A 272,364-nucleotide genomic window follows, 5' to 3' on the forward strand; every position below is an offset into this window, starting at 1 on the left:
CGGGCCGAGCTGGCTGAACTCGGAGGGAGTCGTAGCGTTGGGGAGGGTACTTAATAGTCGGTGAGGGGGGGTGCTTAATAGTCGGACCGATGCGGGACCATGGGCTAGAGCTTAATAGTCAGGGCTGTGGAGCTCACTCACTCAGCCCTTCTCATGGAAGCGCGAGACGGGCAGGGCCCGTCCGAGGCCCGCGGGGGACCAGATGGCCCTTCCCAGGCCGGGGGGGGGGGGGACCAGATGGCGGAGACCCCGCTGGGCTGAGCTTGCTGAAATTAGAGGGAGTTGTAGCAGTGTGTGTGGGGGGCTTAATAGTCGGACCGATGCGGGACCTTGGCTACAGCTTAACAGTCGGGGCTGTGGAGCTCACTCAGCCCTTCTTACGGAAGCGTGAGATGGGCAGGATGAGGATGGATTGGTGGGTCTATGGAGCTCACTCACTCAGCCCTTCTCATGGAAGCAGGGTTTCTTCTTCAAGTGTCCTCCCAAATGGCTTAACCAGGCTGTGTGTCTAGTTCCATGTGTGCACAAGAAAGCAGCAAACTAGTCCCTGGTGGGTAGGCCCCTGTAACCAGCATGGCTTTGGACCACTGCCTGTGTCTGCTTCAAGTGTCCTCCCAAATGGCTTAACCAGGCCCTTCCTGGTTTGCCCCTCTAACCAGCATGGCTTTAGACTCAAAATAAAGTGCTTTAAAGTGTTCTCCCAAATGGCTTTACCAGGCTCCGTTACTAGTTCCCTCTTCAATACTTCAAAAATGGGACCGAAGTACCTCATGCAGTTAATCAGAGCATGCACTTATCCAACGTGCACTTAAATGGAGTGCACTGTGTGTGTGTGTGTGTGTATAATATATATATATATATATATATATATATATATATATATATATATATATATATATATATATATATATATATATATATATATATATATATATATATATATATATATATATATATATATATAACCATGTTTGGGATGGTTTGTGTTATTGCAGAAGTGGGGGTCGGGGTCTTGGTAACTGTAATTCTAGTTTTGAACATCTTATTGCCTTTGTAACTTATCACAAAGTATTTAACACCTTGCACTATTTTTATTTAATACTAGCAAACTTTTATTGGTACCAACACCTAGGAACATATCCAAATATTTCTATTTACTTTACCATTTAATAAAATATTTAATTTTCTTGTCAAATCCCTTGGTTGCATGGAGTTTATTTGGGAACCCTATTTGAAACTGTGACATTCCTATATTTTTATTTCTTTACTTATTGTAATTACCCGCTCCACCACTAGGGGGTTTACAGCAACTTGAGTTGAACATCAGTATTTTATATAGTTTTATTTTGTATTATAGTGTGCCAGCCATTAAAGACTTACAATAATCAAGGCAGTAGAGTGTGAATTAGAACCTTTGAAGCTCTTGAGCAAAATTCTGTTGTAGTGAACTAATTCTGCTCAGAGCAACAACTGGGTGTCAAAGTATGCAAGAGATGTGTAGAAACTAAATAACTTCTGAGAAAATACATTTTTTTTTCTCTTTAGCAATTTCTGTTTGATAGTTGTTCCTTCCTCCACTCCTAGCTATTTATATACACCTTCCTGTTCAGGTTCCTTTATCTCACCGTCATCGGTCGGAAATATGTTTTCAGTTTTGCTCAAATTTCCCTTAAGGAGTCATCTTGATGTCACCTGAAAGGCTTTTCACCACTCAAAGTTCTTCCACTAATTGCTTTTCACTGGAACTAGAGTTTCAAATAGTCTACAAACTGTAAATGTGATGTAACCTCTGGATTGTTGGCACCTTTTGGATTAAGGCTAAACCCATAACCCAAACTTAGTGGATTAAGTGCCAAACAAAAGAGAAGCAGGACAGAGAGTCTCCCTGAAATATTCCTCTGTGAATCCTGATGTTAGGAATGACAAACTGTCCATCTGAATACTACATGTGGAGCTGCGTGAGTCATTTCATAATGTTGCAGTTTGGTATTGTTGGCTTGGCTTTTGAAACATTTATCATATCAGCCATTTAATGCAGTTGAACCTCTATCATATTCAGAACATTTAAATGGATTATGTCCTGTCCTGTGTGAATTATTTTATACTAGTAAAAAAGGCCCGTTTCTGGAACGAATGAAACGGGCGCTAGCAAGGTTTTCCTGGGAGTGTGTATGTTTGAGAGAGAGAGAGCCAGAGTGAATGTGCGGGTGTGTGACAGAGTGAGACTGTCTGTGTGACATTGTGTGTGTGAGAATGAGAGTGTGTGACAGGGCCCCCTCCCCTGTTCCTAATGCCCCTCACCCCGTTCCCTCCCCTCCTTTTCCTCCTCCTTCCCACACTTTGGGTTCCTTAAGGCTTTCAAAAGTCTATGTACCCTCGTGGCCCTAATGCCCAGTATCCGGATACCCCACCGCTTTCCTCCTCACCCCTCCCCCAAGATGTAATACTTTCACACCCTTCATTTTTTAAAAAAAGTGTCCTATCTACCCTGTGTACAAATGCCCGGCATTCAGATTGTGTTCCTCTCATAAATTTTCATTTATTTCATTCATTCAGAACTTGCCGCCCCCCCCCCCCCCCCCCCCCCCCGAACACTTTTGGTTCCTTCAGTCTTTTAAAACTCTCCTATGTACCCTGTGTGCTAATGGCCAGCATTGAGATTGTTTTCCTGTCCCAAATTTGCATGTCTTTCAGTCATTCACAACTCCCCCCCCCTTTCTCCAGTTTAACACTTTCGGTTCCTTCAGTCTTTTAAAACTCTCCTATCAACCCTATGTCCTAATGGACAGCACTCAGATTGTTTTGCTTTGCCAAATTGTCTGTCACTGAGGTCAGTGCGTGCCTGCCTAGCAGACCACTACCGGCAGGCACGGTCCCAAGCACATCCTGTTGGAGGTGAGAATTATTATATAGGATGCCATTGCAGGTTCCTCCTCACACTGTATCTCTTATAACATGCAGAACATGTAAGTGGTTTCTCTCTGGGGGAATTTCTCCAAGTGGGTCAGATTTGCATATACCATGACAGGAATGAACCTCACTTTTAATCCAGGGCATGTGTAGTATGCTCATAGACTCTCAAATTTACCATGTTTCCAAGTTTATTTAGACCTTACTAACGGTGAAGAACCATCTGAGCGGTGCACAAAACTAAAATGGGGGGTATATAGAATTGTGGAACGAATAGCAGTAGGGGAGAAACAAATAAAGAGAGGGACATGATATAGTGAACTACAATATTCAATAGGAAAGAAGAGGGGGACAGTGAGTCAGAGGGGAAGTAAGCAGGAGTTGTGTCCAGCAGGTCTCGCTAGAGGAAGAGCCATCATATGTCTAAGTGAAGGTATCTATAAAAAAGGTACATTTTTAGTTCTGTAGAAAGTCAAGTTGGTATAGGTGGGAAGGAAATGCATTTCAGACAGTGGGACCAACAACTGAGAAGATGGAGTGATGTGTAGTTTCATAAATTATTTGCCTGAAAGATGAAATAACCAAAAATTTTTCTTGGGCTGAACAAATGATTCAGGAGGGGGAGTGTGGTGTCAAAAAGCGAGCTAGGAAAGCCAGGAGGCCTGCGTTCTTGATTTTAAAAACTAGAAGAATTTTGTAAACACTGCTGTGGGTTATTAGGAGCCAATGTGCATTCTTGACAAGTGATATAAGTTGTAGTACTAGCATTGGGAAATATTTCTGTATCTTTCTGCCACATTTTCTTGGTCTTTACTGCATTTCTTGGTACTTGAGGATCTTCCCTCTCTCCACATAATTCACTGAGTAATCACTTGGGACAGTCACCCTTATAATCAATGCCATTTCTCTTCAGTGTGCGTCATTATATGCACTTGCAGCCTACCTTTGCTTTTGAAACATTTATCACATTGAGAACATTTAAACCGTTTTTCTCCTGTGTGAGTTATTTTATGCCTCTGAAGATTGCTTTTTACAGAGAAACTTTTATCACATTCAGAATACTTAAATGTTTTTTTTCCTGTGTGCATCATTACATGCAGAGGCAGCTCGGCTTTGCTTCTGAAACATTTACCACATTCTGAGCATTTAAATGGTTTATGTCCTGTATGAGTCATTTTATGCCGTTGCAGGCTCCATTTCCCACTGAAATATTTATCACATTCAGAACAGTTAAATGGTTTGTCCCCTGTGTGAATGATTTTATGCCGTTGCAGGTTGCTTTTCAAACCAAAACTTTTATCACATTCAGAACACTTAAAAGGTTTCTCTCCTGTATGAGTTCTTACATGCATCTGCAGCTCATCTTTCCTTTTGAAACATTTATTACATTCAGAACACTGAATTGGTTTCTGTCCTGTGTGAATCATTTTATGCCGTTGAAGGATCCCTTTCCTGCTGAAACTTTTATCACACTTAGAACATTTAAATGGTTTATGTCCCATGTGAATGATTTTATGCTGTAGCAAGTTGCTTTTCAAGCCAAAACTTTTATCACATTCAGAACACTTAAATAGTTTTTCTCCTGTGTGAGTTATTACGTGTGTCCGCAGCTCAACTTTGCTTTTAAAACATTTATTGCATTCAGAACACTGAAATGGTTTCTGTCCGGTGTGATCCATTTTATGCCGTTGCAGGTTCTCTTTCCCACTGAAACTTTTATCACATTCAGAACATTTAAATGGCTTGTGTCCTGTGTGAATAAGTTTATGCCGTTGCAGGCTGCTTTTCACACCAAAACTTTTATCGCAATCAGAACATTTAAATGATTTCTCTCCTGTGTGAGTTATTTTATGCTGTTGCAGGTTCCCTTTCCAGCTGAAACTTTTATCGCATTCAGAACATTTGAATGGTTTGTGTCCTGTATGAATGATTTTATGCTGCTGTAGGCTGCTTTTCACACCAAAACCTTTATCACATTCAGAACATTTATATGTTTTTTCACAGGTTACAGAGTGTCCAGACAGGTTAGCTTTGTGTAAACCTTGACAGTCATGGACCTCAGTCTTAAGCCTGCTTATGTGGTGCTCAACAAAATTTGAGTCTGTGGTAAACGTTTCCAAACTATCATCAATTTTAAAATGTCTCTTGCCTTTGAGTCTTCCAGGTTGAACAAGTTTTGGGCAGTAGCTGTAGTTTCTCTCTTGTCTGTTTGACTTTTCTCCTTTCCGGGCCATTGCTTTCATCCTGGTTAGTATTATGCTACTGACATTACCCTCACAGTCAGCTGAAGGATCTGGGCTGTTTTTGAAGGGGTCTTTTTCTTTCAATTCCTCTTTCTGCTGCCCATCGCACATTCTCATTCTTTTACTATTATTTCTAAATCCATCATCTGTGGGATAAAAATGAGAGTATGAGCTTAATTTTTCCATGAAAAAGGACATATATATAAAAAAAAGCTATTTGAATAGAGATTTGCTTGGCGAAGGTGTCCTATGACACAAAGTAATGTTGCTTATACACAAGAAAGGTGGACTAGAGCACATGAACAGAGGGAAACAGACCATGACTTTTCACATCCTGCTGGTTCTGTGCATCTTATCCTCATCTCCAGTCTCTGTAATGATTCCCTTCACTCTGATTACAGTCACTAATCAAAAAAATCTTCAACAACCTGCTGGAGACTGGGAAGCACTTGGGATCTGAGTCTCAGACCTATGGGCTTTCAGTTTATTTCTAAGTCATTAGGATTCATTTTCTTTAAAAGTATGATTTGCCCACAATGAGGGTAATTTTATAAAAAGGTTGCCTAGCTGTGAAAGTCAAGTAATTCTGTACACTAGGAGCCCTTTTACTAATCTGCGTTAGGTGCACAAAACGTTTTGCACACTAATGCTAGAGACACCCATAGGAATATAATGGGTGTCTCTATTGTTAAACACGCACTAAAAAGGTTAGCGTGCCTACAGCGTGAATTAGTAAACAGGGCCCTAGGTGTTCAGTTATGCACTCATTGCATGCATAAATATTTTGAATAATAAAATATCCCCAAATGTCTGTGTAAACAACAATATGCACTATTTTGAAAATATCTGCTTAACTTACATAGGGAGAAATTAGGTTTTTCTTGCTAATTTTCTTTCCTTTATTTTCTCCAGAACAGTTCAGATGATTGGGTTCTGCATTGCTACCAGCAGGTGAAGATTAAAAAAAACAACCAAAAAAAAAAAAAAAAAAAACCAACAACCCACTAACCTCAAAATAAGCCTTTAAATGCCCTGTGTAAATTGTTTTTAAGCCAGTATCTCAATAACAAAGATGAATAGGCCCCTCAAACCTTCCAATATATGTCTCAGAATCAAGTCACTAATAGAGACAGTTCATTTGAAACTTATTTGTTTTGGCAAACATGACCAGTTAATGGTTAATTTTTTTTCTATTGCCAATCTGCATGTGCCAAGCAGACCATTTTCTGTAAAAGAATCATATCATAGAACAAACAATCCTTGAGTGGTTCTGAACTGCTCTGGAGGAACTCAAGGAAAGAAAATGAGCAGGTATAACCACATCTCTCCTTCTTTAGCATTCCTCCAGAGCAGTTCAGACAAGTGGGAAGTACCATAGCAGTGATCTTCACGAGGGTGGGACAGCCATACTCATGGATAACACTTTCTAACCAAAGCCTGCATCTTGTCTTGCCTGCACATGCAAGTGACAACGCTTCACAAAAGCATGTAAGGACACCCAGGCGGATGCTTTACAAATATCTAGAGGCATCACCAGACCACTCTCTGCCCAGGAAGCAGCTTATCCCCTGGTAGCATGTGCCTTAAGCACTTCGGGCACCAGGCGACCTCTAAAGCAGCAGTTCCTAAACTATGGGTTACGGACCCAACTGTGGTCTGTAGGGGTATTTCCCTGTGATGGCTTTGGTTCATACAAGCCTAGTGCACCCTGTTACAAACAAGATGGATGCTATCACCTCTGACATGAATCCTACTGTGTCAGTGAGATCCAGCTTCAGCTTGAGGAAAAACACTGGCAGATTCACTGAAGCCAAGGACATTCTGTGTTCCAACTCCCTCCCCTTTTATCATCCTGAGAAGGTGAAAGGGAGTCAGACTTAGCACCAGAAGTTTCAAGGTCACAAAACAAAGAACTCTGCTCGCCCAGGTACTAATTGGACAAGTTCATAATTGGGTTCCTGCAGTCACATGACCGAGAGGTACTGGGAAAAGCGGAAACTGAAGAAAGTAGTAAGGCGGAGACCCTCGTAAGAGGAGCAACCGGCGAGAGGGCCTGAGAAATCCAGCAAGGCTCTGGGTGAGCCAGAGACTGTGTTTGATACCAACCTTGTGACCTGCATAACTGGTGCAATTATGTGTGGCGGAGAAATTGGCTCTGAGATTCAAAGGAGGGACGGAAACCTGTTTGCTGCAGAGAGAGACCTGCTCGACATCTAAGACACAGACAGCTGAGACAGTGTCTGGGGAATCTAATCCTGTCATCTGAAGCCGTCATAAGGAGAACGGTGCGATCACAGTGAATTACTTCCTAGTCTGTGGTTATTTAGTGGGGTTTATCTAATGTAAGATTGGTTTAAGTCATCTCTTGGTCAGAGAAGAAGCAGCTACTGTGTATTTTGCATAATATGTGTGATTTTTCTCATAAGGATTATTAGGATATCATTTGTACTGTTCTAATTATTCGGTACTTAGTCTAGGGATAATCAGTATGTAGTCAGACAATATATTTTGGTAGTGTTCATATCAGTAAGAGATTTATAGTGCATAGAAGCCTGTGTAGAGTTCTATATTTTGTATCTTATCTATTTTCTTACTTCTAATAAACATAATATATATCACTGTGGCTTGTGTTCACTTCTCTAACAAAAACACCTGGAGTGGGGTCCAGAAGCAAGCTTCTGCACTGCCACTGCCTTCCAGCAAGAGTGGCAAGGAGACACCTCGAAAATGACCCACAGAAACTGGATGAACTCCAGGGTATACCCTTCTCTGATGACCTCTAGGATCCACTAGTCCTTGGTTATCTGGGCCTACCTTCGATACCCCCCCCCCCCCCCCCCGAAGAGGACCCCATAAAGCCACCAAAGGCAGGGCCCCGACACTTTAACTGAGAACCTCACGTTTGACTAGGAGGTTGCAGCCCCTGGCTTCCAGTCACTTCTTCGATCATTAGGAAAGAACCAACCCCTCTGGAAATACCTCTGCCTCTGTGCACCACTCGCCTGCCAGAGTGATACCTCCAGGCCTCCTGAAACCTGCCTTGTGATGATGAACCTCGTCCTGTTCCCTAGGCCTGTCCTTCAGCAACCTTGGGTCTTTAGCTTGCACTAGACTCTTAACCAACTTGTCCAACTCCTCCCCAAAGAGGAACTTACAGTGATAGAGGCCATCTCTGCACCCCCTCAACCACAGGAACTAACATGCTGCTACAAGGAGCGTTGTCTCCTTCATTGAAGCACAAACCAAGGAATCCGCCAGAAAGACAGCCTCCATCTCAATCCTGCTGACTTCAATTGTTTGTGCAGGGTAAGCCAAGGGGCACTCCCGAACCTGCTCTGTCCAGCAAAGCCATGCCCTAGCCATATAGCTGCTGCAAATTGCTGCCTGGAAGCCCAAGGCAGACACATCAAATGCTTGCTTCAAGAGTGCTTCCATTTGCTGGTCTTGGAGATCCTTCAAGGATGCTCCCCTACCCCCTTTCCACAGAAATGATGGTTTCTTTGTCACCGCCATGACCAATGCATCCACCTGAGGAAGCTTAAACCATTTCTTGACCTCTGAGGAGACCTGCCCACACTCAAATCAGCATGCAGAGCACTCCACTCTATAGAGATCAGATCTTCCATGGCCTTACGCATGGGAAAAGTCCAGGTAGGCCTCAGGATTCCCTACATGAGCAGGTCCAACATTTTATTGTCCCCACTCTTGCCTTCCTCCTCAAAGTTGAGAACCAAGACCATTTGGGAGATCCAAATCCCTAGGGAAGGTTCCTCCCCGGGAGGCAATTCTTCCCCCCACCAGTCCTCCACTGAATCCTCCTGCAGCTCCAACTCTTCATCCAGCCTCTCCAAAGCAAAAAAAACTCCACAGCGGCCTCCTTGTCCCAGGTGGTCTCCCAATCTAGCCTCTGACACTTCATGACATCAAGTCCATCTCACAAAACCTCAAGCTGTGCACCCTGTTTAACTTCAGGTTTCCTCATGCAAAAAGCCAAAGGGAAACCCTACTCCCCCCCGGAGCTGCCCTAGCCAGACTACTGATTCTTAGGAAGTGGTTCCATAGGCTTTAGGCGAGGGAGCCCCCAGCTCCAGCAACTGAACCTAGGTTGGTGGCAGTTGCCCCTGAAAATGACCCTACTATACTACTACTTAACATTTCTAAAGTGCTAGTAGGGTTACGCAGCGCTGTACAATTTAACATAGAGGGATGGTCCCTGCTCAAAGAGCTTACAATCTAAGAGACAAGTGAACGGTCAGTCCAATAGGGGCGGTCAAATTGGGGCAGTCTGGATTTACTGAACGGTAAGAGTTAGGTGCCGAAAGCAGCATTGAAGAGGTGGGTTTTAAGCAAAGACTTGAAGATGGGCAGGGAGGGGGCTTGGCGTAAGGGCTCAGGAAGGTTGTTCCAAGCATAGGGTGAGGCGAGGCAGAATGAGCGGAGCCTGGAGTTGGTGGTGGTGGAGAAGGGTACAGAGAGGAGGGATTTGTCCTGTGAACGGAGGTTACGGGCGGGAACGTAAGGGGAGATGAGGGTAGAAAGGTAGTGAGGGGCAGCAGACTGAGTGCATTTGTAGGTAAGAAGGAGAACCTTGAATTGAATGCGGTATCTGATTGGAAGCCAGTGACGTGACCTGAGGAGAGGGGTGATATGAGTATATCGGTTCTGACGGAATATGAGACGTGCAGCAGAGTTCTGAACAGATTGAAGGGGGGATAGATGGCTAAGTGGGAGGCCGGTGAGGAGTAAGTTGCAGTAGTCAAGGCGAGAGGTAATGAGAGCGTGGACGAGAGTTCGGGTGCTATGTTCAGAGAGGAAAGGGCGAATTTTGCTGATGTTAAAGAGGAAGAAGCGGCAGGCCTTGGCTATCTGCTGGATATGCGCAGAGAAGGAGAGGGAGGAGTCAAAGATGACACCAAGGTTGCGGGCAGATGAGACAGGGAGGATGAGGGTGATATCAACTGAGATGGAAAGTGGAGGAAGAGGAGACATGGGTTTTGGTGGAAAGATGATGAGCTCGGTCTTGGACATGTTCAGTTTCAGGTGGCGGTTGGACATCCAGGCAGCAATGTCGGATAAGCAGGCTGATACCTTTGCCTGGGTCTCTGCGGTGATGTCTGGTGTGGAGAGATATAGCTGGGTGTCATCAGCATAGAGATGATACTGGAAACCATGAGATGATATCAGGGAGCCAAGGGAAGAGGTGTAGATTGAGAAGAGAAGGGGTCCAAGGACAGATCCCTGGGGAACACCAACAGATAGGGGGATAGGGGTGGAGGAAGATCCATGAGAGTGAACTCTGAAGGTACAGTGGGAGAGATAGGAGGAGAACCAGGAGAGGACAGAGCCCTGGAACCCAAATGAGGACAGTGTGGCAAGAAGTAAGTCATGATTGACAGTGTCAAAAGCGGCGGATAGATCAAGGAGGATGAGGATGGAGTAGTGGCCTCTGGATTTGGCAAGGAACAGGTCATTACAGATTTAGAGAGTGCTGTTTCTGTCGAGTGAAGAGGGCGAAAGCCGGATTGAAGTGGATCGAGGATGGCATGAGAGGAGAGAAAATCAAGGCAGCGGCTGTGAACGGCACGCTCAAGTATTTTGGAGAGGAAGGGTAGGAGGGAGATGGGGCGGTAGTTGGAGGGACAGGTAGGGTCAAGTGATGGTTTTTTGAGGAGGTGTGTGACTACGGCGTGCTTGAAGGTGTCAGGGACAGTTGCAGTGGAGAGAGAGAGGTTGAGGATATGACAAATGGAGGGGGTGACAGTATGAGAGATGATGCTAAGTAAGTTGGTGGGGATGGGATCAGAAGAGCAGGTGGTGCATTTCGAGGAGGAAAGAAGGCGAGCGGTTTCCTCCTCGGTGATGACAGGAAAGAAGGAGAAAAAAGTCTGGGTTGGTTGGTTGAGGGAGAGGGTTGAAGGGTGAAGAAGAGATGGCTTGGTAGTGAACTCAAGGTTGATCTTTTGCACCTTGTCGCGGAAGTAATCAGCCAGTGATTGAGGAGAGAGCGAGGGGGGGGGTGGGAGCGGAGGGCACTTTGAGGAGGGAGTTAAGGGTAGAGAAGAGACGACGGGGGTTGGAGCTGAGAGAATTGGTCAATTGGGTGTAATAGTCCTGTTTGGCAAGGAATAGGGAGGAGTGGAAGGAGGATAGCATGAATTTGTAGTGAAGGAAGTCTGAATGGGTGCGAAATTTCCTCTAGAGGCGTTCAGCAGATCGGGCGCAGGAGCGAAGGTAACGGATGCAAGGGGTCAGCCAGGGCTGGGGATTAGTACGCTTTGTGGGATGGGAGGTGGATGGTGCGAGGGTGTCCAGAGCAGAGGAGAGAGTGGCATTGTAAGCGGAGACAGCCTTGTCGACAGACTCAGAGGACATGATGGAGGGGAGGAGATTAGAAATATTGGAGGATAGGGTGGGAGGGTCAATAGCCTGGAGATTCCTGGAGGTAGTGGTTAAAGTTGGACGGGGCTGAGGGGGGGGGTGAAGAAGTGTGAAGGTGAATAGGTGATGATCGGAGAGAGGAAGAGCTGAAACGTGGAAATTGGAGGGAGAGCCGGAAGAGGAGAGGACGAGGTCAAGACAATGGCCGTCTCGGTGAGTAGGGGTCGTGGAGCAAAGCTGGAGGTTGAAGGAGGATGTTAGAGTGAGGAACTGAGAAGCGTGAGGGTCGGACTGGTCATCAACGCGTATGTTAAACTCTCCGAGAATGAGGGACGGAGATGAGGGTTCAAGAAAGACGGAAAGCCAGGCATCGAAGTCAGTGAGGAAGGAAGAGAGGGATTTATTAGGGGGGTGGTAAATGACTGCCACTCTGAGTGGTAATGGGTAGAATAGCCGAATGGAGTGAGCTTCAAAGGATGAGAAGCAGTGAGACTTCGGTAGGAGGAGGGGTTGGAAACTACAGGAGGGCGAGAGTAGTAGCCCGACGCCTCCACCGCGGCCAGCTGTGCGGGGAGTGTGGGAGAAGAGATAACCTCCATGACAAAGGGCCGCGACTGAGGCAGAGTAGTCAGGGGAGAGCCAGGTTTCAGTTAGGGCGAGCAGTTGAAGGGAACGAGAGATGAAGAGATTGTGGGTGAAGGGCAGTTTGTTGCAGACCGAGTGGGCATTCCACAAGGCACATGAGAAGGGGAGGGAAGAGGGGGGGAGAAGGGGAATAGAAACGAGATTGAAGCATCACGGAATCGTTTGCATGGGTAGGAGGAGGACAGGTGAGGGGGGCCTGGATTAGGATTAATGTCTCCCGCGGATAGCAGGAGGAGGAGCGTGGGGGAGGTCGGGCGACGAAGACGGGGTGCACTTAGGAGGAATGTTGATGGGTTAATGGCAGGAAGGAGGTGTTGAAGGTTAAGGGCTAGGAAGGAGGAGGGGGACAAGAGAGATGGTGAGGTGGTGAGGGATGGGGGTAAATAGGGTATTGCCATAGCGAGCAGGACGTGAGGGAACACGGGTGGGCAATGAGTTCCAGTAGTAGACAGCAGTTCGGGGAGGGGAAAAGATTAGGAAGGGACAGGACAGGGGCCATAAGTAGTGATTGCGGTGTAACAGGTGTAAGTGTAGTGATTGAGGTGAGAAGCAGATAGATAGAGCGGAAAGATGGATTGGAGGCTTGGAATTGGGAGGGATTGATGGACTGGAGAGCAGGTAAGTCAAAGCCTGACAAGTTAGCAGGCAGGCAAGTGAGGCAGTGGCTGCCAAGCTTGGAGGCGGGCTGGAGCAAGCTGGTGCGGATGGACAGGAACGAGCAGGGAGAGGCTGGTAAGTTAATGGCTTACCCCACCATCTTTGACATAGCACCTGCCATAGGCTCGATACTGCTCTGCCAGCCTCCCTCAAAATTGCGCTGGCCTTCAGTGCTGCACAGAGAAAAACTTACCAGATTCCTAGTTACCTCCATGCCACACCAGGCGTAGGTTTGGCACCTGCGTGACTTCTCAAGCTGAGCCATGCTCCAAGACAGCTGGGAGATCTACCCCAACCCCATCCACTGCTGAACTCACCGGTGGCAGGAGAAAAGCAGCAGCAAAACAAGGGGAGTAAAAGACAAGAGCACCAAGGTCCTCAAACACTGTATTTTTTTTTTTTTCTAAAACTGATTACTTCAAGCTCTCAAAGTTCCCCTTCAAGAAGAAAGGAAAGGAAGCCGAGGCACAAGCCACACTCCACCAGACCCCGAAAGACCTGTCACTGTGTAAGGGGGGAGTGGAGGGACCCAGCTGCCCCAGATGTAGCACACTCAAACCTAGGGCCAGCGCTAAACTGCTGCTTTACAATTATTCCACTTTTTTTAAAGAATATTAAAAGCTTTGTGCGTCGCTAATGCACTTAAGACACCCCGCACTTACACAATCTCTATGGCAAGATAAGTGCAAATGCCTAAATGCTAGGCTCGCCAATACTAAGTTACGGTTATATTATATGGTTGTACCTAATCTACACTACCCAAGCTGCAAAAGGACTCAAATACAAATCAACTTACGCATCCAGTTTCTCCTACATAAGCACATAAACTGTGGAACGCATTACCAAAAGCCTTGAAAACTACGTACGACCACCTAAACTTCCGGAAAAAACTAAAAACTAACCTGTTCAAAAAGGCATACCCTACCAATCCAACATAAATGCCTGATCTCTGCAACGCAAAACAAAACTAAAGTACATAATGGACATAACACAACTCTTCCGTTGTACGATTCCCTAATGTGGCTGTGCCACATGAACTTTATCTTACCACAACACCACTTTGTATTTGTTACACCGGAGTCTGCAAATGCCTCTCTGGTACTATGTAAGCCACACTGAGCCTACAAATAGGTGGGAAAATGTGGGATAAAAATGTAACAAATAAATAAATATAATGTAACCGAGGCGCCTAGGTTCTGTGATAGAATGGGCTCCTGCCACATGGCCTTGGAGAAGCCTAAATGGAGGTACCTGGTTAAAGAATTGGCCCCATAATGTCTTTATAAAATACTAGCACACCACTAGCACAAATCCTGCAGAAATCACAGATACAATGAACCCATGAGATTGGGAGTAAACGAACACCCATTCCATAAAGCACAAACGCAAGTATTTTATACAGTAAGAACATAAATGGACTCTGCCCAAACCCCACCCAGAACATGCCAACGGCAAAGCCACACACAACTACAGGCATTCTTGTCATTGCACATACTTGTTTACCTGGAGTAATTTATCCATGTGAAAATACCATCATAAAATTACACCCATATGTAAAACTGGAAATCATCCAGGCACAACACAAGCATTTGAATGTAAAGGACATTTTTCCTCACCGCTCTTGGTATCAGTATCTTCCTCAACTCCCTCCAGCAGGATCCGGACATGAGGCTCTTCTATTTTTAGGGTCCGTACTGTGGTGTCAGGTTTGTAACCTTGAATGCCTTTTTGAAAAAAGTAAAATCTTTTCAGCTTCAAAATTTCCTTAAGGAAAGCAGCACTTGGCTAAAAGTGAGATAATGGGAATTCTGAAAGCTCTGAAAAGGATGTTAAATTGTACTATCTATAGTGTATACAAGGATTTGGAAAGGGCATTTCCTGGTAGCAGAGCTGCCAAGGGGGTCAACCTTCCGAGTGGGAGATTTAGAGCCTGCCCTTGGCACATGCTGATTCACAGCCAGAGGCACCAAAACAGTGGCGTACCTATGGGGGGCCAAGGGGGCCCCCAACCCCAAACAGCTGAAGCGTTTATCTGTCCCACGCAGGTCTCGCACTTGCCTCCTCTCCTGTTTCCAGTCGCGCCATGCATGCTCAGTTTCATTAAAACGAGCATGTAGTGCACGGCACGCTGAAAACTGGAGAGGAGGCGAGACCAGTGCGGGACAGATAAAACACTTCAGCTGGCAGGGGTTGGGGACCCCCACCAGCAAAGGCACCTAGTGGCAGCAGCCCGGGGGGGGGGGGGGGGGTTGAAAGTGGCGGCGGGGGAGGGTGGCGGGCTAAAATGTGCCCCCCCCCCACTTTGGGCTCTGGACCCCCCTCCTGCCGAGGTCTGGCTACGCCCCTGCACCAGAAGTACCCTCCCCTTCCAGCAGCAGCTGGTTTTATAAAGGCTACTGGAAGGGGAAGCTGCTCAGCGGGAGATCCCGGCTCCCCGGTGGGAGATGGCCCACAAAAGCAGGAGACTTAGCAGGTCTGTGGTAGTGAATGCTGTAGTACACTCCTAGAGGTTTCACTATGGTGAACATTTACACACCTGACAAGAGGTAAGGCAGTTTCTATGACCATCTGCTGAAGAAAACAGTGGAATACAAGGAGGGGGAACTAGTAGTGGAAGGGAAATTCAAGTGGACTGTAGACCCAGGTAAAGATAACATGGGGGAAGGGGGGCACTAGACAGACAAATAAGGACAAGCTGAAAAATCCTATGGAACTGCTGAAAATGGTGGCCATTTAGAGGTTTATTTATCCCAGTGAGAGGGGCTATACATTCTGTATATCGGCATGCAGTATATACTTCTGCATAATTTGGGTGGGAGGAGCCTCTTGTACAAATTGTTAGCAGAACAGAAATTGAAAGTATAACTTGATCCATCCATGCCCCAATGTGGTTGGACTGGGGGTTCTACCATGGAGGACAGGAAAAAGATACCAGGGGCTTAATGATGGGTTGCTGAAGAATAGAAAGAAAGAGGAATACATTGAGTAAGACAAAGAGGAATTTTTGCAAGTTAATGATACAGGAGAGTATGAATTATACCTAAACCTGGGGACAATACAATTCTAAACCAGAGATAGTGAATTAACCCTTGAAAACAAACTCTAGATCTAAAAAAAAATAAAAAAAATTATATTTTATTTTTATAACAGTGCGCAAAACATATATTTTTACTAATCACTACATCCACCATCCTCAAGTCACACCACTACAACCATATACTTATGTGTCCAACAAATAAAAACTAATAAATTCCTAAAAAAGATGTAAACTTCTAACACTTAAGAGCTTAAAAGATGAAAATGTGTTTGTCATCAAATTGTCCTTAATCCAATTCAGATCACTCTTTAGAATCTTGTAATAGCTGTACTTGAGTCCAAACAAGGACTAATATGCGTTTAAGACCCACGATTTAGCACAAATTCTCCCATAGATATCAAATGCATCACGTAAGTATATATGATCTTTCTTCTCAAAATCTCTACAGGATTTCTGTTGCAGTGCTGCTGAACATCACTGTTCACATGGCCAAGAGGAAGATGCTGGACCAGGTGGCTAGGGCTGACTAGGAACAAAATATTAAAGTCCGAGCATATATTTCCAGAACAATACAAATACTATTCTATTTAATATGTTGTATTATGTCGGTGCATATTATTTTGATATTTTGGGCACATAATTACCTGGACTGTATTCAATGTGAATAATAGCATCAGTAGCAGAGGTACTAGAGAGAAGCAGCTAGTGCATCTGTACTAGAAATGCAGTGAACATAAGAGTAGCCATACTGGGTCAAACCAATGGTCCATCTAGCCCAGTATCTTGTTTTCCAAACAGTGGCCAAGCCAGGTCACAAGTACCTGGCAGAAACCCAAATTGTGGCAACACTCCATACTACAAATCCCAGGGCAAGCAGTTGCTTCCCATGTCTGTCTCAATAGCAGACTATGGACGTTTCCTCCAGAAATTTGTCCAAACCTTTTCTAAACCCAGATACAATAGCCACTGTTACCACATCATCTGGCAAAGAGTTCCAGAGCTTAACTATTCGTTCAGTGAAAAAATATTTCCTCCTATTTATTTTAAAAGTATCTCCATGTAACTTTCTCGAGTGTCCCCTATAGTCTTTGTACTTTTGGAATGAAAAGTACTTCTACTCATTCTACACCACTCAGGATTTTATAGACCTCAAACAAATCTCCCTTCATCTGTCTCTTTTCTAAGCTGAAGAGCCCTAACCTCTTCAGCCTTTCCTCATACGAGAGGAGTTCCGTCTCCTTTATCATTTTGGTCGCGCTTCTTTGAACCTTTTCTAATTCCACTATATATCTTTTTTGAGATACGGTGACCAGAACTGAACACAATACTCAAGGTGCAGATGCACCATGGAGCTATACAAAGGCATTCACTATCCCTTTCCTAATATTTCTACTACTACTTAGCACTTCTGTAGCGCTACAAGGCATAGACAGCGCTGTACACTATACACAAAAAAGACAGTCCCTACTCAAAGAGCTTACAATCTAGATAAGACAGGCAAACAGACAGAACAATTAAGGGGTAAGGGAATAAAAAGGTGAGGATAAAAGGACAGGGCAGATGAGTAGAGGTTAGGAGTCAAAAGCAGTGGTAAAGAGGTGGGCTTTAAGTTTGGACTTGAAAACGGCCAAAGACGGGGCTAGACGTATAGGCTCGGGAAGTCTATTCCAGGCGTGAGGTGCAGCAAGATAAAAGGAACGGAGTCTGGAATTAGCAGTAGAGGAGAAGGGGACAGATAAGAGAGATTTATCTACAGAATGGAGTACCCGAGGGGGGGCATAGGGAGAGACAAGAGTGGAGAGGTACTGGGGAGCGGCAGAGTGAATGCACTTATAGGTCAATAAAAGAAGTTTTAATTGAATGCGGAAACAGATAGGGAGCCAGTGAAGTGATTTAAGGAGAGGGCTAATGTGAGCATAGCGACTACCTCTGCTTCAGGAAGCAGGTGAAAGCCTGGCTCTTCTCCAAGCTTTTAACATCTATGGTGACTGACTACTCTCTGAATAGCTTGTGGTCCACCTCATAACTATGACCAGTTTCAGATGCCTTATTCAGCTGCATATATAATTTGCCTTAAGTTCAGCCAACCATTTATTTATCACAATGCCTTTGTGCTATCCATCTTGTCTGTCCCTGCACTTTTTTTTGTTTGTTTTTTTTGTTTGTTACATTTGTACCCCGCGCTTTCCCACTCATGGCAGGTTCAATGCGGCTTACATGGGGCAATAGAGGGTTAAGTGACTTGCCCAGAGTCACAAGGAGCTGCCTGTGCCTGAAGTGGGAATTGAACTTATCCTCTCGGTTGCCAATTAAGATGTTTCATTTTACTGTACCGACATCGTGAGCATTATTTCTATGTTATTCGAAGGCTCTAAAGTGCCTATTAAGATGTTGCATTTGTACTGTGCTGACAACGTATCATATACTCTTCTATGAATGCTCTTCCATGCAGCCTATTATGGTGCATTATTTGTTTTCTGCTGACATTTAATTAGCATCCTGTTTGCTTTTTTGGCCGCCACCACATACTGAGCAAAAAAAAGCAAACAGGATGCTAGGAGTCCTTCCTTGTTGTTGCTCAAAAGTGTCCCCACTGTCCCTTTACTGCTGACATAGGTGTTGCCCTCTACCCTAAGGATTTTAACTAGCCCTTCCCCAGTCCCACCCCACCTTAACCTCTCCAAACAGCTGAGTTTAACAACTGCGTATAGTGGAGAAAACCCATTTCTAGCATCCCATTCCTGGAAAAACTTATATAGACTTGACTGTGTGTATTGAACTCAACAACTGGTTAAATGAACCCACGTCAATCTGGTTGCAGCAATGGGTATGGAATGGAGACAAATGTTATATATCCTGGTAACCCAGACGTCAGTGCTGGGAAAAATTGTAGAAACTATTATAAAGGACAAAATTACTGACCATATAGACAAACAAGGTTTAATGGGACAGAGTCAAGATGGATTCAGCCAAGAGAAATCTTGCCTCACTAATTTGCTACATTTGTTGACAGTGTGAACAAACATGTGGCTAAAGGTGAGCCGGTTGATGTAGTGTATCTAGATTTTTACAAAGTTTTTGACAAAGACCCTCATGATAGACTCCTGAGAAAATGGAAAAAGCCATGGGGTCGAACACATTGTACTGGTGTGGATTGGGAACTGGTTAAAGACAGAAAACAGAGAGTATGGTAGTTCTGTAAATGTGTTTAATATATTTATAAATAATCTGGATATGTGAACAATGAATGAGGTGATCAAATCTGCAGATGACACAAAACTATTCAAGGTTGTTAAATCACATGCAAGAAATTGTACAAGAACCTTAGGAGGCTAGAAGAATGGGCTTCTCATTTCCCCCCCCCAAACCCACCTCCCCGCTCCCCCCGTTTTCTATTTCTGTTGATGGCTCTCTCATTCTCCCTGTCTCCTCAGCTCGAAACCTTGGGGTCATCTTTGACTCTTCTCTCGCCTTCTCTGCTCATATCCAGCAGATTGCCAAGACCTGTCGTTTCTTTCTTTACAACATCCGTAAAATCCGCCCCTTTCTTTCCGAGCACTCTACCAAAACCCTCATCCACACCCTTGTCACCTCTCGTTTAGACTACTGCAATCTGCTTCTTGCTGGCCTCCCACTTAGTCACCTCTCCCCTCTCCAGTCGGTTCAAAACTCTGCTGCCCGTCTCATCTTCCGCCAGGGTCGCTTTACTCATACTACCCCTCTCCTCAAGTCGCTTCACTGGCTCCCTATCCGTTTTCGCATCCTGTTCAAACTTCTTCTACTAACCTATAAATGTACTCACTCTGCTGCTCCCCAGTATCTCTCCACACTCGTCCATCCCTACACCCCTTCCCGTGCACTCCGCTCCATGGATAAATCCTTCTTATCTGTTCCCTTCTCCACTACTGCCAACTCCAGACTTCGCGCCTTCTGTCTCGCTGCACCCTACGCCTGGAATAAACTTCCTGAGCCCCTACATCTTGCCCCATCCTTGGCCACCTTTAAATCTAGACTGAAAGCCCACCTCTTTAACATTGCTTTTGACTTGTAACCACTTGTAATCACTCGCCTCCACCTACCCTCCTCTCTTCCTTCCCGTTCACATTAATTGATTTGATTACTTTATTTATTTTTTGTCTATTAGATTGTAAGCTCTTTGAGCAGGGACTGTCTTTCTTCTATGTTTGTGCAGCGCTGCGTATGCCTTGTAGCGCTATAGAAATGCGAAATAGTAGTAGTAGTACTAAATAGCAGATGAAATTTAATGTGGACAAGTAAGACATTTTAAATAGTAGTAGTAAGAAGTGATGCACATTTGGAAGAATCACTCCAATTACAGCTACATGATTCTAGGTTCCACATTCGGAGTCCCCAGAGGAAAAGGATTTAGGTGTCACAGATAATATGTTGAAATCTGCTCTAGGTGTGGTGCAGGACAATTCTGTTCAGCAAAAGCCCATCATCACCTTGGGCATTGAACTGTGGGGTACCAAAGGGATCCATGCTGTCGCCTATTTCACTTAATATCTGTCAACCCTGTAGCTGCTTCAGTCAACAGACAAAAAATTTTCTCTCTGCTGATTATGTATAACTAGTAATATCCATTGAACAAAATCTACCTATAGCTTTGAGTAAAGGAACGGGCAAAAAATAAACTCTGCCTGAACCCAAAACAGTGATTCTGTGGGCTCATAACTGAAGAAGACAGGTACCTGATTTCAAAATACCATGCAGGAAGTATGAACCCCATTTAAAATTAAAGGTGAGTAATCTTGGGATACGGATAGACTCGTCAATTACTTTGATCCTACAAATTCAAACAATCTTTAAAAACTATTCTATCACCTCTGGCAACTATGAAATGTATCTCCATATATCAAACAAATGAATCAGATTACAGTGGTCCATGCTGTGATAAAATCATGGCTAGACCCATAGGAGCCAACTTTTCAAAATTATTGGGGGTGCTAAGCCCAGTGAAAATAACCCTTCCTTGGACACAAACAAGGAATTTTCTCAATATTGGGGGTGCTCAACCACCCACAGCATCCACAGAGTCGGCTCCTATGGCTAGACCACTGCAACACCCTGTACACTGATGAAACTAAAAGGAGTTTGCACCAGCTCCAGCCGATTCAGAATACAGTAGGATGACTGATAGAAGCTTACAAACAGCACAGCCATATCACATCCATCCTACAAAATCTGCACTGGCTAACAGCACCTTACAGAGAAAAATGTGAAATTATCTTTGATTTTCTAGGCTCTCAGACAAAATGGGTTGGAATTTCTAAAGAATAAGTTCGTCCTCCACATGGCTTTACTAAGTGTACTCTTGTCAACTGCACGATGTGACACCTGCCAGTGAGCCTTCTCAGGAGCAACCCCCATATTCTGGAACTCATTGCCAGAGGGGTTATACTTAATCAAGACTACCTAGGAAGCAGGTGAGGGCCTGGCTCTCCTCCCAAGTCTTTAATACATGTGGCAACTATCGACTCAGTCTGCATCAAGACTAGCTTATCGCACACATTTTAACTAAGACCAGTTCTGCACACCTCATTCAACACGAAATATAATTTGCTTTCACTTTAGCCAACCATCTGTTTATCACAATGACTCTGTCCTACCCATCTTATAAGTCTACATGTCTCAACTGCATTTGCCCTTTTGGCTGCCTATTAAGAAGTTTAATTTGTATCGTACTAACATCGTCAGCATCATATTTTATGGTATATAAATGTTCTAATACATTGCCTATTAAGGGGTTTCAGGATTTAATTAGCAGATGGACTGCTGGATAAGGCTTAAGGGTAGAAGTTTAAAAACTATTTTTAACTGGCAGGAATAGCAGAATGCTCTGATTATGTAGAGAATTATGCTGACTATAGAGGCTAATCATGCAAGGAAGATGGCTGCCTTCTAACTTGAAGGTCACAGGTTCAAGGCTGGCTTATGCTACTACTACTACTACTAAACATTTCTAGAGCGCTACTAGGGTTACGCAGCGCTGTACAAATTAACAAATCAGGATGGTCCCTGCTCAGGAGAGCTTACAATCTAAAGGACGAAATGTTAAGTTGGGGCAGTTACGGATTCCTGGGAAGAGGTGTAGTGATTAGGTGCCGAAGGCGACATTGAAGAGGTGGGTTTTGAGCAATGATTTGAAGATGGGTAGGGAGGGGGCCTGACGTATGGGCTCGGGGAGTTTGTTCCAAGCATGGGGTGAGGCGAGGCAGAAGGGGCGAAGCCTAGAGTTGGCGGTGGTGGAGAAGGGTACTGACAGGAGGGATTTGTCTTGAGAGCGGAGGTTACGGGTAGGGACATAAGGGGAGATGAGGGTGGAGAGGTAAGGAGGGGCTGCAGATCGAGTGCATTTGTAGGTGAGTAGAAGAAGCTTGAACTGTATGCGGTATCTGATTGGAAGCCAGTGAAGAGACTTGAGGAGAGGGGTGATATGAGTATATCGGTTAAGGCGGAAGATAAGACGTGCGGCAGAGTTCTGGATGGACTGAAGGGGGGATAGATGGCTAAGTGGGAGGCCGATGAAGAGTAGGTTGCTGTAGTCAAGGCGAGAGGTAATGAGAGAGTAGATGAGGATTCAGGTGGTGTGCTCAGAAAGGAAGGGGCGAATTTTGCTAATGTTATAGAGGAAGAAGCGACAGGTCTTGGCTATCTGCTGGATATGGGCAGAGAAGGAGAGGGAGGAGTCGAAGATGACACCGAGGTTGCGGGCAGATGAGACGGGGACAATGAGGGTGTTATCAACTGAGATAGAGAGTGAAGGGAGAGGAGAAGTGGGTTTGGGTGGGAAAACAATAAGTTCAGTCTTGGCCATGTTTAGTTTCAAGTGGCGGTTGGACATCCAGGCAGCAATGTCGGATAAGCAGGCCAGTACTTTGGCCTGGGTTTCCGCAGTGATTTCTGGTGTGGAGAGATAAAGCTGGGTGTCGTCGGCATAAAGATGATAGTGGAAACCATGAGAGGAGATCAGGGAGCCTAAGGAAGAGGTGTAGATTGAAAAAAGAAGGGGCCCAAGGACAGATCCCTGAGGAACTCCAACAGAGAGCGGGATAGGGGAGGAGGACGAACCATGAGAGTGTACTCTGAAGGTACGATGGGAGAGATAAGAGGAGAACCAGGAGAGGAGAGAGCCCTGGAACCCAAAGGAGGACAGAGTGTCAAGAAGTAGGTTGTGATTGACAGTGTCAAAAGCGGCAGATAGGTCGAGGAGGATGAGGATTGAGTAGTGACCTTTGGATTTGGCGAGGAACAGGTCATTGCAGACTTTAGATAGTGCTGTTTCTGTCGAGTGTAGGGGGCGAAAGCCGGATTGAAGCGGATCGAGGATGGCATGAGAGGAGAGAAAATCAATGCAGCGGCTGTGAATGGCGCGTTCAAGTATCTTGGAGAGGAAGGGTAGGAGGGAAATGGGGCGGTAGTTGGAGGGACAGGTAGGGTCAAGTGATGGTTTTTTGAGGAGTGGTGTGACCACAGCATGCTTGAAGGTGTCCGGGACAGTTGCAGTGGAGAGAGAGAGGTTGAGGATATGGCAGATGGTGGGGGTGATGGTAGGAGTGATGGTGTTAAGTAGGTTGGTGGGGATGGGGTCAGAGGAACAGGTGGTGGATTTCGAGGAGGAGAGGAGATGGGCGGTTTCCTCTTCGGTGATGGCAGGAAAAGAGGAGAAGGAGGCTTGGGTAGGTTGGTTGAGAGAGTGGGTTATCGGATGAAGAGGAGGAGAAGGTTTAGTGGTGAATTCGAGGTTGATCTTCTGGACCTTGTCACGGAAGTAGTCGGCCAGAGATTGAGGAGAGAGTGAGGGGGGAGTGGGAGCGGAGGGCACTTTGAGGAGGGAGTTGAGGGTGGCGAAGAGACGACGAGGGTTAGAGCTGAGGGAATTAGTCAATTTGGTGTAATAGTCCTGTTTAGCGAGGAAAAGGGAGGATTGGAAGGAGGATAGCATGAATTTGAAGTGAATGAAGTCAGTATGGGCGCGAGATTTCCTCCAGAGGCGTTCAGCCAAACGGGCGCACGAGCAAAGGTATCGGGTGCAAGGGGTCAGCCAGGGCTGGGGATTGGTACGCCTTGTGGGACGGGAGATGGACGGTGCAAGGGTATCTAGAGCAGAGGAGAGAGTGGCATTGTAAATGGAGACGGCTTTGTCAACAGATTTGGAAGACATGATGGAAGGAAGGAGAGGAGAGCTACTAGAGGATAAGGTAGGGGGGTCAACAGCCTGGAGGTTTCTGGACGTAGTAGTTAGTGTGGGGCGAGATTGAGGGGGAGGGTGCTGGAGTGTGAATGTGATTAGGTGATGGTCAGAGAGAGGAAGAGCTGAAACGCAGAAATTGGGGGGTGAGCTAGTAGAAGAGAGGACGAGATCAAGACAGTGGCCAGATTTATGAGTAGGGGTGGTGGGGCTCAGTTGGAGGTTGAAGGAGGAGGTAAGAGCGAGGAACTGAGAAACATATGAGTCGGATGGGTTATCAGTGTGAATGTTGAAGTCCCCAAGAATGAGGGATGGGGATGAGAGCTCGAGAAAAACAGTGAGCCAGGCATCGAAGTCGGTGAGGAAGGAAGGGAGGGACTTATCAGGGGGGCGGTAAATGACTGCAACTCTGAGTGGTAGTGGGTGGAATAGACGGATGGAGTGAACCTCAAAGGATGAGAAGCAGTGAGACTGAGGTAGGTGGAGAGGTTGAAAACTGCAAGAGGGCGAAAGTAGTAGCCCGACGCCGCCACCACGGCCAACTGGGCGGGGCGAATGGGAGAAAAGATAACCTCCGTGGCATAGGGCTGCGATTGAGGCAGTGTTGTCAGGGGTGAGCCAGGTTTCAGTTAGGGCGAGCAGTTGAAGGAAATGGGAGATGAAGAGATCATGGGTGAAGGGAAGTTTGTTGCAGATCGATTGGGCGTTCCAGAGGGCGCACGAGAAGGGGAGGGAGGAGGGGAATAGAGATGAGATTGGAGCTATCGCGGGAGCGTTTGCATAGATGAGATGAGGACGAGGACAGGTGGGGGGGACCTGGGTTGGGATTGATGTCTCCCGCGGATAACAGGAGAAGGAGCAAGAGAGTGCGGAGAAGGGTGGGAGAGGAAGGGCGACGAAGGCGACGAAGACGGGATGCGCTTAGGAGGAAAGGGGAAGGGTTCATGGCAGGAAGGAGGTGTTGAAGGTTGAGAGCCAAGAAGGAGGAGGAAGACAGTAGGGATGGTGAGGTGGGTAGGAAGGGTAATGCAGTAGTGAAGAAGACGGGGGAGGACAGGGATGGGTAGTGAGATCGTGAGGTAGATAGCGGTGGGAGGGGGAAAAGATTAGGGAGGGACAGGGCAAGGAATAGGATGTGAATGGGGGCCATGAGTAGCGGCTGAGGTGTTCACAGGGCAGGTAGGTGAGCTGGGAAACAGGCAGGTGAGGTGATCAGTCGGGCAGGGGAGTGATGAGCTGGTAGGAAGGTGGGTAGGGCAGGCAGTCAGGAGCAGGCTAGATCAGGTAGTTTGGATCAGCTGGTAGGAAGGTGGGCAGGTATGCAGAATAGTAACACTGAAAGCAAAAATACTGAAAGACTTAGTGATATCTCTAATTGGATGGGTGGAGCATTTTTGGAAGGCAGGAAAAAAAGGTGTTGGTGTATACCTGGCTGAAAACAGCCCTGTATTCGGTCATTTTACTATTGTTGTGCCGTTAACAAAATTGTAAATTCTATAGGATAATTAGGTTCTTACCTTGGTAATTTTCTTTCCTTTAGTCATAGCAAATGAATCTATTACGAGTAGGTTGTGTCCATCAACCAGCAGGGGGAGATAGAGAGCACTGAAAAACCATAGTGCCTCATGGCCAGCTAGTTCCATCTGCCTCTTCAGTATTTGAAGCTTCCAAAGCAGTGTGACACCGCCACATATAACATGAACTTTCCTCACAGCGGATGAACGCCCCAGAACAGGAGCAACAATTCAAAGGAGGGGCGAACTCAACAGAGCAGAAATCCTGAAGACTGTTTTCCAACTTCTCTCAATGAGGGAACATATCTACAGGAAAAACTGAACATAAAACAATATCAATCACATAATGAACCACTGAGGGGAGGGTTCATGGATTCATCTGCTATGACTAAAGGAACGAAAATTACCAAGGTAAGAACCTAATTTTCCTTCCTTGTCATCAAGCAGATGAATCCATTACGAGTGGGATGTAACAAAGCAATACCTAGATAGGGTGGGAACAAGCCACACCACGCGCCAGCACTTGTGCTCCAAAATGCGTGTCTCTCCTGGCAGCCACATCCAGCCTGTAATGTTGGGCAAACGAGAGCTTAGAAGCCCAAGTAGCTGCACTACATATCTCTTGAAGAGAGAGTGCTCCAGTTTCAGCCCAGGAAGAGGAAATCGCTCTTGTGGAATGTGCCTTAAATGCTTCAGGGGGAGGCTGGCCAGACAGCAGATATGCTGAAAAAATAGCTTCCTTGAGCCAACGGGCTATAGTAGCCTTAGACGCTGGAGACCCTCTGCGCGGACCTGACAATAGAACAAAAAGGTGGTCAGAGGTCCTGAAGGCATTTGACATGCACAGATATTGCAACAGAGCCCTTCGTACATCCAGAAGGTGCAACTGCCCAAATGATTCTGGAAACTCCTCTTTAGAAAAGGAGGGCAGGAAAATAGGCTGGTTTAGGTGAAACGCTGAAACCACCTTAGGCATGAAGGAAGGCACCGTACGTACCATTACTCCGGACTCTGAGAATTGCAGAAATGAGTCTTGACAGGACAGCGCCTGGAGCTCAGACACCCGTCTCGCCGATGTAATGGCCACCAAAAAGACAGTCTTTAGGGTCACATCCTTCTCCGAAGCTCGCCTAAGCGGCTCGAAGGGCAAACACTGAAGGGCCTTTAAAACTAACCCCAGATTCAAGGCCGGACACGGAGCCCGCACGGGAGGACAGAGCCGAAGCACCCCTCTGAGAAACCGTGCCACATCCAGATAAGCAGCCAGGGAGAAGCCAGCGACCTTCCCTCGAAAACATGCTAGGGCTGCCACTTGAATACGCAGGGAATTATAAGCCAAGCCTTTTTGTACACCATCCTGCAAAAAGTCAAGTATCGGCAAGACAGAAGCCCGCATAGGTGTAATCGCTTTAGCAGCACACCAAGCCTCAAATTGGTGCCAAATCCTGGCATAAGCCACGGAAGTGGAACGCTTGCGGGCCTGAAGGAGAGTGGAAACGACTTTACTGGAATACCCCTGGTCTCTCAATTGCGCCCTCTCAATAGCCATGCCATAAGACCAAAGCAGCAGGCGTCTTCCATGGTCACCGGTCCCTGCGACAACAGATTCGGTACCAGAGATAATGGCAGGGGAGCCTCCACCAGCATCCGCTGGAGACCTGCATACCACGGCCTCCTGGGCCAATCCGGGGCAATGAGAACCACCTCTCCTTGGTGTAGCCGAATCCGCAGGAGAACTCGCCTTCTCAAGGGCCACGGAGGGAACACATACAGGAGGCCCTGAGGCCAGGGTTGAGCCAAGGCATCCAACCCCGCCGAGCGAGGATCTCTCCGTCTGCTATAATAGCACGGGACTTTGGCAGTTGCGCTTGAGGCCATAAGATCCGCTACGGGCGTCCCCCATTTGGCACAGATCTGCAGGAATACTTCGTCTGCAAGTTCCCACTAAGCTGGGTCAATTTGATTCCTGCTCAGATAATTGGCTTGCACGTTGCTCTGACCTGCAATATGAGCTGCTGACAGAAACTGCAGATGTAGCTCGACCCAGTGGCAAATCTGCGCGGCTAGTGCTATGCACTAAGTACCTCCTTGTCGATTTATGTAGGCCACTGCTGTTGTGTTGTCCGACAGAACTCTGACAGCCAATCCTTCCAGGGTCAATTGAAAGGCCAGAAGCGCCTGGAAGATCGCTTTCAACTCCAAGCGATTGATGGACCACTCCAACTCCTCGGGTGTCCAGAGACCCTGGGCATGCCCTCCCCAGCAATGTGCACCCCAGCACTTCAGGCTGGCATCTGTCACCACCAGGCACCCATCGGGGAGCGCTAGCGGCATTCCTCGCCGCAGCATGTTGTCTGAGAGCCACCACTCCATACTGAGCCGGGCCGCAGGGAGCCACGCGAGTCTGCATTGGTAATCCTGAGATATGGGAGACCATCATTGAAGCAGGGAACACTGCAGAGGTCTCAGGTGCGCTCTCGCCCATGGCACCACTTCCAAGGTGGCCATCATCGACCCCAACAGCTTGACTATGTCCCAAGCTCACGGGCGAGGCATCCTCAGGAGCAGACAGACCTGGCCTGAAGCTTGTACCGCCTTTGCTCAGGTAGAAAGACAAATCCCGAGGCTGTGTTGAATCGGACCCCCAAATATTCTAGAGATTGAGAGGGGGTCAGGCGACTTTTGGCTATATTGACGACCCAGCCCAGAGATTGCAGTACTGAGACCACTCTGGCTGTAACATGATGACTCTTCTGCAGAGTCCACTCTGATGAGCCAGTCGTCTAGGTACGGGTGAACCCGAATACCCTCTCGCCTGAGAAAGGCAGCTACTACCACCATTACCTTGGAAAAGGTTCGGGGAGCTGTGGCAAGGCCAAAAGGCAAGGCCCAAAACTGGAAATGTTTTCCCATCACCGCAAAACGCAGAAACCTCTGGTGCGGGGGCCATATTGGTATGTGCAAGTAAGCTTCCTTCAGGTCCAGAGACGTGAGAAACTCTCCTGGCTGTTCCGCCGCAATGACGGAGCACAGGGTTTCCATGTGAAAATGCTGCACTCTCAGTCTTGTTGACTTCTTTTAAGTCTAGGATGGGCCGAAAAGACTCTCCTTTTCGCGGCACCACAAAGTAAATGGAGTAATGGCCAGAGCCGAGTTCTGCGGGAGGCACCGGGGACACCGCCCCTATGTGAATCAAGCCTTGCAAGGCCTCCTCTACCGCCGCCCTTTTGGCGGCAGAACCACATCGGGACTCCACAAACACGTCTCTCACCAGGGCATTGAATTCTATTCTGTAGCCATCTCTGATCAGGTCCAAGACTCGCTGATCTGAGGAAATCTTGGCTCACTCCTCGAGAAAGAGGGCAAGTCGTCCTATAACAGGAATTGAGGAGGGGGCCAGCGCACCATCATTGAGAGGGTCGCCCTTGAACGCCAGGTCTTGAGCCAGCTGCTGTGGACCATTTGTCTGAGCGAAAGGAGTTCCTCTGCTGAAAACGGGCACGTGAAGTAAACCCAGCAGAACGCCCCGGGTGGTACATTCGAGCTTCACGGAAGCGAGGTCTGTAAGAGGAGGGAACCGCCGGACCCTTGGAGGAAGGCCGCGGCCTATCGTCAGGTAAGCGCTGGGGTTTAGCATCCCCCAGGCCTTTAACAATGTTCTCCAGCTCCTCACCAAATAGGAGAAGGCCTTGATAGGGCAACTTCACCAACCTTTGCTTAGAGGCCATGTCAGCCGCCCAATGCCGTAGCCACAACAGGCGGTGAGCCGCCACCGCCATCTGCTTAGCCGAAGCTCTGACCAGATCATAAAAGGCGTCAGCCAAGACAGACAAGGCCGACTCCATCCGCAGCGCCTCCTCCGCAAGGGGCTCCGCTCCATCTCCGGGCTGTTTCTCTGCCTGTTGTAACCAAGCGAGGCAGGCTCGGGCAGTGTAACAGCTGCATGCAGATGCCCATAAGGATAGGCCTGAAATCTCAAAGGACCGCTTTATAGCTGATTCAAGGCGTCGGTCCTGCATGTCCTACAGGGCAACTCCTCCTTCCACTGGGAGGGTAGTTCTCTTTGTCACAGCCGTGACTAGGGCATCCACTTTAGGCACAGCCAAGCGCGCCAAATGCTCCTCACTTACAGGGTATAATTGCCCCATAGCCCTGGCAACTTTCAAAGGCCCCTCGGGGTCAGCCCATTGAGCCGAAAAGCTCTTGGATGGAGTCATGCAAAGGAAAGGCTCGAGCAGGCTTCTTAGTACTTGTCATCCTCGGATTAGCCGAGGAGACTTCAGCACTCGCAGGATCTTCAATAGATAGGGCCTGCAATGCATTAGAAATAAGCGCTGGCAGCTCATCGCGGAGGAGCTATAAAATGCTCTTACCTCCCCAGACCGAGTCCACAGAGCTCCGATCCTCTGCACAATCTGAAGAAAACCTCTTTTCTGGGATCGCAGTGCTACAGCGCGACGCAACTTTTTATTTTTTTTGTTAACGCTGTGAGGAAAGCTAGAGGCAACAGCGCAAGAGGCAAATTTTCCACTCCGGAAGATCAGTAGCGTGGGAAAGGCAGTGAAAGGGCGAACCTATGTGCCTGCATCCACAGCGTGGACAAAGACAGGGACAGGGCTAGCCTATGTGTCTACATCCACATCAGGGGCCGGGTAAGGCAGGGAAAGGGCGTACCTATGTGCCTTTAAAGTGGGCACCACCAGCCACAACACCCCTGCTACAACTGGCAACAGCACAGGAGCCACGCGAGGCAGATTTTCTGAAGGAGCTGAATAAGCTGCGTCCACCCTGCTGGGGAGATAGAGAATACTGAAGAGGCAGATGGAGCTAGCTGGCCATGAGGCACTATGGTTTTTCAGTGCTCTCTATCTCCCCCTGCTGGTTGATGGATACAACCCACTCGTAATGGATTAATTTGCTTGATGACAAGGAAGTGAAGCTATACCATTTTTGTGGTAAACCACTCATGAAACGGGTCTAACCTGCAGGGGACAATTTTTTGAGCAGGAGCAACTGATGGAGTTTACTGAATTGCAGAATAAGGATCATCTGACAGTAGGGATATAGTCTGGTATTTACAAGTGAAACATTACTTGGGGCAGCTGAGAAAGATATGGGGATCATAAAATTGCATCCATATGCAAAACTGGAAATCATCCTCTGAAGTACTGGCAGCAGGCTATCACTTAAAGGGCTACATTCAAGATTTGCAGATTGTTGAACGATAACGGAAAAGAGAAACACAGATACATGCAGGACTGGGAGGACAACTTAAGACAAACGTTAAGTAAGGAATCAGTGGGAACCAAACAGGGCTGCTGAGAGACTGAACCAGGCCCGGGGCAGGGCTGCCACCGCCCCCCCCCCCCCCCACGATCATCGCTGCTGCTGCCGCCCCCCCACCACCACGATTGTCACTGCTGCCGCCCTCCCTCCCCTGAATCACTGCCGCAATTCAAATTCCTTGGCTGGCCCCGCCAGCAGAAGACATCTTCCTCCAGCGTTGACTCTTCACTCTGCCAATTGCCTGCCCCTGCAGCTGCTTTATCTCTCAGGACATGCTCGGTAACCGAGCATGCGCCTGAGAGGAAAAGCAGCCACTCAGAAAAAATGGGCAGAAGAGCAGCGCTGGAAGAAGACCTGCAGTGTCTGCTCCTCCAGGTCCTCCCCAGCCTCCAAGGGGGGGCCTGGCGCTGGAGTTCTCTCTCTCTTGCTCCTGTCGGGACGCGATCACTCGGGTACCGTCAGGAGCAGGAGAGAGAGAGAGGGACCCCAGCGCCGGGCCCCCCTTGAAGTCATGAAAATTTAGAGGGTCAAAGAAAGGAGAATGCTAGCCAATGGTTAGAGAGTGGCAGTACAGCTGAAGTTGACTTCCCAGAAAGCTGGGGTAATCTGTAAGAAGTGCTCCCTCGAACCCGGTAGTCGCCATCATTCCTTACGTTTTTCATTGAAGACACACTGGGTTTCGATCTTCTTGGTGGTAGAGCTGGATGGCTCTGTATTCTTCACATTATTATGATTTTATTGTACATTGGCCTTACATTATTTACAGTGGCTTCCCATCACTGCAGACTTTGGAGACCCTTTATTAAAGTGTGTTAAGCAGTTAACATGCAGCACTGTTTCCACAGAGAGCTAAATCACACATTAAATATAAGTTGTGTTAAGGGGAATATTATGGGGAAAGAATGGATGCAAACTGCACACTGCAGTTAGAGTAAGTGTACTCACTGCACTGTCAAGAGGAGACATTAAGAGCCCCTTTTACAAAGCTGCAGCAAAAGGGGGCTGGTGTCGGCGAGTGTTTTTCACATGCGCTGAGGCTCCCTTTTACTGCAGCAGGTAAAAGGCAAGTGGTTTTTTTTTCAGGAAATGGCTGTGCAGAAAGTGAAGCACTTGCCGTGTGGCCATTTCTGTTTTTTTTTTTTTTTGGGGGGGGGGGGGGGGGGGGAGCACTTACCGTCACCCATTGAGGCTCCCATGCCAACCTGGTGATAACCGGGCAGTGATTACTACCAGGTACACACTGGCACTACAAAACTAAAAAGCATTTTTGTAGCACTGGATATGATGCGCACTGGGGGTGATAGCCCAGCAGTACTTCCCTTTTAGCAAGCGGTAAGACCGTGTTTACCACCGCTTTGTAAAAGGACCTCTAAGTGCATTTGAACTAGTTACAAATAGTCTCCACATGTGTAAAATAACTTTTTAGTATGCTGTGTTTGTTCTCTCTTTTATCTAGAGTTCATAAGACACTTTTATAAATATGACGGGTAAATAAAATAAAAAGTAAATTTTATACTTGCCTGTTACAGGAGGGCAAGTCTGTTCAAATGTCTCCAATTCAGTATGAACCACAAAGGGGAGATCTTCCTCTTGTTTAACACTCAGTGAGAACACAGATGTTACAATTGGAAAGCCTGTGATGAGAAAATAAATATGTCTAGGAGTATTCAGCGAGCCCTGAAAATCTTATATTAGAAAATGGATTCTTAGGGGCCCTACGCATGTCCAATGCGCGTCATATTAGAACTACCACATGCCCCAGACGGTAATTCCATTTTTGACACGCATCCAAAACACGTGGTAGAAAATATTTTCTATTTTCTACTGCATGGCGCTTACCTGGCGGTAATCGGCAGTTTATACGCGCTGACACCGCCTGGTTAGCTCAAGAGACCTTATCGCTAAGTCAATGGATGGCGGTAAGATCTCAGGCCCAAAATGGACGCATGCTGGTTTTAATTTTGACGCACGTCCATTTTAGGCCACAAAAAAAAAAAGGCCTTTTTCCAGGTGCGCTGAAATATGGGCTTGCACGCGTCCAAAACAAGCGCTGGCCACTTTTCAGTATGCCTTAGTAAAAGGGCCCCTAACTTTCCACATCTTTGATGTTAATGAGCCCATCTTCTGTGATCTGAAAATGCAAAGCCCTTTAACTCCAAAACATTCATTTACTTGTGCAGGGGTCATTCATGTTTTCTTTTCCCTCTAGTTCAGTGTTGTGCAAAATATTTCTTGGGGGTTCAAAAATGAACTGAGTCACCCAATTTTTCTACACCTTACACTGGCTTCTTTATTTGAATTAATGCTGTTGTTTTTTAAAATACTGAATGGGATGGCTCCAGTTGACATGAACCATTCTGTGACTTTATAGACCCCTTCAAGAGATTTGCATTCTTTAGATGGCATTCAATTTCAACTTCCATCATTAAATGACATATGTTTATTTGGTACAAGGAAGAAAACGATTCCGCAACAGGGTCCAGTTAGACTGAAATTGTCAATGACTAAATTATGATATCAACCTTATAAGATCTTTAGAAATACCTTGAAAGCATGGCTGTATGTTTACACCTTCTGAACTCTTTATGAAGTATATGGTCGAATTTTATGAGGTCTGGCATTAGTAGCCAGTTGGAGTTATTTTATTTGTAATATTATGATGAATGAGTTTGTATTACTGTACAATGCTGTAATCCAATTTGCGCTTTTTAAGGTTTAGGTGAAATAGAAATGCTGAAATTAAGGGGACCACTAGCAACCAGCCAAAAAAGACAGATGTCTGAACCAGTCTCTCTCCTCCTGTAATATCTTGAATATCATCCCGAGTGACAAAATTATCGGTAAACCAGTACATTTTTTATTACTTCCCTTCATAAATATGTCAGCATCAAAACCAGCTAACGCGGGCCCTCAAAATTTATTACCTGCTCAATCTAAGCATCAGAGGCGTAACCAGGTTTTGATGTCAGAGGGAGCAGACTTTTGTAAATTAGGCGCTGGTCGGTGTCGGGCAGGTGGCAGTGCCAATATTGTTGTTCAGGTGCAATGACTGTGGCCGGAAATGATTAATACAGGCTGCCTCTGCTGCATCCCACCTACAAGGAAACTGGAAGTTACATCAGGAGGCGGGAGGTAGCAGAGGTCCTGGGACCAGCCAGAGCAGGCAGCCTGTCTTAACTGCAAGTAAAATTATTCAAATAGTGATCATCACCTCAGGAATACTCCTTCCACCAGTAGAAAACTTTGTTTAAATCAGATGGACTTTTGTTTGGGTAGTGACCCTACAGGATGTGGAGCCCATTAGTCCTGAGTATTTTTATTTTTTATGACAAGGGCCACCAAAGGCAGCCCTTGCCCCAGAGCCTACTTTCAAATAGAGCAAGACAAGTTTATGAAATAACACAAAATCCTGCAAAAAGAAACTAAAACCTATAGAGAAAACTTACCACACCATAGCAGTCCTAATCCACCTATGAAAAGCTACTACTATAAATATTACACTGGGCCCTACAGCATCTGCTACTGGGAAACTGGAACAAGCTGGACTGTTACAGATTCTTACACAGAAGACACCACTCACTAGCAGAATCCTTCACCCCAGATGCACCTATAGAATATGGACAGACCCTCACCTGATACAAAACAGGGGAACCACAAGAAACATGCAGACAAAAACTGAAATGGAGACCCCCCCCCCCCCCTTTCAAGAAATCCAGACTATAAAGGGCAATATTGGTAAAAGAGAAACAGAAGGTATTGTCCCCTGTACTTTGCAAAATAAAATATTTAAAAAAATAGTACATTTTACACAGCAGGCACATCTCAGTCCTTAAAGTATTACATTAAATGTATCTTCTACCTTTGTTGTCTGGGAATTTTATTTTTACAATTAGGCTCCCTTTCTCTCACTCTCTAGTCTCCTTTTCTCTTCTCATCTACCGATTGGATTTTCCTATCTTCTTCTCATTCTCTTTCCAACATTTCCATTGTCCACCCCCCATCCTCTGTACACACCCTCTAAATCCTCATCTACCCTCCACTGCCTCCTATCCCCTCACCAGCGCCATCCCTAGCTCACTTTCCTTCCCTCGCCTCCAGATCATTCTTCTATATCTTATCCTATACCCCATGTCCTATTGCCTCTCTTTCACCATCTTTTATCCCCATTTCCACCCTCACTCAACCATGTCAGAGCCTCATACCCCTCCCCAGTACCCCTATCCCTTTTCATTGCCTCTCATCCTCTCCAGTGTTCCAAGTCATTCATATTATATCTCAACCTTTCCCCAAACTTCATCCTCTTTTCTTGCCCCTCTTGTCTTACCTCTCACTGCACTCTCACTCATTCTCCCAATCCATTAACATAAACCCATTCATAACTACCAATTGCCAAGTACTCACTATCCCCTCAAAATTCCCACTCCATCTTTTCTATCTATAACTCCCTGCTCTGTAACAGTCATTCGATTGCCAAGTCCCAGTCATCTTCTGCTGTTTTCCTTCTCCCCTAGTCCCATTCTTCTTTTCTGTACCTCCGCCCCCGTCCCATCTTCAGCTCTGTTCCCCTTCTCCCCATCCCCAAGTGACATACCTGCTACTCCGTACCTCCTCCTCCCAAGTGCCATTCAACTTCTGCTGTTTCTAGATCTCCTCTCCAGTTGACATCATTCCTTCCGTGTCCCTATCTTTCCTATAAAGCATCTCCCCTCTGTGCCTGTCTCCCCCCCCCCCCCCCCCTTCCCTGCATTCTGCTATTTCTCATCCTCCCTTCCCTTACTCACAGTCTGGCACCTTTTACTCTTCCTTTCCCCAGGTCTGGTATTTTATCATCCTTTCTTCTTCCTCCTTCTCGCTAGTCTTCCATTGTTTCTATGGCTACCGGCAGCATCAGCAAGTAAAGCAAACTGCCTCTGGCTGGCCCCGCAAGCGTTTCCTCTGCTGTGTCCCACCTCCTCTGACACGACTTCCTGTGTCAGTGTAGGTGAGACACAGCAGAGGGAACGTTTGCAGGGCCAGCCAGAGGAGGTTTGCTTTACAGTGGAGGTCTGCCGAGGAGGAAAGGCCAAGAAAGATATAGGACTACGCAAGACATGGGAAAGAGGGAGAAATGCTGGATCGCGTTTTGTGCAACTCCCTATGTGACCCCGTAGTGATGCCTAGGCCAGTGGGTCTCAACTTCTTTTCAGTCAGGACACACATGATGGACGATGCTTGCATCCATTACACACTGCACACATAATCCTCACGGACCTTGATCTGATACAGTATATCAGTTCTTATATATTAAATGTAAACATGCTCTGCGTCCATAACAAGCCTATCCAAATGACCCAACTTAATTCACGAACCTAATCCACACCACTAGCGTTATCCTTACCTTAAACCCTCCCCCACCTCTCTTCCTCTTGTCCTACTCTATACAATTGTGTTATTTCTGTGATACTTTGTATCAGACATTGTAACTCTGTACCATACTTTGTAAGCCGCACTGAACCTGCTAACAGCACTGAACCTGCGGGGTATAAATGCTACAAATAAATAAATAAAATAAAAACCTTATCTCCCCCACAAGAACAGGTGCAGATCATTAACTAGCACATTTTCTCCATGGAAGTTACCATACAAAAGTTTTTAAAAAGTTACGATTCTCACATCATCTCAATAACAGTGAAATAAATCTCTCCACTACCAGGTACATTGTGAAATAACCCAAAACCTGAAAAAATCCTAACATACATACATGTAGCAAATCTGCTATAGAACGGTAGCACTGATTTAAACAAAAATTCTACTTAACATGCAGCACTACAAATATTTTATGGGGCCCTAGAACACCAATACAACTACTACTGGCAAAACAGAATAAGTGGGACTGCTACAGAGTTGTATGCAGAAATTACTTGCTCACAGAATACCACACCTTGGTCACACAAAATACAGAACAAGGGATCACAAATATAAAGATAAAAATTGAATTGGGAACCCCAAAAGTTCAAACTAGGCATGTTCCACAACATAAAAGAAATGAAAAACACAAATGTATTTCCTCTTGTACTGAAAAAAAATATTACAAAGACATCTGTGTTACACATTTCCCAAAGTATACATATTCCAACAAATAAATTCAAAATAAAACACTTTTTTTCTACATTTTATTTTTTCAAGCACGTTGGTTCCAGTTTCTTCTTTTGTTTTCCTGTCTGTCTTCTGCTCTCTTTCCAGTAGGTGTGGTCCATTTGCTCTCTTTCCAGTAGGTGTGGTCCATTTGTCCTTTCCTCTTCTCTTCTATTCCCTCACTATATCTGTCTCTGACACATTTCCTCTTTCTCTGTTTTCTCTCCCCCCCTCAGATTTCATCTTCTCACTCTTCAGTTCTCCACCTATATTTCACTTACCCGTACCTATCAACCTTCCATCTTCTCCTCTCACTCCTACCTCTCCTATCTCACTCCTTCCCTGGCTTCATATTCCCTTCTCTTTCACTCATTCTCAATTATACAAGTCTACCCTCTGTACTTACCATCTTCCTCACTCATCTCTCCTTGATAACTGCCATGGTCTCTCCCCATTTTGTTCTACCATGCCAATCTCCTCTCCCTCTCCCTTCTTACACCCTTTAGCCCAGCATCTCAATGTCTCCTCTCCCTTCTTACACCCTTGTAGCTGAGCATCTAGATGTGCCCCCAAACCCCTCTCTCTCTTCCACCACTATGATTCAGGATTTCCCTATCCTCTCTCCCCCTTATTCCTGGCTACACAACCGTGAGCCTTCCAGTTTGTATAGGTAGCAAACTGCACACAGAAGTGAAAGCCTGCTAAGTGTGGTTTACTGCTTACAAAATCCGGGAAGGAGCAAGCCATCAGGGTTTGTGTAGCTGCAACTACTATTACTTATTTCTATAGCGCTACTAGACGTATGCAGCGCTGTACACTTGAACATGAAGAGACAGTCCCTGCTCGACAAAGCAGATAATCCCTAGCCATAGCCAACTTGAAGAGCTTGAGTTATTCTAATAGGAAGGATGGGCAAAAACTGTCAAACCCACTGGGCAAAATTAGTTGATACTTACCCTGAATGATTTCTGGCTGTTACTGCTGCGAAAAAGGTTTCCACCAAGTACTGCGTCAAGGGGTGTGAAAACTTATACAGTCAAGACTTTTTGGTTTCTTTGGCTCAATTACTATTTTTTTTGAATATTTTGATGATTCTTTCACATTGAAAATGTACAGTATGTTATGTAGAACTGTAAAACCAACTCGTATCAATGCATTTAGAACTATAATTTTGTAGACAGCAAAAAGCGAAAAAATGCACAAGGGTGTGAACATTGTTGCAAGGCACTGTATAGGTGTATACACACACACAAATACCCATACATTGCTTAAAAAGATTCAGGTTCAACAATTAAGAATAAATGGTACTGTAAGAGAAGACCAGTTCCAGGATATGCATGTTGAATCCCTCTTCTCTGATTCCTTATAGGGGTGTGTGTGTGTGTATATATATATATATATATTTTGTCCGCCACCTTTTAAGGCACTGCCTATCCAAATAAAACAGCTTTAAACTTTTTACAGGTGGACCACGCATAGGCAGTCCCTCATTTCTAATCTTTTTGCTATTGTTTTGGGTCAAAAGTCTACATAGCCTTCCCCCTGCTTTATCTAACCTCCTTGCCTTAAACCCCCCCCCCCCCCCGAGTCCATGTTTTCCATCTCTCTCTCCATCCCCGCCCCCCCCCCCCGAGTCCAGCACAGCTTTGTTTCCCCCCCTCTCTCTCCCCCACCTCTCCCCTCCCCAAGTCCAGTACCGCTTTGTTTCCTCCTCTCCACCCCCCCCCTCGTCCAGCGTCACTTTCTGTCCCTCCCCCGCCCCCCTAGACTGTCAAACATGCTTCATTTAGCAGCCCCTGCAGTGACAGCACGCTGCCAGAGCCGGTGTCGATCCTTCCCTCTACCGCATCCCGCTCCTCTAGCTCAGACACTTCCTGTTTGTGAGGGTGGAACGTGACGCAAGCAGAGGTAAGGATCCGATGCTGGGCTTAATCAGGCAGTTTGCTATTGTTCCAGGGGCTGCTAAACAAAGTAGGCTTGACAGTCCGGGGGGGGGGGGGGGAAGAGGGAGAACAGAAAGTGCTGTTGGGCTTAGGGAGAGAGGCGTGCCATGGTACAGTGGAGTGGGAAGGGAAGGGAGAGGAGAAAGTGCAAATTAAAAAAAAAAAAAGTGCCAGCTTCGCTGGTTCAAAACTGCATAGGTGCCATTTTTTAAATCCGTTTGGGAATGCGACCACTCCCCCTGCACTTCCCTCCCCCCTCCCCCCCACCAGCTATGTCACTGGGTGAGCCCTACCTCCATGATAGGTAAAATAGATGCAGAGAAAGTCGCCTCCTGTTCCTGCTCCAGCAACTTGTAAGACATGATCAAGAATTGCAGATTGAGGCCAGAAGAGCAACAGAAGCAACTTCAAAAGACTGCTTCAAAGAAGCCACTAGGCATCTATCTTGCATGTCCTTAAGCGCCACTCCACCCTCCACAGGGAGAGTAGTCTTTTTGGTAACTGCTGTCACCAAAGCATCCACTTTAGGGAAAACAAACTTCAACTTGTCTGCGCTCACCAGATAAAACTGTGCCATGGCTTTCACCACCTTAAGACCCACATCCGGGTCCAACCACTGAGCTGAAATTAACTCTTGGATGGCCTCTTGCACTGGGAACCCCTTAGACAGTCTCCGACTGCTCACCATATTTTCCGACTGACCACAGCTGTCACTGCTACCTCGGGATCAGCAATATTCAAAGCCTCCAAGGCATTGGTAATGAGCGATGGTAACTCTCCTTTATGAAAGAAACACACAGTCGTGGCATCATCCGGCTATTCCAGGAGGATCTCACTGTCCTCCACCTCCTCCAGCCTGGAATGTTGCAAAGACCCCTCAGAAGGGACCACCAGGAAAGAAAGAGCAGTCACGGCTAACAAGGACCCTACCTCCGACAAGGAAGCTACCCTTCTCCACTTTAGGGCTGGACCAGGGCTGCCGAGAGAGGGGGGGGCAGGGGGGGGAACCGGTGCTGCAGTCCTCTGTCTCACCCGCCTGCGGCTCCGTCGACGTCCGCCACCAGGCTGGGCCCCCTGTACAAATCACAGCGCCTCACCTCCGTATGAAAGCGCTGCAGCGGCAGATCACCTCCCTTTGGGCCTTCCTTCCCTGTGTCCTGCCCTCATCTGATGCAACTTCCGTGAGGGCAGGACACAGGGAGAAAAGGCCCGAAGGGAGACCATCTGCCGCTGCTGCGCTTTGAATGCAGAGGGCCTGGCCCGGTGGCGGACGGAGGGGGGGCCCCGGAGGCAGCCTTGCCCCGGGCCCGGCCCAGTCTCTCGGCGGCCCTGGGTTGGACCATCAACCGGGGAAAGTAAAGGCTGCCCCAAGCCCCCGACCCGCTGTAGGGAGAGCACGTTTAAGTACATTAGCCTGATGTATAAGAAGGATGAACTCAGGCAAAAAAAACTCTGAGCTTTCAGCCCCTGTAGCCACACCCAGCAGACCCCAACGCAGTACTGGACAGCCCCGCCAAGGCAGCCAACTCAGAACATTCCTGCCTCTGACGACAGTGAAGCAGGGCCTGAAACTGCATCAGCTGTGCCGGACAAAATGGCGTGCGCGCCATTCGGCTCCACGTGAGAAATCACTTCACAGCAGAGGCGAGAGAACCATCCCCCCTCGCCAGCATCTACACATCCCACGCTGCACAATCCGGACACTGAATGCCATTTCCTGCAGCGGGAACAGTTTGTCTGTCTCCACTGCCATCACCCCGACAACATGCCGAGAAGAAAAAAACCAGGACATCACTAAAAGTAGCGAGGTGCTGCAGATGCAGCAGGACCTTCCAGCCGGAAGGCTTGCACAACAACCAAGCCTCCCCGACGCAGGTTGTAATTCAAGTACAAATCGTCTGTCCAGCCCTTTTTTTTTCCACAGCAGAAAGGTTGGTCTAGTGCTAGCTATACCTTTTTTTTTTCATGAGGAAGGAAAGCCACAGACAGCCTTCCAGAATCTGGGAGGAGGGGTAAATTATGAGGCAAGGACACGGACCCCCCAGGTATGGCCCCCAAAGAAGGCTCCCTCAGCTGGCTAAAAAGCCCAGGAGCACCCCAAGCAACAGAAAATCCAGGAGCTGGTGAGAAGCTGTCTACAACCTGCTGGGGATAGAGATATACTAACTGATGGAGGGGCTGGCTGTCTGGTATCACTGCCTTCAGTTTGGATATTTCTATCTCCACCTGCTGGCAGACGTATACAACCCACCAATTCCTGGACTCATCTGCTGCAGACGCTAAGGAAATTTAAATACCTCAAATGCATAGGAGACAACTCTCTTTCTAGCTATAGTTAAAGGGAAAATTAGGTTCTTACCTTGGTAATTTTCTTTCCTTTAGTCATAGCAGATGAAGCCATTACGTATGGGTTGTGTCCATCAACCAGCAGGGGGAGATAGAGAGCACTCAAATTTCACAGTGCCACATGGTCAGCTAGCTCCACTGCCTCTTCAGTATTTGAAGCTTCCAAAGCAGTATAACAAACCGCAATGGGAATAACATGAACTTTCCTCACAACGAACGATGGCCCCATAACAAGGGCATGAACTCAAAAGGAGGGAATGAACACATCCTCCTGGAGGTAATAAACTTGTCCTCCTCTTTGTATTTATGGAGGGAATACACACATTCTCCTGGAGGGAATGAACTCAACCTCCTACACATGAACTGGAGGGAATGAACTCATCCTCCTATAAGTGAACAAGAATCCTGAAGACTGTTTTCCAACTTTCTCCCAAGGAAGGATTAGAACTTCAGGAAACAAGAACAGAACCTGAAACAGATTCACATCATACAGACAATCATACAGGGACGGCTCATGGCTTCATCTGCTATGACTAAAGGAAAGAAAATTACCAAGGTAAAAACCTAATTTTCCCTTCCTTGTCATCAAGCAGATGAAGCCATTACGTATGAGATGTATCAAAGCAATCCCTATATAGGGTGGGAACAAATCACACCACGCGCTAGCACTTGTGCTCCAAAACGCGCATCCCTCCTAGCAGCCACATCCAGCCTGTAATGTCGGGCAAATGACAGCTTCGAAGCCCATGTTGCTGCACTGCAAATCTCATGAAGAGAGAGTGCTCCAGTTTCAGCCCAAGAGGAAGAAATCGCTTTTGTAGAATGTGCCTTAAAGGCTACAGGCGGAGGCCGGCCGGCAAGCAGATAAGCTGAAAAGATAGCTTCTTTGAGCCAGCGGGCAATAGTGGCTTTAGACGCTGTAGACCCTCTGCGAGAACCTGATAGTAAAACGAACAAATCATCAGAGGCCCTGAAAGAATTAGTAACTCGCAGATACTGCAACAGAGTCCTGTGCACATCCAACAGGTGCAACTGCCCAAAGGATTCTGGAAACTCCTCCTTAACAAAAGAGGGTAGAAAAATAGGCTTGTTTAGGTGAAACGCTGAAACCACCTTAGGCATGAAGGAAGGCATGGTACGAACCGTGACCCCGGACTCTGAAAATTGCAGAAATGGGTCTCGACAGGACAGCACCTGGAGTTCTGACACCCGTCTCGCCAAAGTAATGGCCACCAGAAAAACGGCCTTTAGTGTCAAATCTTTCTCTGAAGCTCGCCGTAGCGGCTCAAAAGGAGAACCCTGCAGAGCCTTCAAAACTAGCCCCAGGTTCCAAGCTGGACAAGGTGCCCGCACGGGAGGACGGAGCCGAAACACCCCTCTAAGAAACCGTGCCACATCTGGATGAGCAGCTAAAGACATGCCTGCAACCTTACCATGAAGGGAGGCCAATGCTGCCACTTGCACCCGCAGGGAATTATAGGCCAAGCCTTTTTGTACACCATCCTGCAAAAAGTCCAGAATCGGCGAGACAGGAGCCCGCATGGGTGTTGTCGCTTTTGAAACACACCAAGCCTCAAACTGGCGCCAGATCCTGGCATAAGCCACGGAAGTACTACTACTACTTAACATTTCTAGAGCGCTACTAGGGTTACGCAGCGCTGTACAAATTAACAATTAAGGACGGTCCCTGCTCAGAAGAGCTTACAATCTAAAGGACAAAATGTCAAGTTGGGGTAGTTAAATTTCCTGAGAAGAGGTGTAGTGATTAGGTGCCGAAGGTGACATTGAAGAGGTGGGCTTTGAGCATTGATTTGAAAAATGGTAGGGAGGGGGCCCGGCGTATGGGCTCAGGGAGTTTGTTCCAGGCATGGGGTGAGGCGAGACAGAAAGGGCGGAGCCTGGAGTTGGAGGTGGTGGAGAAGGGTACTGACAGGAGGGATTAGTCTTGAGAGCGGAGGTTACGTGTAGGGACGTAAGGGGAAATGAGGGTAGAGAGGTAAGGAGGGGCTGCAGATCGAGTGCATTTGTAGGTGAGTAAGAGAAGCTTGAACTGTATGCGGTATCTGATTGGGAGCCAGTGAAGTGACTTGAGGAGAGGGGTGATATGAGTATATCGGTTAAGGCGGAAGATAAGACGTGCAGCAGAGTTCTGGATGGACTGAAGGGGGGATAGATGGCTAAGTGGGAGGCCGGTCAGGAGTAGGTTGCAGTAGTCAAGGCGAGAGGTAATGAGAGAGTGGATGAGAGTTCGAGTGGTGTGCTCGGAGAGGAAGGGGCGAATTTTGCTAATGTTATAGAGGAAGAAGCGACAGGTCTTGGCTATCTGCTGGATATGCGCAGAGAAGGAGAGGGAGGAGTCGAAGATGACACCGAGGTTGCGGGCAGATGAGACGGGGACGATGAGGGTGTTATCAACTGAGATAGAGAGTGAAGGGAGAGGGGAAGTGGGTTTGGGTGGGAAAACAATAAGTTCAGTCTTAGACATGTTCAGTTTCAGGTGGCGGTTGGACATCCAGGTAGCAATGTCGGATAAGCAGGCCAATACTTTGGCCTGGGTTTCCGCAGTGATTTCTGGTGTGGAGAGATAAAGCTGGGTGTCGTCAGCATAAAGATGATAGTGGAAACCATGAGAAGAGATCAGGAAGCCTAGGGAAGAGGTGTAGATTGAAAAAAGAAGGGGCCCAAGGACAGATCCCTGAGGAACTCCAACAGAGAGCGGGATAGGGGAGGAGGACGAACCATGAGAGTGTACTCTGAAGGTACGATGGGAGAGATAAGAGGAGAACCAGGAGAGGACAGAGCCCTGGAACCCAAAGGAGGACAGTGAGTCAAGAAGTAGGTTGTGATTGACAGTGTCAAAAGCAGCGGAGAGGTCGAGGAGGATGAGGATGGAGTAGTGACCTTTGGATTTGGCGAGGAACAGGTCATTGCAGACTTTAGATAGTGCTGTTTCTGTCGAGTGTAGGGGGCGAAAGCCGGATTGAAGCGGATCGAGGATGGCATGAGAGGAGAGAAAATCAATGCAGCGGCTGTGAATGGCGCGTTCAAGTATCTTGGAGAGGAAGGGTAGGAGGGAAATGGGGCAGTAGTTGGAGGGACAGGTAGGGTCAAGTGATGGTTTTTTGAGGAGTGGAGTGACCACAGCATGCTTGAAGGTGTCCGGGACAGTTGCAGTGGAGAGGGAGAGGTTGAGAATGTGACAGATGGTGGGGGTGATAGTAGGAGTGATGGTGTTAAGTAGGTTAGTGGGGATGGGGTCTGAGGAACAGGTGGTGGATTTTGAGGAGGAGAGGAGATGGGCGGTTTCCTCTTCGGTGATAGCAGGAAAAGAGGAGAAGGAGGCCTGGGTAGGTTGGTTGAGAGAGTGGGATATAGGCTGAAGAGGAGGAGAAGGTTTAGTGGTGAATTAGAGGTTGATCTTCTGGACCTTGTCACGGAAGTAGTCGGCCAGAGATTGAGGAGAGAGTGAAGGGGGGGGGGGGGGGTGGGAGCGGAGGGAGTTGAGGGTGGCAAAGAGACGACGAGGGTTAGAGCTGAGGGAATTAGTCAACTGGATGTAATAGTCCTGCTTAGCGAGGAATAGGAGGGATTGGAAGGAGGATAGCATGAATTTGAAGTGAATGAAGTCAGTAAGGGTGCGAGATTTCCTCCAGAGGCGTTCAGCCGAACGGGCGCAGGAGCGAAGGTATCGGGTGCAAGGGGTCAGCCAGGGCTGGGGATTGGTACGCCTTGTGGGACGGGAGATGGACGGTGCAAAGGTGTCTAGAGCAGAGGAGAGAGTGGCATTGTAGGTGGAGACAGCTTTGTCAACAGATTTGGAGGACACGATGGAAGGGAGGAGATCAGAGATAGTAGAGGATAAGGTGGAGGGGTCAACAGCCTGGAGATTTCTGGATGTAGTAGTTAGTGTTGGGCGAGACTGAGGGGGAGGGTGCTGAAGTGTGAATGTGATTAGGTGATGGTCGGAGAGAGGAAGAGCTGAAAGTGGAGGGTGAGGAAGTAGAAGAGAGGACGAGATCAAGACAGTGGCCAGATTTGTGAGTAGGGGTGGTGGGGCTCAGTTGGAGGTTGAAGGAGGAGGTAAGAGTGAGGAATTGAGAAACATATGGATCAGATGGGTTATCAGTGTGAATGTTGAAGTCACCGAGAATGAGGGATGGGGATGAGGGCTCAAGAAAAACGGAGAGCCAGGCATCGAAGTCGGTAAGGAAGGATGGGAGGGATTTATCAGGGGGGCGGTAAATGACTGCAACTCTGAATGGCAGTGGGTGGAATAGACGGATGGAGTGAACCTCAAAGGATGAGAAGCAGTGAGACTGAGGTAGGTGGAGAGGTTGAAAACTGCAGGAGGGCGAAAGTAGTAGTCCGACGACACCACCGCGGCCGACTGGGCGGGGCGAATGGGAGAAAAGATAACCTCCGTGGCATAGGGCTGCGATTGAGGCAGAGTTGTCCGGGGTGAGCCAGGTTTCAGTTAGGGCGAGCAGATGAAGGGAATGGGAGATGGAGATCATGGGTGAAGGGAAGTTTGTTGCAGATTGAGTGGGCGTTCCACAGGGCACACGAGAAGGGAGGAGGGGAATAGGGATGAGATTGGAGATATCGCAGGAACGTTTGCATAGATGAGATGAGGACGAGGACAGATGTGGGGGATCTGGGTTGGGATTGATGTCACCCGCGGATAGCAGGAGAATGAGCAAGAGAGTGCGGAGAAGTGTGGGTGAGGAAGGGCGACGAAGGCGACGAAGACGGGATGCGCTTAGGAGGAAAGGGGAAGGGTTCATGGCAGGAAGGAGGTGTTGAAGGTTGAGAGCTAGGAAGGAGGAGGAAGACAGTAGGGATGGTATTGCAGTAGTGGGGAGGACGGAAGAGGACAGGGATGGGTAGTGGGATCGTGTGGAAGACAGCGGTGAGAGGGGGAAAAGATTAGGGAGGGACAGGGCAAGGAATAGGATGTGAATGGGGGCCATGGGTAGTGACAGAGGTGTTCAAAGGGAAGTTAGGTGAGCTGGGAGACAGGCAGGTGAGGGTGAGCAGTCAGGCAGTGAGTGATGAGCTGGTAGGAAGATGGGCTGGGAGGTAGGCAGGTTTCAGGGTGGGTGGTAGTCAGTCAGGTGATTGGCTAGTAGGCAGGTTGAGTGGCAGGCTGGAATGGTTTGAAGCAGGAGCTGGCGGACTAGAACAAGCTGAAGCAGACAGACTGGAACAGGCTGGGACAAGCTGAAGCAGACGGGCTGGAACAAGCTGAAGCAGACGGGCTGGAACAAGCTGAAGCAGACGGGTTGGAACAGGCTGGGAGAAGCTGAAGCAGACGGGCTGGAACAGGCTGTATCAGGCAGTCTGGAGCAAGCTGGCTGGAGCAGAGGGCCTGGAGTAAGCAGGGAGAAGCTGGATCAGGCGGACTGGAACAAGCTGGGACGGAATGACTGCAGCAAGCATGGAGAAGCTGGAGCAGGCAGGCTGGAACAGGTTGAGGCAGATGGACTGGAACAAGCAGGGAGAGCAGGATCGGGCGGACTGGAACAAGCTGGATCGAGCAGGAAGAGCTGGAGCAGGCGGACTGGAGTAAGCAGTATGGGCTGGAGCAAGCAGGGAGAGCAGAATCAGGCGGACTGGAACAAGCTGGATCAGGCGAACTGGAGCAAGCAGGGAGAAGCTGGATCAGCGGACTGGAGCAAGCAGGAAGAAGCTGTATCAGGCGGACTGGAGTAGGCAGGAAGAAGCTGGATCAGGTGGAGGCATGCTGCAGAATTGGCTGGGCTCGAGCATCCCGTGGAGTCCTCCGCTGAGGCGCAATCCCCGGCCCGATGGCTATGCAGCAGCAGTTCAGGGGGAATCAGCCTCCCAGATGGATGCCGCCCTGTGGTTCTTGACCTCACCGCTCTGTGCACCGGCCCTGCTGAATCCCGATCACGGGGATCTCCAGCAGTGCCCCTCCGCTGTCCAGACAAGGGCCGCCTGAACTCGGCCGCCGTCCCCCGCGCCCCGGTCGGCTAGCGAGCGTCTTAGCCCGTGAACTGCATCCAAGCCCTGTGAACTGCAACGCGCGCCCGGGCCGTTCCGGCCGGGGAGCACAGCGGCGGCACACAGGACCTCGGGGCTCAGCGTGCACGGCAGACCACGGCTCGCTCGGTCTGCTGACGCGGGAACCTCAAGTCCGGGATCCCTCGGAGTGTTCGGGCCCCGGCAGAGAGGCAGCGGGAGTCCTGGGACGGCCGGACGACAAGGCGAGGGGACAGGTCGCAACCACGCGGCCACGCAATCAGCCTCGGGTCGATCACTTGCGCCGGAGGTCGGTGAGGCAGTCGCGGTCCAGCGATCCACCATTTGGGTCCCACACAGCTCCGGTGCGGTCCGGTACGGCAGAGGATGGCCCAGGATGGTCCAGGTGGGTCCAACCCCTCAGAGCCTCAGGAGCCCGTTACGAAGCTCCCTGTCGGCCATCTTAGAATCCAGCTATGGACCGCTTGCGGGCCTGCAGGAGAGTGGAAATAACATTATTGGAATAGCCTTTGCCTCTCAATTGCGCCCTCTCAATAGCCATGCCATAAGACCAAAACGGCAGGCGTCCTTCATGGCCACCGGTCCCTGCGACAACAGGTTCGGTACCAGAGGTAAAGGAAGGGAAGCCTCCACTAGCACCTGTCGGAGGTCCGCATACCAAGGCCCCCTGGGCCAATCCGGGGCAATGAGAACCACTTCTCCTGGGTGAAGCCGAATCCGCAGGAGCACACGCCCTATCAAGGACCACGGAAGGAACACATACCAGAGGCCCAGAGGCCAGGGTTGAGCCAAGGCATCCAACCCGGCTGAGCGAGGATCTCTCCGTCTGCTGAAAAGCACGGGACTTTGGCAGTTGAGCTTGTCACCATAAGATCCATTACGGGCTTGCCCCATTTGGCACATATCTGCAGGAATACGTCGTCTGCCAGTTCCCATTGCGCTGGATCGATTTGATGCCTGCTTAGATAATCGGTTTGCACGTTGCTCTGACCTGCAATGTGAGCTGCCGACAGAAACTGTAGATGCAGCTCGGCCCAGTGGCAAATCTGTTCGGCCTGCGAGGCCAGCGCTCTGCACTAAGTGCCGCCTTGTCGGTTTATGTAGGCCACTGTTGTCCGACATCACTCTGACAGCCAATCCTTCCAGGGTCACTTGAAAGGCCAGAAGCGCCTGAAACACCGCTTTCAACTCTAGGCGATTGATGGACCACTCCGACTCGTCGGGTGTCCAAAGACCCTGGGCATGCTTCCCCTTGCAATGTGCGCCCCAGCCCTTCAGGCTGGCATCTGTCACCACTAGGCACCAATTGGGGAGCGCCAGCGGCATTCCTCGCCGCAGCATGCTGTCTGAGAGCCACCACTCCATGTTGAGTCGGGCCGCAGGGAGCCAAGAGAGTCTGCATTGATAATCCTGAGATACTGGAGACCATCGTTAGAGCAGGGAATACTGCAGAGGTCTCAAGTGCACTCTCGCCCAGGGCACCAAATCCAAGGTAGCCGTCATCGATCCCAAGGTAGCCGTCATCGATCCCAACAGCTGGACAATGTCCCAAGCTCGCGGGCGGGGCATCCTCAGGAGCAGACAGACCTGATTCTGAAGCTTGCACCGCCTTTGCTCGGGTAGGAATACATATCCCGAGTCTGTGTCGAACCGTGCCCCCAAATATTCTAGAGATTGCGAGGGGGTCAGGTGACTTTTGGCTACATTGACGACCCAGCCCAGAGATTGCAGTACTGAGACCACTCTGGCTGTAGCTTGATGGCTCTCTGTTGCGGAGTCCGCTCTGATGAGCCAGTCGTCTAGGTACGGGTGAACCCGGATACCTTCTCGCCTGAGAAAAGCAGCTACTACCACCATTACCTTGGAAAAGGTTCGGGGAGCTGTGGCAAGGCCAAAAGGCAAGGCCCGAAACTGGAAATGTTTTCCCATCACCGCAAACCGCAGAAACTTCTGGTTCGGGGACCAAATTGGAATGTGCAAGTAAGCTTCTTTCAGGTCCAGAGACATGAGAAACTCTCCTGGCTGTACCGCCGCACTGACGGAGCGCAGGGTTTCCATGTGAAAATGCTGCACTCTTAGGGACTTGTTTAATTCTTTTAAGTCCAGAATAGGGCGAAAAGACCCACCTTTTCGCGGCACCACAAAGTAAATGGAGTAGCGGCCGCAGCCGAAATCGGCGGGAGGTACCGGGGGAAACCGCCCCAATGTGAATCAAGCCTTGTTAGGTCTCCTCTACCGCCACCCGTTTGGCAGCACAACTGCATCGGGACTCCACAAACACGTCTCTTATCGGGACATCGAATTCTATTCGGTATTCTTCTCTGATCAGGTCCAAGACCCACTGATCTGAGGTAATCTTGGCCCACTCCTCGAGAAAGAGGGAAAGACGTCCTCCTATAACAGGAATCGAGGAGGGGGCCGGTGCACCCTCACTGAGAGGGTCGCCCTTGAACTCCAGGTCTTGAGCCTGCTGCTGCGGAACGTTTGTCCGAGCGAAAGGAGTTCCTCTGCTGAAAACCGGCCACGAGAAGTGGACCCAGCAGAATGCCCCGGGCGGTACCTTCTAGCTTCACGGAAGCGAGGTCTATAAGAGGAGTGAACCGCCTGACCCTTGGGAGGCTGCGGCCTATCCTCGGGTAAGCGTTGGGGTTTAGCATCTCCCAGGCTTTTCACAGTTTTCTCCAACTCCTCACCCAACAGGAGAAGGCCTTGAAAAGGCAACTTCACCAACCATTGCTTAGAGGCCATGTCCGCCGCCCAATGCCGTAGCCACAGAAGACGGCGAGCCACCACTGCTACAGCCATATGTTTTTAGGCGAAGCTCTGACAATATCATAAAGGGCATCAGCCAAAAAGGACAAGGCCGACTCCATTCGCGGAGCCACTTCAGACAAGGGCTCCGCTCCATCACCGGGCTGTTCCACTGCCTGTTGCAACCATGCCAGGCAGGCTCCAGCAGCATAACAACTGCATGCAGACGCTCGAATAGTAAGACCAGCAATTTCAAAGGACCGTTTAAGTGCTGATTCCAGTCTACGGTCTTGCATGTCCTTCAGGGCAACACCTCCTTCAACCGGAAGGGTAGTTCTCTGTCACAGCTGTGACTAGGGCATCCACCTTAGGCATTGCAAAGCGAGCCAAATGCTCCTCACTCAGAGGGAATAATTGCCCCATAGCCCTGGAAACTTTCAAAGGTCCTTCGGGGTCAGCCCATTGAGCTGAAATAAGCTCTTGGATGGAGTCATGCAAAGGAAAGGCTCGAGCAGGCTTTTTGGTACTTGCCATCCTCGGATTTCCAGAGGAGGCCACGCCACTCCCAGGATCTTCAATAGAGAGGACCTGTAAGACAATCTGAAATAAGCGCTGGCAGCTCCTCGCGGTGGAAAATCCTCACCGCGGACGGATCATCTGGATCCAGTGGCCCTTCTGCACCTTCCCGTTTCCTCTGGCCAAAAGGGCCTGCCAGACCCCTCAGAGTCACCACATCCCGACCACGGGGGGGGGGGGGGGGGGGGGCACTCTCTGAAGGGGAATTTACCCTTCTACGCTTCTCTTGCAGCCAGCTATCAGGGAAAAACGCCTCAGAGGGCAATCCCAGGCCTGCATCCACCGGAGGGGCAGTAAGGAGGGCCGTAGAAAACCCCTGTGGCTGAGCTCTTTTAAGCATATATGCATTATGAAGCAATAATACAAAGTCAGGGGAGAAAAACTCACCCTGGGCACCTGGTTCCAGTCCGGGGCTAGTAGCTCTTTGGCCAGCCTCAATTCGAGGGCCCCCTCTGGTCTCCAGACCCTCCACCTCAGCGGGGGTCGCGCCATGTGGTGCTTTCAAAATGGCGCCTGCTGCCACCTCCACCGAGCAGGAAGAATCATCGCTTGCCATGCTCAGGCCGGCTCTTACGCCTGAACAGCACGTTTTACAGAGCCCCGCTGCTGATCTGCGCTTGCCACACTTGGAACAGCGCTTAACACACTCTGCAGCCATCGCCGAAAAACGGCGGAAAATTCAAAATGGCGGCTTCGCGCCAAAAACGTCCCGATCGCAAGCCCTCCCCGGAGGAGTCAGAAAACACTCTTACCTCACTGGACCGAGTATACAAGCTCCGGTCACGCTGTAGAAACTGAAGAAAACCTCTTGCTTTTTTTTTTTTTTTTTAAACGCTGTGAGGAAAGTAGAGAAAACAGCAAACGAGGCAATCAAATCAACTCCGGAGGTACAGAACAGTGGGAAAGGCAGGGAAAGGCGAACCAATGTGCCTGCATCCACCAAGTATAGAGTGGGAAAGAGCAGGGAAAAGTGAAACTAATGTGCTCACATCCACTGGGGGGATGGGTAAGGCAGGGAAAGGGCTAACCTATGTGCCTTTAAAGTGAAGCTGCTATAGCCTCTAACACCCCGGCTAACAACTGGCAAGCCAGGAACCACCCCCAGGCAGATTTTTTAAGGAGCTTGATCAAGCTGCAACCACCCTGCTTGGCTAGATAGAGAATACTGAAGAGGCAGTGGAGCTAGCTGACCATGTGGCACTGTGAAATTTGAGTGCTCTCTATCTCTCCCTGCTGGTTGATGGACACAACCCATATGTAATGGCTTCATCTGCTTGATGACAAGGAAGGTAAAATTATGTATAATCATACCTGATAATTTTCTTTCCATTAATCATAGCTGATCAATCCATAGACTGGTGGGTTGTGTCCATCTACCAGCAGGTGGAGATAGAGAGCAAACTTTTGCCTCCCTATATGTGGTCATGTGCTGCCGGAAACTCCTCAGTATGTCGATATCAAAGCTCCATCCGCAGGACTCAGCACTTAGAGAATTACACCCACGAAGGGACACTCTGTCCAGCTCACCACCGCCGAAACGGGGGAGGGGAATTAACCCAGCTCATCCCCACACAAGTGGGGGAGGGGAATCCGTCCAGCTCATCCCCGCGGAGCGGGGGAGGGACACCACACCCGCCGATGCGGGGGGATCTGGCTTATCCTGCAACCGCAACCGCGGGAGGAGCTGACTGACCCTAACACCGCCGAAGCGGGAGGGGTACAAAGCTGCCCTACAGCCGCACGAAGCGGGAGGGAGTGCCGGCAGAATTTATGTCTCAATCCAGCCCCGTAAAACGGAGGGGAGAGGAATGCAGCAGCTCACTGTAACACAAAGTCGTCTCAACTCTTGAAGAATCCAAGTGAAAGAAGAACTTGAACACGAAGTCCTCCTGAAGTAACTGAAGGCTAAACTTGAACCTAAAATTCAACCAGAATATAAACAGTACAGATATCTGGGAGGGGCTATGGATTGATCAGCTATGATTAATGGAAAGAAAATTATCAGGTATGATTATACATAATTTTACCTTCCATATCATCAAGCTGATCAATCCATAGACTGGTGGGATGTACCGAAGCAGTACTCACCCAGGGCGGGACATAGAAATCCCTGACCTCAACACTGAAGCTCCAAACCGGGCCTCCGCCCGTGCAGCCACAGTCAAACGGTAATGCTTGGAGAATGTATGAGCCGAAGCCCACGTTGCCGCCTTGCATATCTCTTCCAAGGAGACGGATCCGGCCTCTGCCATCGAGGCCGCCTGAGCTCTCGTGGAGTGAGCCTTCAGCTGGATAGGCGGCACCTTCCCCGCGGCCACATAAGCCGCTGCAATGGCTTCCTGGACCCATCTTGCCACTGTAGGCTTAGCAGCCTGCAGACCCTTACGAGGACCTGCAAACAGGACAAACAGATGATCCGATTTCCGGAAATCATTGGTCACTTCCAAGTATCTGATGATGACTCGTCTCACATCCAGATATTCAAGAGCGGAGTACTCCTCTGGGTAGTCCTCCCTACGAAAGGAAGGGAGACAGAGCTGCTGATTCACATGGAAGCGAGAACCAATCTTGGGCAGGAAGGAAGGCACTGTGCGAATAGTCACTCCTGCCTCAGTGCACTGCAGAAAAGGCTCTCGACATGAGAGCGCCTGGAGCTCGGAAACTCTTCTGGCTGAAGTGATAGCCACCAAAAAGACTGCTTTCAACGTCAGGTCTTTCAGAGATGCCCTCGACAAGGGTTCCAAAGGCGGCTTCTGCAATGCTCTTAGCACCAGGTTGAGATTCCACGCAGGCACCACTGAGTGCAGAGGAGGGCGCAGGTGATTAACTCCCTTGAGAAAGCGCACCACATCTGGCTGCGAAGCCAGGGAAGCACCCTTCAGGCGGCCCCTGAAGCAAGCCAGAGCCGCTACCTGGACTTTAAGGGAACTGAGCGACAGGCCTTTCTCCAGACCTTCTTGCAGGAACGCCAACACTGAAGAAATTGGAGCAGTGAAGGGAGAAAGTGAGCCTGCTTCACACCATGCTGCAAAGATACGCGAAACCCTGGCGTAAGCAGTAGAAGTAGAGCGCTTCCTCGCTCTCAGCATAGTGGCGATGACCTTGTCTGAGAAGCCCTTCTTCCTCAGACGCTGCCGCTCAATAGCCAGGCCGTAAGACCAAAGGGAGAGGGATCCTCCATCACCACGGGACCCTGATGTAACAGGCCCTGCTCCACTGACAGCCGCAGAGGATCGTCGACTGAGAGCCTGAACAAGTCCGCATACCAGGGACGTCTGGGCCAATCCGGACCCACCAGGATTACCCTGCCGGGATGCTTTGCCACCCGGTCTAGCACCCTGCCCAACATGGGCCAGGGCGGGAACACATAGAGGAGCTCTTGTGTCGGCCACTGTTGGAGAAGAGCATCTACTCCCAGGGATCGAGGGTCCCGTCCTCTGCTGAAAAAGCGCGGCACTTGGCCATTGGCCGATGACGCCATCAGATCTAGGCTCGGCTGGCCCCAGCGCTTCGTGATGTCCAAGAACGCCTGAGCAGATAGTTGCCACTCTCCGGGCTCCAAGGTATGGCGACTGAGAAAGTCCGCCTTGACATTCATGACTCCGGCAATGTGGGCCGCTGAAAGCTGCTCCAGGTTCGCTTCCGCCCACTGGCAAAGACTCATAGCCTCCTTGGCTAGAGGGGCGCTCTGGTACCTCCCTGGCGGTTGATATAGGCCACAGCCGTGGCATTGTCCGACAGGACCCGTACAGGCTTCAACACGAGTACCGGGATGAACTCCAATAACACCAAGCGAATGGCTCTGAGTTCCAGGAGGTTGATAGACCACTTGCCTCTGCAGGAGACTAGAGCCCCTGCGCTGTCCTTCCCAAGCAGTGGGCTCCCCAGCCCATCAAAGAGGCGTCTGTCGTGACGACAATCCACTCCGGGGTCACCAGAGGCAATCCTGCAGACAACTTGTCTGTCTGCGTCCACCAGCTCAGCGCCTTGCGCACTGCTGGGTCCACGGGAAGGCGCACAGCATAATCCTCCGACATCGGAGTCCAGCGCAGCAGCAGAGATAGCTGTAGTGGTCTCATATGAGCCCTGGCCCAGGGCACTACTTCCATCGTGGCCGTCATAGAGCCCAACAGCTGCACGTAGTCCCAAGCCCGAATAGGAGAGGCTACTAGGAACTAGTCCACCTGAGCCTGAAGCTTGACAATCCGATTGTCTGGCAGGAACACTCTGCCCACTTGGGTGTCGAATCGAACTCCCAGATACACCAGGGACTGAGCCGAGCGCAGCTGGCTCTTCTTCCAGTTGATGATCCATCCCAGGGAGCTCAAAAGAGCAACTACCCGGTCCATAGCTTTGCCGCACTCTGCATAAGAGGGGGCTCGGATCAACCAGTCGTCCAGATAAGGATGGACTTGTACTCCTTCCTTTAGCAGGAAGGCCGCTATGACCCCCATTACTTTGGAAAAGGTCCGCGGAGCAGTAGCCAACCCGAAAGGGAGGGCTCTGAACTGGAAGTGTCGTCTCAGGACTGTAAAACGCAGAAAGCGTTGGAGAGGAGGCCAGATGGGAATATGCAGGTACGCTTCCTTGATGTCCAAGGAAGCCAAGAACTCTCCTGCCTTCACTGCCGCTATAACAGAGCGGAGAGTCTCCATGCGAAAGTGCCTCACTTTCCAGGCCCGATTGACCCCTTTGAGGTCGAGGATAGGCCGGACAGAACCTCCTTTCTTTGGAACCACAAAGTAAATGGAGTAACGTCCCTTGCCAATCTGATTTTTTGGCACCGGAACGACCGCACCCAGGCGGATCAGGTTGTCCAAGGTCTGCTGCACTATCACAGCCTGACCGGAGACTTGCAGGGAGAGAGTACAAACCCGTCTCTTAAGGGTTGGCAGAACTCTAGCTTGTAGCCGTCTCTGATGACTTTCAGCACCCACGCGTCTGAAGTTATAGTGGTCCACTCGCCCAGAAACGAGGACAGCCGTCCTCCAATCTGCACTGGGGCGTGGACCAAGGCCCCGTCATTGGGTACGAGACCCTGGGGGAGGACCGGAGGGAGCACCTCCGGGACGGCGGTCTCTGCGAAAGGAATGCTGCTTGGGGGAGAAATTCCTCTTGAAGGAAGAGGGGGCAGAGGAACCCGACTTGCCCGGGCGGTATGGAGGTATCGGGACGAGTACTAACCCGAGCCCTGACCTCTGGTAATTTCTTGCCCTTAGACGTGCCGAGATCGGTCACGATTTTGTCCAGCTCGACCCCAAAGAGCAGCTTGCCTTTAAAAGGCAATCTAGCCAGGCGGGATTTAGAGGCGTGGTCAGCAGACCAATGTTTCAGCCAAAGCCACCGCCGCGCAGAGACTGTCTGAGCCATGCCTTTAGCTGAGGCTCTCCAGACATCATACAGCAAGACTGCCAAATAGGCTAAGCCCGATTCCAGGGCCGGCCAATCAGCCCTCAAGGAATGATCCGAGGGGGAAGCCCGCTGCACCATAGTCCGGCACGCCCTGGCCACATAGGAGCCGCAAACTGAGGCCTGCAAACTTAAAGCAGCTGCCTCCAAGGACGACCTTAAGGCCGCCTCCAATCTTCTGTCTTGGGCGTCCTTTAGGGCCGTGCCACCTTCCACCGGCAACGCCGTTTTCTTAGTCACCGCAGTGATTAAAGAATCCACGGTAGGCCACAGATAGGCCTCACGTTCACTCACAGCCAAAGGATAGAGGCGGGACATAGCCCTAGCCACTTTAAGGCTCGTTTCCGGGACATCCCATTGAGCCGCAATTAAGGTGTGCATGGCATCATGCACATGGAAGGTTCTAGGCGGGCGCTTCGTCCCCAGCATAATGGCAGAGCCAACAGGGGCTGAGGGAGAGACGTCCTCCGGAGAGGAAATCTTCAAAGTGTCCATGGCCTGTAACAACAGGTTGGGCAAATCCTCTGGGCTAAAAAGCCGCGCTGCAGAGGGGTCATCCGCTCCATCCGAGCGGGGATCTATCTCCTCCAAGGAATCCGCAAAGGATCGTTGGGAAACCTCAGACACGCTGCCCTCATCTACATCGGAGGAGACAAAGTCCTCCAAGGCCTGGAAATCAACCCGAGGGCGTTTACCTCTGGGAACCTCAACCTCTTTATCAGAAGAGGGAGCAGGGGCAGCGTTTTGCATGAGGAAAGCCTGATGCAGCAGCAAAACAAACTCGGGGGAGAAACCCCCCAGACTGTGCACTTCCGCAGCCTGGGCAACAGCCCTAGACGCACTCTCAACCGGCGCTCGCAATAGCGGGGGAGAGACATGCTGCGCATCCAAAATGGCGTCCGGCGCGAAACTCCGTGAAGGAGCTGCGCGGGAAGAACGGCGCTTAACTTTAGCCGCTTTTGTGCCGTTGCCCAAATTAAGGGCGTTCATGGCATTAATGTCTCCAACCTCAAGGGCGGCCCCGAAGAAGCCGTCCGAGCCGCGTGGCCGGCCAAGATGGCGGAGGCGAGGAGCGGGGGATGGGCGTTTATGGCGGGAAAAAACCGCCACGCCGGAGGAACGACCGGGACATTCATCGGTCACTAAACTATCACCCATCAAGGGCGAATCAGGTTGTAAAACCCCCGCATCCCCTCTAGAAGCGCTCCAGCGATCCGGGGAGCGACCCTTTGCGCCCTCGCCCTCCGACGCCATTGCCACGAGGAGAAGAATCGGGGAACCCCCTGCCCGCTATAAAAAGGTAAAATTACCTGCTTGCCGCTCCGAGCTGTAACGAACTGGTGTCCCAGTGAGTAGCTGCAATGAACGTTTAAAGAAACGTCGAATTAAACGCCTTTAAAGACGTTTAAAAATATTTTTTTTTTTTTTTTTTTTAAACGGAGCCAGCGGGAGGGGGGAGAAAAGGAGGGACCTGGCACCACCAGGTTTGCACTTGCTCAAAAGAGCCCTCAACCCCAGGCCTCAACAAAACCTAAGGATTAGGCTTGGAGGCCTAGCCAGAGCTGCTGCTGTGTGTGACCACCACCTGCTGAGATAGAGAACATACTGGGGAGTTTCCGGCAGCACATGACCACATATAGGGAGGCAAAAGTTTGCTCTCTATCTCCACCTGCTGGTAGATGGACACAACCCACCAGTCTATGGATTGATCAGCTTGATGACAAGGAAATTACTATTTCAGAAAGCATTTTGCAGGATGGTTATAAACTTTTATATAGAGTAGTTTTGTCCAACCTGGCCTGCCAACTTATTTTTCTGACCTGTAGAAGCACAGTAGAAACACAAGACTCCACCAACGACATCCCTGCTTCCCTGCCGCAACTCCTCTAAGTATGAACTTGAGCCACGTGGCACCGGAAGTTCGGGTTGGTCCCATGAGACTTGATACCACAAGATGGTAAGGTATTCAAAGAGATATTTGGAAGAGGTAGAACTCTTCCTCAGAGATTAAGCCTCCTGAATGATCTGATGGAAGGCTGGATCTACTCTTAACAATAAATTCTTGGCTTTGGCGTTCTTGGCTGCAAGGTGTGTGACTGCACAGGTCTGGAACCAGGTGGAGGTGCCATCTATCTCTATGTGGCTGCAACATACTGGGGAGATTTATGTTACGAGCAAGTTGACATTGTGACATCACTCTATGGACAAACTGGAAAATCTTGGGGACCACTTGTGTGTTGGAAGAATAAGTTGGATGGTAAGGGGGAGGGAGAGGAAGGTTGACTATAGGTAGCTAATAGGGAGGATAGCTAGGATTGACAGCACAGGGTATCTTTGGAGTAGATAGAAGGTGAAGAAAGACAGAATTTGGCAGACGTCCAAGATGTGTGCACAATTTAATTGGCATGCCCTTCTGAGAAAGGTGGTGGAGATGCAAACGGTAATGGAATTTAAAAATGCGTGGGATAAACACAAAGGAATCCTGTTTGGAAGGAATGGATCCAAAGAACCTTAGTGGAGATTAAGTAGCAACACCGCTAATTGGGAAGCAAAGCCAGTGCTGGGCAGACTTCTACGGTCTGTGTCCTGATCGTGGCTGAATAGATTTGGATGGGCTGTAGTGGAGCTTTTAAGGGGCTTCAACAACTTCAGAAGTTTAGAACAAGGACAGTGCCAGGCAGATTTCTACGGTCTGTGCCCTGAAAATGGCAAGGACAAATCAAGATCAGGTATACATATGAAGTATCACATCATACCATATGTACTGGGTTTATGTTGTTGAGCAGAATGGAAGGACCGTACAGGTTTTTACCTATCATCATCTATTATGTTATTTATGTTATAACAAGTTTTAAACTATCAGTATTGGGTGCTCACAACCTTACACCTGGTAGCTTAAGAAAACTGAAGTCTAGTCACTAAGAAACAAAAATGTAACAGAAAATCACTAGTAACATGTACTGTCTATGTGAAAATGTGGCAATACTTCACAGCACATAGCAAGGATTGTATTATAAAGGAATTCTTGGCTCACCACTCTTGGTATCGGTATCCTCCTCTCTGCTCTCCAGCTGGTCACTGACAGGAACTTCTTCCATTTTGGGGATCTCTACTGTGGACTCAGCAGTGTAATTTTGGCAGCCTGTAAGAAGAATGGAAAAATAACTTCAGGTTTTAAAGGAAAACTTAGGATCTAAGAACATTAATATTTTGCTTATACTGAGATAAGGGGAATTTTATGCAATCTGAAAATGTAAGTATCCTGGTAGAAGGAGTTAAAAAATGAACCACAACATTCAACACAAACAGGTTCCTACAATACAATGGTAACGAATACGCCCTTTGTTATAGAATCCCACCTTTTTGCAACCTGGTGCTACCAATATGGATCTTCCTATTTCCCTTCTCCCTGCTACTGCCAGTGGGTGGCTACTCCACTTTCCTCTCTCCTAATATAGATACTGGTGGTCACCCTCCCTTTCCACCTCCTGCTGCCTTGATCAGGGGAGCCTGCTTCCATCATTTTTCTTCTACTAGGGCAGGGAGTCTTTGCTTCCCCTTCTGTTCCTTTCTGCCCCTCTCAATCCTGCTGATGCAATGTTCAGCTATTCTATCTCACTCCCACCTCCTGCTGCTTTCAGTGTGGTCCTTTCTGCCTCTTCTCCTCCTTGTACTACAAAATTTGACCATCCTTCCTCCCTCTTCCTGCTAATCCCAGTGGGGATTATTTCCTCCTTCCAGTCTCTTCTAGTAAGACCATCCTGTCAGCCTCTCTCCAACTGGCAGCACTGCGATTGCTCCTGTAGAATAAAACTCACAAGCTTCTGGGTGAGAGGAAAGCTTAGCATCTTGGAGCAGCACTGACAGAAGTGAGAAATAGGAGATTTAATAAACTGAAAAAAGATGAGAGACAACAGGTGTTGAAAGAAGAGAGATGTGAAAATGATAGAGAATAACAGAAAGAGAAGAAATGAAAAAGCTTTGTTGCAGATGCAGCTGCTGCATAAATATGAAAAAAATTTCTGTCATCAGGAGTTTGGAGGGTTTTTTTGGACACAGACTGTTCTTCATCTTGTTGCTATAGATCAGAAATCAGATTCTACCTGACACCATCACCTGGAAATTTGCTAAATCATTCTGATTCTATGAGACGGAGTCAAAGAGGTCTTCAGCACCCAACTTCAAGTTCATTATTCTTGATATACTGTTGAATTTGCAAAGCATCTCACTGGTTCACAATTAAAATATTAAAGCTACAATTATAGTAAAAAATAAAATCAGAGAGTGAGACAGGAAAGAGTCAATGCCATAATTACATTGCAGAGCCATTAGAGGGAACTAAAGACAATACTCAACCTGTGGAGGTCAGGGTTTTTCCAAACACAGATGCCACAAGCTGAAATGAGCCCTAATATGTTGTGCTAGCATCTGCAGAGTATCAGAACTGGATATTCAGGCTTCTAGCTGCTACCCCAAATTACTCATATACCAGCAATATTTAGGATGTTACCTGGATAGATAACCATGTGAATTTAGTACAGCCTTTTTGCTGTCCTGACTTTACTGGATTAGCGAACTGAGCAGCAGAATGAATACTGCCACTACCCAGTTAAATTCTGGGACAGCCCCGACACTACCCAAATAGCACCATGGTGGTCAGAGGGGATATTCAGCAGCAGTTTCCAGGTAAGTACTACTAAATATTCCCTCCAGGAAGCTCAGCACCATTAAACTAGATAGAAGCTTCTCCTACTCCTAAATAATCAACAGAAAAGAATTCTTAGGAGGAAAAGGGAAAACAACATTGCCCCCCCCCCCACCCCAAATGATGAGAGAAGGAGCCTCCTATTTGGGGTACGAATGCTAGGAAACTGCCAAATCTGAAACACACTGAACTATCTGGCATGTATTGTCAGTTTACCCTCTATGACCTCCAATGCAATGCCCATGAGCCAGTGGTAGCTCCCATGGGGCCCCTGGTGTGGCATCCATTGTCATTGTGATTTCTACTTTATTTTGGAGTCCCTGGCAGTCATTAGGAAGCTAAAATCAGAGATGTGTCTGCAGGAGGAGAAAAGCTGGGAGTCTGTCTCCTGGATGGATGGATGAGGTCTGAAAACTGCAGAAACAGCCCTGGGTGTCTGCAGTCAGTTCAAGGCCAAATCCCAGTACTATTATCTGGAACGTTTAAGTGTAAAGATTTAAACAGCACATGATCCTCTATTCCCAGTACCAATGTCTCATATGGAAGTCAGGAGGGAACAAGCCTGGGAACTGAGAAGCATGCGTTTCATTTCCCTTATTTCACTTGATTGCACACCTTAATGTAAAGTCAGTCAAACATGGTACAAAAGAAAATAAAATAAAAATGCAAACACAATAAAAACATAAAATAAGGTGAGACAAGGGGAAGAGAGTGGAAATGAAGTCTCTCTACACCCCATCAGGAAAAAATGTTTGGGATCCTCTGTCTTCATGCCCTGGTCTGGCATGAAGCATCTGATGGAACTCCACCTTAGCTGGCATCACTGTTGGGCAAAAGTATTTGTGCTATAAAAACAGGTCTTTACTATGGTATGTGGGCGCATGCGTGGGGCCATGAGCATGTGCCTAAAGGGGTGTGACCAAAGGGGAACCCCTCTTTGGAGGCAGTGAGTAAGACTTCCCCATATTCATGACCACCTTTGGTTATATTCCTTGTTGACATATGAGGAAAAGGAAATTGAAAGACTCAGCAGATGCTAATGATATTTTTGTAACTGGATTCTGGGCTGATGGACAGTTTTTATTAACATTTCAGACTTTCACAAGGTGACTGGAGAGGGTGGGGCTATTACTATTAGTGAAGCTTCCTTGGTTTTGGATGCTTCTTTTAGTCCAATTCCCTGCTCACAGTCCCACATCCTGGAACCGCCATGGAGTTGCCTACAGATCCACTTAGGGAAGGTGGTTAAAGTGGGGAAGTTACTGAAGAGCAATAGTCCCAAGGGTTTTATTTTTTTGTTAACCTCTAATAAGATTTAGAGGGATAACATGAATAAATTACAGGCCTCTATGGTCTCTATGGAGTCTGGTAATAATATTGTCTGCTGAGACATCTAACGTGGGTGTTTTTAAGGGGGAGGGGAGGAATAAAAAAAATCAGGGTGTTCTAACAGATCTCCTTTTCTGGTATTGTTGGGGGAAAGTGCTGTAAACCCTCCTAAGGAGGTGAGAAAATTAGAATTATGGAAACTTGTGGCCAGAAAGGAGTCTATAGTTCAACTTAATTATGTAGCAATAATTGTTTTCTTGATGACATACCAAAGAAGCAATACAAACATATTGAAACACAATGTGTCCGTGATCAAAGCACAACCAAAGAATACTCCATATACAATCTGTCATCAAAATTTCTTCCACCTAACCCCCTCTATCCCTCCCCCCTTCCCCTACGCTATTATCCCCCACCCTCCCAAAAAAAACCAACAGGTAAATAGTTTCTGCAGATTTTTATAAACAGCGAACTAGAAATATTAAACACTAAAGCCTCACGCAAATGAAAGTGTTTCAAACATAGCTGATTTAAACATTCAGAGCTGAACTTAATTATGCCAGTTTTGTTAAAATATTATTTGGGGAGGGTGAATTAGCTAATTGTGAGAACAAGCTAGCTGACCTGGGAGGGAAGATGGGTGAAGTTGATAAATCTTGTAAAGCTTTTCTAAGGGAATCTGGTGATGGTGCAGAAAATGGCTAATGTTATTAGCTATTAATAATTTACATTTCCTAAATTTCTCTGTATGTAAATTGATATTCACTGAGGAAACGAATAAAAGTTATTTTATTGATGTTTTACATGTGGATCCTGAATCTGCTTCTATTATGTAGAGTGTCTTATGTTCCTACAAGTGTATGTGTCTTTTATTTATATTTATTATCTCTAACCCACCTTTATCCAAGATGGGATATAATAGAACATACAAATTAAAATCACAGAGACACTTCCCAAACCAAAGGAAACAGAGGTACACAATTCAATAAATGATAGCACATCAAGCCAATTAATCCAAAGAGAGCAGCAATCTCCAGGCAGGCCAAGCATAACAAATGACCCCTTGAATGATTACAGGTATGTAATCTGACTACTTTTTTGGAGTCCCTAGCAGAAAAGGCCAATAATAGGTCCACTTTGGTGGCTACTTTTTGCAGGCCTCTGATAGAGATTTAGGGGTCATTTTGCTAAGCAGTGATAAGCACTAAGGCATCCTGTGGTAATTTTAGGAAAGAACTCAAACAGATAAAATCTGATAAATTTAAAAGAGATGACCTAGATTATCAGTTTTGCAATGTTTACCAGTAGCATAGGAATAATAATAATAATAGGTTTTATGAGAATTGTAACCCTGGCTAGGTATGTGCTTTGTGTTATTTGCCTTACACTTATCTTAAAACAGCACAGCTAATGTCTGCACTTTCTTTTTACATTCCTCCAAGTTTACTAAGCTGTGTGGCAATGCCGACACACCCATTCAAAGTAAATGGGCTGTGTTGGAATTATCGCACCGCCAGCTGCCAGCGCAGCTTAGTAAACAGGGGGATAGTGGGTTTTTTTTTAACATCCATACAGCCAGTTATACAGTCCATTATTTAATTCATGTTTGTAGATTTTTCATTTTATACTGTTTTTACATGTCATTATACAGATTTGATTTATTAAAGGCTGTAGTTTATGTATGTGTTTTGTTTAAAAAAAATTTTTTTTGATACTTGCGTAGTATTTTCAGTGCTTTTTTTGAAGAAAAAAGGTGCCGGTACTCATTATGGGCGGGGTCACCACATATGGCTCCACTCCTATTATAGGCACACCCCTTATACCAGCCATGGTGCATATAAACAGACATCATTGAAAATATTATATTAGTATAGGAGAAAAAAATGTGATTTTTTTTCATTATAAATTTCTGTAAGCTGTTACAGCTCCAGTATACCCAGTGCAAAATAAGACAGCAGATGTAAATTCTCAAATTGAACATATTCCAAGCACTAAAATTAAAATAAAATGATTTTTTTTTTACCTTTGTTGTCTGGTGACTTGTTTTTCTATCCATATTGGTCCCAGTCTCTGATTCTGCTGTTCTCTATCTGTTCTCTTAACACCGTTTCCAGGGCTTCCTTTCCATTTATTTCTTGCCCTACATCCATAAGTAAAAGCTGGGTCCTCCTCCGTGGAATTGATGAGGAGTTATAACGTGGATCCAGCTTTTGCCTATTTTCTCCATCCATGTGCATTTTTTCTCCTCTCTTCCCTTTCCCTCATCTCCATCCATGTGCATCTTCTTTTTTCTTTCCACCCCTCCATCCATGTCCAGCATTTCTCCTCTCTCTTCCCTCCCCTGTATCCAAAGCAATAATTCTCTCTCCCCTCTCCTCCATCCATGTCCAGCATTTCTCCTCTCTTCCCTCCCCTGTATCCAAAGCAATAATTCTCTCTCCCCTCTCTTCCATCCAAGTCCAGCATTTCTTCTCTCTCCCCGCCAACTCCTCCATCCATCCATGTCCAGCAATTCTCCTCTATCTCCTGCTCTCCTCTCCATCCATTTCCAGCATTTCTCCTCTCCCCTGCCCTCCCATCCATGTGCATCTCCTTCCTGTCTTCCCTCCCCTCCATCCCTGTCCAGCGATTCTCCTCTCTCCCCTTCCCTCCCCTCTCATCCATGTCCAACGATTCTCCTGTCTCCCCTGCCCTCCCCTTCCATCCATGTCCAGCGAATCTCTCTTCGCTGACCTCCCATCCACGTCCAGTATTATCTCCTTTCTCCCCTGTCCTCCTCTCCCAGTCCAGCAATTCTCCTCTCTCTCCTGCCCTCCCCTCCCATCCACGTCCAGCAATTCTCCTCTCCCCTGCCTTCCCCTCCCCTCCATGTCCAGCAATTCTCTCTTCCCTGCCCTCCCCTCCATGTCCAGCAATTCTCTCTTCCTTGCCCTCCCTCCATGTCCAGAATGTCTCCTCTCTCCTCTGCCCTCCCCTCCATGTCCAGCGATTCTCCTCTCTCCCCTCCACGTCCAGCAATTTGTTCAAACCCCAGCCCCCCCCCCCCCCCCGCCGCCCCCAGTTCCCCGACTTTCCATTCGTGTATCTGTGCTTCCTGCCTTGAAATCTTTTATTACCCGAAGTCGTGGCGTACCGGTACTAAAAGCAGCAGGCAGACTCGCCTCCTCATCGCTTCCCTTCCCCCTCAGCGCATCCCGTCCTCATGGAAAGGAAATTACATCAGAGGAAGGCGGGACGCGCTGAGAGGGAAGGGAAGCGACAAGGAGGCGAGCCTGCCTACCAGTGCCTGCCTGCTGTTTTTACTGCCGGTTTGCCGCGACTTCAGCTAAACTAAAGATTTCAAAGCAGGGAGCACGGATGCATGAACGGAAGGGAGCGGGGAGGTGAGCCGGACCTCACAAAAAAGATGTCAGTACGCCGTACTGGCGCATACCGGCACAAAAAAAAGCACTGAGCATTTTATTGCTTCATGTTTTGCTTGGTTTTGATATGTATGTTTTATGCTTTATTTATTCACAGATGTTTTTATTTTGCTAGTATTTTGTTATACCCCTGATGCAGCCCTCATTGGCGAAACGTGGCCACATCAGGTCCTTTTGAATAAAGATCGTTTGGATCTTTTGGACAAGATACTTCTAGACTCTGTGTCTGCTTTGTTCCTGAACAAAAATCATCTGACATACTGAAGACGAAGCAGCAAATGAAGTAAAAAAAATACATAATATCTGTAGGTGAAATATCAGCATAGAGTCGAGAACTATTTCTAAATAACAGATTTGATTCTGAATTGGAAAAGATTCAAGAAAAGAGGGTAAACACAAAAATCCACAGAAGAGTATAGCTGATCAGTATGTACCTTTATCATCTCAGTCTTTTCCATATTCATTGTTAGGCCATTTTTATTTATTTGGATTTTGCTCACACCTTTTTCAGTAGCAGCTCAAGGTGAGTTACATTCAGGTACACTGGATATTTCTCTGTCCCAGGAAGGCTCACAATCTAAGTTTGTACCTGAGGTAATGGAGGGTTAAGTGACTTGCCCAAGATCACAAGGAGCAGCAGCGGGATTTGAACCGGCCACCTCTGGATTGCAAGACCGGTGCTCTAACCACTAGGCCACTCCTCCACTACATTGAAATCTCACTAAAATGCTGAACTACTACTACAAATCATGAACTGTGACTGATGAGAGCCAAGAGACTTAGAAAAATGCAATCGATAATGCAGCATCAGCATAAAATTGAAAAACAATACTGTCACAAAAGATCACATCAAGGGGATACACAGATGTTATAATATAACAGAAAACAATGAACCCTGAGGGGGACTCCCCCTCCCCCATACTAAACCACTGTGACTCTCCCTGAAAAAAAAACCACATACTTGATTGAGACAAACCTTCTAAAAAGGAGGAAAAGCACTGTAAAACTGTCCCATCTATACTTATACGCATTTTAAGAGCACCTGAGACAAAAGCAGCTGAGATGCCAAGAAACAACATGTTTGTGTAATAAACTTTGCTGTATGACCTCTATCAGTGAAATCAGATCTATAGTAAGTTTTAGTCTGAAGAGAACCCTGTCCTTTAACTATCTGATGTTTTGGATAGATTGTACATGCTGGCTAATTCAGCAGCTAGAAGAAAGAACAACGGGAATCAGCACATGTGGACCAGAGATTTTGGAATGTACAGAATGGATGAAGGAAGAGACAGCAGCAGTTGAACAAGTGAAGAGGCGGGCTGATTAGATTTCTATCTAAAGGCAGGAAAGTGGAGAGTGCTGAGGTCAGCCCTGCAGAAAAGAGAGTGTAATTGCCGACTGCAAGGGCTTCATGTACACCCTGGTACACTGCACCACCTCTAAAGAGGCCACCATGGAGACGAGTATCTGCAAGTACTCCTTGGCTTGTGAGTTGCAAGAGGATACATGGATCCAGACTTGAGCATGGAGCTTCTGAATCCAGGACGCCGGCAGGAAAACCCTATTTTGATGTCAAAATGAATCACCAAATACTCCAGGATCTGCGACAGCTGTAGATGGCTAGGTTGACAATCCAGCCCAACAACTGCAGAACGTGCAACACTCTGGAAGTAGCCTTGACGCAGTCCCAGTATAACTTCCCCTGAATGAGCCAGTTGTCCAGATAAGGATGAACCAAGATGCCCTCCTTGCAAAGAGCCGCCATGACCATCACCTTGGAAAATGTATGGAACACTGTGGCCAATTCAAAGGAGGGGTGCACAAAATTGATAATGCCTCCTCAAAACTGTGAAGCGAAAGAACCCCACTGATGAGCCTGACAAAATGGGGATATGGAGATACACCTCTATCAGATGCAACAATGACAAACTCTCCAAGCTGCACAGCCAAAATGACCAAGTGCAAGGTCTCCAAGTGAAACGAGGGCACTCAAAGAGTTTGATTTCCTCCGTTCAAATCCAGAATGGGCCGTAAGGAACCCTCTTTTGGGGGGGAATACAAAATAGATGGAATAATTAGCTAAGCCTTGTTCCACAGTTGGTATGGGAACCACAGCCAGCAAGGCCACCAGCTGATGAAGAGTCATTTTATAAGGAGCCTTACATGGGGACTCCAAGAAGGCATCCAAAAGGAACGGGTGAATGCCAGAGAATACCCATCACGAACAACCTCGAGTACCCACTGGTCTGAGATAATCTGGATCCACCCCCAATAGAAATCCTGCAGCCTCGCCCCATGGGAATCGAGGGCTGGACCCTGACATCTTCATTGTGCAGTCTGTCCGAAACCAGCTACTAAGGACCCAGGAACCCATCCTCCCCAGCAGCCTCCCTCCAAAAAGCACTGCACCTGCTGAAAGAAACGGCTATGCTGAGAACCAGTTCCCTTGCCAGGCCTATACCTACCCACATCCCAAAACAGATTCCTCCTGAAAGACCCACTGCCAGCCACCCGAGGCCTGTCCTCTGGAAGATGAGGGACCTTAGTCTCCCCAAGATTGTCTAGGTCATCCCCAAACATCAAAGAACCGTAAAAGGGAAATATACTCAGCTTAGACTTGGACGCTGCATCTGCCGTCCAACAGCAAAGCCACAGTAACTTTCGGGCCACCATACTAAGTGCCATAGATTTGGAAGATGCGCACGGGAGGTCATACAAGGTATCTGACAAGAAAGAAGCACCCATCTCCAACTTGGCAGCCTCCTGATTCACCAAATCCAAATCACCAGTCTCTGTCCAAAATGCGTTTGGTCCAATGAAAAAAAAGCCCCCACAAACAGCCTCCTGAATCAACAAGGCCGCAATATCAAAGCTCTGTTTGAGCAGCATCTTCATCCAGTAATCCTGGGGTTGGGGGGGGGGTCCTTCAAGGCCGTGCCACCATCCAATGGAACGGTATTCTTTTTGGAGATAACGAAGACTAAAGCATCCACCATAAGCAGGCATAGAGACTCCCTATCCTGGTCTAGAATGGGATAAAGCCGGATCATAGACTTCATAATGCGGGAGGGAACATCCAGAGTAGACTACTGCGCCTGAATGATGCCTCGAATGTCCTGATGCATGTCCCTCCAACTACCGCCCCATCTCCCTCCTACCCTTCCTCTCCAAGACACTTGAGCGCGCAGTCCACAGCCGCTGCCTTGATTTTCTCTCCTCTCATGCCATCCTTGATCCGCTTCAATCCGGTTTTCGCCCTCTTCCCTCGACAGAAACAGCACTTTCTAAAGTCTGTAATGACCTGTTCCTTGCCAAATCCAGAGGCCACTACTCCATCCTCATCCTCCTGGATCTATCCGCCGCTTTTGACACTGTCAATCATGACTTACTTCTTGCCACACTGTCCTCATTTGGGTTCCAGGGCTCTGTCCTCTCCTGGTTCTCCTCCTATCTCTCCCACCGCACCTTCAAAGTTCACTCTCATGGATCTTCCTCCACCCCCATCCCCTTATCTGTTGGTGTTCCCCAGGGATCGGTCCTTGGACCCCTTCTCTTCTCAATCTACACCTCTTCCCTGGGCTCCCTGATCTCATCTCATGGTTTCCAGTATCATCTCTATGCTGATGACACCCAACTGTATCTCTCCACACCAGACATCACCGCGGAGACCCAGGCAAAGGTATCGGCCTGCTTATCCGACATTGCTGCCTGGATGTCCAACCGCCACCTGAAACTGAACATGTCCAAGACCGAGCTTATCGTCTTTCCACCAAAACCCACTTCTCCTCTTCCTCCACTTTCTATCTCAGTTGATAACACCCTCATCCTCCCCGTCTCATCTGCCCGCAACCTCGGAGTCATCTTTGACTCCTCTCTTTCCTTCTCTGCGCATATCCAGCAGATAGCCAAGACCTGTCGCTTCTTCCTCTTTAACATCAGCAAAATTCGCCCTTTCCTCTCTGAACACACCACCCGAACTCTCGTCCACGCTCTCATTACCTCTCGCCTGGACTACTGCAACTTACTCCTCACCGGCCTCCCACTTAGCCATCTATCCCCCCTTCAGTCTGTTCAGAACTCTGCTGCACGTCTCATATTCCGCCAGAACCGATATACTCATATCACCCCTCTCCTCAGGTCACTTCACTGGCTTCCGATCAGATACCGCATTCAATTCAAGCTTCTCCTTCTTACCTACAAATGCACTCAGTCTGCTGCCCCTCACTACCTCTCTACCCTCATCTCCCCTTACGTTCCCGCCCGTAACCTCCGTTCACAGGATAAATCCCTCCTCTCAGTACCCTTCTCCACCACCGCCAACTCCAGGCTCCGCTCATTCTGCCTCGCCTCACCCTATGCTTGGAACAACCTTCCTGAACCCTTACGCCAAGCCCCCTCCCTGCCCATCTTCAAGTCTTTGCTTAAAGCCCACCTCTTCAATGCTGCGTTCGGCACCTAACCCTTACCGTTCAGTGAATCCAGACTGCCCCAATTTGACTGCCCCTATCGGACCGACCGTTCACTTGTCTATTAGATTGTAAGCTCTTTGAGCAGGGACTGTCTCTCTTTGTTAAATTGTACAGCGCTGCGTAACCCTAGTAGCGCTCTAGAAATGTTAAGTAGTAGTAGTAGTAGTAGTAGAAAGTCCGAGAAGATTTCCTAACACCATTGAGAAGCGGATCCAACATCTGCGGTGCCTCTTTAGGTGCTGCCTCAAACTTCAAAACGACACCTGCACAATAAGCTCCTGTAACTCTTTGCGGTGAAACATTTGAACTACAGAGGAGTCCTCCCCCAGAGACAACTCCTTCTGCCATGCATCCTATCCTAAAGGCAGCACCTGGTCCATGGCTTCCTCATCCTCAGACCAGCCCGGTAAGGCTTCAGACACAGGGGATCCACACTGGAGGCCATCCTCCTCCCAGTCCCCCCGACATTTCTTAGAGGGAGATAAGGAATAGGACCCCCCACTACAGCGCAGCCCCCTGCTGCTGCACATCTGAACCCCCAGCCTGCTTTAATCATAAGGCCTTGTACGTGGCCAGGACAAATTGCAGGACGAAATCCACCCCTGAAGGACCTGGCAGAGCCAGGCTAAACAGCATAGCCCCTTGGGAAGAAACCGGGTCCAAACACAGGAGAAGATCAGATCACAATGCACCAGCTAAGATGGTGGCAGTTCCTGCCAAAAATCGAGCTGCCACCCGGACCTGCTCACCTGACAAACTCAGCCACGCCAAGGTTCCGTCCCCGGGAGCCGGTGCAGCTGCTGCTCTTGCTTAAATTCTCATCGCATCAGCTGTTTCTACAGCGGCAAAAAAACTGCAGCATCCCATTCAGTCAACCCTCCAGTGTTGACAACACAGTGGAGTGCTTCAGATGCAGCAAGGCCATCTTTTCCTTCACACCTGTGGAAAAAAACCCTGAGGAAACCTGTTGTGCAGCCCTCGAAAAAGAAAGGCATAGCCGTGGAGACATCCATCGGAAAAACAAGAGGCAGGCTGTAATAGAGAAGAAAATCTCTGAGCTGCAGAACCAGCTTTTTTCTTTTTTTACATTTAGTGATTAAGACAGGCCCCTCAGGCTCTCTAAGCTGCCAGCCCCAGCGAGGCTCACCAGAAGAAAGGAATCCCAAAAAATTTCACGGGGGAAGAGGGGGGGACCCAGCCACCTGGGCATGAACCCCCAGGGTGCAAGATGCCCACGGGCTTCAACCTGCAGCCAGAAGTGAGAGCATGTTAGATGCTTATGTGTTTCTTTTTCTCCAAAAGGGAGACTTCTTTTTTCTTTGAAAAGACCTCTATTATTAAACCAATACCAGCCCCAATGGAATTAAGCTAACTCCCCGGGACATACGGCTACCAGGACTGCACAGGCTTACCAATGCTACCATCTGCTGAGATTGAGAACAGACAGGCTTCTGGGGTCTGCACAGCTCACTTATAGGCTTACTTACTGGAAGCTCAGTTGTTCTCAGTCTCTGTCTGCTGGTAGCAGTGCATAACCCACCTGTGCCAGTCTAGAGGAATGCTATGGGAAAACGCGATTACCCCTCCCATGGGTCTGGCACCTCTCTTCCTTCCCTTTGCTGTCACCTCCGTCCCACAGGCCTGGCATCTCTGCTTTCTCCCCTCTTCCTGCTACTGTGCTACCTTACATTATCGAGCCACCTGACAGTGCCGCAATCTGACGCAACTTCCTAAACCAGCAGAAGGAAGACCCCGGAGCAGGCCTGTGGGAATCGCTGTCCGGAGCACCCCGGCAGGAGGGAGAAAAAAAAAGACAAAAGGGCCGATATTCAGCAGGCAGGAAGCAGCCCGCATAAGTGCCACAGTCGGTGCTGACCCCAAATATTTAATGCTGGGCCATTTCCGGTGACTGGCATTGAATATTTGGGGGGTTTTTGGCCAGTGCTAACTTAACCGGCCAAGCAAATATTCAACACGGGTTGATTAATAGCCGTCAAAGATAGGACTGCTATTTATGTGGTCAAATTTGCTAAATTTGGCAGGTCAGTGCTGAATATTGCTGGTTATCACAAGATATAGCCACTTAACTTTTCTGCACTGATCACGAATATTCAACAGAGATAGCCGGCTATCTCACACTGAATATTCGCGATTAGCTGGCTATACACTATTTAACTGGCAAGGAGCCGTTCCTGTCCAGCTAAATAGCGCTGAATATCGGGGGAGAAGTGCTGGACCTGTGGGTGGGGAGGGGGCTGCAGGAAGGAAAGCAGACAGGTACTGGATCCATGAGAGGGGCGGCTGTTGGAGGGAAGGTAGAGAGGTGCTACACAGAAATACACCCCCCCATGCTGAACTGAAGTGTGCTGTAAACAAAATGTTTTTTTTTTTGTAATGTTATAAAGATAAGAAATTTACACTATTTTTGTGATTTTTACAGAGTTGGAGCAGATTTATTGTGTGATTTTTGGTCCCTGAAGAAGAATTGCAAAATGCGTCAGACCAAGCTGGGAAGCACTTCACAATCAAAAACATTATCAACATTTTAAAGACGTTTTCATTTCTTTACATCACTTTTTACTATTTTGTTTAATAAGTATTTACATAAAATATGAAGACATTAAGGTGGTTTTTATGTATATGATACATAATACCTAAATTGCTTTTGCACTGGTATATTCTGAGGCCTTTCATCCTTCGGTTCATTATCATAATAATGGTATTAGCAAGAATATAATTTTGATGTTTGAGTGCCACTAAGCTCTATATATTATTTGTAAATAATACAGTAATATCAAAGTAACTGAACTGCAAGGGGCATGGAGAAGTACTGTAGATCTCTGACTCAGATGGAGGAACTGGGCAAAGACCTGGCTGAAGACACACAAAAAGGTGGGACAGAAGGGAGAAGCATTGGTAGGGAACTTTAACCTGATGGATATGGATTTAACTATTAGGAAATCTGGCAACATCACACATTCCTGACCACATAAATGCACAATGGTGGGCCCCAATCCTGAGCCTATTTATCATCTATCAAACGGACCGAGAACAACACTCCTTCCCTCCTCGTATTCTCATGAATCCTTGTGGTCAGGTCCCCCAGGGGGCCATGAATCCTTCTGATTGACTGATTCACCTCCTGCAGGTTAAAGTCTTCTATCAACAACCAAAAGGTTACTGCTCAACTCCAAAACAGACAAATAATGAAAAAGAAGAGAAACCTGGCAGAACTGCACTGGGAAATGTTTTCCTTTTAGCGCTGGCACCCTGCGTATAAAGAAAAGAGAGAATAATTTCTTGCCTGATCAGAAACCAGGGCAGACATTTCCCTGCTGATTTCCTTCTTAATTCTGCAGCTGCTGGGATGGATTCAGGCTGGAGAATTCCCTTTTCCTAGAAATATGAATAAAACAGGAGGAGGTTGAGCTGATTCCAGATTTTAGATAAATTCCCAACTCTTTCCCTCTGCACATCTGGTACTGGGTGTAGAGCCCAAAGTTTCTGCTTTATTGTTCTGATTCTTTTCCGCTCTTTATAGCTCTGCAGACAGTAGCAGCAGTCAACAGAGCATGCTCAGAGCTGTTCACTCCTCCTCCTTCTCCCCCCCTCCCCGAGGTCATTCTGGGATTTCTCACGTCCTGTGGGTGTGTGTGAAAAGCAGCAGATAAGAGTTAGTGGGATGCACACATGGAGGTTTAATAACGGGAGACGGCATAAGCCTGTCTCTGGCCCATTGTTTGGCGAAGCTTGCTGCCATATTGAGGGACAAAAAAACATTTTGCACACACTATTGAAAACAAAAGCAAACTTATGAAGTTTCTATTGTTTTATTAAATCTCCTAGGTTTTGCTTTTTTTTCTGTTAGGAAGGGAGGGGTTTTATATTCAAAATGTCCGTCTCTGTGCTCCAGAGCTTACTTGAATATTTGCAGTGTTGTATTGTGGATTTCAGTGCTGCGCTATATGGCTTTATTTTTGCTTATGATGACAATAAAGATATTTATATATAAAAATAGTAGCAAACGCTTATGTGTTTTTTTGACAGCTTTTAATTTATTTGAAAGCTTCCCATAAGTAGATATATATAATGAAATAAAATTGAAAATCCCTAAAACTGAATTAAAATGATTGTAGGTGGTGGAAACAACGGTAAACTCTATATTTTGTACTCTACACTGTTCTATAGAATATAGTAATACATGACCAAGAGGCATATTTTCAAAGCACTTAGCCTTCCAAAGTTCCATAGAAACCTATGGAACTTTGGAAGGCTAAGTGCTTTGAAAATATGCCTCTATATCTCAGTGAGCCTATTGTGGAACTGGAAGAATTAGGGTTAATTTCTATTTCAGTCTCAAAAATGGCAGACATTTTAGATAAACTTGCAGCTCTCACCTCTTTCCACCACGACCTTATCAGAAGGCCAAAAGTGAACTGAGCTGGTTATTTTTAAGAGGCCTTATAGAGGAAAGTAAACTTGTCAAGGCAAAGTTGCTAGTGACCATTGTTTTCTTTTCAAATCTACATTCCTAAAGAATGATTTAGATAAGAATAAATCAGTAATTGTCCTCTCTTTTCAATGGTTAAGAAAACATTACCTAAGACATGTTTTTCTGTCCTAGCTAATGGCCAAAGTCTCTTTTTTCTTTTGTTATTTTGCTGACCTATTGAACTGAATATCAGCTGACTCCCTAATGTAAGCTTTTTTATATCTGTATAATCTTGTGTTGCTTAATAATAAAAAAAAGATTTACACATAATCTTGTGTGCTCCCTATGCCAAGTAAGAAGCTCATGGGAGAAACCTGACTTAATTGTCAGTGTTTGATCTCATGCACCTTTTCTGCTGCTGCAAATATCCCTTTGAATAAGGAAAACTAACTGACCTCTGTTTTAATATGTTAATTAAACAGCCTGAATACACAATATTCTGTTCCTGATGAGTTCTTCTTAACTGTTATAATCTGCCTTGGGAAGCCTGGTGTTATTACTCTAACCAATGAAAGGTAATTCCATTTTATAACCTCAGGTTAAATTATTATTTTTTTTTTACCTCTGGGATGTGAATCACACGAGGAGAATCCCATTGGTGCCCACTACCTGCCAACTACTGCTATTCTGCCTGGCACCACCATGTTTTAAAAATGGCTGCCGAGACTCCCTGCAGCAGTCTTGCAAGACTGTCGAGACCCTCGAGACTACTGCGGGGACCCATGTTGAAAACACAGCAATGCTGGGCAGTATAGCAGTAGTTGGCGGAAAAGAGTGGGGTTCTTTCCTGCCCCCAAAGAAACCACTAGACCACCAGGGCCCTTCAAGGTAGGACTGGAAAGGGTTCACTGAGGCTCAGGGGACTGTAGTGAGCTGGATGGGGGCAGCTGCATAGTGGTGGGGTGGGGAGGGGCCCAAATCACCCCTACTGCCCGGGAGCCCAGATCAGTCCATGTTAATGTTTATTTAGGAACATCAGTAAAGTGTTTTTGTGCAAACTGCTTCATGAAATTGCTTAATTAATGCAATGCAGTAATTGGATGGTAAATGGTCTCAGCTTCTGGATTTTCATTTAATTCCTGGTTGTAAGGGGGTTGAAGCAGTGTTGCCAGATCTCAAATACAATATTATATGGTAACTCCAAAATTATTGTATTTTACAAAACATCAGCCTATACTGGAAGTGAAAAATTTTAGGGTCTCTTATCAAGCCACACTAGCAGTTTTCGTGTGGCAATGCCAATGAAGCCCATTCAAGTGAATAGGCTTTATCAGCATTACTGCACTGGGGCCCTTAGTTACTTTCTCATTCTTCCAGATGACAGTTTCTCTCCTTAGCACATAACTTGCTCCAGCTTGTGGTTAGGTAGACCTGTATTCTGCTTGAAAACTAATTTCTAAGTTATATTTTCTTAAACCATTAAATTTTAACTCCCGTAACCACAAAACCGGAAAGTAGTGCACTGCAGTGACAAGTGGTAAAACAGTTTAAAACACTGAGAATGACTTGCACCTTAATAATGTGTTTTATGAAACAGAATTCAAACCAGAAGAAAATGACAAAACACTGCAAGACACCAGGTTGCAAGCTATACCAGCACAAATCACTAAACCTGGTCTCTTGGGTTGGGTGTTTTCTGTCTACTCCTCAGAGATTAAAGCAGAAATGAGTGAAAACTAGGGTATTCTGAAGGGCAGGGGGAGGCAATTACTGTAAAAGTCTCACTACCTAACACACAAACCCCAAATGTGCTCCAAAATATCAGTCCTGACATCAGGCCCTGCATTGGGGGGGGGGGGGCAGCTGCAGGGGGGTCCTTCTGATTGTAATATGGTTAAAAACAAAATACAAAAGTTACCTTTTTCTTTTGGAGTGCTGGAGGAGTCCTCAGGGCTGCAGAGATGGGACATTTTTTGGAGCAGAAGTTGTTTGTGAGCAGCCCAGATAGATGGCTGGCTGGCTGGCTGGCTGGCTTTAAGTGAAGTAGAGACAGAGAGCATTACTGGGTAATGGCAAGTTTTACACATGCTTAGTAAGACTCTGAAGCTCTGAGTAGGCCTGAAATCGGAGCCTGGACAGGGCCTTGCTGAGGATTAATTAATTAAATTCTTTTTGGTTAGTAAGGGCTTTTGGGGGTCCTAGTTGGGTGCAAAAGGGGAATCTGACCAAAAATAGAGATTGTTTTTAAATTGTTTTAGGGAGATACGCAGTTTTAGGGGGCTGCGCATCATTGGGGGGGGGGGGGGGTTTGGAATTTTAATAGTGGAATAGGATGGAGGGGGATTATAGGGAAATTATTAGGTGGTGGCCAGGAAATTTAATTAATTTATGGGGGGGGGGGGGGGGAAACGCGGTGCAGTTGGTGGAATATGTATTTTTAAATTCTAAAGTTACCAGGGTGCCTGGGGAGATGTGCTACACCAGCTCAGTGAGTGGTAGCAGTGTGACATGTAAGGGTATCAAAATATTTAGAAAATGTGATTTTTCCATTGAAGTTTATGGGTCTCATGGTTTTAAAATGGAGCTGACACCAGGAAAATTCAGGTTCCATATTCTCAGCACAAACTGCAGTGTAATGTTGCCAGGTGGAAAATTTTTTTCCCACCCAATCTGGCATAAAACCCGCCCAAAACCCGCCCAAACTCAGACCCCGCCCCTGACACCCCCACCCCCGCGTCATCACCCCCGCCCCCGCCGTCACTGGCCACGCCTCCCACGTCATCGGCCCCGCCTCCCACGTCATCGGCCCCGCCTCCCATGTCACTAACCCCGCCCAAAACGTCACTAACCCCGCCCAAACACGTCACTAACCCCGCCCCCCGCGGCCGAAAAAGCCACCTAAAAAACCGCCCCGAAGCCCAAAAAGCAGCCCAAAAAACCGCAACCCGCCGCGGGCAAAAATTTCCCGCGGCGGGTTGCGGAAAACCGCCCAGTTGGGCGGGAAAACCGCCCATCTCGCAAACCCTGACAAACTGTAACTTAAGTGCTGGAGAGTTTGATTGGCTCGGAAGGGACAGATTATGTCATCTGATTCTGGTTACCTGGACTACAGGCTTGGGGAGAAGCAAAGGATAAAAGAGCTGACAGGGTCACGGGTGCTTTTTGTATGCTGGCAGAGAAAGAAGCAGTGCTGGTAGGAATGGGGAAATTAAAAGGGACTCTCCAGTACTTTAGGAAAAGGGGGTAACCAGGGTTGCCAGGTGGAAAATTTTTTTCCCACCCAAACGAGCCCAAATCCAGCCCAAAACCCACCCAAAGTCAAACCCCGCCCCTGACACCCCCCCCCCCCGCGTCATCACCCCCGCCCCTGACATCAGCCCCGCCCAGATCACTAACCCCGCCCAAAATGTCACTAACCCCGCCCCCGCGGCCGAAAAAACCGCTTAAAAGACCCAAAACAAGCCCAAAAAACCGCAACCCGCCGCAGGCAAAAATTTCCTGCGGCGGGTCACGGAAAACCGCCCAATTGGGCGGTAAAACCGCCCACCTGGCAACACTGGGGGTAACTCTTTATGAGAAGGGCCAAAGTGGCACAGAATCTATTTACCCAGTGGCGTAGGAAGGGGGTGGGGCGGTCCGCCCCGGGTGCACGCCGCTGGGGGGTGTCGACTCCGCTGGTTCACTGCTTTCTCTGCCCCGGAACAGGAAGTAACCTGTTCCGGGGCAGAGAAAGCAGTGAACCAGCGGAGTCGACACTCCCCCAGCGGCGTGCACCCGGGGCGGAGCGGCCCGCCCCCTTTGGTAAGAATGCGTTCTGGGGGGGGGGTGCGCAGCGGCGTACCGCCCCGGGTGTCAGCCGCCCTCACTACGGCACTATATTTACCAACAGTTATTGGGATTCTGAGAGAACACCCTAGGGGTGTTGAGCTGGGAGGTTTAAGTTTCCAGTTGATGTGGAGAGAGTTGTTATTTTAAAAGGGCAATGGTATAACCAAGTAGTGACATTTGAAGACTAAACTCCAGAATATAGCAGGTACAAATCAAGGTAAGGTATACACATATGAATTTATCTTGTTGGGCAGACTGGATGGACCATGCAGGTATTTTTCTGCCGTCATCTACTATATTGATATGATCCTTGAACAGGGTGACCTAAGGGAGGATAGAGTCAATTGAAGAAGCTGGGCCTGGGTTTAAGGTTAGCCAGTATTAGTGACAGGGCTCCTGTATCAGGGTCACAGTAGTGTTAAGTTCCTGTTCCTGTGCACCAACTGCTCTAAAGCAGGTTCCTGTGAGTTCCAGCAGCAGTTCTGAGTGGCAGATGCTGATGTTCTAGAGCGGCTGATGTTCCAGACTGGCAGCGAGGTAATTAAATTTGCTGATGACACAAAGTTAGTCAAAGTTGTTAAATCGCGACTGGATTGTGAAAAATTACAAGAGGACCTTACGAGACTGGGAGGCTAAATGGCAGATGACGTTTAATGTGAGCAAGTGCAAGGTGATGCATGTGGAAAAAAAGAACCCGAATTATAGCTACGTCATGCAAGGTTCCACGTTAGGAGTTACGGACCAAGAAAGGGATCTAGGTGTCGTCGTCGATAATACGCTGAAACCTTCTGCTCAGTGTGCTGCTGCAACTAGGAAAGCGAATAGAATGTTGGGTATTATTAGGAAAGGTATGGAAAACAGGTGTGAGGATGTTATAATGCCATTGTATCGCTCCATGGTGCGACCGCACCTTGAGTATTGTGTTCAATTCTGGTCGCCACATCTCAAGAAAGATATAGTAGAATTGGAAAAGGTGCAGCGAAGGGCGACTAAAATGATAGCGGGGATGGGACGACTTCCCTATGAAGAAAGATTAAGGAGGCTAGGGCTATTCAGCTTGGAGAAGAGACGGCTGAGGGAAGACATGATAGAGGTATATAAAATAATGAGTGGAGTAGAACAGGTGGATGTGAAGCGTCTGTTCACGCTTTCCAATAATACTAGGACTAGGGGGCATGCGATGAAACTACAGTGTAGTAAATTTAAAACAAATCGGAGAAAATTCTTCTTCACCCAACGTATAATTAAACTCTGGAATTCGTTGCCGGAGAAAGTGGTGAAGGCGGTTAGCTTAGCAGAGTTTAAAAAGGAGTTAGACGGTTTCCTAAAGAACAAGTCCATAAACCACTACTAAATGGACTTGGGAAAAATCCACAATTCCAGGAATAACATGTATAGAATTTTTGTACATTTGGGAAGCTCGCCAAGTGCCCTTGGCCTGGATTGGCCACTGTCATGGACAGGATCCTGGGCTCGATGGACCCTTGGTCTTTTCCCAGTGTGGCATTACTTATGTACTTATGGTTTGCTGAAGCTTGGGTTTTGCTGGGTTTTGGTTCCAAGAATTTCTGAACTTGGTTCCTTGAAATCCGGAAGCCTAGGAGGGAAGTGAATTTCTTTCTTAAAGGGTTGTGAAAAGTGTTAACAGAAAAAGAAGTATTTTGGGCTGTTTACATAATTTAAATCAAATGTAACTGTTAAACAAATGTGAGTAGCAGAATAAACGAAACATATTTGCTTGTTAAAAGTGGTGATATACATTTCTTTGCCAGCGTGAATGGGGTTCCTCACACTCTGAATTAATATCAACTCTGTTAATAAAAATTATTTTATTTTAGTACTTTTTATTTTTTTTTTAGTTAATAGAAAAACAGTAGCGCTGGGTGGAAGTGTGCTCCACTTCAGGGGAAAACATCTTACCCTGGTGCCGTGACCAATAGCAGATTCTGTTATTGTAGCGAAGCAGGGCAGCGCTGAATCCTAGGGGGCGCTACATGATCAGATATCCCTTCCCCTCCCCACCTTCCTAGTGTACACTAAAAGGCCTTTTTCTTCCCAGGGACTCGCAGAGGGGCAGCGATTCCTATACGCTGTTTGCAACCTCCCTAGCATGTTCCCCAATATAACTTCCTGTTTTGCCTAGGCAGAAGCAACAGATGGAAAGCTCAGAGCAGGCAGCATATCAGAATCACTGCCCCCTTCCCCCAGTAAGCCCCTGGGAAGAAAAAGACCTTTTAAAGGTACACCAGGAAGGTGAAAGGCAGGGAGGAAGACAGTGGACCAGGGTGGAGAGATGGGGAAGAGATGCCGGACCTCAGGGGCCCCCTGGAGATGTTTTAAGATAGACTGGAGGAGGAAGGCGTTCAGAGAAAGGGGGTGGCAACAGTTCAGGAATACTGCTACCAGCAGCAGAGCTTGGAAAGTTCTGTCTGTGGACAAGACAGGAACTGGTGGTCTTCAGCTAGTGGGGCTAGGGGATTCCTACCAGCCACAGGAAAGGCAATAGTTAATTTTGGAGGGCCTGAGGCCAAAGTGGGGGGAATCCTGAACCTTCTTCCCCCCCCCCCCCCCCTTACACCACTGATTGTGTTCGGTACAAAATGAAGTGTATTTCTGTTTTAATGTCTCCACTGTTGCAGAATTTGCCAAGTTTAACTTCATGGGTTCCCAGTTCAATTTAGCCGTCATACTTCTATTTCTAATTTGTGATCCCTTGTTCAGTACCCAGTGAAGGTCTGCTGTGTTTTGTATGTGAAGAAGATGACGTAAGCACAGAAGAACACAAGCCCTCGCAATCTTGAAAACACAGCGAAGGTGACTTGAAATAATGAACAGACGATATGTCAGTAACTGAAAAGCTTTATTCCATAACATTTGAGACGCGACACGAGTCATGATTCAGCCAAAATGGCCTGTGTCAGGAGTCTGCCAAAGGATGTTCACTATGGAGCACTGTCGGTACAGCACTGTGTCCTAGCTAAGGCAAGACTACTTGAGACTTTACAAATACCACATTGAGACCCTACACTTGTGATATAGTGGTGAAATTTCCTTTTCTACATGTAAAGACACTATACTGACAGTGCTCCAGTTTGGCCAAAACATGACTCATGTTTCGGCCAAAAGATGTTATGGACTAAAGGTTTTTAGTTACTGACATATCGTCTGTTCACTGTTTCAAGTCAAGAATTATTTAATGTATGGTAGTAATGGCTGGTGAGTAATGGCAGGTGGGGAGATCAGGGGAGGAGGGCAGGGAAGAGAGGGGATCGGCATAGGCGGTCGGTGGCCCAACTGTTTGGGGAGGCTAAAGGGGCGGGGTTGGGGTGGGGCCAGGGGTGGAGCTTAAATCCATAATTGTCTGATAACACGCAGAAAAAATAAATAAATAAAAACAAAAGTCACAATTAATACCTTTTATTAAATTTAGATATTAGATATGTATCATATGTCAAAGAATAAAGTGGTTGCTCAAAGCATATTCTAACCACAATCCCTCAACTGCAAATCACTATGCACAACTTTGTCCAAAAACACACTCAGAACCTTACTGTACCATAAATATTACACTGGGCAGACCTAATACACCAATATACCACCCATACGGAAAATGCAGACCGTCAACAATATGAAACAAGGGATCATATCACAATTCTCATGTAGAGCCACAAAACACCCTAATTCATGTTTAATGTGGGATAAAATGCCATAAATAAGTAAATAAATACTGTATAAACTTTTAATGTTGAGCACCTGATTCTCAAAGTGGACATATTCCAAACACTATAATGAAAATAAAATGATCTTTTCTACCTTTGTTGTCTGGTGACTTTTTCTGATCATGCTGGCCCAGTATCCGTTCTGCTGCTATGTGTCCTCAGTGGTCAGGAAGTCATCCTCCTTAAATATCTTCCTGGCAACCCAGGACACCTCCAGCCAACCCCCACCCCCCCCTGCTTTCCCAGCAGTAAGGTAAACAAACCATAAACCAATTTCTACAACTGCTAGAGGGCTTTCACTGCAGCTTCTGCTGTGAGGATGGAGGTAAATCAACAATTTAATCCCCTCAGAGCAGCTGGACTCCACAGCTGATCCATTCTGCTGCAGCAGGGGGGAGGCTTAGCCTCTCCAAGCCTCTTATACCGGGTGCCTATGGGGATTGGGGTGGGGGCCCCCTCCTTAATTTCTGCCCTGGGTCCCAGCATATCTAACACCAGCCCTGCCAAATCATCCATGTCCTTTTTCACAAAATCATCATTATTTGAAGAGGTCCTCAAAATTAAAAGCATACAAAGCAGAAGATAAAAACACCAGTTGCTCAATCTCCTTTTTCAAATCCACTTTGTAAATAAGCAGGTAGCTCTGTCCGTTGTAGTGAGGCAGAATATCTGTTGGGTTTTCTTACCTTTACAGCAGTTGTTAATCTGTAAATAAATATACACTAGCCTGTGCGAGGGGGTCATGTGATGCGCTGTGAGAGCAAGACGTGAGATCTCTGCTCTCTGAGGCCCAACGCCCAAAATCATCAAATATCGGCACTAAAACACCAGAAGTCAGCGGACAAACACGCAGATCGACAAAGACTATCCATCAATGGACAAAGTCATCGAAACACCGAACAAAATAATGCCTGCACGAAATGCAAAAAAGGAAAAAGAAAAACCACGAGCAGCTGAATCAAGCGCGGACCCGCAGGCACCACGAGGTGGGACCGCCTTTACGGAGGAGCAGCTTTTACAACTTACCACAGCGGTAACCCAAGCGCTCGAGCCGCGATTTATCAAACTGTCAGAACAGATAGAAAATTTTGAAACAAGGCTGACAGAAGTTACAAAGCGGACCGGAGAACTCGAACAGCGTATATCGAATGTAGAAGATATGCACCCTCCGATGCAACAGCAGATAAAACAGCTGCAAGACACGGTGCACACATTGAATGACAAGGTCGATGATCTTGAGAATAGATCGCGACGAAGCAATCTGCGACTGATTGGCATGCCAGAGTCAATCAGTGATACAATCTTAGCAACAGTGGTAGAGAACTGGTTGAAGTCTGAATTTGCCTTGTCAGACCACGCCGGGGCCTTGTGCCTGGAGAGGGTACATAGAGTAGGACGATTACAAGATGGCCAACAAGCCCCGCGCGCGGTCATTTTGAAGGTGCACAACTATCTGCACAAGTTGGAGATATTGAGGGGTTACAGACTAAAGCGAGAGAACACCAAATACGAAGGGCACATAATCCGGATATTTCAAGACTACTCGGTATCATTGCAAGAACGGCGGAGGAAATTCATGCCACTATGCCGCAAGCTTCAAGACCTGCAGATAAGATTCATGTTCATTTACCCAGCGGTGCTGCGGGTACGACATGATGGCAGATGGCGCTCATTTGATTCAGATAGAGCAGCAAAAGATTACATCGAGGAGCTAGAAAGATCTTTGAGTGATCCGAAGACCCAGGCATTGGGAGAATGAGACTCGCATAGATAGCTGATAATGGCTGCATGTTTCATAACACTTTTTGCTGTGGGACAGGTATTAATAGAGAGGAGGTGTGCGGTGGAAGGGCAGCTCTCTGGGGCAAGGCTGGGTGCTCTGGGGAGGGAGAACATGGAAGCTGGCAAAACTGACAAGACATAAACCCCCCTAATGACTATAGAGTTTGCCTGGTCTCCTGGAATATGGGCGGTATCTCTTCCCCAATCAAGAGATCCAAAATTCTAGCGGCCCTTAATAGACAGAAAGTCGGAATAGCATGTTTACAGGAGACCAGGCTTTCACAAGAAGAACACGAGAAATTAAAGCGTCATTGGGTAGAAGTATTCTGTTCCCCGGCCACTGGTAGGAGAGGGGGGGGTCGCCATTTTAATACACAAGGCACTCATGTGTTCAGCGAGCCTGCAGTTTAAAGATGGAGACGGGAGACTGGTGGGGGGTCAAACTTAACTTGCAAGGGACAGACCTATTGCTGACATCGGTGTATGGCCCTAACATATCTACTCAGGAGTTTTATGCCAAATTGTTAGCACAGCTTCAGGGTCAGCAGGCGTTGCCTCTAATCTTAGCAGGGGATATGAACACAGTGATGGATGTAGACTTGGACAGATCCAATCCAACCCCACAGAAGATGGCACCATCTCCCTCCGCCCTTGAAGTTTTTTGTCAGGGCATGGGTCTGGTGGACCCATGGAGAATCTTACACGGGGAAGAAAAAGATTACACTCACACATCCAGGGCACACCAAACGCAATCCAGAATAGATTACATTTTTGTCACACAGAATCTCTTCGCTAAAATTCTAACTGCCACGATTGGCCCGGAAGAGATCTCAGATCACTCCCCTATCTGGATAGATGTAGAGGCGGGGACATTCTTTCAGGGACCGAGGGGGTGGAGGTTCCCGGCATATCTATTCTCCTCTAAAGAGTTTCAAATGCATTTGCAAAAGAAATGGGAAGAGTTTCAAGCGCATAACATTGAGCACATAGAAGACTTGGTTTTGTTCTGGTCCACGGCTAAAGCGGTTCTCAGGGGTGAGGTAATAGCCTATGTTAGGAAACGGAACAAACAGCTGGCTCAGAGCGTGGTAGAGTTGGAAAAGAGGCTGAAAAGGGCTAGGAGACAATATGCCAGAGAACATACGCAGTCGAACTATGAGCTCCTGATGTCCATGTCCTGCTGCATGAGAGGACCATGAAGTCCCTGTTATTTAGAAAGTACCAGCTCCATAAGTTTGGAGACAGAATGGGTGGAATGATGGCTAGGTTGGTAAAGGGGGCTCGTAAGCCACATTTTATCGCAGCTCTAAGGAGGCCCCAGGAGGGAGTGACGAATAACTTAGAGGAGATCGCCCAGACCTTTCAAAGGCACTTTGCCGCTTTATATGGGGGGAGACACGATGACATGGACTTGTGCATACACATACAGGAATATCTGAAGGAGCGGGGTCTGGGCAACACATTAGCGGCCCATTCAGACTCCCTTAACCATCCGATAACAGCAAACGAGTTACAAAAAGCTATAGGAGCATTGAAATTACACTCGGCCCCACGACCCGATGGGATGTCGGGAGAGTTCTACAAAATGCTGAAACCACAGATATTAGGCCCTTTAACAGAATATCTCAATACAGTGGTTGAGATGGGACACTTTCCACTGCATGAAAACACGGCATCCATCAGTCTAATCCCTAAAAAAGATAGAGACCCATTGGAACCTAGCTCGTATAGACCGATATCGCTCATCAATGTAGAAATCAAACTGTTGTCTCACATATTGGCAGATAGATTGGCGCCCCTGATGACACAGCTGGTGCATGAGGACCAAACAGGCTTTGATCGGGGACGCCAGTCGGTGCTCAATGTGCGGAAGTTACTATTAGCCATGCTCTCAAATGCACATCCAGAAGCTCACCGGTTGCTTGTGAGTCTGGATGCGGAACGAGCTTTTGACAGGTAGAGTGGTCGTTCCTGTTCGAAGTCCTGAAAGATAGAGGTGTGACGGGGTGGTTCCTTCAGGCAGTAGAAGCGCTGTATGCGGGCCCACAAGCCAGGATAAGAGTGAATGAGGTTCTTACCGAGAGCTTTGACATCGGACGGTGTAATACATGGGATTGAAGGTCAGCTGGGGATGGAATGAGTGGAATGTTTTGGCTGTAATTATGTGTTGATATTCTCTGTTATGGGAAACAGGCTAGTTGTTTAAGGGATGCCAGCACCTCTGGAAAAGGCACCTTCAACCTGTGCAGGTCTGGGAGAGTTATTCTCTGTTATGGGAAACAGGCTGGTTGTTTAAGGGATGCCAGCTTGTGCAAGTCTGGGAAAGGCACCTTTGTTTCACACTATAAAAGAGGGGAGAGCACAGGACTTGCTTTAGAAGCTTGCCTGAACGTAGGGACGCCTTGTTCAGTGACGAGTATGTCCCTGCAATCTCTGAGGAAGAGCTAGTGCTTCCCTGGTGGTCTTCCCAGATGCTGACTGAATTGTGGGTGCTGTAAGTATCTTGGTGTATGTGTTCACATATGTATCACCAATAAAAGCGATATACCGCATATTGTGTCTGGTGGCTTTTGTGTTGTCATAAGCACAGCGCCCCCTAGTGTTACAATTTGGCGTAGTTGGCAGGATATCGCATTGTTACGGTGATTACATTTGTGAATATATACTTGTTTTATTGTTTTATGAATATGTTGAAGAAAGGGAAGAACAGCAAATCTCATCAGGAGGCTGTGCAGGCACAGCTTCCACAGCTGTTTGCAATTCCTGGATGGGATAAATACCCATATCAGGCATTGGCAACAGAATGGGCAACAGATACGGGGTTGAGTGAGAATTGGGAGGTATGTTTAGGAGAGGGAACGTGTGAGGATGTGTTGAAATGTTTACAAAATGCCCCTGTGGTTTAAGGGAAGAACGGTGGGTCGGAGAGGGTGGATTTTGTTGTCGGCATATCGCCTGATGCACCAGCAGAATCTGTTATTACAACAGAAGCTGTTGGAATCACAGGCTGAGATTCTGACATTGAAAAGCGACTTGGTAATGTCACAGTGTCAGGGCAAATTGATGATGGATAAGTGTACGGGGTACCAGCAAATTGCTGAGCGGGCGGCGGTGCGAGTAGCGCAGTATAAGTATCGGAAAAGGAGAGGGCGTGTGAGTAAGGTAAAGGTTGCAAAGGTGATGGCTACTGCCACACAGAATCCTAACGGATGGGATCCTGAGACGTGGGATGGGGATATCTGGTCTTCCACACCTGAGAGTGAGTCAGGGGGTGAGGAAAGTGCTGCTCCGGAAATGAAGCCGATAATTCGGTGACGAGCACAGTTGGGTGGGGCAGCACCAGTGCGCATGGATTTAGCAGAAGACTATACGCAACAAGAAATTCTCAATATCATGCAGCAATTCCAGCAGCGTCCAAATGAATCCCTTATTGCTTGGTGTGTAAGGCTGCATGATACTGGGGCAATGGGGATACGGATGGACAATGAGGACTGTTTGAAATTTATACCTTTATCTCGAGATGCTATAATTCAAAGTGCATTTCGGGAACATAGTTTAGCAATGCCTGATGGGAATGGGTCAGAGGCTACTACTCTGATTGAGTTAGTGGGAACAGGGTGTAGTAGAAAGTACCTTTTAGAATCAGATTGGCCCGGGGATGACAAGCCTTGGTATACTTTGAAAGATTGTATCCAGCGATTAAAGGAAGAGGCAATGAAAGTGTGTATTGTCACAGGACAGATGGATACACTTACCCAAGTGCCTATGTCAGCGGCAATTAGAAACAAAGTAATTAAAGGGTCTCCTCCAATGTATAAACAAGTTATTTTGACTCTGTTGATGAATGAAACAGATAACCCGTTGGAGGGCATTATGGATAAAATCGAGCAATTAGGAGATTTGGGGGATTGGAGTCTGAAGCTGACAGATAGGAAAAATAATGAGGGGCAGAGAATTGGGGAAGGGCCGAAGGGGCAAGGTTTAGAGGTAGAGCGAGTATCTCGTAAGGATATGTTTGCCGCTCTACTACAAGCGGGGGGTGGCTTGGGAGAAAATAGATGGAATTCCCACTGGAGAGTTATGGCAGCAATATAAAAAATTAGGATTAGATAAGAGAGGGATGAAACCGGTTCGGAAAACCCTGACAGTGGAAAAAGAAAAACTTCCTTCAGCCCCACCTGTGGAGGGTCCGGACTATTCAGATTTGTATCATGAGGTCCGTACTCTCCTGCAGAGAATGACACTTCCATCTACTACTACTCTGCCCCCATCTAAAGCAGAAACCAATCCGTTTAGAGAGGATTGACTAGTACGGGGATGCAATGTAAAAATTGATCCGCGTCCCTATATTGATGTTGTAATACAATGGAGTCCTGCAGGGCTGTCCATTATCTCCGGCCCTTTTCCTCCTCTCGATAGAACCACTGCTGAGGAGCCTGAAACTAGAAAGGGAGATAGCTGGGGTAGAGGTAGGGGGAGAGACAGTGAAAGCATTAGCGTTTGCAGACGACTTATTGATAATGACCTCTAAACCAACAATGTCACTGAGTGTGCTGATAAACAGGGTCTCCCAATTTGGTAAACTCTCAGGCTTTAAAGTCAATTTAGAGAAATCTAGTGTTATGCACATCCAGTCCAGCCCCGATGACATGAAGAGATTTAAATTCCCATTACGTAGAGCGGCAGGCGCCATCAAATATCTGGGGGTACAGATCCCGAGCGACTTATCCCAACTCTATAATCTGAACATTCAAAAACTGCTGACTGAAACAGCAACAAGGCTGGGTCATTGGCAGGGGCTACCTCTCTCTCTCTCGGGACGCATAGCGTTGTATAACATGATGATAGTGCCACGCTGGCTGTATATCTTTCAAGTTTTGCCATTATACCTTTCTAGTAAAGATGAAAAGCAGTTGAATGTAATGCTAAAGAAATTCCTCTGGCAGGGGAGAAGACCGCGACTGCCTCAGTCAGTGATGGAGATACCAAAAGAATATGGGGGAATGGGAGTGCTGAGCATGCGGCATATGACGGTGGCCTGTGCAATGAGACACATCAATGACTGGTTCCGTAACACGACAGATTTTTCAGCGACTCAAATGGAGAAAAACTTATTAAAACCCTTCCACTTCAGTAGTGCCCTTCATGGTTTGGGTAAGAGAACATTCCCAGTTTTGGCGGCCACTAACATTTTACAGACTGCGCAAAAAACCTGGAAGTGGATTTGCAGAATGCATCAATTCTCTTATAAAACTACTCCATACTTGACATTGAAGGGGAATCCAGACTTCCCTCCCGGAGATTTATACACGATGTTTATATTTAAATCATTTTTATTTTGGAACTAGACATTAACATTATTGGTAACCAATCATTTGTTATCATTTAAACCTTGTACAATTATGACCATGCTAACATCATTCTTTCTAACAAGTTCCCAATTCCTTTTTTCCCCCCCCCCCCTTCCCTCTCCCCATCCACCCCTATCCCTTCCCTTTGGCTCCCCCCCCTTCCCCTTTTCGTTCTCCAACCCTTTAAACTAACTTGGTTCCATACATGAGACTCAGACTTTTTATAGTTATCTGTTCAAAAGTCGGCTTCTCGCCGCTGGGGTTAGTGTACTCAAAAATAAACACCAACATTTCTGCCAGTTTTCCCCGTGTCTTGACGAAATATCCCTGATTGCCGTCTTCTCCATTCGCATCAGAGTAATCATACGCACTCTCCATTCCTGCAACGTGGGACATTTATTTGTAATCCAATTGGCCATTATGCATTGTTGTGCTATTATGACAGTTTTTCCTAAGAATATTTTCAGCCCCTTCACAGAGCGCCACGGTGCTCCGAAGTGGTTAAACAACAGTCTCGCATCTAGCTGCCATTTCACTTTCCACAATTTAGAAACATGGGATGTAATGTCTTTCCAGAACTTTTGTATTCCTGTGCATGTCCACAGCATGTGACCCAACGTCACTCCATCTACTCCACATTTTGGACATTCCCCCCATGGGGACATGCCCATATGAAACGCCCTTCTAGGCGCCACGTACATTCGCATCACAGTTTTATACTGTATTTCCCAGTGTACTGCATATTTTGAGCGTCTCTTAATTGACAAAATATAGTCTTTGAGCAGGTCTTCAGTAATGTCTGTGGCTAAATCTTTTCCCCAGACTTCGGCCAACCGCCCATAATCCACCTCCGGAGTCATATCCTTTATGTGGCGATGATGGAATGCCAACGGTACTTTATCCTGCGCTCTTAAAGAGTACGCTGAGGACAATTCTTCTTGTACGTCCTCCGTCAAGTCTGTCCATGGCAGTGTTTTAATGTAGTGTTGCAGCTGTACATAATGAAAATAATCTCTTGGAGGGATTAAAAACTCTGTCTTCAATTCTGAGAATGACTTAAGCTTGCCTTCCAACGTCAACACTTGTAACAAATATGTCATTCCTTTTAGTTTCCATCTACTAAAAGCTGGGTAGATGCATCCTGGCCTGAAATTAGGGTTGTTCACAATAGAAAGGTAAGGTGTTACTTTGGGCGAGAACTGGTACTTCCGACATATCCATCTCCAGTTTGCCTTAGCTGAGCTCATGATCCCCGTAACTTTCAGTATCTCTGGAATGTCCCCTCCTCCTGAATGTAGACAGTTACTAAAATGAGTCTGTGGAAGCAAGCTGAGTTCCAACTCTGTATTTGAGAAATAGGAGGTCTGGCGGAACCAATCGTTGATGTGACGCATCCCGCTGGCAGCTGTTATATTTTTAATACTAATTAATCCCATACCTCCATATTCTTCTGGGGTACACAGAGTGCCTAGAGATAGACGAGCTCTTTTCCCTTTCCACAAAAACTTTCTTAACATTTTATTCAGACTGCGTTCTTCTTTATTTCTCAAAAATAATGGCAACAATTGAAATACATACAACCATTTAGGTACAATGCACATGTTAAACAGAGCTATTCTTCCCCATAGATTTAGTGGCAATGATTCCCACCCCCTTAGGTTCTGTTCGGTGTCCCTCAGTAATCGTTGTATGTTAAGTGTGTAAACCTGTGCCAGATTTGCTGATAACCATATCCCCAAATACCTGAGTACCCCATCTGCTTGTTTAAAGGGGAGCCCATGCCCCTCTCTTTCTGCCAAAGTAGAGAAAACTGACAGAGCCATGGATTTGTCCAGATTTAAGGTGAACCCGGCCACCCTCTTGTACCTGTCTAATACCTCTAAAAGGGGGTTAAGCGAGCGCCCAACATCTGTAATTATCACCAAAAGGTCATCGGCGTATGCTAGCACTTTTAGTTGGTACTTATCGAAACTCACTCCTTTAATGGCTTCTACTTCATTTATTTGTCTCAGTAACGGTTCCAAAGTGAGCACAAACAATAGCGGAGATAAGGGGCACCCCTGTCTCGTGCCACGTTCTATTTGAAATTCTTCACTTAAAGTCCCGTTTGCCAATACTGCCGCCCTCGGTTGGCTGTACAAGGTTTTTACTGCTTTTCCAAACCATTCCCCAAATCCCAGATGCTCCAGAGTCTGGAAGAGGAAATCCCAACTCACCTTATCAAAAGCTTTCTCAGCATCCAGACTCAGGAGCATCGCGGGGTCTCTCCTTTCCTGGCATCTAGCCATCGCTACCAGGGCCTTTCGTACGTTTAAAACCGATGACCTATTCCTAACGAATCCCACTTGGTCCGGTCCTATCAGTCTTGGAAGAACATCGGCCATGCGCTCCGCCAGAATTTTTGCTAGTATTTTAATGTCTACATTCAATAACGATATGGGTCTATACGACTCTGCTAATTCTTTTGGTTTACCTGGTTTTAGTATTAAAGTAATTGTTGATGTATTAGCGTACTGGGGCAACTGGCCACCTTCTATCACCTCTTCAAAATAGTCTATCAATGCCCCTCTTGCCTTCAGTGGCAACATCTTATAAAATTCGCCTGAAAATCCATCTGGCCCTGGCACCGAGTATGACTTCAGTTTTTTTATTACTGCCTGCAATTCTTTTGCCGTCAAAGGAGCGTTTAGGGCTTGCTGTTCCTCAGCTGTCAGCCTAGGGAGTCCTGTTTGTGTCAAATATCTCCTAATCCTCTGCGAGCTTTCTAGCTGTTCTTTTTTATATAGAGTGGCAAAGTGTGAAGCCAAAATTTTTGCAATTTGTGTTGGGTTGTTAGTTAGCTGGCCTTGTCGATTTCTAAGCGCATCGATTGTCCTTGGGCCATTCCAGGTCTTTATAGCCCGAGCCAACATGCGACCCGGTCGATTACCATATCTCTCTAACCTATATTTCTTATATATTTGGGAGTGTGTTTCTCTTTCATGCAGCAATGTGTTAAGGGACACCTGTGTGGCTTTCAACGTCTCTAGCCTCATTGGGGTTGGATTCTCCGCATAAGCTTTCTGTGCTCGTTTCAATTGTGCTTCTAGTAAAAGTACGCTAGCTGCCACTTTCTTCTTTTTAAGAGAGACATAAGCTATAATGGATCCCCGGAGGACGGCCTTAGAGGTCGACCAAAATAGGGATGCTTGGTCCGCATGCTGCGCATTATCTGCCTCAAAATCATCCCACTTCTTGTTAATATATTTTTGGAATTGTGGATCTGCTACTAGATATGCCGGGAACCTCCATCTTTTCCCGCATGACTCTGCAATATTAGTTTCCAGATCCAGCCACACTGGAGCATGGTCAGATATTTCTTCCGGTCCTATAATTACCCTCTGCACTCTATGGAACTCCCCACGTGATATTAATATATAGTCCAGCCTAGCTTGCGTCCCATGCGCCCGAGATCTATGCGTGAAATCTGTTTCTGTTGGGTGTAAGGCTCTCCATGTGTCAACCAGATCTTGTGTGTGTACTAGGCATGGTAGTGTCTCTCCCCTATGTCCTTGATAATGAGAGGAGCCTGGATTTGTGCAGTCCCGGACTGGGTCCATTACCAAATTTAAGTCTCCCACTACCAGTAATGGGCGGTTTCCGTTTAGATTGCATAACTTCATTATTGTTTGATAAAACTCAGGATCATGTGTGTTAGGCCCATAAATTACCAGCAAATTTACTTCCATCCCTTGCAACCATACCTTTAACATCAAATACCTCCCCGCCTGATCTGTGGCTATCAATGAGGCCTTATACGCCAATCCTTTTCTAAATAAAACTGCAACACCACCTTTACGGCCCCGGGGGGAGCTGGCAAACACCTCTCCTACCCAGGTTTTCTTTAATTTATTGTGTTCTGCCACTGTCAGGCGGGTTTCTTGTAAACAGGCGATATCTGCCTTGTGTCTCCGCAGGGCTGCCAGTATTTTTGCCCGCTTAATTGGAGAGGAAAACCCTCCCACGTTCCATGTTATTATTCGCACGGGCATGATCTAAATTGAATGTGATACCCTAATGTTCGGCGCCCTTTTTGACTTTTAGCCGTTGCCCTGTGTGTCTCATGCTTTAATTGTATCTGCTCCCTGTCCTGCCCTCGGATAAATACTGTGCCTTCGAGGTCTCTGCTTTGACTGAGCCATACTAAAATATATTTTGCCCTCCCCCCCTCCCAATCCCTTCCCAACCCTTCCCGATACTTCCCATTACCCCATCCTGTAATGCTACCCCGAAACATTTCCCAGGTCGCAATGCCTACGAAAATGTAAAAACCACGTGCCTATGCTTTGAGACCCCCTCCCCCATTCTTATACAACATATTTTCTCCCCATTTTCCCCTGTGAAGATCCTACTCACAATCAATTATGCCTTCTTACACAGTTTTGTTCATTTTTTCTACGTACTGTCCAACAGCTGGTGTTCCGCCAGAGCCGCCTGTGCTTCCTCCACTTTATTAAAGGATTGCCATTTATCCTGAATGCACAGCCGCAGCTTAGCGGGATACTGCAACGCAAACTTTATCTTTTTCTCAATCAACTGTGAGCACAATGGGTGAAATTTCTTACGCTGCTCCTGAACCAATGTTGTGTAATCTTGGAAGATCAGAATATTGCGTCCACCATATTTAAGTGAGTCTCTCTTTAGTTTAAATCCTTGTAATATTTCGATTTTGTGTTTGTAATTAAGGATTTTCGCCACCACCACTCTTGGCCTATTGTTTGCTTCCATTTTTCGCCCTATTCGGTGTGCCCGTTCCACTACCAGCGAGCCAGACGAATCCGTGAGCGCCAGTTCCTTTGCTAGCCAATTTTCAAGCCAGGTTTCTAGATTTCGTTCTGGTAATTGCTCTGGGAGCCCAACTATACGGACATTATTTCTCCGCGAACGGCTCTCTAGGTCCTCCAACTTTGCAGTTTGTTCTTTCAGTTGTTTTTGCAGACTATGGATATCTGGCCCATAACCTCGTGTTTCATCCTCGAGGGCCGCCATTCTGGCTTCCAGATCTCCCGTCCTGATCCCCAAGCCATCCACCGCAGTCTGATATTGATCTAATTTGTCATGCAACGCCGACCATTTCGGAGCCCAAGCTTTTTCGATAGCAGAGGTCAGTTGAATCAATTGCTGTTCTGTAAAATTATGCGTCGTTGCCGCGATTCCCGGGCCTTCCGCCATAACTCCATCCAGGGTTCCCGCTTTATTTTTTTCTTTCTTTGCAGTGCGCAGCGCCATACCACCTGGCGATTTTTGAATATATTTGTCCATACGCACTTGTAGTCTTGATTAATGGTGGTAGTTGCCGCTTTATTGTTAATTAAGCAGTTTAGGGGGAGCGAGTCTCGGAGCTAGAGCAAGTCACGTCCTGCTCAGCTCATCGCATCACATCACGTGGTCTCCATACACGATGTTTAAACGATGGGAAGACCAAGGAATAATCTACCTTCAACAAATACTAACAGAGGAAGGGAAACTAAAATCATCTACAGATCTTCAAAGGTCAAAGCTGATAACTCCGAAAGACTATTTCCACTATTGGCAGCTACAGCATTATGTGTCTAGCCTGGAATGGGAAGACCTAACAGAAGATGTCCAAGTGGAAGTGGCAGAGGCATTCTCATTCAACTCTCAACAGAAAGTGCCTTTGAAATACCATCACAGACACATCAAAGATCATAAGCTGGAATTGGACTATGATAAATATGCTGGGGGATGGGAGAGTGACTTGAATATCACAGTAACGTCTGACATGTTCAAAAGACATGTCCTGACAATCCAACGATCCTCCTTATTATCAGCACATTGGGAGATGCAGTATCGATTTGCCCTCAGACTACACATTCCCCCACGGCGAGCGTTTCACATGGGAGCCTCCCCAGACGGAGAATGCCCCAAGTGTGGGAAGGAGGGAGCGACTTTGGGGCATATGTTCTGGCTTTGTGTACAGGTGGAGGAATTTTGGAAGATCATTCTGAGACAAGTCTCTAAATTGTGGGCTATAGATTGGCGATATTCCCCGTTGCTGCTATTTGGTAATCCTGAGGTGAATGCCCCGGTCCCAGGAGGCTGCATTGCATTCATAAACCGGGCCATAGTCATAGCGAAGGCAACAATTCTTGTAGATTGGCTTTCCCCAGATGGTCCCTCAGCACAGGTGTGGAGAATGAAAATGGTGACATTAATGCGTTTGGAAAGACAGATGTGTCAAGGCAGGCCAGAATCAGACTTGCAGCAATTCCTAAAGAAATGGAACCCATTTATACAGACATTACCACATGCTTCAAAGAGTTACCTGTTGAACTTTTAGTGACAACAGCTTGTATTCAGACTGTCAGAAAGTATCCTAGATTTTGAAGGGAAGGGAGGGCAGGGAGGGAGGGTTTGATAACTGGGAAAGGTAGGAGAAAGGGGTTAATTACGGATCAAAGAGTTACACTATGATTCATTGTGGAATGTGAAGCGAAACTTGATAACTCCATGATATAAGATTGTTTATTATTATACGCTCTGAAATAGTATGTGTGGTCTCTGTCAATATCAACTGCAATGGTTAAACATAAACAGATTTAAGGCAGAGGGATAAGAAACGGGGTTGGGGTGTCTGGGGATAAAAAGAAATTTCATTGACTGTGAAATGCTGACTGATGTTCTTGTATAAGATTTGTGTACAAGTTGATGTTTCCTGTTCATATGTATTGACCTTTCAGTCAATAAAAAGATTTAAATATACAATGGAGTCCGGGAAATTTTCAACAAGTACGAGCTTTGATAGATACTGGAGCAGAAGCAACGATTATAGCTGGTAACCCTTCTAAGTTTAAAGGACCAAAGTGTAATATTGTAGGACTAGGGGGGAAGAGTATTCCTGCAGTGGAAACACAATTGGCTAAGCAAATTGGGGATTTACAGCTCCAAAAGTATGCTGTAATGATTACGCCAGTGCCAGAATATATAATTGGTATGGATATTCTGAGAGGTTTAAAACTTACTATTGAAGGGGGAAGTTGGCAATTTGGAACGTCTCCCGCAGTTCCCCGGCGTTTGAAGTATATTTCCACTTATAATATTCACGCAGTATTAGTGGGAAAAATTGTTGATGAGCCTCTCAGCATACCAGCCGCCACTCAATTAGTTGCAGAAAAGCAATATCGGATTCCTGGTGGTATTGCAGAAATTACGCGAACAATACAGGAATTACAAGAGGTAGGGGTTATTGTCCCAGTTACTACCAAATGGAATAATCCAGTATGGCCAGTGAAGAAATCTGATGGATCCTGGCGGATGACAGTAGATTACCGTCAATTGAATAAGGTTACACCCCCGTTGCATGCTGCAGTCCCCGACATTGTGACTTTAATTGAGAACATACAAAATAGAAAAGGAAAATGATATGCAGTGATAGATTTAGCAAATGCCTTCTTTACAATAGCCTTAAAAGAGGAATTTTGGGAGCAATTCGCATTTACGTGGCAGGGAAGGCAGTACACTTTTACACGGTTGCCACAGGGATGGTTGCATAGTCCTACAATTTGTCATAGGGTGGTAGCGCAACATCTAGATGCACTATCGTTGCCACCAGGTCTAGAGTTAACCCACTATATTGATGACATACTAATCCAAGGGGATACAGAGGAGTTAGTGGCCTCTGGGCTAGAACAACTTGTACAACACATGAAGAATAAGGGTTGGGAAATTAACCCAGCAAAAATCCAGGGACCCGCCCAGACAGTAAAGTTTCTGGGAATTAATTGGAATAAGGGACACCAGGAAATTACTGAGAAAGCACTAAACAAAATAGCAGAATTTCCGGTACCTGTTACCAAACAGCAAACACAGAAATTTATTGGGTTCTTTGGATTTTGGCGTAAACATATCCCACACTTGGGGCAGGTGTTACAGCCATTATACAGAGTAACACGAAAGAAATGTGTATTTCAGTGGGGTGCTACAGAGCAACAGGCTTTTGACCAAGCCAAGTTAGTAGTACAACAAAGTGTCAGTCTGTGGCCAATACGTGCCAATGATCCAATTGAATTACAAGTATCAGTGCATGCAGAGTATGCCAATTGGAGCATGTGGCAGAAACTAGATGGGAAACGTTGTCCGTTAGGATTTTGGACACGTAGATTACCCGATGCAGCTCAACGATATATACCCTTTGAGAAACAATTGTTGGCTTGTTATTACTACTACTACTATTTAACATTTCTAGAGCGCTACAAAGTGTACGCAGCGCTGTACAAACACAAAAGAAAGACAGTCCCTGCTCAAAGAGCTTACAATCTAATAGACAAAAAGTAAAGCATTTAAATTTAAAATATTTAAGCAGTCAAGCACAAGAGAACAGTCACAGAAGGACAGAAGATGTTGAAGGGTGGTCAGTGTGATTAGGTGTAACTCTGGTTGGAGTAGTGGGAGAAGGTGATAGAAGAATAGAAATGGGTGAGGTAAAGTAATGAGTGGGTTGATAGGGAGGTTATATAAGACATGTCACTCTAGGGGTGGGTGGGTAGAGGGGTAGGGTGGGTAGGATTAAGTCTAAAGCAGGAGAAGGTATTCTCTGCAGCCTATCTGTGAGATGGAAAATGCTCTCTGAAGCTGCTGCTATAAGTTGTTAGTTTTCTCTCCCTGAAAGAGATCCAAGCCACACCCACGAAGTTCAAACTGTCAGTGGGGAGGGTGAGGGGAGGAAATGGCAGTGCTTGATGAAAAAGAGAGCTCAGTTTGATAGGAGATATACTATAGGATGTTATAGGATGTTATTGGGCTCTTGTGGAAAGTGAACAACTAACTTTGGGGCATGAAGTAATTTTGAGACCAGAAATTCCAATTTTAACTTGGATTAATAGTGAACCACATACCCATAAAACTGGCCATGCACAGGAGGCATCTATTATAAAGTGGAAGTGGTACATCCAAAATAGGCAGACTAAAAGTGGTCCCAATGGGGTCTCACAATTACATGAACAAATTGCTCAGATTCCCGTAGGGGAGGGGGAGGAAGTATTAGTGTCTGGGGGTGGTAGTGGTAGTGCCACCCATCGTGTTGCTAAATGGGGAGTACCTTACGACCAATTAACTATTGACCAACGTCAGTATGCCTGGTTTACTGATGGTACAGCCAAGTATACTGATGGTAAGCGGGCATGGAAAAGTGTGGCCTACAATCCTCATACACAACAGATATTGCAGAGCACGGGCCCAGATGGGAGTAGTCAATATGCTGAATTATATGCAGTCTATCTGGTACTTAAACAAAATGCGCCAGAGGCATACATATATACTGATTCATGGGCTGTGGCAAATGGATTAACAACCTGGTTACCTACATGGAAACAGAATGATTGGTATATTCATACTAAACTGGTTTGGGGATCACAGTTATGGCAAGAAATTAGTGAATTTTTGCAATCTACTTCTGCCTATGTCTATCATGTTGATGCACATGTTTCCCCTATAACCTCTGATCATATTTTTAATCAGACAGCAGATTCCTTAGCTACTATTCACACGAATATCATCACTGGAACAGATGATTCTACTATTCATCGGGGTGAAGAAGAGACTGGTATTGCAAGCTGGGCACATCAAAAATGTGGACATCTCGGAGAGCAAGCCACCTATCACTGGGCGCGGCAGCGTGGGTTAGCATTGTCTCTTTCTACCATTAAAAATGTTATTGCTCACTGTCCTGTTTGTCAACATTTGACTAAACGCCCTATACCACACCCAAAGGTACACTTGCTCGAGGTAAGTTACCTGGCCAAATTTGGCAACTAGATTATATTGGCCCTTTACCAATTTCGCAGGGATGTCAATATGGCTGTGTTGCCGTGGATACTTATTCCAGATTTTTGCTAGTCCACCCTTGTCGTAGAGCTACAACTCAGCAGACTATTGTTCTTTTGGAATCCATATGTAGACATTATGGCGTTCCACTGCAAATTCAAAGTGATAATGGCTCTCATTTCAAAAATCATCCTGTTACTGCCTTTTGCGCCCAATTTAACATTGAATGGGTTTTCCATATTCCCTATTATCCACAAGCTGCTGGTCTTGTGGAACGTATGAACGGTCTGTTGAAAACACAGATCCGGAAATTAACTCCTACTCACACTCTTGCGCAATGGCGCAAATATTTGTACCCAGCAGTTACTATCCTCAATAATCGTCCAATAGGGGAGAGTGAAACACCATTGATGCGTATGTTGACTCCCCATCTTCAAGTCTTGCCCAGTACACATGTCACCCTGGGAGTTAAGCTCTTACATCCGAAAGCTGTTATACCGCTCCGTCATACGATTGACGCTGCTGGTTTTGATCTTGTAGCCCTCTTTGACACTCTTTGTGCGTCCCGAGTGGTGACAAAATTTCCAGCCGGGTTTGCTTTATCTCTCCCAGCTGGCCATTATGCTCAGATTGTGGCCCGTTCCAGTTGGGCTCTTCGTGGCTTACTTCCTGTGGGAGGTGTCATTGACAGAGATTATCAGGGGGAGGTCATAGTCCTTCTGATGAATCACACTGAGGAGGATGTAATGGTGCAGGCTGGGGATAGGATAGCACAATTGTTGATAATTCCTGTCAATTCCTCCTCTTTTACTCAAATTTCTGATTTTGTGGGAGTCACTGAGCGAGGTACACAGGGGTTTGTGTCTACTGGGAGGGGTGTGGGTGGTCGGGTATGGCATCAGGACCCTGCACACCCAGGTCCTCCTCAACCTGCTGAAATTATAGCCCGAGGGGAGGACAATACTGTTACAGTAGTTCAGCCAGGACAACAGAGTTGGACGAATGTTCCTGCTGATCATTGTTATTTAAGGGAATAGGATTTATATGTGTTTCTCCATTTCTTTTTGTTTCAGGGCATACTGTTTCTCTGTTTGGGTTGGGAACTCGATGCCCGTACTCCCGGCGAGCGGGTGCTGGGAGTGACCTTGCGTGTCCACTATTGGTGGAGCAACAAAAATAACTCGACCTTACAGCAAGATAATTATACATGTCATACTGCATGTCCGGTATTGAACGTAACTGCTTCCCAAGCTGTGTTTCATAAAACTGAACAGCGCTTTGTAGTTGTTTCATCCAGTTTTGTGAATGTGACTATCCATAATGCTACGTCCTGGGTTATGTGCATCTAGCTTATGGGATTCCGGGACCAGATATGGAGACTATGGAATCGGACACGCAAAATGCAGTTCCTCCAAACTTGTAACAGCTCTATAGTAAATATTACTTTGAGTCGAACTGCTGAATGGATTTTCACTAATGCTACACCAATTGCAAACCGTTTTACACCCTGGATGGACTTCTTGCATGTGTTGCTTGCTGTTAGTAATATGACTAATCCTGCTCCACTGTCACGCATTCCCACTACATGCAAAAACATGTCTATGCAGTATAGAAAGATAGTATTAACTTACAATGTTACATTTCCACACTTGCCTCGCTGTACTAGGGTACGGCGAGCATGGTATGATACTATTTTGGGGGGTGCGGGAACTGGACTGGGAATTCTGAATACTGTAGATACAGATACTCTGTTTAGTAAACTACACTAACTAGGTAAGGACTTGCATACTGAACTGAATATTTTAGCCAATTGGTTACCTGCCATTCCAGTAACAGGACAATTAATGGTGCCTGCGATAGCAGACATTAATAATTTATTAGCCCAAACTTTTAAGTTTGAAAATTATACTGACACTACTTTGACAAAAGCATTGAATTATACTTGGTGTTCATTACAGACGTTGTACGCTTTGCATCAGCGGGACAGAGTCCAGATGGCTCTACAATTGGGGATGCATACCCAGTTGCAGACCCTTTTCGCTGGATATATTCCGGTTGATGAGTGGTTGTTCCCACATTCAGAGAGTACAGTCTGTACTGATCGATTCTGTACAGGGGTTTTATCTTCATATAAGATTTTCCATAAACGACCTACGGTGGTCCATAATACTATGTATACTTCTGTCTCCTCATAAGCAGAGAATATCAAGGGGTGGAATGTAATACATGGGATTGAAGGTCAACTGGGGATGGAATGAGTGGAATGTTTTGGCTGTAATTATGTGTTGATATTCTCTGTTATGGGAAACAGGCTAGTTGTTTAAGGGATGCCAGCACCTCTGGAAAAGGCACCTTCAACCTGTGCAGGTCTGGGAGAGTTATTCTCTGTTATGGGAAACAGGCTGGTTGTTTAAGGGATGCCAGCTTGTGCAAGTCTGGGAAAGGCACCTTTGTTTCACACTATAAAAGAGGGGAGAGCACGGGACTTGCTTTAGAAGCTTGCCTGAACGTAGGGACGCCTTGTTCAGTGAAGAGTATGTCCCTGCAATCTCTGAGGAAGAGCTAGTGCTTCCCTGGTGGTCTTCCCAGATGCTGACTGAATTGCGGGTGCTGTAAGTATCTTGGTGTATGTGTTCACATATGTATCACCAATAAAAGCGATATACTGCATATTGTGTCTGGTGGCTTTTGTGTTGTCATAAGCACAGCGCCCCCTAGTGTTACAGATGGGGCACCAGACAGGGTTGCCCCTTGTCCCCGTTGCTCTTTCTGTTAACATTGGAGCCCCTACTGGTTGAAATTCGAAAGCACAACGGTATAAAAGGTATCCGGGTATCGGGGAAAGAAATAAAAGTGCTCGCATACGCTGATGATGTATTAATGTTGATGAGTGACCCATGGGCTTCTTTGCCGGCTCTGCTCATGGTCATAGATAAGTACGGGAAACTCTCTGGGTACAAACTTAACCGAACAAAATCACAGGCTCTACCGCTGAGTGCAGAAGTCAGACTAGCTTGGAAAGGTCCATTTCCGCTGCTGTGGGCACAACATCGAATAAAATACCTAGGAGTCACTATACCGGTCGAAATGAACACACTGTATGAGGCAAATGTTAGTCCACTTTTGTCCGCCACTAGAAAATGGTTACAATTGTGGGACAAGTGCCCTCTCTCCCTTTCGGGTAAGGTAGGCCTTTTCAATATGATTGCCCCAAAGTGGTTATGCACATTTCAGATGCTGCCCTTGTACCTGAGACGGAGGGAGGAACATGCCCTTAACCGTCTCACACAACGGTTTCTCTGGGGCGGGAAAAGGCCCAGACTCCCAATACACGTATTACAGAAACCCAAATCACATGGGGGGATGGGTCTTCTCAGTGTAAGATATCTGACGATAGCGTGTGCCATTCGGCACATCCGGGACTGGTTAACGGGCCAACATGATTTTTCGATTACCTCCCTGGAGATGGGTCTGGCTCCCACTGCACACCTGGGTTGGGGCTTACACGCATCAGGACAAAGTTGGGAGCGGGATTAGGAGCACATCCTTTAGTCATGGCAGCCAGAGCAGCTTGGAAGTGGCTATGCAAGAGACATCACTTTGATTGGAGGGTGACCCCTTTCTTGCCACTGCTTCATAACCCAGACTTTCCGGAAGGAACCTCCTTGGCGGCCTTTTCTCGTTGGAGGAGAAATGGAGTACATTACATCTATCAGTTGGTTTCCGAGGAAGGTAAAACACGACCCTTCGCCGAGTTGAAACGGGATTTTAAACTGACAGAACGTGACAGGTTTGCTTATTTACAAATCCATCACTACATTACACCCCTGGGCTGGAATAACTTGAGTGAAGATGTACAAGACACGTTAAATACTGCACTGACGTTGGGGGCGCAGAATGCTGTACCCTTAAAATATCATCACAGATATCTCGAAGACTCGACAGAGGACATCGATTATCGCGCCAGGACCCACAACTGATCCATGGACTTACAATGTGAGATCCCAGCTGAGACCTTGAGCACGTATTTGGGCTCCATTCAGAGAACTTCCATTTTCACTCGCTTCTGGGAGTTACAATATAAATTTGCTCTAAGACTTTATGTTTCCCCTGTCAGAGCATTCAAGGCAGGTTTTGGACAAACTGACAACTGCCCATGGTGCGGTGCGGTGCGTTTCGCTCATCACTTGGCCACATGTTTTGGTTTTGTCGTTATACATCTAACTTGTGGTCTTGCATCCTCAATGAGATAAGGAGATATTGGGGACATACCATTTTGAGACAGCCTCTTCTGTTAATTGGCACATTTGAACTCTCAAAACCCATCCTCCCAGGCTTTCGTTCTTTCCTTCAGAGGGCCATTATGATGGGGAAATGAGTTCTTCTGCTCCACTGGAGAGACAACAGGGCACAGCTCATAGGTGCCTGGAGGATACAAATGATAGAATTGCTGAAGCTGGAGAGGCGTGGAGTTCATGATTTGACGTCACCAGAGGGTCAGACCCTCCAAAACACGTGGGCGAACTTTTGGGACACCCTGCAATCCACAGCACGCAGTAGAATTCTAAATTAACAAATTGCAGACAAAGCAGCGATGGTCCAGAAATTGGAATCTTGTGTTGAGGGAAGGGAAAGGTGCGGGGGGGGGGGGGGGGGTCCAAGGGGGGGGGGTTTAAGGAAGGGGAGGGGGGAGGGATTAGGAATGGAAGAAGTCAACAACCGGCCAGATTTGCTAAGTTATCTACCAGCAACCTGAAGATGTACACCAGAGGTGCCAATCTTCGGCGAAGGGTCACAAGATTAAGAGCCTGGAGCAGCTCAAGGCACTAGATGACAGGTACCTCAGGCAAAAGAACACCATGCACGCTGCCAAGGACGCTTTGCAGATAACTTTACGGACCCTTTTATAACTTGGCACTGTATTAAAAGCTTTATACTTTTGCTAACAAGGCACATGATGTTATGATAGAAGTATTTAGGGGAGCAATAGAGTTGGGGGGGGGGGGAAGTAAAATGTACATGGATGTTGTTGTTGAACAGATGACTGCAAATGTATAGGCTCGTTTAAATGTTTTGTAAAGTTATGTTATCCATCTGTGCAAATAAACACGATTTAAACATACACTAGCCTGTGCTCAAAATCAGGTTTCAAGTTGATTAGAATTTTCTACCCCATCTTACAGGCATACTATCTAGGCAGCTTACAATCTAATAAAAGGGTAAAACAGAAATAGTGGCCCACATATGACAGATAGTGTTGGAAGGTGGGGAGTAGACCTACAACAAAAATAGGAAAGAGAAGAGGGTACACACAAAAGGTAGGCTCTAATGTCTTTCATGGATTCCTCAGTGGGAGCATTAGAATATGTTGGGAAGTTAACAAAATTCGTCATTATAGCAATTGTTTAGTAATATATCGATATATGAGGACAAACAAGTCTAAGGTTAGACAAGGTATGCTCTAATTTCTGGTCACCTTATATAGGGAATTTGACACATTGAATACAAAGGATCAAAGAAATACATAAAAAAAGATTCCTTATTAGAAGTGCATAGGTTAGTTTACTATTGACTTCATGCATATGGTTTATACCTTCCATGATATTATCCTTCTTCCCCTGACCATATGGAAGTCCATTATTTATGGGAGTTATAAACTGGTCACTACTCAAATTATGAATGACTTACAATGTTTCCCCCTTCCTGAAGGTCTGTCATGTCCCCTACCTCAACACAAGCGGCGTCCTCGGGCTGCGCGGGGTCCTGTCGACACGCACACTTGACTGGCACAGCCCTGAGCCATGTGTGTGTAGTTCTTCTCTGGCTGCAGGCTCTTTGATTGCTTTGCTTCCATGCATCTGGCTCTGCTCTCTTTCTGCCAGGCTTCCAGGCTCCTTGATTGCTTTGCTTCCACCCACCTGGGTCTGCTCTTCCTCTGCCCGGCTTCCCTTGCTTCTCTTCTATTGGTCTTCTGGTTCCTCCTTCCCCTACTCTTGTCCTATGGCTGTGCCCCTTCTCCCTGCTGATGTCAGACGCCAGTATTTTATCAGCTGAGCTCTCCCTAGACTCCTTGCTTCGGCTTCTACTTTGGTAGGTGTTACTTGCTCAGGGGTGTGCTTCTCTACTTTCTTCTTCGTTGCTGACTTAGCCTGTACCTGGATTACTCTCATGTCTGCTGCCTGCCTACTAATTCTGCCTGTACCTGGATTACTCTTGTGTCTGCTGCCTGCCTCCAGTTACATATTTTACATTTACTAAATGGAAGAAGCCAGAGAACACGCACTGGCAACTTTTAAAATACTTTCTCCTGTGATTTTTTTTAAAGAGCAAAATCAGATGACGTTAAATAATAACCTATGAGTTTATTACTTTCTATGCAGATGGCTTTTCTTGTAGCATTGCTCATTGCCAGTTTTCATTGTTCTTTTTGGGTCAAAAAATAGAACTTTCTTCTATGCTGTCAGTATTAGACTCAAAAAGAATCACAATATTACTGCTGTGTTCAGGACTGCCAACTGAATCACCATGGATGATGAAATGAATGATATATTTTCTGGTGACAATTTTTTTTTATTGCAACTAATTTTGCAATAACATAAGAAGTAGAATGTTTTGGGGTTTTTTAATGCAACTAATTTTGCAATGACATAAGATGGAAAGTCTTTGGGCTCCTTTTACAAAGCAGAGCTACCAAGTAGCGGCTATGCTGAATGCGAACTCTCATGGGCTTCTTCCCATTCAGCACATGCTAATCGGTGGCACCACTTTGTAAAAGGAGCCTTTATTTCCCCAAGGAGGTTACTATCAGTAGCATCAGAAGTTTTACAACTTCACACAACCGTTTTCCTAAAGCATCAGAATCAAACAAAAATGACACGCTTAGAATATACAGTAGTTGATTTTGGGAGAAATCATCATTTTAAATGTTTCCGGTCTACCCCACCAGGATAAATAGAGTGGGTTCCAGGATGATAATAGTTGCTTGAGGAAATGAAAGATTTTAACACAGTTATGGTGTATAGTTTCTGGAAATGTGTTGGAAAGCTCTATTCCTAAATATTTAAGTTTAGAGAGAGTCCATACTAGAACAAATGGTCGGATCAGATCCAATGTAGCATGTACATTTAATGGGAGAACTTCTGTTTTAGTTTGATTTATTTTATAATCTGAGAAAGATAAAAAATTATTAATTAGAGAAAAAATTGAGAAAGGGAGGATACTGGGTCAGAAATACAGAGAAGAATATCATCTGCATATGCCATTGGTTTATAAATTTCTGAGTTAAAAGAGAGCCCAGATATTTCAGTTGTATTGTTAATGGTTAATATCCAAGGTTCTAATGCTATGTTAAACATATACCGTATTTTTTGGACTATAAGACGCACCGGACCATAAGACGCACCTAGGTTTTAGAGGAGGGAAATAGGAAAAAAAATTTTTTTCCTTTTTCCCTCCTCCAAAACCTAGGTGCTCTGGTGCATCTTGTCCGAATTCGGGATCGCCCTCCCCTACTCACGTCAGCGATGTTCCCTGGTGGTCTAGTGACGTCGGGGCAGGAAAGAGCCCCCTCTTTCCTGCCCAGCGCGCTGCTCTCCGTCCTCCTCCATCCTCAGCAGCATACAGGAGGACGGAGGAGGACGGAGAGCAGCGCGCTGGGCAGGAAAGAGGGGGCTCTTTCCTGCCCCGACGTCACTAGACCACCAGGGAACATCGCTGACGTGAGTAGGGGAGGGCGATCCCGAACTCGGGGGGAGGGCGATCCGGAATTGCTACCTTCGGACTATAAGACGCACCCCCCATTTTCCTCCCAAATTTTGGGGGAAAAAAGTGCGTCTTATAGTCTGAAAAATACGGTATATGGAGACAGAAGGCATCCTTGCCTAGTACTCCTGTACAAGTGTATAAGCTCAGAGAGATGGTTATTGGCAAGAATAGCAGTAGGGCTGGCATAAAGTACTTAACTTCACGATATTAAAAAGGTAGTGCATTCCACCCTATCAAATGCTTTTTCATAATTTAGTGATAAAGCTGTAACAGGATGATCTAGGGTAAAATGCTTAGAAACTGCTCTATGTCCTGCGGAGTTTGCTTCTCCAGTTGTAGCCACAAAGTAGCTGCTGTACAACAGCAGAGTCAGTCCCCTTTCTGAAAAGTATGGGCTCTAAACCTTCTGCAGTGAGGCCTTTTATGTCCTGTATGGCTGCTTTAACATCCTTATAATCCAAGGCCTGGGTGGCATCTAATGCTATTTAAGCAGCTTGGCCTCCCCCATTAAATACGGAGTCAAAATAATAGCCCAGTGTTCAGGAGGCCACTGTGCAGCCATGGCCACACGTTCAAAGGTGACCAAGAAGGCATCTGGGTCATCCTCTGGTCCCAACTTGGTAAGAGGCAACTCCTTAGGCCAGTTTACATGGGATGTCCCAACTGCACCATCAGAGAGTTTCAACTCATTGTCCCTTTGAGTCACTTGTCTATAAAGGCCAGACATGAGATTCTTTAACTCCAGGGCCTGTGTTTTTCAGTAATTGCAACAGAAGTTGCTGCTGTTGCACCTCCTGTTCCAAGGTCCTTGAGAACCGTAGGTCTATCATCTCTTGTTGGGCCTGCATCTGTTCTACCACCCACTTCATGAAGACCTCTGATGCCATCTTCCTGGAAATGAAAGAAAGAACAAAGAACACCAAGTGCCGATCTTTAAATTTCAGACGTGCTCCCGTTCACTAGGCCCTACAGCACTTCTCAGAACCCTCGCTTCTATCCATCACCAGTACTCTTCACCAGCGGCACAGGGCAAACTGTCCAAAACTGCATGTAGTGTTGAGATCCCACTCATGACACCATTTGTCACAACTCCGTACACTCATGGGCGTAGGCCAAGTAACCATGAAGACCTCTTTATCCTACACCGCCCACCCGTAGGCGTGGGTTGAGTTATTGAAGACCTCTCTGGTGCTCATGGGCCTCTGTGGGTACAAGATGTATGTCCCATGAACTCCCTTCTTAACCCAACCCACTCACCCCCCCCCCCCCCAGTACCACGTCTGGTCCTTGCCAGCTAAGAGCTGGCAGTCACCAGCTTATTGCTTCCTTAGCTCCACTCCACACTTCAACAGTGTCCAATACAGTGTGGGCAAGAAACCAAACCTATGTTCCAATCAAAAACAGTTTTTCTTCAATATTTTCACTCAAGAAAAAGTTGTATGGGTATTCTTATATGTCCAAGGTCATGCCTATTACTGGACCTGTCCTCCTGCCCTCCTCCCTCGTAGCTTATTACTCTGAGCTATATTAATCTGCAGGCAGGGTTCCAACATTTCGATGGGTAAGTATTATAAAGAACCAGGGGCAGCGGAATGCTTTTTTGTTTGGGGGTGCTCAAGCTTCACTCCAACCCTTCTATGCCATCCTAGTCCCCTCCTGTGAGAGAACAGTGTGTTTTAAGCCTGTAGAATTGCCTTTATTAAATCTTGAAGTGCATTTCTCTAGTTTGGCCAGTAGGTGGTACATGTTATGTTTTAAGCTGTTACAAAGAACTGTCCTTTCCCTTCTTTAGTCAACACAGATAAAGGAAATACCTATAGTGATGTAACCAGCTTTTTAAAAATGTTGTTGTTGACTGGGCTCTGATTGGCCCAGGAGCTTTTTCATTTCAATTGTACTAGCTGTTGCCCCAGTTTCAGCTCAGGAGAAAAGAGAGAGAGAAAGCTCTTTGCTGAAGCCCTGTAAAACAGTTATATTTGATAACTGGTGAGCAGCTATATGTCCTGATCTACCCAGGTACTTTCTAGGAAGTAAACAAATGTTTAGTTAGTGTTATAATTGATCCATATTTCAGTTACCTGTTATTGTTTGCTGAGTGCACATTTTTTGTTCAATATGTTTTTAAGACAATAAACAATTCTTTATTGCCTCTGCCTGTCAGGACTGATAAAGAATCCTGGTGGGGAGGAAGTGACATCATCACTAAGGGATGGCAGCCTGATTTCAGAGCTCTGCAGAGAACAGAGTAAATAAGTGCTGTAACCCTGAAAAACGTGGCGATTTCGTGAGTGCAGAGGCTCCTGTAGTGTATACAAGCATGGCAGCGAGAAAAAGACTCTCCAAGTTTAAATACCTGCCAGATGGATCCGGATCCTCGAAGTGTGCTGGGCCAAGAGCTAGCTTGAGAGGAGCCAAGATGGCTGCTGCAGATTCTGAGTCAGACCCTGATATCGAAGAACCAACAGAGGAAGAGACTGACTGTGGTAAGACAGTGTTTATTCGCTGGTTTAAAGACTTAAAAGCTGAAATGGTGGCCACAAGAACCAGTATCCAAAATGCAGTTGCAGTGCTGCATGAGGAGCTGAAGGAGATTGGGAACCGTGTGGCAGAGACAGAGGAGAGGGTGGAAAATATGGCACAGGAGGTGCGGGACCTGCAGAAAGATCTTAAAGCAGAACAGCAGCTGAGAAGAGACCTAGAATTGCAGTTGGAGGATTTAGAAAACAGATCCCGAAGATGCAATTTGCGATTTAAAGGGATCCCAGAAGAGGCAGAGTTTAAGGATGTGGTGAAAAGTAATTCAGGACCTGTGTAATTTTATTATGGACCTGGGAAATACAGGAGGAGAAGAGCAAAACTCAAAACGCATTAAAATTGATCGGGCCCATAGGAGTCTAGGTCCCCAAAGGGGAGGACAGCCTAGAGACATTGTGGTTTGTTTTCATGAGTTTGGAGTAAAAGAGGCAATCTGGAGAAAAGCCTGGGGACTGGGTGAGATTGCCTGGGAGAATTGTAAACCCCAGATATTTCAAGATCTGGCCAGAAAGACACTGCAGAGGAGGAGAGAATATAAGGAGATCACCAGATACCTGCAAAAAGAGGGACTGAGATATAAGTGGCTTTATCCCCTGGGCATGCAAGTCACAGTGGGTAATAAGACCCGGAGATTCCTGTCTACTGAAGGAGCTTGGAAGTCGTTGAAGGAGATGGGGTGCACAGATTTGCCAAACACAGCGGAACAGACAGACAAGCAGCGGACACCAAGTCCTAAGAACAGTAAAGAGGGATGGAACAAAGCGCATGGAGCAAAGGGGCAAGGGTCCCTGAGTTTGGATAGCCGCAGATCTGAAGCCAGCGGAGTGGACTGATCATGGTGGCTGGAACAACACTGGATCTCACAGGATAATAGTATTATCTATTGACTGAATGTTGATAACTATAGGAGGGAAGTGACAGGATGTTTGGTTACTATAGGAGGTATATAAGCAGGGGGGCAGCGAATGAGGAGGGGATATCAGAGGGGCAGCTCTCTGGCGATGGCTCAATTCCTCAGGGACTGATCTGGCAGAGAGGGAACAGAGCCAGATGCAGGGGGGGGGAGGGGGGAGTGGGGGGAAGGTTACAGGTGGGAACATGGAATGTCAATGGTCTGAATAACCCTGGGAAAAGGAGCATTGTATTTAAAGAATTGAACCGGTTAAAATGGGACGTGATTATGTTACAGGAAACCCACGTAAGGAAACAAGGTGAACACTTGCTTAGAAGTAAACAATTGGGTGACTGCTTTCTGTTGGTGGACCCTAAGGGGGGGGGGGAAACGGGGGGAGTTGCCATCTTTGTTAAAGCACATCTTAGATTTGTTCAGGAAGATATTTTCAAAGGGAAAGAGGGAAGATGTTTAGCGGTGAAAGGGAAGATAGGAGAGCAACACATTACTCTGGTTAATATATATGCCCCTAATAGTGGACAGGGTGCCTTTTTTGGGTCCATCAGGCCAGAACTCAGTGCATTGGGAAAGTTTAGATAATACTGGGGGGGGGGGGGGGGGGGGGGGGGGGGTAGAGATTTCAACTTCACAGCCTCAAATTTAGACCACTCTCTGGGACGAGCTAAGGGAACTAAGCAATATAGGGGGACGTTTCTTAAGCTAATGGCAGAATTAGATCTGGTGGACGTTTGGAGATTACAACATCCCAGACAGAGGACTTACACATTTTATTCCCATGCACAAAACACATACACTAGGATAGATGCAATATGGTGCAGCCGGTCACTGTGGGGGGCTATAAAAGAAACTGAAATTGAAAGTATACATGCTTCTGATCATGCGCCTGTGTGGGTAATAGTGGGAAAATTGGGAAAGGAGCGTGGAGGTCAAGTGTGGAGGCTGAATGATACTTTGATTGCGGAGGAAAAAGATTGTCAGGATGTGCGCAATATAATACAAGATTATCTTCAAATCAATGACAATGGGGAGGTGTCGGAAGGGATTCAATGGGATGCCCTCAAGGCAGTAGTTAGGGGGCATCTTATACAAAGGGGTGCCCCAAAAAAGAGGGACCGGGAAGCACATGAGCTGCATATACGAAAGACACTGGCACAATTAGAGGTTAAACACCATGCTACTGGGGACCCGCAGACATTTAAAAAATTAGTAGATTGTAGAGCAGAATTGCAAAAAATACAATTGAGAAAGATGGAATATACCAGAAAATTGATGAAACAAAAGTTTTTTTAATTTAGCAATAAAGCGGGTACTATGCTAGCGAGAAGCTTGAGACAAAGACAGGTGAAAAATACGATTACAAAAATTAAAGGTGCTCGGGATGAAATATTGCACCAAGATAAGGACATAAGCAGACAATTTGTTCATTTTTACACGAAACTATACTCTAAAGGGGAGGTGGTGTCCCAAGGAAAGATGCGAGAATATTTACAAGAGATAGATATACCACAAATTACAGGACTGCAAAAGGCTGAGCTCGAGGCTGAAATTACAACACAAGAGGTTCTCAGGGTCATTAAAGGGTTAAAACCGGGAAAGGCCCCTGGCCTCGATGGATATACAGGGCAATATTACAAGGTATTTGGGAAGGAACTGGCACCATTATTAGTTAGGGTGGGCAATGCAAATTTTGGGGGCCATGGAGTTCCTCCCAGTATGGGGAAGCGGGGATATCAGTCCTTTTAAAACCAGGGAGAGATCCACAGTGTGTGGATCATATAGACCGATATCTCTGCTGAATATCGATGTAAAAATTTTAGCCAAAGGTATGGCAGATCGTTTGGGGAGAGTGCTGCCTCACATAATTCACGAGGATCAATCAGGGTTCATAGCACACAGACATGTGGCAAACAATATTCGCCGCACTTTGAATATTACATGGGGGGCACAGAGGAGGGGAGATTCACTGACACTGCTGGCGATGGATGCAGAGAAAGCATTTGACAGGGTGGAGTGGGAATACCTGTGGGAAGTGATGAGGGCTATGGGAATGGGGGGCGCATTTCTAGAATGGGTAAAATGTATACATTCCCAGTGGCGCGTATAAAAGTGAATGGAGGGTACTCAGAGTATTTCCCAATAGCAAGAGGAACGAGACAAGGTTGCCCATTATCTCCCATTATTTGCTATTTCCATTGAACCCCTGGCTTTGAGAATACAGACTCTCAGAGACATTAGAAGAGTTAAATTGGGGGGTCATGAGCACAAAATTGCCCTGTTTGCAGACGACAATCTCTTTTATGTATCCCAACCATTACTGACACTGCCTATTATAATAAGGGAACTGGAACTATACAGTAAAGTGGCGGGGTTTTTTAGTGAATTATGATAAATCTGAGATGATGGGAATTACTAGCATAGAGGCAGAGCTGGAGCAGCTGAAACAGGCATTCCCTTTTAAAATGACGGACCATAGTTTTAGATATTTGGGAATTATAATACCAAAAGATCTAGATAACCTCTTCTTGTTAAATTATACGCCTTTGCTCAGGGATGTGAGACGGGACTTGAATAAATGGAAGAATAATTGGTTATCATGGTGGGGGAGAATAGCGGTAGTAAAAATGAACATTTTACCCAGACTGCTTTTTCTATTTCAGACACTGCCATTATTAGTACCCAGAAGGGAAATTTTAAAACTACAGTCAGATATAGGGACCTTTGTGTGGGCGGGTAGGCCAGCTAGGCTGTCAAAATAAATCTTGTGGGGGGAAGGTGGAAGAGGCGGGGAGAGGGATGCCAAATGTGCAGTGGTACTACTGGGCAGCCCAATTAAAACAGATAGGGGAGTGGAGTAAAGTAGATTTATCTCCAATTACTAGGCTAGAGCAAATTTTTGTTAGGGAAGGAAAGCTAGATGGTCTGCTGTGGGCCTCAGTCCCGGAGCAGACATATAAGGGCCTTACGCTGAATCCTTTTGTATCTCATCTCTTCACGGTGTGGGGGAGGCTGAAAAGGAAGGTAAGAGGGACAGGGAATAGATCTACATATGCATGGCTCACACAGGAACCCGGGTTCCCGGGGGGAAGGGAAAATAAGATATTCCAAAATTGGTTTAAAAAAGGGCTCATACGGTTTCATGAGTGCCTAGATGAGGGTCGACTACGCACATTTGAAGAACTACAGGAAATGTATGGGTTAGTAGAGTCCGATTTATATGCGTACATGCAGGTCAAACACTTTATTAGTACAGAGAAATGGGCCAGGGAGGAATTCAAAGACCAAGAGGGATTTGAAAAAGTATGGGGGGATATGGATAAGTGGGGGAAAGGAATTTCACGGATATATGGACACCTCAGGGGGCAGAGTTTTATGAAAATGACCTATATATGGAGGCATGGGAAAAGGACTTGAATCAGGATGTTTCGGAGGCAGAATGGAGGAGGGTATGCTTGGAAGTCAAGAAAGCCTCGGTGTGTGTGCTTATTAAAGAAAATGCGTATAAAGTGCTGAGCAGATGGTATTATACACCTGATAGAATTAAAAGAATGTTTCCTGAGGCTTCTGATAGCTGTTGGAAATGTGGAAGGGAGACGGGAACTTTTTTTCATATTTGGTGGGGGTGCAGTTTGATTCAATCTTATTGGAAAGATATAACGGATAGGTTGTCTAAAGTTCTAGAAGGTACTTTTCCATGCGATCCTAAATGGTGCCTCCTGGGGTGGGGGAACCAGAGGGGAAAGAGATGGCAACAGAGATTCAAGAGAATGGGGTTAGCCGCCGCAAAAACCACTATTGCAATGCATTGGAAAAAAAAGTCCGCTGGGCCAACTGTAGGTAATTGGGCTGAGAAATTTAAAACCATTATAGAGTTGGAAAAATTGACTGATAAGCGTAAGGGGAGATATAATCCAGAGGCACCTGAATGGATTCATCTAACAGATATTGAGGGGGTTTAGGGGGGTTTGGGCTGTTGGGGGAATCAGTTGTTGAGGGGTTAGTGGGGGGGGGAGGGGGAGGGAGGAAGGGTGGGGGGGAATAGGGGGGATAAAAGGGTTATAAGCTTAATGTTAAAATAAAAAATAAATTGTTGCATTGTCATGTGCTGGAGCCAATGGCTCGTTGTTATGTTTGAGATGTTATTTCAATAAAAATTCAAAGTTAAAAAAAAAAAAAAAAGAATCCTGGTGGTTTGTGTGTTGGGTCTGTGAGTGCTTTCTGGGAACTGTGAGACCACTGGGAGTGTGGCCCCAGTAACCTAGAAATCACTGGGGATAATTTGACAGCGGGAGACACAGACCCAGTCACACCCCTGAAGCAGCTTTTTAAGCAAAACAGGGCCGCTGTTGGGTTAAAGAAAAGGCCTCTGGAGAGACAGTTTTAGAAATTGCTACACTCCTGAGAGATATGTTGCTGGGCAGTTTGAAGCTATTACTCATGTTGAACTGGTTTCTGAGTTCTTTGGTGGCTCTTATCTGCTCGAATATTATGAAAAATAAGTGAAAACATTAGTTTTAGGTTTTTTTGACCAATGATTGAAGGAGCCTGGGAGATACTTGCAAGCAGCAGAATATTGACCTATACGTGCTCTAGTTCTGAGGTCTTTTCTCCACTTCTGCTGTTAGTTTATCAGTGAATGCTCAAGCAGAGAAGGCACAAAAGAATTGTGAGGCTGTATCATTATTTTGGATGTTCTGATGAAGTATAGCTGATATTTCTTGTTTGTGTAATGTATCAGTAATTGAAATCATGCATTATTATACTGTTGCCCAATTTTTCAGCTTTCCTAATTTCTGTCTATTCGTTCTGTACTAGTGGACAGTAGTACAGCCCACAATAGTAGTACCACAATACTCCTTCCCTTCACACCTGGAATTTCTATCAATAAGGATTCCACGCTGCTGTTTCCTGTGGAATGTTTATTTTGTTTGACTCAATTCCCTTTTTACCATATAGCGCACCCCCCAACTCCAATTTGAGTCACTCTATCATTGCAATATAACTTCTATCCTGTTAACACAGTGTTCCATTGATTGTCATCCTTCCACCAGGTCTCAGATACCTATTATATCTACTTCTTCATTTAGTGTTATATACTCTAACTCTCACATCTTATTTTTTAGGCTACTAGCATTTGTACACAGATACTTCAGATTGTGATTTTTTCCTTGCATCTACAAGCTGCTTAGAAGTTGACGGGGATAATGTACATCCTTTTCTCTGCTCTCCCCTTAAATACTCCTGGTTTTCTTTTAGCATTATTGAAAATGCTCTATCCGGATTCCCTAGTGATCTAGAGATGGGAATAATTAGTGAGGTAATTAAGGGCCCTGTTTACTAAGGAGCACTAGCGTTTTTAGCGCGTGCTGTGTAGGTGCCCATAGGAATATTGTGGGCACCTACACAATTAGCGCATGCTAAAAACACTAATGCGCCTCTAGTACAGCTTAGTAAACAGGGCCCTAAATTTGCTGATGACACAATTGAAAGTTGTTAAAATGCAAGAGGATTGTGAAAACTTACAAGAGGAACTTATGAGACTGGGAAACTGGGTATCCAATGGAAGATGATAAGTAGTAGTAGATGATGCTTAATGTGAGCAAGTGCAAAGTGATGCATGTGGGAAAGAGAAATCGCTTCTCTCTCTATAACATCAGCAAAATTCGCCCCTTCCTTTCTGAGCACACCACCCGAACTCTCATCCACTCTCTCATCACCTCTCGCCTTGACTACTGCAGCCTACTCCTCACTGGCCTCCCACTTAACCATCTATCCCCCCTTCAATCTGCTCAGAACGCTGCTGCCTGTCTTATTTTCCGCCTACTACTACTACTTAGCATTTCTATAGCGCTGCTAGGGTTACGCAGCGCTGTACAAGTTTAAACAAGGGGAAGGACAGTCCCTGCTCAGGAGAGCTTACAATCTAAAGGATATGCTCATATCACCCCTCTCCTCAAGTCACTTCACTGGCTTCCGATCAGGTACCGCATACAGTTCAAGCTTCTCCTACTAACCTACACATGCACTCAATCTGCAGCCCCTCATTACCTCTCTACCCTCATCTCCCCTTACGCTCCTACTCGTAACCTCTGCTCACAGGACAAATCCCTCCTCTCAGTACCCTTCTCCACCACCGCCAACTCCAGGCTCCGCCCTTTCTGCCTCGCCTCACCCTATGCTTGGAATAAACGCCCTGAGCCCATACGCCAAGCCCCCTCCCTGCCCATCTTCAAATCCTTGCTCAAAGCCCACCTCTTCAATGTCGCTTTTGGCACCTAACCATTGTACCTCTATCCAGGAAATCTAGACTGCCCCCAACTTGACTGACTGCACTTTTTTGTCCTTTAGATTGTAAGCTCCTTTGAGCAGGGACTGTCCTTCTTTGTTAGATTGTACAACGCTACGTAACCCTGGTAGCGCTTTAGAAATGTTAAATAGTAGTAGTAGTAAATCCAAACTATAGATACTAGAATACAAAGCTCCACATTAAGAATCACCGCCCAGGAAAAGAATCTAGGTGTCATCATTGATGATACGTTGAAACGCTCTGCTTAGCGTGCGGCGGCAGCTAAGAAAGCAAACAGAATGTGAGGAATTATTAGGAAAAGAATGTAAAACAAAAATGAGAATGTTATGATGCTCTTGCATCTCTCCATGGTGCAACCGCACCTCAAATACTGTGTGCAATTCTGGTCACTGCATCTCATAAAAGATACAGCAGAATTAGAAAAGATACAGAGAAGGGCAACAAAAATGATAAAGGGGATGGGATGACTTCCCCATGAGGAAAGGCTAAAATGGCTAGGGCTCTTCAGCTTGGAGAAGAGATGGCTGCATATTCTAGGATAAGCAGCAAAAAATCTGTTTTACTGTTTTGGGATCTCGCCAGGTACTTGTGACCAGGATTGCCCAACAGGATATTGGGCCAATCTGGTCTGTCCCAGTATGGCAGCGCTTATGTTCTTATTGTATTATATGATGGTAGCTCTATATGTATAATCTATTTCTAACCTCCTCCTGTTCTAGGAATGTACAGTAATGACAAACACTGATTCTTACATACAACCTCAAGAAAGCTGAGGAGTTTTACTGTTCATACATCCAACTTTTCAAGGTATTTAATAGGCCAGTGTACAATTCCAAAGCTATACAAAAGTACAGCGATCACAAACTAGTTGATGGCTTGTATGTTATTCTTTGATGTTAGGGCACTTTTCAATATCAATTTTTATCTCCTGTAATATTCTTTGCTGCTCTTTTCTCTCATTACTTTATGCTGGATTCCTAGATATTCCTCGACTCCTAGATATTTATATACCTCTTCCTGTTCAAGCTCCTTAATGACACAATCATCGGAGAGATTTTTTTCCATTTAGGAAAGTTGCCTTAGCACATTTATCCAAGCCAAAAGCCATCCTGACGTCATCTGAAAAGCTTTTCATTAAATGGAGTTGTTCTGCCAGATGTTGATTGCTGGAACTGTAGAGCTTCATTGCAGGTCTGATGTAACCTCTGGGTCTTTGCCAGTTCTAGGATCAACCCAAAGAGTTAAAAAGTGTACTCAAAGGTTTTTCCCCATTGTGGATTCTTTTATGAATTCTGAGAGCACTTTTATCATTGAAACTTTTATCACATTCAGAACATTTATATGTTTTCCCTCCAATGTGGTTTCTTTCATGAGTTCTAAAGGTAATTATTTTAATAAAATTTTATTTGTTACATTTGTATCACACATTTTCCCACCTATTTGCAGGCTCAATGTGGCTTGCATAGTACCGTATCGGTGTTCGCCAATTCCGGTATAAACAAATACAAGGTGATATTGTGGTAGAATAAGGTTCATGTGTGACAGACACATTAGGGGATCTTAGAGAGGAAGAGTTATGTCATGTCCATTACGAGCTTTGATTTCGTTGTGTTGCAGGTATTCAGGCTTTTATGTTGGGTTGGTGGGGTATGCCTTTTTGAACAGGTTTGTTTTTAGTGATTTCCGGAAATTTAGGTGGTCATACGTTGTTTTTACGACTTTTGGCAATGTGTTCCATAGTTGCGTGCTTAGATAGGAAAAGCTGGATGCATAAGTAGATTTGTATTTGAGTCCTTTGCAGCTTGGGTAGTGGAGATTTAGGTATGTTCATGCTGAACCTGTTGTATTTCTGGTTGGCAGGTCTATGAGGTCTGTCATGTATCCCGGGGCTTCGCTGTAAATAATTTTATGAACCAGGGTGCAGATTTTGAAAGCAATACGTTCTTTGATTGGGAGCCAGTGCAGTTTTTCTCGGAGGGGTTTGGCACTTTCAAACTGCGTTTTTCCAAATATAAGCGTGGCTGTGTGTTTTCAGCAGTCTGAAGTTTCTTTATGATTTGTTCTTTGCATCCCGCATAAATTCCATTGCAGTAGTCTGCATGGCTTAGTACCATTGATTGTATCAAGTTGCAAAATATTTCCCTCAGGAAGAATGGTTTCACACGTTTGAGTTTCCACATTGAGTGAAACATTTTCTTTATTGTAGATTTTACTTGGTTCTCTAGTGAGAGGTTCCGGTCGACTAACGCCGAGAATTTTCAGGCTGTCTGACATAGGAAGGGTGTAACCTGGGGTGTTTATATTTGTGGGTTTAAACATATTGCATTGGGATGAGATGATGAGACAGTGTGTTTTTTCTGTGTTGAGTTTTAGTTTGAATGCATTTGCCCCTGAGTCCATGATGTTCAAGCTGCGCTTGATTTCGTTGGTGATTTCTGCCAGATCGTGTTTGTAAGGGATGTATATCACCATAAGTACGTTTGTATGGTTTTTCTCCAGTGTGGATTCTTTCATGAGTTCTGAGGTTACTTCTTTTAACGTAGCTTTTATCACACTGAGAACATTTATATGGTTTTTCTCCAGTGTGAATTCTTTCATGAGTTCCCAGGTTACTTCTTTTAACAAAGCTTTTATCACATTGAGAACATTTATATGGTTTTTCTCCAGTGTGGATTCTTTCATGAACTCTGAGGCTACTTCTATGATTGAAGCTTTTATCACATTGAGGACATTTATATGGTTTTTCTCCAGTGTGAATTCTTTCATGAACACTGAGATTAACTTTTTTAATAAAGTTTTTATCACATTGAGAACATTTATACGGTTTTTCCCCAGTATGGATTCTTTTATGAGTTCTAAGGTTACTTATTTGACTGAAGCTTTTATCACATTCAGAACATTTATATGGTTTTTCTCCAGTGTGGCTTCGCTCATGAGTTCTAAGGCTACTTGTATAATAGAATATTTTATCACATTCAGAACATTTGTATAGTTTTCTTCCACTGTGGATTCTTTCATAAGTTCTGAGGGCACTTTTATTAAAGCTGCTATCACATTCAGAATAAGTATATGGCTTCTCTCCAGTGTGGAATCTTTCATGAATTCTGAGATTACTTCTACGATTGAACCTTTTATCACATTCAGAACATTTATATGCTTTCTCTCCAGTGTGGATTCTTTCATGAACTCTGAGATTAATTTTTTTAATAAAGCTTTTATCACATTGAGAACATTTATAAGGTTTTTCCCCTGTATGGATTCTTTTATGAGTTCTGAGGTTACTTCTTTGACTGAAGCTTTTATTACACTCAGAACATTTATATGGTTTTTCTCCAGTGTGGATTCGCTCATGAGTTCTAAGGTTATTTTGTTGAATAAAGCATTTATCACATTGAGAACATTTATATGGTTTTTCTCCAGTGTGGATTCTTTCATGATTTCTGAGGCTACTTGTATAATAGAATCTTTTATCACATTCAGAACATTTATATAGTTTTCCTCCAGTGTGGATTCTTTCATAAGGGCTGAGGGCACTTTTTTTATTAAAGCTGTTATCACATTCAGAATAATTATATGGCTTCTCTTCGGTGTGCATTCTTTCATGAATTCTGAGATTACAGTTTTGATTGAAGCTTTTATCGCATACTGAACATTTAAATAGCTTCCCTTCCTGGAGGTTCATTTCATGCACTTGTCTCTTTCTAGTGTTGGTTAATTCATGTCTTTTCAGTTGAAATGTTTGACCAAAGCTTTCATCACGTACAGAACATTTTGATGGTTTTTGCTCTTTGTGAACTTTCTGATGAATTATAAGCTGTGATTTATATGCAAAGTATTTTTCACATTCAGTACAATGGAATGACTTGTGTCTGTGATTTTTTTTTTCTCCTGTCAGGACTGAATTCTCTGAGATCCTTTCCTCACATGCAGTGCTCTGAATCAATCTCTCTCCATCGAGTCTCTGATCTTGTGCAAGATTTGAGAAATGGTTGGAATTTCTCTCTTGTTCAGTACATGCATTAGGTCTATCTCCTTTCTGAAGTTTTTCTTTCATGCTGGGTGGTGTAACTTTACTCATACCTCCTACACTATCAGTTGAAGGATCTGTGCTGTCTCTGGAGGGGTCTTTATGTCTCGATTCCTCCATCCGCTGCTCATTGGTGTCTCTCCTTCTCTTACTGTTCTTCCCAAATCCATCATCTGTTGGATAAAAATGAGAGAATGTACATAAATTATACAGCTATCAAGATAGATATATATTGGCAAATATCCCCACAGGAATCTTTAAAGACATCGGTTTCACTATCAGGTGAATTTTTGAAAGAGAAGGGCGCCCATCTTCTGACACAAATTGGGAGATGGGCGTCCTTCTCGCAAGGTCAGCCAAATCAGCATAATCGAAAGTCGATTTTGCGCGCCCTTAACTGTTTTCCGTCGTGGGGACGACCAAAGTTCACGGGGGCGTGTCGGCAGTTTAGCGAAGGTGGGACTGGGGCGTGCTTAGGAGATGGGTGTCCTGAGCCGATAATGGAAAAAAGAAGGGCGTCCCTGACAAACACCTGGGTGACTTTACTTGGTCCATTTTTTTTCACGACCAAGCATCAAAAAGGTGCCCGAACTGACCAGATGACCACCAGAGGGAATCGGGGATCACCTCCCCTTACTCCCCCAGTGGTCACTAACCCCCTCCCACCATAAAAAAAAAAGTTTTAAAATACTTTTTTGCCAGCCTCAAATGCCATACTCATGTCCATTGCAGCAGTATGCAGGTACCTGGAGCAGTTGTAGTGGGTGCAGTGTACTTCAGGCAGGCGGACACAGGCCCATCCCCCCCCACCTGTTAGACTTGTGGTGGTACATGTGAGCCCTCCAAAACCCACCACAACCCCACTGTACCCACATGTAGGTGCCCCCCTTCATCCCTAAGGGCTATGGTAGTGGTGTACAGTTGTGGGGTTTTTTTTTTTTTGGGGGGGGGGGGGGGTTGGGGGGCTCAGCACCCAAGGTAACGGAGCTATGCACCTGGGACCTTTTTCTGAAGTCCACTGCAGTGTCCCCTAGGGTGCCCAGTTGGTGTCCTGGCATATGGACCAGTGCACTACGAATGCTGGCTCCTTCCACAACCAAATGGCTTGGATTTGGTCGTCTTTGACATGGGCGTCCTCAGTTTCCACTATCGCCGAAAACCGAGGACAACCATCTCAAAAATGGCCTAAGGACGACCATCTCTAAGGTCGGCCTAAATTTCATGATTTGGGTGCCCACGACCGTATTATCAAAACAAAAGATGGACGCCCATCTTGTTTCGATAATACGGGTTGCCCTGCCCCTTCGCCAGGATGTCCTTAGAGATGGGTGCCCTTAGAGAGGGTCATCCCCATTCGATTATGCCCCCTCCATGTCCTATAAACAGGAGGCTGTGGATCGCATCGCTCATGACTGAAAGTAACATGGGGGCAGATATTCTGACCGTGGGAGGCAGCTTGGCTAACTCCCATGGTCGACAGTGAGACTGGATACCCTTCTTGCTAATTCTGATTATCTCATTGCACGTATATTACTATGGTGCTCATTTTCAAACCACTCAGACATGCAAAAGTACCATAGTAACCTATACAGGCTTGTTAATGTTGTCTTGCTTATTGCACATATCTAACTATATCTTCCATATTGTATCTGTTCCCCGAACAAGACATGCTTGATAAATTTTATTATCTTATTGAACATATGGTACTTTCTTCCTTATTATATTTGTTAGATGAAAAGTTTATGCTTGTTAATTTCATTTTATTGCATATACTATGCTTTTTTTTTTTTCAAAAATATCTTTATTAAGTCAGAAGCAAGAACACTGACAAGCAAAAAAGAGAATACCATAACCAGCACTTCACAGGCATTAAAAAAAGAATTTCACTTGCAGATGATTTATTAGCCTACATGCACAACGAACTGAACAGAGAAACTCGAACCAAGCAGCTTTGCCCCTGACTCAGTTTTGGATTGAAATAAACCCCCCTTTCCCCTTCCTGTCCCTCCCCCTCCCAATGTCCACCCACCTCGACTGTATGAAGCAGCTCCTACACTAATTTTCCTATCAATATCAATCCCCCGCATCCCCCACAACTACTCTGTGATAATTATCAGCAACAACGCCTACCTGGTGCTCTTTTGTGAGCAACGAGGAAACTCTCCTCCACAGATCATGGTACTGGCATTGCCCCAATGAAGTGGAGAACTTGAGAGAGGTGAGTAGCCAGCTGGCCATTTCTCGCATGAGACTATACCAAGTGATTATAGATGGGGGTGTACTATCCACCCATGCCTGTAAAATGCATTTTTTTTGACGAGCAAAGTAGCTACCAGAATGAATTTACATTGTGCCTCCCCTAGCCCCTGTTCTTTAAGAGGAACCGCACTGCCCATCAGTACTCGAATGTACACTGCAAAGTATTCTCAATGGCCCCCAGAGCACCCGACCAGAGCGGGAATAAGGTGTGGCAGTCTGAAAAAGAGTGCAAGAAAGTACCCACATGTGCCTTGCATTTAACACATGTATCATCCATCCATAACCCCATAGCTCTCCCTATTTGGTGATGTGTACTCTATGCAAAATTTAATATTGAATGTCCTGGAGTGCAGGCATTAAGCGTCACAGCATGTAGGCTCCCAAATATAGCCCCCAATGTTTCCACAGATACAAGGCCTACCGTGTCCGTGCTCTAAGCCTCAGCCAGATGCACCAAGTAAGAGGCCTTCCTGGTGGATCTAATTACCTGGTACCATTGTGACAGTTTGTTTGAACAAGAAGGGATTTGTAAAAAAAAGATAATCCAACAGTGTAAAGATCGCCAGCCCTTTTTCTTGGTGCTCTGCAACCAGAACATAGTCCCTCACCTGGAAGAAGGCAAAGAACTGCGAGTTGGGGATGTTCCATGCACACTTAACGTGCTTGAATGATGGGAAACTGCCGCCGCCCCACTGCCTAAGGTGCCCCAGGTACGAACACCCGCTCCCCTTCCATTGTCTGAACACGGAGGCCCCCATACCAGCAGGGAAGTCAACATTACCCGTCAGAGTTAGGAAAGGACCCAACCCCCTGGCCGCTCAGCCGCGCTCCTTCCACCCAAGCGCACCTCAAAGCAGCCAGAAAGGAATTCCCCCGCAACTCCCCCAACGTCCGGAGGTGCTGAGATTCTAAAACAGCGAATGGACCAAAAGTCAGCAGGAGAAAAAACACTGGCCCCCAAGTGCGCCTCAAGTATCCAACGCAGGAGTGCAGCAACATTATAAGCCCGCAGATTCGGTAGGCGACGGCCCCCCTGAGCCTTGTCTGAAGTTAGTTTAGCAAAAGAGATTCTAGGACGTTTGCCATGCCAAATAAACGAGCTAAATAGACTACAAAACAAATTGTCCTCATGCTTGCGCACCCAGAGAGGAAGCATCTGCAAGGGATACAGTAACTTTGGAAGTAAAACCATTTTCGCCAGTGTGATCCTCCCCATAAAACTCATCGGGAGGTCTTTCCACCGGTGGCAGAGCAGCTTCACCTCCTCTAGTCTAACACATTTTCCCTATAAACTCATCCTAGGTCCGCGCTAAGATACACCCCCAGGTATTTAATGCTAGTCCTAGCCCAGGATAAGGGAAAGTTGGGCATCGCAGTGCTAACACAAGGGTTACTTATAGGCAGGGCCTCTGATTTCCCAAAATTTATACACAAGCCAGAGAAGGCACCAAAATCTTGAATGATAGCCATCACCATTGAGATATTTAAAGACACATTATCAAGCAATAGCAGCCTATCATCCGCAAATAAATTTATGTGATACTCCCTCCTTCCATTAGAGATTCCCTTCAGGGTTGGATCCTGCCGTATTCTAACTGCTAAGAGCTCCAAAGTAAGGATGAATAAGAGAGGGGAAAGGGGGCAACCCTGCCTACTGCCTCCCCCCAGGGACAGCGCATTTGTTAGGGAGTCATTAATAATAATCTGAGCCATAGGGTTACTGTAGAGCACCCTGATCCACTCCAGGAACTCCCCTTTGATGCCAAAACGCTGCAGCACCCAGAACAGATAGTCCCACACCACATTATCGAAAGCCTTGTCCACATCCATACTGGCTAATATCTTGTCTCCTGCCTGCTGGCTCCCTTCAAGAAGAATGTGACTCACCTTCAGAATGTTAGCTGAAGCAAACCTCCCCGGAACAAAACCCACCTGATCACAGTGGACAAGATGGGGGACCAACGCACTCAGTCTAGCTGCCAATACTGCTACCATAATCTTTACGTCCTGATTTAAAAGAGAAATCAGGCGATAAGAGCCCACCAGTTTCGTGTCTTTGCCTGGTTTGGGAAGGACCGTGATATAAACATGATTCAGCGATGGGCCAATATCCTGCGATTCCCGTAGGTCATCACACAGAGATAAACAAGGGGACCAATTGATCCTGTATTATTTTATAAAACACTGTGCCCAAACCGTCCGGGCCCGATGCCTTGGCTAACTTCAACTGTTTAATAATCCGCTGCACTTCTTTCCCCTTCAGTGGTGCATTGAGGCTCGCTAGTTGGTCTGCTGTCAAAGAAGGGAGGTTTAATTTAGAAAAGAAATCTGCACAACTATCAGCCGAGAACGAACCCTTTTTATAAAGCTAACAGTAAAATTGAACAAATTCTTGTTTAATAGCATCTATTCCCATGTGTGAGACCCCATTTGCATCCCTTATCCTGCTAATATAACTTTTTATGGTCCTCTGCTTTACCTGAGAAGCAAGCAACTTGCCGGACTTGTTGCCCCACTGGTGTAGGCGGTACTTGTAGAGTTTAATGTCATAAAGTGCCCTTGCATCCAGTACTGCCTGCATTTGCCTCTTTATCTCACAGTACCCCCTGCGTGAGGACTCAGAGGGAGTAAGAATCAAGAGCTTCCGAGCTTCTCTTAGCTGAGTCATAAGGTCTTTGATTTCCTGCTCTCTGTGTTTATTTAAAGACGAGGTATAAGCTATAATTTTACCATGAAGCACAGCCTTAGCTGCCTCCTAACATGTCCCAGACCCTACAGACTGGGTGTCGTTCTCAGCCACGTAGTCAAGCCAACTCTGGCGCAAATACGTGTGAAAGGCACGATCCTGATACAGAGCAGGATTCATGTGCCAATGAAAGGTACCAACCCTCTTCCCCCACCTCAAAGCAGTCCACACCGGAGCATGATCAGAGACATCAGGCTCCCCTATTCCCACTCGATGCATCACCTCAACCAAAGATTGAGACAGAAGGATGTAGTCCAAGTGTGCATGGACCCCATGAGAGAGAGAGAAAAAAAAAAAGTATAATCTCGATCATCTATATGCTGGAGCCTCCAGATGTCCACCACATCCAGTTCATTAGACAGGAAGTTCACCCCCCCCCCCCCCCCCCCCCCCCCCCCGTCCTTCATGATTTTTGCTTGTCTGTTTTGCAGGGCGACAGTCTATCAGTGGGTCACTGGTGATGTTGAAATCACCCCCTAAGATGAGTGGGTAATCATCAAAGGCCACCAACTTAGCTGTAAGGAGAGTGAAAAACTTATGTGAATAAGTATTAGGCGCATATATACTACAAATAGCCACTTTGACCCCTTGAAGGAGTCCCGCAACGATCACAAAATGGCCCTCTGGATCTTGATACAACCTGTGCATATCGAACGCTACTGTTTTCTTTATTAAAATTGCCACTCCCCATTGCCTGCTATTATAGGAGGCAAAATAAAGATCCCCCACCCAATCCCACTTTAGTTTGAGATGCTCTGACTTCCCTAAATGGGTTTCCTGAATTAGTGCTATATCAGTATGCTGCCTCGTAAGTGCCTGCAGCACACAGGTCCTCTTTATGGGGGAATGGATACCATCAACATTGAGTGTGACAATTTTAAGATTAGCCATATGGTATCATCAAAAATAAAATTCTAATCAGAATGAGTGTAAGCCTGAAAATGCCCGGGGGGGGGGGGGGGGTCTCCCAGCTGAACCCCCCAGGCAAACTTGTAACTATTAAGGTTATGTATTAGAAGAAGTTCTTCCTCTGTTACAGAGAGGAGCATGCCTCTTTTTAGCCTCTTAATGCATTTTGACAAGAGAAGGATGGACAGTCCCTCCCAAGCCACCCCATCCCTTCCCTCCACCCCAACCCCCAGAAGCAGCATACAACCCGTGCTCCTCCTCCTTCCCACTATCAGCTCTTAAAAACTGAAGAAATCCTACACACATATCGAACTAAATCACAACATTCATCCCCCCTCACTCACCACCAGCCCTGCCCACCTCCTAACCCCCTAACTCTCAGATACCACTCCACAAGGAAACCACCCTAAACAGCATTTAAAAAAAAAAAAAAAAGAGAGAGAGAGAGAAACACCTGCAAAGTTGCCTTCATCTGGTTATTGCATCAGTTAAGTGAAACAGCAAACGGTTCGGATGCAGCTGGAAAACCAGCGATCCGCTTGGGCCCAACAGCCTCGCCGATACAGCAAACAAGAAGATTTGGGCCCTCTAGTATACAGTCAGATATGGGGTGTATGATGTCAGCACGTGTCACCGAGGCCTCCCGCGAGCTCCACTCCTCTGTCGTCGCCTTAATTCTGAAACTTTAGGTCACCAGGGGGACCCCCAGGACCACGCTGCAAATGCCAACCACGAGTTTCCAGATCCACAAGGTCCCGCAGTGGTACCGCTCCAGCAACATACAACCATAGTAATTTTAAATCAAGCCCCTCAAGCAACACCAACGGCTCCCAGTAACATTGCGTCGCCATCAATGTTTATTAATATAAAATCATTGTAGTTTGTCCACAAAAGCACTCAAATCCTTTGGGTCAGTAAAATAGAGAGCCTTATCCTGTATGACACGCACTTTCACTGGAACGTTCGCTGGATACAATAGCATGAAGCGCACTCCCTGCTCAAAAAGACGCTTACAATGTCGCCCCATCTGTTTTCTTTGATCAGAAATGTGCGCTGAATAGTCCTGAAATAGTAGAATTTTACTGCCCTCAAATTCCACCTTTTTTTTCCCTCTGTATGCTTGCAAGATTTTATCCTTGTCCGCGTAGTTCAGAATTCGGGCCAGCACTGGTCGTGGTTGCTTTTCACACTCGCACAGCATGCCAAATCTGTGCACTCTCTCAACACACAGCACTCTGCCCGGGAACTGCAGGCCCAGTTGGTCCGGCAACCAGCGCTCCACGAGCTTCCAGAGATCTTTGTCCTTTACTGGTTCTGGAACCCCTATAATTCTGAGATTGTTCCTTCTGCTTCTATTTTCCTGATCATCAACTTGCTGTGTAAGCTGTGCGCACTTCTGCTCCAGTGCCGCGATCCTCGCATCCGCCGCCTCTGTTCGGTCCTCTTGGCGTGAAATTCGGTCTTCAACCTGCTGCAGACACGTGTCTTGCCTTTCCAAAGAGTCTTGTATTTGGTCCACAGAGATTTGTAATTTAGATAGTTTCTCTTCCAAGATTGTTGAAATCTGCTGGACCAGGTCCTGAACGGCCTCCGCCTGCAGGCCTACCAAAGGGGAGCTCTCCTGCGTCGCCGCCATTTTGAAGTGCAGGTTCTGTGTGCGGGGCTTCTTAGTGCACAGGGTCTTCACGGGTATAACCACCCTCTGCGCCACTGAAAAAGTACTTTGATCCAATATGAGAGATCTATGGACCCTATGCTGCTCAATCAGGCAACTTTGGAGTCTCCTCGGGAGTTTATTATGCAGGTAATTTAAAGGTTTTGGGGAAGCAGGAGCGGAGCCGGGAATAGAGACATCCACTCAGCTAAAGAGCATCACGTGACCCCACTTTGTTTCTTATTGATCAATGCTTCTGAGTTTCATCCTTCTGCAAGTATAATACTTAACTTCTTTATTGTATACGTTAGATAAACAGTATAATTTTGATCATCTTAAGGCACATATATTATGATATTGTACTGACTGTCAGAACTGCAGGAACACCAGAACTAAAGAAACATCCATGAAGCGGTTTGTGTGAAAGGCAGCATTACATTCCACTTGACTCAAGGACTTTGGGTCCAGAACAGGTGACTGGATACTATAGAAACGTCTAGCTGGAGGGGAAGGCAGACATGAAACTAAGGTGTCCTATAGAGATGGAAACTTCAAAAACAAAATGGCCACGAACTGGAGTTGCCCTGCCACAAAAAAGCCAAATCTTCTTATCAAGCTCAGTCATGTGACAACAAGGCAGGTCAGAGTACATCTGGGTTAACAAAGTGGGCATGGAATAGAGCTTCCCTGCCATTAAAAGCAAAAATTACCATACACCTAGATAACAAGGCGGGTCAATGTACATAAATGTACATCTTCAGAAGGTACAATCACCCAACTGGAAAGGAACAGCGGGTGCAGTATGCTGAATTTGTGCAGTAATAAGGTGGCATGCCGGGTGGGTGTGCCACCTGCCTATGTTACAGAAAATAGTGTTGCATGCAGAAAGGAACATAGACCATCCAGATCTCATTCACTGGTTCTGGACATTTCATCCTCAGTTCCAATCTCTGCAATGATTCCCTTCACTCACCAAAAACTCTCAACACCCAGCTGGAATCCTGGGATTCATTCAGGACCTGGTCCCTGAATCTCACACCTGGCAGCTTAAGAAAACTGAATTCTAATTACTTACAAATAAAAACTGAAAATCACTAGTAACATTTACATCTGTCTGAAAATTTTGCAATACTTCACAGTACATAGCAAGGAATCTCTCTATATAAAAGGCAACCCCAACGTTCTGAAGCCTCCACGGAAGCTGAGGCGCCCGAGATATCCGGTGTGCCCTGGAGTGTCTGCACCGCCCTCGCGTCAAAACGTCATGACGTCGAGGGCGGAGCTATGACACTCGAGGGCCGAAACGGAAACGCCACAGCGAACAAGGCAAGTAGCTCGGAGGGACGGAGGGGGGGGGCCCCTTGCTAGCGCCCGTTTCATTCCGCTCAGAAACGGGCATTTTTTCCTAGTTTATTATAAAGGAATTCTTGGCTCACCGCTCTTGGTATCAGTATCCTCCTGTCCTCCCTCCAACTGGTCACCGACAGGAACCTCTTCTATTTTCAGAATCTCTACTGTGGGCTCAGTAGCGAGACTTTCGCTGCCTGTAAGAAGAATAGAAAAACAGCTTCAAGTTTTAAAGGAAAGCTTAAGCCTTAAGAAAAGCAACACTTGGCTACAGGACCAGCTTAAGACATGAGACAGGTGAGGAACTGGCTCAGGGGGACAAACTTCAAGGGCACCAAAAGCCTGCCTCACTGGCTCAACTTCCACAGCAGTGAAAGAGTGTCCACTGGTCTCACAAGTTAGTTTAGGGTGCCACAGCCCCTTGAGCCAGCCTTGCTTGGCTGAAACTGAGTTGATGGGAATTTTATGATTTCTGAAAACGTAAATATCCCGGTGGAAGGAGATAAGGACCCTGTTCCACCCTGAAAATGAACCATGACATTGAACACAAACAGATTCCTACACTAAGGTAATGAAAAATACTGTATAATATGCCCTTTGCTAAAGAATCCCACCTCTCTGCAATCTGGTGCTTCTAGTGTTTCTCTTTCTGTCTCCCTTCCCCATGCTACTGCCAGTGGGAGAGTTACTCGACCTTCCTCTCTCCTAATATGGAAACTAATGGTCATCCTCATTTCCCCTCCTTCTGCTACTTCCATTAGGGGAGCCTGTCTGCCTACACAATTGTTTCCCTTTAGGGGGAAGAGTCACTTTGCTTCCCCCTCTTCTATCCCTCCCTGCCTCCATCCTGCTGATGCCATGTTGAATCATTCTGCTTCACACTCTCCTCTTCCTGCTTCCTTCTATTCTGGTGCTCTTTCTTCTTGCTGATCCCAGTGAGGGCCGCCTTTCCTCCAGCCTCTTTCAATAAGACTATCCTGCCTATTTATCTCCAACTGGCAGCACGGTGTGACTCGCAAAGAACAAAAACTACAAGCTTGCTGGAGGTAGGGAGGTTTAACATTTTGGAGTAGCTCTGAGAAAGGTCAGAGAAAGTGACAGATGCAAGGAAGATTACAAAAACTGATAAAAGATGAGAGAGAGTAAGTGTAGGCAACAGATGAAGGGAAGGGACAGAAAGACAGGAAATTTCTGGGGAAAGAATAAGAGAAAGAAAAAGAATGAAAGGTTAAAAAAAAGGTAGATATGATAATGAAAAGAGAAAAGTAGAAATAAAGGAAATAAAGCAAACACATAATCACAGCCCCTGTTTCTAACCTTTACATAAGTACCGGCAAGGCGGTTAGCTTTGCAGAGTTTAAAAAGGGGTTAGACGGTTTCCTAAAGGACAAGTCCATAAACCACTACTAAATGGACTTGGGAAAAATCCACAATTCCAGGAATAACATGTATAGAATGTTTGTACGTTTGGGAAGCTTACCAGGTGCCCTTGGCCTGGATTGGCTGCTGTCGTGGACAGGATGCTGGGCTCGATGGACCCTTGGTCTTTTCCCAGTGTGGCATTACTTATGTAAAGGTTAGAAGCAGGGGCTGTGATTACAACACCTAACAATGCCTGGTCCAGAGGAGGTATCTTTTTTAAAGAAAACGTTTGCATTACCCCATTTCTAGCTTTAATCCAAGCTAAATCACCTGCTTCATCCAGTTCCTCACATGTGACTGTGGTGGTCAGATTTGCTTTTTCCTCAGATTCCTGAGGCTCGGTTTTGAATCCCTCTTGCTCAAATCGGATTACAATGCCAGGCTTGACATTACGGGAGCCTGTTATAGGAATGAGATAGTACAATATGTTTAGAAACGTTACCTCAACCTACACGGTAAGTGCTCAGAATTATGCTATTTTCCTAGGCTCTGCCACTAGTACAGTTCCAAAAAGAGAGGGTGCGGTGGTACTGACTCATTAGAAAATCTATTCCAGCAATATTCTGATCATTTTAATATGGAGGTGGCAACTCCTTTCCTCGAGTGCTACAAACAGTTCCGCTGTGGATGCTGTTACTGCATAAATATGATGGAAATTTCTGTTATCAAGAGGTTATTTGTGTATTTATTTATTAACACAGACTCAACTTCAGTTGCTACATATCAGAAATCAGAATCTTCCTGATTCCACCAAGTGGAAATCTGATAAATCATTATCCACCAATATTAAGCCAGTGACAGCATTTTTTTTAAACTCTGACTGTCGCTGGCTAGATTAGCCCTGGATATTCAGCGCCGGGCCATGTGCGAGCAGCTGCGAGAGGTCATGGCAGCCACTCTGAAGTGGAGCTGCAAAGGGCAGGAGTGTAGCGGCTGTGCTCCTGCCCCCAATGACCCCCCACTGGACCACTAGGGAGACAGTTAGGCCCAGGGGGGCAGGGAGAGGCTTGGTGTTTCACAGCCTGGTGGGAGAAGGGGGTAAGGGGGGGCCTGGGAGGGGAAGTGGGAGCAGATGAATTTTAAAGAGTAAAAATATTTATGTGGGTGCCGGTCTGATATTCAGTGCTGGCACGCACATAGCAAAGTGGCCTAATTTACTCCCTGCTGCACATAAGCAATAAGCTACCAATGGCTTATGAGGCTGCCACAAGCATGATGGTTCATGCAAAAAAAAGCAGATCCAAATCCAATGTATAAAATGAGGCCTTTATTTAAAAACATCTGACGTGGTCCACGTTTCGCCCATGCATGGGCTGTATCAGGGATTACAATACTAAAAATGACCAAACAAAATAGAAATTTTTGTTTTAATTCTTTATCATTTTTTCATACATTTACAAGCATTTCTACTTGAATAGGGAAAAAGTCAGAAACTTTTAAAGAAATAATAATAAATCACAGCAATATATATAACCAATTTGGGGGGCTAAGCGCCATTATAAACTTAGGAGATATAATTCATACACATTATTTAAAGAAAAGGCATAGCAATAGCCACATTTAAAATTTCCTATTAAATTGCCCATTCAGGAAATGTTCCGACTACATGATACCAACCAGCAATACAATACTTTTTTTTGTTCTATAAATTACTTCAAATGTTCAGGAACAAAGAAAACATATTTAACACCTAAATATTTAAAGTTACATTTGCATGGATAGTTTAAATTAAATGATGCTCCTAATGCTAAGGTAGCAGGTCTTAAAGCTAAAAAGTCTTTCCTTCTGGCCTGGGTTTGCTTAGTCACGTCTGGGAAGACCCAGATTTTTCCCACCATAAAAAGGGGTTTGTAAATTTTTTAAGGCCATTTTCCTCACTAAATCCAAATCTTGCTGAAATATGAAAGAAACCAATAAAGTTTGTCTCTCCATTATGGATGATAAAGAGGATTCCAATAAATCCGTAACATTTAAATCTCCTTGTAGTTGTGGTTCATTATTCCTTTTCGTAGGTAAGTAAAGGGTATGATACATACCTGTAGCAGTTGTTCTCCGAGGACAGCAGGCTGATTGTTCTCACGACTGGGTTGACGTCCGCGGCAGCCCCCACCAACCGGAAGAAGCTTCGCGGGACGGTCGGCACGCAGGCCACGCCCACCGCGCATGCGCGGCCGTCTTCCCGCCCGTGCGCGACCGCTCCCGCCAGTTGAATGACAAGCAATAAAATATGAAACACACAACTCCAAAGGGGAGGAGGGAGGGTAGGTGAGAACAATCAGCCTGCTGTCCTCGGAGAACAACTGCTACAGGTATGTATCATACCCTTTCTCCGAGGACAAGCAGGCTGCTTGTTCTCACGACTGGGGTATCCCTAGCTCTCAGGCTCACTCAAAACAATAACCCAGGTCAATTGAACCTCGCAACGGCGAGGGTACAACAGAAATTGACCTACGAAGAACAACTAACTGAGAGTGCAGCCTGACCAGAATAAATTCGGGTCCTGGAGGGTGGAGTTGGATTTACACCCCAAACAGATTCTGCAGCACCGACTGCCCGAACCGACTGTCGCGTCGGGTATCCTGCTGGAGGCAGTAATGAGATGTGAATGTGTGGACAGATGACCACGTCGCAGCCTTGCAGATCTCTTCAATAGTGGCTGACTTCAAGTGGGCCACCGACGCTGCCATGGCTCTGACACTATGAGCCGTGACATGACCCTCAAGAGTCAGCCCAGCCTGGGCGTAAGTGAAGGAAATGCAATCTGCTAGCCAATTAGAGATGGTGCGTTTCCCGACAGCGACCCCTAGCCTGTTAGGGTCGAAAGAAATAAACAATTGGGCGGACTGTCTGTTGGGCTGTGTCCGCTCCAAGTAGAAGGCCAATGCTCTCTTGCAGTCCAATGTGTGCAACTGACGTTCAGCAGGGCGGGTATGCGGCCTGGGGAAGAATGTTGGCAAGACAATTGACTGGTTAAGATGGAACTCCGACACCACCTTCGGCAGGAACTTTGGGTGGGTGCGGAGCACTACTCTGTTGTGATGAAATTTGGTATATGGAGCATGAGCTACCAGGGCTTGAAGCTCACTGACCCTACGAGCTGAAGTAACTGCCACCAAGAAAATGACCTTCCAGGTCAAGTACTTCAGATGGCAGGTATTCAGTGGCTCAAAAGGAGGTTTCATCAGCTGGGTGAGGACGACGTTGAGATCCCATGACACCGTAGGAGGCTTGATAGGGGGCTTTGACAAAAGCAAACCTCTCATGAATCGAACGACTAAAGGCTCTCCAGAGATGGCTTTACCTTCCACACGATAATGGTAAGCACTAATCGCACTAAGGTGATTCCTTACTGAGTTGGTCTTGAGGCCAGACTCCGATAAGTGCAGAAGGTATTCAAGCAGGTTCTGTGCAGGACAAGAACGAGGTTCTAGGGCCTTGCTCTCACACCAAACGACAAACCTCCTCCACTTGAGAAAGTAACTCTTTTTAGTGGAATCCTTCCTAGAGGCAAGCAAGACACGGGAGACACCCTCAGACAGACCCAACGCAGCGAAGTCTACGCCCTCAACATCCAGGCCGTGAGAGCCAGGGATTGAAGGTTGGGGTGCAGCAACGCTCCGTCGTTCTGCGAAATGAGAGTCGGAAAACACTCCAATCTCCACGGTTCTTCGGAGGACAACTCCAGAAGAAGAGGGAACCAGATCTGACGGGGCCAAAAGGGCGCTATCAGAATCATGGTGCCGCGGTCTTGCTTGAGCTTCAGTAAGGTCTTCCCCACCAAAGGTATGGGAGGATAAGCATACAGGAGGCCGGTCCCCCAATGAAGGAGAATGGCATCTGACGCTAGCCTGCCGTGTGTCTGAAGTCTGGAACAGAACAGAGGTAGCTTGTGGTTGGTCTGAGAGGCGAAAAGGTCCACCGAGGGGGTGCCCCACGCTCGGAAGATCTTGCGTACCACTCTGGCATGGAGAGACCACTCGTGCGGTTGCATGACTCTGCTCAGTCTGTCGGCCAGACTGTTGTTTACGCCTGCCAGGTACGTGGCTTGGAGGATCATGCCGAACCGACACGCCCAACGCCACATACCGACGGCTTCCTGACACAGGGGGCGAGATCCGGTGCCCCCCTGCTTGTTGACGTAATACATTGCAACCTGATTGTCTGTCCGAATTTGGATAATTTGGCAGGACAGCCGATCTCTGAAAGCCTTCAGTGCGTTCCAGATCGCTCGGAGCTCCAGGAGGTTGATCTGCAGATCCTTTTCCTGGAGGGACCACAGACCCTGGGTGTGAAGCCCATCGACATGGGCTCCCCACCCCAGGCGAGATGCATCCGTCGTCAGCACTTTCGTGGGCTGCGGAATTTGGAATGGACGTCCCAGGGTCAAATTGGTCCGCATGGTCCACCAGAGCAGTGAAGTGCGGCAGCTGGTGGAGAGGCGGATGACATCTTCTAGATTCCCGGTGGCTTGGAACCACTGGGAAGCTAGGGTCCATTGAGCAGATCTCATGTGAAGACGAGCCATGGGAGTCACATGAACTGTGGAGGCCATATGACCCAGAAGTCTCAACATCTGCCGAGCTGTGATCTGCTGAGACGCTCTGGTCTGCGAAGCCAGGGCCAAGAGATTGGTGGCCCTCGCTTCGGGAAGGTAGGCCTGAGCCGTCTGGGAATTCAGCAGCGCTCCTATGAATTCCAGAGACTGAGTTGGCTGGAGATGGGACTTTGGGTAATTTATCACAAACCCCAGCAGCTCCAGAAGTTGAATAGTGCACTGCATGGACCGGAGGGCTCCTGCCTCCGAGGTGTTCTTGACCAGCCAATCGTCGAGATATGGGAACACGTGCACTCCCAGCTTGCGTAAATAGGCCGCTATCACCACGAGGCACTTTGTAAACACTCGTGGGGCAGAGGCGAGCCCAAAGGGCAGCACACAATACTGAAAGTGCCGTGCGCCCAGGCGGAATCTGAGATACTGTCTGTGAGCTGGCAGTATCGGGATGTGAGTGTATGCGTCCTTTAAATCCAGGGAACATAGCCAATCGTTTTTCTGAATCATTGGCAGAAGGGTGCCCAAGGAAAGCATCCTGAACTTTTCTTTGACCAGGAATTTGTTCAGGCCTCTCAGGTCTAGGATGGGACGCATCCCCCCTGTTTTCTTTTCCACAAGGAAGTACCTGGAATAGAATCCCTGCCCTTCCTGCCCGGGTGGTACGGGCTCGACCGCATTGGCGCTGAGAAGGGCGGAGAGTTCCTCTGCAAGTACCTGCTTGTGATGGGAGCTGAAAGACTGAGCTCCCGGAGGACAATTTGGAGGCAGGGAGGCCAAATTCAGGGCGTATCCGCACCGCACTATTTGGAGAACCCACTGGTCGGAGGTTATGAGAGGCCACCTTTGGTGAAAGAATTTTAACCTCCCTCCGACCGGCAGGTCGTCCGGTACGGACACTTGTAGGGCGGCTATGTTCCCATGGATCCAGTCAAAAGCCCGTCCCCGGCTTTTGCTGTGGAGGCGCAGGGGGCTGCTTAGGCGCACGCTGTTGACGGGAACGAGCGCGCTGGGGCTGTCCCTGTGCCTGACGAGGCCTTCGGGCCGGCTGGTTGTACCTACGCTTCGCAAAAGAATAGGGTGCAGCCTGCCGAGCCCGGGAAAAACGCCCGCCCGCGGGGGCGGGTGCTGAAGGCGCCCGGTGGGAGAGCTTGTCGAGAGCGGTTTCCCGCTGATGCAGTTGGTCAACCATCTGCTCGACCTTCTCGCCAAAAATATTATCCCCCCGGCAAGGGACGTCAGCCAGTCTCTGCTGGGTGCGGTTGTCCAGGTCAGAGGCACGCAGCCATGAGAGCCTGCGCATCACTATACCTTGGGCCGCAGAACGAGATGCCACGTCACAGGTGTCAAAAATCCCCCTGGACAGGAACTTTCTGCACGCCTTCAGCTGCCTGACCACCTCCTGATAAGGCCTGGACTGCTCCGGCGGGAGCTTATCGACCAGGTCCGCCAGCTGTTGCACATTGGTCCGCATGTGGATGCTCATATAGAGCAGGTAAGATTGGATGCGGGTCACGAGCATGGAGGATTGGTAGGCCTTCCTCCCAAATGAGTCCAGAGTGCGAGACTCCCGCCCCGGGGGCGCCGAGGCGGTATCCCTCGAACTCCGTGCCCTCTTGAGAGCAGAATCCACGACTGCTGAGTCATGGGGCAACTGGGGCCGCATGAGCTCTGGGTCAGAGTGGATCCTGTACTGGGACTCTGCTTTCTTGGGAATGGTGGGGTTAGTTAGTGGTCGCACCCAGTTCCGAAGCAGCGTCTCCTTCAGGACATTGTGCAGCGGTACCGTGGAGGACTCTCTAGGTGGTGATGGATAGTCGAGGACCTCGAGCATCTCGGCCCTCGGCTCTTCCACAGAGACCACGGGAAAGGGAATGCTTATAGACATATCCCGCACAAAGGAGGCAAAGGAGAGACTCTCAGGAGGGGAGAGCTTCCTCTCCGGTGATGGCGTGGGGTCCGAGGGAAGGCCCGTAGACTCCTCTGAGGAGAAATATCTCGGGTCCTCCTCTTCCCCCCACGAGTCCTCATCCTCGGTATCGGACATTAGCTCATGCAGCTGAGTCTGGTACCGGGCCCGGCTCGACGTCGAGGCACCGAGGTCTCGGTGTCGTCGAGCGGTGGACTCCCGCGCCGGCGGGGACGGAGCTCCCTCCATCGACGTCGACGGGGACTCCACCTGCGTGGCGGTCGAGACCGGCACCGCAAGCGGCGGCGGTGTCGACAGCCCCGGCGCCGGGCTAGAGCTCGCCGGCGCCACAGTCATCGGCGTCGGGGGTGCTTTGACGCCGGCACAGCCTGGCGCATCAGCCCTTCCAGGATCCCCGGAAGGATGGCTCTGAGGCACTCGTCCAGGCCCGCTGCCGGGAAAGGCGGTGGGGCCGGTAAGGGTGTCGGTGCCAGAAGCTGCTGGGGGCCAGGAGACGGCACCGAGGTGCCGGAACCCCGACGCGTCGGTACCTCCACCACCGACGGAGATCTCTCCTCTCTGCGATGACGCTTCGGCGTCGACTCCTCTTCAGGGTGCACCGAGGGCTCCCGGTGACGGCGCTTCTTATCTTTTTTCCGGTGCACGTCACCGGCGCCAGAGGGCATGGAGGAGGAGGAGGTCGATCCCCCTCGGTCTCGAGGTACCGGGTCCGACAGGGTTCGGTCCCGTGGCTCACGAGTTGAGGGAGTGACCGGGGCCGACTGCCCACGCGGCCTCTCAACCCCACTCTCACCGGCGGACCGGCGGGCCGACGGGACCTGTTCTCCTGGGGTCGCTGCCATCGGTGCCGATGTCTCGGGCATCGATACCGGTACCAAAGAACCGGCCTTCGATACCGATGCCGTCGAGGTCGACGTCGAGGGGCCGGCGCAAGTTCCAAAAAGACGGTCCCGCAGAACTTGCCTCGCAACCTGAGTCCGTTTCCGGAGACCGAGACACAAAGCGCACGACTTGAGATTGTGCTCCGGCCCGAGGCACTGGAGGCACCAAGCGTGGGTGTCGGTCTGCGAGATCGGCCGGCCGCAGCGACCACACTTTTTAAATCCACTCGGGACCTTCGAGGACATCGACGGAAAAATCGCGTCGGCGAAGTCAAAGTCGGCAATGGTGGCTAAAATCACACCACGAAAAAATTAACCGACCGAGCGGCCACTAGGCCGCAACGTGGCGTCCCCGCTAGAAGCGAGGGAAAAGGGGAGCGCGTGCTCCACACGCGCAAAAAATCTTGTTTTTTTTTTTTTTTTTTTTTAATACAAAAGAAAAAGAAAAGAACGAGGGACCGAACGGGTCAAAGCAACGATCCGCGTAAACGCGGTCGAAAAATCCGGCGGCTGAACGGAGAGAGAGGCAATTGCACAACTCTCTCCAGTCGCGGAAAAAAAGTAACTGGCGGGAGCGGTTGCGCACGGGCGGGAAGACGGCCGCGCATGCGCGGTGGGCGTGGCCTGCGTGCCGACCGTCCCGCGAAGCTTCTTCCGGTTGGTGGGGGCTGCCGCGGACGTCAACCCAGTCGTGAGAACAAGCAGCCTGCTTGTCCTCGGAGAATATATTTTATTCAGCGATGGTATATTCTCAGAAGAAAACTTTAAGTTTTCAGGCAAATCTCTCTTAAATATCTCCAAAGGAGTATACACTGGTATACAAGGAAAATTCAACAGTCTCCTATTGTAGTTTTCAGTGTTCCAACTTATTATATATCATAGTAGTATCTTTTATCAACTTTATTGAAGTTTCCTTCAACTTAACATATTCTGCGTTCAAATGGTTAATCTTTTCTGAAATCTCATTTTTCATCGATGCAAATGATATAGTTAAGTCTTGAACATTACTCACAAGGGTTTCAATTTTGCCCGTCGATGCCATCACAGTCTGTAGTGTTTCCCAAATCGCGTCAAGTGTAACCGCCGCAGACGAACCCTTCCCTGGGTTCTGTAAAGCTGGATTACTAGCCCCTGATGGAGAAAGGGCCTCGGCAGAAACCTCGAGTACAGGCCCCATTCGTGTGTTCCTTTCCTCGCTCTCGCGGGATCTGGATCCACCCCCAATGTCGGGTTCTGCCGGCTGTGGCGGAGGACAATACTGCGGAGGGAATAAAGAAACGTCCTGTCCCAAGAGTTCGGACTCTCCCTGGTCCGTTAACTCAGCAGGACCTCCTGCCGTTAATAATGCGGATCGCACGAGGTAACTCTCCGGAGTTTGTTGGGTAGGTGTCAACGTTAGAGTCGGCTGGGTCACGGCTCTAACTGAGCCCTTTCTCATCGTATGTGGCATTTTACCAAATTCTTTAGATAAAGAAAAATAACTTTTAGAAGAAACAAAGCGAAGAGAAGGGTTTAAACCTCACAAAATCTCCTTCAGTCGCTCGTGTAGCAATGTCGAGCCGCCATCTTGCTCCGCCCCCTCAAAGTAAAACCATACAAAATAGAAATTTAAAAACATAAAAGGATAAAATAAAACATAACACACATCACATAAAATGTATAGAATCCATGTGATAACTTATATGCACACACAATGTACATTAAAAAAACATACCATCTAGAAAGAGTTTCATGCAATCAATTAAAATCATAAGAACTAAATACAATTTAAGGCATCTAATGGATACACAGGTGCTATGTAAAACATAGAAAACTGATTCAACAGCCTTAACAATAGAGAGTTAGAACTTCTAACATGTCTGTAGTTTTAATTTATAATTTTATGTCCAGACTATGGGGTCCTTTTACCAAGCTACGCCCTCAGTGGCATTGGCGCACAGGTTTGATTTTTCATGATTTTGAGTAACTGGTACTGTTTTACACATTTTTTGCATATTTTTATATTTAAATTTGGTGCTTAGGTTCACCTTCTGCCTGTTTTTAAGCATTCTGATGGGTCTACACGTCCCATGAGGCACTGCTCTCGGCAACCCAGAAACAGAGAATTGTGAGTTTTCTCAAACTGAATGGAATGCAGGACTCGAGGCAGCACGGCTTCACTAGAGGCAGGACATGTCAGAGAAATCTGATTGATTTCTTCGACTGGGTAACCAAACAGTTGGACATGGGAGGAGCGCTAGATGTGGTGTATTGGATTTCAGCAAGACCTTTGACACAGTTCCACACAGGCGACTCGTAAATAAACTGAGTTCCCTCAGTATGGGACCTAGAGTAACTGACTGGGTTAAAACTGGTTGAACCAAAGGAGACAGAGAGTAGCTTGCTCTGAAGATAAGGATATTATCAGTGAAGTACCACAGGGATCGGTCCTAGGCAGTGGTGTGCTGGAACCAGGTCGCACCGGCTCACAAGAGCCAGTTAAGTTTTTTAAGATTTTGCGATCCGGTTGTTAAATGCAGCAGGGCTGCTCCCTCCAGCACACCACTGAATGCAGGACTCCCTCCCGCTCCCTGTTTGCCTCTCCTCTCCCAAGCCAAAGGGTCCCAGCACATACCTGGCTGAAGCCACCATGGTGGTCTAGTGGATTCTTCGGGGCAGGAAAGATCCCCAGTCTTTCCTGCCTGCTGCCAGCACTGACGCTCTTGCTGCCGCATCGCTATTTAAAAATGGCTGCCAAGACCGCCATTGTAAGTCTCGGCAGCCATTTTAAAGAAGATGCAGCAGCAAGAGGGTCAGCGGCAGCAGAGGCAGGAAAGACTGGGGATCTTTCCTGCCTCAAAGAATCCACTAGACCACCATGGTGGCTTCAGTTCAGGTATGTGCTAGTACCCTGCGGCTTGGGGGAGCAGGGAGAAGGTCTGGAATAGATAGGTGGAGTGGAAAGGATACTGTAAAATGTGCAGAGATTTTTTTTTCTCCTGGTAAAGGGCCACTAAACAGACATCATGTTATGAGAATCAAGTGCTAACATTCAGAGTTTCTATTTATTTACTTATTTATGGCATTTTATCCCACATTAAACATGAATTAGATTGAAACATGGGAGCATTTAAAATCTTTTTTTTTTTTGTGCCTACAAAAAGAAAAAAAAAGATGGCATGTTGGAACTTGCTCCTTTTGCTTTGTGGAATACAGTGGTATATTATAAAATGCACTTGCCTTTTTTTATTACTACTATTTCACACAGAAGGTATTGATTAATGAGGGAGGCGCTTCCTTCAGCAGAACTGTCCAGAGTCAGTCTAAGTGTGCCAACATTGTCCAGTTCAGCACACTATTAGCAGCCGAGTTCATACAAAGTTAATTATGTCCAGTGGAAAAGATATCTGTTCGCTCAGGGTGTTTGCTATGTGAATACTCAATCACTGTTTCATTATCAAAATTTGTACTTCAACATGTAACCTTCTTTAATTTCTTTGATCCAAGCTGTTTTTTTGGATGGGTCTCAGCGTGAGAAGCCTCAGGGGAGAAATTCCAAAGTGCAAGCTGAATAGCTGGGCAGTAGTTTAGGAAAGCTTTTAATCATGCACAATGAGAATATATACACACACACACACACACACAATGCACTCCATTTAACTGCACGTCAGATCCGCGCATGCTCTGTTTAACTGCATGCCGTACTTCAGTGCCATCAATTTCTATGGGGACAAACTTCGGTTTAGCACACCACTGATAAGTGCAAGATTCGCTTACATGCATGGCTTAAGACCGCTCCTCTGCAGGGAAGACTCCACATAAGCACGCGCACGGAATATGGAAGCCAATTGGCACGTGACAACTAACGAGATGTCAAATTTACCGCCCCTTTAGCTGCCACAGGCAGAATAAGAGAAAGAATGTTGTTAGAGCGTACACTGGGGTCGTCGTCGTCGCGGCGAAACTGTAAGACTTTAACACTGGCTGAACGAATAGAAGTTCTTAAAAAATTAGAAAAACAAAGTCAAGCATCTATTGCTAAAGAATATGGTGTCAATCCCAAATTTCACGTGTCTTGAAGCAGAAAGACCAGCGTCTGGAAGACTGGCAAAACAATACAAATCCACAACGGAAAAGAAAACGGGCGGGAAAAGCTGAGGAGGTAGACGATGCTCTTCTTCGGTGGTTTTCTCGAGTCAGGAGCAGACAGTTTCCTGTCAGTGGTCCACTGCTTATGGAGAAAGCTAACCAGCTAGCTGAAAGTCTTTGACTAACTGAATTCAAAGCCACTGTTGAATGGTTGGAAAAATGGAAGGAGAGGAACAACATAAAATTCAACAAACAGCATGGTTGTTTCAGTTCTTCCTACCATCTTGAACGAGTTTGCACCTTGTGACATTTTCAATACTGACGAAAACGGTCTCTACTGGCGAGCGATTCCTGATGGAACACTTGCATTCAAACATGCCGAAACTACTGGAGGTGAAATGTCGAAGGACCAATTGATGATCCTCCTTTGCTGCAATATGGATGGGAGTGAGAAGTTGGAACCCCTAGTCATTGGAAAGAGCAAACAGCCCCGTTGCTTCAAGAAAGTTAAGCGACTTCCTGTGTCATACGAGGCTAATGCAAATTCATGGATGATTGGGGAAATTTAGAAGCAGTGGCTAAAGAAGTTAGACACTAGAATGCAGGCACAAAAGCGTCAAATTTTGTTGCTTTGTGATAATTGTGCTGCACATAGGGATGATGTCGGGCTGTCTAATGTCAAGGTGGTCTTCCTGCCACCAAACACTACCTCTCTGATCCAACCTATGGATCAGGGCATAATAGTCAATTTCAAACAACATTATCGGGCTCTTCTGCTACGTTGTCTGATGAGCATTATGGATGACCAGACTGGCAAGGATAAACATGCTGTTGAACTGGCTAGTAATCTATCACTGTTGGATTCCCTACATATGCAGAAAGAAGCCTGGAATCATGTTACACAGGCAACCATTGTGAACTGCTACAAGCGGGCAACCTTTGTTAAAGATGTGGAGAGGGACGAAACAGATGCAGCTGTTGCAAACGCGTCAGATGAACAGGTTATTCACATCCCAGCCGGTGTTACTGAAGAGGAGTTCCATCGCTACGTAGCTGTTGATTACGATCTACAAACAGCTGAAGACAGCACTGATGTAGAGATATGCGCCTACACTCAGGCAACAATGACTGATGATGGAACAGATGGAGAAATGAGCAGCGAGGCACATGCTAACGAAATTCAACAACCTCCTCCTGGCACTTTTGCAAGAGCGCTGGAGAGTCTCAACACCGTGCGGGCCTATCTGGAGGTCACTGGATGTAAGTGCTATGACAGTTTTTACCGTATGGCAGACGTAGTCTATGGAACTCACAGACCCAATAGTGTACAGAGGACTATAACTGATTACTTCAAGTAAGCCTAGCGTCAGTTAACGGAGACTGTATACTGTACGTATAATAATAAACAGTACTGTACATATGTTTATCAGATGTCAAGCTTCTTTGGGTCACAACGGTTAAGTGCACGCTCCGGTTAACTGCATGCATTTCTTTGGTCCTAGACCCTTGCACTTAAGTGGATTGCACTGTATATATACACACACATATATGTATATATAAGGCTATGAACATGATATTTAATTTGGGATATAAAGATTTGCTATTTATTGGGGTATTATGGTTTAATGAAAGCTCTGACATAAGGGGGAAGGATAGAGAGAATAATGCATTGCCCCCCACCCCCCTAAATTGCAGGGATGGTTATACCCGAGGAGACAGCCTGTTAAAAATTTACCAGCACACCACTGGTCCTAAGCCGGCTTTTAAAAACACCTTTGTGAGTGATAATGCAAAAGGGCTGTCTGGTAAGGTTTGTCTCTTTGCGGATAATACCAAACTCTGCAACAGGGTGGACATCATGGAAGGTGTAGATGACATGAGGAAGGACATAGCAAAGCTTGAGGAATGGTCTGATATTTGGAAACTAAGATTTAATGCTAAAAAAGGCAGGGTCATGCATTTGGGTTGCAAGAATCTGAGGGAACGGTACAATATAAGTGGTGAAGTGCTTCTGTGTACAAAGGAAGAGCGGGACTTGGGGGTGATTGTGTCTGATGACCTTAAAGTGGCCAAACAGGTAGAAAAAGCGACGGTCAAAGCCAGAAGGATGCTTGGATGCATAAGGAGAGGGATGGATGACCAGCAGGAACAAAGAGGTGATGGTGCCCTTGTGTAACTCTCTGGTGAGGCCCCATTTAGAGTACTGTGTGCAATTCTGGAGACCGGACCTATGGAAAGATACAAACGCGATGGAGTCAGTCCAGAGGGTGGCTACAAAATTGGTAAGAGATCTTGAAAATAAAACATATAAGGACAGGCTTATAATCCTCAACATGTATATGCTAGAAGAGAGGAGGGAAAGAGGAGATATGATAGAAACCTTTAAATATCTCAGGGGCATTAATGTACAGGAAGAGAGCCTTCAAATGTAGGAAAACTCTGGAATGAGGGGGCCTATGATGAAGTTAAGAGGAAACAGGCTTAGAAGGAATCTAAGAAAGTATTAATTTATGGAAAGGGTGCTGGAACGGCCTCATTGTGCAGGTTGTGGAGATGAGGACTGCGTCAGAGTTTAAAAAAGCATGGGACAAGCATGTGGGATCCCTTAGGAAAAGGAAGAGTTAAGTGTTACGGAGGATGGGCAGACTGGATATGCCATTTGGCCTTTATCTGCCATCATAAATCTATGTTTCTATGTCACTGCCAGCCGCCAGTGGTAGTTCCGCCTCGAGTGTGCGCTGGAAAATAATTCTGTAATTTCTAGCATGGCGCTAACCGGGCAGTAATCGAGTAGCGCCACACACTGCCCGGTTACCAGTGGGTTACAGCAGGAGCCATTACTGCCACCTAAACGGGTGGTGGTAGGTGCTCTCTCCTGCATGGCCATGTCTTTTTTAGGGGCTTTTTACCTGCTGCGGTAAAAAAAGCCCTGTCGCGTGGCAAAAATAGCCCCCAATGTTACCGCAGGGCCCTTTTTACCGCAGCTTGGTAAACGAACCCCTAAATGCTGTTAGAACAGAGACTAGTATGTGTACTGCTGCATTTCTGAAGGAGATTGCCTATGCCTAGTTATGTTTCAAGCTGGTGAGCACTGTTCCTTCTAAGCTGAGCAGGACTCCTCCACCTATAGTTTTGCCAGTGGGCGGGGGGGGGGGGGGGGGGGGGGGGACTATTTCACTATCACATTTTCAGTAGTTGAGGGACAGGCAAGATCTGCAGGGCTCCAGGGGACCTGCCTGTCCCTAGTGCTTGAAAACACAATATTGAAATACCAACCCCCACTGGCAGCAATGGAGTTGGAGGATTCTCGCTCAGCTTAGAACAGTAGCTCTCAATCTTTTTTCAGCAGCACACTTGATGGATGAAGCTCACATATGTGACACGCTGCATATATGACCCTCATGGACCTGTGGTCTGATACTATAGTATGGCAATTCTTATGAATTCAATGTAAACATCTACAAAAATACCCTATCTACCCACAACAGGCGCAGGTCATAACTAGCACAATTTCTCCATCACTCAAAATACATGTAGTAAATCTACTACACAGCAGTCGCACTAATTGCTATGATTCAAACAATATGAGCATTACTTAAGAACAGGCAGCACTACAAATATTACATGGGGCCCTAGAACACCAATACACCTACAAGTAAAACAGAACAAATGGGACTGCTACAGAGTTCACAGAGAAGAATACCACACCTTGGCAAAACACAAAAAAAAAACAGACAACCAAATATGGAACAAGGGTTCACAAATCTGAAATACAAATATGAAGACCTGGAACCCCAAGAAGTCAAATTAGGCATGTACCACAACATAGGAGAAATAAAAGCAAAAATGCATTTCCTCTTCTACTGAATAAAATACAAAGACATCAATGTTGCACATTTCCTAAAGCTAACATATTCCACCTAATACATCTAATATAATAATTCGCACCTCCAACGTTCTGAAGCTGACTCCGTGGCAGCGTGGCAGTGAAGCCGTGTAGTGTTCCTGGGGTTCGTAATCGCTCCACCCTCAAGGGAAGTCTGTATAGTTGCCAGCCCCGCCCCCCCTCTCCGACTTCCACGCCTCCACGACTCCCTCCCTCCCTCTCTCTCTCTGCCCTCCAAGCACGACCTGGCCTCCGGCAGCCTTCCTAAGTGCTGGCTATATTTAAAAAATTCTTACCTTGGGGTGCGGTGCTTCAAACTGCCTTTGTGTCTCAGCTCTGCCTCTGGTCCCGCCCTTCCGGAAACAGGAAATGAGGGCGGAACCAGAGGCAGAGCTGAGACATGAAGGCAGTTTGAAGCGCCGCTCGCCTTCACTGTGGACGCCACACCCCAAGGTAAGAATTTTTAAAATACAGCCAGCATTTAGGAAGGCGAGGGGCTGCCGGAGGACAGGTCGTGCTTGGAGGGCAGACAGAGAGGGAAGGAGGGAGGCGCGGGGGCGTGGACCACGGAGGGAGGGAGGGGAGGTCCTGCAAGTCGAAGGGAAGGGGAGGGGAGGGGGTTTGGAACTCGAAGGGGAGGGGTCCTGGAACTCAAATGGGAGGGGAGGGGGGACAACCTTGCTAGCGCCCGTTTCATTTCTTTCAGAAACTGGCTTTTTTTTACTAGTTTAAAATTAAACACTTGTTTTTTACCTTTGGGCATTTTATTTTTTGAAACATGTTGGTCCCAGTTTCACTTTTCCGTTTCCTGTCTTCTGCTCTTTTTCCAATGGGTGTTGTCCATCTGTCCTTTCTCCACGTTCCTCCTATGTTCTTCCATTCCCTCAATACATGTCTCTGACATATTTCCTCTCTCTCTTTTCTGTCTGCCTACTTAGATTTCACCCTCTCACTCTTCAGTCCTCCACATATATTTCACTTCCCTATCAACTTTCCATCTCCTTCTTTCACCCCCCCCACCAGCTCTCCTCACTCCTTCCCTAGCCTCCTATTCCCTTCTCTTTCACCCTTTCCCCATACTATACCTCTACCCTCTGTACTCTCCATGGGGAAAGCCACTGCTTGTCCCTGGGATCAATAGTATCAATCTTGCTACTATTTGGGATTCTGTCATGTATTTGTGAACTGAATTGGCCACTGGTGGAAGCAGGACACTGGGCTAAATGGACCACTGGTCTGACCCAGTATGGCTATTTTTATGTTCTTTAGCTCACCCTATGGTCCAACAACTCCATTTTCCCTCTCTCTCCCATTCCCCCTTATGGTTCAGCAGCTCTTTGCCCCCTCTCACCTCTCTCCCCCCCCCCCCCCCCCAAAAAAAAAGTGCAGTTTAATGTTCAATAAGCTGTAACTCAGAGGAGAGAGCAAAAGCATGAAACCCAGGCTAGGAGCTGGATACTCAGCAACACAAATCCTGATGCTGTGCTCTTTCCTAGGTTGTGTCTGTGGCAAACCATGCACCGGACGTGAAAGCCTACTAAGTGCAGCTTACCACGTACCGAATCGAGGAAGGAACACGGTATCAGGGTTTGTATGCGCACATCTCCTGTGGGACGAGTGTCCCTCTCCCTCTTCCCTCCATCCCCCACAATCCACGATCTCTCTCTCACTCATTCTTGCTCTCTCTACCTCCCCCCCAACAGCCTGGCAACTTCCCCTTTCCCCACCCCCTCCCCACAGACTGGTATCTCACCCCTCTCTCCTGTCCGCTTACCAACCACAGGTCTAGCATTTGATTTAAATGTACTAATTAGTAGCTTCATTGCATGCCCTCTAGTTCTAGTACTCTTTCCAAAAATACTAGGAGTGGGGGCATGTAATGAAGCTATTAAGTAGTACATTTTTAAAACAAATCAGAGAAAATATTTCTTCATTCAGCACGCAATTAAACTCTGGAATTTGTTACCAGAGAATGTGGTAAAAACAGTTAGTTTAGCGGGATTTAAACAAGGTTTGGATAATTTCCGAAAAGAAAAGTCCATAAGCCATTATTAAGATGGCCTTGGAAAAATCCACTGCTTATTTCCAGGATAAGCAGCATAAAATCTGTTTTATTGTTCTGGGATCTTGCTACGTACTTGTGATTTGGATTGGGCATTGTTGGAAACTGGATACTGGGCTTGATGGAACTTTTGTCTGTCCCAGTATGTCAACATTTACCAGTGCTCTTTTTGTAGAAAAAAAGGTGCTGGTACTCATTATGGGTGGGGTCACCACATATGGCCCCACCCCTAAGATAGCCACACCCCTTATACCAGCTGTGGCACATATAAACAGAGAAAAAAACAAAAAGCGGGGAGGAGAATCCTCACGTAAATCAAAAGCAACGAACACAAAAAGTGAGGACAAGTTGATGAGGAAATCCAAAAAACTTTATTAGTAATGTAATGACGACCCGACACAGCTGTGTTTCGGCATCAAAGCCTGTATTATTTATGTGTATTGCCGTCAAGGCACTTCACAGCTGACTGCTCAATTCTTGTGTTTTAAGAAGTCCTACAGCCACATTTCCTTTGGTCTTTTATCGAGTGACAACCTAAAAAGATTTGTTAGACCCCTGATGCAGGCTTTGATGCCGAAACATGGACGTGTCGGGTCGTCATTACATTACTAATAAAGTTTTTTGGATTTCCTCTTCAACTCGTCCTCACTTTTTGTGTTCATTGCATATAAACAGACATCATTAAAAATATTATACAGCTCCAGTATACCCAGTGCAAAATAAGACAGCACATGTAAATTCTCAAATTGGACATATTCCAAACACTAAAATGAAAATAAAATGATTTTTTCTACTTTTGTTGTCCGGTGACTTTGTTTTTCTATCCCATATTGGTCCCAGTCTCTGATTCTGCTGCTCTCTATCTGTTCTCTTAACACCATTTCTAGGGCTTCCTTTCCATTTATTTCTTTACTTTCCTCCTTTCTTCTTCATTTCTTGCCCTGCAACCATAAGTAAAAGCTGGGTCCTCCTCCGTGGAATTGACTGGAGGAGGTATAACATGGATCCAGCTTTTGCCTATTTTCTCCATCCATGTGCAGTTTTTCTCCTCTCTTCCCTTTCCCTCATCTCCATCCATGTGCATCTTCTTTTTTTCTTTTCTCCCCTCCATCCATGTCCAGCACTTCCCATCTCTCCTCCCCTCCATCTATGTCCAGCATTTCTCCTCTCTCTTCCATCCCCTGTATCCATATAAAGCAATAATTCTCTCTCCCCTCTCCTCCATCCAAGTCCAGCACTTCTCCTCTCTCCCCGCCAACCCCTCCATCCATCCATGTCCAGTAATTCTCCTCTATCTTCTGCTCTCCTCTCCATCCATTTCCAGCATTTCTCCTCTCTCCTCTGCCCTCCCCTCCATGTGCATCTCCTTCCTGTGTTCCCCCCCCTCCATCCATGTCCAGCATGTCTCCTCTCTCCCCTGCCCTCTCCTCCCATGTCCAGCGATTCTCCTCTATCCCTTGTCCTCCCCTGCCATCAATGTCCAGCGATTCTCCTCTCTCTCCTTCCCTCCCCTCTGATCCATGTCCAACAATTCTCTTCTCTCCCCTGCCCTTCCCTTCCATCCATGTCCAGCGAATCTCTCTTCGCTGACCTCCCCTCCCATCCATGTCCAGCAATTCTCTTTTCCCTGCCCTCCCCTCCTTGTCCAGCATGTCTCCTCTCTCCCCTGTCCTCCCCTCCCATCCATGTCCAGCATGTCTCCTCTCTCATCTGCCCTCCCCTCCATGTCCAGCGATTCTCCTCTCTCCCCTGCCCGCCCCTCCTATCCATGTCCAGCAATTCTCTCTTCCCTGCCTTCCCCTCCCATCCATGTCCAGCAATTCTCCTCTCTCCCCTGCCCTCCCCTCCCATCCAATCCATGTCCAGAACGATTCTCCTCTTTCTGCTGTCCTCCCTTCCCATCCATGTCCAACGATTCTCCTCTCCTCTCTCCCCTCCATGTCCAGCGATTCTCTTTTGCCCCTATCCTCCCCCTCCCTTCCATGTCCAGACTCGCCTCAGCCTCCACCTGCCCCCAAGATCATTCAAACCCCAGCCCCAACTGCTCACCCTCACCTGCCTGCTCCCTTCCGTTCATGCACCCTGCGTTGCAAAGCTTTTGTTTACCCGAAGTTGCGGTGAACCAGCAGTGAAAGCAGTAGCAGCAGGCAGGCAGGCTCGTCTTGTCGCTCGCTTCGCTTCCCTTCCCTCTCAGCACGTCCTGCCCTCGCGGAAAGGAAATTACATCAGAGGAGGGTGGGACACGCTGAGAGGGAAGGGAAGTGAAGTGAGCAATGAGGAGGCGAGCCTGTCTGCCTGCTGCTTTCACTGCCGGTTCGCCGCGACTTCGGGTAAACAAAAGTTTTGCAATGCAGGGAGCACGGCCAGGTGCATGAATGGAAGGGAGCGGGCAGGTGAGCCGGAACGCACAAAAAAAGCATGGACACTTACATTCCTATCTCTCCTGTACCTCTTCCCATAAGGGTCCAGCACATCCTGTTATGGGTTCAGTGCCAGCACCTTGCCCTTGTCCTCTCTTAGCTCCCCCCCCCCCCCCCCCCCCCCCCCCCCCCCCCCCCCCCCGAAGTATCTTTTCCCGGGGATCTCGCATTTCTTGGAGTAGCGGTATCCTGCTTACAGCTGCTGCTGAGTGCAGGCAGTCGCTGGGCCTCCTAGGGCGCGCGCGCACTGATGAGCCACTGTTTATTCTCAGCGGTGGAGATGCTAGGGAATCCCAAAGGGGATGTCACTTTCTGCCCTTCGGTACTTAAGTAAGGCCCCTGCGTTTCCTCAGGGACTTCGCAAGAGGCCTTCCAGTTCTTCTCTTGCCCTGCCTGCCTCATGTGTCAAGTTCCAGCCATGCCTTTCATAACTCCAGTTCCTGCCTTCCCATGTCTCTAAGTTCCTGTCAGGCTCCAGCCCTGCTTTGTCTTTTTGAGTTCCTGCCAAGCTCCAGCCTTGCCTTGTCTTTGAGTTCCTGCCAAGCTCCAGTCCTGCCTTGTCTTTGAGTTCCTGCCAAGCTCCAGTCCTGCCTTGTCTTGTGTTGCACCTTGACTTGCTTGGACCCAGTTCTAGCCTTGTTTCCTTGTCTTACCTTGTCCTGTCTGGGTTCAGTTCTGGCCCTGTTATCTTGCTTTACCTTGCCTCATCTGGATCTGGTTGTCTTGTCTGATTTGTTTTGTCCCTTCTGGTTCCAGTTCTTGCCTTGTTCTGCCTTGTCTGACACTGTCTGGCCCTGTTCTAGTTCTTGCCTTCTCTTGTCCAACCTTGCTTTATCTAATTGTGTCTTGTCTGGACTCAGTTCTGGCTTTGCCCTTGCTTTGCCTTGTTTGGATCCAGTTCTAGTCTAGTTTTCATTGTCCTGTCTTACCTTGTCTGGATCCAATTCTAGCCCTGTTTGCCCTGCCTCGTCTGGATCCAGTTTTAGCCTTGTCACGCCTTATCCTCTCTCTCTTGTCTAGTCTCTTCCCTGCCATGGTTCTAGCCTTGCTTCAGTTCCTGCCATGGTTCCAGTCTTGCCTCAATTCCTGCCTTGGATCACCTTGCCTTGAGGCCTCTTGTGCCAGCCTAAGGGACTTTTCTGCTGCAGTTGTGGTCCAGCTGCAGACCAAGAGCTCACCATCCCGAGTCTGTGATATTTGGGGTGCCAGCCTGTAGGGGTATTTCCCTGATCTCACCTTGCTGGTCTTGGCCTGTACCATCCTAATACATCAAGATGGAGTCTGCAACCTATGACCCGTACATCAGTGTGTCAGCAAATTCAGCTTTCTGCTTGTGGAAAATCACTGGCAGTCATGTAACATCCAAGGACATGCCGTGGGCAACCAACCCCCCCCCCCCCCCCCCCCCCATCTCCCTGAGAAGCTGAAAAGGGAGTGAGACACGGCTCCAAAAAACCTGTTCTGAGCCTGAAATGCATACCAAAAAGTAACAGTTTCAAGGTCACGGTCGTTTCTTGCTCATGGAATGAGGTGGACAAGATCAGGATTGGTTCCTTCTGGTCACCTGAGAAAAAGGGACTAAGAAAGCGGGAACAAGAAGAAGTTAGTTAGTTGGGATCCATCGAAGAAGTTGGAGTTGGCAAGAAGACGAGAGAGAGACCTGATGAGGTCCACAACCTTGTGAACTGCCTATCTGGAGAAAGTACAGATTGGTTCAGCTGTACCTGCCTGGAATGACTGTGACCCTGCTTGCTGCGGAGACCCTGCACTATTTCTGAGACCAGACTCGCTGGGGAAGACAGCTCGAGTCTGAGAAGGATCTACTCTTATCTCATCCTAACTGCCAGGGAGACAGCTTGGTGAGACCCAGAGATTTATTTCCTATAGTCTGGGATTAGTGATTGGTGGCAGGGCCGCCGAGAGACTGGGCCGGGCCCGGGACAAGGCCGCCCCTTACCCCCCCCCCCCCGCCGTGGTCACTGCCACTGCCACTCCCCCCCCCCCCCCCAAGCTCCCCTCCGTAAGCCACCGGGCTGGGCCCCTGCACTATATGTAGATCCTTCAAGAGGTAGTGTGTCATGATTTAGGCTCTACACCTTTTCTGATGTTTTGGTGCCACCTCAGTAAAGCCAAAACACAATCTCTCCACTGCAAAACACTATACACAAACTTGTGCAAAAACCCACTCATAACCTTACCAAACCATAACAGCACTAATTCCAAGGACAGGACGAGCTACAACCTTATGCATGGAAAGGCAGCACTATAATTACACCGGGCTCTAAAACACCAGTACACAACCTAATGAAAAACAAAACAAAAAGGGCTGCAAATACTACACACTAGCAGAATACTGTACCTTGATCACACATGAAAAACACATGGCAACAGATATGACACAAGGAACTAGAAGTAAAACAATATGAAGGCAAAATACTGAACTAGAAAGTTACCTCAAGAAGTCAGACTCAGCATGCAGCAATACTAGAAAACTTAAAACTTGCATGAAAAATATCACAGATACACATTTCCAAAAGCTGACATATTCCAATTAATAAATTCTAAATAAAATACTTTTTTCTACCTTTGTTGTCTGATCATAGTTTTTCTATTTGCTTTGGTCCCGTCTTCTGTTTTATGCAGTGTCTTCTTTCCATTTGATATTTTTTTCTTTCACCATGTCCACCATCCTCCTGTGTCCTTATGCGTCCTGTCTACCATCTATAGCCCTGTCCCTATCCTTCCTCAAGTTTCGGCATCGGTCATGAAAGTGTCTCCGATCCAGCCTTAAATTCAGCAATTTTCTCCATATCCAGCATTTCTCCTCACTCCCCTCCCCTCCATCCATATGCATGTACTTCCTGTCTTCCCTATCCTCCATCCATATCCATCATTTCTCCTCTCTCCCTTCCCCTCCATCCGTGTGCATCTCCTTCCTTTGTCTTTCCTTCCCTTCATCCTTGTCCAACATTTCTTCTCTCTTCCCTGCCCTCCACTCCATCCATCCATGTTCAGCATTTCTCCTCTCTTCCCTTCCCTCCATCCATGTGCATCTCCTTCCTGACTTCCCTCCCCTCCATCCATCCATGTCCAGCAACTCTCATTCTCCCCGGCCTCTCCTCCATCCACCCATATCCAGTAAATTTCCTCTCTCCCCTGCCCCCTCCAATCATCCATCCATGTTCAGCAATTCTCCTCTCCCCTCTGCCCTGCCCTCCTGTCCAGCGATCTCTTCTCTCTCCCCCCCTGCCCTCTTGTCCAGCAGTCTCTTCTCTCCCCCCCCCTGCCCTCTTGTCCAGCAGTCTCTTCTCTCTCCCCCCTGCCCTCTTGTCCAGCAGTCTCTTCTCTCTCCCCCTGCCCTGCCCTCTTGTCCAGCAGTCTCTTCTCTCTCCTCCTGCCCTCTTGTCCAGCAATCTCTTCTCTCTCCCCCTGCCCTCTTGTCCAGCAATCTCTTCTTTCTCCCCCCCAGGCCTCCCCCCCCCTCCGAGATCCAAGGCCTCCCTCCCCCCTCCGAGATCCAAGGCCCCCCTACTACTACTATTCATTTCTATAGCGCTACTAAACTCCCTCCCTCCGAGATCCAAGGCCCCCCTCTCCCTCTGTCCGTCCGAATTCCAAGGCCCCCCTCCGTCCCTCCCTCTGAATTTCAAAAGCGATCTTGTTCTTACTTCGTCGGGGGTTACGGCGAGAGCAGCACGCAGCCGCAGTGAAAAGCGTGCAGGCTCCCGCTTCAGCCTACAAGGGAAGGCTGAAGCGCGAGCCTGCACACTTTTCACTGCATCTGCATGCTGCTCTCGCCGTAACCCCTGATGAGGTAAGAAGATTGCTTTTGAAATTCAGAGGGAGGAACGGAGGGCGGGCCCTGGGAGTCGGACGGAGGGACCTAGGAGTCGGATGGAGGGGCGAGCACCCACGGGGGGCCCGGGCCTGGGGAATTTTGTCCCCCTGTTCCCCCCTCTCGGCGGCCCTGATTGGTGGTTGTCTCAGCCAAGATAGGTTACCTCATGACTCGTGGTGGGAAGATTGCTGCTAATAACTGTATTTACCTCAGAAACACAGTTTCAGTATTACAAGTCAGGGTGTGTAATTTACCTAGTAACCCAGTAAGAATCAGAGTGTATAGTTAGTGACAATATATTTTTGTAGTTCTCTTATCAGCAAGTTCTATATATTTGTATTCTGCTAAGCCTTGCTACAGAGTTTTCTATTTTGTATATCTTCTATCTATAATAAAGCTAATATATATATATATATATATATATATATATATATATATATATATATATATATATATATATATATATATATATATATATATATATATATATATATCAGTTGGCTTAGTTTCGTTTCTCTCTTTCGGAAGCATTGGCTTGGTGCCAATCCAGGTTCTATTCATCCCCAGACAGAAATTAGAGTATTTTGCTTGCAAATAATTCTATAATTGGAACCTGGGCATAAATGAGACTGGTGGGAGGTGTTTTCCTATAATTATCATTTATGACTACCTACAAGCCCCGCAACACACTGGTTGAGAACCATTGGATTAGAGGGAACAATGTTGGTGAGGTTCTTTTTTCCCTTTTTTTAAAATTTTTTTACTGCTTTTAAGAGATTTGTTTGCAATTATGACTTTTGTTGTTAAGTTACATATCTATCATGAAAAGGTTTTTAGTAAATAAGATGCTCAGCTTCACAATATACTTTCTAGAAACTGTGTTAGCAGTGGCTATTGTGTGCATTGTTGTTGACTGTTGGATATATGCGTCCATGAGGAACTCCTCTCTAAATGCTACTAGAGCAGAGACTAGTACGTATACTGCTGCAGCTGTGAAGGAAACAGCCTGTGCTTAGTTGTGCTTTAAGTTTGTTTTTTTTGACAGTCTAGAAGAATAATTAGATTTATTAATTTATATTCTGCATTTCTAAAAGCAGTTGTTTGCAGGTAGTGGATTTTTTTTTAACTGCTTTTAAGAGATGGTTTGTGATTATGACTTTTGTTGTTAAGGTACATAGCTACCAGGGAAGGGTTCTTAGTAAATAAGATGCTCAGCTTCACAATATATTTTCCAGAAACTGTGTGAGCAGTGGTTAATAAGCGCATTCTTACAGCTGTGAAGAAGATAGCTTGTGTTCTATTGTGTTTTGAGTTGGTATTTTTTTTTTATCCTAAATAGTTTTCATGCTTTTTTAGCTCAATAGTTTTTAATGATGAGCTTGTATAGTAGTTTGAAATCTGCATTAGATGCCTTTCCGCCAAACTCATGAGCAGAGCCGTCTCGCTTGCCAACCGCGGACTCTTTGTACCGCCCTGCCGGTTGACATAAGCTACCGCTGTCGCGTTGTCGGACATGACTCTTACTGCCTTTCTGACCACACTTGAGCGAAACGCCAACAGAGCTAGCCGAATCGCCCTTGTCTCCAACCGGTTGATAGACCACTGAGCTTCCTCCGTCGACCACCGCCCCTGCGCGGACCGACCGAGACACCGAGCTCCCCAGCCCAGCAGACTGGCATCCGTTACCAGAATCACCCACTGAGGAGGTTCCAAAAGCATGCCCTTTTTCATATGGGTTGAGCACAGCCACCACTGGAGACTGCGCCAAGGAGCCCCCCTCAATGGCAACCGCAACTCCAAACTGTGTACCTAGGGAGACCACCGGGACAACAGAGCCGACTGAAGCTGACGCATATGCACCCTGGCCCATGGTACTACCTCTATTGTCGCTGCCATGAGGCCCAGAACCCGAAGGTACATTCGAACCATCGGACTCTGAACGGACATTAACAGCCGGACCTGCTGCTGAAGAGAGGCGATCCGAGAATCAGGCAGAAAAACACGACCCACTGCAGTGTCGAACCACATTCCCAAGTACTCCAGACTCTGCGATGGGATCAACTGACTTTTGACTACATTCACTACCCATCCGAGCGATTCCAGAAATGCGACCACCTGAGCCGTCGCTGCAACACTGTGAGCCTGAGACTTCGCCCGGATCAACCAGTCGTCCAGATACGGAAGCACCAGAATTCCCTGCCTCTGCAAAGCCGCTGCTACCACCACCATTATCTTGGAGAAGATGCGTGGAGCCGTTGCCAGACCAAAAGGCAGAGCACAGAACTGAAAGTGCCTCCCTAAAACAGCAAAACGAAGGAAACGCTGATGGGCCTCTCGAATCGGCACGTGCAGATACGCTTCCGTGAGATCCAGTGACGTGAGAAATTCTCCCTGACGAACAGCCACTATGACCAAACGCAGAGTGTCCATGCAGAAGGATGACACCTTGAGCGCCCCATTGACCCTCTTGAGATCTAAAATGGGTCGCAACTGGTCCTCCTTCTTCTGCACCACAAAGTCAATGGAACAACCACCCATTCCTTGCTCATGCCAAGGAACGGGTACCACAGCTCCCAACTGGATTAAGCGGCCCAGAGTCTCTTGAATAGCCTTTAACTTGACTCAAGAGTGACAAGGAGAGGGAAGAAACAGATCCGGCAGCGGGTGCTTGAACTCAAGTGCATAACCGTCGCGAACAACCTCCAGCACCCATTGATCTGAAGTAATTTGGGTCCACCCCTGATAAAACAGATGAAGTCGCGCCCCGACCTTCATCAGAGGCTGGACCCGCACACCTTCATAAGGAGGACTTATTACCATTTCCGGCACCTCCGGAGGAGTCCCAACCTCCTCGACGACCCCTTCGAAAGGACTGTGTCCGCTGGAAAAACCGGCTTTTAGAAAGAGATACAAATCTGTCCGGCCTGTACCGCCTCGCGTCCTTAAACAGACCTCTAGCCGAACCCCCTCAACTAGCCGACTTAGGCCGTAACTCCGGCAACCGTGAGACCTTGGTATCCTCAAGACCACTCATCAGTTTATCCAAGTCCTCTCCAAACAACATAGAACCTTTGAAAGGTAGAGAACACAACTTTGCTTTAGAGGCCGCATCTGCCACCCAGCCCCTAAGCCAAAGAGCCGAGCCATCACTGCCAGTCATATTCTTAGCCGAAGCCCTTAGCAAATCATAAAGGGTGTCTGCCAAAAACGAAGACCCCATCTCCAATTTGGCCAGCTCCTGAACCAAACCAGTCCTATCTAACGCAGGCTCATCCAAGAGCTTCTCCGCCCAACGGAAACAAGCTCTAGCTGCCAAGCCCCCACACACAGAGGCTTGCAAGGCCAAAGCCGACAAATCAAAGCTGCGCTTCAGAAAGGACTCTAGCTTCCTATCCTGAGGATCCCGTAAGGCTGTACCACCATCCACCGGAATGGCCGTAGCCTTAATAACCGCCATAACCACCGCATCCACAGTAGGTGGTTTCAGCAGGGCCAAATCTTCCGGAGGCAAGGGATACAGCCGCGCCATAGCCCTAGACACCTTACAAGCAGCCTCCGGCACAGACCATTCCTGAAAACCCATGTCTCTAATGTCTGAATTCATGGGAAAGGAACGGGAGGCTCTCCGAATCCCCTTAACCAAGGGATCTACCTGGGGTCCCTCCACAGAGGGAGTGGCTGCCGGAGCAAACTTCAAAGTAGAGATCACCTGATCAATGAGCTCTAACAACTCCTCCTTATGAAAAATGTGAACCACTGAAGAATCTTCCCCAGGCCTTAGCCCATCCTGATCCTCAGACTCATCTAAGAGATCCTCCTCTCCTGGGTCACTCCAAACCTCCAACCCAGGCAGAGAAAGTATCTCCATAGGCTCCCAAATATCCACCCGCGGGCGCTTAACTAGCTAGCAGCATCCGGGGAACAAACAGCCTGAGAGGGGCCAGCTCTCCAGGCATTATACAGAGATCAAACAAACTCAGGAGGGAAACCAGACCCCCCCCCCCCCCCCGACGCTGCTGAAGACCCAACAACACTTCCCGCAGTCTCTGCGACAGACCCCCCTCGCGGCAGGTCCATCGCGTGATCCGTGACTAAACTAGGCGCGCTTCCCGCCACACAAGGGTCCCCCGGCACCGGTATGGAATGCATGGCCAAAAGGGCCACGCTTCCCTCCAAAAATGGCTCCATCGAGGCCGACCCGAGACGTGCAGCCAAAATGGCCATGTTTCCCGCCAAAACTGGCCCCGCCGTTGCCGGCCCGGAATATGCAGTCAAATCGCCACCCAACACCTCCGCCGACTCAGGGGAAAGCACGGGGGCAAGAGCGCTGACAACGTAGGCTCCCCACAAAATTTACATTGGCCACCTTTCACTTCAACACTGCGCTTCGCGCAAAACCGACACCTCACCAGCTTAGACATAATGGCCGCGAACACAATAAAAACAAACAGTTGCTTTGTGCTCTGACAAACTAATAGGCAAAACTGCCTAAGGCAAGAACGCCCTTGAAGACGTTTTATCTCTGGACTGCCACAAGAACGGCCAAAATAGCCGCCTTTTAAAAACGTTTATTTTTTATTTTATTAAACCTCGTTGCTGATGTCTAAACGCCTCAAGGGTACAGAACAAGGTCTGTAGCCGAGGTCAAGCAGTCCTCCAGAGGAAGAGCACAGGTGGAGGGACCCGGCCACCCGGGTGCGACACCCCACAGGGAATAAGAAGCCCCTTAGGACTTACACCCTGTAATAGAGATCCAAGTGTGGGTTCTCTAACATTTACAACCCAACCTAGAAACCCCAAACGGGCCTACCACACTGAGTACACTGCACAGGCTGCACACATCTACCCTCTGCTGAGACTGAGAAAATACTGGTTAGTAGAAGGTCTTCACTGGCTACTTGTATAAGAAGTTTTAGTGTTCTCAGTCTCCCTCTGCTGGTAGGAGTGCATAAGCCAAGCGTCTTGAATGGTCTGGAGGATTGCTGAGGAATGAATCAATTTTTCACTCTTTCAAAGATTGAAAGACCAGGGGACACTCAATGAAATTACATGGGAATACTTTATAAACAAATAGGAGTAAATATATTTTTTTCACACAAAGAATAGTTCAGCTCTAGAACTCGTTGCCGGAGGATGTGGTAAAAGTGGTTAGGTTATCTGGGGTTAAAATGGTTTAGACAAGTTCCACCAGGAAAAGTCCATAGTCTGTTAATGTGATGAAGCCACTGCTTGCCCCAAAACTAGTAGCATGGAATGCTGCTTCTGCCAGGTACTTGTGACCTGAATTGGCCACTGCTGGAAGGCTAGATGGACCATTGGTCTGACTCAGTATGGCTATTCTTAATCGTTTTCCCTCCATACCAGAGAAACCTCTTCACCATCAATGGGCCCTTTTAACAGAACAGATTTCTCAGCCCCATTTTGCATATCTGATGTCATCTCAATCAGTAGCCTCCTCCTCTCCAGGAGAGCCTACACCATCAAAAGCAGGGAAACAAACAATGGGAAGTGAGAGGATGATAATCTTACATCCCTCCAACAATAAATTACTGAATGGTCCTGAGTGACCTTAGTAAAGATGTGTAGAAGATTTACACTTACTTATTACAGAAGGATGAATCTGTTCAGACGTCTCTGATTCAGGATGATTCATCAAGGGGAGATCTTCCTCTTGTTTAACACTCAATGAGAATACAGATGTTACAATCGGAAGACCTGTGATAAGAAAAACACATTTACAAAAATTCAGCAAATATCAGATAATATTAAATTAAGAAATAGATTTTAAATCTTCAAACATTTGAAGTCAATAACTCATTTCCTGTGATTTCAAAATGCAGAACCCTTTAAATCCAAAATATTTACTTACTCTTGGTGGGGTCATTTGGGTTTCCTTGACCCTCCCACTCAAAGTGTTGAGTGAAATATTTCTCATCTTCCTTTTGAATCTTGAATATAACATCAGGATTTACAATTGAATAACCTGTCAATAAGAAGTAGGAACATGACATTTAAATTGTATATATAGAACCCCTGGGAAGGTTCTATTTGTTTCTTGATCTGAAGAAGCAGTGCATGTGTGTACTATACCCTGTTTCCCTGAAAGTAAGACATCCCCCCAAAATAAGACCTAGTAGAGGTTTTCCTGAATTGGTAGATATAAGGCCTCCCCCGAAAGTAAGACCTAGCAAATTTTTGTTTGAAAGCAGGGATGCCGAGAGCCGGACAAGGCCGCCTCCCCTCCACCTGAGGTCGCCGGGCCCCCCTCCACCCACCCTCCGTCGCTCCCGGAACTAACCTTAAACGCCTCCTTTCACCTTCGCAGCAAGCAGCAGCAGGGCAGACCTCTCCTCCTTCCTTCCGTATCCCGCCCTCGCGGACATTACGTCAGGCGAGGGTGGGACATGGAAGGAAGGAGTGACCTGTCCTGCTGCTGCTTGCTGCAAAGGTGAAAGGAGACGTTTAAGGTTAGTTCCGGGAGCGACGGAGGGAGGCGGGCGGGCCAACCCCGATGTTTCCCTGAAAAATAAGACAGCCCCTGAAAATAAGACCTAGCGCATTTTGGGGGGCAAAAATTAATATAAGACAGTGTCTTATTTTCGGGGAAACACGGTACATCTTGAGATGTGTATCTATGTCTGACAAGGCTCAGAGAGTACAGGCAGCAGTGGCCTGCCACCTGATTAACCTTGGAGGTTAGCTGATACAGTCAGGGCTCTCCTAGGTTAAGGCACTGTAGCTGCCAATCTTCTGGATGCTACATGCAGAGGTTACATGTTGTACAATATACTGAGTAAAGTGCAGCTGACATGTCGTGCTCTTACACAGAAGCTGTAGTTCTCAGAACGAAATCTGAGAAGTGAATCCTCTCTCTGGTCTTCTGTGCCAAACTGTTATGTATGGAAAAGGGAGGCAGACAGAAGCTGCTCTTGTGTGAAACCTTTGGATTCTGTAAACCTGGGAACCCAAATTTGCAAATAGGTTGTATATTTATGCACACAATATATAGAATAGTCCCAGTTACGCACCTAACTTGCTTATCAAACTAGGCCTTACATACCACTAATAGCTGCTCAGTAGTGTGAATTGGTACTAAATTGTGATTACTTGGGTATCTTCACTTAGATGCTAATCTAGAAACTTGGCACCTAAATGTCATAGCATGCAATCACAAATGGGTGGATCCGGGTATGTCTTGAAGTTGCTCACTTAAGTTATAGAATACTATTACTCATGCACACAACTGTCAACTTTAAGCAGGAACCTTTACATCAGCATCTGTCATGGCTTAAGTTCTCGCACCTAAAGTTAGGCACACATATGCGGACTTACGCTCTATTCCACAATGGCAATTACACATACAATTGCAGTTACAGAATTAGGGTTTTAGTGCACAAATTTTGAGCATCAGTTCATGAATTTACCACTTTATCTTACAGCTCAGAGCAGCATCTTCTTTCACTAGCTCCAGGTTCTACATTTCACACGTCCATGTGAGCTGCTACCTGTGTCTTTTCAACTACCGATTCCATAATGTGCCTGTATAATAAATGACAGAGAAACATATTTACCTCGGGACATGAGAATGCCATGAATCTCCTTGATAACCATCTTGTATAGCTCCTTCTGCCATTCTCCCAAAATGTGCCACTCCACTTCCAAGAAATAAGCAGCAACATCCTTGAATATGACTGATACCTGGAACAGCAAAGAGGGTGTCTACCCTAAGTCAAATCCATTATAATAATAGATATTGTTGTATGACCTCTGCCAATGAAATCAGATCTGCAATAATTAGTTGGAAGAGATCTTTGTTCCCTTAACTATCTGGGATTCTGCATACATTGTCTGGTTCCCAGCGATACAGTGGAAATCTCACTTTTGGCTAATTCAGCAGCTGAAAAAAGGAGCAATAGAAATCTGTACATGTGGACCAATGACTTTAGCCTGTGTGGGGTACATAAAAAAGGAGAGCAGCAGCACCAGAAGAAGGGTGGAAGGTACAGAAGTTGGTGGATTTGTATCTGTAGACAGGAAAGTAGAGAGAGCTGGGGTAGAGAATGACACGGGAACAGGGAACTGCAATAACCGCAGGGATGGGGACAGAGCCCACGAGGACGGGGACAGATTTTGTCCCTGTGTCATTTTCTACTCTGAAGACTGTTAATGAACTGGATTGTTATTTATGTTTGAGTAATGAAGACAACAATATTTTGATTTTTTGGAAAAACAAGCAAACATGCTGGCCACAACTAGCAAAATTTGCATGGGGGATCGTGTATATCCTGCTACCAGCACATCCTCTATTGCAGGAAGGACTGTGGAAGATAGGAGATCTAGACTTAATCCTGAGATTGTTGATGATTTCTTATTCATCCACAGATTAAAAAATCATAACATAGTAACAAATAATAACACAGTAAATGACGGCAGACAAAATGAAGATATATACCTTTAGCAGGTATCCTCCGAGGACAGCAGGCTGATTATTATCACCGATGGGTCGTCATCTGCGACGGCCCAGGAGACCGGAACTTGTAAAAAGCAAAGAACTTTCCAGAAACGCGCCGTCACGCAGGACAAGACACCACACATGCGTGAGGAGCTTCCCACCCGCGACGCAAGCGTGCTCTCCTCAGTTAAATAAATAGTAAAATATAAAACAGGAACAAAGGGGAGGAGGGAGGGTTGTGATAATATTCAGCCTGCTGTCCTCGGAGAACACCTGCTACAGGTATGTATCTTCATTTTCTCCGAGGACAAGCAGGCTGAATATTATCACCGATGGGGTATCCCTAGCCCCCAGGCTCACTCAAAACAATTAACACTGGTCAATTGGGCCTCGCATCGGTGAGGACATAAGAGATTGACCTGAAAATAAATTCAACTAAATGAGAGTGAAACCTGGAACAGAACAGAAATGGGCCTAGGAGGGTGGAGTTGGATTCTAAACCCCGAACAGATTCTGCAGCTCCAACTGTCCAAACCGACTGTCGCGTAGGATATCCTGCTGAAGGCAGTAGTGAGATGTGAATGTGTGGACTGATGACCACTTTGCAGCCTTGCAAATCTCTTCAATAGAGGCTGACTTCAAGTGAACCACTGACACAGCCATGGCTCTGACATTACGAGCCGTGACATGGCCCTCGAGAGTCAGCCCAGCTTGGGCATAAGTGAAGGAAATGCAATCTGCCAGCCAATTAGAGATGGTGCATTTTCCGATGGTGACTCCCCTCCTGTTGGGGTCGAAAGAAACAAACAGCTGGGCGGACTGTCGATAGGGCTTAGTCCGCTCCACGTAAAAGGCCAATGCTCTCTTGCAGTCCAAGGTGTGCAGCTTGTCCTCACCAGGGTGGGTATGTGGACAGGGAAAAAATGTTGGCAAAACAACTGACTGGTTCAGATGGAACTCCGACACCACCTTCGGCAAGAACTTAGGGTGAGTGCGGAGGACTACTCTGTTATGGTGAAACTTGATATAAGGTGCATGCACCACCGGGGCTTGGAGCTCACTGACTCTACAAGCAAAGTAACAGCCACCAAGAAAACGACCTTCCAGGTCAAGTACTTCAGATGGCAGGAATTCAGTAGCTCAAAAGGAGCTTTCATCAGCTGGGTGAGGACGTTGAGATCCCATGACACTGGTGGAGGTTTGACAGGGGGCTTAGACAAAAGCAAACCTCTCATAAAACGAACAACTAAAGGCTGTCCAGAGATAGGCTGACCCTCTACATGTTGATGATAAGCACTAATTGCACTAAGATGAACCCTTACGGAATTGGTCTTGAGACCAGACTCTGATAAGTGTAGAAGGTATTAAAGCAGGGTCCGTGTAGGCCAAGAAAAAAGGATCTAGGGCCTTGCTGTCACACCAGACGGCAAATCTCCTCCATTTAAAAGAATAACACTTTTTCATGGAATCTTTCCTGGAAGCAAGCAAGACTCGGGAGACACCCTCTGAAAGGCCTAAAGAGGCAACTTCTAAGTTCTCTACATCCAGGCCGTGAGAGCCAGAGACTGAAGGTTGGGATGTAGAAGCGACCCCTTGTTCTGAGTGATGAGGGTCGGAAAACAGTCCAATCTCCACAGTTCTTCGGAGAACAACTCCAGAAGAAAAGGGAACCAGATCCCTGACGGGGCCATAAAGGTGGAATCAGAATCATGGTTCCACGGTCTTGCTTGAGTTTCAGCAGAGTTTTCCCTACTAGAGGTATGGGAGGATATGCATACAGAAGGCCTGTTCCCCAATGTAGGAGAAAGGCATCTGACGCTAGTTTGTCGTGGGCCTGAAGTCTGGAACAGAACTGAGGGACCTTGTGATTGATTTGAGTGGCAAAAAGATCCACCAAGGGGGTGCCCCACGCTTGGAAGACCTTGCGGACAACATCCATAGTCAGTGACCACTCGTGAGGTTGCATTATCCTGCTCAGTCTATCGGCCAAACTGTTGTTTACGCCTGCCAGATAGGGGCCTGGAGAAACATGCCATTGTGGTGAGCCCAAAGCCACATCCAGACGGCTTCCTGACACAGAGGGCGAGATCCGGTGCCCCCCTGCTTGTTGGTGTAATACAATGCAACCTGATTGTCTGTCTGAATTAGAATGACTTGATTGGACAGCCGATCTCTGAAAGCCTTTAGAGAATTCCAGATTGCTTGTAATTCCAGGAAGTTGATCTGACGATCCTTCTCCTGAAAAGGCCAAGCTCCCTGAGTGTGAAGTCCATCTACATGAGCTCCCCACCCCAGAAGGGATGCATCCGTCGTCAGCACTTTTTGAGGCTGAGGAATTTGAAATGGACATCCCAAGGTCAGATTGGATCGAATGGTCCACCACTGAAGGGATCTGCAAAACTTGGTGGAGAGATGGATTACATCCTCTAGATCCCCTGTGGCCTGGCACCACTGGGAAACTAGGGTCCACTGAGCTGATCTCATATGTAGGCGTGCCATGGGAGTCACATGAACTGTGGAAGCCATATGCCCTAAAAGTCTCAACATCTTCCGAGCTGTGACCTGTTGAGACGCTCGAGCCAAGGACACTAGGGCCAGGAAACAAGGACACTGCCCTTGCCTGGGGAAGATAAGCTCGAGACGTCCGTGTGTCCAACAGAACTCCAATTTCTGAACCAGGACAAGGTGGGACTTGGGATAATTGATTACAAACCCTAGTAGCTCCAGCAGTCGAATAGTCATCCGCATGGACTGTAGAACCCCTGCCTCCGAGGTGCTCTTCACCAGCCAATCGTCGAGATAAGGGAACACATTTACTCCCAGTCTGCGTAGCGATGCTGCAACAACTGCCAAGCACTTTGTGAATACCCTGGGCGCAGATGCGAGACCAAAGGGCAGTACACAGTACTGAAAGTGCTGAGTTCCCAACCAAAATCGAAAATACTTCCTGTGAGCTGGAAGTATCGAAATGTGAGTATAGGCATCCTTTAAGTCCAGAAAGCATAGCCAATCGTTTTCCTGAATCATCGGAAGAAGGGTGCCCAGGGAAACCATCCTGAATTTGTTCAGGGCCCTTAGGTCTAAGATGGGACACATCCCCCCTGTTTTCTTTTGCACAAAGAAGTACCTGGAATAGAATCCCAGCCCTTCTTCCCCTGGTGGAACGGGTTCGACCACATTGGCCTTTAGAAGGGCGGAGAGTTCCTCTGCAAGTACCTGCTTGTGCTGGGAGCTGAAGGACTGATCTCCCGGTGGGCAATTTGGAGGCTTGGATACCAGATTGAGAGTGTATCCTAACTGGACTATTTGAAGAACTCACCTGTCAGAGGTTATAAGAGGCCACCTCTGGTGAAAAAATATCAACCTCCCCCCGACAGGCAAGCCGTCCGGCACGGACACTTGTACCAAGGCTATGCTGCACTGGAGCCAGTCAAAAGCCCGTCCTTTGCTTTTGCTGGGGAGCCCTAGGGGCCTTAGGGGAACGGCGTTGACGGGAACGAACATGCAGGGGCTGAGCCTGAACCGGCTGGCAAGAAGCAGGAATGTACCTACGGCTGTTATAGGAATAGGGAGCACTCCTCTTCCCTCCAAAAAACCTCCTAGAAGAGGAGGCAGTAGCAGAAGACATCCGGCGGGAGAGAGAATCCATGGCGTCATGATGCTTTTTTATCTGATTGACCATGTCCTCTACTTTTTCTCAAAAAAGATTATCCCCCCGGCAAGGAACATCCGCCATTCGCTGCTGGGTCTTCTGATCCAGGTCAGAGACACGCAGCCATGAGAGTCTGCGCATCTACTCGGGATGCCACATCAAAAGTGTCATAAGACCCCCTGGCCAGGAATTTGCGACACGCCTTCTGCTGCCTGACCACCTGGTGAAAAGGTTCAGCAAGCTCCGGAGGATGTGCTTCAACTAAACTGGACAGTTGCCTCACCGAGTTCCGCAAGTGGATGATTGTGTAGAGCTGGTACGTCTGGATCTTGGCAGCGAGCATAACGGCCTGAAACGTTCTTCTTCCAAAAGAATCCAAGGTCCTAGACTCTCTGCCTGGGGGCGTCGAGGCATAGTCTCTAGAACTCTTGGCTCTTCTGAGAGCAGAGTCCACCACTATGGAATCATGAGGAAGTTGGGCCTTCACCATTACAGGCTCTCCATGGACTCTGTACTGGGACTCGGATTTTTTGGGGACAACTGGATTAGAAAGAGGGTACGACCAATTTCGCATAAACACTTCCCTCAGTGTATTATGCAAGAGGGCCGTAGCAACCTCAGCAGGCGGAGAAGGATAATCCAGGACGTAGAGCATCTCGGCCCTGGGCTCATCCATAACCTCCATAGGGAATGGAATGTCCTTAGACATTTCCCGCATAAAAGATGAGAAAGTGAGACTCTCGGGTGGAGACATTCTACACTCAATTGGCAGAGTAGGATCAGAGGGAACCCAACACAACTCTTCCTCCGAAAATTATTTGGGGTCTTCCTCCTTCCCACGAGCGCTCATCGGTGTCAGACAAGAGCTCCCAAAGAGCAGCCCAAACCCAAGCCTGTCTCGATGTCGACGACCTCGAGGGGGGTGTTGAGAAGTCAACCCCGCCTGGACTCCGGTGAAGCTTCCTCCACCGACGTCGAGGGGGAATCAACCTGGGTGTCAGCCGACGCTGGTACCACAAGCGGTACCGAGGACGGGGATCTCCTCAAAGGCGATGGTACAGATGCCGCCTCCGCAGTCAGTACCGGAGGCACAAGCACCCCCGACACCGAGGCAGATTGGTGAAGCAACCCTTCCAGAAGCTCTGGAAGAAGGGCCCGGATGCACTCGTCGAGAGCTTCCATCGGAAAAGGCTGGAGGATGCAGGAGTCGGTTGCAGAATATGAAGGGGCTCGAGAGCTGGTACCAGACTGCCAGATGACCGACACATCGGCACCTCCTGAATGGAGGGTAAGCGGTCCTCCCGGTGCCGACGCTGGGTGCTGACTCCCTCGGCTCCCCGGAGCTCTCGGTACCGTGCACGGAAGGAGATCGATGACGGTGCTTCTTAGACTTTGCTCGACGCCCATCATCAAGACTCCTCGGTACCAATGAGGAGGACATGGAATCCTCACGCCTCCTCGGGGCCGGGTCCGACGCAGGTCGGTCCCGGGGGGCCTGCATAGCAGTAGGCCTCGAGATAGGTGGAGACCCACTCGATGCCTCGCTGCTCCCAGCTCGATGCGGTCTTTCGGCAGCCATTACCTGGACTCTCGGTGTCACTGCTTCCCACGACGTCGACGCCAATGTCGACGTCGAAGGACAGGACCAATCTGAAAAAAGTTTCTCACGCTGAGCTTCTCGAGCCACTTGGGTCCATTTTTTCATCAACTTACACAGCTTACAGGCAGCTGGGAGATGGTCGGGCCCAAGACACTGAAGACACCACGCGTGGGGGTCGGTACCCGAGATGGTCTGGTTGCAGCAAGTACAACATTTGAAGCCGCTGGGAGTCTTCGATGACATGGGCGGGAAAATAGCGGCTGCGAAATTAAAAGGCTCGATGGTGCCAAATAAAAAGGCACAAAAAAAGGTAAAAAGACCTGACCGAGAAGCCTAAAGGCGGTCGCAACGAAAAAGAAAGGAAACCTTAAAAATGAAGAAAACTAAGAAATAAAAGGAAAAATCTAAAACTAGCTAACTTTTTTTTTTTTTTTTTAAGAACTCAAGGCAAATAGCTGCTGAAAAAAAGGGAGCGATAAACGCCCAAACGGTTCTCCTGAGCCGAAAAACAAGGAGCGTGGTCGAAAAAAAACTCTCCAGTCCGCGGATAGAAAAGAACTGAGGACAGCACGCTCGCATCGCGGGTGGGAAGCTGCTCGCACATGTGCAGTGCGTCTTGTCCCACATGACGGTGCGTTCCTGGAAAGTTCTTTGCTTTTGTTTTTAATTTCCCCTCTGCTAGACCTCTATCTGACTCCTTCACACGGGGGACTAATAGTACCTATTTCATATATCAGGTTCTGTATAGTTTCTCTAACCTCCATTGTCACCCAATCATAAGGGGGTCTGTTCTGGGGTGGCATTAGGAGCTGTAATTGAAAACTAATTCCCATTACTACTGCTTTCTGTTTCTCAGGATCTAGGTATATTCTGGGCCATTTGTACTCCCACATAAAGCCTATTAAAAATCTGTCCAAGTTTCTCCAAAGACTGAGTGTCACTTGTATGTGATCTGCCTTGTAGGCTAGATGTAAGGTACAGAGAAGATAAAATCAAGAGAAATAAAGACAGAGATAGGTTTAAATAAATAAATACATTTTATTTCTTACCCAAAGACAAGTCTTCAAGTTGATACAAATACAGACATCAGATTCTGCTTTCAACCGCACAGGGCTTCGCCGTCTGGAGAGGACTCTCAAACTAAGTCAAAATCTCACACCTTTTATACTCTATCCTCTCCATAGAAGTGAATGGTGAGGAACCTAGCTCCTTATATGTCTCAACTTCCTGAGATCATACTTTCCCATGCGATCTGCTATCTGATGTGCCCACCTCCTTCCGTTCTCAGCTACTGCTAATTATCAACATATTTTGGGAATCTTTGAGATAACAGTTTCACATCTTCCGGCTGCAATACCTCTCATACCTTTCTCATGAACTCTGTATTACCTCTGTATCATGGTATACCAAAACTAATAAGCTCCATTTTATTCATCTGATCTTTCATTACAGGTGCTATATTTGAATTAAAAATTGTACCAATTTGTGGCAGGACTCATTGTTCAGACCTGCTTTTTGCAGATTCTCAAATATTAAATCACTTACTTGTTGTTTGGCCTAGTCAGTACTTTTTCAGTTGTTTTTAGGCTGCATAGCTTTGGCCAGCAATATTCCAGTGGTAGCCTTAAAGCTAGGCCATATATTAACACTTTTTACAAGTTCTGGTCTCCTGGGCCGTTGCGGACGACGGCCCATCGGTGATAATATTCAGCCTGCTTGTCCTCGAAGAAAGACCTGAACAGTCCATCCACTCTGCCCAACAAGATAAACTCATTTTAAATGGTATGTGATACTTTATATGTATACCCGAGTTTGATTTGTCCCTGCCTTTCTCAGGGCACAGACCGTAAAAGTCTGCCCAGCACTGTTCCTTTCCTAAAAGTTCTGAAGCTAACGTTGAAGCCCCTTAAAATTTACACTCCAGCCCATCCTTATCTATTCAGCCACGATCAGTCCGCCCAGCACTGGTTTTACTCTCCAATTACCAGCGTCACCACCCAATCTCAGTGCTTCATAGCGCATATTTCTCCCCTCTAGGGCATACAGAACGGGTTGTATTTTGTACTCCTGGACATTTTAACAGGGTGGATTAGGATTCCTTGGGGTAGTAGAAATCAGCAATTGTTGGGGTAGAGGGTGGTGGTGAGAAGGAGGGTTATTATAGCTGCTCACTCTTATTATTGTTTTCTATTTGTAATTTATACACAATAGTTGCACAGCATATTGTTCCTTTTTATACTTTAATAAAAATATTTAAATATAAAATCATAATTGTTTGAGGCTTATGCAGATGAAGACAGAGCCCACAGGGATGGAGTGGGGACAGGGCAAGGCCGGGACAGAACCGACGGGGACAGGGCAGGGACAAACTTTGTCCCCGTGTCATTCTCTAAGCTGGGGTCAAGCCTGGGGATAGGAGAGAGTGTAAACATGAGAGACATTGATTATTATGCAGCACTATTTAACCATCCAGAAATAGCTGCTGACCAGTTAAAAAGCGTTTCAGTGCCTAACTGCTAGTATTAAGCGTGAGATAACCAGTTATCTCTGCTGAATATTCACAATCAGCGCTGAAAAGATAACTGACTTTATCATAAGATAACCAGCAATATTCAGAATTATTTGCTTAGGTTAAGTTTGAGCATGCCATTTAAAAAAAAACAGATATTCAAAGTCAGTCACCGGAAATGGAACAGCATTAAATATCTGGGGTCAGCGCCAATCATAGCACTTATTAGGGCTGCCTGAGAGTCTAACAGCATGCAAGTGATCTGCCCTAAACTATACCTAATTTGCAATTCAGTGAGAAGCAAACACAAAATAAAAGCATAAGAACATAAGTGTTGCCATACTAGGACAGACCGAAGGTCCATCAAGCAAGCATCCTGTTTCCAAAAGTGGCCAATCCAGGTTACAAGTACCTGGCAAGATCCCAAAACAGTACAATACATTTTATGCTGCTTATCTTAGAAATAGCAAAAATATGTAGGAGAAAATTTATGGAAACACTTATATATTAAAGGTGGGGTAGGGTCTCATAACATTAAACACGGCTACTATTCACTTCACTCCCGTGGTGAATCTATGCTCACGTTCTAATCATCGACTCATGCCACCCCCATCCTATATTATCAATCTACAATCAAGTTATAATACTGTGTTATATACTCATGAGACACTTAGCTTGACGGGCTGCTGCGTTCTTTTGTTTCTGGTGTATCTATATGCCCCGACAGGTGCCTGTTTCGCAACGCTTCATCAAAGGGAACTTTTACACCAGTCAGCTATTAAGTGCCACATCATCGCTAATCCTAGAAATAAGCAGTGGATTTTCCTCAAGTCTATCTTAATAATGGCTTATGGACTTTTCTTTTAAGAAGTTAGAAGGGTTTAAAAAAGTTTTGGCTAAGTTAACTACTTTTACCACATCCTCTGGCAATGAATTCCAGAGTTTAATTATTTGTTGAGTGAAGAAATATTTTCTCTGATTTATTTTAAATTTACTATTTTGTAGCTCCAATGCATGCCCCCAAGTCCTAGTAGTTTTGGAAAGAGTAAACAAGCAATTCACGTTTACCCGTTCCACTCCACTCATTATTTTATAGACCTCTATCATATCTCCCCTCAGCCATCTCTTCTCCAAGCTGAACAGCCCTAGCCGCTTTAGACTTTCCTCATAGGGAAGTCATCCCATTCCCTTTATTATTTTTGTCGCCCTTTTCTGTACCTTTTCTAATTTCACTATATCTTTTTTGAGATGTGGTGACTAGAACTGCACATAGTATTCGAGGTGCGGTCATACCATGGAGCGAAACAAAAGGTATTATAATGTCCTCATTTTTGTTTTCCATTCCTTTCCTAATAATACCCAACATTCTATTTGCTTTCTTAGCCGCCACAGCACACTGAGCAGAGGGTTTCAACGTATCATCAACAATGCCACCTAGATCCCCTTCCTGGTCGGTGACTCCTAATGTGGAACCATGCATCATGTAGCTATAGTTTGGGTTCCTCTTTCCCACATATATCACTTTGAACTTGCTCACAATAAACATTATCTGCCATTTGGATGTCCAGTCTCCCAGTCTCGCAAGTTCCTCTAGTAATTTTTCACAATTGTCTTGTGATTTAACAACTTTGAATAACTTTCGTGTCATCAGCAAATGTAATTACCTCACTAGTTACTCCCATCTCTAGACCATTTATAAATCTCTCTCTCTCTATGTGGGAAAATTAGGTTCTTACCTTGGTAATTTTCTTTCCTTTAGTCATAGCAGATGAAGCCATTACGTATGGGTTATGTCCATCAACCAGCAGGGGAGATAGAGAGCACTCAAACTTTCACAGTGCCCTCTTGGCCAGCTAGCTCCACTGCCTCTTCAGTATTTGAAGCTTCCAAAGCAGTATGGCAAACCGCAATGGGAATCACAAGAGCTTTCCTCACAGCGAACGATGGCCCATCACAAGGGCATGAACTCATAAAGGAGGGAATGCACATCCTCCTGGAGGGAATAAACTCATCCTCCTTATTGTATAAGTGGAGGGGAACACACGCGCCTCCTGGAAGGAATCACACATCCTCCCAACACACTGGAGGGAATGAACTCATCCTCCTATTTATAGAACTGGAGGGGAACACGCGCCTCCTGGAGAGAATCAACACATTCTCCAAAAAAAAAAACATGCTGGAGGGAATGAACACATCCTCCTAAACTTAAACTGAACATGAATCCTGAAGATTGTTTTCCAACTTTCTCCCAAGGAAGGAACTTCAGGAAATTAGAACAGAACCTGAAAAACAGATTCACAGCATACAGACAATCATACAGGGAGGGCTCATGGCTTCATCTGCTATGACTAAAGGAAAGAAAATTACCAAGGTAAGAACCTAATTTTCCCTTCCTTGTCATCAAGCAGATGAAGCCATTACGTTTGGGATGTAACAAAGCAATCCCTAGATAGGGTGGGAACAAGCCACACCACGCGCTAGCACTTGTGCACCAAAACGCGCATCCCTCCTGGCAGCCACATCCAGCCTGTAATGTCGGGCAAAGAAGAGCTTAGAAGCCCATGTTGCTGCACTGCATATCTCTTGAAGAGAGAGTGCTCCAGTTTCCGCCCAAGAGGAAGAAATCGCTCTAGTAGAATGTGACTTAAAGGCTACAGGCGGAACCCTGCCGGCCAGCAGATAAGCTGAAAAGATAGTTTCTTTGAGCCAGCGGGCAATAGTGGCTTTAGACGCTGGAGACCCTCTGCGAGAACCGGATAGCAAAACAAACAGATGATCAGAAGTCCTGAAAGAGTTAGTAACTCGCAGACACTGCAGCAGAGTCCTGTGCACATCCAAAAGGTGCAGCTGCCCAAAAGATTCTGGAAACTCTTCCTCTGAAAAAGAGGGCAAGAAAATAGGCTGGTTTAAGTGAAAGGCTGAAACCACCTTAGGCATAAAGGAAGGCACGGTCCGAACCGTGACTCCGGACTCTGAAAATTGCAGAAATGGGTCTCTACAGGACAGCACCTGGAGCTCTGACACCCGTCTCGCCGAGGTAATGGCCACCAGAAAAACGGCCTTCAGTGTCAAGTCTTTCTCCGATGCTCGCCGAAGCGGCTCAAAAGGAGATGCCTGCAGGGTTTTCAAAACTAGCCCCAGGTTCCAAGCTGGACAGGGTGCTCGCACTGGAGGTCGGAGCCGAAGCACCCCTCTAAGAAACCGTGCCACATCTGGGTGAGCAGCCAAAGACACGCCTTCCACCTTACCACGAAGGGAGGCCAACGCTGCCACCTACACCCGCAGGGAATTATAGGCCAAGCCTTTTTGTACACCTTCCTGCAAAAAGTCCAGAATCGGCGAGACAGGAGCCCGCATTGGAACAATGGCTCTGGAAGCACACCAAGACTCAAACAGGCACCAAATCCTGGCATAAGCCACGGAAGTGGACCGCTTGCGGGCTTGCAGGAGAGTGGAAATAACTATTGGAATAACCTTTATCCCTCAATTGCGCCCTCTCAATAGCCATGCCGTAAGACCAAAGCGGCCAGCGTCCTCCATGGCTACCGGTCCCTGAGTCAACAGGTTCGATACCAGAGGTAACGGCAGAGGAGCCTCCAGGAGCATCTGTCGGAGGTCTGCATACCAAGGTCTCCTTGGCCAATCCGGGGCGATGAGGACCACTTCTCCTGGGTGCAGCCGAATCCGCAAGAGCAGGCGCCCTATCAAGGGCCATGGGGGAAACACATAAAGTAGACCCGGAGGCCAGGGTTGAGCCAAGGCATCCAACCCCGCCGAGCGAAGATCTCTCTGTCTGCTGAAGAAGCACGGGACTTTGGTATTGGCACTTGTCGCCATTAGATCCATCACGGGCTTGCCCCATTTGGCACAGATCTGCAGGAATACTTCGTCTGCCAGATTCCATTCTGCTGGATCGATCTGATGCCTGCTCAGATAATCGGCCTGCACATTGCTCTGACCTGCAATATGAGCTGCCGACAGACACTGAAGATGCAGCTCGGCCCAGTGGCAAATCAGTTCGGCCTGCGCGGCTAGTGCTCTGCACCTTGTTCCGCCTTGTCGATTTATATAGGCTACCGTTGTCGTGTTGTCCGACATCACTCTGACAGCCAATCCTTCCAGGGTCACTTGAAAGGCCAGAAGCGCCTGAAACACCGCTTTCAACTCTAGGCGGTTGATGGACCACTCCGACTCCTCGGGTGTCCATAGACCCTGGGCATGCTTCCCCTTGCAGTGTGCGCCCCAGCCCTTCAGGCTGGCATCTGTTACCACTAGGCACCAAACGGGGAGCGTCAGCGGCATTCCTCGCCGCAGCATGCTGTCCGAGAGCCACCACTCCATGCTGAGACGGGCCGCAGGGAGCCAAGTAAGTCTGCATTGGTAATCCTGAGAAATAGGAGACCATCTCCGGAGTAGGGAATACTGTAGAGGTCTCAGGTGCGCTCTCGCCCAGGGTACCACTTCCATCGTGGCTGTCATCGATCCCAGCAGCTGGACAATGTCCCAAGCTCGCGGGCGGGGCATCCTCAGGAGCAGACGGACCTGATTCTGAAGCTTGCACCGCCTTAGCTCGGGTAGGAACACATAGCCCGAGACTGTGTCGAACCTGGCCCCCAAAAACTAGAGATTGTGAAGGGGACAGGTGACTTTTGGCCATATTGACGACCCAGCCTAGAGATTGCAGTACTGAGACCACTCTGGCTGTAGCTTGTAAGCTCTCTGTTGCAGAGTCTGCTCTGATAAGCCAGTCGTCTAGGTACGGGTGAACCCTGATACCTTCTCGCCTGAGAAAAGCAGCTACTACCACCATTACCTTCGAAAAGGTTCGGGGAGCTGTGGCGAGGCCAAAAGGCAAGGCCCTGAACTGGAAATGTTTTCCCAACACCGCAAACCTCAGAAACTTCTGGTGCGGGGGCCAAATCGGTATGTGCAAGTAAGCTTCTTTCAGGTCTAGAGACGTGAGAAACTCTCCTGGCTGAACCGCCGCAATGACGGAGCGCCGGGATTCCATGTGGAAATGCCGCACTCTCAGGGACTTGTTCACTTCTTTTAAATCCAGAATAGGGCGAAAGGACCCACCTTTTCGCAGCACCACAAAGTAGATGGAGTATCGGCCGCAGCCTTGCTCGGCGGGAGGCACCGGGGTCACTGCCCCTAACTGAATCAGACCTTGTAAAGTCTCCTCCACCGCCGCCCGTTTGACGGCAGAACCGCATCGGGACTCCACAAACACGTCTCTTACTGGGGCGTTGAATTCTATTCTGTATCCATCTCTGATCAGGTCCAGAACCCACTGATCTGAGGAAATCTTGGCCCACTCCTCGACAAAGAGGGAAAGCCGTCCTCCGATGACAGGCATCGAGGAGAGGGCCGGCGCACCATCATTGAGAGGGTCGCCCCTGAACTCCTGGTCTTGAGCCACCGGCTGCGGAACGCTTGTCCGAGCGAAAGGAGTTCCTCTGCTGACCACGGGCACGTGAAGTGAGCCCAGCAGAATGCCCCGGGCGGTACCTTCTAGCTTCACGGAAGCGAGGTCTGTACGAGGAGTGGACCGCCTGGACCTTAGAGGAAGGCCTCTGCCTATCTTCGGGCAAGCGCTGGGGTTTTGGATCACCCAGGCCTTTCACAATTTTCTCCAACTCCTCACCAAATAGGAGAAGTCCTTGAAAAGGCAACTTCACCAACCTTTGCTTAGAGGCCATGTCCGCTGCCCAGTGTCGTAGCCACAGACGACGGCGAGCCGCCACTGCTACTGCCATTTGTTTAGCCGAAGCTCTGACAAGGTCATAAAGGGCATCAGCCAGAAAGGACAAGGCCACCTCCATCCGCGGAGCCACATCCAAGAAGGGCTCCGCTCCATCTCCGGGCTGAGCCACTGCCTGTTGCAGCCAAGCTAGGCAGGCTCTCACAGCATAACAGCTGCATGCAGACGCCCGAACAGTGAGACCTGCAATTTCAAAGGACCGTTTCAACGCTGTTTCCAGCCTACGGTCTTGAACGTCCTTCAGGGCAACACCTCCTTCAACAGGGAGGGTAGTTCTCTTTGTCACCGCAGTGACTAGGGCATCCACTGTAGGCATTTGAAAACGAGCCATATGTCCCTCACGCAGAGGGTATAACTGCCCCATAGCCCTGGAAACTCTCAAAGGTCCCTTGGGGTCAGCCCACTGAGCCGAAACAAGCTCTAGGATGGAGTCATGCAAAGGGAAGGCCAGAGCAGCTTTCTTGGTACTAGCCATCCTGGGATTACCCGAGGAGGCCATGCCACTGTCAGAATCTTCAATCGAGAGGGCCTGCAGGGAATCTGAAATAAGCGCTGGCAGCTCATCACGGTGGAAAATCCTCACCGCGGAGGGATCATCCAGATCCTGTGGTAAATCCGCACCTGACTCTGGTTCCTCAGACCAAGAACGTCTGTCAGAGTTCTCCGAATCCTCACAACCCGACCACGGGGGGGAAAAAGGTGCACCACAATCTGAAGGGGAATTAACCCTTCTGCGCTTATCTTTAGGCCAAGCATCCGGGAAAAAAGCCTCACTGGGCAGTCCCAGGCCAGAATCCATCGGGGGGGGCAATCAGAGGAGCCTCAGGCGACCCTTGAGGAAGGGCTCTTTTCATCATGTATGCTTTATGCAGCAAAAGCACAAAATCCGGGGAGAAAATCTCACCCTGGGCACCCAAATCCTGTCCGGTGCTAGCCACTCCTGAAATAACCTCATCTCGAGGTGCCCCACCCGGCTCAGGTCTCTCCGTGTCCACGGAGGCCGCGCCATGCGGTGTAAGCAAAATGGCGCCCGCTGCCAGCTCAGAGCGGGAAGAAACATCGCTCACCATGCTCGGGCCAGCTCCTACGCCAATACAGCACGATTTACAGAGCCCTGCTGCTGATTTGCGCTTGCCACAAGTGGAACAGCGCTTTACATTGTCTGCAGCCATCGCCGAAAAACGGCGGTAAAATCCAAAATGGCGGTTCGCGCCAAAATCGCCCCGATCGCGGGCCCACCCCGGAGGAGTTGGAAAACACTCTTACCTCAAAGGATCTAGTGTACAACTATGATCCTGCTGAAAATCAGGTCAAAAAACCTCTGTTCCAGCGTCTCTGCGTTTAAAAACGCGACGCGACTTTTTTTTTTTTTTTTAAGCTGTGAGGAAAGCAGAGGTATTGAAGACTCCGGAGGCTCAGATGAGTGGGAAAGGCAGGGAAAGGGCGAACCTATATGCCTGCATCCACTGTTGGTGGGTAAGGACAGGGAAAGCAAGGCAATATGTCCACATCCACAGAGGTATGGGTAAGGCAGGGAAAGGGCTAACCTATGTGCCTTTAAAGTGAAGCTGCTATAGCCTCCAACACCCCGGTTAACAACTGGCAAGCCAGGAACCACCTCCCGGCAGATTTTTCTGGAGCTCAAACAAGCTGCAGCCACCCTGCTAAGGGAAATAGAGAATACTGAAGAGGCAGTGGAGCTAGCTGGCCAAGAGGGCACTGTGAAAGTTTGAGTGCTCTCTATCTCCCCTGCTGGTTGATGGACATAACCCATACGTAATGGCTTCATCTGCTTGATGACAAGGAAATATATATATATATATATATATATATATATATATATATATATATATATACAGCAGACATGTTTGTTGGTTCGTGTTCGAACTCCTCCTACCCACGAAGAGCTAAGGCCACCAAACCCAGCATGCAGACTCTACCCGCTTTTGCCGAGGTTATTGTGTAGTTTGAAGCAATTCGGTTCACGGGGGCATTCAGTGAAGGGGGAGCTAAACCTCCATCCATCCTCATCCTCCTTGATCTATCCGCTGCTTTTGATACTGTCAATCATGATTTACTTCTTGCCACACTGTCCTCATTTGGATTCCAGGGTTCTGTCCTCTCCTGGTTCTCCTCCTATCTCTCCCACCGCACCTTCAGAGTACACTCTCATGGATCTTCCTCCACCCCCATCCCGCTCTCTGTTGGAGTTCCCCAGGGATCTGTCCTTGGACCCCTTCTTTTTTCAATCTACACCTCTTCCCTGGGCTCGCTGATCTCATCTCATGGTTTCCAGTATTATCTTTATGCTGATGACACCCAGCTATATCTCTCCACACCAGACATCACCGCGGAGACCCAGGCCAAGGTATCGGCCTGCTTATCCGACATTGCTGCATGGATGTCCAACCGCCACTGAACATGTCCAAGACCAAGCTTATCGTCTTTCCACCAAAACCCGCTTCTCCTCTTCCTCCACTCTCTATCTCAGTTGATGGCACCCTCATCCTCCCCGTTTCATCTGCCCGAAACCTCGGAGTCATCTTCGACTCTTCCCTCTCCTTCTCTGCGCATATCCAGCAGATAGCCAAGTCCTGTCGCTTCTCTCTCTTTAACATCAGCAAAATTCGCCCTTTCCTCTCCGAGCACACCACCCGTACTCTCATCCACGCTCTCATTACCTCTCGCCTTGACTACTGCAACCTACTCCTTACTGGCCTCCCACTTAGCCATCTATCCCCCCTTCAATCTGTTCAGAACTCTGCTGCATGTCTTATATTCCGCCTGAACCGATATACTCATATCACCCCTCTTCTCAGGTCACTTCACTGGCTTCCAATCAGATACCGCATACAGTTCAAGCTTCTCCTTCTTACCTACAAATGCACTCAGTCTGCAGCCCCTCATTACCTCTCTACCCTAATTTCCCCTTACGTTCCCGCCCATAACCTCCGCTCACAGGACAAATCCCTCCTCTCAGTACCCTTCTCCACCACCGCCAACTCCAGGCTCCGCTCATTCTGCCTCGCCTCACCCTATGCTTGGAATCAACTTCCTGAGCCCTTACGCCAAGCCCCCTCCCTACCCATCTTCAAATCCTTGCTCAAAGCCCACCTCTTCAATGTTGCTTTCGGCACCTAACCTTTATACCTTTCAGGAAATCTAGACTGCCCCTATTTGACTGACTGTACATTTGTCCTTTAGATTGTAAGCTCCTTTGAGCAGGGACTGTCCTTCTATGTTAAATTGTACAGCGCTGCGTAACCCTAGTAGCGCTTTAGAAATGTCAAGTAGTAGTAGTAGTAGTAATAGGCTGCAGGTCAGAAAGTTCCTTCTTGTTGTTGCTAAGCGACAAACTGCTTAGGACAGGGAGAGGGCTCAGAGACTGGTGGGGAGAAATACAGAGAGCAGCTGTGCAGTTGTCCCTCTCTCATTCTCCAATACCCTCTTCCCTAACACACCCCTCAGCAAAACAACCCAGTCACACTCAGCCATTCTCACCCCCCCCCCCCCCACTGACACTCACCCATTCTAAATACAACACTCAGCAAAACACTCCACTCACACTCAGCCATTCTCACCCCCCCCACTGACACTCACCCATTCTAAATACAACACTCAGCAAAACACTCCACTCACACTCACCCATTCTCACACACCCCAGAATAGTACACCCCCACTGACACTCACCCGTTCTCACACCCCCCAGAGTAGCACACCTCCATGCACACTCACACACCATAGAATAGCACAGTCCCATTCACACTCATCCATTCTCACACACCCCTTAGCAAAACACCCCCACTCACACACCTCTCAGCAGAAAACCCCCACTGAAACCCTCTCCACCAGTACACCCCCATTCACACCCATTCATTCTCACACTCACCCCTCAGCAGTACACCTCCACTCACACGTTCTCACCCCCCTACCACACCCCCATTCACACTTGCCCATTCTCATACCTCCTCTCAACAGTACAACTCCTCAGTAGAACACCCTCACCCATTCTAACATACCCATTTACGCTCCCTCTCAGTAGTACACCCCCACTCAGCCATTTAAACACACCCCTCAGCACTGTCAATGTTTAAGACTCGCTTAAAGTAGAATATATTTAAAGCAGACCATAGTTTTTGGGCAAGTCATGGATCCAGATACTAAATAGTTTGTTTTCTATCCAGGGCGGTAGAAACTACAATGGAAAATTAAATACAGCTTGCAGATCAGCGAAAAAAAGCAGGTTAAACGAAGAGTTGATGAAACGCCAGTTGAAAAACAAAGGCGACTGGAGCACCAAAGGGGAAGGCAAGCTCAAATAATGAGAAAGGCAAACTCAAGTAAGGCTCCCTTTACTAAATGCTCCTCCAGAACTACTAAAATCCTTATTCAATGGCTGTACACCAGCTGCAATGCATTTTCTGGAAAACATTAGAAAATACAAATTATCTGATTGAATTTCTAAATTCATGCATCCAACAGGAATGCCACCACATCAACTACACTTAAAAATTGGTTCACCAATCATACTGCTACGAAATCTAAATGCTGCAAAGCTAGGTAATGGCACAAATTTAGCTCTTAAAACTCTAAATGCCACACGTTACTGAAACTAAAGTCTTGACAGGTTGTGCCAAAGGACAGCACGATTTTATATCTAAAGCTCCTCTTATTCCATCTCACAATCAGATACAATTCAAAACACTGCAGTTTCCAGTTCAACCAGCCTTTGCAATGTCAATAAGTAAGGTTCAAGGTCAAAACTTAAAAGTCACAGGTGTCAACTTACAAAACCCATGTTTTTCACATGGCCGATTATATGTCGCCTGTTCATGTGTTGGCTCAAATAAGTCTTTACACATATATGCTCCAAATTGAAAAACAAAAATGTTGTCCATAAAAATGCGCTCGACCACTGGGTACTGGACAAGCCTCCCTCCTATTGGTATTGGAGGAACAAAATTCACCAGCTTATGTTATGGGAATCACGAGGGGCAAGACGTTCGCCTAAGCAGCAGCAGAATTTTCTAGCAGTATGGGGACCTTACCTACGACAAGTATCTCCAAGAGCGCGTAGTGAAGTACTAAATAATCTTCCGTGGGGAGTGTCAGAAAGACAGGATAATGAATATTAATAGGACAACGTGGATAGGGAAGGGCTGTATGGGAGAGGGATACGGATAGAGATAAGGGACAAAATCTGCTGCATTGCCGTCGATTGCCCCAGGGGGTCATAAGAAACCAGGCTACCTGGGGAGTGGGCGGGAAAAGGTAGATAAGTGTGGAATGCAATAACAAGAATACTCTATACAGGGGAGGGTAGAGGAGGAGGAGGAAGGGGGACACAGGGATTGTTCTGTTTAATGAGGCATTTTAGGATGCACAAATTATATAGCTTTGAGTTGTTAGGAATACAAGTTGGGAGGGGGTTCAAATACGCACTGGTTTTTTTCCGGTGCAAAGTACTGTTCTGTTGCTGTGTTCGGAGTCCATCTGGATAACATGATATTGAATAATAGAAGTTATGGAAGGGGGGGGAAGAGAAAAGATGATGACAATTCTCACCATATGGATAATGTATCAGATCTGATGTAGCCATTACTTTGTATAGCTGGATATGTAATGAATATATTGTTGTGAAGTCATCAATAAAAAACATTGAAATATTTAAAAAAATGCGCTCAAATGAAAACTTACTACAAATAAAATGAGTGGAGTGGAACAGGTGGATGTGAAGCATCTGTTCATGCTTTCCAAAAATAGTAGGACTAGGGGGCATGCAATGAAACTACAGTGTAGTACATTTAAAAACAAATAGGAGAAAATTTTTCTTTACTTAACACGTAATTAAACTCTGGAATTCATTGCTGGAGAACGTGGTGAAGGCAGTTAGCTTGGCAGAGTTAAAAAAGGGTTTGGACGGTTTCCTAAAGGACAAGTCCATAGACCGCTACTAAATGGACTCGGGAAAAATCCACAATTTCGGGAATAACATTTATGGAATGTTTGTGCGTTTGGGGAGCTTGCCGGGTGCCCTCGACCTTGACCTGGATTGGCCGCTGTCAGGGACGGGATGCTGGGCTTGATGGGCCTTTGGTCTTTTCCCAGTATGGCATTACTTGTGTACTTACTATATTAAATATATTTAATATTTATCTACTCCTGTGTGTTATATTTCTATTTGTATAAATATCTACACCTATTCTTTATGTTTTATTTCTCGCATTAAAGACATCAAACAAAATGTAACAACCATCATAAACAAGTTAAAAATACATACTTATACAGTGTTATTACACACAAATAAACTTTGCTTTTCCCAATTACAAAATACTAACCTATCGCTGACCAATGCCAGCAGGGACAGCTAGTATGTTAAAAAGCAGCGGTCCCACCACAGACCCCTGGGGAACCCCACTACCGTCCCTTCTCCATTGAGAATACTGACTATTTAACCCTGCTCTCTGTTTTCTATCTTTTAATCAGTTTTTAATCCACAATAGAACTCTACCTCCTATCCCATGAGTCTCCAATTTCCTCTGAAGTCGTTCATAAGGTACTTTGTCAAAAGCCTTTTGAAACTCCACATATAGAATATCGACCGTCTCATCTTTATCCCTATGTTTGTTCACTCCTTCCAAGAAATGTTGTAGATTGGTGAGGCAAGATTTCCCTTCACTAAATCCATGTTTTGTTTCATTAATCCATGGTTTTGAATATGCTCTGTAATTTTGTTCTTTATAATAGTCTCTACCATTTTGCCTGGCACCGACGTCAGGCTCACCAGTCCATAATTTCCCAGCTCACCTCGGGAAACTTTTTTTTTTTTTTTTTAAATAGGCATTACATTAGCCACCCTCCAATCTTCCAGTACCATGCTTGATTTTAAAGATAAATTACTTATTACTAACAATAGTTCTGCAAGTTCATGTTTCAGTTCTGTCAGTACTCTGTGATGAATACCATCCAGTCCATGCGATTTGCTACTCTTCAATTTGTCAAACTACCCCATTACATCTTCCAGGTTTACAGAGATTTGATTCAGTTTCTCTGACTCATCAGCTTTGAATACCATATCTGGCACTGGTATCTCTCCCAAACCTTCCTCGGTGAAGACTGAAGCAAAGAATTAATTTAATCTCTAATCTACGGCTTTGTCTTCCCTGAGTGCCCCTTTTACCCCTCGGTCATCTAGTGGTCCAACTGATTCTTTTGCTGGCTTCTTGCTTCTAATATACCTAAAAAAGTTTTTACTATGGTGTTTTAGCCTCCAACACAATCTTTTATTAAAAGTCTCTCTTTGCCTTCCTTATCAAAAGCATAAAATATACCAAATAATCTTAAGGCCCTTTTTTATTAGTTTAGCTATCCTAGTCCATTAGCAACTTTAAATAACTAAACTTACCAGTACTACGATGCAATCAGCAGTCCAGCAGCAACACTGGTGCTATCCAATCTTTTGTCTTCAGTGCCTCATCTATGATTAACCCCCAGTTGGTGAGGTCATATTTGTGCACTTGGTGTAAAGAACACCTGACTCTCAGAAAATGAGTCTGATCTCTAGCCTCATAAGTAGCGAAACCATTGAGGCCAACAGAGAGGTCTATAGAGGAGATCTATATGGACATAGTAGAGAAGTCTCACCTCCAATCTAGCAGCCTCTGTGCTGCCTTGGAGGAAAGAGATCACTTGACAGTAAAGCATCACCTTGGTGAGGCAGGAAGTGATCCTATAATCAAGACCTGCCCTGCAGGGGATGCAATATTCTCTTACACTGAAGCGATCTCCAGTGGCCTCTGCCCAGGAGGGAAGGATTAGAATGGCCATTTTAGTTGGAGATTCATTAAGCTTGAAGATCGCTAATAAATGAATTGATTTATTTTCATGAAAAATCTGAATAGTAAACGATATAAACAGATGGAAAACAACAAGCAATAACAGGTAACTAAATAAGGATCAATATTAAAGTATCTAACACTTGTTACTACCTGGGGAGTTTCAGGAACATTAACTGCTCAAAAGTTTTTTTACAGGGTCTCAGGACAGAGATGCTTCTCCTCTGTTCTCCCTAGCTGAGACTAAAGAAAATTCAGTACTTCTTGGCTAGATTTGAACCCCAGGGCCAAATAGAGCCCAGGGCATCAACTTTGAAAGTATCTGGCCAATGGTACTGCAAATTGTCTTTTCACATGCTTAAACTGGAAAAGAAAGTAGTCTTTTCTGCAACAGCTTTAGAACACAAAACAGACGCCATCTGCTGGCCAATTAGGAGAAATACATGTCATGAAATAATACAATTCACAGGCTTAGAAACCCACTGTTTTGTCAAAGATGGAAATTCCATGTGTGAAGGGAAAGAGAATAGAGCATCTGCCTCATCAGAATGAACAGAAATTTTGGAAGCTAACAAATCTGGTAACACTACAATAGTGATTTCAATTACCCAAGCAAAAGAAAGTACGCTGATGAAACAGCCCTTACACACAGGCAGTGAATCCAAACCACTGAAAAAAAAAAGGGAATGGAAAAAAGTAGAGTAATGGCTAGGTTCCCCAAGGATCTATCAATTCAGCAGACAGAATACTGTAATCCATGTCCACAACGTTAAGGGGCTCAATTTCAAAACAGAAAACATCCAAAAAGTGGCACAAAATGGCAGATGGACAAGGTTTTTTTTTTCTAAAACATCCAAATCGCTATTTTTGAAACACATTTTTAAGAAGGTTTTCTATGCAGTTCATGGTACCTGGACAACAACAAAAAAAAAAAACCAGACAAAAAGCCCCTGAGAAAAGGGCTCGCCTTCGAGTATTTTACCTGTTCTGCTCCTACTCCTGCAACTGTGTGTCTTTGAGTCATGCTGCTACTTTGAGCCGAGGTATGTCTCCACTTTGCCACCCCAGTTTCAATGCTCATTGTCTGGAATGTCTCCCTCTTCCTCCTACCTGCACTATGCAACCTGGTATATCTCTTGTCTCCCCCTGGAAGCATTCCCTCTGTTGTGTCCTGCCTCATCTGACACAACTTCCTACGTCCGGGTTGGCAGGACACAACAGAGAGAACACTTCAGGGGCCGGCCAAAGCAGTTTGTTGAGGCTGCTGGTGGCCCACAGGAACATTGGAGGATTGGGGGGGGGGGTGGGAGCAGAAAGATACCAGACAGCACGTGGCATGCAGAAGGAAGAGGGAGACGTGGTAGCACGACTGACAGAAACAGGTATCAATGGAACAGTACTTGCCTGGTTCAGATCCTATCAGATGGGCAACAATCCATAATGTTTGACAGCAACTCATCGCCACCATGGGCACTGACCTGTGGGGTACCACAAGGATCAATACTGTCACCTATTCTGTTCAATATCTACCTCAAGCCACTAGCTGAGCTGATTCGGTCAATGGACACTCAGTTCTACATCTATGCGGATGATGTGCAGATACTCAAACCCATTGAACCTGACTTACTTACAAGCCTTGAATAAACTAATTACCTGTCTAACATCAATTCAAGAATGGACTAACCACAACAAACTTTGCCTGAATCCAAGTAAAACTGAGCTTTCTCAGGGTCCCTAACACAAGTGGCTATCAAAATCCCTTTTGGGATGTACAAACTCCCCCTTAAATCAGAAGTCAGGAACCTTAGAACTCAGTTAGATTCAACACTTACTTTGATTCCCAAATCCAGGCAACCTTCAAGATCTGCTTCTACTACTTCAAACAGCTACGCTGCCTCTCTCCTTACATTGAGAAAGTAAATCTTATCCCAGTTGTGCATGCAATGATAACATCAAGACTGGATTACTGCAATGCACTATACAATGGTCTGACTACAAAGGGCTTGCACCAGCTCCAGTTGATTCAGAATGCAGCAGCAAGACTCATAGAAGGTTGCAAGCAACGTGACCACATCACACCATTTTTGCAAAACCTTCATTGGCTACCAGTACAATACAGGGTGACACTGTGACAAGGCTACTGCCAGGGGGGCTAGGATGAAGCATTTAGACCCTGAAATACAAGTACCAGAAGCCATTGCAAGGAGGGAGGCAGAGAGTAATCTGGAAACAAGGGAATGGATTCCCAGCTCCAGCAGAGGGAGCCAGGGGGATAGCCAGGCTGAACCTATAATTTCATCCCCCACTAGGGGGAGGCGGAGGGAAGAAGCTCAGTTCCCCTGGATACGCAATCAATATACTATGCGGCCCAGCTGGAATAGAGAGGGGACCATGGAGAGGAAAGAAGATGATTGAATGGATTATATGGAAGGAGGGGTAGATCAGAGGGGAGAGGAATCCCAGAAGAGAGAGAAGCCTCTATGGAGTAGGAGAGTTCCAAGGCAGGGATGGCCAGCTCCTGAGGGTTTGAAAGGGTGTTGGAGGTGAGAGAAACCTGCTTTATTGAAAGCCTGATCTAAGATGCGGTCTGACTAGAACGGTTGCATCACTGTGAGCTCCGAACCTAAGATCTGAAACTTGTGACCTAAGACCCTAGTAACCGGCAACACCTGACCTACCGAAACGATTTAAACCTCTGTTTCTTCCAGGAGCAGCGCCCGTATCTTTCCATAGCAGGACTCACCTAACCTGTTGGCAGTTGGCAGCGGTCCTAGAGCGAGTCCAGTAAGGAGGGAAACGATTCTTAAACACTTACAGTCCCCGATCCAGACCCGGCTATCTATGGCTGAGGTGGCGCTCTCTTAGTCAGAGGGATCACGGCTGGGGTGGCCCCGCTCCACGCTCCTTGCCTGGTGGACCCTTCCGTGGGGTTCCACAATATTTGATCTTTGCTCTGCGCCACGAGGTCAGGCCTGGCTTGAGACTGTGCACCGGACCTGGTGCGGTATATTCGTCGAGGATCGGCGCAACTGCATGAGTTCCATCAACCAGCACTTTCATCTGCTACGGCACTGGAAGTACTGTCCGCCATTGAAGGGGAACACGATCCGCAATCAATCCATCCACTTGGGCTGTAGTGATGGACACCCTCCCAACCCAAGCATCGTGGCCACGCGTTAGCATCCATTTTGAGTGTTCCGCAGCTCTAACTGTCGAATTGAAACAACGTGACGAGGACAAGGCCGTGTGTTCTTCCTTCACTCCGCTGCATGGTAATCGGAGCAACGGAGCAGTGAGGGACGAGAGGTGAAAGGCGAGGTTGTGAGGCAACGAGCAGCAGGGGCAGCCAAACATCAGCTTAGGCGTCGGTGTATTGGAGATTGTTGCTAGGGCCGTCCACCCCTGCATGCGACACTGCTTCCTTGGGAGCCAAGGAGACTCGTGGTGATTCCAGGGCCCTCGTGTCAGTCCTCTCCCTCCTGCTTGTCTTCAGCCTTAACTCCATCCTTCGGTCCTTCTGCTCCAGCTAGTTCCAGTCCTGCTTGTCTTCAGCATCATCTGCTCCAACCTTCGGTCCTTCTGCGCCAGTCCTGCTCATCTTCAGCCTCATCTCCTCCAGCCTTCGGTCCTTCTGTTCCAGTCCTGCTCGTCTTCAGCCTCAACTACTCCAGCCATCGGTCCTTCTGTTCCAGTTCTGCTTGTCTTCAGCCCCATCTGCTCCAATAATCGGTCCTTCTGTTTCAGTCCTGCTCGCCTTCAGCCTCAACTACTCCAGCCTTCAGTCCTTTTGTTCCAGTCCTGCTTGTCAGCCTCATCTGCTACAACCTTCGATCCTTCTGTTCCAGCCTGTTCCAGTCCTGCTCGTCTTCAGCCTCAACTACTCCAGCCTTCAGTCCTTTTGTTCCAGTCCTGCTTGTCAGCCTCATCTGCTACAACCTTCGATCCTTCTGTTCCAGCCTGTTCCAGTCCTGCTCGTCTTCAGCCTCATCTGCTCCAGCCTATGGTCCTTCTGTTCCAGCCTTCGGTCCTACTGTACCAGCCTGTTCCAGTCCTGCTTGTCCATCCTTCCTTCCATCAGCTATTGACCTGATGTTTCAATTGCTGTTTCTACTTAGTACCTGAAAGTTCAACTACCATTCCCACCTAGCACCTGAAAGTACTTCAGACTTTATTTATGGCCCCTATACACATTCTCTTCCTTGCCCTGTCCCTTCCTAATCTTTTCCCTCACCCCCTACCACTGTCCATTACAGGAACTCACTGCCCATTCATTGATTTCATCACCTCACCTTCTCTCTTACCCCCTTCCTCCTCCTCAGCTTTTAATCTCCATCTTTTTCTTCCCTCCATTGTGCCTTCCCCATTCTACCTGAGTACCTCTCGCCTTCTATGCCTTCGTGGCCACACCTCTCCTACTCTCCTCCGCTCTCTCTCTTACTCCTTCTCTTACTCTCAGCTGGTGACATCAATCCCAATCCTGGTCCTCCCCTTCTGCCTTCTTCCTACCTATGCAGACCACATCGTGACGTCTCTAATCTCATCTCTATTCCTCTACTCCCCCCTTACTCCTTACCCTTCTCTTGCGCCCTATGGAATGCCCACTCCATCTGCAATAAACTTCCCTACATTCACGACCTCTTCATTTCTCGTTCCCTCCATCTATTTGCCAACAGAAACTTGGCTCTCCCCTGATGACTCTACTTCTGTTGCGGCCCTTTGCCATGGTGGTTATCTTTTCTCTCATACCCCTCGCCCTGCCAGCCGCGGTGGTGGCGTTGGATTGCTACTCTCTCCCTCCTGCAAATTCCAACCTCTTCTTCCACCCCAATCTCACTGCTTTTTGTCCTTCCTCTCCCTCTTTTTCCTCCTTCTCTTAAGTTTCTACTGAAGAAACTGCCCTTCTTCTTTCCACCTCTAAATGTACCACCTGTTCCTCTGATCCCATCCCCACTTATCTACTTAACACTATCTCTCCTACTATCATTCCTGTCATCTGTCACATCCTTAATCTTTCACTCTCCACTGCAACTGTTCCTACGGCCTTCAAACATGCTGTTGTCACTCCACTCCTTAAAAAAAACCCACTTGACTCTACCTGTCCCTCCAACTATCGCCCCATCTCCCTTCTCCCTTTCCTGTCCTAATTACTTGAACGTGTCGTTCACCGCCGTTGTCTTGACTTTCTTTCTTCTCAAAATATTCTTGACCCACTCCAATCTGGTTTCTGCCCTCTTCACACCAAGGGCGTATCTGAAAGTCGGCGGTAGCGGGGGCCGAAGCCAGAGTGAGGGGGCACATTATAGCCTCCTCCCCAGCCGCCATTTCTGACCCCCCCTCCCCCCCGCCGTGGGTACCTTTGCTGGTGGGGGACCCCAACCCCCACCAGCCGAGGTCCGCTTCCTCCTGCCGCTGCGAGGTTTTTTAAGTTCATCGGGATTCGTCCTCCGTCACTCTGCTGCTGTTCAAAGAAGCTGCTAGCTGAATGCAGTTTCGGACTGAGACTGACATCGCTGCTGCACATTGTACGTGCAGGACGTCAGACTCATGTACAACGTGCAGCAGTGACGTCAGAGTCAGTCCGAAACTGCATTCAGCTAGCAGCTTCTTTGAACAGCAGCACAGAGTGACGGAGGACGAATCCCGATGAACTTAAAAAACCTCGCAGCGGCAGGAGGAAGCGGACCTCGGCTGGTGGGGGTTGGGGTCCCCCACCAGCAAAGGTACCCACGGCGGCAGTAGGGGGGTCCAGGGCAAAATCTGCGGGGGCCCAGGCCCCTGTGGCCCCATGCAGATACGCCCCTGCTTCACACTACTGAAACTGCACTTACCAAAGTCTCTAATGACCTGCTGCTGGCTAAATCCAGAGGTCTCTATTCTATCCTTATCCTTCTTTACCTATCTGCTGCTTTCAACACTGTTGACCACACCATACTCCTAGATACGCTATCCTCAATTGGATTCCAGGGTCCTGTTCTTTCCTGGTTCTCCTCCTACCTCTCACTTTGCACTTTCAGTGTTCACTCTGGCAGTTCCTCTTCAACTTCCATCCCGCTTTCAGTTGGTGTGCCTCAGGGTTCTGTCCTTGGTCCCCTCCTCTTCTCCATCTATACCTCTTCCCTTGGTACCCTGATTTCATCCCACGGCTTTCAATACCATCTTTACGCAGACGATTCTCAGATCTACATCTCCACCCCTGAAATCTCAACCTTAATCCAGGACAAAATTTCATCCTGCTTGTCTGACATTGCTGCTTGGATATCGCTAAGCCATCTGAAGCTAAACATGACTAAAACTGAACTTCTCATTTTTCCCCATAAACCCACCTCCCCTCTTCCCCCATTCTCTATCTCTGTTAATGGCTCTCATGTCCTCCCTGTCTCCTCGGCTCGTAATCTTGGTGTCATCTTTGATTCCTCTCTCTCCTTCTCTGCACGTATCCAACAGATCGCCAAAACCTGCCGTTTATCTACAATATTAGCAAAATTTGCCCCTTCCTTTCTGAATACACTGCCAAAACCCTTATCCACACCCTTGTCACCTCTCGCTTGGATTATTGCAATTTACTTCTCTCTGGTCTTCCGCTCAGTCATCTCTCTCCTCTCCAGTCTGTCCAAAATTCTGCAGCACTGCTTATTTTCCGCCAAAATCATTATACCCACACTAGCCCACTCCTCAAGTCACTTCACCGGCTCCCTGTCCGCTTCCGTATACAGTTGAAACTTCTATTACTGACCTTTAAATGCATCCATTCTGCAGCCCCCCATTACCTCTCCACTCTCATCTATCCCTACATTCCTCCCCGTGACCTCCACTCACTGGACAAATCTCTCTTGTCGTCCCCCTTCTCCTCCACTGCTAACTCCAGGTTTCGTTCCTTTTCTCTTACGGCACCTTATGCCTGGAATAAATTTCCTGAGCCTGTACATCTACCTCAATCTATACCTGTTTTCAAATCTATGCTAAAAACCCACCTTTTCACTGCTGCTTTTGGCTCCTAGCCACTACTCACTTGCCTCCCCCCTTGTTCCTTCTCACCCAGTACTTCCCTCGCCCTTAATTGTCTTGTCTGTCTGTATTATTTTAGATTGTAAGCTCTATTGAGCAGGGACTGTCTCTCTGTGTCAGATGTTCAGCGCTGCGTGCGTCTGGTAGCGCTATACAAATGCTAATAATAATAATAATAATATTTGAAAACCTGCTTTATCGGAAGCCTGAGTTATTTGGAAGCCTGATTTACCTGCTTTTACTGGAAACCTATGTGGTTGGAACCTGTTTGTTTGGAGATAACCTATGTACTGAAGTTTGTGATAGCTGTTATTGGCTTGATAATAAAAATCGTTTGACCTAGCCACTGTCTGCAATTGTGGTGAGATCTGGAAAACAGCTGGTGGACGGCTCCACCATGCTGGGAAGCAGTGGACCCTTTTCACAACATTTAAAATTCTATGCCTGATCTTCAAGGCCCTGAAAGGAAATGGCCCTGAGTACCTGAAGAACAGGATGATCCTCCACACACCACCAAGGACACTAAGGTCCTCCCAAGGACTTTCACTAACCACACCCTCTCCAAAAGACATTACACGATGTGATACCCGCAAGCGAACCTTCTCCGGAGTAGCCCCCACACTCTGGAATGCATTGCCTGAAAGGCTGCGCTTAACACAAGACTATCTCTACTTCAGGAAGCAGGTGAAAGCTTGGCTCTTCAACCAGGCCTTTAATGGAAGAAGTAACTAACTTGCTAGTCTCACTCACACAAACAAGGAGTGACTCAGGCTGCATATACTGCAGCAGGACATGTTTATCTACTCCCACGCTAGTTGAGATAATATTTAACCTTATCTCCGTACTCATGTGCAACTTTCTTTAAATCAGTCACCTTACTTTCTAACTCTTCCTACTGTCGTAGCTATCTATATGTTACATCTTTGCTTTACCCTTCACTGTCAATTATAATGTTCTATTACGTATTGTGTTGACATTGTAAATAGTATACCATGCCATACTTTGTATTATTATTTGAATATTTTTACTGCTGTAATTGCCTATTGCTCATGCTTGACCTATTCTTACTGTACATCGCCTTCAGTGAATTCCTTCAGAAAAGCGGTAAATAAATCCTAATAAATAAATAAATGCTGGACTACATTAAGAGGTGGATGGGAAGAAGGGTAAGAGATGCATTTCTATACCATGGGAAGGGTAGGAATGGAGTGAGATGCCAGAATGCAGGGAATGGGGTAGTGGTACAGAGATGACAGAATACGGGGGGGGGGGGGGGGGGGGGTGGTGGTGGGGGGAGAGATGCTGCACTGGCGAGGGAGTTGAAGGAAAAGAGAGGAGAGCTCAAATGAGTGGGGAATAGAGGGGGAGGGAGACACAGTTTTACTACTACTACTTATCACACTTCTTATTTTTGTGAAGGGCTATTTTGTGACAAGGGCTATTCTGTCAAGGGATTATTTTGCCAAGAGCTATTTTGTTACAAGGCTATTTTGTCCAGGTTATTATATTGGGGTGCTACAGTTCGTATGTAGTGCATCCAGATCACAAGGGGACATGTTAAGGGGTGTTGGGAGTGAGATTTGGGCATTCCAAAAACATGGAAGTTTTCCTGCCATAATGGAACAAAGCAAAAACGTCCAGGGCTAAAAGTTAGACGTTTTGGTCTAGACCTGTTTTAATTACGGCTAAGTCACAAACAGGTGCACCTAAATGACCAGATGACCACTGAAGGAATTAAGGAATGAGCCTCCTTACTCTCCCAGTGGTTACTGACTCCCTCCCACCCATAGGCACCCCGTATAAGAGGCTTGGGGAGCCCAACCGACGCTGCCGCCGCACCTTTAAATATTATATTTTTGCTGGAGTCGCGGGCAGCGCCAGCATTGAAGGCATCAGCAGGTTCATCTCGGTTCCAGCAGCCTTCCCTCGCAAGTCGCATGATGGCTCCGCCCTCTTCTGATGTATTTCCTGTTTGCGAGGGCGGAGCCATCATGCGACTTGCGAGGGAAGGCTGCTGGAACCGAGATGAGCCTGCTGATGCCTTCAATGCCGGCGCTGCCCGCAACTCCAGCAAAAATATAATATTTAAAGGTACGGCGGGGCGGGAAGGAAACGAGGGCTGCCTATCGGGGAGCGAGGGCAGACGGGAGAGGAGGGTTGCTGCACATGGTAGAAGAAGGGGAGAGGAGAGGGCAGGGGAGAGGAGGGTTGCTGGACACGGGTGGATGGAAGGAAGGGGAGAGGAGGGTTGCTGCACATGGTGGATGAAGGGGAGAGGAGAGGGGAGGGGAGGGTTGCTGGACATGGGTGGATGGAAGGAAGGAAGGGGAGAGGAGGGTTGCTGCACATGGTGGATGAAGGGGAGAGGAGAGGGCAGGGGAGAGGAAGGTTGCTGGACATGGGTGGATGCAGGGGAGGGGAGAGGAGGGTTGCTGCACATGGTGGATGAAGGGGAGAGGGCAGGGGAGAGGAGGGTTGCTGGACATGGGTGGATGGAGGACAGGGGAGAGGAGGGTTGCTGCACATGGTGGAAGAAGGGGAGAGGAGGGTTGCTGGACATGGTGGAAGAAGGGGAGAGGAGGGTTGCTGGACATGGTGGAAGAAGGGGAGAGGAGAGGGCAGGGGAGAGGAGGGTTGCTGGACATGGAGGGGGAGGGAGGAGTGAGGAAGGAGATGAGATGACCGAAAAGGGAGAGTAGAAAAACTGCACATGGATGAAGAAAATAGGCAAAAGCTGGATCCACTGGACAGTCAAGTTTGCGGAGGACCCAGCTTTTACTTACGGATGTAGGACAAGAAATGAAGAAGAAAGGCGGAAAGTAAACAAATAAATGGAAAGGAAGCCCTGGAAACGGAGTTAAGAGGACAGATAGCAGCAGAATCGGATACTGGGCCAGCACAATCAGAAAAACAAAGTCACCAGACAACAAAGGTAGAAAAGATCATTTTATTTTCATTATAGTATTTGGAATATGTCCACTTTGAGAATTAGGTGTTCAACATTAAAAGTTTATTTACTTATTTATGACATTTTATCCCACATTAAACATGAATTAGGATGTTTTGTGGCTCTACATGAGAATTGTGAAATTATGATCCCTTGTTTCAATATTGTTGATGGTCTGCATTTTCCGTATGGTGGTATATTGGTGTATTAGGTTCTGCCCAGTGTAATATTTATGGTACAGTAAGGTTCTGAGTGTGTTTTTGCACAAAGTTGTGCATAGTGTTTTGCAGTTGAGCGATTGTGGTTAGTATATGCTTTGAGCAACCACTTTATTCTTCGACATATGATACATAACTAATATCTAAATTTAATAAAAGGTATTGTGACATTTATTTTTATTTTTTTTTTCTGTGTGTGATCAGACAATTATGGATTTAAGCTCCACCCCTGGCCCCACCCCCTAACCCCGCCCCCTTTAGCCTCCCCAAACAGTTGGGCCACCGACCGCCTATGCTCCCACCCCCCAAAGATGTGAAAGAAACAGTACATACCAGCCTCTAGGACAGCCTCAGACGTTATGGCCAGTCCTATTAGAACAGCAAACAGGTCCCTGGAGTAGCCTAGTGGTCAATGCAGTGGACTGTTGAGAAGGGGACCCAGGCTCATAATCCACGCTAATTGGTTGGTACACTTGTGGTGGAAAGTGTGCGCCCTCCAAAACCCACCAAAAACATATAGGTGACACCTGCAGGCATAAGGACTATTGTAGTGTATAGTTGGGGACAGTAGGTTTTTGGAGTGCTTACCATACACCATAAGGGGGTAAGGGTGAGATGTGCACCTGAGACCTTTTATATGAAATCCACTGCAGTGCCCCCTAGGGTGCCCCAATGCTCTGCTGGGATGCATGTGTGGCCAGTCTACTATGAATGCTGGCCCCACATGCATTCCAATTTTTTGTTTTCCGTTTGGATTTTTTTTTTTTAATCATCCTAACAGATAAAAGTACTGAGCAAAAAACGAATTAAACATGGCCACTTTAGAAACAAAAAGTTGGATGTTTTTCTGGTTTGAAAATGGCCATGTTCCCTTCAGGATTTTTGGACGTTTTCCAAAAAAGTCCAAAATCTGATTTATACGTTATATCAAAATACCTTTCTATGTCTTCTATCAACAACACTCCCCCACCCCTCGCCATTCCTACCTTTTGTGTCCTCAACCAAATCTCTGTCCACTTTCCCCCTGAGTCAGGTCTGTAGGTGACCCACAGCATATCCTCCTTTCCCCATTCCCCTTACATTTCAGTCACTTTGATATTATTTTGATAGGAATTCATGCTATGCAAGTTAGTAAATTCTGCTGGAATTTTCTGAGATAAAAAAAAAACCTGCTATTTCACCAAAGTTTAATAAACATTCGTAAGTGTGAAGTGACTTGCCCAAGGTCACATGTAGTGCGAACTGAATCCTGCTTTCCTTGATGCTCTGATCACTAAGTTACTTCTCCACTCCAAAACGAACAGGGAATAAGGAGGGAAGGTTGGAAGAACAGCAAAGGAAAAGTTTTCATTTTAGTGCTGGGCCCCATGTGAACAAGAAAAGAGAGAGAGGAATTTCTTACCTGACCAGAATCCAGGGCAGACATTTCCCTTCTGTTTCCTTCTAAATTATGCAGCTGCTGGGATGGATTCAGGCTGGAGATTTCACACTCCTCTGTTCCAGAAAAAAATAACAAAACAACTACAAGAAGAAAACTGAACTGATTTCTTAGGATCGCAGATAAAGCCCCTCCCCTTATTCGGGGCTGAAGATTGCACGGATTTCCCAGTTCTGAGGATAAAAGAAATAGTCTGCTTTTCAAATGCTTTTTCAGTCCTGCCAGCACACTCTGAGAGATTGAAAGCAGCCGAGCATGCGCAAAGCTACGCAGCTGAGGTCATGCTGTGGGATGCACCTCCTTAAAGTGGATTGGTGGAAATACAGTAAAGATCGAGGCACAGTGTCCAAGATAAAATGGAAAAGTTACACCTGGTTTGCTGTTGCATTTGTGGACTCGTGTCTCTATTTGTGACAATTCTGTGCAGAATAATAAATCAGTGGTTGCAATGGGGGCAGAACAATTCAGTAATTATGTTGTGCCTTGTCTCTCTGCAATTGGTTAATTATGTGAATTGTGCACCAGAGCCGGGACCTGCTTTTTCTGCACTCAAGGCAGATATTCAGATTTACATGCTCTCCCTCTACCCTGTTTTTAGATTTGAGTTCACTTTAGTTATAAGGGTAGGGAGTTAAATGGAGCAGAAGCACTGGTTCTCCTTAAGATTTACTAGGACTGGATAATCTCAGTGAAGCTGGGAATGAAGAGGACAACAGGGGAGGCCTCTCTATCAGTTTACCTTCTTGATGTCTATTCCTCAAAGTCTTTAAGCTTTGTTAACCTAAGAATCTCTGCAGCCCTCTGCCTCGCCACATACTACCTTTCCCATTTCCCACAGCAGGGTATGAGATTTCCTCCATTTTATGCAGTTCAATATAGTCCCTCCATTTAGTTTTAAAATTTATTTATTTATTGCATTTGTATCCCACATTTTCCCACCTATTTGCAGGCTCAAATAATCTTTGAAGTGCTCATCTCTATTCAAGTTTGGTCTCACCCGCCAACTGAATGCTGCACGGATAGGGTGCTCTCATTCCAATCTGATCTGTACTTTTAGCCACACCAATACTGGCTATAGTCAAATAAGGAAACAAGGAAGCTGAAATCCAAATTTAACCAATCCTGCGATGGGTGGGAGTTGAACATAATATCATGATCCCCTGGATGGAGAACTCACCAGCTATCCAAGATGCCCAACTGAGCAAGCAAGAAGCTCACTCCCTTACCATTGTCTAGGCCAGTGATGGCGAACCTTTCAGAGACCAAGTGCCCAAACAGCAACCCAAAATCTAATTATTTATCGCAAAGTGCCGGTATTCATTATGGGCGGAGTCACCACATATGACTCCACCCCTATGATAGCCACACCCCTTACACCAGCCATGGCGCGTATAAACAGACATCATTGAAAATATTATACTAGTATAGGAGAAAAAAAATAACATGATTTTTTTTCATTATAAATCATTTCTGTAAGCTGTTAAAGCTCCAGTATACCCAGTGCAAAATAAGACAGCAGATGTAAATTCTCAAATTGGACATATTCCAAACACTAAAATGAAAATAAAATGATTTTTTTCTACCTTTGTTGTCTCTGATTCTGCTGCTCTCTTAACTCCGTTTCCAGGCCTTCCTTTCCTTTCCATTTCTTTCTTTACTTTCCTCCTTTCTTCTTCATTTCTTGCCCTCCACCCATGTCCAGCCACCCTCCTCTCCCCTCCAGCCACCCATGTCCAGCCACCCTCCTCTCCCCTCTGCCTGCCCGCCCTCCCTCCCAGCACCAGGCAGGCCTCCCTCCCACCCACCCAGCAGCACCCAGCTCCAGGCCTGCCTCCCTCCCTCCCAGCACCCAGTAGCTCCCAGCACCAGGTCTCCCTCCCACCCAGCACCAGACCACCCACCCACCTAGCACCAGGCCACCCTCCCAGCATCAGGCCTCCCTTCCACCCACCCAGCACCCAGCACCAGGCCTGCCTCCCTCCTTCCCAGCACCAGGCCTCCCTCCCATCCAGCACTCAGTAGCACCCAGCACCAGGCCTGCCTCCCTCCCTCCCAGCACCCAGTAGCACCCAGCACCAGGTCTGCCTCCCTCCCTCCCAGCATCAGGCCTGCTTCCCTCCCAAACCGACGAAGCACCAGGCCGCCCACCCTCCCTCCCAGCACCTCCCAGCACCAGCGCTCGCCCTCCCTCCCTCCCTCCTCCCAGCACCAGGCCTCCCTCCCATTCAGCACCCAATAGCACCCAGCACCAGGCCTGCCTCCCTCCCTCCCAGTACCCAGTAGCACCAGGCCTGCCTGCCTCCCTCCCTCCCAGCACCAGGCAGGCCTCCCTCCCACCCAGCAGCACCCAGCTCCAGGCCTGCCTCCCTCCCTCCCAGTACCCAGTAGCACCAGGCCTGCCTGCCTCCCTCCCTCCCAGCACCAGGCCTGCTTCCCTCCCAAACCGACGAAGCACCAGGCTGCCCGCCCTCCCTCCCCTCCGAGGCCGGCGTTCACTCCAGCGGGTCGCCGGCCTCGGTCCGACCCGCGGCAGCGTCGGCTCCATCGGAGGTCCGTCTCCGCCGCCCTGGATGCCGCGAGGCCCGACGACCATCGCTCCCCCCAGCGGGAGCACAGGTAGGGGCCTGGAACATGACATGAGCATTGTCTGTCACTAATAGCAAGGCAGAAATCCACAATTTCAGAAGGAAATTGATCTATGTAAGGTTTAGAAAGGAAAGCAAGGGGGGGCACTGCAGGGCCTGCTTCTAAAGAAAGGAGAAAAAAAGCTTGATATACCTGACCCGGATAAGCCATGAGCATCGCGAGGAGAGATCTCATTCCTAAACAAATTCCCAATTTGAGCAGCAGCAGCAAATGGTATTGTTTCTTGGTTGAATTCCAAGAGGCGCTTGGCTTGAAATTGAGGAAGATTCCCTGTGCCGTCTCTGGACTCAGGTAACCTCTGAGAGACTGTGTTTAGCGTGAGATTACATGAGGCTCAGCGTCGCGCGCTGGTTGAGGAGGAGGAGCTGCCAGTGAGTGCCGACTGATGAGAAAAGTATGTGGGAGGTGGCTGAGTGGGCCGCTGCCATCAGGGAAGAAATTAAGGCTGTGGCAATATGGCTGCTCGGGAAATTATAGACCGGTGAGTCTGACGTCGGTGCCGGGCAAGATGGTGGAGGCTATTATTAAGAATAAAATTGCAGAGCATATACAAAAACATGGACTGATGAGACAAAGTCAGCACGGATTTAGTGAAGGGAAGTCTTGCCTCACCAATCTAATGCATTTTTTTGAGGGGGTAAGCAAACATGTGGACAATGGGGAGCCGGTTGATATTGTATATCTGGATTTTCAGAAGGCGTTTGACAAAGTGCCGCACGAAAGACTCCTGAAGAAATTGCAGAGTCATGGAATCGGAGGTAGGGTATTATTATGGATTAAGAACTGGTTGAAAGATAGGAAGCAGAGAGTAGGATTGCGTGGCCAGTATTCTCAGTGGAGGAGGGTAGTTAGTGGGGTCCCGCAGGGGTCTGTGCTGGGTCCGTTGCTTTTTAATGTATTTATAAATGACCTAGAGATGGGAATAACTAGTGAGGTAATTAAATTCGCCGATGACACAAAATTATTCAGGGTCGTCAAGTCGCAGGAGGAATGTGAACGATTACAGGAGGACCTTGCGAGACTGGGAGAATGGGCGTGCAAGTGGCAGATGAAGTTCAATGTTGACAAGTGCAAAGTGATGCATGTGGGTAAGAGGAACCCGAATTATAGCTACGTCTTGCAAGGTTCCGCGTTAGGAGTTACGGATCAAGAAAGGGATCTGGGTGTCGTCGTCGATGATACGCTGAAACCTTCTGCTCAGTGTGCTGCTGCGGCTAGGAAAGCGAATAGAATGTTGGGTGTTATTAGGAAGGGTATGGAGTCCAGGTGTGCGGATGTTATAATGCCGTTGTATCGCTCCATGGTGCGACCGCACCTGGAGTATTGTGTTCAGTACTGGTCTCCGTATCTCAAAAAAGATATAGTAGAATTGGAAAAGGTACAGCGAAGGGCGACCAAAATGATAGTGGGGATGGGACGACTTTCCTATGAAGAGAGGCTGAGAAGGCTAGGGCTTTTCAGCTTGGAGAAGAGACGGCTGAGGGGAGATATGATAGAAGTGTATAAAATAATGAGTGGAATGGATCGGGTGGATGTGAAGCCACTGTTCACGCTATCCAAAAATACTAGGACTAGAGGGCATGAGTTGAAGCTACAGTGTGGTAAATTTAAAACGAATCGGAGAAAATTTTTCTTCACCCACCGTGTAATTAGACTCTGGAATTCGTTGCCGGAGAACGTGGTACGGGCGGTTAGCTTGACGGAGTTTAAAAAGGGGTTAGATAGATTCCTAAAGGACAAGTCCATAGACCGCTATTAAATGGACTTGGAAAAATTCCGCATTTTTAGGTATAACTTGTCTGGAATGTTTTTACGTTTGGGGAGCGTGCCAGGTGCCCTTGACCTGGATTGGCCACTGTCAGTGACAGGATGCTGGGCTAGATGGACCTTTGGTCTTTCCCAGTATGGCACTACTTATGTACTTATGTACTTATGGATGGGCCTGAGCTGAGATTGGGTGGGCCTGGGCCCACCCAGGCCCACCCATAGCTACGTCCCTGCAGCACATGTCTGAAGTCTCTTTATTTTCTGACATTTACTTTAATTAATAGTTTACTCTAAGTCAGATGTTCAGAAGTATATTGCCCCAAGGCAATAAACTCCATAATTCTGAGAGCTGTATCAGTGGTTGGAAATAGAAATCTAAAGAGAAGGAGCTTAATTACAGAGGTGGGAGAATAGTTAAACAGATGCAAGCAATTCAGAGCTGAGTGGCTGGGATATGCAATACCTTATGAGAAAGAATGAACAAGGTAAAAAAACGGGTTTGTTAGTAGGGGGGGTTAGCAGGACAAGTGCTGTCTGAAGTAGGATGGAGAATGTCTCATGGAGAAAGGAAAGTCAAGAATGGGCTCACACAAGCCCAGGGAGGAGGAAGTAAAAGGACCAATAGAGACAGTACCTGCCATCAGGTAGCAGGGGTGGTCCCGGGGGGGGGGGGGGGGCAGTCCTCAATTGGAGGGAAAGGTCATACCCAGCTGACCTCTCAGGACAGAGATAGTAAGAATGACCAGGAAATTAAAGCAGGTAGACAAAAGAGCCAAGCTTGGCTGAGAAAGAGAGGAAGTCTTTGCAGGAGAATAGACCACTAGTAACAGACTTTATAGAAACAAGCAGTTGTGACTGTATTACTTACATGTGAGATTACATTACACACAATGCATTGCTCATATATCTTTGCAGTGAGGACTGCAACAGTAAAAATCCTTAGAAGTGAGGATAACAGTAAAGATGTTAAACACATTTTAGGGCCCCACTAAAAATAGTGTACAGCTGTTGGGGGACAGAACATTCCCCGCCTGGTATCAGTAGATATCCTATCATTATTATCACAATTTATCAAATTAATAGCATGTAAAGTCCACTATTTGTGCTCAGGCTGTCCGTCAGCTGTGGAGTCATCTTTTTCATTACACAGGAGCTGAAACGAGAGACAGACAACAATAACACTAGACAACACAAAAGAGAGAGATGGTCTCTGAGTCTCTGGTCTTCACGGGTGGATGGTGGTTCACTGTGCTTGTGCTTCTTCGAGTGGTACAAAGAGCAATTCTTGGTAGTGGGTCATATGGGCCATTCACTGTAGAAAAGATGCTTTGTTGGATGTACTGCTGCTTTTGGGTGGAGACCCAAAAGGTGAAAATGTCCTTTTTTAGGTCCCAGATTAGGCCAAGGCTGCATTGTAGTGGGGGGGGGGGGGGGGGGGTGTCCACTCCCAAGTCTAGGTCCTACATGATCTACTGAAGGAAATTACTCATCTTTATTGAACTCTTTGTTCATGATGTTTAGGAACTCTTTATCTTCTATGGAGAAGGCAGGTTTGTCATAATCTTTGGTGGTCTGGAACACCAAGCTTTCCAGGTGTTCTCTTAAGTCTGCTGAGGAGACTGTTTTCTAGAGTGTTGGGTCAATGCTCTATTTCTTGTGAGCAGGAGCCTCTTTGGTGGTTAGGTGGTTGGGAGAGGAATGGTGGCATGAGCCCGAGCAGCAAGGAGGAAACAGCAGAGCACATTGCACCTCTTTCTGAGAGGTTCAGATGCTTCATCTACAAACATCAGCTTTTTGACCCCTGAGGAAGGCTTTGCCGAAACACAGACCGTGTAGGGTCCCAATAAACTGTGTTCTTGGTGCTCATACCACTGTGGTTTCAGTACTGGTCTTTTGGATTTGGTTTACTTCCGCCCTTGTGTACTTTGCAATTGATGCAAGATCTCCCTTTGCGGTTTCCTTCACACACCTTTGTGCATTTTGGAATGACTTGGAATGCTAGTGCTCTCCCTTACTCTGTCTTCCCGCCATTATTCGACTCAGGGTTAGAGTTTGATTCGGCACCATCTAGGTGCAAAGCATAGACATGTTGGTTGCTGCTACATTCTCTACACTTGATAGGTACTCTGCAATCTTTGGCAAGATGGTCTGAGGTCACGTACAGCTGTTTTCCTTTCCCAGCCAGTGTAGCATCGTATTCATCTCTTGCTTAGCAGTAAGCCTCATATTTGTCCTTGAAATGGGATTTCCATGTCCTGTAATGCTCAGGGCAGTAATTGAACTGGGTAAGCTCTGTGCCCCCCAGATCTTTGCAAGCTGGAAACCCTGCTAGCTCATCTCTTGCTGATGTTTCAGGTTGAGCAGTTGATGCAGTTGCTGGTTGGCTGGCTTGTGCCCTTCTGAAGCCTGATGAGGAATGTGGCTGCCCAGGCTCCTCTTGTTTAGACCAAGGGAGTTCAGCTAATATCCTCCTTGAGAGCGACTGCTCAGGTCTGTCTTGCTTTCACCCTGTGTGAAGGCTCAGAATCTGTAGTTGAAATTAAGCATTTCCTTGGTATGCTTTCCTGGAGCTAGAGCCAGTGCTAGTGCATCCATGTGCATATGAGCGAAGGGACCACTATGGTGGTGGTTTGCCTCTATGGCTTGCTTTACCTTAGGCTTGCTTCTTTTGGGCAAGATTGCCACTGATGAAAATGGATTTGGTTCCTCAGGATCTGAGGGTTCTTCTGATTAAAACTGCTTCAGTGTGCTAGTAGGTGGTGGGATGTGTGCCATCACATAAGCTTTGGTTCATAGAGCGGAGTCTTCAGAGGCGAAGTGGCTAAGTCGATTCTTTCCATCATTCTGACCCACAGCAACTTCAAGGACCTTGTCCTTTGCCTCAAGCGCAGCTACTTCTTTCTCTTGCTGGAGTCCCTCTATCATAATGTCCAGCTCAGCTTTTTCATGTGTGGCTGTCACGCTTCACACGAAACACTGGATAGTGAGCCCTTGGGCTACTGCCGAGGACGGCAGCGGCAGGAGGAACACCCACCGGAACAGAAGCCACAGCAGGGAGCAGGAAGACAGTCCATCAACCCAGCAGAACCGGGGCCAGGCAAACAAAGTCAAGGTCCAGCTCCAGGCACGGGTTCCAAGGCAGGCAGCAAACAAAGTCAAAGTCCAGGTCCAGGCAAAGGATCAAAGGCAGGCAGCAAACAAAGTCAAAGTCCAGGTCCAGGCAAAGGTTCAAAGGCAGGTGGCACACAAAGTCAAAGTCCAGGTCCAGGCAAAGGTTCAAAGGCAGAAACTGAAAGTAGCAGGGAAAGCACAGCAACAAACAACCGCAGAAGACACTCCTCTGAGGACCTCTGTTGCAAGGCAAACTAGAAACACTTCCAAGTGGTTAATAAAGGCCAACAGCCAGGGAGTTCACCAGGTACGGAAACAGCTGAGTTCCAAAAAGTCTCGAGACTAACTGGCAGGCTAGAAAATCCGGACCGGACCGACATGACTTCTGGAACCGGGAAAACCATCAACAGACAGTCAATTGCGACCACCAGGTCTGACCACCAGGGGGCGAGATGAATGAGAGCATGTTACCGGGGCAGAGTCATAACAGTGGCCTCAGCTTCCATCTTGGCGGCCTCAGCCTCCACCTGAGCCTTTTTGCGTGTGGCCTCAGCTTCCATCTTGGCAGTCTCAGCGTCCATTTCGGCTCTTTTTTAGCTTCAGGGTTGTTTCTTGTTCAATGTAGCGATGGCGAGATTTGGCAATGTCTGTCTTAGCCCGCGCCTGAATGGCAGCTGAGCTAGCTGTTGATTGGTTGGAGCAGTTTGTTAGGTGAGACCTGGAGTATCTTGAGGTTTTGGACATATGCTTAGAAGAGTGAGAGCACAGAGAGATGCTGTCTTGTGGATCTACAGTTGCATTCTCTGCTTTCTTTACAGCCTTTGTTACTTCGGCTCTATGTGTCTGGTCTATGGCTCCTTGGAATTCCCTTTCCAAAAGACTCTGGTCTGTATTCATCTCATCTAAGAACTGGCAATACTCCTCTGCCTTTTGCTGATAGAGTGCATAACTGGTCTGTAATGATAACAGATAGGTGTCACCATCCACCTCTGCCTTTGAAGTATTAAGCATGTTTCTTTCCACTTCGTGCCAGAGCTTATTTAGATTCTCAATATACTTTTCCTGTTTTCCTTGGTAAATTTCCAGAGCTTTTTGGGTTAACTTGAGAGTTCTTTTATTCTTAACTCCCTGTTGGGGCTGGAAGGGGTGTGTGTCGACTGTATCTGTATTGTTCTCTGGCTGTGCCTGTGTGTTTGGTGCATCAGACTCTCTGTCTTGTTCACTCTGTGTAACATTAAAATCTGCCATTCTGTGCTTGTTTGCTTGTCTTTATTAGGTGAGGAGTCATCTCTTGTATAAGAGGAGGCTAGAGGTATAGGGTGGAGAGGCTACTCTGTGTGGAAACTGTGCTGGGACTTGCTTGCAGTTGCTTCCCTCTTCACTGACCTAAGGAGAGTGTCTGCCTTTCAAGCTGTTGAGATCAGTGCTGAACCAGGTTTCAGTGATAGGTTAATGGGTTTAAACTTCCACAACTTTTATATTGCCCCAAACTCAGCTCATTTGATAAATGCACTTAAACAGTGTTATTCAACTTAAAATTTTGCTTCAATATACTGTTTGACTCTCTTTCTGATTCAGTGTTGACTTCCACATAAGCTTACTGCATTTTACAATTGTTCAGCACATTCCATTGATTTGCTCTTATATGCCTTTCACGGCTGAAGGCAGAATGCTGTTTTACAGTTATGTTTGTGCTTAATATTTTTTGATTCCCCCTTAATAACTACTCGTTTTTTACTGTCAAGGCCTTTTAAAGCATAATATCTGTGAAGCTTTACTATCCTAGAAGTATAACCTCGGCACATCAGCACACCCCTGAAGCCTCCTTATTTTCTGAAATGTACTTTATTGAATAAATATAGATAGTTTAGTTACAGTCAGATGTTCAGAAGTATTGCCCCAAGGCAAGAGACTCTGTAATTCCGAAAGCTGTATCAGTGGTTGGAGATAGAAATCTGAAGAGAAGGAGTTTTATTGCAGAAGTGGGAGAATAGTTAAACAGATGCAAGCAGTACAGAGCTAGGTGTCTGGAATTGTGCAGTATCTTGAGAGAAAGAATGAACAAGGTAAAAAAAAAAGTTTGTTACAAGGGGGTAGCAGGACATGTGCTGTCTGAAGCAGGATGGAGAATGTCTCATGGAGAAGGGGAGGTCAAGTAAGGGCTCACACAAGCCCAGGGAGGAGGAGGTAAAGGAACCAATAAAGGCAGAACCTGTCATCAAGTAGCAAGGATGGTCCCATGGAGCAGTCCTCGATTGGAGGGAAAAGTCATACCCAGCTGACATCTCAGAACAGAGATAGTAAGAATGACTGAGAAATGATAGCAGGTAGACAAAAGAGCCAAGCTTGGCTGAGAAAGGAGGTTTTGGCAGGTCTTTGCTTCTGGCCAAATCCAAAGGTCTCTATTCTATCCTCATCTTTCTCAACCTATCCGCCGCTTTTGACACTGTGGATCACAGCCTACTCCTTAATACGCTGTCTTCATTTGGATTCCAGGGCTCTGTCCTTTCCTGGTTCTCCTCCTACCTCTCGAGTCGCACCTTTAGTGTACACTCTGGTGGATCCTCTTCCACTTCTATCCCACTACCAATTGGTGTACCTCAAGGCTCTGTTCTCGGTCCTCTCCTGTTTTCCATCTACACTTCTTTCCCTTGGCTCTCTGATTTCTTCCCATGGCTTTCAGTACCATCTCTACGCTGACGACTCCCAGATCTACCTCTATACCCCCGACATCTCAACCAGCATCCAGACCAAGGTTTCAGCCTGTCTGACATCGCTGCATGGATGTCTCGACGTCATCTGAAGCTCAAAATGGCCAAAACCGAGCTTCTCATCTTTCCCCCTAAACCTACCTCCCCTCTCCCCCCTTTCTCTATTTCAGTGGATCATGGCACTCTCATTCTCCCTGTCTCATCTGCTCGTAACCTTGGGGTCATCTTTGACTCCTCTCTCTCCTTCTCTGATCACATTCAGCAGATTGACAAGACCTGTCATTTCTTTCTCTACAACATTAGCAAAATCCGTCCCTTCATCTCTGAGCACTCTACCAGAACCCTTATCCACACTCTTATCACCTCTCGTCTTGATTATTGTAACCTACTTTTCACCGGCCTCCCTCTTAACCATCTCTCTCCTCTTCAATCAATCCAAAACTCTGCTGCACGACTCATCTTCCGCCAAAGTTGCTATGCCCACATTACCCCTCTCCTTAAGTCACTTCACTGGCTCCCTATCCGTTTCTGTATTCAATTCAAACTTCTCCTATTAACCTATAAGTGCATTCACTCTGCCGCTCCCCAGTACCTCTCCATTCTTATCTCTCCCTACGTCCCCCTTGAGTACTCCGTTCTATAGATAAATCTCTCCTATCTGTCCCTTTCTCCTCTACTGCTAATTCACGACTCCGTTCCTTTTGACTCGCTGCACCTCACGCCTGGAATAGACTTCCTGAGCCTGTACGTCTTGCCCTGTCTTTAGCCGTTTTCAAGTCCAAACTCAAAACCCACCTCTTTACCACTGCTTTTGACTCCTAACTCACTTGCCCTGTCCATTATCCTCATCTCTTTATTCCCTTATCCTTAATTGTTCTGTCTGTATTCCCTTACCCTTAACTGTTCTGTCTGTATTCCCTTACCCTAATTGTTTTGTCTGTTTACCTATCTTATCTAGATTGTAAGCTCTTTGAGAAGGGACTGTCTTTTGTGTATGGTGTACAGCGCTGCGTATGCCTTGTAGCACTATAGAAATGATAAGTAGTAGTAGTAGGAGGAGGAGGAGAATAGACCATTAGTAACAGACTTTATACAAACAAGCAAGTGTGAGTGTATTACATGTGAGACTACATTACACACAATGCATTGCTCATATAGCTTGCAGTGAGGACTGCAGCAGTAAAAATCTTTAGAAGTGAGGATAACAGTAAAGGTATTAAACATATTTTAGGGCCCCACTAAAACTAGTGTAAGGCTGTCAAGGGACAGAACAAGCATTAGACTCAGTTCTGGCCTCTACCAGCAAAAGGAAGCAAGTGACATGTGTTAGAAAATGTGGTGTTGTGCCACATCAGACTATGGGGAATGTAACAGCTCTGTGGGTGCTTGACCACCTCCAATATTGAAACACACCATGGAGAGGTGATATGTGGTGGGTATAGCATCCCCATGAATCTGCACAAGTAGTATCCCAGATATAGAACCATGTCCTAGACATGGGACTATCCCACCTTACATGAAAGACTGGAGATGTTCCTTGTTTCCAGTGTAATTGCCAACACACTCCAAGTACTGTAGCTCTAAATATGTGTGTCCAGGTGTTATCAAAGGGTCACTTTAGCCACCTGCTTCCTTTTCCCTTTGGAGGCCAGCCCCTGCACATCACCAGCTCCAACAGGCCCACCTTAAGCAGGAGCCCACTGATGAACCACTCCAGTTAGTGGAGAAGCAAGTCATCACCAAACAGGGAACAGGTCAGTGGCGTATGGCATGAGCTCGCCAGCATCAGGCAAGAGCTCACTGCCATGTGCCAGGAGATGACAGGCATCCAGCAGACACTGGTTGCTTTGCAGGAAGGCCTAGTGGCAGCTGCGAGGGAGGAGTCAGAGGCCAGGAAATGTTTTTGAGCAACGACTGTTGGCTGTTGCACCTCCTGGTCTCCACCCTCCCACAGCCAGCAGCCAGCTCCCCTGGCGGGCTGGGCCATGTGTTCAGAGCAAGCCCCTCACCTGGGCCTAGTGCCCCCAAAGATCCCCCAACTTCCCTCCCACATCCTAAACTACAGGGATCCCCCCCCATGGGCAAGGTCGGCCAAGGGGAAGGGGGAGGCAGTGATGGGGTCCAGGGCCGCCGAGAGACTGGGCTAGGCCCGGGACAAGGCCACCCCCCGGGGGCCCCCCCTGAGGTCGCCACCTCTCCCCCAACACCCGTCCCCCCTCCGCGCACCAGCGGGCCCCTGCATTGAAATCACAGCGCCTCTCACCTCCATGTGAAGACACTGCAGGCAGCAGCAGATTGCCTCCCTCCTTCGGGCCTCCTTCCCTCCCTGTGTCCCGCCCTCATCTGACGTAACTTTCGTGAGTGCGGGACACAGAGAGGGAAGGAAGCCGAAGGGAGGCGATCTGCTGCTGCCTGCAGCGCTTTCACACGGAGGTGAGAGGCGCTGTATTTCAATGCAGGGGGCCCAGCCTGGTGGCAGATGGTCGACGACAGACAGGGCCAGTCTTAGCAACTGTACGGAGCTGTGCAGACCAGTTCTCAGAGCCCACCCACCCCTCCCCAGTATACCCAAAATGACAGAAACCAAATTAGCATACAGATTCTGCATGCAGCACAATACCAGAAAAACAGAACATTGCTATACATTGCAAAATAAGACAGCAGATGTAGATTCTCAAATTGGACATATTCCAAACACTATAATGAAAATAAAATGATTTTTTCTACCTTTGTTGTCTTGTGACTGTATTTCAGATCATGTTGGTCCCAGTCTCTGATTCTGTTGCTCTCTATTTGCTCCCTTAACTCCACTTCCAGGGTTTCCTTTCCATTTATTTCTTTACTTTCTTCCTTTCTTCTTCATTTCTTGCCCTACATCCATAGGTAAAAGCTGGGTCCTCCGCGGACTTGACTGGAAGAGGTATAGAGTGGATCCAGCTTTTGCCTATTTTCTCCAGCCATGTGCAGTTTTTCTCCTCTTTTCCCTTTCCCTCATCTCCGTCAGGATGCATCTCCTTCCTCTCTCTTCCCTCTCCTCCATCCATGTCCAGCATTTATCCTCTCTCTCCTCCCCTCCATCCATGTTCATCTCATGTACTCTCTTCCCTCCCCTGCATCCATATCCAGCATTTCAACTCTCCCCTCTCCTCATCCATATCCAGAATTTCTCCTCTCCCCTCCATCCATGTGCATCTCCTTCCTGTCTTCCCTCACTTCCATGTCCAGCATTTCTCCTACCCTCCCCTCCATCCATCGCAACTCTCCTCGCTCCCCTACCCTCCCTACTCATCCCCAGTGATTCTCCTTTGCTCCCTGTCCTCCCTCCCTTCCCCTCCATGTCCAGTGACTTGCCCCAACTTACCCCCCTTTTCACCCCCCTCCCCCAAGTTTCAGTTCCCAGCCCCAGCTGTGCCCTCAGGTTTCCAGCACATAAGTGTCATAAGTAAATAAATAAGCAGATAAAAACTCTAAGTGTTGAGCACCTGAATCTCAAATGATGTCTGTTTTTGTGACCCTTTACCAGGAGAAAAAAAATGCCTGCATGAATACAACACCTAGGGAGCCCCTATAAACAGCCCCTCCAAATGACACATTACTACAAAAAGTTGTTCCGTTATTATACTTCCTCTGTGTACATTCCTATGCTGCACAAGCCGGCACGTTTGAAAATATAAGTGAGAATAAATAAAAATGGTACCCACGAATGAAGACAACGAGGGACAGCCCTTCCTTCCTTCCAGGCCAGCCGCCCTGCATTTAAAAAGTTGCAGAGCGGCGGCGAAAACGCAGGCTCGCCTCTTCTTTAAGCCCTTCCCCTTCTCTCTCAGTGTGCACTGTGCCGCCTTCGCGGAAACCGGAAATTGCATCAGTGCATGCTGAAAGAGAAGGGGAAGGGCTTAAAGAAGAGGCGAGCCTGCGTTTTCGCCGCCGCTCTGCAACTTTTTAAATGCAGGGCGGCTGGAAAAAAAAAATGAAGCTGAGAGTGTCGCAACGAGGAAGGGAGCGCCAGGAAGCGCCGCAGGGCCCCAGGAGGTGCAAGGTCCTGATGATGGAGGGCGGGGTGGGACTCCGGCGCCGGGCCCCCCTGGAGGCCCGGGCCCGGGGAATTTTGTCCCCCCTGTCCCCCCCTCTCGGCGGCTCTGATGGGGTCACTCTGGCCCCACCTCTTTCCCCAGGACTTTTTGGGTCATGTTGCTGGATCTCTTGCCTTCAGGTCCAAACATCTGGTTCTTACATCGCCAATCCCTCCATGCGATCCTTCAAATGCTGAGTGGATGTGGCCAATTGAGGTGCAAGGCGATGTGTTGCTGGATGCCAGGTTTGACATTGGCCTTGACTATAGATGCTGCAGGCCCGTACAGGACATTGAAGTTGGAGATGGGGTGATGTCATGTTTACAGGCTGGAACCTAGGTTTATGAGCCCTTGGGCCACCGCCGAGAAGCGGCAGCGGCAGGCAAAACCACCCCACACCAGAAGCAAGGCAGAACAGATGTACCGGCAAATCCAGGCAAGGTCTCCAGGTGGTCAGCCAGCAAGCAGAAAACAGGTCCAGGCAAAAGTTCAAAAGGCAGGCAGCAAGCAAAGCAAAGTCCAGATCCAGGCAAAGGTTTTTGTTTTTTTTTGTTACATTTGTACCCCGCGCTTTCCCACTCATGGCAGGCTCAATGCGGCTTACATGGGGCAATGGAGGGTTAAGTGACTGGTTCAAAAGGCAGGCGGCAAGCAAAGCAAAGTTCAGGTTCAGGCAAAGGTTCAAAAGGCAGGAAACCAGCAAAAGCAGAAACAGGTCCAGACAAAGTCTCTCAGGCAGAAGTGCACAAGCACCCACATACCAGGACGTAAGACACAATGCAAAGGCAACTGCAGAGAGATTCCAAAAGGCTAATAAGCCCAGCAGCACCTGGAACTCAGCTGCAGCAATCACCAGGCAACTACGGGTGCTGTGCAGGCTCAAACAACACAAGCAAACCTGGCAGCCTGGAAGATCCGGACTGGACTAAGCAGAAATCTGGAACGAGTGATGGTCCATAGCAGCCACCCATTCTGGCCACCAGAGGGCGAGGAAAGCACAGACGTAACAGGTGATGGGAGGGTAAAGGCAATCTGGGAAACTTTGTAAATCACTGTGGGGATGGGAGGGATTGCAAAGCGCTATAGGGATGGGAGGGGGCACTGTGGGAAACTTTTTAAAGCATTGTGGGGGGTCACGTGATGCCATGGTGCAGGGCTGACGCTGGGTAGCTAGGCTCCGCGCACATTCGCCCAAAAATCTGCAAATTTGACGGGCCCAAGAAGAGAAACAGCGCTGCCTAGTGTGCTGAAGAAGCGGGAATCGCTGTGTGATCGGTGGAACGGTGCAGAGGTCCGGCATGGCAGCGAAAACAGTTCGTAGAGAGAAAGACAAGTCTAAGCCGGACGATACCAAGATGGCCAACCAGCGCGACCACGGGGATCTTGCTGTGGGCTCCGCGTGGCTAGCAGAAATCACCGCCGAGGTAACTGCAGCGGTGGAGGCAGCGCTGGACAAGAAGCTCCAGCAACTTTATGATTGTACGGAGGAGGCTCATGAACGCATTGATAGCATGAGCTTAGAGTTGGATGAAGGACTGCAGCGCATATCGGAGGTTGAGGAGAGCGTGGAGGTGCAGAAGGAGCTAAATAAGAAACTGGAGACGCAACAGTCTGCAGACCACCTCCGTGAGCAGTTATTAGCCACGCAGGCATCTCTGAATGAGCTATTGCATCAGCGTGCTAATAAATCGGCTGAATATTATAGATATAAATTGTATAGGTTTGGCAGTAAACCTGGGAAGCTGATGGCGGGTCTAGTGAGAAGAGTGAAGGGACAACGGAGAGTGCTCGCGATTAGGACGCAGTCTGGGGGACTGGTACATACTGATGCAGAGATACAGGACGTATTTCACGACTATTATGCTAAGTTGTATACTAAGAATGAGATAGATGACTTAGATCCAGATATGTATCTTGAGAATGTTAATTTGACGAAGATCACAGCGCAGCAGCAGAGAGAGTTAAACAAGCCGATAGAAGTGGAAGAGGTCCTGGGAGAAATCAGAGGTAGTGCATTACATAAAGCTGCGGGGCCAGATGGATTTAGGGCAGAATTGTATAAAATCTTAATGCAGGATATAGGGAAACCTCTGGCTAACGCCTTTAATAGGTCAGTTGAATTAGGGGAGCTACCGCAATCTTTGTGTTTAGCGGATGTTATGGTTTTCTTGAAACCAGGGTGAGATTCGACCTTACCAGACTCATATAGGCCTATATCACTCATTAGCTATGAAGCTAAATTATTGGCTCAGATTTTGGCCTCTAGGCTGGCAAAAGTGTTGACACATATAGTGGCATCCCTGCAGGTGGGATTTGTGCAAGGGAGACAGAGCGGGAAGAATATCAGGCTGATATTGGCCACGATGGAGAGAGTGTGAAGGGAGGGAGGGGACTCCCTCTTGATCAGTTTCGACGCCGAAAAGGTGTTCGATCGGGTTGAGTGGGAGTTCCTCTTTGCATCACTGAAGGCGTATGGATTTGAAGGATATTTTACACAAGCGATATCCATATTGTACAAGAATCCAGCAGCGAGAGTGTTGGTAAATGGCACGTAAATGTTTCCGAATAAATTGGGGAACCAGACAGGGCTGCCCTCTGTCCCCATTACTCTTTGCCATCACCCTGGATCCCCTGATTAGGGAAATTCTAGGAAATGTGGAGATAGAGGGGATTAAACTGGGACCTCGAGAATTTAAAGTATCGGCATTTGCCGATGACATTTTGGTTCATCTGGCGAGACCGGAGAGATCGTTGCCAGTATTGATGGAAGTATTTTAAGAATATGGGGCCTTCTCGAGCTTTAGTCTGAATTTTCAAAAATCTGAAGGATTACCTACTAGCAACATAGTAAGGGAGACATGGAAGGGACCATTTCCACTGAAATGGGCGGATCAGGAGTTTAAGTACAGGGTATGATACATACCTGTAGCAGTTGTTCTCCGAGGACAGCAGGCTGATTGTTCTCACGACTGGGTTGACGTCCGCGGCAGCCCCCACCAACCGGAAGAAGCTTCGCGGGACGGTCGGCACGCAGGCCACGCCCACCGCGCATGCGCGGCCGCCTTCCCGCCCGTGCGCGACCGCTCCCGCCAGTTGCATGACAAGCAATAAAATATGAAACACACAACTCCAAAGGGGAGGAGGGAGGGTAGGTGAGAACAATCAGCCTGCTGTCCTCGGAGAACAACTGCTACAGGTATGTATCATACCCTTTCTCCGAGGACAAGCAGGCTGCTTGTTCTCACGACTGGGGTATCCCTAGCTCTCAGGCTCACTCAAAACAATAACCCAGGTCAATTGAACCTCGCAACGGCGAGGGTACAACAGAAATTGACCTACGAAGAACAACTAACTGAGAGTGCAGCCTGACCAGAATAAATTCGGGTCCTGGAGGGTGGAGTTGGATTTACACCCCAAACAGATTCTGCAACACCGACTGCCCGAACCGACTGTCGCGTCGGGTATCCTGCTGGAGGCAGTAATGTGATGTGAATGTGTGGACAGATGACCACGTCGCAGCCTTGCAAATCTCTTCAATAGTGGCTGACTTCAAGTGGGCCACCGACGCTGCCATGGCTCTGACACTATGAGCCGTGACATGACCCTCAAGAGCCAGCCCAGCCTGGGCGTAAGTGAAGGAAATGCAATCTGCTAGCCAATTGGAGATGGTGCGTTTCCCGACAGCGACCCCTAGCCTGTTAGGGTCGAAAGAAATAAACAATTGGGCGGACTGTCTGTTGGGCTGTGTCCGCTCCAAGTAGAAGGCCAATGCTCTCTTGCAGTCCAATGTGTGCAACTGACGTTCAGCAGGGCGGGTATGCGGCCTGGGGAAGAATGTTGGCAAGACAATTGACTGGTTAAGATGGAACTCCGACACCACCTTCGGCAGGAACTTTGGGTGAGTGCAGAGCACTACTCTGTTGTGATGAAATTTAGTATATGGAGCATGAGCTACTAGGGCTTGAAGCTCACTGACCCTACGAGCTGAAGTAACTGCCACCAAGAAAATGACCTTCCAGGTCAAGTACTTCAGATGGCAGGTATTCAGTGGCTCAAAAGGAGGTTTCATCAGCTGGGTGAGGACGACGTTGAGATCCCATGACACAGTAGGAGGCTTGATAGGGGGCTTTGACAAAAGCAAGCCTCTCATGAATCGAACGACTAAAGGCTCTCCAGAGATGGCTTTACCTTCCACACGATAATGGTAAGCACTAATCGCACTAAGGTGATTCCTTACTGAGTTGGTCTTGAGGCCAGACTCTGATAAGTGCAGAAGGTATTCAAGCAGGTTCTGTGCAGGGCAAGAACGAGGTTCTAGGGCCTTGCTCTCACACCAAACGACAAACCTCCTCCACTTGAAAAAGTAACTCTTTTTAGTGGAATCCTTCCTAGAGGCAAGCAAGACCCGGGAGACACCCTCAGACAGACCCAACGCAGCGAAGTCTACGCCCTCAACATCCAGGTCGTGAGAGCCAGGGATTGAAGGTTGGGGTGCAGCAACACTCCGTCGTTCTGCGAAATGAGAGTCGGAAAACACTCCAATCTCCACGGTTCTTCGGAGGACAACTCCAGAAGAAGAGGGAACCAGATCTGACGGGGCCAAAAGGGCGCTATCAGAATCATGGTGCCGCGGTCTTGCTTGAGCTTCAGTAAGGTCTTCCCCACCAAAGGTATGGGAGGATAAGCATACAGGAGGCCGGTCCCCCAATGAAGGAGAAAGGCATCTGACGCTAGCCTGCCGTGTGTCTGAAGCCTGGAACAGAACAGAGGCAGCTTGTGGTTGGTCTGAGAGGCGAAAAGATCCACCGAGGGGGTGCCCCACTCTCGGAAGATCTTGCGTACCACTCTGGAATGGAGCGACCACTCGTGCGGTTGCATGACTCTGCTCAGTCTGTCGGCCAGACTGTTGTTTACGCCTGCCAGGTACGTGGCTTGGAGAAGCATGCCGAACCGACACGCCCAACGCCACATACCGACGGCTTCCTGACACAGGGGGCGAGATTTTTATTTTTTATTTTTTTTTATTTACATCAATTTATATACCGTATCTTATTGCTACTGCAAGACAGAACGGTTTACAATTTATAAAAAAAAAGCAGTACAATAAGTACAAATTGGACAAACATTAGAACTCCAATCATTACAGGAAAGCACAGCAAACCCAACAAACTAGCTACATAAGATGAAAACAATATAACTCATGATTAATACACAGGAGAACACTGCAGATACAAAATTAAATACATAATATAATCTACACAGACAGATAATACAGTTTTGACTTAGTATATATTACAGATGCCCATTTATAACCTTTCTTCCATTATTCTAAATTCTGATCTACATACTCGATAAAGTAGAAGGTTTTCAAAAGTTTCCGAAAATGAAAGTAAGATTTCTCAAGTCTGATCTCTTTTGGAAGGCCATTCCAAAGAGAGGGAGACAGATAGAAAAAAGCCGAATTCCGTGTAGATTCCCATCTAGCCCTAGCAAGAGGAGGAATCACTAACCTGTTATCTGTCAGGGATCTAAGGGTTCGTGTGGCAGTGTAAGGAATAGTTAGATTTGACAGATAGTCAGGATTTAGTGTATAAAAGGCCTTATGGGTCAAGACTAAGGCTTTAAACTTAACTCTTGCTTCAACTGGAAGCCAATGCAGTTGGTGTAGCAAAGGTGTTACTCTGTCATCCCTCCGGGCCCTACAAATCATACGTGCTGCAGTATTCTGTATTCTTTGTAATCGCTTCAAGCTAGCTTGGGTGATCCCTGAATATATGATATTACAGTAGTCTAAGCGTGAGGTAATATAAGCAGATGTCAACGTTTTAAGGGAATCCTTACTAATTGAATTCCTAACTGACCGAAGTCTCCTAAGATGGAAAAAAGATTTTTTCACTACATCAGATATTTGTTCCTCGAAAGTCAGAGCAGAATCAATTATAACCCCAAGGTATCTAAAAGATTTAACTGTAGGGATATTCTTGCCAAATAGCATAGGTACCACTGCTGGACATGTGCCCTGTCCTACTATCCAGGTGCCCCCCTGCTTGTTGACGTAATACATTGCAACCTGATTGTCTGTCTGAATTTGGATAATTTGGCAGGACAGCCGATCTCTGAAAGCCTTCAGTGCGTTCCAGATCGCTCGGAGCTCCAGGAGGTTGATCTGCAGATCCTTTTCCTGGAGGGACCACAGACCCTGGGTGTGAAGCCCATCGACATGGGCTCCCCACCCCAGGCGAGATGCATCCGTCGTCAGCACTTTCGTGGGCTGCGGAATTTGGAATGGACGTCCCAGGGTCAAATTGGTCCGTATGGTCCACCAGAGCAGTGAAGTGCGGCAACTGGTGGAGAGGCGGATGACATCCTCTAGATTCCCGGTGGCTTGGAACCACTGGGAAGCTAGGGTCCATTGAGCAGATCTCATGTGAAGACGAGCCATGGGAGTCACATGAACTGTGGAGGCCATATGACCCAGAAGTCTCAACATCTGCCGAGCTGTGATCTGCTGAGACGCTCTGGTCTGCGAAGCCAGGGCCAAGAGATTGGTGGCCCTCGCTTCGGGAAGGTAGGCCTGAGCCGTCTGGGAATTCAGCAGCGCTCCTATGAATTCCAGAGACTGAGTTGGCTGGAGATGGGACTTTGGGTAATTTATCACAAACCCCAGCAGCTCCAGAAGTTGAATAGTGCACTGCATGGACCGGAGGGCTCCGGCCTCCGAGGTGTTCTTGACCAGCCAATCGTCGAGATATGGGAACACGTGCACTCCCAGCTTGCGTAGGTAGGCCGCTACCACCACGAGGCACTTTGTAAACACTCGTGGGGCAGAGGCGAGCCCAAAGGGCAGCACACAATACTGAAAGTGCCGTGCGCCCAGGCGGAATCTGAGATACTGTCTGTGAGCTGGCAGTATCGGGATGTGAGTGTATGCGTCCTTTAAATCCAGGGAACATAGCCAATCGTTTTTCTGAATCATTGGCAGAAGGGTGCCCAAGGAAAGCATCCTGAACTTTTCTTTGACCAGGAATTTGTTCAGGCCTCTCAGGTCTAGGATGGGACGCATCCCCCCTGTTTTCTTTTCCACAAGGAAGTACTTGGAATAGAATCCCTGCCCTTCCTGCCCGGGTGGTACGGGCTCGACCGCATTGGCGCTGAGAAGGGCGGAGAGTTCCTCTGCAAGTACCTGCTTGTGATGGGAGCTGAAAGACTGAGCTCCCGGAGGACAATTTGGAGGCAGGGAGGCCAAATTCAGGGCGTATCCGTACCGCACTATTTGGAGAACCCACTGGTCGGAGGTTATGAGAGGCCACCTTTGGTGAAAGAATTTTAACCTCCCTCCGACCGGCAGGTCGTCCGGTACGGACACTTGTAGGGCGGCTATGTTCCCATGGATCCAGTCAAAAGCCCGTCCCCGGCTTTTGCTGTGGAGGCGCAGGGGGCTGCTTAGGCGCACGCTGTTGACGGGAACGAGCGCGCTGGGGCTGTCCCTGTGCCTGACGAGGCCTTCGGGCCGGCTGGTTGTACCTACGCTTCGCAAAAGAATAGGGTGCAGCCTGCCGAGCCCGGGAAAAACGCCCGCCCGCGGGGGCGGGTGCTGAAGGCGCCCGGTGGGAGAGCTTGTCGAGAGCGGTTTCCCGCTGATGCAGTTGGTCAACCATCTGCTCGACCTTCTCGCCAAAAATATTATCCCCCCGGCAAGGGACGTCAGCCAGTCTCTGCTGGGTGCGGTTGTCCAGGTCAGAGGCACGCAGCCATGAGAGCCTGCGCATCACTATACCTTGGGCCGCAGCACGAGATGCCACGTCACAGGTGTCAAAAATCCCCCTGGACAGGAACTTTCTGCACGCCTTCAGCTGCCTGACCACCTCCTGATAAGGCCTGGACTGCTCCGGCGGGAGCTTATCGACCAGGTCCGCCAGCTGTTGCACATTGGTCCGCATGTGGATGCTCATATAGAGCAGGTAAGATTGGATGCGGGTCACGAGCATGGAGGATTGGTAGGCCTTCCTCCCAAATGAGTCCAGAGTGCGAGACTCCCGCCCCGGGGGCGCCGAGGCGGTATCCCTCGAACTCCGTGCCCTCTTGAGAGCAGAATCCACGACCGCTGAGTCATGGGGCAACTGGGGCCGCATGAGCTCTGGGTCAGAGTGGATCCTGTACTGGGACTCTGCTTTCTTGGGAATGGTGGGGTTAGTTAGTGGTCGCACCCAGTTCCGAAGCAGCGTCTCCTTCAGGACATTGTGCAGCGGTACCGTGGAGGACTCTCTAGGTGGTGATGGATAGTCGAGGACCTCGAGCATCTCGGCCCTCGGCTCTTCCACAGAGACCACGGGAAAGGGAATGCTTATAGACATATCCCGCACAAAGGAGGCAAAGGAGAGACTCTCAGGAGGTGAGAGCTTCCTCTCCGGTGACGGCGTGGGGTCCGAGGGAAGGCCCGTAGACTCCTCTGAGGAGAAATATCTCGGGTCCTCCTCTTCCCCCCACGAGTCCTCATCCTCGGTATCGGACATTAGCTCATGTAGCTGAGTCCGGTACCGGGCCCGGCTCGACGTCGAGGCACCAAGGTCTCGGTGTCGTCGAGCGGTGGACTCCCGCGCCGGCGGGGACGGAGCTCCCTCCATCGACGTCGACGGGGACTCCACCTGCGTGGCGGTCGAGACCGGCACCGCAAGCGGCGGCGGTGTCGACAGCCCCGGCGCCGGGCTAGAGCTCGCCGGCGCCACAGTCATCGGCGCCGGGGGCGCAAGCACCCCCGACGCCGGCACAGCCTGGCGCATCAGCCCTTCCAGGATCCCCGGAAGGATGGCTCTGAGGCACTCGTCCAGGCCCGCTGCCGGGAAAGGCGGTGGGGCCGGTAAGGGTGTCGGTGCCAGAAGCTGCTGGGGGCCAGGAGACGGCACCGAGGTGCCGGAACCCCGACGCGTCGGTACCTCCACCACCGACGGAGATCTCTCCTCTCTGCGATGATGCTTCGGCGTCGACTCCTCTTCAGGGTGCACCGAGGGCTCCCGGTGACGGCGCTTCTTATCTTTTTTCCGGTGCAAGTCACCGGCGCCGGAGGGCATGGAGGAGGAGGAGGTCGATCCCCCTCGGTCTCGAGGTACCGGGTCCGACAGGGTTCGGTCCCGTGGCTCACGAGTTGAGGGAGTGACCGGGGCCGACTGCCCACGCGGCCTCTCAACCCCACTCTCACCGGCGGACCGGCGGGCCGACGGGACCTGTTCTCCTGGGGTCGCTGCCATCGGTGCCGATGTCTCGGGCATCGATACCGGTACCGAAGAACCGGCCTTCGATACCGATGCCGTCGAGGTCGACGTCGAGGGGCCGGCGCAAGTTCCAAAAAGACGGTCCCGCAGAACTTGCCTCGCAACCTGAGTCCGTTTCCGGAGACCGAGACACAAAGCGCACGACTTGAGATTGTGCTCCGGCCCGAGGCACTGGAGGCACCAAGCGTGGGTGTCGGTCTGCGAGATCGGCCGGCCGCAGCGACCACACTTTTTAAATCCACTCGGGACCTTCGAGGACATCGACGGAAAAATCGCGTCGGCGAAGTCAAAGTCGGCAATGGTGGCTAAAATCACACCACGAAAAAATCAACCGACCGAGCGGCCACTAGGCCGCAACGTGGCGTCCCCGCTAGAAAGCGAGGGAAAAAGGGGAGCGCGTGCTCCACACGCGCAAAAAATTTTTTTTTTTTTTTCTTTAAAACAATACAAACAAAATCAGAGGAAACCGAACGGGATCCAAGCGACGATCCGCGTAAACGCGGTCGAAAATCCGGCGGCTGAACAGAGAGAGAGGCAAACGCACCACTCTCTCAGTCGCGGAAAAAAAGTAACTGGCGGGAGCGGTCGCGCACGGGCGGGAAGGCGGCCGTGCATGCGCGGTGGGCGTGGCCTGCGTGCCGACCGTCCCGCGAAGCTTCTTCCGGTTGGTGGGGGCTGCCGCGGACGTCAACCCAGTCGTGAGAACAAGCAGCCTGCTTGTCCTCGGAGAACTGGGCATTACGCTGACGGGGGATTTGAGAAGATTATATAGAAGAAATGTTGATGAGTTATTAAACTATACAAGGAATCAATTGGCACTATGGGAGGGGTTGCCTTTAACACTGAGTGGTCGAGTTGGTTTGTTCACCATGATGCTGTTCCCGAGATGGCTGTATGTCTTAAGACAACTGCCGATCTTATTACAGACCAAGGATTTAAAGAAACTTAGGAGAATGGTGACCAGATTCTGCTGGGGCGGAAAGAAGGCCAAAGTTAAAATGGAATATATGTATGGGAGTAGGAAAGAGGGAGGCCTTGGGATGCCAGATATCAAACAATATAATTGGGCTTGTTTGGCTAGACACCTAGCGGATTGGATATTAGACACTGAGGAACATACAGTATGGAGTACGGAGTGTGTATTGTTTAAGCCTTATCATCCCTATTATATGCTGCATGTTCAGGGGAAATTGTTACCTAAGGGATGGAGCCAACATATTTTACTACATCCAATGCGCCACATATGGCAGTATATACTAAAGGGTTTAAATAAGAATCCACACTATACGGATCTGCTTCCTCTGGTGGGGAACGGTGCCTTTAATCCTGGGAATATACAACCGAGGTTTAGAAATTGGGCACAGGAAGGGGTAGTACTGGTGGCGGATGTTATGCAGGATTCGGGGAAGATTATATCTAGAGAGGCATTAGAGGATATGGTGGGAGCAGAGAATGTGACCTGGTATGACTATTATCAATTACATAGCTATATTAAGCAGTTAAATATGCTGGGTGCGAGAGAGGGATATATGACCTACTGGTGAATTTATTCCTACCTCAGGGTAGAGAACAGACCTCGGTGTCGACACTTTATAAACAGTTGCGAATGATTTCCCTGCACCGTGGATATGAGGAGGTTGCCCGGAGGTGATCTGCGGATATGAGGGTGGAGATTAGAAGTGGAGATATAGCCCAGTTTTTGAAGGAGATAGTACATGTGGAGGGGCATAATTGAACGAAAACGTCTATCTCCATGGGCGTTTATCTCCGAGAACGGGTCCGTGAAGGGGCGGACCGAACCGTATTTTCGCAAAAAAATAGACGTCCATGTTTTATTCGACAATGTGTGAGCTGGGCGTTTTTGTTTTGCAGCGATAATAGAAAATGAAAGCGCCCAGCTCAAAAACGAATAAATCCAAGGCATTTGTTCGTGGGAGGGGCCAGGATTCGTAGTGCACTGGTCCCCCTCACATGCCAGGACACCAACCGGGCACCCTAGGGGGCACTGTTACAAAAACACAAAAAAAAGGTAAAAGAGCTCCCAGGTGCATAGCACCCTTCCTTTGTGTGTTGAGCCCCCCAAATCCCCCTCAAAACCCACTGCCCACAAGTCTACACCATTACTATAGCCCTAAGGGGTGAAGGGGGGCACCTACATGTGGGTACAGTGGGTTTGGGGGGGTTGGACGACTAAGCATTAAGCAGCACAATTGTAACAGGTAGGGGGGGGATGGGCCTGGGTCCACCTGCCTGAAGTCCACTGCACCCCCTAACAACTGCTCCAGGGACCTGCATACTGCTGCCAGGGAGGTGGGTATGACATTTGAGGGTGAAAATAAAAAGTTGTGAAATATCATTTTTTGTGGTGGGAGGGGGTTAGTGACCACTGGGGGAGTCAGGGGAGGTCATCCCCGATTCCTTCCGGTGGTCATCTGGTCATTTAGGGCACTTTTTGGGGCCTTATTCGTGAAAAAACAGGGTCCAGGAAAAGTGCCCTAAATTCTAGCTACAAACGCATACTTTTGTTCCATTATCGGCGAAAGGCGCCCATCTCTCTTCAGCCGATAACCACGCCCCAGGTCCGCCTTCACCACACCTCTGACACGCCCCCATCAACTTTGTCCGCATCCGCGACGGAGTGCAGTTGAAAACGTCCAAAATCGGCTTTGGCTTATACCGATTTATTCGTTTTTGTGAGATAAACGTCTATCTCCCGATTTGGGTCGCAATATAGGCGTTTTTCTCTTTCAATTATAAGCTGGAAAGTGACTGTAAAAAAAATGTTTTGCTAACATAGGGTTAATCATTCTTACTATTTCTGAACTAAGTGTAGATTCTATGACCTTGTGTACATGAGTTATAGAATGGGATGTGCTTAGATAACTTGCTTGAGAACCAGACAAGCTGACTCCCAGTAGTCTAGAAATGTAACATGTTAGAAAATATGAAAGTGCTGACAGACACACAAGCAACAAGTTTCCTTTGTATTCCTGCACATAGAAAATGTATAAGAGATGCAGGGAGGATTTTTAGAGTCAGACAACCTTCTGACTGCAGTTGGATCTGTCTCCTTGCAAGTAAATAAAGCCTGACTTGGTTTAATGATATTCGTGAGTATGTTAATTAAGATTCTTTTAACAGTTTTGGTCCTTTGAGCCAGAAACCAATATCTCTTTCCTTGTGTCAGGTTCGGAGCTGTGTGCACTTGGATTTTGAATAAATCCTTTTAAATCAAAGTCCCCCGGGCTAACGATTGACTGTCAATAGGGGCCAGATCTTCTGACACTTCGAAGAGTGACGTTTTTTTTGTGTATCACGAATCTCATGGGACCAACTTAGGTACTGTGATGTCTTGTTATCTTTTGAATTAGTGTGTCTTTTAAACTGGTAACTGAGATTTGGAGCGAGGACTCGTGTACTATAGTTTAAGGGAAGTCCACGGTCTGGGACCCGCTCGTTGAGGAGCGCGGACTCCCTTTGTCTGAGACTGCTAGAGAAGTCCACGGTCTGTGACCCACTCGATGAGGAGTGCGGGCTCTTGTTATTGCTATCTCAGACTGCTATAGAGTGAGACAGAAGTCCATGGTCTGGGACCCGCTCAAAGGCCTTAGCATGCATGATAAAAGACTGACATAACCATGGGAAATTTGTGTTGTAAGATAGGGTGTTGTTCGTGTCTTTGTTGTTTTACAAGATCCCCAAGGCAAGGGATTCTCTGTGGAGATCCTAAGTTTATGCATAAACGTAATCCAGATACTGTGTGTATTTAAAGAAATGGAAAAAGAAGTTTGGATTTGATGGGAAATTAACTGTTGCATCATGTTAGAAGTTATTACCAGATATAAGAAATTATGAGATCACTAACCCTGATAAGCCTAAGACTGTTTCCTACAATCTTAAAGGGGAAACAAATAATCAATTGAAGACATGTCATTTTTCTTTTTCTTACAACAGAAGAGTTATGTATTCTATAGCAAACAGTGCACTGTGCTTGAGTTTTTAATCATTTTTACTTTTGTTTACCACTGTCCCTGCTTTATCAAAAGCTTTGTATATGCAGCACCTAAATTTCATTGCTGGGGATAATGTTATTTTTCTTCAATCTGTTTGTTAACAAAGGTATGTCACTTATTCCTATGATGTTGACAATTCATGCTCTTCTTTAATTCTTATGGATATAGTATTACTAAGTTTAAATACTTTGCATTCCATAATTAGAGTTTTTTTTCCTTCAGAGAGACAGGAGAAAAAGAAAAAAAAAAACCTCCCGTCAGGAATGCAGCCTTGATAGGGGTTTTTCCTACAGCTGATTCTGCCACGCTATGTTGAATTTCAATTGTGTGATTTACTGAAAGGTGCATGACGGCATTTTCTGAGGTTTATATGAGAAAGAAAAAAAAATAAATAGGAACTATTTAGCTGAGTTTTTTGGATTGTGTAGTTATTACAATTTTTATATACCTTATATACCAGGATTTTGTGCTGTCCCAGTGCCTTTCTAGGCAACTGCCTGGGTTGCCTCACTTTGTTTAAATTGTTGCTTTTTCCCTTATTACATTGGATTTAAATTTGTATTCTTATAGCTCACTTTTCTGCGCTTGGGCTCCATAGCATGTTGCATCTGCTGTAATTTTATTGTGAGTTTTATAACAAAATAGGAATTTAGGGACTTATGCCACTCATATTACTAATCATAGGGAGAGTGGCAAAGTAAAAGTCCCCATTCAAACAGGGTCAGAATGATATCATGTTCATTTACCTACCATAGTCCCTAAATGATATAAAGAACATCACAGAAGGTATCCCACACCCCAAATGTTAAAACATTGGATTTTAAAACTCGGATTTGTAACTTATGGGGTGGAAACAGAAAGAGCTCTTAGGCAAATTCTTGGCCTGATTGGTGCCTTATCGGTGGAGATTGGCAACCCACAGATGGCAACAACAGACCACTGAAGTGTGATAACGCTGTCCTTGCCCAAGCATTATTTACTGTCTCATTGGCTTGTATTAGAACTAAAATTTATATCAAGGACCATGTCTTGCCTCCGATAACCCTCATGGTCAAGCAATTATTAAAGACATTTATTAAAGGAGGAATAATAGAAGTTTTTCAGCCTGCACATGGTAAACACACTATCCTGCTTATAATCGAAGAGAAAAACGCCCAAGTTCCGACCTAAATCGGGAGATGGACGTTTATCTCACAAAAACGAATAACGCGGTATAATCGAAAGCCGAACTTGGACGTTTTCAACTGCACTCCATCGTGGAAGCATACAAAGTTGACAGGGGCATGTCGGAGGCGTGGCGAAGGCGGGACTGGGGGCATGGTTATCACCCGAACAGAGATGGGCGCCTTTCGCCGATAATGGAAAAAAAGTATGCGTTTGTAGCTAGAATTTAGGGCACTTTTCCTGGACCCTGATTTTTCACGAATAAGGCCCCAAAAAGTGCCCTAAATGACCAGATTACCACCGGAGGGAATCGGGGATGACCTCCCCTGACTCTCCCAGTGGTCACTAACCGCCTCCCACCACAAAAAAATGATGTTTCACAACTTTTTATTTTCACCCTCAAATGTCATACCCACCTCCCTGGCAGCAGTATGCAGGTCCCTGGAGCAGTTGTTAGGGGGTGCAGTGGACTTCAAGCAGGTGGACCCAGGCCCATCCCCCCCCTACCTGTTACAATTGTGCTGCTTAATGCTTAGTCGTCCAACCCCCCCAAACCCACTGTACCCACATGTAGGTGCCCCCCTTCACCCCTTAGGGCTATAGTAATGGTGTAGACTTGTGGGCAGTGCGGTTTGAGGGGGATTTGGGGGGCTCAACACACAAGGGAAGGGTGCTATGCACCTGGGAGCTCTTTAACTTTTTTTTTTTTTTTTTTTGTAAAAGTGCCCCCTAGGGTGCTCAGTTGGTGTCCTGGCATGTGAGGGGGACCAGTGCACTACGAATCCTGGCCCCTCCCACGAACAAATGCCTTGGATTTATTCGTTTTTGAGCTAGGCGCTTTCATTTTCCATTATCGCTGAAAAACAAAAACGCCCAGCTCACAAATTGTCGAATAAAACATGGACGTCTATTTTTTGTGAAAATACGATTCGGTCCGCCCCTTCATGGACCCGTTCTCGGAGATAAACGCCCATGGAGATAGACATTTTCATTCGATTATGCCCCTCTATGTGTAATTGTATCCAATGCATAGTCTGGATCCAATTACAAATGGCCCATCCTCTGTGAGTAGGGAACTAGTGTACAGTTTGAAATTGTATTGAGATACAAAAGATTTTTGAAATAAGTTTTAGGTTTCTGTTTCAGTATACAGTTGCTTGCTTGTCATCAATGTATTACTACCTCATTGTGGCTATTGTCCGGCAAATGGAATTTGCTGCTAACAGTGTTTTTTTCCTCTCTTCCTTGCCGGATGATGTAACGCTTCTTTCTTATATTGATGACTTGCTCCCTCTGCTAACCCTTGTGTGTATTACATACACACGTTTGCATGATAAAAACAAATAAACAAACAAACAAACAAACTTTAATTTATGTTTTCCAGGACCTCTTTCTCAAATTACGCTACCAAACTGAGCTATCCAACAACTGTTTGGCGACTGTGAGGCTTATTGGAACTTTTAAATTTTTATACCCTGTGGTATTGCATGAATATTTTCTTTTACAGCCCTGGTGCTTCTCCCTTGAAGGAGCACTTTTGTATTGTCATAAGCTTTAGCATTTCTTTGCATTTTCTTGAGATATTTGTAGCAGGAGTTACTATTCTAATGTTCTCCTGTATTGGATTTGCCTTGTTTATCGTTGTGATAAAGTTTTGCACCATATTATCAGCTGTCCCTTGACAGTGCAGTTCCTCCTAATAGGAGTTCCTGAAGTCCTGATAGCCTATTACAATGGCAACACTGGAAGGGAACGGATTCTTACAGACCTTTGTTTTGATAATGTATGCAAGGAACCGTTTGTCTACTAAACTACTTAATGTGTTTAATTCATCATGCTTGTGATAAATATATATCTGTGTTACTTTACCTTGGGTAATTGTGACTCCAGAGATATTGCCCCCTCCAGGGTAAAGGAATTTAGCTGAATGCTCAGATTAAGAAGTTGTTAATGTACCTTGAATGAGAATGCTTTGTGCTGCTATAGAACATTTCTAGGCACCTGCCTACTTTGCTGACATCATCCTTGTTCTAATTTTTCTCCATAAATCATATGTCTCATGATTTTAGCTGGACGCTTAAACCTGGTTGTCCAGAGAGGTGAGGTGTACCATGATAAAGATCTAAATGTAAGTTTTAAATTGTAGGGAATCACATCATGAAGATGATGGAAGAAATTTCCCAGTCATTCTTAGGTCATTTTACGTGCACGGTTACTGTGATGTTTGAAGCTTGTAAAAGTTATACTGCCAATGTGCAAGTTGTGTGAATAGTGTGAATAACCACATGGCAGGAGTGCATGTTTATGTGCTACGAAAGTACACTGTAAGTTAGTTAGAAGGTCTGTGGAAGTGAACATATGTAGAAGTGTTTGAACAGGACTATACTTTTTGGGATAGGCCAGAATAGCAATTCATTTTATTCTGTATTACCTATCAATAGAAGCATAAAATCTGAGTATAGAATTGAGCTAATGGCATTTTGTTAAGGATTTGACCAGATATTGAGTGAATTATTATCCTTTATGCCCTGAGGCCTACATAGAGGCCTTACTCTGATGACTTGATTTATTGTTTGGAGTCATTTTCCTTGTTTTTTTCAGGTTCATCAAATTGTCCTTTCACCTTAGTTGACGGGCAGGACATGACATAATTTGAACCATGATCACTGACAGCACTAGTCTTCACTGCCATTGTGTTAGGTCTGTTGTCTCACCATTCCTGAAACAGGCCCAACCACTGCAGTCTCCTCTGTTTTCAAGATTGTTGTCTATTACTGCAATGCACTTTTTTTTTAAGAATTGTAACCTTTATATCCTCATGCCTATAAACAACTCTGTTAAGTTGCACCATTGTGGGAAGGAGATTTTGGTTGAACTCCTTTTGCTGGATAAACTGCTAAACTGTACTCCACCATTTAAACTGGTGGTCAGTATAGGAATAATGTTTTTTGTTTAATCTTAAAATACTGATACATTTTCAATTGTAATGATTTATTTTTGCTTACTAGGTATAAGCATCATCAGTCTTAACACCTCTGAAACCACTGAATGTTTCCTGTCTGATATTGTTTCTATACATATTTCTATGGTATCTCATGTATTGTCTCATGTTGCAAAAACAAGATACTAAAGTTACAATTGTAAATGACTTGTAATGAACTGTGAAGTTCTCATCTGCCAATGTGGATACATCAGGAGTTGGAGGTGAAGAATGTTTACAGAAACTTAGAGAACAGGAGGGGTAAAAGGCCTCCTGATCTGTATGTACTGAATGTGGGAAGAAAGGACATTGTAAGAGGTTTTTTCTCACAGACAGTCCAGACTGCTCCCCAAAGGGATTTGGGAATTTCCCCTATGAAATGTTTGGACGCTAAATGTCAATGAAACCAATTATATACTACCATGTCTTCTTCTTTATTTAATTTAAGGGTTACTGGCCCAAATTCCACCACTTTCATTTGCTGTTCATTGGGAGAGTGGGTACTGGTCAAGACCAAGCTACAATCCTCCTAGGGAAAAGGTCCTCCTCAAACCTTGCTGGATACCAGGATCAAGGGACAAGTAGCCACCCCTGCCAATTAGTCACAATAGAAGGAAAGAAAACGAACATAACTATATGGATCACTCCTACGACATACCTGCTTTGCGCTGGGACTCAGGCCCTGATGATAATCCTGCCTGGGATCCGGTGACCAGGTTTTCTACCCTTACTAGACACCTGGACTACAGGACCAGGGACAACCATTATAGGGGAAGAGCGCATTTTCTATGGGTTTGCTACAATAAGAGTTGAACAGGGAGACCTATCACTACCCCGACCCCACACGGGTGAATTGGTAACCTTTTGGCTCATTACATATGAAATATTGGGAGGAGCTTGGCACCATTGGTACTTTCTTAGGCAAAGGGGGAATCACGTACTTGAGTTGTTTCACCTTATTTGGATTAACACTCTGTCCTCCTGGACCCTGGGAGCAATACCAGTCACTTTCCCTTGAATATATCCTCAGACATCACATTAATGAGCCATGGGCTAAGTCATGTCTCAACAGGAGGGAAGTATGCGAGTTTGCATTTTTATAATAGCAGTTTCGAGTTTGCATAACAATACTGTAGGTTTTAACGATGCCTTTGTACTGTAACAATACTGTAGGTTTTAACTATGCCTTTTACTGAATTGAATATGTGTGACCATTGACTTGAGGAACCATTGAACTATTGGAATTTTCATTGAACTATTGGAATTTTCAAACGCAGATTGAGGAAGATAATGGCAGAAATTAACTCCCTTTGAGTTTTGTTAGAAAAGCAGTGTGTGATCCCTCAGCTTGCCTCATTGGAAAAGAGCCATGAGGGGGCGGAGAAATCACTAACAACAAATATGAAGAAAATGTTAACTAACAAAGAAGTTTTTCTGTCTAATGTCATTCCAGGTCAGTTTGAAGACTCTGCACACACAAACCTTGGAATCATACTTCCTGCTTTAGATACCTGAAGTCTGCTATCTGTAAAGCCATACTTCATCCTAAATGTTGTGATATTGTGTATACCCAGGGCCGTGCCAACACGGTAAGCGAGGTAAGCATGGCAGGGGGGCGCTTCCCTCTGGGGGGCGCCGCTGCACCATGCTCACCTCGCTCGCCCTCCCGCTCCCATTGTTCGACTTCCCACCCTCTTCTCCCCCCCCCCCCAACATCCCTTTTCTTTTTTTTCCTTTTTAAATTTACCTCCGTGGCGGTTCCGGCAGCGCAGCGTCAGTGAAGGAGGCGGCGCTCCCGACGTCTCTAGCCTTCCCTTCGCTGTGTTCCGCCTTCTTCTGACGTCATTTCCTTGACGTCAGAAGAAGGCAGAACACAGCGAAGGGAAGGCTAGAGACGTCGGGAGCGCCGCCTCCTTCACTGACGCTGCGCTGCCGGAACCGCCACGGAGGTAAATTTAAAAAGGAAAAAAAAGAAAAGGGATGTTGGGGGGAGAGAAGAGGGCGGGCAGTTGAACAATGGGAGCAGGAGGGCAGGGGAGAGACGAGAGCATGGATGCGAAGGGGGAGGGGAGAAGAGGGCGGGCCAGGCCAGGCCAACTGGGACATGGGAGCGAGAGGAGAGAGAGGAGCATGGATGCAAGGGAGGGTCATGGAAGGGAGAGAGGGGAATTGCTGGATAGGGATTAATGGAGGGTGACAGAGGAGCATGGATGGGAGGGGCAGGGCTGAATTCTTTCACAACAAGGTTCAAAAGATAAACTTTGCTTTCTCTACCTCACCACCTCTCCCTCCACTAGTCCGTTCCCCTCTCTCTCCTTCCCCTCATTCCCTTTCCTCCTTTCCTGAAGTTACTATTGAGGAAACTACACTTCTCCTTTCTTCCTCAAAATGTACCACCTGTTCCTCTGATCCCATTCCCACCCACCTACTTAATGCCATCTCTCCTACTCTTATTCCTTTTATCTGTCACATTCTCAACCTCTCACTTTCCACTGCGACTGTCCCTGCTGCCTTTAAACATGTTGTGGTCACACCTCTCCTTAAGAAGCCTTCACTTGACCCTACTTGTCCCTCTAATTACCGACCCATCTCCCTCCTTCCTTTTCTCTCCAAATTACTTGAGCGTGCTGTTCACCGCCGCTGCCTTGATTTTCTCTCCTCACATGCTATTCTTGACCCACTACAATCTGGTTTTCGCCCTCTCCACTCAACCGAAACTGCGCTTACTAAAGTCTCCAATGACCTATTACTGGCTAAATCCAGAGGTCAATATTCCATCCTCATTCTTCTTGATCTTTCCGCTGCTTTTGACACTGTCGATCACAGCATACTTCTCGATACCCTGTCCTCACTTGGATTCCAGGGCTCTGTCCTTTCCTGGTTCTCTTCCTACCTCTCCCTCCGCACCTTTAGTGTTCACTCTGGTGGATCCTCTTCTACTTCTATCCCTCTGCCTGTCGGCGTACCTCAGGGTTCTGTTCTTGGTCCCCTCCTCTTTTCTATCTACACTTCTTCCCTTGGCTCATTAATCTCATCCCATGGCTTTTCCTACCATCTCTATGCTGATGACTCCCAAATCTACCTTTCTACCCCTGATATCTCACCTTGCATCCAAACCAAAGTTTCAGCGTGCTTGTCTGACATTGCTGTCTGGATGTCTCAACGCCACCTGAAATTAAATATGACCAAAACCGAGCTTCTCATTTTCCCCCCCAAACCCACCTCCCCGCTCCCCCCGTTTTCTATTTCTGTTGATGGCTCTCTCATTCTCCCTGTCTCCTCAGCTCGAAACCTTGGGGTCATCTTTGACTCTTCTCTCTCCTTCTCTGCTCATATCCAGCAGATTGCCAAGACCTGTCGTTTCTTTCTTTACAACATCCGTAAAATCCGCCCCTTTCTTTCCGAGCACTCTACCAAAACCCTCATCCACACCCTTGTCACCTCTCGTTTAGACTACTGCAATCTGCTTCTTGCTGGCCTCCCACTTAGTCACCTCTCCCCTCTCCAGTCGGTTCAAAACTCTGCTGCCCGTCTCATCTTCCGCCAGGGTCGCTTTACTCATACTACCCCTCTCCTCAAGACCCTTCACTGGCTCCCTATCCGTTTTCGCATCCTGTTCAAACTTCTTCTACTAACCTATAAATGTATTCACTCTGTTGCTCCCCAGTATCTCTCCACACTCGTCCTTCCCTACACCCCTTTCCGTGCACTCCGCTCCATGGATAAATCCTTCTTATCTGTTCCCTTCTCCACTACTGCCAACTCCAGACTTCGCGCCTTCTGTCTCGCTGCACCCTACGCCTGGAATAAACTTCCTGAGCCCCTACGTCTTGCCCCATCCTTGGCCACCTTTAAATCTAGACTGAAAGCCCACCTCTTTAACATTGCTTTAGACTTGTAACCACTTGTAACCACTCGCCTCCACCTACCCTCCTCTCTTCCTTCCCGTTTACATTAATTGATTTGATTTGCTTACTTTATTTATTTTTTGTCTATTAGATTGTAAGCTCTTTGAGCAGGGACTGTCTTTCTTCTATGTTTGTGCAGCGCTGCGTATGCCTTGTAGCGCTATAGAAATGCTAAACAGTAGTAGTAGTAGTAGGAGAGAGGGTAATTGCTGGAAAAGGATGAATGGAGGGGGCAGGGGACAGAGGAGCATGGATGGGCATGGATTGGGAGGGCAGGGCTCAGGGAGAGAGGGGAATTGCTGGAAAAGGATGAATGGAGGGGCAGGGGACAGAGGAGCATGGATGGGCATGGATTGGGAGGGCAGGGCTCAGGGAGAGAGGGGAATTGCTGGATAGGGATGAATGGAGGGGCAGGGGACAGAGGAGCATGGATGGGCATGGATTGGGAGGGCAGGGCTCAGGGAGAGAGGGAAATTGCTGGAAAAGAATGAATGGAGGGGGCAGGGGACAGAGGAGCATGGATGGGCATGGATTGGGAGGGCAGGGCTCAGGGAGAGAGGGGAATTGCTGGAAAAGGATGAATGGAGGGGCAGGGGACAGAGGAGCATGGATGGGCATGGATTGGGAGGGCAGGGCTCAGGGAGAGAGGGGAATTGCTGGATAGGGATGAATGGAGGGGGCAGGGGACAGAGGAGCATGGATGGGCATGGATTGGGAGGGCAGGGCTCAGGGAGAGAGGGGAATTGCTGGAAAAGGATGAATGGAGGGGGCAGGGGACAGAGGAGCATGGATGGGCATGGATTGGGAGGGCAGGGCTCAGGGAGAGAGGAGAAATTGCTGGACATAGAGGGGAGGGAAGAGAGATGAAGGAGATGAAATGAGGGAAAAGGAAGAGAGGAGAAAAACTGCACATGGATGAAGAAAATAGGCAGAAGCTGAGGATCAGAAATGAAGAAGAAAGGAGGAAAGGAAAGAAATAAATGGAAAGGAAGCCCTGGAAACAGAGTTAAGAGGACAGATAGCAGCAGAATCAGATACTGGGCCAGAATGATCAGAAAAAGAAAGTCACCAGACAACAAAGGTAGAAAAAAATCATTTTATTTTCATTTTAGTGTTTGGAATATGTCCACTTTGAGAATTTACATCTGCTATCTTATTTTGCAATGTATAGCAATTTGTTTCTAAGAATATTGCTGACAATTCCTGTCAGTGTGGCAAGTGGTGAGCGATCATTTTCACGGGGGGGTGGGGGGGGAGGGCCGCCGCCGCCGCCAACTGATAGTCTGCAGGGGGGCGCCAGAGACCCTAGGCACGACCCTGTGTATACCCCCTTCATATTGATGATTGGGGACTTACGGTTCTAGAGTTTTCATTTATTTCACTTTTTGTCATTATTCTCACTGCCTTGCTAGCAACAGTTTTGTTGATAAAAAGAGGATTTATTTTGTATTACTCCCACATTTGTGAACGCACTGTTAGTTGTTTGAAATTGTTCACACACAAACCCATTGGGGGGGGGGGTATCCCTTACCGCCTCCATTCTGACTTTTCTTTTCTGTTGTTGGTCAGTAGGGCTCTTCGGTCCACAGCTCCTGAACTTATTAATCTTGGAAGGGTCCAAGTAGGAGACGAAGTCCTAAGAAAGGTCATCAAGAGAAAAAATTGGGCTTCACGTCGCTGGCAAGGTCCATACCAAGTACTCCTGAGTCCCTCACTGCTGAACAACTTGCTGAACACCTGTCACACTGCAAGAAGGTAGCAGAACGCGGAGCTGAGATTAGGCAACCAGCATAGACCAACTTCTCGCAAGGGCAAGTCCGGCTACAAAGGGGAGGTGCTTCAATAGGAACCCTAACCTCAACGCCGGTGAAGAAAATAATAAACCGAGCAAGAATTTAGGGTCGAAATGAGAGCCTCTACACCTGAACCAGATGACCCACGTGACCAATTACTGAGATAACAGTGTGGAATCCTTTCAGATGACTGGAAGGGAGGAAAGCAATTAGGACCTTGACTGACAGACAGAGGAAAGTCAGGTTGGTCCTAGGATTATCCTCCTGCTCCAGGTCATAGACGCAGTGAAAAGGACTTCAAATTCTGGAGACCAGGAAAAGAATAATTCCCAAGATGCTTGGTAGATGTGTGGAAACCTCTTTCAGACTCCATCTTCCAGAAGTGTGGCACAGGGAGTGTGTATTAGTATGTTCTCATATGTTAACACCTGCCAGAATCCATTCCACACAAAATGGAGGGCAGTAACATTTGTCCCACATACACCAGGTTGCCTTAAGGGGTACCCAATAACAATTCATGTATAAACTACATTTACTATAACTAACAGAAGTTTGTTGAGGAAAGAGATTGCTGAACAACTGGAAGCCTCTTAAATGATGGCATGGCAGAATTGATTAGCGCTGGACATGTTACTGGCGGGAAAAAAGGCAAGGTTTTCCAGATGTTGGAGAAATTTGTTGTGTATATATCCTGAACAATACAGCCCCCGATGGAAGTAGACTGACAGCCTTATCAAAAGAACTGGCAGAGAATTCAGGCTTTGATGAGAATGGATGGAAGATTGGTTTGGAAATTGGAGCAGCCTGATTTCTTCAGTATTAACTTCTGTTGCTGTGGCCGCACATGGTCTATTTCAAAGACTTATTGATGTGACCCTGAGAAAGAATGTATAGCTTCCATTAGCATATCAAGCTCAAGACTACATGAATTTCCAGGACTGAAAGACGGAGTCTTGGAGAGGAATCTACCTTAGAGACTTGAGTAAAATATGTAATAATGATAAACAGGAGGGAAATGTAAAAAAAAAATTTTTGCTAACATAGGGTTAATCATTCTTACTATTTCTGAACTAAGTGTAGATTCTCAGGCCTCTCTGAACTGTAGATTCTATGACCTTGTGTACATGAGTTATAGAATGGGATGTGCTTAGATAACTTGCTTGAGAACCAGACAAGCTGACTCCCAGTAGTCTAGAAATGTAACATGTTAGAAAATATGAAAGTGCTGACAGACACACAAGCAACAAGTTTCCTTTGTATTCCTGCACATAGAAAATGTATAAGAGACGCAGGGAGGATTTTTAGAGTCAGACAACCTTCTGACTGCAGTTGGATCTGTCTCCTTGCAAGTAAATAAAGCCTGACTTGGTTTAATGATATTCGTGAGTATGTTAATTAAGATTCTTTTAACAGTGACTAGTGCACGACATAGGGAGATCCAATTCAGAATTATTATGAGAGCATACTTCTCCCCTGTACAGGCCTACTACGCTGGTAGGATTCAAGCACCACATTGCAGCAAGTGTAACTTTCAGAGAGCATCATTGTATCATATGCTTTGGGAATGTCCAGACATTAGGAAGTTCTGGGATAATATTATGGAATTCTGTGAGACATTAATTCATAAGACAGTTAGATTGTCACCTAAAAATTTAATCTTGGGCCTAAGGGGGAGCGGGTTAAATCTGAGGCATACAGAGGGCCTATTCCTGTATAAGGCAATAAGTCCTCCTCTCACATCGCTACAGGGTACACTTCCACCAGTCCAGGGGCACTGACGTCAACGCTGAGAGGAGGAGCAGATGCAGAGCTCAACCCATGGCTGGCTGCGGGGCTCCGATTCCTTCCTTAAACCATTTTCGCAGGTTAACTTTTTAAATTGTGTTTCTCTATTTGACGGGGGGGGGGGGGGGGGGGGTGTGGACGGCGCACATACCCAGGAAAACCTTGCTAGCGCCCGTTTCATTTTTCTACGAAACGGGCCTTTGTTACTAATGTTTATATAATTATTTTGCACCACAATAAAACTGCACTTTTTTCCTCATTATAAGTCTCTCTGCCTGAGGTTATTGCTGACTTGCCGGGGAGGTCATGGGTCCTGTAGGAGTCATTCGGCCCTTTCTAACTCACTGCCTTATTTACAATGCCTGGCCTTTGCCTCTGGTTTTCCTGTATGCCATGGGGTCATCACTGCTTTCTGCACTCTACACACAGACCTCTGCAGGCCTATGGAAATGAGTGTGGCTTAGGGTTACCATATTTTGTCCTCTCAAAAAGAGGACACATGTCCCGCCCCCCTGCCACGCCCACTTCCCCCTACCCTTTCACATCCTTGCCCCGCCCCTTTTTGTTGTCCTAACTTTATTTATCCACTTACTTAGCTGGTTAGCAAACTTACCCCCCTATTTACTCAGCTGCACTAGTGGCAACGCCAATAATGCCCATTGAAAGTGAATAGGCTGTGTCAGAATTAGCGCACCAGCAGCCTCTAGCATGGCTTAGTAAACAGGGGGGCTTAATATAACCATTAACCAATTAAATTCCGTCTCCACCCCAGCACTAACTACTAGACAGTGGCAATATTCAACAGGAGTGGAGTGGACTATCAGCTTAAGTGCCAGTGTGTCACAGAATATTACCAGATGTCAGCTCAGCAGAGAAACTCTTTCGAATATCAAGCCCTATGTTTTTAAATTTGTGTTTATTATGAATGCTCCTTGGTATATGGAGTAACATGAAAAAGTTCTATTAGCATCAAATTTGAGACTTTGGAACTCAGGATAGGGGAAGGGGAATGTGTCAAATCTTTCTAGTAACATATTTTTTAAAATACAATTATGAGGAAATCATGATTTTTGAGAACAGATAGGATATGCCCACCCCTTAGAAAAACTTTCTCTAGTCCTCCACATACTATGCACCCCCATTCTCCCTCCTTACATCCCTTCATGAACTAAGAGGAACAAGTCTCCCAAAATAGATAGGTTAATTTCTTGAAATGTGTTCACTGTTCACATATAAAAGGCAATGCAATGTACAGGCAATAAAAGGAGGCCACTCCCCTTACCCATATCAACCCGCATCCCTGTGCCCCAAGACTCCCGCTTCCCTTTCTCACATCCACCCATGCACCAGACTCCTGCTCTCCTTCCCAGTCCCGGTCTCAGTCCCAGTTTCTCACCGCCTTTTCCTCTTCTGCAAGTCCAACCATAGCTTCCCCGTTTGCCCCTCAGTCACCAAACAGTCGCTTTGCCTCTGTTAATGTTTCAACCGAACAGACCAATCACAGCATTCGTATGCGTTATCAACACCCCCATTGGACAAATGCTACTTAAGGTCAAAGAAAGAAGGATGAGAAAAGAACAGGCGAAGGATTTCTGGGTAATGAAGATCGTTAGTTGCGAACAAGGAAGGAAGTTTAGTGACAGGAGGCAGCATGATCCTATCTGGCGGCTGGCCCATTATCTGGGCTGAAAGCAATGGGCGGAGCTTGCTGGCATATTGGCCAGCGGAGGAACAATTGCTATTGCTAGTGAAAACTGTGAGGTTTATAATCCGCCCGCTTCTCGCTTGTCCACAAATCTGGACAAACGGGCAGGCGGCCAAACCCCCCCCCCCCGGACGCCCCGGACATGTCCTCAAAAAGAGGACATGTCCAGGGAAATCCGGATGTATGGTAACCCTAGTGTGGCTCACTAGATCAATAATTGCCAGACATGGTACAGCCAGTACAGGGATTCCACCACAGCATGTGGGGAAGTGTAGCCGTGTTTTGGGATGTGAATCTAATAGCAAAGACTGATCCACCAGCCACATGTGTTTGTCTTAGGTGACTCCATGTCTGCTACACCAGGCCTCAAACTGGTTCCCAAGCATTATCGTTTACTCTCCTCCATACCAGATTCCACTGTCTGCAGGGCTCTGGGGGTGATTAAGTGGACTAAGGTTCACAACTTGATCCTGAATGAACATGAACACAAATTGATAGAATGAGTAAAGAGGTAGAAAAGCCTTTACTGCCTTTCCACAATCATGCAAAACAGACTATGAATTGATATAAGTTAACAGGGTCTGTAAATGTCAACACATGGTATGAGGCAGATTTCAATACTGGTACACAAACAATACAGCTTGAGAACAGAACAATGATGGCCCACACATATCTTTCCCACATGAACCCCAGCCAGAAGAAAGATGCAAATGTCTGCTTTAACTAGAAAACACACTCTTTATGGACACAGTCTATAGTACACGGTCCCAAGGTACAACACAAATTGCACTCGGTCCCTGGGAGACACTATCCTTGTCTGTCAAAAACTCAGGCTGTACATAAGTGGGTGAGGGTTACATAAGTGGGTGAGCCGTACAAAGGGACACCAGTGGCGTAGCCAGACAGCCAATTTTGGGTGGGCCTGAGCACAAAATGGGTGGGCACAAACTTTTCTTTCTCCAACCTCTCCCCCAGCACTTCCCAACTCAAAATATAAATACTTTAGCAGATGAGGATCCCCAATCTCTGTCAGCTGAAGGTCTCCACTAAAGATGGCCAGAACTCCTCTCCACTAAGCTCAGCAGGCAGCAGCAACTCCTCGAGCCACTGATGCCAGCACCCCATACATGCTTAGTTGTCAGTGGCTCCAGGATGCTGCCCCCATCTGCCAAGCTCAGTAGAAGCAGGGCTTTTTTGAGGGGGTACTTGGGGGTACTGAGTACCAGCACCTTTTCCGTTGTCTGCTAAAATTGACCCATGGACCCCAAGTTTTAATGAAAGAGCTGAGGCTTTACACACCAATTCTGCCTTGTCATACACTCTGTGACCAGTTGCAGGGGGCTTTGCTATTGTGGGATGGGTCCCTCAGTGATTACCCCACCCCTGAAGAGTGGCCTAGCATTTGAGTACCGGCACTTTTTTTACTAGGAAATATGCACTGAGTAGAAGGCAGCTCTGGCCAGCTTCAGAAGATACCCCAGCTAGTAGGGCTTGGGAATCCCCACTAGCTAAAGCAAGGGTCAGGGTTGCCGTTAGCCATGCTGGTGACCAGGGCAGAAAATAAAGCCCCTCCCCCAATTCCCTCTCCTCTCCAATCTCCTCATCTGCCGTTACAGTCACACTGACAGACCCTCACAAATTACAGAACAAGGGATCACAAACTAGAAATAAAAATATATAGACAAAATTGAACTGGGAACCTCAGCATGTACTGCAACCTATTAACCTTCACACTTAAGCACCCTCCTCTCCGATCCCACCCAATCTCAATCCCCACATCTAGAAATCTTCAGGCTATTGACCCTTTTACTCTATCCTCTTATGACTCTAACCTTTTCTCTACCGCCACTCTATCTAAGTCTGTCAATGAAGTTGTTTCGTCCTATGATACTATTCTCTCCTCTGCACTGGACACTCTTGCCCCTCCCATGCCCCGTCCTACTAGGTGTACCAAACCCCAGCCTTGGCTGACCTCTTAAATCCGCTACTTTCGTTCCTGTGCCCGCTCTGCTGAACGCTCTTGGCTTAAATCCCGCACCTTTGCCGACTTCATTCATTTCAAATTCATGCTTAACTCCTTCCAGTCTGCCCTTTCTCTTGCCAAACAGGATTACTTCACCCAATTGACAAATTCCCTTGGCTCCAACCCTCGAATCCTCTTCGCCACACTGAACTCTCTTCTCAAGGTACCTCCACCCCCAATTCCCCCATCTCTTTCTCCTCAGACCCTAGCTGAGCACTTCCACGATAAAATCCGTAAGATTAACCTTGAATTTTCATCCAAACCCTCCCCACCTCTCTCTCCCTTAGTCCTCACCCCCTACTCTCCTTCCTCTCCTTCTTTTTCCTCCTTCTCTGAAGTGTATATTGATGAAACTGCCCTTCTTTCCTCCTCTAAATCTACTACCTGTTCCTCTGATCCCATCCCCACTTATCTACTTAACACTATCTCTCCTACTATCATCCCAGTCATCTGTCACATCCTTAATCTTTCACTCTCCACTGCAACTGTTCCTATGGCCTTCAAACATGCTATGGTCACTCCACTCCTTAAAAAAACCCTCACATGACCATACCTGTCCCTCCAACTATCGCCCCATCTCCCTTCTCCCTTTCCTCTCCAAATTACTGGAACGTGTCGTTCACCGCCGTTGTCTTGACTTTCTTTCTTCGCAACCTATTCTTGACCCACTCCAATCTGGTTTTCGCCCTCTTCACTCTACTGAAACTGCACTTACCAACTGGCTAAATCCAGAGGTCTCTATTCTATCCTTATCCTTCTTGACCTATCTGCTGCTTTCGACACTGTTGACCACACTATACTTCTGGATATGTTGTCCTCGCTTGGATTCCAGGGCCCTGTTCTTTCCTGATTCTCCTCTTACCTCTTGCTTTGTTCTTTCAGTGTTCACTCTGGTGGATCCTCTTCAACTTCCATCCCGCTTTCTGTTGGTGTGCCTCAGGGCTCTGTCCTTGGACCCCTCCTCTTCTCCATCTATACCTCTTCCCTTGGTACCCTGATTTCATCCCATGGCTTCCAGTACCATCTTTACGCTGATGACTCTCAGATCTACATCTCCACCCCTGAAATGTCAACCTCAATCCAGGACAAAATCTCAGCCTGCTTGTCTGACATTGCTGCTTGGATGTCTCAACGCCATCTAAAGCTCAACATGACCAAAACTGAACTTCTCATTTTTCCCCCTAAACCCACCTCCCCTCTTCCCCCTTTCTCTATCTCTGTTAATGGCTCTCACATCCTCCCTGTCTCCTCAGCTCCTAACCTTGGAGTCATCTTTGATTTCTTTCTCTCTTTCTCTGCCCATATTCAATAGATCGCCAAAACCTGTCGCTTCTTTGTCTACAATATTAGCAAAATTTGCCCCTTCCTTTCTGAATACACTGCCAGAACCCTTATCCACACCCTTGTCGTCTCTCGTTTGGACTATTGCAATTTACTTCTCACTGGTCTTCCAATCAGCCATCTCTCTCCTCTCCAATCTGTCCAAAATTCTGCAGCACGACTTGTTTTCCGCCAGAATCGTTATACCCACACTAGCCCGCTCCTCAAGTCACTTCACTGGCTCCCTGTCTGTTTCCGCATTCAGTTTAAACTTTTCATACTGACCTTTAAATACATCCACTCTGCAGCCCCCCATTACCTCTCCGCTCTCATCTCTCCCTACATTCTTCCCCGTGAACTCCGCTCACTGGACAAATCTCTCTTGTCGTCCTCCTTCACCTCCACTGCTAACTCCAGGCTTTGCTCCTTTTCTCTCGCGGCACCTTATGCCTGGAATAGACTTCCTGGACCTATACATCTAGCTCCATCTCTACCTGTTTTCAAATCTATGCTGAAAACCCACCTTTTCACTGCTGCTTTTGGCTCCTAGCCACAATTGCCCTCCCTTCGTCCCTTCCTTCCTTCTCACCCATTACTTCCCTCACCCGTAACTGTCTTGTCTGTCTGTATTATTTAGATTGTAAGCTCTTTTGAGCAGGGACTGTCTCTTTGTATTAGGTGTTCAGCACTGCATGCGTCTGGCAGCGCTATACAAATGCTAATAATAATCTCCGTCAGTTTGCATCTCCTTCCTCTATCTTCCATCCCCTCCATCCATATGCATCTCCTTTCTCTCTCTTCCCTCTCCTCCATCCATGTCCAGCATTTCTCTTCTCTTTCCACCCCTCCATCCATGTTCATCTCACTTCCTCTCTCTTTCCTCCCCCATTGTCAGGCTTCCAAAGCAGAACCTGGGTTCATGAGCCCTTGGGTCACTGCCGAGGAGCAGCAGCGGCAGGCAAAACCACCCCACACCAGAGACAAGGCCAAACTCTGGCAGGGACAGCTAGACTTCACCTGCACTTGACCACCATTCCCCAGGGGTTGAGCTCCCAGGTGCAGGTGGCCGGCAGGACTTATCGGACAGGGCAGGAACTGGAAACCAACTAGGCTGAACAGGGTAGGACTAAGGGTCAGAGGGGAAAGGAATAAACATGGGCAGCAAGGCAGGAAACTGGGCTAGGACTCACAGACAGACAATACTACACTAGGCAGGAAATGGACAGGCTTAAGGGTCAGGACTGAAAACTGCAAAGCAGCCACTAAGAAAGGAAACACAGACAGGTAAGAGACAGAACTGAAAGCTGCCAGGCAGCCACTAAACAAGAAACACAGCCAACCAAGAACTAGACAGAGAAATACAAACAAGAAACAAGACTGGGAAACGAGCAATACAGTACAGGATAAACTACACAAAGACTAGACTAGAATCAGGCAAGAATCTCAGACAATAAACTGGATTAGGCAGAAGTGCACAGAGCACACCAGCATACCAGGGACCTTAGGCGATGCAATGGCAAACATAGAAGTTTCTAGGTGATTAATAAAGCCCATCAGCACCTGAGGCTCAGCTGCAGCAATCTCAAGGCAACTACGGGTGCTGTTCAGGCACAAACAAGAAAGACAAGTCTGGCAGCCTGGAAGATCCAGACCGGACTGGGCTGAAGCCTGGAACGGGTGGGGACAGCAAGACAGTCTATGGCAGCCACCGGTTCTGGTCACCAGAGGGCGAGGGGAGCACAAACCAAGAAGCAGGCAGAAAACATACTGAAGCATAGAGAGGTTCAAGACACACAGGTGCAGTATAGTGGAATAATTAGAGCCATGCTGGAAGCAGCCAGCCCACAGAGACAGAGGCAGAGCTAGCTCAGGCAACACACACAGCTGCAGTATAGTTGAGTAATTAGAGCCATGCTGGAAGCAGCCAGCACACAGAGACAGAACTAACTCAGAAAGGACAGACAGAAGTCAGCTCAGAAGCTGACCCCCAGAAATAAGGTAAGTCTGAGAGGGGTCACGGCCACAGACGTGACACCCATCCATGTCCAGCATTTCTCCTCTCTCCCCTCCATTCATGTGCATCTCCTTCCTCTGTTATCCTTCCCCTCCATCCATGTCCATAATTTCTCCTCTCTCCTCTCCATCCATGTGCATCTCCTTCCTCTGTCTTCTCTCCCATCTATGTCCAGAATTTCTCCTCTCTCCCCTCCATCCATGTGCATCTCCTCCTCTGTCTTCCATCCCCTCCATCCATGTCCAGTATTTCTCCTCTCTCTTCTCCCTGCCATACATGTCCATCTACTTCCTTTGCCTTCCCTAACCCCCATGAATGTCCAGCATTTCTCCTTTCTCCCTTCCCCTCCATCCATGTGCATCTCCTTCCTCTGTCTTTCCTTCCCTCCATCTATGTTCAGCATTTCTCCTCTCTCCCTTCCCCTCCATTCATGTGCATCTCCTTCCTGTCTTCCCTCTCCTCCATCCATGTCCAGCATTTCTCCTGCCCTCCCCTCCATCCATCCATGTCCAGCAACTTTTCTCTCTTCCCTGCCTTCTCCTCCATCCATATCCAGCAATTCTCTCTCCCCTGCCCTCCCCTCCATGTCCAGCAATTTCTCCTCCCTCCCCTCTCCTCCCATCCATGTCCAGCGATTGCCCTCCCCTCCCATCCATGTCCAGTGACTTTCCCCAGCCTTCACCTGCCTGCCCTCTTCTCCCACAACAGCCCTCCTGTCCTTTCTGCCACCCTGCATTTAAAACTTTTATTTTACCTCAAGTCGCAGCGGCGGCGGCAGTGAAAGCTGCAGGCTCACCTCCAGCCTTCCCTTCCCTCCCTCAGTGTCCCACCTTCACAGAAACAGAAAATTACATCAGAGGAGGGTGGGACACTGAAGGAAGGAAGGGAAGGCTGGAGGCGAGCCTGCTGCTTTCACTGCCACCGTGACTTAAGGTAAAAGTTTTAAATGCAGGGCGGCAGGAAGGAAAGCAGGGATGTTGTGGGAAGCTGAGGACGGGCAGGTGAGGACCGAGAGCTGCCTGTAGCTGTTGGAACTGTGAGACTCCCAGCGGCGGTAAGCATGGCTTGTGGTGCCCTCCAGAGGTCGGCACCCCCCTTCCATGCTTACTGCGCTTACCGGTTGCATACTTGTCCTTTAGATTGTAAGCTCCTTTGAGCAGGGACTGTCCTTCCTTGTTAAATTGTACAGCGCTGCGTGACCCTGGTAGCGCTTTAGAAATGTTAAGTAGTAGTAGTAGTAGTAGTAGAAGACTCCCAGCGGCGGTAAGCATGGCTTGTGGTGCCCTCCAGAGGTCGGCACCCCCCTTCCATGCTTACTGCGCTTACCGGTTGTGCCGGCCCTGCACCTCCTGACCCCACAGGACACAAGCAGAAGAGGGATCCTAACCTCTAGTTTAGCTTGAAAAAAAACATTCAATACCTCTATGTCCCTTTTGTAACCCCACCCCTCTCCTGAGCGAACTCCCAAAATCTAAATAACTTTCTAAAATTCTTTTCTTAAACAGTCAAGGCCGAGCACCATAAATGCCTGACTCAGGAGAAAGGGAAGGATACAAAAAAACTCAATAAAATTTAATACATAAATTTTTATTTAAGACAATCAACAATCCCTACAATTGCACCCCTATGCATACCCCATACATCCTGATATAAAATATTAAATTACAGAACCTTATGATGTAATACAAACTTAATAATTATGTTTTTTTCCCCAGATTTCTTTTTACTGGACGGATAACCCACCAGCAACAGAAACTTTACTCCAGCATCAGATATGTACTTTCTTGGTTTAAAATTTAGTAATAAAACCTTTTTCTTGTTAAAATAGAACAGAGTGCTTCTCTTTTCCAAAGAATTTGATTCTTTGTGCCAAATTTTTATTTTTCAGGTCCCAGTATGCGGAGCTACAGACGTCCCTTCTGTTGGATTATTTGTAGTAAATAATTAGCAGATTTTAGTACACACAGCTTCAGCTTTAGAAATGTTAATTTCTTTTCTTCATCTCTCTCTCATTCACCCCAGAATAATTCACTGCTGAGTCACTTTAAAGTTGAAGTAACAAAACATCTGTTTACTCACAGTTTGCAGTTAGATTATAATCAGACAGGCTTATATATACATATTACTATACATTTGTCTTATCAGCTCCTTCCATGTGCTTAGATGGTAATGGATGCTCACACCACCATAGATCCTCTCAGGTTAGGAGAGATCATGAGCTCCATGTGCTCCATGTGCTGCATCTGCTGTGTCTGACCCCCACAGGAAGTTGCATAGCTGTGTGACCTCTCTAAGTAATTCACATCAGAGGTCACAGAGTAATCACAGAGAAATAATAGGTGACAGGCAATGCATGTAAAATACAATACATTCCAACAAACCCCTTCTCATGCATAACTGTCATGCAATTATTTATTCATACAAAGTCCAAGCTTTATACGCAAATTCACAAAATGTTCTCTGGGTAACGGTTTGGTCATGATGTCAGCTGTCATCTCACTGGTGTGACAATAGTGTAGACTGATGACCCCTTCTTTCGCCAACTCTCGCACGTTGTGGTATTTCGTTGCGATGTGCTTGGTGCGTGACTGAACCTTGTCATTCTGTGACAGTCGGATGCAGCTCTGATTATCTTCCATTATCTGGATTGGTCTCTTTTCAGCTATTCCGAAATCCAGCAAAAGTTTTTCAATCCACATCAGTTCTCTGCACGCTTCCGATACGGCCACATATTCAGCTTCTGTAGAAGACAGACTCACAATACTTTGTTTATGACTGGCCCATGAAATTTGTACATTTCCATACATAAACACATATCCACTTGTGGATTTATAATCAGAATGATCCCCTGCCCAATCTGAATCACAGTAACATATTAGTTTTGGATTACTATTGGCTGAAATCTTTAATTTACAATCAATGGTACCTTTTAAATACCTTACCATCCTTTTAACTGCAGTCCAATCTGATTTGGTAGGTGAGCTGACCCTTCTGCTCAAAATTCCTACTGCATTTGCTATATCAGCCCTGTATGTGGTAGTTAGATATAAAAGCTTACCTATGGCTGATCTATATTGGATGTTATCTGGTAAAGGTTCTCTTACTGTTTCATCCTTCAGAAAATCAGTGATCATGGGAGTGCTTACAACTTGGGCATCTTGCATACCTAAACTTTCAATAAGCTCATTTATTTTCTGCTTCTGGCTTAGAAGATAAGAACCATCATTTTGTTTCTCAATTTCTATACCAAGATAGTATGACACATTTCCAAGTTCTTTTATCTCAACATTGAGGTTTAAATATTTTACAATGTCCTTGTACTCTTGCTCACTTTTGCTTGCAATGAGCAGATCATCAGCAAAAGCTAAAATGTATGCATATTGTCCATTTCTGCACCTAGTGTACAAGCATTTATCTGCTTCACCTTGCTTAAATCCTAAATTTGTCAATATTTCATGCAATTTGTCATTCCAACATTTTGCACTTTGCTTTAATCCATAAAGACCTTTGTTTAATTTACACACTAGCTGTCTTTGTTTTGTATTTATGAAACCTGTTGGCTGTTCCATGTACAAGTCTTCAGTTATATCTCCATGAAGAAACGCTGTTTTCACATCAATGTGTTTGACTTGCATGCCTTTTGAGACTGCAATGCTCAGAAGTGTTCTGATTGTCGTGTGTTTCACTACAGGTGCAAACACTTCATCAAAATCTTCTCCATATTTTTGAAGATATCCCTTTGCGACTAATCTGGCTTTATACCTTTCCACTTTTCCTTGTGCATTCCTTTTTAACTTGAATACCCATTTGCATCCTATAGCTTTCTTGCCAGGAGGTAATTTTGTAAGAATCCAAGTATTATTTTTATCCAATGCATCAATTTCTTCCTGTGCAGCTTTATGCCATTCAGCAGCTTCTTCTGCTGGCATTTTCTCAATCTCATCCCATGTTAAGGGCTCTTGAGCTTCTGCTGACTTTGTTAGGTAAGACAGTCTTGGGGGTGGAACACCTTTGTTTTCCCTGGATGAGCGTCTGACAACAGGTTGGTTCGACCTTTCTGCATCCTCTAAATCTGAGAGTCCTTCTCCAATTGATTCCCCTTCTCCAACTGTACTGTCTTCTTCAATGATCCTTTCTGTGTCTGCTTCCTCTGCCTGTTCCTCGTTAGATACAGATGAGTTGCTTTCAGACATCTGCCTTGGTATGGCATTTATATACACTGGCATGTCTATTATGGTTCTAGTTTCATATTCTGGATGATAAGGCTCATCTGGGATAATCCAGCCTTTATCAACCCTTTTGTTTTCATCAAAATATGTAACATGTCTTATGCCAACAATGCCAGTTTTCAGATTCAAAATTCTATATCCTTTGTGTCCTGGAGCATAGCCAACTAAAATGCCCCTTTCTGTTGTGGAATCCAGCTTATGCCTTCTTTGCTTTGGTATATGAGCATATGCTGTACTTCCAAATGTTCTTATGTGTGACAGGTTTGGCTTCCTACCATGCCATGTCTCATGTGGTGTGCGCTTAGCGCCTTTAGTTGGCATTCTGTTTTGTAGGTACACTGCTGTGAGAATGGCTTCCCCCCATAGTCTTTTAGGGAGATTGCTATCTGACAGCATACATCTGGTCATTTCCACAAGTGACCTAAATTTTCTCTCTGCAACAGAATTTTGCTCTGGTGTATAAGCTACTGTTGTGATATGCTGAATGCCTTCTTGTTCTAGAAATGTGTGCATGCTTTGTGAAATGAACTCACCACCATTGTCGGTCTGAAGAACCTTTGGTTTTCTTTCAAATTTATTGCTCACCATGGCTACGTATTTCTTCAGCATGTCTGTGACTTGACTTTTTTCTTTCAGCAAATAGGCCACACAATATCTAGAGAAATCATCCAAGAATATTAGCACAAATCTGTTATTTCCCAATGATGGGATATTAAACGGTCCACATAAGTCACTGTGTATTAAGTCCAGCACTTTATTACTCCTATTTCCTGTGTATGCAGGAAATGAGGGTCTCACACCTTTTTGAGTAACACAGTCTATGCATTTCTCCATTTTACCAGCATCTGCACTTATCTGAATGCCTGTGGCTAGTTGCTTACTGTAAAGATCCTGGATCACCTTAGAATCACGATGTCCCAGGCGGCGGTGCCAGATTTCCAGACTACATTTACCATCATTCTTCCTTACTTGCGCCATATGTGAGGCTTCACCTGAAATGCTCAGTTTATAAACATCATTATGCATAAAAGCTTCAGCATACACTTCATCATTTTTAGAGATTGTGCACTTACTGTTTTCAAAATGAATCACAAATCCCTTCTTATCTAATGTAGATACACTAAGCATATTGCAAACTGCTTGGGGAATATACAAGACATCACTTACAGGAATTTCTTTAACTTCATTAGACACTTTGCATTTTAAGAATCCAATACCTTTTGCTTGGATCTTAGCAGTCCCTGCGTTTGCAGTTTTAAGAATACCTTCCTCTGGACACATTTCCTGAAAGAAATCTTTAGAATTGGTTAAATGGCATGTGCTCCCCGAATCCAAAATCCAAGTACTTTCATTTGAATTATTATTTACCATAGTCAAAGATTTTTCTGCCATTAGAAAGCCCTTGTGTTTATCTTTGTCCTTCATACATTTCCTGGTTTGAAAATTCTTTAGTTCCATTGGCTTAGGTGAGCTAGAGGGAGTGTTTTGTGTTTCCTTACACCATTTAGATACATGTCCCTCCTTTCCACATGAGTAGCAAATCAGCTTGCCCTTGGGTGGAGTTTTCCCATAGCTCCGCCTTCCTCTGTTCTTTGCCAAGAAATTTGTTTCATTTCTCTCTGACTTGCTTTGAGAACACATCTCCTCAGAATCATTTATTATGCATTCCTGCCTTAGTTTTGATGTTGTCTGTTCAAAAGATTGCCCTTCAATGGCCTCATTTACAGACCTAAAAACATCAAACTTCTTTGATAGTGAGGTAAAAAGAAATGCTCTTTTCAATGCATCACACATGGGAATTCCAGAAAGTTCTAACTTTTGAAATGAAGACATAAGATACATAATGTGATCATTACATTTACTTTTATCCCTTAATTTGGTTTCATTCAACTCTGCCAGCCAAATTGGTTGCTGCTTTGCATATGTAGTTGCATACATAGTTCTCAGTTTATATAAAATGTCCTTTGGTGTATCTTTTCCCTCCACTAATATGGCTTGTTTCTCTGAGAGAGCTTCCAAAAGCATGCACTTCACATAATAGTTTGCATTGTCCCATTCAGCCATATTTTCAGCTGTTCTGTCTTGGTCTAAGCATATATTTAATCTTTTTGCTCGAAGGAGACATATGAATCTTAGTTCCCACTGCTGATAATTAAACTCAGTTAATTTAGGCACCTTGAGAGAATAGAAAAATGGTGAATTTCTTCCCTCAGCCATTTTCTTAGCCTTCTGTCTGCTGTGTGGGGGGAGAGAGAGACAGACTGAATCTTTCCTTTAAAACTTAAGAGAAAAAAATGTGGCCTTTTTTTCTGCCTGGTAATATTTCTCTTCTTTTTCAATTCCTGGCCCTGGGGCCATAACCCTTTTTGTTGGATTATTTGTAGTAAATAATTAGCAGATTTTAGTACACACAGCTTCAGCTTTAGAAATGTTAATTTCTTTTCTTCATCTCTCTCTCATTCACCCCAGAATAATTCACTGCTGAGTCACTTTAAAGTTGAAGTAACAAAACATCTGTTTACTCACAGTTTGCAGTTAGATTATAATCAGACAGGCTTATATATACATATTACTATACATTTGTCTTATCAGCTCCTTCCATGTGCTTAGATGGTAATGGATGCTCACACCACCATAGATCCTCTCAGGTTAGGAGAGATCATGAGCTCCATGTGCTCCATGTGCTGCATCTGCTGTGTCTGACCCCCACAGGAAGTTGCATAGCTGTGTGACCTCTCTAAGTAATTCACATCAGAGGTCACAGAATAATCACAGAGAAATAATAGGTGACAGGCAATGCATGTAAAATACAATACATTCCAACACCTTCCTCGCTGGATCTCAGGTAAGTATTGTTAGTTTTTATTATATTTATTTATCTGGACACTTAGCTCAGTCTTTTTGCCTTCGGACAAAAATTCCCTTTCTTGCGTGGGGGCCCAGTGTCTTTGCAGCGATAGATGCACTTCAATGCGCTCTCCTCTTCCTTTAGCTGCTGCTCAGGGGCTCCGTCCCCTAGTAGATGAGCTGACCTCAGATGGAACAGGAATCCGCACCTACTATTCTAATCTTTAAAAATCAATAAAAGAAACCCTAAACCCTAACTAGTACAGAATATTATGGAACTTCTCTTAAAATGTCTATCTCACTTCCCTAACTAGCTTACCCTTTAAAATAAACATATAATTATTGAACCCTATTCTAAACCCTCCCAATTCTTTATCAATTAAACTTCAAGAAATGTGTGTAACTCTCAGTTTCCTAAAGTCACTGAGAACTGAATTCACAATAACCTGTGTATGTTAACCCTATTATTAATAAGGTTCCAAGCTTTCCTTTCTAGCCAGCTCAGAGTTCCTGCTTGTTATATCAAATATTAAACATTTTAAGAACACTACTGCCAGCAGTTTCTTTTAAACTACTAAAAAGTGTTCTTCTATTAATCAGGCAACCCCTGGCTTATAAATACTACAGTTTTTTAAATGATCAAGCTTTTAGAATAACTCAGTCACAGCTGATCAGCAGCAGGCACTCTCTCCTAGCAAAGCCACAACACGCGGAAGGCTTTTAAGACAACTAATAAACACAAATTACATTACTCACACACACTTTCAACCTTCAATCACCTAAAATCCATTTTAACACAGATTTTAAGTCACCACTGTTCTCAGACCCTTCTTTACACGTCTGAACAGTGTCCAACTCACCTCCCAACTGCCCAGCAAGCCGTTTCCCAGACAACCAATTGCTCAGCTGAGTGATGTCTGAGAGTGATGTCACTGAATAGAACCCTTATTCAGCCCAGTTGAGATTATTTAACCCCTTGGGTTACACTAGTATTCACTATCCATGTCTAGTAAGCACTGAAGCTGTACAAGGTTCACTGAGTAGGTGAGCAGTGAAAATGGTGGGAATTAAACCCATTACCACTGCCTCATAGGCCACTTCATAAGGCCCACAATATCTCACATTTGTAACACTGAAGTGTATATTCTCACCACCAAACTGCACAGTACGCACCCCAGCCCCATTGTCCATTGAAGCAGCAACATAAGATGGCAAGATCCTGCTGCTGGAGGCAGATGATGACAGTACGGTAGATACACGCTTGGGAGAAGGAGGCAACCTCAGAAAAACGGAATGAAGATAATGCTCTCAAAAGTCCATACTGAAGTTCTGGCCCACCCTGAGAGGAACAAAGAAGAGGGAAAGAATGTTAGAAGATTGGGAAGACAGATCATTGAACACCAATTGAAGCACGACCTTGCCTAGGCTGTAGAATGGGGGTGGGACAGGAGAGGGGAGGGGAGAATGCTAGTTGGAGTTGCCATGACTGCTCTGTCTGGTATCAGGCTGCTAGGAAGAGTATGGCCTCACACCCTCTGCGAGCTTAGTACCACAGAACGATAGAAAGTGGAACAGGGTGATGAGGCCTTCCACTATCACATTAAACACTACACACATTGATACAAGACAGCCAATACAGCTTAGCAAATGGTTTGAGGCAGTTTACAATAGGAGCTATCTGGGAAATAAACACTGAATCTTGCTTGGATTACGACCCATGATACACTCGGGGACACTGACCTATTCACTCACCTGGAACTTTAACAGCCTGGGAAAGGGGTGCCTGGGTCCCTCTAGGAATCTCCACCTACAATTCATATTCCCAAAGAGAATGGTGTGTTTCAGCAAGACAGTTTTCCAATGTCTTACCACATAGATATTCAGTGCTGAAGAAGAGGAGGACGAAAAAGTAGAGGAAGGGGATATGAAACATGAGGCACTTGGATGTTTTTCAGCCATCATGGAACAAAACAAAACTGTCCAGGACTAAAACTAACTCATTTTGAGCTAGACTTGTTTTTATAACAAAGTTGCTCTAAATGACCACTGGAGGGAATCAGGGATGACCTCTTCTTACTCCCCCAATGGTCACTGACCCCTAAAAATGTGATTAAAAACATTACTTACCAGCCTCTACACCAGCCTCAGATATAATGCTCAGGTCCATTAGAGCAGCATGCAGGCCCCTGGAGTAGTCTAGTGGTGGTGCAGTGCCCTGCAGACAGGTGGACCTAGATCTGTACCTCCCCCTTCCTGTTACACTTGTGGTAGAAACTGTGAGCCCTCCAAAACTCACCAGAAGCCCACTGAACCCACATTCAGGTAGTCCCTTCACCCATAAAGGCTATTGTAGTGGTGTACAGTTGGGTATAGTGGGTTTGGGGGGCTCAGCAGACAAAATAAGGGAACAATGGTGAGATGTGTACCTGGGAGCATTTATTTGAAGCCCACTGCAGTGCCCCCTAGGGTGCCCCACTGCTCTCCTGGGATGTCTGTGTGGCCAGTCTACTAAGAATGCTGGCTCCTCCTACATCCCAATGGCTTGATTTTGTGTGTTTTTCACTTGAGACATTTTTTTTTTAAGTGGACCAAAAAGATAGATGCACAGAGCACAAAAACATCTAGCATATAGCCATTAAAAAAAATAAAAAAATACATTTTTCTGTTTTGAAAATAGCTATATTCCTCACTTTAATTTTTTTCCTCTTTTTTTAGTTCCAATATTTTTATTGTGTTTTATAAATGATAACAAATGGCTAAAATAAAGCAATTAGCCAGCTTAACAAGTTAACAGTAACAAGCATCAGCATACATGTTCAAGTTAGGGCAAGTCCGGGATTATTTCGATAACAGATCATAATCATAAGTCACAGGAGTAATACATAATTTCAATTCTGACAAAGGTTATTACGTAGTGGGTTTTGAAAATGGCTATATTCCTCACTTGAATTTTGGATGTTTTTAGCAAAACGTCCAAAGCTGGACGTAGACATCGTATGGAAAATGCCTCTCCACATCACTTAACAATAGCTCACTATTTACCTCCCCAAATTCCTGAAGAACCCTCTAATTTTACCATCCAATTATTAACCTGAATCATGTTACCACTAGACACTTCAGGGGAACCCACCCATATACATTTGTTTTTTTCTTTATTTAACTTTAATTTGTAAGAGGAAACCCATAAGTCCACCAAAACCAAAGTCTAGCAAGGTTATATTCATGCTCAGCATTACCAACACTAAAAGGTACCAATATAGTAATGTCATCCATATAAATATACCCACATAAATATATGGATGAATATTAGAAATTTCTAAAGATTATGGTAAAGGCTCCATCAAGATATTAAATAATGTTGAGGAAATGGGGAGCCTTATGACACCCCCCAGGCCGCTCCCCAAGGATCATCCAGCTCTCCCTGCATTTTCGTTTAGGGGGTAGCAACGCAGCGATGTGCAAAACTGTGAGGTATGCTGTGGGCAACAGGAGGTGTGGGGAGGAGTGTGGGTAGGAGGGCTATGGGCAGGGAAGGAAAGCTAGGAATGGGTTTTTATAGAGTCGCATAATACTGCTTACATATATGTTGCAGTATTTTGTTTAAATGGTTCAGTTTAATGTTATGACTCAAAGAAGATATACTGTTCTGGCAGGAAACCCATTTGTCAGACATAAAACACCAAAAGCTGCAGAGGGACTGGGTAGGCCAATGTGCATTTTCTTCCTACACTAATAGGAGGTGTGGGGTGGCCACCCTTATTCATAAACAAGAGCCCTTCAAATTAGCAGCTAAGGTGGGAGATGAGGAAGGATGTTTTATTTTCCTAGTGGGGAAGATGTATGGGAATAAGACATTCTTAGGAAATTAATTTGCTCCCAATTAATCAGAAGGGTTGTTTCAAACTAATTTCTACAATGTTCACATTTCCATAATTATCATTTTATTTTAGGGGGTGACTTTTAGTGGCTGATAAGCAAATGGATTGTAGTCCCGTAAAATATGTAAAATGGAGGGATGATGGGGAGTGAACCTGTTGGGCAGCTGGTAAATTCCCACCCACACCAGTGTCATTCCAGGATTGGTTACATTTGGAATGGGTGCACCTTATGCCTGGAGCATTCAGTTGTCCTGTGAGACCAGACTTGAATAGGAATGAGCACTTCAAAGATTATTTAAATAACTAAATGGAGGGACTATATAGAACTGAATAATGTGGAGGAAATATCTTACACTGCTGTGGGAAGTGGGGAAGGCAGTCATGAGGGGGTATATTGTAAATATAGCAAAAAAACAAGCCTTTACCTTGCCCCCCCTTTTCCAAAGAGGGGGGCATCTTGCAGAGGACAGGGAGGTACAGAGGTCTCAGGGTAGCCCAGAAACAGCACTGGCACCTTTTAGTTAAAATGTTTAAAGTGTTTAAAATGCTCCAGCACTGTTATAAAACTAAGAACTCAGGTGCCCATAGATGCTAGAGGTGTGTTTAAATTTTATGAGTTTGTAACTGTGGGGAGATGTGCAGTGAAGCCTGTTACAAGGCTTCTGATTGGCTGTCTGAGGCCCCAGGGAGAGCTGGGAGACTGAGGGGCATGTAAGGCAATCCTGAGGGGCAGTGTGGAAGGCAGCCAATAGGCATAGCCACTGAGAGGGGGGGCAGGGGGGACAAAATTCCCCGGGCACGGGCCTCCAAGGGGGGCCGGGCAAGTCCCACCTGCCCTCCGTCGTTGACCGTCTGCCCCCTGCATTGAAATTGCAGTCTCACCTCCGTGAAAGCAGCGCTGCAGGCAGCAGAACACCTCCCTTCGGCCCTCCTTCCCTCTCTGTGTCCCGCCCTCGTCTGACATAACTTCCGCGATGGCGGGACACAAGGAGGGAAGGAGGGCCGAAGGGAGGCATTCTACTGCTTGCAGCGCTGCTTTCACGGAGGTGAAACTGCGATTTCAAAGCATGGGGGCCTGGCCTGGTGGCGGATGGAGGGGAGGAGTGGTGGTGGCTTTGACCTCGGGGGGGGGAGCGGTGGTGACCTCGGGGGAGGTGGAGGGGGGAGCGGCGGCGGCGACCTCGGGGGTGGGGCGGCGAGGGCAGCAGGGGTGGTCCCCGGGGGTGGCCTTTACCTGGGCCCGGCCCAGTCTTTCTGCGGCCCTGCCAATAGGAGCCAGGATCTGCTAAAGGTCATGAATTTGGACCAATGAGGTGGCAGGAGGCATAGATTGGCGTGAATTTCAAGCCAATCCTGGGGACAGGAGCAGAGGCGTAGCTAGGTTTTGACGTCTGGGGGAGCAGACTTTGTCAAATAGGTGCCAGACATGGGCATAGTTTGACTGTTTCATTTTGGGGGGCAAAGGGTGTGGCTTGGCACATTTGCATATTCATTTGCAGATGTACATCTCATACATATTCGTTAAGGCCATTTAAAAAAACACACACACGCACCAGACTAAAATGCTGAATATGAAGCCAGCATATCAAAAACAATAGGGCCAGACACTTTATGAAATAACACAAAACCCTACAAAAAGACACTCAAAATCTATACAGAAAACTTAACACACAAGAGCCCTAACTCGCCTATGAAAATACCCTGGACCCTAGAGCAACAATATACCTGCTACTGGAAAATGGAACAAGCTGGACTATTACACATTCCTACACAAAACACTACATGCTAGCAGAATCAGTCACCTCAGTCACATATGCAGAACACGGACAGACCCTCATGTGATACAAAATAGGGAACCACAAAAAACATGTCCACAAAAACTGAAATATAGATCTCTTCAAGAAAGCCAGACTCTGTAAGCAGTACAAATACTGGTAAAAGAGAAACAGAAATGTATTTTCTCCTGTACTCTGCAAAATACAACAATAAGGAAAAAAAATGTACATTTCACAAAGCAGGCACATCTTAGTCCTTAAAAAACATTAAATAAAAAGAATGTTTTGTTTTCTACCTTTGTTGTCTGAGCATTCTATTTTTCTAGTTGGGCTGGTCCCAGTCTCTTTTCCAGTCTTCTCCTAAATTCTTTTCCGGGTTGGCTTTTCCATTTCTTTGCTCTTCTCTGTCTTCTTCCTGTCCTTCTCTGCATCTGATCTTTCATTTTTTGTTTTTTCCCCCCACTTTTCTCTCACTCTTTAGTCCTTAGTATTCATCTACCTACTAGCTTTGACCATCTCCCTCTCATTCCCTTTCCAGCACTCCCATCCCCCCCTCTATCTCTCCCTTACCCAGTCTCCTAAGTTCTTCTCCCATCTTTCACCCACTTCATAAGTGTTTTTCTGATCATGCTGGCCCAGTATCTGATTCTTTTTTTTTAATTGTTTTATTTATCATTTTACTTAATTACGTTCACATTTATCACGTAAATGTAAGGAAAAACAGAAATTAATATAAAGAAAAAGAAAAAAACATTTTCTCTCAACAATATATATCTAATTATCCACAATTGGAGGATCCAAGATCAGGAAAACAATCTCAAAGAAAATAAGAAAAACACCAAGTGGTTAGTCTTACAAATTCATATTTTCTGAGGGAGGAAGGTTAATCGGTAATTGCAGCCGGTACAGTGGTAACTAAAGGAAGTTGCTGCAGAGGGTTCTTCATCTGTTCTTTTAACTCCACAAACTCTTGTAATTTCTTGGGTTCAACAAATAAGTAATAAGGAAATAAAACACTTACAAGGGAATCACTCTAGGAAGGTCCCACCTAGGGCAATGATTCTTGGCTTAAAAGCCAAGAGTTCACACCTCCTAGTCTGCGATTCCCTTGATATATCAGGAAATATGTTTATCTTTGAACCCAAAAAACTATCAGCCATGTATCGGAAATACAATTTCAAAACATTGTTCCTATCTAAATCAAAGGCAAAAGTCACTAGTAATATAACTCTCTATATAGGGTATTTTAGGAAAATGTATTATTCTCAAGTTATTTTCCCTTAATTGGTTCTCCAGAAGTTCCACTTTTTTACAAGAAACATGACTGTCCTTCATTACCAGATTAACTGATTTTCGTAGAGAAACCATTTCCGTAATCAAAGTCTCTATTTTTATATCTTGGACTTCCACTTTGTTAGATAAGTATTGATATAATCACATATTTATTCCTGAAAAATTTTTGACATCTGAAGAAGAGAATTATTCACACTCTGCAGCACTTCCCATAGTGCATCCATTATGTCATTTTTTGGCTTCACCAGGTCCAATTTCTCCACAGAAACCGCTCCAGATATGTTCGGGGGGAAGAGCTCACTCTCCAATCCCCCAGTTGGTTTATTATCCAGAGTCAATGCTGCGCCAGGACCTCCTCGGATCGCGTGTGAATCCTAACCCACTTCGGGCGTTTCCACTGTCGACCTCCATAGCGAAGCGTTACTGTTTCCAGGTCTTGGAGAGGTCATGCCAACAGAGGGACTCAAAGTCACTCCTTCTCCACTGAGATTCGGCGATAAAGCCTTGCTGTTCCCCGAAGCAGGAACCAATATCCCCAACGTTATGACCCCGAATCTCTCCAAAGTAGACTGAGAAGTGGTGGGAACCCCAGCCGTGTTCGAGGAGGACAACACCACGGCTTTGCCTTTTTTCTTCCCCATTCTCTGGGGAGAGCGCCTACTTCTTCAGGTATTCTGGTGTAAAATGGGAACTCAACTAACGTACGTCCTCCCTCGACGCCATCTTGGATCCTCCAGTTTGGGACACTCTTTGTCTGGTTTCTCCTCAGAGGCCTGTCTGATATGGGTAACCCTTTAGCATAGCCCTCTAAGTAATTGAAACACGGAAGCCCCTCCACCACTTACAAGGTGGTGTCCCTTCGGAGGGGGTCCAGTATCTGATTCTGCTGCTATCTGTCCTCTTAACTCCGTTTCCAGTGCTTCCTTTCCATTTATTTCTTTACTTTCCTCCTTTCTTCTTCATTTCTTGCTCTATAACCATAAGTAAAACCTGGGTCCTCTGCAGACTTGACTGTCCAGTGGATCCAACTTTCCCTATTTTCTCCATCCATGTGCAGTTTTTCTCCTCTCTTCCTTTTCCCTCATCTTATCTCCTTCCTCTCTCTTCCCTCCCTTCCATCCTTGTCCAGCATTTATTCTCTCCCTTCCCCTCCATCCATGTGCATCTCCTTCCTCTGTCTTCCCTCCCCTCCATCCATGTCCAGAATTTCTTCTCTCTCCCCTCCATCCATGTGCATCTCCTTCCTGTCTTCCCTTCCCTCTCCTCCATCCATGTCCAACAATTCTCTCCTTGCCCTCCCCTCCCCTCCATCCACCCATGTCCAGCAACTCCCCATCCATATCCAGCAATTCTCCTCTCTCCCCTGCTGCCCCCTCCATCATCAATATCCAGCAATTTCTCCTCTCTCCCTGGGCCCTGTCCTCCCATCCATGTCCATCCATGCTCCTCTCCCCTGCCCCCCTCCGTCCATCCATATTCAGCAATTTCTCCACTCTTCCTGGGCCCTGTCCTCCATCCATGTCCATCCATGCTCCTATCTCCCCTGCCCCCTCCATCCATCCATATCCAGCAATTTCTCCTCTCTCCCCTCCCCTCCGTCCATGTACATCTCCTTCCTGTCTTTCCTCTCTTCCATCCACATGCAGCATTTCTGCTGCCCTCCCCTGCATCCATGTACAGCAACTCTCATCTCTCCCCTGCCCTCCCCTCCATCCATGTCCAGCAACTCTCCTCTCTCCCCTGCCCTCCCCTGCATCCATGTTCAGCGATTTCTCCCCTCTTCCCTGCCCCCTCCCCTGCATCCATGTTCAGCGATTTCTCCCCTCTTCCCTGCCCTCCCCTGCATCCATTTTCAGCGATTTCTCCCCTCTTCCCTGCCCTCCCCTGCATCCATGTTCAGCGATTTCTCCCCTCTTCCCTGCCCTCCCCTGCATCCATGTTCAGCGATTTCTCCCCTCTTCCCTGCCCTCCCCTGCATCCATGTTCAGCGATTTTTCCCCTCTTCCCTGCCCCCTGCATCCATGTCAGTGATTTCTCCCCTCTCCCCTGCATCCATGTCAGCGATTTCTCCCCTCTCCCCTGCCCGCCCCTGCATCCATGTTCAGCAATTTCTCCCTCTTCCCTGCCCCCTGCCCTCCCCTGCATCCAGTGGCATAGGAAGGGGGGGTGGGGCGGTCCGCCCCGGGTGCACGCCGCTGGGGGGTGTTGGTGCCTCGCTGGTTCCTTGCTCTCTCTGCCCCGGAACAGGTTACTTCCTGTTCCAGGGCAGAGAGAGCAGGGAACCAGCGAGGCGCCGACACCCCCCAGTGGCGTGCACTCGGTGGATTGGCTCTCCTGCCCGCCCCTCACCGCCTTCCAGGTATGTTCTCGGGGGGGGGGGGGGTTGCACTCCGGAGGGGAGAGGGTGCGCCGCACTGCACCCGGGGGGGGGGGGGTGCGCAGCGGTGACCCGCCCCGGGTGTCAGCTGCCCTCGCGATGCCACTGCCTGCATCCATGTTCAGCGATTTTTCCCCTTTCCCTGCCCCCTGCATCCATGTCAGCGATTTCTCCCCTCTCCCCTGTCCCCTGCATCCATGTCAGTGATTTCTCCCCTCTCACCTGCCCTCCCCTGCATCCATGTCTGCGATTTCTCTCCTCTCCCCTGCCCCCTCCCCTGCATCCATGTTCAGCGATTTCTCCCTCTTCCCTGCCCCCTTCCCTGCATCCATGTTCAGCGATTTCTCCCCTCTTCCCTGCCCTCCCCTGCATCCATGTTCAGCGATTTCTCCCTCTTCCCTGCCCCCTCCCCTGCATCCATGTCAGCGATTGCTCCCCTCTCCCCTGCATCCATGTCAGCGATTTCTCCCCTCTCCCCTGCTCTCCCCTGCATCCATGTTCAGCAATTTCTCCCTCTTCCCTGCCCTCCCCTGCATCCATGTCAGCGATTTCTCCCCTCTCCCCTGCCCCCTGCATCCATGTCAGTGATTTCTCCCCTCTCCCCTGCCCTCCCCTGCATCCATGTTCAGCGATTTCTCCCTCTTCCCTGCCCCCCCTGCATCCATGTTTAGCGATTTTTCCCCTCTCCCCTGCCCCCTGCCCTACCTCTTAAAACTCATTTTACCTGGCTGAATGATAGTGAGAGAAGCAGAGGACAGCCGGCTTGTCTTCAGATTTCTCCTTCCCTCTCAGCGTCCCGCCCTTGCGTAAACAGGAAATGAGGGTGGGACCACAGCTCAGCTGAGAGGGAAGTAGAAATCTGAAGATGAGCCGGCTGTCCTCTGCTTCTCTCACTGCCGTTCAGCCAGGTAAAATGAGTTTTAAGCACTGGCTGGGCGGCAGGAAAGCAGGAGTGCAGGTTTTAAATGGCTGCATAGGCGCCGGTTTTTAAAAAAATTGATTTAGGGGAGCGACCGCTCCCCCTGCGCCCCATCTAGCTACACTTCTGGACAGGAGGGGTGAAACAGTAGAAAAAGAATAACAACCTGGGAAAGAGAAAAGGCAAGCCTGGGCAAAGTTAGGAGGCTGCAGGTATGCTCTGAGGACGAGAGAAGATGAGGTCCAGGCAGGAGTGTGCTGCAAGCAGGGCAGAGAAGGGCAAGCTCAGATAAGAAAGGCAGCTACAGGCTGGAGGAGAAGATGAAGTCCAAGCAGGAGTGAGCTGCAGGCTGGAAGAGATGGACCCCCTGATGAGCCCCAGATGAAGAGAGAGAACTGGTGAGTCCTGTAAGGGGCCGGGCACCAAAGCAGACAGGAACAGTGGAGGAGGAGAAGGGGGTCTGGAGCGAGCTGGGGGCAAAAGAGGAGCCGAGCTACAAGGGAACAGGCGAGCTGGGGCCAAGAAGAGGAGCTGTAGCAGTAGCCACAGAGGCCATTCTTCAGGCAGAGAGAAAAGCAGTGGAGAAAGAGAGACCACACTGGGGAACTGAGACGTGTCGGGAGCAGAGCAGTGCAGAGCTGAATAGAGAGCAGTGTGACAAGGGCCCTGAATCCCAGAGAAGTCCACCCAGCGCATCCCTCCGTGTGTGTGCTTGCCTGTCCAGAGAGGAGAAAGCCGTCCGTGTGACTGCCTGTCCTGTAAAGAAGAGGCCTATCCGGAAAGTGAAGAAGCCCCACAAAAAGAGAGACAGAGAAACACCCCCCCCCCCCCCGCACTGAGTGCCTAGACTCCAAAAGAAATTTTTTTTAGAGTGTCTGCCAGCATGAGTGTCTGCCTCAGGAGGATCCAGCACAGAAGCCTGATGGTTCGAGTGTCCACACCTAAGCAAGCCTGCCCTGGGGAAGGAGCTGCACAGCCTAAGCCTCAAGCCCTGTGAGTGCCTGCAGTTAAGGACCTGCCTCTAGGAGGTTTAGTTTAGCAGTCCATTAGTCTGAGTAGAGGGTGTATAACAAAATAAAAGAAAAAGGGTTATGTATTGGGAGGGCTAGATAGGAATTTCCCTTGCTTATCTTTTTATTTGAATTTAATTAGCCCACAAAGTCTCTTGCCAGAGAAAATACTGATTGAGGTTAGCACACACAGTGAGCACAGGGAGTCAGAATTTTCATTTTTTTAGTTCTTTGAGTCAGAGCAGTAGGTATCCTGAAGTTCCTCAGCCGATGAGCTGACCTTGCCAACTGAGGAGACGTGGATGTGGAGAAGACCAAAGTACCCAACGCAAGAGAGCAGCGATGCTAGCGAAGATTTGATACACCGGTAACATTATTGTGTGCACACAAATTGTGTGTGTGTATATATATATATATATATATATATATATATATATATATATATATATATCAGATCTGAGTACAATAATTGGGATTGTGTACATGTTTGGGATGTTTTATGTTATTGTAGAAGTGGGGTCGGGGTCTTGGCAACTGTAATTGTAGTTTTGAACATCTTATTGCCTTTGTAACTTATCACAAAATATTTAACACCTTGCACTATTTTTATTTAATACTAACAAACTTTAACAATTGGTACCAACATTAAGGAACATATCCAAATGTTTCTATTTATTTTACCATTTAATAAAATATTTAATATTTTTCTTGTCAAATCCCTTGGTTGCGTGGAGTTTATTTGGGAAGCCTATTTGAAACTGTGACATTCCTATATATTTATTTCTTTACTTATTGTACCTACCCGCTCCACCACTAGGGGGTTTACAATATTGTTGACTATGTGGCGAGGCAGAGGGATGCAGAGATTCTTAGGTTAACAAAGCTTTTAAAGACTTTGAGGAATAGACATACAGATAGCGGTGATGTGTTTGATAGAGAAGCCTGCTGTCCTCTTCACCCCCAGCTTGACTGACGGATTATCCAGCCCTAGCAAATCTTTAGGAGAACCAGTGCTTCTTCTCCATTTAACTCCCTACCCTTACAACTAGTGAACTCAAATTCTAAAAAGCAGGGTAGAGGGAGAGCATGTAAATCTGAATATCTGCCTTGGGTCTAGAAACAGCAGGTCCCGGCTCTGGTGCACAGTTCACATAATTCAGAGCTTCCAAGTTAGCCAGTTTCAGGAGGGAGAGTTTAAGTCATTTCTGGATTCTTACCAAACTAATCTTGATGTATTATGGAACATGCAGTACTGATTTCAATGGGTAGAATCAGGGACTACAAATCTCACACTGCTTTGAGATCTGATTGCAAAACCAGGAGTGCCCAAAAAGTCTCCCTCCTAGAACTGGGTAACTTTGCAGGGGTGGGGCAAATTTCCAAGGCCCAGCCTCCAAGGAGGGTCCAGCGCCGGCAAGCTTCTTCTTGCCTGCTTGCTTCCGGGTCTGTCTCTCTCCTGCTACTGTGTGCCAGGACCCGGATGATTGTATTGACAGGATAACCTGGTTGACCTGGTTATTGTGTTAATGCAAGCACCAGGGTCCTTGCACAAAGGAGCAGGAGAAGACACACCTAGGGAGAGCAGTCAGACACAGGAAGGTGAGGGGGCAGCCCGAATGGGGGGGCCCTAGTGGAGGGGGGCACACAGCACAGTGGCCCAGAATGTGGGGGGTGGGCCTAGTGGGGGGGGGGGGGGGAGGGAAGACACAGCACAGTGGCCCAGAATGGGGGGTAGGCAGTCGGGCGGTCAGTCGGTTGGTCCTGCCCCTGGCCTGGCTGTGTCTCTTGGTGGCCCTGTTAGACAATTGATAAAACAATTACTGAATTGTTTTGCTCACATTACAACCACTGATGTTATTTTACACAGACTTTTAAAAGGGACAGGGTCCACAAATACAACACTAAACTATGTGCATGACTTTTCCATCCTAACTTGGACATCCTGCCTCGATCTTTACTGTATGTGCACAAATCCACCTTAAGAAGGCGGATCCCACAGCTTGACCTCGGCTGGGGAGCTTTGCGCATGCTCAGCTGCTTTCAAGCCTGCTTATAGCCTAGGCAGACAGAGGTACTAACAGGACAGGAGGACTGAAAAAAGCAGAGAAGCCTCAAAAGAAAGAGCAGGTATTTTTTGCATCCTCAGAATTGGAAATTCGTGCAAGCTTCAGTCCCAGATAAGGGGACGGACTTTATGTGAGACCCTGAGAAATCAGCTCAGTTTCCTTCTGTTTGTTTTTTTCTTCTTTTCCGGAACAGAGAAATTTTCAGGCTGAATCCATCCCAGCAGCTGCATAATTTAGAAGGAAACAGAAGGGAAATGTCTGCCCTGGATTCTGCTCAGGTAAGAAATTCCTCTCTCTCTCTTTTCTTGTACACAGGGTGCCAGCACTAAAAGGAAAACTTTTCCTTTGCTGCTCTTCCAACCATCCCTCCTTATTCCCTGTTCGTTTTGGAGTGGAGAAGTAACTTAGTGATCAGACAGAGCATCAAGGAAAGCAGGATTCAGTTCCCACTACATGTGACCTTGGGCAATTCACTTCACACTTAGGAGTGTTTATTAAGTTGTGGTAAAAATTCAGGCAGAATTTACTAATTTGCATAGCATGAGAGCCTGTCAGAAATAATATCAAGGTGACTGAAATGAAGGGGGGCATGGGGAAAGGGGAAAGTGCTGTGGGCCAGAGGCGTAGCCAGGTTTTGATCTCAGGGGGAGCAGACTTTTATAAAATAGGCGCCGGTTGGTATCAGCTAGACAACAGTGTCTGTGTTGTTGCTCAGGGGCTGTAGCAGGCACGGATTAATACAGGCTGTCTCTGTTGCGTCCTGCCTACAAAGAAACAGTAAGTTACATCAGGAGGCAGGACGCAGAAGAGGTTCCTGGACTGGCCAGAACAGGCAACCTGTCTTCTTAACTACAGAATATAAAAATATTCAATTCCTCAGCGACCCTCCAGACCGGTCAAGACGCGTGGGTTATGTACTCCTACCAGCAGAGGGAGACTGAGAAAACACTGAGCTTTGGATACTGTATATATAACCTGTGCACTTGTAATCCCAAACACTCACAAATTATACATATCATATAGTCCAAGCTGACATCCTTAACATTTTTCACTTTTTTGTTTACAGGGATCATCAGAATAAATAGCAGCAAATCCCATCTGGGAACAGCGTCCCATATATTATGGCACTGTATAAATCTTCACAGATCAACCCAATTATTATAAAAAAAAAAAAAACTTTATTTCTTTTTTCACCAGTGTTCATCTAATCCTTAAAGTGGCATATAGCCATAACATCCGAGATGCATTTTAATATAGCATAGTATCGCATAGTTCAAAATACTTAGCTTTTGCAGCGATTTTCAACTGAGTCAAACCCCTGCCAACATGGCCAGGTTTTGTCATCCTTCTTCAGGGAAGAGGTTTGCATCTCATTCTCTGCTTTTGCTCATGAAAAAAATGGCTGCCATTTTGAATCCGGCCCGGGCTGCAGAACCGGTTGTTTTTGGGCCTGTTTCGCCTTTTTTGGCTCAGAAGGGGTCAAATGATGGTACAGGAGGGGTCGGATTCCCTCTGGATTTTGTGTGGCCACTTTATCAAGCCTGGAGGAGGGGGCTAGTCTCAATTTTGCTAAAAGGCCCCGGTTAGAGTGGACAGAAGAGGATTGTTTTTCTCCTATGGGTTCTGACGGGCCTCTCAGTGATTTTGAGGAAACCAATGTTTTTGAGGGTTCTCAGGAGCCGGATTGTATGGTTCCTGGTGAGGATCCCTCAGTGGTTAGAATTTTTCTTAGAGACGAGATGGCGGAGCTTATAGATCAGGTTACGTCTACTCTTAAGTTTGAACAGGCAGAGGTTCACGTGAGAGAGGCTAGACAGGTGGACCCTTTGGTCAAGGGCATTCAGCATAAAGCACGGTCCTTCTCCATGAATAAAGATCTCCGGGATATGATTTTTCAGGAGTGGATTTCGCCAGACTGTCCCTGTAAGGTCTCTAGGGCAATGGTGAGGCTTTATCCTCTTACTCGGGAGGACAGAGAGTACTTTAAGGCTCCCACAGTGGATGCAGTGGTGACAGCGGTTACTAAGGCTACAGCTATTCCTGTAGACGGTGGTGCCGTGCTCTGTGATCCCCAGGATAGGAAGTTGGAATCTTTTCTCAAGCGTAGTTTTGATATTTCGGCCCTAGTCCTCCAAGCTTCGGTGTATGAGGGTTTGGTAGCTCGAGCTTGTTTTCGCTGGGCCGAGAAGCTTCTGGATGATTCAGTGGATGTCGGAACTTCTGGTGTCCAGGAGTTAGCTAAGTTAGAGATGGGTTCGTCCTTTTTGTTTGATGCACTTTATGATTTATATGGTAATGCCAGTTGGAGCGCGTAGGGCCCTCTGGTTGTGAGGTTGGGTCGCAGATGCGGCTTCTAAGTCTAAATTGTGTTCTCTTCCCTTTAAGGGATCCATGCTCTTTGGAGAAGATTTGGACAAGTTGGTACGTGGGCTTAATGATGCTAAAGTTCCTCGGCTTCCGGAAATTCGTTCCAAAGCGGGAGCCAGAGGGACCGTCGGTTTAGGGAAGCTCTACGGTATAGACCGGGGAGGTCTAGTGGAGTTTCTAGAGGTCGTTTTTTCCAGCACACCCAATCCTTTCGAGGAGGCCATCGTGGAGGGTGTGACTTTTCCTCAGGAGGTACGAATTCAGGATGCAATCCCCAATGAAGGGGTGTGGGTCCAGCCTCTGGTGCGTGTATGTGCTTGGCTGAGACAGTTTTACCAGAGCTGGGCCCAGATCAGATCAGTTGGTTATCGAAGTGGTTCAAGACGGGTACGTGCTGGAGTGCGAAGGCTTGCTTCCCGAGTTTTTTCTGGAGTCCCCTTGTCATTCTCAGGTCAAGAAGGCGGCAGTGCGGGACACCTTGCTTCGTTTGCTCAACCTGGGAGCAGTGGTTCCTGTTCCCCCCGGTCAGCAAGGTTCAGGTTGTTATTCGATCTATTTTGTGGTGCCAAAAAAGGAGGGTTCCTTTCGGCCCATTTTGGATCTCAAAAGGGTCAATTCGGCTCTAAAGGTTCCCTCCTTTCACATGGAGACGTTGCGGTCGGTCATTGTCGCAGTTCAGAGTGGGGAGTTCCTCACTTCACTGGATTTGAAAGAGGCTTATCTTCACATTCCCATTCGTGCGTCGCATCAGCGTTTTCTTCGCCTTGTCATTTTAGGGAAGCATTTTCAGTTGTCTGCACTGCCTTTCGGTCTTGCAACAGCTCCCCGCACCTTTTCCAAGGTCATGGTAGTGGTAGTGTTGGCGTTACGAAGACAGGGTATTTTGGTGCACCCGTATCTGGACGATTGGCTGATTCGGGCCAAGTCAAGGGCGGAGAGCGAAGTGACTACAGCTCGAGTGGTACATTTTTTGGAGTCCCTTGGTTGGGTAGTGAATCTCAGCAAGAGTCATCTCAGTCCATCGCAGTCTCTGGAGTATCTGGGAGTTCTCTTCGATACGATAAAGGGTCGGGTGATTTTACCGCCCCGAAGGCGGCAGTGCGGGACACCTTGCTTCGTTTGCTCAACCTGGGAGCAGTGGTTCCTGTTCCCCCCGGTCAGCAAGGTTCAGGTTGTTATTCGATCTATTTTGTGGTGCCAAAAAAGGAGGGTTCCTTTCGGCCCATTTTGGATCTCAAAAGGGTCAATTCGGCTCTAAAGGTTCCCTCCTTTCACATGGAGACGTTGCGGTCGGTCATTGTCGCAGTTCAGAGTGGGGAGTTCCTCACTTCACTGGATTTGAAAGAGGCTTATCTTCACATTCCCATTCGTGCGTCGCATCAGCGTTTTCTTCGCCTTGTCATTTTAGGGAAGCATTTTCAGTTGTCTGCACTGCCTTTCGGTCTTGCAACAGCTCCCCGCACCTTTTCCAAGGTCATGGTAGTGGTAGTGTTGACGTTACGAAGACAGGGTATTTTGGTGCACCCGTATCTGGACGATTGGCTGATTCGGGCCAAGTCAAGGGCGGAGAGCGAAGTGACTACAGCTCGAGTGGTACATTTTTTGGAGTCCCTTGGTTGGGTAGTGAATCTCAGCAAGAGTCATCTCAGTCCATCGCAGTCTCTGGAGTATCTGGGAGTTCTCTTCGATACGATAAAGGGTCGGGTGATTTTACCGCCCCTTCGGATTCTCAGGTTGCAGGATTAGATTCGTTGGTTTCTTGCGGAGAGACTGCCAATGGCTCGTGCCTATCTTCAAGTACTGGGGATGATGGCGGCGACCATAGAGGTAGTTCCCTGGGCCAGAGCGCACATGCGACAGTTAGTCAGCTCTTCTCAGTCGGTGGGCTCCTCAGTCGCAGGAGTTGGAGATGCGCTTGCTGCTGACCGCAGTCATTCGGCTCAGCCTCCGCTGGTGGCTCCACTCTCGCAACCTGGAAAAGGGAATGCCTCTGGAATCTCCAGAATGGATAGCTCTCACCACGGACGTCAGTCTGACAGGCTGGGGAGCTCATTATCTCGATCAGGTAGCCCAAGGCCGGTGGTCTCGGGAGGAAGCACAGTGGTCCATCAACCGATTGGAGACTCGGGCCATTTGCTTGGCTCTTCAGTTCTTCCAGAATTTGATTCTTGGCTAAGCAGTCAGAGTGCTCTGCGACAACGCCACAGCCGTAGCTTATGTCAATCGGCAAGGAGGCACAAAGAGCCGGGTGGTCGCAGAGGAGGTGGCGCAGTTGTTTCACTGGGCAAAAATTCATCTTCAGGCTGTTTCAGCAGGACATGTAGCCAGGGTGCACAACGTGAATGCAGACTATCTGAGCAGACATACTCTAGATTCAGGAGAGTGGGCTCTGCATCGGTCAGTATTCGGTCACATTGTGTCGAACTGGGGGCTGCCAGTGATGGATCTCATGGCAACGGCAGACAATGCGCAAGTCCAACACTTTTTCAGTCGCAGAAGAGATCCTCGGGCGGAGGGACTCGACGCTCTTCTTCTGCCCTGGCCTCAGGGGTTGCTGTATGTTTTTCCACCGTGGCCTCTAGCAGGTACATCTCAAGCCTTACAAAGTATTAAATAATAAAGGTAGAAGAAAATTATTTTTGTCTGGGAATTTGGCTGGTCCCAGTCTTTTTTTTTTTCCATGTTCCACGAGTCAGCCATACAAATTCTTTTCCAGGTTGGCCTTTCCATTTCTTCTCTCGCCTCTTGTCTTTTTCCTTTCCTTCTCTACATCTGTTGGCACTGTCCCCTTCTCTACATCGTTTTATGTCCCCACTATGAAATAGCTGTGCATAGAGCTGCCAAGTGATCAAGCTCCAGAAGGGAGATTTTTCAACCAGACCTAGTGTGAACTGACATCCCAAATTCATGTGGGATTTGCAGTCCCTTATTCTACCCATCACAATCTGTTCTGCAGTACATTCAAAATTACTTAAGAAAATGCACTCGGACTCCTGCAGGTTTGCTAATTTCAAGACATCGGAGATGTGCATTTTTAAATACGGTCATATTCCTAAAATCAAATTCAAAATAAAATACTGTTTGAACAATTTATTTTCTCATTTCCTTTGGTCCCACTGTCTTTCTGTTTTTCTCCATTTCTTCTGCCTTTACAGGGTCTGTTGCCCATCTGACATTTCTTCTGTCTCCAAGTGCACCATCCTTCTTTCCTCTGCACCACTATTTGTCTTGTCTAGTATCTCCCTTCTGTGTCCCTTGTCCCCATCTCCCCCTTTTTCAGCACAAGCCTACCTGGTCTCCTCATCCCCCCCCCCCTTTTCTAATATCTAACCTCCTGGTGTCTCCATCTCTCCCTTTTTCTAACATTGTCCTGTGTCCCCATTCTTCCCTTCCAGTAGTGCCTCTTTGTGTCCCTATCTCCTCCCCCCCCCCCATTCCAGTAGTGCCCTCTCTGTTTCCCTATCTCCTTACCCCCCCTTTCTAGTAGTGCCCTTGTGTCCCTATCAGTGAACAGTGAAGAAAAATGAGCTCAACCTGTAGAGTTTTTAACTGCGGTTTATACCATCTGTAATAATTTTTGAAGCTGTTTTAGTGATATTCAATTATTTCTTTTCTCCTCCAGCTTTTAAGGCACTGCCTATCCAACTGAAACTGCTTTAGACTTGTTACAGATGGACCAACAATAAAAAATTATAAGTTGGACGCAGTAGCTCATAAGTTTGCTTGCTTTGTTTCGAGTGAATGGCAATGACAACTGCACAGGGGAGTAGAAACAGATTAACCAAACTGGCTTCCTTGCGTACAACGGACTAGATAGGCTGAGTTCCACTACTATTAAACCTTCTTGGGCAGCTTTCTCCCTTCTGCCCGTTCTTGCCCATCCGCGTGGTCCCTCGTTTTTATAAAACCCTGAGACGTTCTCCCTCTGACACCGGCGATTCACATAGGCAGCCTTCTACCAGCATTGGAGCCTCTCCTCAGGGGCATCTCGCCTCCTCTAATGCAACTTCCTGTCTTCCACAGCTGCTGAGGGGCTTATTAGCTATCTGGAAACTTCTGTGTTTTGCATTTGCATCGCCTAAGGCCCTGGTATGTTGGTGCTTGTGCACTTCTGCCTTGTCCAGTGTTTGCTCTGAGATTCTTGCCTGATTCTAGTTAGTCTGTGTGTATAGTTTAGGTTTATTGCGTGTTTTCCTAGTCTTGTTTCTTGTTTGCATTTCTGAGTCTAGTTCTTGGTTTTCTGTGTTCTTGCTAGTGGCTGCCTGGCAGCTTTCAGTTCTGTCTCTTGTCTTTCAGTATTTGTACCCTGTTCAGTGGCTGCTTGGCAGCTTTTAGTTCCCGTCCTTTAGCTTATCCTTTCCCTGCTTTGTGTAGTATTGTCTGCCTGTGTGTTCTAGCCCAGTTTCCTGCCTTGCTGCCCATGTTCATTCCTTTCCCCTCTGACCCTCAGCCTGTTCAGCCTAGTGGGTATTCAGTCCTGCTCTGTCCCGCCAGTCCTGCCGGCCACCTAGAACCAGGGGAAGGGTGGCCAAGTGCAGATGAAGTCTGCCTGTTTCCTCTCCTTACTCACCTTCTCACAGCTATCAAGAGCACATGGATCTCTTCAAAGTAGTACTATTATTACACTCGCTAAATCTGATTCACCTTTCACTAACATCCCCAGATGAGGTCATCAGAATACTTCCAATAATCGCACGCTCTCATAGGATGGTCGGTATTCCAAAATTCCAAATTTCACCTTCTCGAGGGCAATCATTTCAGAGGTAAGATAGTTGCCTGCCAGCGAATACATCCACGCAATAAACTATTGCAGTTGCCAAGGCAGCTTCGGAAGATACAGCAGAATCCCTCTTTGGGTATTCCTTCAAGATTCATCCATATAGGCTACATCAACACAAGGTCAGCTGTAAAAAAAACACTTATACTTTCTGATTGGATTGAGGCAGACAGCCTTGACCTTCTCTTACTCACCGAAACCTGGATCCGTCATCAATCAGACCCTCTCATTTTGGACCTGTGCCCTCCTGGTTATAAACTAAAACACTGGACTAGAAATGGCAAAAGAGGTGGCGGCTTAGCATTAGTTTACAGATCAGACTTTATTGTGGACATGGTGGGAGAGTCTTTTACAAAACTGCTAGAAATTGTTACTATTAGACTTCACAACAGAGCTCTACAGGATCAGTTGAACTGTGTCCTCTTTTACAGACCCCCCCGGTAGCTGGTCCGAGGTTCAACAGATCTTCATGGACTACATATCGCAGGCTTGTGCATCTAGCACAAACATTATCTTACTAGGGGATATCAATCTTCACCTCGAGGACACCGCCTCCAGTACAGCTCAAGATTGTAAGGAATTCCTACAGCTCTGGAATCTCTCGTGTCCAACAGCATACTCGACGCATACTAAAGGGCACACCTTAGATCTCTTTTCTCATAATCTTAATGGAGATCTTGGCATAGCCATAGCTACTTCTAGATGGACACAAGTTCCATGGTCTGATCATTTTAAATTTAATCTATCCATTCAATGGCCCAGGAAGGTGATCCATCCAAAAGAAAATTGTATTCTGTTCACCACAAGAGGTCGTATAGATACGGTACAATTTTGGCAGGCCATCTATGCTACGGATTGGTTGCTACAGCCTGATTTAACAAACTTTCTAGCGGAGTGGACTTCACATTGTCACCAAGTACTAGACGACATTGCACCACTTCAAGTAAGGTCTCCATGTGTGCATTCCTTTTCCCCGTGGTTCACTGATGAGCTCAAAACAGCTAAAAATACAATCAAGAAGGCTCAAAAGAGCTTGGACGAAAAAGAAAAACATGACAACATTCCTTACCTGGAAGAAAATGCAGAGGAAATACAAGTATGCTATCAGGCAAGCCAGGCAAAGGTCCTATTATGTCAAAGTGGTGAAAGACAACTGCGACTCAAAGATACTTTATCAACTCTTAAATAAGCTCACTGACACAAATTCCGTTGTCCCTTCGTCCATTGACCACCCGTCTGCTGCTCAGCTTGCACAGTACTTTAAAGACAAAATTACAACACTCCGTTTGTCGCTACCACCTGCCACCTCTGCTTTTGAAGATTTCCCAGCTGGCTTGGCGCCCTCTGCGGACAGATTCTGGACTACCTTTGCACCAGTCACCGTTGACACAGTTTCTAAGGTGCTCAAAAAATACTCCAGAAAGCATTGTTGTCTAGATGTATGCCTGAATTATCTCATGAAGTCAGCTCCATCCTGCTTTCTTGATCATCTTACTTCCTATCTCAATCACATGCTTCAGAGTGATTTATTTCCAGAGGATAATGGAAGCATTGTTTTAACACCTATACCGAAAGACAGAAAAAAAAGGCTGCCGATGTGACTAATTATAGGCCGGTGGCATCTATTCCACTTTTAGTCAAGATAATGGAAAGTGTGGTCACCAGTCAACTCACGGATTAGATCCTCAACTTCAGTCTACTAGCCTCTTCTCAATCGGGCTTCCGTGCAGGACACAGCACTGAAACAGCACTGCTCAATCTACTAACTAAACTTAGGCAGGAACTTACAACCGGCAAGAACATACTACTCCTTCAGTTTGACCTGTCGAGAAACAGCACTGCTCAATCTACTAACTAAACTTAGGCAGGAAATTAACAACCGGCAAGAACATACTACTCCTTCAGTTTGACCTGTCGAGTGCATTTGATATGGTCAATCACCATATTCTTTTAAGTCTTGCTAGACGAAATGGGAGTCGGGGGCAACGTACTCAAGTGGCTAAGGGGTTTTCTCACACTTCGAACATACAGGGTCAAGGTGAATACGCACTTCTCAATGGCATGGAATGCAGACTGGCATACCTCAAGGTTCTCCCCTGTCGCCAATCCTTTTCTCTTTATTTATTTATGAAATTTCCAATTTCTTACAAGTATAACACTTGTTACAGAAAAACAGCATAATATAAATGTTAAAGAAATGAACAAGAAGAAAAAATTGTACATGCTTTCTTAGACCTCAACTGGAGGGGGGAGTTACAATTTAATGGAGTTATTTAAAGGTAAATAAACAAAAAAATAAGCATAATGCGGTTTAAGTTTGCAATTCATCAATCCTCATTTATCCGATTCTACATTAATTTGTTTCATATCCAGAAAGGATTTCAAAAGCTGTTCTGAGTCATAAAATACATACTTTATCCCACTAAACCTGACTAGGCATTTGCAAGGATATACTAACAGAAACGAGCCACCTAACTTAAGAACATCCTGTTTCAATGCCAAAAATAATTTTCTACGTTCCTGAATTACTTTAGTAACGTCCAGGAATATCCATATCTTTGTTCCATAAAAAGGAACCTTCGAAAATTTAAAGTATAGTTTTAATATTGCATTGAGATCCTGTTCGAACACCAGGGAGACCAAAAGGGTGGCTCATTCTGGAACTATTTCAATAGATTGTTCCAAAATTTCCGACAGATTGTTAAAGTCTATACCATCCACACCAAC

The 272,364-nt window shown here is 46.9% G+C and overlaps 1 protein-coding gene across 1 annotated transcript; it reads right to left on the reverse strand.

Moving 5' to 3' along the window:
* Nucleotides 1–3,095: 3,095 nt before the first annotated feature.
* Nucleotides 3,096–162,088, reverse strand: LOC115463716 (zinc finger protein 493-like). The gene is made up of 7 exons (XM_030194436.1): nucleotides 161,969–162,088; nucleotides 160,267–160,380; nucleotides 159,999–160,112; nucleotides 131,034–131,162; nucleotides 129,431–129,538; nucleotides 118,886–120,599; nucleotides 3,096–4,902 (listed from the first exon to the last, which is right to left on the reverse strand). The coding sequence occupies exons 1-7, from the start codon at nucleotides 162,006–162,008 to the stop codon at nucleotides 3,804–3,806; spliced, it is 3,318 nt and encodes a 1,105-aa protein (XP_030050296.1). The 5' UTR covers nucleotides 162,009–162,088; the 3' UTR covers nucleotides 3,096–3,803.
* Between the last annotated feature and the right edge of the window lie 110,276 nt (nucleotides 162,089–272,364).

The sequence above is a fragment of the Microcaecilia unicolor genome, chromosome 2 (assembly GCF_901765095.1).
Source record: "Microcaecilia unicolor chromosome 2, aMicUni1.1, whole genome shotgun sequence".
Classification (NCBI taxonomy): Eukaryota; Metazoa; Chordata; class Amphibia; order Gymnophiona; family Siphonopidae; genus Microcaecilia; species Microcaecilia unicolor.

Excerpts from the sequence above, each read along its gene's own strand:
- LOC115463716 (XM_030194436.1), bottom strand. The coding sequence starts at position 162,008 with ATGGTTATCAAGGAGATTCATGGCATTCTCATGTCCCGAG. Across the intron at positions 131,163-159,998 it reads GATTCATCCTTCTGTAATAA|GCTCCCGTAATGTCAAGCCT; the intron begins GTAAGTGTAAAT and ends TTCCTATAACAG. Across the intron at positions 4,903-118,885 it reads ATCCACACTGGAGAAAAACC|ATATAAATGTTCTGAATGTG; the intron begins ATACAAACGTAC and ends CTGTGAAAAAAC.